At 37.1% G+C, this 273,309-nt stretch overlaps 1 protein-coding gene across 1 annotated transcript; it reads left to right on the top strand.

Annotated features, from left to right (window-relative positions):
* The first annotated feature begins 63,801 nt into the window (after window positions 1-63,801).
* On the top strand, window positions 63,802-219,033 carry LOC131159844 (uncharacterized). The gene is given in 21 exon segments (XM_058115033.1): window positions 63,802-64,159; window positions 66,778-66,935; window positions 76,383-76,501; window positions 93,600-93,645; window positions 94,530-94,602; window positions 94,675-94,732; window positions 131,442-131,537; window positions 132,764-132,881; window positions 132,969-133,232; window positions 161,771-161,872; window positions 162,048-162,402; window positions 162,504-162,617; window positions 180,536-181,167; window positions 181,282-181,478; window positions 183,934-184,159; window positions 202,958-203,077; window positions 210,778-211,548; window positions 212,969-213,315; window positions 216,120-216,262; window positions 216,265-216,711; window positions 216,714-219,033. Coding segments are annotated over 20 exon segments (6,366 nt in total). The 5' UTR covers window positions 63,802-64,159; window positions 66,778-66,839; the 3' UTR covers window positions 218,756-219,033.
* The last annotated feature ends 54,276 nt before the right edge of the window (window positions 219,034-273,309 follow it).

A 273,309-nucleotide genomic window follows, 5' to 3' on the forward strand; every position in this document is an offset into this window, starting at 1 on the left:
TACTGTATGTCATGATTCAAATCCCCTCATTACAGGGTTGTGCGGCCCGTAGGCGGGACTTGATCCTGGTCGGCCCTCCAGGATAAGTCAACTGAAGCTCCACTGCGACACGATTGGCCCCTCAACCTGGGTCTGTCTAGAGAGCACTGCAATCGTACCCCTCCACCTGGATCAGAATACCAAGGAGTTTGCAATCTCTCCAACGACACAATCGACCATTAAATGCCACACTCTAACTGAGATGTGTGGTTGCACTCTCTCCATTGTATAATTACGGTACCATGCTATGTAATATGATCTGTAATGGTCCATCAGGGCCTGATACTATATATATATAATACTCTGGTAGATACATGTATTTTACTTTTTACCATGATTTTGTTTTTGCTGTAATAGCCATAACACTATAATAATTGTTCTGTATTAACTGTACTGTCTATTTTGAACATATACTGTAATAACTGATCTGTAAAACTGTATAGCTATTCTATATGGCTCCGAGATCTGTATATAACATGCTCACTGTAAAACTGTATATTATGCTTTCTATTAAATTATGTTAAACTATGTAAATACATAATTCTATAAAATATTGGATAACCATAGCTTTGAAATAAATACTATATAATCTGGTCTGTAAATAACTATATATTTTGTATATCATGATTCTATAAAACTATATACCTATTCTTAATTCTGTAAAAGTTTTATAAATTCAGTACTGTACTCATGTTACTAATGCCACACAATAGTTAATAACTCATTATGTATAATTTGCATAATTGTATAATATCTATTCTGAAAATACCCATAATCTTATACTATCTTTACTGGTAAAAATTCTAATTTATCTGGCATAGTATATTTCCTTTACCTAACTAGCTGGGAGGCTCACCCCCAACTTTATCCTCATGCTCTCGGCATACTATCCCCAAAATCTTGAAATAATACATATATACATATTTCCAATAATCAATTATATTTTCTCGAACCTACATACTCGTAATTTTCTGAACTATAATTTACCTGGGCGCCTAGAAATATTCACTGGGGTCCTCAAACCATGTCTGTAGGGTCCCAAAAATACCCTGGTCTTAAAATCATAACATCCTAATTTATTCCACTAAACACCAATATATTTCCACACAACACAAAATCTAAGCTTAGGTAAGTATGATAATACTGAAAATACCCCAATAATCCACTTACCCTAGTTTTGGGATGATGCCCAAGTTGGCCAAACCAACTATCTACTCCAGTAGACTTGTAGAGAATCTGCCCAAGATCAACATGACAGCTTCTAATCGTTGAAACAGGGAGAAATGGGGTGAGAAAATTAGAGAGAAGGGGATAGAAATCGAGTAGGAGAGAGAAAATAAAGAAAAAATAAATTTCTCTCACTGAATCCTGATTTTCTTCTATTTATAGACCTTTGGACACGTGGCCTCGTCGACGAGTCAAGTTATCTCATCGATGAAAGCAAGAAAGGAGTTCGTCGACGAACTTGTACCCTCGTCGATGAATTTCAGGCCGTCAAATCACCCTTCTTGATTTCTTTTCATCGACGAGATACGTGTCCTCGTTAACATGCCCAAGTAGGCAATTCATCGACGAGCTTTCTGCAATCGTCGACGAGATCCTACTGCATCATTTTGAAATTTTCTTTTTCTCTACTTCCTTTTTATTTAATTACTATAAATTTTTCCGGGTTACTACATTCTCCCCTCCTTATAAAATTTCATCCTCGAAATTTGCTATCTGTATTGAACGTCATCCACTAAGGAAAATGGGCTACATATTTTATTACTTACCCTCACTTATGGCAGAGGAATACCATGGTTAAAAAAAAAGTTCTGGGAGATTACAAATATATTAATAAAAGAAAAGTTCTCCCAAAACTAAAGCACTACCTACCCTATAATCTAAAATACAGATATACATTCATAACTCTTTACTGAATAAAATAAAACTATTATTATTTGAATAATACTGACTATTACCATATTGCACTAAACAAGTGTGGGTATTTCTGTCTGATTTCCTCCCTAAGCTCCCACGAAGCTCCCTCTATGACATGACTCACTCGAAAAATGAGCAGCTCGGAAGCTATCCCAAGTATAGGAGTTCTGTCGTGTAATATTAAGCCCAAGGGCTAGATCGTCTCCTCAGGGAATGCATTTTAATCTCTAATTTTACGTTCGCCCAATCGAAAAATAAAAGTTATTGAACTCAGTTCAAATTCAAGATTTCAAGATCGTTCAATTTCACTTTTTATGAATTAAATGACATGTAAATTAAAGTCCTAAAACTAACATGCATTGAACTAAAGAACACTAATGGAAATCCTAATTTACCCAAGGAAACTTAACACGCGTTAGATTAAAGATGGTCACCTAAAACATGGAAATAAAAACATCCAATGGAAACTAAACCAGACACACACTAAAAAAAACCGAACCTACTATAAATCAAACCTTTAACACAATTAAGAGATCAAATCAAGACTCACAATTTAAATGCAAACATGAACTCAACCGAAATTTAAAAGACTTAAACAATAACGGAACACAATAAAAACACAACCTTTACTAATTATAGACCCTAACTAAATCAAATTTTGACAAAAAATTATCTGAATTTAATAATGAAGGCTAAATTAAAATAACTATCAATTAGATAAACAAAGAGATTAATTTAACAAGAATGAAATACCCAACATTACTCAACTTAAACAAAAAGAAAGAAAACTCCAATAACATTAAAAAAAAACTAAACTTTCTTCAATATTCCAAGATTCAAAGAAAAGTAAATAAAAGAAAGAAAGAGAGCGAGAGAGAGAGAGAGAGAGAGAGAGAGAGAGAGAGAGAGAGAGAAAGAGAGAGAGAGAGAGAGAGAGAGAGAGATATCCAGCCATGGAGGTCTTCGGGTGGCTGTAGAGACTCGGGGCTGCTATAATAAAGCTGCTCGGGTTGCTGTGATGAAGGCTGGAACAGGGGGCTGCTTGGAGGATGGGTTGGTAGTGACAGCAGTCTGCTAAAACTTGACTCACTCGAAAAATGAGCAGCTCGAGAGCTATCCCAAGTATAGGAGTTCTGTCGTGTAATATTAAGCCCAAGGGCTAGATCGTCTCCTCAGGGAATGCGTTTTAATCTCAGATTTTACGTTCTCCCAATCGAAAATAAAAATGTACTGAACTTGGTTCAGATTCAAAATTTTCAAAGTTGTTGAGATTTATTCAAACTAATTAAAATAACATGCAAAGTAAAACCCTAAAACTAACATATGTGGAACTAAGAAGCAAACAATGGAAACCCTAGTCTACTCGAGGAAACTTCGAAAGACGCATTAATTAAGGATGGTAACCTAGAACATGGAATTAAAACACGCAGGAATGGAAACCTAATCAAACACACACACGCGCGGAATAAAAATCAAATCTTTAACATGAACTAAAAATTACGAATCAACATCACAATTTAAGATACGCAAACAATAACGGAACATAATAAAAATGAGAACTTTGGTAAGAATAACCCTAAACTAATCGAGCTTCAATCAAAAATCAAATTTTACGAAAGAAAGGCAACTAAATTACTTTCTAAAATTAAGACAATTTTTTTTCCTTTTTGTATTTTATTCAAGAAATCAAACTTAACATACTCAAACATAAAAAACAAAACCAACAAAAAATAACTTTAATGGAAACATAATACTCAATAAAACAAAGAATTTAAATTCCCTAAACAAAAACAATTTGACCTAAACTTTACTTGGAATAAAAAAAAAACAACTAAACATTGATGGAGAATGGAAGAAATAGGAACAAAAAAAAAAAATAATAAACTAAAATAAAATAGAGGGAGAGAGAGATAGGCAGCCATGAAAGCTGCTAGAATAGCAGCAGCAGAACCAGCAGCTGTGGAGTTGCTTCTCGGGTCTTCAAGTCTCTGCTGCTGCTGCTTCTGCTCGTGGAGCTCTTGCTGCTGATGATGGTGCACGGCTGTGTAGCAGGGAAGAAGAGGAGAGGCTGGGCTGGAGAGTTGCTACAAATGGCCAGAGTTACAGAGGGGCTGGGTAGGGGCTGTGCTCGGCTGGTGCAGAGGGACGCCGCGGCTGCTGCTATGTTGTGGAGTCGCTGGATGTGCAGAGCTGCTGCAACAGATGAAGGGGCTGGTGGTGTTCTGATCAGAGGAGCTGGGCTTAGGGAAGAGAAATAAAAATAGAAACAGAGAGAAAGAAAAGACGAGAATAAAGCAAGGTAAAGAGAAAGGGAAAGAGAGGGGAAGGAGCAAGACAAAGGGAAGGATGAAGAAGAAGAAGGAGAAGAAGAAGAAGAGCAAGGGCGTTCTCGGCTGGGGGCAGCGCCTAACCGGGAAGAGAAAAGGAAAAAGAGAGAATAAAAAGGGGAGAGGGGAAACACAGCCCTAAGACCGACGAGACCAACTTGACCCAATTGGGTTTGACCCGGCAACTTGACCCAACCCGAATTGTTATATTTTTTTTTCATTCTCTATTCATCGGAAATCTAACTCTTCTGGAGCCCGTTTCTCACAAAACTCAAAACACAAAAGTTGTACATAATCCTTTTCTCTTTCTCAATAAATTTGAATTGTCTCGATCGAAGCTCGGACAGAAAACTTATACACAAAATATGAATAGGTGTCGGTTTTGGTTTCCGAGATTTTTCCTGCAACAAAAAATTACCAAAACTTCATAAATAGTGCAATAAAGTTCAAGAATGATGATTTTGGAACTTTATTAAAATATTGGACAATTTTGGACATTTAATTAAAAATATAAACCGTAAAGCCTGGGTTAAGATGCTCTATTACGCTGTTTTGACGCGTAATCACACCCCCCAACTAACGTTTTGCTAGTCTCTAGCAAATGACGTGAATGAATCTCAGGATGGTGTCTACAACTACATACTCCGTTGATCATGAAATCAATGCACATGCTACATAACTATACCACTTCACATACAAGAACATAACTGAATTTCACACAAGCTTGTTCATATTCAAAGCACGTCACTCATGCAAGTTTCATCGTTTATATGTCATTCAAGAATAGTATACTCACATGAGGTTAATTAGTGGCACATTCAGGGTTAATGCAATCATATAAGTTCGAGTATAAACAGGTAAACTCTCGAAATGTATGTGATGTGTGTGACTTAGTACACCTAGGACGCCAGTGGACACCTACAGAACGGTCGCTTTGACTCAGCCTAACTAGTATACCCTCCAGAATACTCAAAGAAAATGGGTTCACTCATTATATGTGAAGAGGAGTGTCGCGATCAAACATCCCACATATTAAAGGGAACAATGCTAAGTATATGGAGTGGACTAGTCTGGAAAGGATCTAGCCTATCTATGAGGTGTCGGGTCCTTCACCCTAGCATCTTCTCACCTACTCGCCATATCCAACTGAGACCACCCTAGATCAACTCATTCACAAACTTGTCGTGAATACATCTAAGGCATTAATCGGTTAAAGAATCTTCATACGTGGAAAATATGTGTCGTGTCCATGTGATATGTATTTGGACCGGCATTGACATTTCATTTCATGCGCATGTGTATTGCTTATTCTTTATTTTGCTTATTCTTCATTTTTTGTCTTTTCTTGATCAATTAGGACAATCATAACACTTCTTTTGTAATCTTCATACCATCAATGGGAATTGAGCTTGAATAGGAGTTCATGAACTAAGTCTATCTCCAGGGGTGGCTCAGCCTTCACATTTTGAGTAGGCTACAAGACCTAGGTTTCTATCTCCCCACTAGGTGTCACCTCTAGGCTAGCAAATCAAAAATAAAGACTAGTGTACAAGGAATCATCCAGAAAAGAAGAATTGAGTTATGTAAATTCTGATTTGATATTAACGCTCAAAAGGACGATAAATAGCTCAAGGATGTCTCACAAGGTGTCATAATCGCCACGGGTGTTCTCTCAGTGCTCACAAGGAACCCTAAGTGCAATGAATCACGTAAATGTGTTTATTTAGCCTCGTGAGATGCATGTAGATACAAGAAATTATATAACCAAATTAACACGAATGTACTACCAATCGATTCTTCATAGAGTCATAAAGTCATATAAAGAGAAACTATGCATGATTGATTCAAGTGTGTCATTCTGAAGTTATATGCAAGTATGCGAAAGGTATGAGTCAGTGTTATTTTTTTGTTTTTTAAAACCCAGTACATGTACGTGCACAGTGTCACATGCGAATGCTCATCCCCCCCAACTAAAGTGGAACATTGTCCTCAATGTGAAAGCATAGGAGAAATAGAAAATACTGTGCACGGGAAAAGTAAGGCGTACCTGAGAGGCGAAATAATGGAAAACAAAGATCGAACTACGAGAAAATAGACCTGAAAAAAGATAAAATAAAAGGAAAATAAGGGAAAGAAAAACATCACAATTGTCTTGGCGGAGGCTCTGGAGGAATTTCGTCTGGTGGCCGCAGGTCTATAAATTGCATCGGCGGTTCTCCAAATTTGAGCTGCCACAATCAATCAGTTATCATACCTGCACGAAAATCAACCTCAAATGAATTAATGCGTGTCAAAATACCAAAAAATTTATGTGCAGGTCGACCCTCGTGTGTGGATAAGAAAGGGTCTTTATTCAACATTGTTTCCAGGAAATGTGCTTCTTTACGAACTAACGGTTGAGAGAAAGTGATCGGAATAATTACTTGCAGTTCTTCAGAAGCATTAACATTAAAGGTTTTACCTGGTTCTTTCGAAATTATATACTCACCAGACTGGTCACCCTCTTTATCGGGTGTACATAACATCATACCACTGCAGGAGTCTGCCTCCACATTAGGCTCCTTAACATCTAATTCAGGCAAGAGTGACGATTTCACGATTTCTGAGCTCGGAGTATGAGGTACCACAGGTTGGTACTTTGTATAAGTATCAATCTCATCATCAACTAAATGCTCCGCTTTTGGGCTCATTGCCTCTGATTTTTCTTTGAATTCATCTATTTCAGCCGTAACTTTCGGTGCTGGGACAACTGTTTGCCCGACGATGAGCATTTTAGATTGGGGATCGTCTTTCTCACTACTGAAGGTGATGGTGGCCTCTGCTATCTCAAGAGAAACATCATGTATTTGTTGTTGCCATTGCTGGTACTCTTGAGAACTAGGCTGAGGTTCCACGAGTGATTCCTTTTATTCTAAGATGTCCAACTACGTGCTCATCGCATTAATGGTATCCCGCAATTCATTATTATGATTGACTTGAGTTTGCACAAACTGCTGGAGCATGTTCGCCATCTCTGTTATGCTTTCCTCGAAAAGGTCTGATGGCATACAGCTCTGAGGGATCTATTGTGGCTGGTATTGAGGCAGAGGATCATTTGGATAATATGTTGGCTCATACGCTTCTCTACCACTAATTGTGTGGCGACCAAGTCATAAAATTATAATAATAGTATTCAAAACTGCATAATTTGGCGATTATGTACAACACATGTATAATAACTTAAAACATTTGTATCATCTGAACTTTTTATCAGTCATAGTTCTCCATTATACTATATATAATAAAAGCTATAAAACTGTATACATATACATAACTGTGTTCTTTCCCTGAGACTCGGTATGCCATGATTTAACCCCTCATGACAAGGTTGTGTAGCCCGTAGGCGGGACTTAACCTGGTTGGCCCTCCAAGTAAGTCACTATACTCTACACTACTTTAGCCCAGCCAAACTACATACACTCCTAAGCTCGGGACTGGCTGCTACCTCGTCAAACCGGCCCCCTCAACCCAGCGAGCTGGGGAGCTGCATACTCTCTGAGCACGGCTAATAGTACCCACGCACTATCTGAAATATGTGGTTGCACTCTATCTATATCTAGCAATGGTACCATGCTCTATATTCTGTGTCTGTACTATATCTATCTGTATACTTTCCTCAGGGATCTAATACTATATATATATATATATATATACATATATACTCTTTTACTGTTTTCATCATGTTTCCAAAATTACCATAACACTATATTAAGGTACTATAAATACTGTAATATCTGTAGCATCTTGATGCTATCTCTATATATTTGTTTGTATATTCTGTCTATATACTATGTCTGTATACTCTGTATGATATGGTAATAGGAAACATGGCATACTATAAACACTGTGTATACTATTCTGTATAAAGTTGTATATTTACTGATCTGAGTAAAATTATAATATTCTATTCAGGATAAATATCTGTGATATACTGTCTATATCTGTGTATTTTGTATAGCATGATATACTGTCAAAGCTATATAAGTTTTCATCACATGAAAATCTACTCAGGCCGCACAAGTATTTGAACTCATATTCTGTAAAAACTGTATAATAAACTGATATATGTACATGTCTATGAAATCTCTATTAACATTCTTAAAACTCCCAGCATAGCATATTTCCCTTACCTTAACTCTGAAAAGCCCCTATAAAATTCTGACTCTATACCCGTAGGGTTCCTAACTCAACATCCTGAAAACAAAATCCCCCAGAACAAAATATCAGTATTTTTTTACCTACAACATTTCTCATAACTGAGGGAAAGACAAACACTGAATTAAATGCCTTACCCTGAGATTGGGACGAAATCCAAACCAACTTTTCCAACAATCAGCTCCAGCAGACTTGCAAAGAGTTTCGCCAAGAGCGTCGTGGTAGCCTCAGATCTTCGATCCGGCATGAAATGGGCCCGAAAACAAAGAGAGAAGTGGGAGAGACCGTATGAGTGAGAGAGAGAGAGAGAGAGAGAGAGAGAGAGAGAGAGAGAAGAACACTGCAAATAGATAAAAATTTGAGTTTTTCACTATTTATAGGGCCAGATTCGTTGACGAGACACGTCACTTCATCAACTAGTCCTTTAATAAGTTCGTTAACAAACCTTACCTCCTCGTCGACGAAATTCAGACTACTAAAACTCCTCCCGGTATCTTCTCGTCGATGAAACTTGTCTTCGTCGACGAGGTCCTCTTATGCCTTCGTCAACGAATCCCCTGTATTCATCGACGAGGCCCCTAGAAATTCTCTTCCGCTTAATTATTCAAATAATATTATTATTCGGGTTGTTACAGTTATGATTCTAACCTTAATAAGCCAGACTTTATCGCACGCCTGTTGCACTATCTTTGGTCCCAAAACTAGTCTTTCTCCCACTTCATCCCAGTATAACGACATCTCCTACCATATAAAGCTTCGTAAGGTGCCATCCTAATGCTAGCCTGATAACTATTATTATAAGCAAACTCAACTAGCGGCAAATATTGGGTCCAACTACTCCCAAAATCTAGCACACATCCTCGTAGCATATCCTCAAGTATCTGGATTGTCCTCTTTGTTTGCCCATCTGTCTGAGGATGAAAAGTTATGCTTAATGTTAACTGTGACGCCATAGCCTCATAAAAGCTTTTTCGAAATTGTGACATAAATCGAGGGTCACGGTCTGAGACTATGGATACCAGCACACCATGAGCGTGAACCATCTCCTGAATTTACAACTCTACTAGTCTGTCCATAGAATAGCTGATTTTGATAGGGATAAAATGAGTGGTCTTTGTCAACTATTCTACGACCACCCATATACCATTTTGTCCCTGTCGCGCTGGCGGTAGCCCTGTCACAAAATCCATGGAGACGTGATCCCATTTCCACTCAGGGATGTAGAGTGGTTGCAATTGTCCCGCGGGTCTTTGGTGCTCAGCCTTTATCAGTTTGCACGTCATGCATTGCTTCACGAACTCAGCAATATCCCTCTTCATGCTGCTCCACCAAAAGGATTCTTGTAGATCTTGATACATTTTAGTACTACCGCGATGCATGGTGTATAGAGATCTGTGAACCTCCTCTCAGCATTCGCAGGAATGCACAGTCTAACATGGAACCTCGAAGTCCCGTCATCTGAAGTATTGAATTCTCCCCCCTATCCATCCTGTACTTTCTCCATTATCTCTACTAATTCTGGATCATTCCTCTGGGCAACTTTAATTTTTTCTTACAACGTAGGTTGTACCACCATGTTGGCAATGAATTCCGGGTGATCAACCACTATCAACTCCATGCCTAATCTCTCTAAATCCATCTAGATAGGGTGCTAAATCTCCACTGCTGACACCATTGCTCTTGCTGTTTTCCTGCTCAGTGCATCAGCCACCACATTTGCTTTTCCAGGGTGGTAGCTAATAGTCCAGTCATGATCTTTAATAAGCTTTAGCCACCTCCTTAGCCTCATATTTAACTCGTTCTGGATAAAGAAATACTTCAAACTTTTGTGGTCTGTGAAGATTTTGAATTTCTCACCATATAGATAATGCCTCCAAATTTTTAAAGCATATATCACTGCAGCTAACTCTAGATCATGCACCGAGTAGTTCTTATCATATTCTTTAAGCTACCTAGAAGTGTATGCAATAACTCTGCCATGCTGCATCAACACGCACCTAAGTCCCTTCTAGGCCACATCACTGCATATAATGAATCCATCCTCTCCCAATGGAATAGCTAACACTAGTGCAGTGACCAACCACTGCTTCAACTCCTGGAAGCTCTGCTCGTACTCATCGAACCATTCAAACCTCGCATTCTTCCTGGTAAGCCATGTCAAAGAACCTAATAATCTAAAAAAACCATCTACAAAGCGTCGATAATACCCTGGCAGACCTAGAAAACTCCTGATCTCCTAAATATTCCTCGACCTTGGCCAATCAATTACCGCTTCTATTTTGCCGGTGTCAACTGATATACCATCCCTATAGATCACATGCCCTAAAAAGGTGACCTGCCTGAGCTAGAATTCACATTTCTTAAATTTCGCGTACAACTCTCTTTCCCTCAATACCTATAACACCAGCCTCAGATGATGCTCATGTTCCTGAAAGCTTTTTGAGTAGACCAATATATCATCTATAAAAACCATAAAAAACTGGTCCAGATATTAATGAAAAACCCAATTCATAGGGTTCATAAATGCTACCGGTGTATTCGTCAGACCAAACGGCATAACGAGGAACTCGTAATGCCCATATATAGTCCTGAAAGTCGTCTTCGAAACATCCTCTACTTTAAATTTCGTCTGATAATAACCGAATTGGAGATCAATCTTGGAATAGACTTGAGTGCCCTGGAGTTGATCAAATATATCATCGATTCTAAGAAAGGGATATTTATTCTTTATCGCCACTTTGTTTATTTCTCTGAAATCAATGCAATTCCTCATGGTCCCATATTTCTTCTTCACAAATGAAACAGGTGCTCCCCAAGGTGACACATTGGGCTTGATAAAGCCTCTATCTAACAACTCCTACAACTGATCTTTTAACTTTTTCAATTCTGCTGGAGCCATTCTGTAAGGTGCTTTAGATATTGGTGTTGTCCCTGGTAGTAAATCCATTGCAAATTCTATCTCCTAATCTGGTGGTAAGCCAGGAAACTCCTCTGGAAAAACATTTGGGAATTCTCTAACCACCGGAATGTCAATCTATTTAGTTCTTCCTTTAGTAGCTCTTTTATGTAGGCAACGTATCCCTAGCAACTACCTAGAAGTAATCTCCTCGCCTGAATAGCTGACAGCAGCTGTGGCGAGGCACACACACGTGTACCCACAAATCTGTATTCTTGCTCACCTAGGGGTCTGAAAATCACTTCTTTCTGATAGTAGTCTATGCTGGCGTGATTAGCTACCAGCCAATCCATACCCAATATTACATCAAAACCCAACATATCTAGTATCACAAGATCAGCTGGTAGTACTTTCCCCTGAATGCACATTGGAAAGTTCCTAAGTACCTTCCTACACCTCACAGTAGATCCAGTTGGCATGGCAACAGACAACTTAACATCTAACAACTGTGCCTCTCCCCCAGCCACTTTAACATACTCCGACGATAGAAAGGAATGAGTGGCACCTGTGTCAAACAAAACAATAACTTTATATCATAATACAGTAAGTGTACCTGTGATAGCGTCTCTAGAAGTCTCGGTGTCTCTTGGCCTCAATGCATAGACCTTCATTGGCACCATGTTCCTCTACTGGCCTCCACGAGGCACCTGATGACCACCCCAATACGATTTGGGAGCTGGTGCATGAATCGACAGTCTTTGACATAATCGAGCCATGTGGCCAGGTCTCCCATAACGGTAGTAGACATTCTCCCCCAGCCGGCACTCACCTGGATGTCTCCGTTCACATCTAGGGTAGGTGGGATAAGACTGCCCACCCTGAAATCTGGTGTGCCCTATCGTCTACCTCTAACCCTCACCAAATCTACTTCCTCTCCAAGGGCCTCGGCTAGAACTCGCCAGAAAACCCAAAGGTGCGAGCCTCTTCTTCTAGTTCTGTATCTCAGTCTTTCTCGACAAACCCTCCTTCGCTATTATGGCCCTGTCAACCAGCTCTAAGAAATCTTGTATCTTTAGTACTGCCACCTGTCTATAAATGTCCCAATTAAAATTCCTTTCGAACATCCTGGCCTTTTTAGCATCATCTAGGACAATATAAGGGCAAAAACGTGACAACTTGATGAATTTCGCTGCATACTGCTAAATTGTCATCAATCCCTAAGCCAAGCTCAGAAACTCCTGTACTTTAGCCTCTTTGATCGACGAAAGATAGTATCTGTCAAAGAATATGTCCCTAAATCAGGCCCAAGTCATCGGCACTGGAATGGATCTCTGCTTCTCCAGTAACTTTATGGTCGTCCACTATCTCTAGGCCTCACCTGCCAACTTATATGTGGCATAAAGGACTCTCTGCTCATCGGTGCAATGATGCACCGTCAGTATCTTCTCTATTTCTTGTATCTAGTTCATGGCAACTGCAGGATCAGCTACTCTTAAAAATGTTGGAGGGTTCATCTTTATAAATTTCTCTATCGCGTAGCCCTATGCTGTAGACAGACCACCTTGCTCCTTGGAGCTTCGTGCTATCTCATTTATAACCTGCTGTGCTACACTATGCAATACCGCATTTCAATCCCCACCTCCAATGCCAGAAGGTCCTATTCCATCATCTCCACTAGCGTGGGTGCTAGTGCCTTTTGGATCCATCCTGAAATAACACCAGATTATCCTAAGAATATAAACCTCGTAATGCTATTCTAATTGAATATCTCTATACCTCCAATTTCTAATTTAAGGTTTAGTTTTACCATATAGAAATAGAAACTGATGATAGTTTACTATGGTTTTCTTAGAATCGTCACCCTACGAAAAACACAGAAACCACCCCAAAGATCCTGCTTCCAGACTACAGAATAGAGCCCTAAATTTCATCTTAATTCCTCAACATTAACTCACTGATCTATTCTATTATTCTTAAATTCTCATTTCTAAATTCTGGTATTGTTTTCCGCTATACTCTAGAGTCTACAGAACCTAGCAACCTAGGCTCTAATACCAAACTGTAACAATCTGATTTTTCACACCATTTTTTTAATAATAAAAATAATAATAAACATAATACTGACTGGTAAATATATCTTGTTCTCTGATACCCAAAAACATATTCATACCTAGGCAGCAAAAAACATAAAGTGTACAACCATAAACACAATACCAGAATATCCACCACTTATGTACACCACTCTAGTTTAAAAGTCCAGATCCCCTAAAATCTATACAAAATTACATCTCTCTAAAAACTACTTACCCTGTAAACAGGGCAGAACATATATCTCCTCTATCTATGAGCCCAGTCTGCTCGTCTAATTGGATCACCTAAAAATATTAAATTACTAGGATGAGACAACGCTTAATAAGACGAAATATGATATTACCAGTGTGTGGCATATGAGTTTCTGCAACTATATACATATATTGTAATTAACTGAATCTAAAATAACATGTAATAATAATATATAGTATAGCTCACACTTGTGTTTCTTAAAATACATCTGTTACTGAACTTTCTATTTGAATATACGTTTAATAGCTATAAGTAATATTGTTGTTGCTTATACATATATAATAGCTGTGAAAACTTCCCTGGATAGATTATTGTATGTAATGATTCAAATCCCCTCGTGACAGTGTTATGCAGCCTATAGGCGGGACTTGATCCTAGTTTGCCCTCTAAGATAAGTCAACTAAAACTCCACTGAGGTACGATTGGCCTTTCAACCTGGGTCTGTCTAGGGAGCACTGCAATCGCTCTCCTCCACCTGGATCAAATTACCAAGGAGTCTGCGATCTCTCCAACGGCACAATTGACCATAAAATGCCACACTCTAACTGAGATATGAGGTTGCACTCTCTCCACTATATAGCTACAGTACCGTGCTCTGTAATCTGATCTATAATGGTCCATCAGGGTCTGATACTATATATATATATATGCATATATAATACTCTGGTATATACATGTATTGTACTGTTTACCATGCTTCTGTTTCTACTATAATAGCCATAACACTGTAATAATTGTTCTGTATTAACTGTACTGTCTGTTTTGAACATATACTGTAATAACTGATTTGTAAAACTATATAGTTGTTTGTTATGACTCTAAGATCTGTATATAACATGCTCACTGTAAAACTGTATATTAGGCTTTCTATTAAACTGTGTTAAACTATGTAAATACATAATTCTATAAAATATTGGATAACCATAGCTCTAAAATAAATACTGTATAATTTGATCGGTAAATAATTGTATATTTTGTATATCATGATGCTATAAACTTATATACCTATTCTTGATTCTGTAAAAGTTGTATAAATTCAGTGTTGTACTCATGTTATTCATGCCACACAATAGTTAATAAGTCATTATGTATAATTTGCATAATTGTATAATATCTATTCTAAAAATATCCATAATCTTATACTGTCTTTATTGGTAAAAACTCTAATTTATCTGGCATAACATATTTCCCTTACCTAACTAGCTGGGAGGCTCACCCCCATTTTTATCCTCATGCTCTCGGCATACTATCCCCAAAATCCTAAAAAAATACATATATATACATATTTCCAATAAATCAATTATATATCCTCGAACCTACACACTCGTAATTTTCTGAACTATAATTTACCTGGGCTCCTAGAAATATTCACTGGGGTTCTCAAACCATGTCTGTAGGGTCCCAAAAATACCCTAGTCCTAAAATCATAACATCCTAATTTATTTCACATAACACCAGTATATTTCCATACAACACAAAATCTAAACTTAAGTAAGCCTAATAATACTGAAAATACACCAATAATCTACTTACCCTGACTTTGGGATGATGCCCAAGTTGGCCAAACCAACTATCTACTCTAGCAGACTTGTAGAGAATCTCCCCAAGATCAACGTGACGACTTCTAATCATCAAAACGGGGAGAAATGGAGTGAGAAATCTAAAGAGAAGGGGAGATAAATTGAGCAGGAGAGAGAAAAATAGAGAAAAAATAAATTTCTCTCACTGAATACCAATTTTCTGCTGTTTATAGACCTTTGGACACGTGGCCTCGTCAACGAGCCATGTCATCTCGTCGATGAAAGCAAGAAAGGAGTTCGTCGATGAACTCGTACCCTCATCGATGAATTTTAGGCTATAAAATCACCCTTCTCGATTTCTTTTCGTCGACGTGACACATGTCCTCTTTGATGTGCCCAAGTAGGCAATTCATCGACGAACTCTCTGTGTTTGTCAACGAGACCCTACTGCATCCTTTTGAAATTTTCTTTTTCTTTACTTCCTGTCAACGAGACCCTACTGCATCCTTTTGAAATTTTCTTTTTCTCTACTTCCTTTTTATTTAATTACTATAAATTTTTCTGGGTTACTACAGAAGGGTTTTGGTTAGAATTGCTAGTATTTTTTTTTTTTTTTTTATGACCTTAGAACCTTATTGTTGTATAGGGATTTTTATTGTAACACAGGTTAATTTTTAGTGCTCTAGTAATGGTTATGGAGATCTTCCACTGTTTTGTTATATGGTATCAGAGATTTATTTTAAATAACACTCCAGACCTCAGTTTCAGGTTTAGGGTGTTACACCTTCAATAGGGTGGAACCACCCTCTCCAAGCATACCCCACGCTCGGCACGGTTCACTACCCGAACTGCAGGGATACAAAGAGAATAAAAGTTTTACGCACAAGAAAGGGCATGTCAAAAGCTAATTTGTACAATTATAAACTATATGCACTCTTACAAGATGAGATTTAAGCTCAATAGAGTTTAGGGTTTCCTCACTCAAAAATATTTTGAAATAAATGAGAATAGATGTGAGTAAATGATCTTTGATTTAAAAGATAAAGTAAGCAATAAATGTGTAGAAACCTAGAAAATAATAATAATTAAATAACAGAGAGAAAATGAAATTAAAAAGGGGATTAAAGCAGGGTTCGTCAACGAACTCCCATGTCGTGTTCATGGATGAGTTTCGGCGTTCGTTGAAAAAGAGATACCAAGGGGGTATTTCAAACCCATTGGTTTGTCGACGAGCTCTTCACCTTCGGTTTGTCAACAAGTACACGTGGCTTGTCGACAAGGCCACGTGTCAAGTTGCCTATAAATATATTGAAATCAGGATTCAGCATGAAATCTCTCTCTCTCTCTCTCTCTCTCTCTCTCTCTCTCTCTCTCTCTCTCTCTCTTATTTTCTCTCTCTACCCTCGGTTCCTTCTCCTTCTCTCTGCAAATTCAGCTCCGTTTCTCCTCATTTCGATGATCAGAAGCTACCACATTGATCTTAGGGAGATTCTCTACAACTTAACCGGAGCATAATTTTAGTTTAAGGAGTTTAGGCACCATCCCAAAATTAGAGTAAGTGGGTTATTTAAGGTTTAATTGTTTAGTAGGCTTTTCTAAGCCTAGATTTTGTATTAAATATTGATATACTGGCGTTTGGGATGATTAAAGTAGGGTGTTATAATTTCAGGGTGTGGGGTTCCAAACACTTCAAGCATGGATTGAGAAGCCCCATAGTTATCATCTTAGGAAACTAGGTAAATGGTAAATAGTTCATAGTTTATAAATATGGGTATAATAATTCTGGATATTCAGTTGAATGATAGGGATATATAATATATATATAATTTCAGGGTTTGGAATTACGAGCGTCTTAGGCATGAGATAGAGAAATAATAAATAGAATTCAGATATTCATGTAAGGGGAAATATGTTATGCTAGATAATTTTGAGGTTTTACCAGTAAAATCATAGTATCTGAATATGAGTTACAAATTATGGTTATGAACTATATAGAGCATGGAAGTTATACAGTATTACAGTTTATATTATAGAGTTTTATTTAATTGTGTGGCATGAGAAAATATTGGAATATTTATAGAATTTTATACAGATTTATAGACTTATGATTATATATTTTTTACAGAGTATGAAATACAGTTTTATTCACAAAACTAGGGCTATACAGAGTTTTATAGAATTACAGTTTACATGGTTATACCGAATTATAGTTTACATGGTTATACAAAATTAAAGTATGCAGTAGTTTACAAAACATGTTAATACAGTATTTTATACAATCATAATTATATAAAGTTTTACAGTACCATGATTACACAAAATTTTATAGTACCATGACATACAGAGCATAAAACCATGACATACAGAAATATAGTTATACAGAATTACAGTTATATAGAGATTTACAGCGTCATGGTTAATACAAATGATATAGAATCATGGTAAAATAGATAGATCCTATATAGAAATAGTATTATATAGTATCAAACCTTGATGGAACAAAGCAATTTACAGAGCACGGTACCGTAGCTATACAGTATAAACAGTGCAACCATATGTCTCAGATAGAGTATGGTACAGTCGATTGTGCCACAAGTAGAGTAGAGGACTCCCTGGTGTTCGGACCAGGTCTAGTGGGGCCTTTCGTGCTAAAGGCATATATAGATGCATAGAGTTAGGCTGACATTGGAGGGTCAACCAGTGTCTAGCCCCCCCTACAGGCCGCACAACCCAGTCATGAGGGGTTAAATCATGACATACAACCATCTAGGGGAAGTTTTCAAAGTTATGTATTGTTATTTCTGGTGCTTATACTTTTTTTTTATAAGCAAATAAGGAAGGAGGAAAAACATGAAGGGGGTAGCATAGCAAAACTCGTCGACGAAAGGCCTATGCTCATCGACAGGGGAACAACAGAGGTTCGTCAACGAAGGCTCTGAAGCACGTCGACGAATAATTATCGAGAGTAGGAAATTCCAAACTTCTTGCATCATCGACGAGAGCCCTATATTCATCAACGAAGGTTCTTCTTGGTCTCGTCGATGAAGCCCCTGTATTGGTCGAGGAAGGGCGCTTGGGCTGCGGCAGTTTTCTGAAATTTTAAATTTTTGAACGTTGCGGGGTTGGCCAAATGGGGGGAAACTTCCAAGGAAACTCTATACATGTCATCTGAGCATATTTTGAGAGTGAGAGTGATCATTATTGAAGTGTATTGTGTACATTGTGATTTCCATAGTGAAATTTGTGTGCCTTTTGCTTCGATGGAAGTAGGCTTTGCCGAACCACGTAAATCTTTGTGTTGTTGTTCTTATTGATTGTGTTATTTATTTCTTATTGTTTATTCCATTGTGCAATTTCATTATACGATCCATATCACAACAAATTGGTATCAGAGCGATTGTTGTTATGGCATCGGGATCGTCTTCTACAAGAGTTGACATTGTCAAATTCGATGGAATCGAAAATTTTGGTTTCTGGCTGAGGAGAGTGAAAGACATTCTTGTGCAATAAGGAATGACTAAGGCTCTACTTGATACTCAACCGGAAGGAATGGATGAGGCAACATGGCTAGATTTGAAAGTAAAGTAAAGGCAGTGTCGACAATACACTTGTGTTTGGCCGATGAATTTCTTTATCGGGTGATGGAGGAGGATTCTCCAGCAGCTATTTGGCGAAAGTTAGAAAGTCGGTACATGTATAAATCCCTCAATAACAAACTTTTTCTTAAGCAGCGTTTATATTGGCTTAATATAGTAGAAGGATCTAGTCTAAATCAACACATCAATGTGTTTAATCAAATCATAAATGATCTTACGAGAGTTAATGTGAAGTTTTATGAGGATGATAAGCCTTTGATGCTGTTAAATTCTTTGCCCTCGACTCATACCTACGAAAATCTCTTAACTACTCTTATGTGAGGAAAAGAAACACTTGATTTGGAAGAGGAAGAGGTAACAAGTGCTTTGTTAAATTTTCATCAAAGGTTCAAAATATGTTGTAAGTACCCAGGAAATTTTAAACAATTTGAAATAATAAGGAAGATAGAAGGGAAGAAAGATTAAATTTGAAAGGGGTAGCAGAAGCATTCGTCGACGAACAGACTAGTCTTGTCAACTAATGTTCTATATTGGCTCGTCGACGAGGGTACATGTCTCGTTGATGAGAAATTACCGAGAGGAGTTTTTCACATGACTGAAATTCATCGATAAGTTGGCTGTCTCATCGACAAACTATGTACTAGGACTCGTCGACGAATCCACGTGTCTCGTCAACGAATCCCTGGGTATAAAAGTGGATTTCTTTTCATTCCAGTGCAAATTTTCTGCATATTCCCCTTCTCTCTCTAAAAATTTTGGCCATTCCACCTTCTCTCTTCGATTTTGGGCCGGATTTAGCGCGGTTCGATGATCGAAAGCTACCACGAGACTTCTGGGAAGATTCTCTACAATATAGGCGGAGTGGATCCTTGATTTGAGTAGTTTGGGAAACATCCCAAAACCAAGGTAAGTGAAATATTTTGGAATTTTTTTAACAAATATTATCCTTTGGAGCTTAGGAAGTACTATCGGAGTATTATACTAAGATTTGAGGAACTTGGAATTTTGGATTTCAGGGTCTCGTTTTGTTAATTTTGGGTTGAATTTCGAGGAGCATGTAAAGGGAAAGATTTTATAATGACTTTTTCATAAATTTAAATGACTAGTTTCAAGTACGAATTTTTATATACATACAGGTATAATTTTCTAAACCTTGCTGGTATTGAAAATAATGTTTTTAGGTAGATAAATTATATTGGGAAAAATCATGTGGTTGAAACCATTTTTGATTATTAAATGATTGTGATTAATGTGGAATGAGGAATTATTGAGACTGCGAATATTGTTTGGCTATGAAGTCTACCTGGATGAATATATTGATTGATTGCGGATACTGATGTTGTGTATACTGTGGTAGGATTATGGATGTGTTGAATGATTGGTTTGCAATTGACTTGTGTTGTGATTCATGTAAATTGCGATATAGCGTTAGCAGTGGTATGAGGAGGTCGTTATATGGGTGTTTATATTGGGAGGTAAACATTGGCAGTGGTATGAGGAGGTTGTTTACCTATTTATTATGAACGGAGTGGTTGTCTTGTAACCTGTGTGGGTCGGTAGTCTTGTGTGGACCACTCCTGTGTGGACATTGATGCTATGTGGTTTGGTAGTCCGGTGTGGACTAGTCCTATGTTGACATTAATGCTATGTAGATTGATTAGTCCTATGTGAACCAGTCCTATGTGGATAATTGTGTTGTGTTAATTCTATGTGGATTGATTATGGTATGGGTGTATGTGTGAAATTTTGTGAAGTAACGGATTGATTCGATATGTTACATGTGTGAGGTTCTATGAAACAAATATGGTCAGCAGTATGTGATTTTAATTAATTAAGTATTTTGGGTAAAGTAGATTACTCCACCCGAGAGCTTGCTGAGGAAAGCGAGTACTCTGGTAATTATTTATGGATACCAGAGTAGAGGGAAGCCACTTGTGTGGGCGGGTGATCTTCCCCATTCTCGATGACTTTACTTGGATACATTACCCGAGGGCTTACTGAGAAAGGTAAGTGCCCTAGTGTTAGCACTAGAGTAGAGGGAACCTACTTGTATGGCCGGGTAGATTTCCCTATTCTCAAAAATTAATAATAAAGTATTAATGGTTATGAATATATGAATGGATGATGATGACATTGATCTTGTGTGATTATGGGCATGATATCTGGGCTTCTTGTGGATTGTGTGTACACGTTAGATGGATATTTTAATTGTATAATAAACACTTCAGCCACACACTATTGTAAACTATTTCTTCCTTTCTGAGAGGTGTCTCACCCCGTCATATGTTAAATCTTTTCAGGTTATTCAGGTGATCGAGCTTAGGTAGCTCCAGGGCAGGGTAGTTTTGTGAGTGGAATTGGAACGGATATGTTTAGTTTTATGTTTCTTTATATTTTATCCATGTTTGTATTATAGAGTACATGACCATATGATATGAGTTTGTTGATGTACAAATATAAAACTCTGGTATATTATATTCGAGGTTATTTTATTATTATTTTTCATTGCGTTATTGGTATTGGAGATGCATGTTGTTCTCATAACACCCCAGGGCCCACATGGCGGGTCTGAGGGTGTTACAGTTGGTATCAGAGCATAACGATTTTTCGGACTTTAGGAGGATTAATACCAGAGTATTTGAATAAGGGTAGGAATGGGTAGATTAGGGAATTGACAGGAGTTTGAGGTTCTTTCGTAGCTTGGAGGTAGAAATCCTTTGACGGACGTCTGTGATTTTTTGAATGAATTGGCGGTTTCAGAAAACCATAGTAAATCCATTGACGGTGATGTTTCCAAGTAGTGAAACTAAAATTTGGAATTTAAATTTGAAAATTTAGATGATTGTGGATAAATGGATGTTGGATGCTTAAATTAAGGATATGTATATTAATCTAGTTTTACGTTATGGTGTTTATGTCAAATATTTAAAGATGTGGAGATTCTAAATTGCCTTGTTATACATGTATATTCAGGGATGGATTCTAGAGGCATGGGTGTGGATGAAGGAGGAGGAAGCGAGATGGGAGTTTCCAGCGGGGATGAGATTGACACCTCTCGGCTGTTACGAGGAATAGGTTAGGGAAGAAATGAGACAAGATTTTGAGGGAACAAGCTATCCAACGGTGCATTAGGGTTGCACCATTGATCAGTTTACACGTCTGAAACCCTCGTATTTTGAGGGTGGCACTGATCCGATTAAGGCTGAGATGTAAATGCAAGAAATAGATAAAATTCTTGTTGTGTTGAATTGTATCGAGGAGCAGAAAGTCCTTTTTAACACTTTCAAACTAGCTGGAGAAGCTGAATGATGGTGGCATGTGATGAAATTATTAGAGGAACAACGAGCAGTACCAATAGCAATGAACTGGGGTTGCTTCAAGCAAGTCTTTTACGACCGATATTTTCCCGCCACCACCAGAAATGCAAAGGCAGAAGAATTTTTCAGCTTCTCTCAGGGGCGCCTCACTGTTCAGTAGTACGCTGCTAAATTTTTGGAGTTATCCCATTTTGCACCTTCTGTGGTTCCAAATGAATATCATAAGGTGAGGTGGTTTGAGAGGGGCCTAAATCAGAGGATCAACAAGCATATGGCGTGTTTGCAAATTCAGGATTTCACGGAGTTAATGGAGAAAGCTACGGTGGCAGTGTCAAGTCTGCAAAGAGGTATAGAGGCATCAGAACAAAGGAAGAGGCCTGTGTCTCCATGACCCCAAACAAATGTCAGGCAAGGGTCATAGAGGGGAGACGGAGATGGAGTAGACCAGAGATTAGAAAGAGGTAATCGGGGTTGATAGGGTGACTTGTCACGTCCCCACTGCCCTAGGTGTGATCAGCGGCATTGGGGAGAATGTTGGGGCAAGAGTGTTATATGCTACAGGTGCGGTAAATAGGGTCACATAGCCCAGGAATGTCGAGAACCACTGAATTATGCACCAACCCTGAACCAAAATCAAAACCAAAGGAATAACTCAATGCCTCGAGGCGGCGGAGCCCAGCGCGCGTTTACATGTTGGGTACGCCTGAAGAGGGCAACACTAAAGGCCCAGTTAATATGTTTATGTTAATATGTGTATTCATGTTGTTTAACCTTGTGTGATTTGATGTTGCATATGTTGGAGTTGTTTAAAATTTGTGAATGTAGTTGATTAGCTTAATGGTGTGTAAATGGGTGACTAAAAAATTTCAAGGATGAAATTCTTTTAAGAGGGCGAGAATGTAACAACCCGGGAAATTTTAAACAATTTGAAATAATAAGGAATATAGAAGGGAAGAAAGATTAAATTCAAAAAGGGTGGCAGCATGCATTCGTCGACGAACAGACTGGTCTCGTCGACAAGGGTACGTGTCTCATCGATGAGAAATTACTGTGAGGATTTTTTCGCATGACTGAAATTCATCGATGAGTTGATTGTCTCATCGACGAACTATGTACTAGGACTCGTTAACGAATCCCTGGGTATAAAAGTGGATTTCTTTTCATTTGAACGCAAATTTTCTACATGTTCCCCTTCTCTCTATAAAAATTTTGGCCATTCCACCTTCTCTCTTCGATTCTGGGCTGGATTTAGCTCGGTTCGACGATCAGAAGCTACCACGTGACTCCGACGAAGATTCTCTACAATATAGGCAGAGTGGATCTTTGATTTGAGTAGTTTGGGAAACATCCAAAAACCAAGGTAAGTGAAATATTTTGGAATTTCTTTAACAAATATTGTCCTTTGGAGCTTAGGAAGTACAGTAGGAGTATTATACTAAGATTTAAGGAACTTGGAATTTTGGATTTCAAGGTCTCGTTTTGTTAATTTTGGGTCGAATTTTGAGGAGTAGGTAAGGGGAAATATTTTATAATGGCTTTTTCATAAATTTGAAGGATTAGTTTCGAGTATGAATTTTTATATACATACAAGTATAATTTTCTAAACCTTGCTGGTATTGAAAATAATGTTTTTAGGTAGATAAATTATATTGGGAAAAATCATGTGGTTGAAACCATTTTTGATAATTAAATGATTGTGATTAACGTGGAATGAGGAATTATTGAGACTGCGAATATTGTTTGGCTGTGAAGTCTGCCTGGTTGATTGCGGATACTGATGTTGTGTATACTGTGGTAGAATTATGGATGTGTTGAATGATTGGTTTGTGATTGACTTGTGTTGTGGTTCATGTAAATTGCGATATAGCGTTGACAGTGGTATGAGGAGGTCGTTATATCTTACCTGGTATAACCGTCATATAACGTTGGCAGTGGTACGAGGAGGTAGTTATATGGGCGTTTATATTGGGAGGTAAACATTGGCAGTAGTATGGGGAGGTTGTTTACCTATTTACTATGAAGGGAGTGGTTGTCTTGTAACATGTGTGGTTGGTAGTCCTGTGTGGACCACCCCTATGTGGACATTGAGGCTATGTGGTTTGGTAGTCCTATGTGGACCAGTCCTGTGTGGACAATGATGTTATGTGGTTTGGTAATCAAATGTGGACCAGTCCTGTGTGGACATTGATGTTGTGTGGATTGATTAGTCATGTGTGAACCAGTCCTGTGTGGACAAATGTGTTGCGTTGATTCTGTGTAGATTGATTACGATATGGGTGTATGTGTGAAATTCTGTGAAGTGACGGATTGGTTGCGTTATGTTACATGTGTGGAATTCTATGAACAAATGTGGTCAGCAGCGTGTGATTTAAATTAATTAAGTATTTTGGGTAAAGTAGATTACTCCACCCGAGAGCTTGCAGAGGAAGGTGGTACTCTGGTAATTATTTTTGGATACTAGAGTAGAGGGAAGCCACTAGTATGGGCGAGTGATCTTCCCCATTCTCGGTGACTTTACTTAGATTCATGACCCGAGGGCTTACTGAGAAAGGTGAGTGCCCTAGTGTTAGCACTAGATCAGAGGGAACCTATTTGTATAGAAAGGTAGATTTCCCTATTCTCAGAAATTAATAATAAAGTATTGATGGTTATGAATATATGAATGGATGATGATGACGTTGATCTTGCGCGATTATGGGCATGATATCTTGGCTTCTTGTGGATTGTGTGTACACGTTAGATGGATATTTTAATTGTATAATAAACACTTCAGCCACACACTATTGTAATCTATTTCTTCCTTACTTAGAGGTGTCTCACCCGTCATATGTTAAATCTTTTCAGGTTATCCAAGTGATCGAGCTTAGGTAGCTCCAGGGCGCGATAGTTTTGTGAGTGGAATTGGAGCGGATATGTTTATTTTTATGTTTCTTTATATTTTATCCATGTTTGTAATATAGAGTACATGACCATATGATATGAGTTTGTTGATGTACAAATATAGAACTCTAGTATATTATATTCAAGGTTATTTTATTATTATTTATGCTGCGTTATTGGTTTTGGAGACGCGTGTTGTTCTCATAACACTCTGAGGCCCACGTTGCGGGCTAGGGGGCGTTACATATGTGATGAAGGAGAAGAACTTGTGGTAAAGGGTTGTAATGAGTGAGGCAAAGGAAATTTTAAAAATGGGTCTAATAAAAAATCCCAGAATCAATCCAAGAGGAAGAAGGAAATTCGGTGTTATAAATATGGTAAAAAGGGGCATGTGAAACCGAAGTGTCCAGATTGGAAGATAGGAAATGCTAATAAGCATGATAGGATTTCTAAATCTGTGAATGTTATTCTAGAAGAGGATTCAGCGGAGTCGGATAATCTGATGACCTCTTGGATACTTGACTCGGCACTTCTTATCATATGACTCCAAACAAGGAGTGGTTCAACACTTACAAGTTAGAAAATTCTGGATCAGTTCTTATGGGTAATGATGCTTCTTGCAAGATCGTAGGCATAGGAAATGTAAAGATAAAAATTTTTGATGGTGTTGTAAGAATATTGTGTAATGTAAGACATATACCGGAGTTGAGAAAAAGTTTAATGTCTCTTGGCACTTTGGATTGTAATGACTTTAATTACAAGTCCAAAGGTGGAGTCTTGACGGTATGGAAAGGCAATCTGATTGTAATGAAAGGGCATAAACTAGATGGAAATATTTACACATTGTAGGGAACTACCATTGTAGGTGGAGTTGCAATCGTGGATGCTGAATTAGATGAGACCGTCTTGTGGCATATGCATCATATGAGGGAACATGGCACGAAAGAACTACACAAGAGAAAATTTTTGAAAGGTTTGAAAACATGTCAGTTGGAATTTTGTAGGTTTTGTGTTCTTGAAAAACAAAACAGAGCAAAATTCAGATCAGCTACTCACAAGACAAAAGGAATTCTTGACTATGTACATTTAGATATTTGGGGCCCAGTAAAAGTTGCATCAAAGGATAAACAAGTGTACTATGTGAGTTTCATTGATGATTACTCACAGAAGGTTTGGGTTTACTTCATGCATCACAAATCTAGTACGTTTGCCAAGTTTAAGATTTGGAAGACTGAAGTGGAAAACCTGACAAGGAAGAGAATCAAATACTTAAGGTAAGATAATGGGACTGAGACCGCTCATTCTCGGTTTATGGAGTTTTAAGCGGAGTAGGGAATCAAGAGACATTTTACAGTTTGCCAGACACCTCAGCAAAATTGTAAAGACCCGAAAAATTAAAAGGACTAAAATAATTAGAAAAGAAAATAAATAAAATAACAGATAAATAAATAAAAGGAATGGGGTGGGAAAAAAATTAATTAAATTAAATTAAGATAAATTAAATAATTAAATAATTTGTTATTTAATTAAATATTTTTACATTGGATTTAAAAAAAAAACTAGCTGAAATAAGAGAAATATATATATATATATATATATATATATATATATATGTAAAGTTAACGGTAAAGTAAAAGATAAGAAGAAAGAAGAAGAAGGAAGAAGAAGAAAGAAGAAGAAGGATTGCAGAGCTGCACGCACCCCCCCCCCCCTCTAAAAATATTTCCAACCACTCTATCTCCGTCTCTTTCCTTCTCTCAATTACTCGGTGAGTTTGTGACGGATCAGGAAACGGAAGGTGTCGTTGGAATCCTGATTCTACTGCCGACATTTCTATTGGAGTAGATTTTCGATGGGAACGGCTTAAGCACTGCTCTTGGGGAAAGGTAATTTTTCTACATTTTCTCAATTTCGTCGTTAATATTCGGTTAAATCGACGATCGGACACCACCATGGGGTCCTAGTCGTCGTCATTTTGACGTAGGTAATTTTTCAATTGGGATTTTTTAGGCCCTACTCCAAAGCAATAGTGGGATTTGAGAAATTTGGCAATTTGGTTAAATTTAAGGGTATTATTATTTATTTAGGAATTATGGCCCTAGGAAATATTTAAATAATATTTTATTCAGGAATTATTTATTGGAACTAGGAACTTAATTTTAGGGTTCGGGTGAGCGCCGCAGGTACTTTTCAGAGTCCCTGTTGGAGTAGTACAAGAAACCAGGTAAGGAAAAAAATATATATTAAATCAGAAGTTTTATGAATTTAATGGAAAAATAAATTGTGTTATATGTACGTGTAATTTTTCAGTATGGGTAAATTGCTAGTCATTTTAATTATATTTTTTTTCGAGTTTAGAGCTGTTTATTAGACATGTATATGTGAAAATGAACTGATAAGAGTGGAAACATATTTTCAGAGTATTTATGTAAGAAATAAAAGGTATTTTTAGAATATTAACATTAAATGTTGGTTGGTTTATTTTACAGGTAGTGTATAAGTTTTATTGCTAAATTGTGTGGCATGAGTAAAATAGAATTTTGTGTGGAATTATGTTATATATACGAGATGCAAGATATACAGAAAATGAAATGAACATGAAAATGATATATGAAATATGCTGCATGTGAGTGTTAATACAATCATGGAAACAACCACGGCTGAAAGGATGCCGAAGTTAACCAACCACGGCTGAAAAGATCCCGGCCATGGCTTAAAGGATGCCGAAACTAACCAATTACGGCTGAAAAGATGCCAACCACGGCTGAAAGGATGCCGAAGCTAACCAATCACGATTGAAAAGATGCTGACCACGGCTGAAAGGATGCCGAAGCTAACCAACCACGGCTGAAAATATGCCGAGTATTTATGAATTAAAATAAAAATAAGTATGAAATGAAAATGAAATGAAAAAGGAAATGAATGGAATGGAAATGAAATGTGAAATGTGAACAATGTAAAATGGAAAAGAGTCACTTAAAGTGATATACAATGCAATGTTAAGCCATGAATATGAACATATGTGTATGATTGAATAATGATAGAAAGAATGATGTATTATGATATTAGAAGTATGTAGGTACGTAGAACATGTTACGATTGGGCGAGGCATACTCTTCGCCTGAGGGCTTGCTGAGTAAGGCGAGTGTACTAGTAGCTACAGATATGGCAGTAGCCGCATAACGTACTAGGGCAGAGGGAACCTACTTGTATGGGCGGGTAGATTTCCTTATCCTTACAGCCTTTGCTGGTAAGCTATTGTTGAACGGTGTGAGTACGAGATTAATTTATCACTTGAGGGCTTACTGAGTAAGGTGAGTGTCCTGGTATGCTTTAGCTGCGACCTTTGGGTTGCCTAAATATCAGAGCAGAGAGGTACTACTTGTATGGGTGGGTAATCACCTCAATCCTCGGGTAATCTCGTGGGTTAAACATTTGCATGTGTTTGATTAGGTTCAGGGAATGATTTCAGAAATTATGTTAAGGATTTTCAAATGTTAAATATTATGTTATATATAAACTCATGTTGGCCACACACTACTTTAATATACGGTTTCTTCCCTCACTGAGATGTGTCTGACCCGAATATGAATTTATCTTTTTTTTAGGATTTCATCGAGATCGAGCTTAGAGAGTTCGAGGTTTTTATAGCATTATTGGGAGATATAAGAAAAAGGGTATAAGCATTTTAATGATGTTTTTGTAGAAAGTAAATATTAAGTTTTATGTCTTTATGTTTTAAGGCTATTGAGTAAGGAATGATTGTGAAAATACTGAATTATTTTGGGAGTTATGTAGATTTATGGTAGTACAGGTGTTGGATGATTTAATATGGATTATAGTTAGAATTAGTAAACTCTGGTGTTATGTTATATGGAGATTTTGTTTATATTTTCCGCTGCGTATGTTATGGATCATGATTTATCAGGGATATGATCAAGTATAACGCACCGGGCTCGAGTTTAAGGGTACGGGGCGTTTCAAAAATGGTGTGGCAGAACGGATTAACCAGACTCTTGCTAATAGGGCTCGATGTCTTAGATTGAATACAAGGCTACTGAAGAAATTTTGGGCTGAGGCAGTTAGTATGGCTTGTTTTCTGGTTAATCGATCACCAAGGGCAACACTAGCGGGTAAAGTGGTGGAAGAGGTTTGGACGGGAAATGCAGTAGACTAATTCGAATTGAAGGTATTTGCATGTCCAACCTATGTATACATGTCTAGTAAGGAGAGGTCTAAGCTTGACCCGAAGTCTCGTCGTTGCATCTTATTGGGATATCTAGAGGGTGTGAAAGGGTATAACTTGTGAAACCTAGTGGCAAACAAGGTGGTGATCTGTAGAAATGTAGTCTTTGATGAGAAGGCTATGGTGAAGCGTACTCAAGAATGTGATTAAAAGAAGCGGGAGCCAGAAAGCTGGGGCAGTGATGAACATATCCTGCAGGTGGAGTTGGAAGCTCAAGGCAACGGAAATGATCATGGTCCTGTGGTTGCAGGGAGCTCTAAATTGGAAAGCCAGCAAGTCATCAATATTCTGTTAAGAAGATCCAGTCACACTATTCGGCCTCCGCCAATGTATGGGTTTGAAGAGTTAGCGTCTTATGCTTTTCTTACTAGTTGCAACAACCCAACTACATTTCAAGAGGCAGTGCACGACCAAAAGAAAGATAGATGGATAGGAGCAGTGATTGAGGAAATAGAGTCACTACCTAAAAATCAAACTTGGGAGTTGGTGGAGCTTTTAGATGGGAAGAGACCGATAGGGTGCAAATGGGTGTATAGGAAGAAGGAGGCAATTTTAGAAAAGGAATGAGAGAAATTCAAGGCACGGTTGGTGGCAAAAAGATACTCACAGAAGAAGGGGATAGATTATAAAGAAATCTTTTCTCCAGTGGTCTGACATACTTTTATCAGAGTTGTGTTGGGGTTAGTTGCTCACTATGATTTTCATTTGAAACAAATGGATGTGAAGAGGGCGTTTCTTCACGGTGACTTGGAAGAACAAATCTACATGGTTCAACCTGAATGATTCATTGAATAGGAAAAGAAAATTGTGTTTGCAGGTTGAAGAAATCTCTTTATGGGCTAAAACAGTCCCTAAGGAAATGGTATAAACGATTTGATTCCTATATGATAAAAATTGGCTACAAACGATGTGAGAATGACTGCTGAGTATATGTGAATAAACTTGATGATGGCTCACTTATTTTCTTGTTATTGTATGTTGATGGTATCTTGATAGTTGCAAAAGATTTAACTGAGGTGAATCAGTTAAAGGACCTATTATATAAGGAATTTGACATAAAGGATCTTGGTTCAGCCAAGAAAATACTTGGGATGGAGATTCACCGAGACAGGACTGCAAGGAGATTATGGCTATCTCAGGGTGGTTATGTGTAGAAGGTGTTAGAGAGGTTTAGCATGGATGATGCAAGACCGGTGTGTACACCTTTAGCGAATCATTTCAAATTGTCTACTACAGATTGCCCAAGTCTGGATAAGGAAATCCAGGACATGTCAAAGGTCCCTTATACTAGTGTTGTAGGGAGTTTAATGTATGCCATGGTATGTACAAGACCAGATTTAGCTCATGCAGTGAGCGTGGTGAGCAAGTTCCTCTCTAATCCTGGAAGATAGCATTGGGAAGCTGTAAAATGGATACTCAGATACTTTTGGGGTACAACAGATTATGGCATCATGTTCGGTAAGCAACAGGGTTGTTCTTCAGTTATGGGGTTTGTCGATGCAGATTATGCTGGAGATATGGATGACATAAGGTCTACAATGGTATATGTGTTTACCCTTGTAGGAGGACCAGTATGTTGGAGATCCATGGTACAGTCTCTGGTTGCATTGTCCACGACTGAGGCGGAGTATAGGGTAGTTGCCGAAACTGAAAAGGATGCCTTATGGCTTACTAGTTGTGGTGCTGCATTGTGATAGTCAGAGTGCCATTTACTTGGCGAAGAATCAGATATACCATGCTAGGACCAAGCACATTGATGTGAGGTTCTACAGGGTTCGGGAATTGATTGCTTCAGGTGAACTTGTATTGGAGAAAGTTCATACATCTGATAATGCAGTAGATATTCTGACCAAATCAGTTACTTCAGAGAAGTTCAAGCATTGCTTGAACTTACTTCATGTCTTTAAATGATAGAAGGGAGACATACCTAACCAACCATTTTTAAGTTCAAAGTGAAGCAGTTCATGTTTTTGAGATTCTCCTAAGGGGCGTATAATCGCTAAGGTGGAGATTGTTATTTGTGGCTCTTATACTTCTGTTTTGATAAGCAAAGAATGAAGGAGGAAAAACATGAAGGGGGTAGCATAACAGGAGTCGTTGACGAAGGGTCTATGCTCGTCGATGAGGGAATAGCAGAGGTTCGTCAATGAATGCTTTGAAGCTTGTCGACGAATAATTACCAAGAGTAGGAAATTTTAGACTTCTGGCATCGTTGACGAGAGCCCTGTATTCATCGATGAAGGTTCTTCTTGGTCTCGTGGACGAAGCCCCTATGTTCGTCGACGAGGGGCGCTTGGGCTGTGGCAGTTTTATGAAATTTTGAATGTTGGGTGGTTGGACAAATGGAGGAAAACATCCAAGGAAACTCTATATATGTCATCTGGGCATATTTTGAGAGTGAGAGTGATCATTATTGAAGTGTATTGTGTACATTGTGATTTCCATAGTGAAATTTGTGTGCCTTTTTCTTCCATGGATGTAGGCTTTGCTAAACCATGTAAATATTTGCGTTGTTGTTCTTATTAGTTGTGTTATTTATTTCTTGTTGTTTATTCTGTTGTGCAATTTCATTATACAATCCATATCACAACATGTATATACTATAACATTCACAGAAAATAGAGATTACTTATTATAGATAGAACTACGATTGAATATATAACTCAGAAAATAATGTATTTTAAATGACAGATGTGGATTGCTATACTGATACTTTTTACATGATATCCTATTTACAGTTTTAATTAAAGAGTATAATTTATGTACAGATTCATATGCCACACACTGATAATAACATATTTTTACCTTACTAAGAGGTGTCTCACTCCAACATTACAAATATTTTAGGTAACCCAGAGAGGCATGTAGGGTCGACTCAGAGATTGAGGAGGCAACTGAGTCAGTGTAGTTTTAGGGTGAGTCTTGGACCAGATAGTAGAGCCCATAATATTTTGGGATCTTTGGAAATTGATGTATATGATTGTATATATAAATATAGGTGGATCTGTAGAACTCTGGTATTGTGTATTTTGGGTTACGTATTGGATGTTATGTTTTTTTGCTACATAGGTAAAATACAGGGAATGCAAAAGTTACCATGGCACCTACTCTAAGTCGTGAAGATGATAGATGCTTGTTTACAGGGTATTAGAGATTATGTTATATAGTTTTCAAAAAAATGAATAGAAATTTTGGGTCGTTACAAAATGCTTCAAAGATCTACATGCAATAAATGATTTCTCCACAAAAGATTTTTGCAATAAATGAGATTTGGAGAAACTAGAGTTTTGCTCTTAAGTAAAGATTTCCAAAAGAAAGAGTAGATGAGAGTAAAATGATCCTTTGTTTTTGAAAGGATGAGTGAAAATAATGCCCAAAATATTTAAGAGTATTTGCAAGATTAACAGAAGTTGCTTTATGAGCTTTGGGCAAAGTATTTATAAAGGATTTTGAAAACTAACTGTTAAGTGACCGTTTGACTATTATTAAAATATTAAATTTGAACTTTGTGGCTGTTTTTCTACTTAAAAAATAGCTCAACCCAAGAGTTCTGGTCGACTAGCTCAAGGTAATTTTCCATTTTTGCAAGGTTTAGTAGACTGAGCACATGATCCGGTCTGCCGGATCATCAAGCGCATGAGATCCAATCAATTGGGCTTGGAGATCCAGTCAACTAGCCCTTTACAAAATTGCAATTCTGGTCATATGGTCAGTTCGGTCGACTGATCTTAAGAGTCTGGTCGACTGGCCCTTTTCAAAAAGATGCAATTTGGCCAAGTGGTTTGTTCGGTCGACTGGGCTTTGAAGTCCGGTCGACGGGTCCTTAACAAAAATCAAATTTTAGTCCTCTTTTGACCTCAAAAGCATTTCAAATCTTTTTGTATAAGTTTGGCATTTTAAGCAAAAGGTTTTCCATGAAAAGATTGATTCTTTAAGGTCATTCTATGGTTAGTATTGAGCATTAAATGAAATCATGCAAGACATGCAATTACAATACAAATTAAATGCAATACAGTTGAAAGTAAATGTTTTCATTCTTTTGCTTTTCATTTTCCTTGAAGTAAGCCACGTGATATGAGCTTCAAGTGCCTTATGGCTTCCATTGTATCCTTACCATATGTGCGTGTTGAATTATAAACCTATTCAAGCACTAAGCACACAGATAAGATACTTATGATTTGTCATTATCAAAATGGGATCAGACTCAAAAAGTCAACAGATACCTACCAATTATATATATACATACACGCGTGCGCACAAATAAAATGTTAGCTTTGGTGTATTCCAAGAGGGGGGTGAATTGGGTATTTAAAATTTCTCTCCTAGGTTCGATTTAGATGTTAGCAGTATATCACAACCTAGGGTCTTTCCATGCAATCCCAAATGCACAGATAAATATAATATGTTGAAATTTAAATCATGTGCATCATTCACACAATGACATACATGTGTAGGAATATAAAATGTGGAAATATAAACAAACACACTATATGTTATCGGGGTTCAGCTAATTGTGCCTATGTCCCCGCCGCTAGCTCGCAAGCCCGAGGATTCCACTAAATCTCACTTAACGGGTGGGTGTTTAACGGTGAAGATTATAAAATTCAGAGTAATGTTGAAGAAGATGAAGATGAGGGGGTAAAAATAGGAGGTGGTGATACACGTTTAGATGGGTTAATTGAAATGTTAGGTGACTCGCAAAGGGGATCATAGTGGACACTAAGGAGGGCAATGTATCACAGACTGCTCGTGAATCGAGTTCACCAAGTAGCATACCTTGTGATCCTAGTCAACTAAATCAACTTGGTAAACCATTTGCTAATTTTGTAAGTGATGCACGGGTGCCACTTTATCCAAATTGTAAAAAGTTCTCAAAATTGGAGTTCTTGATAAAGTTGCTTCATTCAATGACAATGCATCATCAAACTCAGAGTACATTCAAAATGAATTTAAGGCTAATTAAGGTGGTATTGTATGATGGTGAAACACTTCCAAAGTCTTTTTATGAGGCTAAGGCATACATGCGTGATTTGGGTCTCGGTTACACTCCAATACATGTTTGTAGGCATGATTGTGCAATTTTTTATGATGAATTTGAAAATGCAAACGAGTGTCCATAATGTGGTGAATCGAGGTATAAAAAAGGATAAAAAGATCTCCTAAAAAAATTTGTGATATTGTCTATTGATACCGAGGCTTCAAAGATTATACATATCAACAAAGACAGTTGTAGATATGATATGACATAAAGAGAAACGTCTTCAAAAGGAAAACACACTTAACTACTCAGCAGGCTTGCAGGCTTGGGTCGAGTTTGACAAACTGCATCCATGGTTTTCTAGTGATCCTTGCAACATTAAACTTGCTCTTGCTTCAGATGGTTTCAATCTATCTAGTAACATGAACAAACTGTATAATATGTGGCTAATTGTGATGATTCCATACAATTTTCCGCCTTACCAATGTATGAAACAGCCCTTCATTTACATGTTTTGCTTATTCCTAGACCAAGGGCACCTGATAATGAGATTGATATTTACTTGAGGCCGTTAATTGATGAATTGAAAGAATTTTGGGAAAAAGGAGTGGAAACATATGATGTGGAAACTAGGAAAATATTTCAATTGTATGTTGCAGTTTTGTGGACAATTAATGATTTCCATGCTTACGTCAATCTATTTGGGTGGATCACAAAAGTTTACTTCGCATGCCCAGTGTGTAATAAGGATGTTGTGTCCTTATCCTTGAAGTGTGGACAAAAGTTATACTTTATGTGTCATCATTGTTTTCTACCACAATAACATTCTTGGAGGACTCATTATAATAGAAACTTTAATAGAAAATCTAAACGAAAGTTGCAACCAAAATGATTAAGTGGGAAAGACCTATTAGAGCAGTTGAAGTTTTTTGGAGATATAGCTCATATTTGAGTGGATCACATGAAAAGGGAAAGCATAGAGGAGCATTGAACAAAGGGAGATACTTGAAGGAGGAAACCATCATTGGTTTGCTCGATGGATTGGCATTAGCAAGGAAATCGTCGACGGTTACCTTGAAACCATTGACAATTACAGGAGCAGTCTGCAAAGGAATTTCTTTTTGTCTTAAACCGTCAACAGTTTAACTGTAACCGTCAACGATTTGGTTTGATGCAAATATGGAAAACCCAAATCTAAGATCAATAGATTGGGGGAATTTGGAGGATTTTCCTTCAAAAATTGTCTTAGACCTCTTGTGCACATAGAGTTGGTATAAATACATCTTATTGTAACCCTAATTGTAAGCTTGAAAAATCATATAGTGGAAAATCAGTCATTACTCCCATGGACGTAGGCAACCTTGCCGAACCACGTAAATCTTGTGTCTCTTATTTTTTTATTATTTAATTACTATGTGTGTGTGTGTGTGTGTGATTGTGGTTAGTTCTTGCTTGTTTCATACATTCATTATTGTTTGTTTGCATCAATTGTTCTGAATCAATCTAAGTGTTCTAGATTGGTTCTGGATTGAGTTTGGATTAGTCTAAGTTGTGTGTGCTTCCGCTACGTATTCAACTCCAACAATTAGTATTAGAGCTGTTGGTTCACAATGGTTAGGATCTCCTTGGCAAAGTTTGATGTTGGTAAGTTTGATGGAACAAGAGATTTCAAAAATTGGCAAAGGAGAGTGAAGGACGTGTTGATGCAACAAGGTATGGTGAAGGCACTTTATGGAAAGAAGCCAGATGGCATGGATGACGCAAGTTGGAAGGAGCTGTACTATCAGATTATGTTCCTTGCCTATATACTTTGACTTGGGGGGAAAAAACCCTAAAGTTGGAGGATATCATGAGTGCCCTGTTAAGTTTCCATCAAAGGAAGAAGGTCGGCGACGATAATACTCAAGGTGAAAGGCTTATAGTGAAGGGAAATCAGGTTGTGAGAGAGGTAAGTCTTGGGCTGGATCAAGCAACCATAGGGCTTAGTTCAAATCCAAGAAGAGGAAGGATGTGCGAGGCTTTAAGTGTGGTAAAAAAGGGCACATAAAACTCGAGTGCCCGGAGAACACGAAGGAGAATGCTGAGAACAAAGAAGGGTAATCAAACACAATGAATACAATAAAAGAAAGAGACTTTGGGAACAGTGACAATGATATGCTCTTGATTTCATCTGGGCCAGATGAGTTTGAGGATTCTTGGATTTTGGACTCGGCTTGTTCTTATCATATGACACCCAATAAGGACTAGTTCACTGCGTACAGATTGGTAAGCTTTGGTTCCATTCTGATGGGGAACGATGTTGTGTGCATAGTGATTGGTATGGAATATATTAGAATAAATATGTAAGATGGTGTGGTGAGGATGTCGTATGATGTAAGGTAAATACCAGAGCCAAGGAATAATTTGGTTTCATTAGGCACCTTGGATTGAAATGGATTCAATTACAAGTTTGAAGGTGGGGTAATGAAGGTGAGCAAAGGAGTTTTAACCATGATGAAGGGGAAGAAAGTGTCAGGAATATATATACACTGCTGGAAACCACGGTTGTAGGTGAAGCTACAGCCACAAAGTTTGAGTTTGACAGTATAGTTTTTTGGCATATGTGTTTAGGGCATATGGGGTGAGCGTGGAATGAAGGAGTTGCACAAGAGAAATATTCAGAAGGGTGTAAAATCATGTAAACTGGAGTTCTATAAATACTGTGTGCTTGGGAAGTAGAATCGGGTTCATTTTATGACAGCCGCACACAAAATAGAGCGATTGCTAGACTATGTTCATACAGATGTTTGAGGGTCGATAAAAGTAGCATCACGTGGGGGACATGTGTACTTCATGGGTTTCACCAATGATTATTCATGAAAAGTCTGGGTATACTTCATACTTGCCAAGTTTAAATTGTGAAAAGCTGAGGTGGAGAACCAGATTGAGAGAAAGATAAAGTGCCTCAGGTTAGAAAATGGCACTAAGTACACAAATTTAGGTTTCAAAGAGTTTTGTGAGCAACATGGTATAAGGAGACATTTTTCAATATGCCGAACACCACAACAAAATAGTGTGGGGTAGAGGATGAACTAAACCCTAGCTAAAAGGGCTCGGTGTATCAGGTTGAATGCTGGACTTGCATTGAATTTTTGGGTTGAGCCGATGAGTATTGCTTGTTTCTTGGTTAAAAGATCACCAAGGGCATCACAGGATGGGAAAGTTGCTGAGGATGTGTGGACAAGTAATGAGGTAGTCTACTTCAGGTTGAGAGTATTTGGGTGTCCAGCCTATGCACACATTTCTTGTGAGGAGAGATCAAAGCATGAGGCGAAGTTTAGACAGTGCCTTTTCTGGGGTATCAGAATGGTGTGAAAGGGTTCAAGTTGTGGGATCTAGTGGCAAACAAGGTGGTGATCAACAGAGATGTGATTTTCGATGAGAAAGTCATGTTGATAAGTACTCAGGAAGAAGAAGAGAAATAGGTTCCAGAAAATGACAGCAGTAACAGGTATGTGGTTCAGGTGGAGTTGGGGACTCAGGGTGGAAATGCAGGGGGTTCTAACTCGAGAGATCAATAGGTGATGTAGGTGGAGTCAAAAACTCAGGATGGAGATGATGATGATGTTCATATCACAAGATGTTCGAGCTTAGGTGACTGGCAGCTGCTACGCAATATAGTTGTAGATAGAAATAAACGCATCGTCAAGCTAGCCCTTAGGTACGATTTTGACGATCTGGTGCCTTATGCCCTTGTCACTAGCAGCGGAGATCCTACTACATTTCAAGAGGTCGTGCATAGCCAGGAGAATGGTAGTTAGATGAGCACTGTGGTTGAGGAGATGGAATCACTGCATAAGAACCAGACATGGGGCTTGGTGGAGCTTCCAGCTAGGAAGTGAGCTATTGGATGCAAGTAGGTATACAGAAAGAAAGAAATAGTTTCAAGAAAGGAAAGAGAGAAGTACAAGGCTCGATTGGTTGTAAAGTGATACTCGCAAAGGAAGGGAGTTAACTATGATGAGATCTTCTGTGACGCCCCGATTTTCATAAAAAAAAAAATTTTTCTCATCTAATTAACACATATATCATATATCGGCCACGTCAATCTCTGAAACCACATTACATAACCCGACCCAAAAGTGGGAATTAGGTATACAATCATAGTCATATACACACCCTAAGAATGGAAGTCATTTCAAATATATATATACATACTACAGCAAATACACATACTAGAGTACTAACCATCCATAATACAAGTCTACCACAAAACCTCCAGGGGAATCAAACCTCCCTAACTCAAAATACTCACCCTGTCTACCCAGGGTATTTGCTCCCCTCTATTTTTGAACTCTATCACTAGGCCTATCTCTATTCCATGAAATATTTAAATGATTAGGTAAGACACATCTCAGTAAGACGGATTAAATTATCTATAGTGTGTGACAGCATGAGATTCATTATATCATAACATATATTTGTTTCAGTAATAATATCTTCTGATAAAATATACCATTTCCACAATCATAATCATGTAGATATACAACGCGATCTTTCATAAGCTTTAAAATTTCATTTCCAAATCCATTCATACACAACCCATGTTTACCAGCGAAGTTCCTGAGAATAGGGAAGTTTACCCGCCCATACAAATAGCTTCCCTCTGCCTTGATATCATTTGCATCCTAACTCGATTAACTCGGGTTTAGCTACAACTGACATTTATCAGAGCACTCACTTTACTCAGTAAGCCCCCAAGCGGTGTGTTTTACTTCACTTTAATTATTTATTAACTCACACTATTTCATTTCTTATTTTCTTTCTCGTTTCCATTCTCACTTCATTTCCATTTTCATTTCATTTTCATTTTCATTTCCTTTTCATTTCCTTTTCCATATCTAGCTCATGAGTGTCCCCAGTTATCGATACATTCGTGTCTGTACTCATGGATGCCCCTGAGGATGTCTCTCCACGTCATGCTTCCCCCCATGAATAGGATTGTGCAGCCCGAAAACTGGACCTAACTGCTGTTGGCCGACCCAATTAGGTCAAATATCATATCATATATCCCGTGTTTATAGTACGAATGATCGGCCTATAGCCCTAATCTAGACTCATGGGGCACAACAACTCTACTATATAACTCAGTCTACTGTCACGCCACATGCTCCATAAGTCTGTGTGGTTGCACTAACACCACTAGCAACGATACCGTGCTTAATATCATAACCCATCATTAGGGTTTCCATATCCATCCATCAGGGTTATCACTACCACATACCAGCAATCATTATACGGTATTGGCATTTCATCAATCAAATTTTTGTATTCCTATTTCGAAATTTCACATTTCAATTCTCACAATTCAATATTCATATTGCAAAATTAATGTTGCAATATTCACATTTCTCATAACCATATTTCTCATATTCACATTTCTTATATTCATATTTCTCATCTTCACATTTCAATATCTGTATTGTAATATTCACATTACAATACTCACATTCTCATATTGCCAATTTCATATTCTCATATCAGTATTCACATATCACTATTCTCATTGCAGTATTATCATTGCAATGTTCAAATTTTCAGTATTCATAATTCATTTCATCATTTCAATGGTATTTCATCAGTTAAATACTCATTTCATCTCATAAATACATTTACACATCTCATTTCACATAATTCACATTTCTCAATAAAACATTTTCATATCTCAAAAGATATACATTTTTCAGTACATTCCACTTTCATCATTTTTCCCTATTTCAAATCTCATATCTCAATTCACATTTCATAATCTCATATTCCAAGGGTAAATCATTTAACCCAATTTTAAACATATCTCAATATAAATCATATGCCACACAAATTTCATCTGATATTTATATCATAAATAAATTTTAGGTGTGATGCCCAGAACCCGCCAAGTGGAGCCCGGGTCCCACGTGTTCCAATCACCTGTATCCGATACCATAATTAACATGCACGCAGCGGAATATAAATAAATAACCTCAAATAAATACCAGAGTTCTATATAACAAATACAAACAAACACTACAACATCTAGATATCCGTATCCACAACCAGTATTTAAAACATAACCCAATACAAATATATATATGTGTCTATATATATATATATATATATATTTATACCAGTATCTCATAATACCCCAAAAAGAAACCACCAAAAACAATCCCAGCTTAGGCCTTCAAGCCCGATCTCTAGAAGAACCTGAAAAGTTGTTAATCCAATAGGGTGAGACACTTCTCAATAGGGGTGGAATAAATTATAACAGTGTGTGACAACTGAGTTTTAATATTTATATATCAAAATAAATTGCTTCTCATATAACATCAATAACAACTGAGAAAACGTATCACTAACAACATCACTGACATCTAATATCATACACACATCCAATATGCACAAGTACATAATTTTTATGTAGGCGAAAGTCCCCGAGGATAGGGAAGATTACCCGCCCATACAAGTAGCTTCCCTCTACTCTGGTACCTAAAAAAAAACCAACCAAAGCACTCACCTTACTTAGTAAACCCTCAAGTGAAGAATTACCTTACCGTCAGTATACACATCTTTATTAATTTAAAGGTAAAGGTTTCCAAGGATTGAGATGTCTACCCGCCCATACAAGTAGCATCCCTTTACACTGATACCAAGAAACTACCTAGCAGAGCACTCGCCTTTCTCAGCAAGCCCCCGACGGTATGTTTACCTTGCCGCATGCACACACATGCATTCACAATATGCTATGCCATTATTATTATGTTTTAATTAAATTCACACATGCACAACACATCCACACAGGAATCATGCAACTTATACTTCGTCTTCCATTATCCTCAATACGTGGCCCACATAGAGCAACTGCGTACATATCAGTACGTGGCCCACACTGGCACCTACGTACTTCTTATCTACACGTGGCCCACATAGGCACCACTACCCACATAGCATACAAAACATGGCCCACACAGGCGCCACTATCTACATAGGATACATAACATGGCCCACATAGGCGCCATTATCCACACACGATATAACGTGGCCCACACGGGCACCACTCTAGCTTCCATGACACGTGGCCCACATAGGCACCACTATTCACCAGTGTCTAATTCCTATGACCTACTCGTAGTACATCAGTAGAACAAGCTCCTCGACCTACCAATGTCCTACCCCATGTAAATGACAATATGACGAGCTCCTCGACCTGCCAACATCATATCATGATTTATATCTAGGCAATATAAACAACCTCCTCATGCCAATGTTATATTGAGATGCATACGAATAACCGCACCAGTTAGTTCACACAGACGCATCAATGCATTACCACATAGGTATCCAACATATCAATACATTCCCACATAGTAGTCCAACATATCAATACATTTTCACATGCAAATCCAAATACTACAGTAATTCATATTCAATTTATTAGGAAAAATTGTTCCCATGTCACACAAATTTAATATCATATGCAATTATCACAAATATAAATCTTAAACAAAATCATTATTTTCCAGTACTCAAGTTGTTCTAAAAAAAATCATATAGATAAATAATAAATTTCATATACTTGTAAATAACAAGTTCACCTTAATAAAAAACTGATATAATTCTATTCCCCCTCACCTGATTCCCTGAACCACGCTTGCAAGGTTCCCAAAATTATACCCGCGGCGCTCACCCAAACCCTTATTCAATCAAATCAACCCCAATAAAATATTATTTTAACCTTTCCAAATTTACAACAATTAAATAACAATTAATTTTTAAATAACCCATTTATCCTAGTTTTGGGGCTATGCCTACAACGGCCCCACGAGAAATCCGCTCCACTAGACTTGTAGAGAATCATCCCTAGATTCTCATGGTGGTGTCTGATCATCGATTTGACTTAAAATTTAAGAAAAATTAAGGTAAGAATGAGAATCTGCCTTACCCTAGGACATATGACTACATTGCTCTTATGACAAATCTACTTCAGTAGAAATGTCGATGGCAAAGAATGGAGTCTAAAGGTATTTTCAGATTTTCGATCGGCCGAATATTTGCCAAGAACTTGAGAAGAGAGAGATGGAGAAATGGAGGAGAGAGAGAATGAGTGTGAGAGAGCCTAAGAGAGTTTTTTTTTTTCCTTCTTTTGCTTCTAGGAAGCTTCAACGCTTCCTTATCTTCTTCTTTTTTTTTTTTTTTTTTTCCTTTATCTCTTTACTTAATATCTTATTATATAATAACTTTATATATACTTTCACGTATATATACATACATATATATCCTTATACGTATTTAAGTATATATATACCCACAATCCTTAAATTTCTTAATTTAATTAATTTTCTTAATAATTAATTAATTAATTAATAATAGTAATTTAATTTTTTTATTTTTATTTCTTTCTTTCTTTCTTTTTTTTTTTTTGGTCGTTACATTAGGTAAAATATCATAATTCCATTTTTCATATTTCTTAACCCATAATTTTCAGAAAAAGCAGCTATAATTTATTCCCCTTACCTGACTTACTAAGATTTCACTAAGACACCCAATTTCTACGCCCTTTGGCGTTCGTAGCCCAAAAACCCGAAATTCAAATTCACCCCAAATTATTCAACACAACTCTCAGAATAATTTCCATTTAACATTTCCTAGGTTTCATATACTCCAAAATAACTTAAAAACTCTAAAACACACCACTTATCCTGATTTTGGGATGGTGTCCTAGAACCCCAACTTGAAAATCTGCTCCACGTAAGTTGCAGATAATCTTCTCAAGAACCTAATGGTGGTTCCTAATCGTCAATCCGGGCTTTAACGAAGCCGAAATCAAAGAGAGAATGAGGGAGCTTCGTGGGTTTGCATGAGAGAGAGAGAGAGAATTTATTTTGTTAAATAAAATGATGTTCTCTCAGTTTCCCTTTATAGCATCCATTGCGTAGAAAACCATTGCCAGTTTTCTCTGACTCTTAGAAAACCATCGTTGGTTTTCTATTTAACCGACCCGATTTTACCGTTTACCTATTACCATTTCGCAATAACTTTCCGAAATTGTTGCCGATTTTCTCCCCTTTTTGCCAAAAGTCACTTTTTCCTCTTTTATTTTATTTTATTTTATTTTCCTAGGTCTCTACATTCTCCTCTCCTTACAAAATTTCGTCCTTAAAATTTGTCATTTATCACATTTCCATTCTTAAAGAATAACACCACCATTTTATTTATTACTCACTTATGGCGGAAGAATATCGTGGTTACATAGGGGTTCTAAGAGATTAGAACTATTGAAAGAAAATTCGCCCTAAAACCATTCAAATCCAAACACTACCTAACCTATACAAAAATGAATCAAATTACACAACTCAATCCTGGTTCCCACTGAACAGTTGTGGGTATCTTTGGCGCATTTGCTACTCTAATTCCCAAGAAGCTTCCTCTACTGCATAGTTATGCCATTGAACTTTTACCAGTGGTATGATTTTTGTACGCAGCTCTTGTTCTTTCCAATCATAATTCTGCATTGGCACTTCTTCATAAGATAAGGCATCACTAAGCTCCAGTGTCTCATATCTGATCACATAGGAGGAATCTAGGACGTATTTCCTCAACATGGAAATGTGAAATACATTATGAATTCTAGTCAAAACTGGCGATAACGCCAACCTGTAGGCAACTGGACCCACTCTTTCAAGAATCTGAAATGGTCCAATATACCTAGGGCTTAGTTTACCCTTCCTCCCAAATCTCATAACTCCTTTTAATGGTGCCACCCTAAAAAATATGTAATCTCCAATGTCAAACTCTAACTCTCTTCGACGAGTATCTACATAACTCTTCTACCGACTCTGTTCTGCTCTAATCTTGTCTCTGATGAGTCTGACTTTATCTTGAGTCTACTATATCAGCTCTGGCCCCAATATTTGTTTCTCCCCACTCTCATCCCAGTACAATGGGGATTACCATCTTCTACCATATAATGCCTCAAATAGTGTCATCCCAATGCTGGCCTGATAGTTGTTATTATATGCAAACTCAAATAGTGGTTTAAACCGTAACAAACTGCCTCCAAAGTCCAACACACATGCACGTAGCATATCCTCCAATATCTGTATCATCCTCTCTGTCTGTTCGTTTGTCAGAGGATGAAATGTTGTGTTGAACGAAAATTGAGAACCCATGGCCCCATGCAAACTCCTCCAGAAATGGGATGTGAACCATGGGTCTCATTCTGAAACTATAGGAATAGGCACACCATGCTTTTTAACCATCTCCTGAATGTATAACTCTGCCAATCTGTTTAAGAAGTAGTTAACTCTGATAGGCAAAAAATAGGCAGTCTTTATAAGTCGATCTACTACTACCCAAATGGCGTCCTGTCCATGTAGTGTCGATGCTAACCCAGTGACAAAATCCATTGCTATATGCTCCCACTTCCACTCAGGAATATACAGCAGTTGTAATGACCCCACAAGTCTCTGATGCTTATCTTTCACCTGCTGACATATCAAACACTGTGCTACAAATTCAGCAATCTCTCTTTTCATTCCGCTCCACCAAAATTATTCTCGAAGATCCCTGTAAATTTTAGTGCTACCAGGATGTACCATATACAAGGATCGGTGCGCTTGGACGTAGCCAAAAGAATACTTGGCATGGAGATTTGTAGGGACAAAGCTGCAGGGAGACTATGGTTATGTCATGGTGGCTACGTGGAGAAGGTACTAGAGAGGTTTAGCATGACTAATGCTAAACCAGTGAGCACACTATTGGTGAGTCATTTTAGGATGTCTGCCGCCCAGTTCCCTAAGACAGACGATGGGGTCTGTGGCATGTCGAAGGTCCCTTGTTCCAGTGCAATGTGGTGTTTGATGTATACCATGGTATGTATGAGGTCGAATTTGGCATAGTCTGCTAGTGTGGTGAGTAAGTTCTTTTCGAATCTGGGGCGACAACATTGGGCTTCCGCCTAGTGGATTCTCAGATACTTGAGGGGTACGACCGGGTATGACATCATATTCAATAGAAAACAGAGTGATCCATTAGTAGTGGGGTATGTGGATGCAGACTACGCAAGAGACTTCAATGACAAGAGGTCTACCACAGGGTACATACGTATTCACCCTTGTGGGTGGACCTATTTCTTGGAGGTCTATGGTACAGTTGCTAGTTGCCTTATCTACTATTAACTCAGAATACATGGCAGAGGATGAGGCAGCCAAAAAAGCGTTGTGGTTTATAGGATTCGTCAGGGAGCTAGGTGTCTAGCAAGGTGGAGTTCAGCTGTAGTGTGATAGTCAGAGGATCAATTACTTGGAAAAGAATCAGGTGTATCATGTGAGTACAAAGCACGATGATGTGCGGTTTCACAAGATCAGGAAACTAATTGTTTTAGGGGAACTTCTACTTGAGAAGTTTCACACATCTAATAATGCAGGTGATATGGTGACAAAACCTGTCTCAACGGACAAGTTAAAGCATTGCTTGGACTTGATCAACATCTTCAGGTGCTAGATGGGAGACAAACCCAATTTACGGTCTCGGGTGAAGCAGCGGGTATGCTTTTAGTTATTTTTCTCCTAAGTGGTGAATATTCTCCAAGGTGGATATTGTTGGAGATGTGACTCATGCTAGAGTGGATCATATGAATAAGTAAAGCATAGAGGAGCATATAACAAAGGGAGATACCAACACGAGGAAATCGCCGCCGGTTTGCTCGACGGTTTGACATCAGCAAGGAAACAGTCGACAGTTTCAAGGAAATCATCGACGGTTATAGAAGTAGTTTTTAGGGGAATTTCTTTTTGTTTGAAACCATCGACGGTTTGACTATAACCATCGACAGTTTGGTTCGATGCAAACATGGAAACCTAGTTTGAAGATCAATAGATTGGGGGGATTTTGGGGATTTTCCTTCGGGAGTTGACCTAGAGCCTCTTGTGCACATAGGTTAGGTATAAATACATTTTATTGTAACCCTAATTGTAAGCTTAAACAATCATATAATGGAAAATCATTCGTTGCTCCCTTAGATGTAGGAAACCTTGTCGAACCTTGTAAATCTTGTCTCTCTTGTCTTTTGTTCTTCGATTACTATGTGTGTGATTGTGATTTGTGCTTGATTGATTGGTATATTCATAATTGTGTGTTTGCATGAATTGTTCTGAATCAATATGAGTGTTATGGATTGGTTTCGGATTGAGCTCAAATTGGTCTAAGTTATGCATGTTTCCATTGCGTGTTCAACTCCAACAAAGTTAATAAAAAATGCAAAATTTACAAAACTTATAGGCAGTGAAAAAAGGAAACATAGTGACATTGAGCTAATTTTAACAAAGAGAAGCATTTTTTTGAGTTACCATACTAGAAAGATCTTTTACTACACCATAACTTGGATGTCATGCATATTGAGAAAACATATGTGAGAATGTGATTGGGACATTATTAGATATAAGTGGGAAGATGAAGGACAATGCAAATGCTCGCCTGGATATAGAGGAGATGGAAATATAGCATGAGTTGCACCTAATTCGTGATGATGACAAATTTCTCATGTTATCATCATGTTACACATTGTCGAAAGATGAAAAAAATAGTTTCTTTGAATGGTTTAAATCTATGAAGTTCCTTGATGGATATGCATATAACATATCTCGCTACATAAATACAAACGATGGTAAGATGTTAGGAATGAAAAATCATGACTATTATGTCCTTCTTCGAAAGGTTCTACTAGTTTTCCTTTGTGAATACTTAACTAATGATATTTGCTTAACATTGATTGAGTTGAAATTTTTTTTTCGAGACTTTTGCTTAAAAAATTGAAGTTAAATGTACTTGAACGGTTAGAGAAAGGCATTGTAGTCATACTCTATAAGCTAGAAAAAATATTTCTACCAACATTCTTCGATGTTATGGTTCACTTAGCTGTTCATTTACCAACGAAGACCATAATTGTAGAACCAGTGCAATACTATTGGATGTATCTAATTGAAAGGTAATTTTTATCATGCAATAATTTTCATATGATTTCCTTGCTCTATTTGCAGGTGTCGCAATATTATGTAAATTGCACATGTTCTTGTCCACTCTAAAGAACCATGTGCGCAATAAGACATGACCGGAAGACTCAATCATTAAGGCATACATTGATACTGAATATCTTACATTTTGCTCAATGTATATACAAGATATTGACACAATGTTCACTCGTGATGAGCAAAATGTAAACATAAATGGTAATAATGAAGACCAAGAACCTATCAGCTCCATATTTAGAGAAAATATTCAACCATTAAGTGGACGGGTATATGATTTCTTTAATATTGAAGAGCTAGCAAAGACGCATTTTTACATGCTTAATAATTGAAATGAACTTGTTCCATATATCGAGTACGTGGTTTTTTAATTCAAACTTTGCATTGTATATATGCATATATACATGCATGACATTAACATATATTATTGTTCCATATAATGAACATAAAGCTAAACTTGAAAAGGAAAATGAAAGAAATATTGAACAATGACATACAAAAGAATTTGTCAAGTCTTGGGACATGTGTAAATAGCAACTTTTATGTGAATTTGATAATAATTAAATTTTCTATAATTGTTAGCTCACCTAAACTTAATTTTAATAGATGAAACTAATGTATTATAATAAAGAACCTACGACAAGTAAAGATTTGTAAGCATTGTCATGTGGCCCAATCAACAAGTTAACCGCTACACTGATTGCATTGTTAATGGCTTATGGTTTTATACAAAGTCTTTTAAGCTGCATAGAAGAACCCAAAATAGTGGTGTTGCCATGCTTGGAATAGAAGGAGATGAGGATATTTACTATTTTGGTATCTTAAATGACATTATTGAACTAAACTATGGAGCAAATAGACTCGTCTACTTGTTCAAGTGTAATCAATGGGACATTAGCAATAAGAAAAGTAGGATAAACATAGATATCTACTTTACTAGTGTCAATTTTAATAGGACATGGTATCAAGATGACCCTTTTGTGCTAGCAACACAGGAATAACAAGTTTTTTTATCTTAAGGACACAAACTTGAATGGATGATTGGCATGTGGCACAAAAAATTAAATCAAGAAGTTTGTATGATATAATAGAAGTCAAAGATGAGGAGAATAATGTGATGGAGGATGCTTTCCAATAAGCTAAGTCATCTATCGGTGTAGCAACTCAATTTGATTCAAATGTTGCCTCGCTTGGTAACAGTGATGTCAATGGGGAAGACTTTGATCATATTCCATTGAATAAGGTTGGTGTCATGGTAGAACAAGAAGGGCTAATCAAGTTCAAATCGATGATGCACATGTTGAATTCATCAACAATGATGATAGTGGTGTAGAAAATGAAACAATGAGGAGGAAGAGATACTAGAAAGTGACAATGATACAAATATTGAGGATGCGTAATCATTCACACATGCTATTATACTACATGTCATATGTACATATTTATTTTGTCATATTACATTTCATATGATTGAAAATTAGACACTTAGAACCAAAATGAGTAGCATAGTTTAGGTACTTAATTGATTTCAGAACACAAATGTCTAAATTGGGCATATGAGGTCCAAATTGAGTGGGGTTAATTTCAACATGTTCATGACATTGAAATGGTCGTGTCGGAGCTAACAGTACTTAAAAACTCTTCTCTAGTTGAAAATTAGACACTTAGAACCAAAATGAGTTTCATAGTTTAGGTACTTAATTGATTTCAGAACTTAAATGTCCAAATCGGGCAAACGAGGCAAATCGGGCAAACGAGGTATGAATTAAATGGAGTCAGTTACAACATGTTTGTGACATTAAAGTGGACATGTTGGAGCTAAAAGCCTCTCCAATTGAAAATTAGACACTTATAACCAAAATGAGATTCATAATTTAGGTACTCAGTTGATTTTAGAGCTCAAGTATTAAAATCGAGCATACGAGGCCCAAATTGAGTGGGATTAGTTCCAACACGTCCATGACATTGAAATGGACGTTCCAGAGCTTATGGTACCAAAAAAAATCCTCTCCAGTTGAAAATTAAACAATTAGAATCAAAGTCACGTTTCATAGTTTGGGTACTTAGTTGATTTAAGAACTTAAGTGAGGAAAATGAAATCCAAATTGAGTAGGTTAATTTCAACACGTCTGTGACATTGAAGTGGATGTGTCAAATCTGATAGTACTCAAAAACTTCTCTCTAGTTGAAAATTAGATGCTTAGAACTAAAATGAGTTCCATAGTTTAGGTACTTAGTTGATTTCAAAACTCAAGTGTCCAAATCGAGCATACTAGGTCTAAATTGAGTGCGGTCTATTTTGACATGCTTGCATCGCTGAAGTGGACGCGTAGAAGCTCACTGTCCCAAAAATTTCATCCTGATTTTAAAGTTGGACACTTAAAAATAAAGTTAAACATTAGAACAATGTCATTTGTTAATTAATTATATAGTAATCATTTTTTATATTTCAAATAACTTTTTACTTATATTGTTGTGAAATTTTATACTTATTTATTCTAAATTTATTATTTTATAGGGTCTGCAATGTGGATAATGATGGTAATGATGACGACGACGATGATGATGTAATTATTTTACTCTTTTGTATTTTTGTTATGTGGAAATGCAATGTATATGTAGGTCTTGATTATGTACACTTTAACATTGATCGAACAACTCTTCTATTTATGTACATATATTTTCATTTTCTTAATGATTATAACAATGGACCAAGAATTATGATCGAATATGATGTGTAATGAATATGTAATTACAGGACTTTTACAAGAATTCTTTATTTTTTTTTAAAAAAAATAATTATCTAAATTAGCATTGATGATTCTAAATCATCACTATTTAATAATAGTGTGGCTATTTGTAACGGTTCATATTCCTCACTAAAAGCTAGTGTATTAGTGATGGATATAGAATCGTTACTAAAATCAAGGCTTTTGTGATGAATATGGATCCCTCACTAAAATACAAGTATTAGTGATGGATCCATGACTAAAAGGTTACTACTAGTGACGAATCTAAATTTGTCACTAAACCTCTAGCTTTTCGTGACTGATTAAAATTCATCACTAATGTCCAAGAAATAATGACGGATTTGAATCAGACACTAAAAGGTAGGGTTTTAGTAACAAATCTAAATTCGTCACTAAAAGCTAAGCAGTAATTATGAATATAGACTTCAAAATAGTGACTTTTAGTAACAATCTCAACTCTTTTAGTGACAATTTGCTTCCATCATTACCATTTTGTGCAACGGTTTCTAAAATCGTCACTAATGGCCAATTGACGCAAGCCAATATAGTTATTAATTTGGATTCGTCACTAAGTTGTCACTAATAAGTAATAATAATGGTTGGCCATTATTAGTGATGATTTTTGTTAGTCACTAAAAGTCAAGTTTTTTTAAAAGGATCTTTTTTCCAAAATAAACCTACCAAACAATTAAAGACTTCCCTTTCTCTCTTATCTCTTTTGACATTTTTTAATTTAACATATTTAGTTTTTGGATTTTTTTAACAAAAATTTCTAGATCTTTTTTTGAAAGGAAACATTTTATTATAATACCAAAAAACTTTATTTTATAAAAAAGAAATATATTTTTTATTTTTTTTAATAAAAAATGGAATAGTTTAAAGTAAGAAGCACAAAAAGGCATAAAAAGAAAACAAAGGAAAAGGATAAGGATAGGTCGATCAACTGATCTATTGATCCAGTCAACCAAGCTAAGGTAGAGGGGAAGGGTAATCGATTAATTCTATCAAGATTTCTAAAAAACTACATTTTTCTTGCCTTTTTGCATGCTTGTTAAGGTTTCTACGAACCCTAGCCCAGCCACACCACCTACGGCATCTCATGCCGACCCTACTCCTCTCTCACACATTTTTTTTCTCTTTATCTATTGTTCTTTCTCTCTCTCATTCTCTCTTTAATAGCTTTTGAAGTTAAAATTGTTTGCAACCTAAGGCTGCCTACCTTGGCCATTCTAGGACCTCCTTGACTAACAATGGACATTCTCCTAACCTCAAAACCATCATATGGATCCGACCCCATCCCAAGAAAACACAATAATCTCACTATTTATCTTATTAAATCCAAACAATAATATAATCATAAAGGGGATACATAGATGCTTAAAAAAAAAAAAACATGAAAGCACATCTATGATGATAGACATACAAAGCAATGCAAGAGTATGGATCACTAGCTATAAACTCAAACACAAAAAATAAAGCAAAGCAAAGGATGAAAAACTACACTTTACTGGATCTCTTAGAGATTTTTGACAAGAACACCCAATAAGACGAAACTCGTCTCTGCTAGTAAGCCATCTTCTTAAAGCTTATTGACTTCTCCACAATCAACGTGCGTAGTTGGTATGCTTTACCTTTTCAGAAAAAAAAACTCTCTCTATATTCCAAAATTTCTCCAACACTCACGTGGGAAGACTCTTTATAGTCTTCTCTCCTTCCTCCCAATATTTTTTTTAATGTATCTCTTTTTCCCCCCACCCCCGCCCAACAGTTTTGTATGTCTCTCCTCACCCCCTAGCCTCCTATTTATAGGCAAGGGCTAGGAGTAAAAATCATGTTCCCTATAGTGCTTCTGGAAACGTGGAGGAATTACCTCCATGTCTCTCGAGGTGTCTGGACACACGAAGAATTAAAATAACCTTGACAAGACACATCCTAACAAGTATAACAACCTTAAAACCCCAATTAGAGTTCTAGAGGCTCCCTAAGTGCAATTGAGCATGAATAAAGAACAAAAATGTACTATAGTCGCTTGTAGCACACTAAGTTAAGGAAGAAGGCAACCCTAGTCAAAATGGGCATCAACACTGTGGACAGACAAATTGAGAAAAGTAGGATTTTGAGTGCATGACACGAAGGGGAAGGTGAAATTGATCGAATAGGTTGAGGTAATGAATGGCCGCTAAAACAACGTAGATGTTGCAAAATAATTAATAATGTTGAATCACAATAAGGTTAAGGGGTAAGATAAGAAAAAAAATTCATAAACAAAATAATTTAGGCAAAAATACTGATAACTTTTGTTCTTACACAAACAAGAGAGAGAGAGAGAGAGAGAGAGAGAGAGAGAGAGAGAGAGAGAGAGAGAGAGAGTGAGAGAAATCCCTCTCGAAAAGACCTTGGGAGTTTAAAAGTTTTTTACATCATGATATTTGAGTGTGTGGAGAGACAAAATGAGAAAAGTGGGATTTTGAGAGAGTATCAAGAAAGGGAGAGTGAAACAGATCGAATAGGTTGTGAAAATGAGAAGAAAAATTGCTTTCCAATTTTTAAGGATTGATAAACATGATTTGTTAAGTTTTTTTTATTACTTTTATATCCTTAATAGCTGCTTTTTAAAGAAAGAGAATCAGTTTTTATATATACAAGGTTATTATTATGATTAAGGAAGGATGACAGCATGTGAAAATCCCCTTATAGTATTAGATGATGGAAAAAAAAAATTCTTGGTGATATTTCAATAGTTTTTATATAATTATTTTTTAATTTCCTGCAATAGTTAGATGTTAATGGTGGTATTTGAATAATCAAATACCATTATTCTGTTGCAATAACTAAGGCTAGAAGTTAGTCCTCTATGGCTACCTCTAACCCTTTTCCAAAACACAACTAGCACACATCTCTCTTCTTTTTCTTACATACTCATTCTCTTCATCCCCTAGTAGTAGCATATGTACTTTTGTAGTTATATTATTATTTTTGCAGTATCTTATCTTTATTTTTTCCCTTCTTCGACTTGGGTAATAGAATTTTATAACTCTTAAAGTTTATGAGTGCCCACAAACAGAGGTCTCCCTAAGTAATATTGGATATTTTGCACGTTGTGCTATTTTGCACTAAGAAACTTTCTCTGTTGGCTCGAAATCAATTTTAAAGATAGTGGTCTTATGGTCATACCACACCTCATCTTCTTTATAGTAATCTTTTCACTAGTTTAATTTAGTTATTATTTGATTACATTTTAATTTTCTTACAACCTTAAAACGACAATGGCCATTTTCAATCCTACATTGCAGAAAATACTAACTGATCTTACCCATATGGAATCTTTTGATGGGGCCAATTACAAATGTTAGAAATTAAAAATTATTTTATCTTGAAGACGCTATTAGTAGTCTATGTTCTAAATACTTCTCGACCTCAACTAAAAGGGAATAATAAACCACATCATGCTAAGGGAGAGATAGATAATAAAAGGTGCAAGAACTGCATTCTTAATACTTTGGGGAATGAGTTCTATGATGTTTACTATAAGTATGACACTAAGGAAATATGAGAAGTTTTCAACGAGAACTACTTCATAGAAGATGTTGGAACCATGAAAATTTACTTGCAGCAAATTCCTGCTATGATATGACAGATGAAAAAAATAGTAGACCTCTGAATTTGGGAATTTCAAAAATTGCTGCATGATATGTTAGTAGAGGGAATAAAAGTGAACGATGTGTTCCAAACAACTTCCCTGATTGATAAATTGTCATCATCCAAGAATGAGACCAAGGGAACTTTGATGCATAAGAATAATGATATGAATTTATAATAACTTATCATCTACCTGAGCATAGAAGAAGCTAATAGAAAAATAGCATTTTTGAATAATGAAGTAATGGTAAAGGCAAACTTTGTGGAAGATGATTAGTTGAGAACTAGGGGAATATATATGCATCAATTGTGATCTTTTCAATATATATGAAAAGGCTTATAAGGAATCATTATTTATAGGTAATGCCCAATTTCTCATTTGTGTTAGGAAAGGATATTGTGAGCCTTAAGCTTACCTTTGGAAAAACCTTAAGATTAAGTGATGTATATCGTGTATGAGGGGAATATATATGCATCTACCATGATCTTTTCAAAATATATGAAAAGGTTGATGAAGAATCAGTTTTATGAGTAATGCCTAATTTTCACTTAAGCTATGAAAGGGAGTAAACCTTAAGCTCACTTATGGAAAAACTTTAAGATTAACTAATGCACATCATGTACCAGAGATATTAGGAGAAACTTGATTTTTGGATTTATCCTTAATAAGATTGGCATCAAATTGATTATGAGTCAGATAAATTGATCTTGACTCATAACGGTATTTTCCTGAGTAAGGGTTATTGTAATAATGGACTGTTTGTAATAACTGTTATTAATTGCATGAATAAAAATGTTAGTTCTTCTACTTAAATATTGATTCTTTAGATCTTTGGCATGATAGATTAGGACATATAAACTTTGCTTCTATTAAAAGAATGAGGAATCTAATAAAAATCAGAGCAAAACGGACTAGAGGAAAAAGAAATATAGAATCAGAGGAAGAAGAAGAAGAATATATATAACTCTATTCAATTATATTTTTACAACAACTTACAACCCCTATTTATACTTGTAATTGGGGAATAATGGAGTAAATACAAAATCAATCCTAAATAAATTTTCACGCTCCTTTCTATAATAAGAAGATTTGCTGACTTTTCTCAAAGGAAATATCACATAATGGGGGCCTCATGTTTGCTCCTTGATTTGTGGTCTTCCTCAACACTCCCCCTCAAGTTGGTGTGGATATTTATAACACCCAACTTGCTGAGTAGGTGACTAAATTGTGCAAGTCCAAGAACTTTGGTAAATAAATCAGCGGGTTGCTGGCTTGTGTGCATATGGATTGTTTGAATGATCCCATTTTGGAGTTTTTCTCGAACCACATGACAATCTATCTCGATATGCTTGGTTCGTTCATGAAACACTGGATTTGTGGCTATATGTATAGCAGCTTTGTTATCACAGTACAGTCTGATTGGTTGAGAATATGTCACTGCAAGATTTGAGAGTAAAGATTTTAACCAAATGACCTCACAACGTGTAGAGGCCATAGATTTATACTCTGCTTCAGCCGAGGAGCGAGAGACCATTGTTTGCTTCTTGGTCTTCTGGGAAATGAGTGATTTTCTGAACAACATGCAAAACTCGGTGACTGGTCGTCTAGTGTCCCTACAGCGTGCCCAATCTGCATTACAGTATGCATAGAGTTGGATTTCACTAGAAGCCGACAAGAAAAGCCCCTAGCCTGGAGATTTCTTAATGTACCGCAAGGCTTTGTGTACTGCATCCAAGTGTAGTATACGTGGCTTGTCCATAAACTGACTGAGTATATGTACTGAATCGGCTAAGTCTGGTTTTGTGATAACCAAATAAATCAGTCTTCCAACAAGTCATTTATATGATGAAGGATCTGTAATGAGTTCACCTTCACTCTCGCTGAGTGCGAGATTTTGTTCCATGGGGAAGTTGCTAGGCTTAGCTTCAAGGAAGCCAACATCTTCCAGTATCTCAAGGGCATACTTCCTCTAATATAGAAATATTCCTTTGACTGAATGAGCCACTTCAATTCCCAAAAAATAGTTGAGAATTCCCAGATCTTTGAGCTTGAAGTGGTCACTTAGAAATTTCTTGACCACATTGATTTGCTCCAAATTGTTTCCTACGATGATAATGTCATCCACATATACTAAAATGGCAGTGAAATTGCTTTTATGGGATCGAACGAAAAGTGTGTAATCTGCCTTGGACTGTGAATATACCGCATTAATAAAGGTGGATGAGAGCTTGGTATTCCATTGCCTCGAAGCTTGTTTAAGGTCGTAGAGAGACTTAATGAGCTTGCATACTCTAGTTTTACCCTTTCGTCCAAATCCCGGTGGAAGTTGCATGTATGCTTCTCCTTCCGGATCTCCATAAGGGAAAGCATTATTGACATCAAGCCAATGAAGATGCCAGTTGTGCGCAAAAGCAAGAGCCAAAATGATGTGAACGATGGTCATCTTGGCGACTGGAGCAAATGTCTCGGTATAGTCAATGCCTTCTTGTTGACTATAACCCTTGGCAACGAGGCGAGCCTTGTATTGTTCAATGGATCCATTTGGATTGTATTTGATCTTATAGACCCATTTACATCCAATAGGTTTCTTACCAGGAGGGAGATGAGTGAGGATCCAGGTATTGTTGAGCTCGAGAGCATTAATCTCAACACGCATGGTAGTACGCCAGTGTGGACCGGTCATGGCCTGCAAGAAAGATTATGGTTCTTTAAAAAAAGAGATCGTTGTGGTAAAGGTATGGTGAGAAGGAGTTAATCAGGAATAAGAAAGGAAATCAGTGAAAGGATAAGGAGTACCTGATGAACGGACCAACGCAGAGTCAAATGATTGAGTGGGCCAAGATGGTAGAACCTGTTCCACATGAAAATCCTTCAAGTATGTCGATGGCTGAGTGGGATGACTAGATCGTGGCAGAATGGGAGATGGGTTATCTAAAATATGGTCAAGGGAAAATACACGACAAGGTAGGACATGGTCTGTTGGTCCAGGTCTAGAAAAGGGAAAAAGGAAAATATTTTCATGAAAAATGACATCTCAGGAAACAAAGACTTTGTGTGTGCTGAGATAATGGAGTCGGTGTTGACCTTATAGGTCATGCCCGGTTTTGATAATGAAAATTACTCATTGTATTTAATGCATATTTAAGGTTATGTGTAGGTTTCCAAATTGGCAGATCATAATGATGGCACAAGGAATTGAAGCGAAAGACCCAATACATGTTGTACTTTATTTCATTATCATTTAAAGGGTCTGTAATAGCAAATAGGTTCTTTGATTGTAATAATTGCATGCATCACCTGCATGATGTGATGAATAAGCTCAAAATAAAAATGACCTTAGAAAGACCTAAGAAATTCGGTCAACCAACACCAACTTTTTTTGGTGTCTTCAAAAGGACCTAAAAATGACCTTAGGACACTCACTCATGCATACATATGTTTGAATATTTGAAATAGGGTGATTGTTGGCTAAAATAGGATTGAAATGCACAAACTGTGCACCTCCGGTCGATCGGCAATTCAAGCTCATTTTGCCTTTGGTCGACCGATTGACCACAATCCGGTCGACCCAGCTTTTAAAGCTCATTTGACCCCGGTCGACCGAACCTCCTTGAAGTCAACAGTTTGACTTCCTGGTCGACCGAGATATTTTTCTACTACACCAACCTGGTTGATCGAGTTCCCACGTGTAGGAATCCAACAGTCTGGTCGACCGACCAATTTAGTTCATTCTAGACCTGGTCAACCAAACCTCGCTAATTTGGAAAAATTGCCTCAGACATACTTGTCCGATCGACTGACCATGTAGTTCATTTTTGGCCCGGTCGACCGAGCCATAAGAACTTCGGTTAATCGAACCCATCCTAGTCAATCGGTGCTCTCGGGTTGGACTTAATTTTTACCGTGGTTAACTCGGTCAAACAAGTTTAAAATAATCTAAAAATCATTAAATCTTTTCTAATAATACCAACTCTTCCCTAACGATTATAATTCAAGGGGAGTCTATGTATACCCCTTCATTTGGGATGATTAGAAAGCAGATTAGCCAACTTGATCAAGAAATTCTCTCTCAAGCTCAAAATTCCTACTACTCATTTTTACATTCCTTTCACTCATACTTACCTTCAACTATTGTCTAAACTCTCTATAAGTTGATTGAGTGATTGTTTTAAAAGGTTTGCTCTCTTTGTTTTGAATGATTGATTCGATTTTCTTGAGAGCCAAACCTAAGTGTTCTTAGGGGACTTTGTTAATAAGTCTCTCCTAAGAAGACTTGTATTAAACTTTTGAGTATTGCATATTTGTTACAATATCTTGAGAAGTTTGTATTTGTTTTTGGATTGCAAAAAACTCTTTCAAAACATTTTCAAATATCTTGAGTAATTTATCTTGACATACCTTTGAAAAGATATTCGTTTATGTGATATTGATCTTTGTTGCAATATTCATTAACTTACATATCATTTGTTGAATACAAAGATTAAATATCTTTTGCAAACCAAGCATATACATTATTTGATATTTACACGATTGAGATATTCTGTTGATTGAAATATTTGAGACTTGAATGATATCTTTGTTTGAGCATTTAAATTGAACATATATTGTGATACGAAGATCATACTGGTTTGCACTCTCACGCACTGATTACATCGATAGCAAATGCATATTTGAGAGTTGATATATTAAACCATATTGAGCTTACATATTATATCATTTGGTGGTGTATGTGATTGCACGTAATTGGGTACACATCTGCTTTACTTGAAAGCATAATCATTGTGCCATTTCATTGATTGTGAACATACTGTTGTATTTCCAAGCATGAACCTGTAAAGGGAGACTAGCCCTTTGAAATAGTCCCATTAGCTTAGACCCGGTTAGGAAAGTTAGGTGCACCATCCTGTTAAGGTGTAGGTTGATGTCAACCTCGTTAATTGACCTTGTTAACGAGCTGCTTAATAAACTGGGTTTTTTTTTTTTTTTTTATACCATAATATTTAACATGCTCTGATACCATATTGGATTAAACCCAATCATCAACCTAAGCAACAAGAAGCAGAAATCACATAACATTCATAACCATAGGTAAATATATACAATACCATACAATACCATACCATACCAGAGTACTAACATGTTTCCCCAAAATATACACATATATATGTTTCCCAAAATACCCTCAACTATACTAGAATATACAAAAATCCTCCACAATACTCACTTTACTGACAGGGCACTACTGAAGCCCCTCTATCAGCGAGCCTGGTCTGCTCGCCTACCTGGATCACCTGAAAAATGATTCAACACTAGGATGAGCCAACGCTCAGTAAGATGAAATATGCTATTACTAGTGTGTGGCAAATGAGCTACAATATTATGGAAATCTATTTTCACATAATCATGTATAACTAGATACATAAGTACAGTATAAGTAATAAAATACACCACCCTTTCCATGTTGCTTAACATAACAGTATTGTAGGTTACTATTTAAAATACTTCTAGTGTACATAAGTATGTTCCCTATTTCTGTAAATCTGTATATACGTAATAATAATTGAAAACTTTCTCTGTGGATAACTGTGTGTCATGATTTAACCCCTCATGATAGGGTTGTGCGGCCCGTAAGTGAGATCTACACTAGCTGGCCGACCAGGGTAAATCACTATACTCCATCGGTCTGATCTGCCCACCTCAAACCATATCTGATGGGGAGCCTGTCCACGTCAAGGGCCTAGGTGATCGACCTACTACCACGTATTATCTAAATAGGTGGTTGCACTTACAACATAACATAATATCTATAGCAACGGTACCGTGCTCTGTAACTGCATAGTCCAACAGGGTCTGATACTATATAATATATCTCTATATACCACTATATGATTTACCATGATTCTGAAATAACTGTAATAACCATGATACTGCATAAACTATAACTATAATTCGTACATCATAGTACTGAGAACTGTATAATCATAACACTAAAAACTACATAATCATAGTACTGAAATTCGTATTATCATGGTACTGAGATTCGTATAATCATGGTACTGAAATTCATAAAATCATGGTATTGAAATTCATAAAACATATCTCCGTACTATATTCATATTCTCAAGTCACACCATACGTTAATACATAATTTTCATAATTTAATAAACTGTATAATATTTCAAAATTTCCTAGCATAACATATTTCCCTTACCTGACTACTAAAAAGCCCCTATGGTTTACTAGCCTAACACCCGCAAGGCCTCCTACACAACACCTTGAAAATCATAAATCCCAGAACAAAACATCAATATTTCTTGCCTTACATCATTTCCTATAACAGTCAGAAGGCCAAAAATGGACTAAAAAGCCTTACCTTGAATTTGGGCCAACTTCGTTTCACCAACGATCCGCTCTGGCAGACTTACAAAAAATTTTGCCAGGAGCGTTGTGGTGACTTTAGATCGTCGATCCGGCGACTAATCGAGCCAGAATCGAAGAGAGAAGAGGGAGGGGCCGTAGGAGAGAGAGAGAGAGAGAGAGAGAGAGAGAGAGAGAAGAAAAACGGCGCTGAAATTATGTGAAAAATGGGTTTTAGCACTATTTATATTGCAGGATTCGTCGACGAACCACGTCACTTTGTCAACGAGTCACGTCACTTCGTCAACGAGTCCTTTAGTACATTCGTCGACGAAGGGTAAGGTTCGTCGACGAAATTTAGAGTAGCCCAAATCCTGCGCTCGGTATTTTCTCGTCGACGAAATCTCGCCTTCGTCAACGAGGTCTTGAAGACCTTCGTCAACGAAACCCTGTATTCGTCGATGAATTTCCTTATGCACTCATTGACGAACCCCTATATTCATCAACGAGTCTTGGAAATTCCTTGAAATTATTATTATTATTATTTTCTCCAAAATGTGATATCGTCGACGAATGTGAGCGTTCGTCGACTCGTTCGTCGACGACATCGCTGCCTCCTTTTGTTCCTGTTTCCATTTTCCTCCCTCTTTATTATTAAAATAATATTATTCTTCGGGTCACTACAATAAATAGGTATTCAAAAAGAAGTCAAGACCAAATGGCATAATAGATAAGTTTAAAGCTAGATTATAGCCAAAGTGTACACCATAAAGGAGAAGATGTTTTTGATACTTATTTGCCAATTATAAAGGTCACAACTATTAGAGTTTTAATTGCTTTAGCTTCTATATATGACTTACACATATACAGTAGATGGATGTAAAAACTACATTTTTAAATAGTGATCTAGAAGAAAAAATTAATATGAAACAACCCGAGGGTTATAAGGCAAATGGTGCTAAGTATAAAGTTCATAAATTGTTAGATCTTTGTATGTACTTAAATAAGCACCTTTACAATGACATGAAAAGTTTGATAACATCCTTATAAGTGATGGATATAAAATCAATGAATTCGATAAATGTTTGTGTAACAAATTTGATGGTGATAGTGGTGTAATGATATGTTTATATGTTGATGATATGTTAATATTTGGCTCTAATTTTGAAATTGTCAAATCAACCAAATTGTCTCTTGCCTTTTAATTTGAAATGAAAGACTACCTAAAAGTAGATATAATTCTAAGTACAAGAGTTTTACATGAGCATAATGGTATTTGTTTATCCCAGTCACGTTATGCTTATAAAACTTTTGAAAATTTTTTCTCATATTGATTGTGCATCTAGTAAAACTCCATATGATGCTAGTTTACAATTAAAGGAAAATAAAGGTAATCTTATTGATAGGGTTGAAAATGCCCAAATAGTGGGTTCTTTAATGCATTTAATGAATTGTACACGCCTAGATATTACGTTTGTTATAGGTAGACTACATAAATATAATCATAATCTTGGGCATGATCACTTGATAACACTAAAAAGAGTGTTAAGATATCTTAAGGATACTATAAATTATGAACTATTTCATTGTGGATACTTTACAGTTGCAAAAGCATTTTCTAATATTAATTAGATATCAGACACAAATAATATCAAGTCTTTGAGTGACTATGTTTTTACGTTAGTCAGTGCTACTATTTTTTAGGAATCTTATAAATAGACATGCATAGTAAGGTATGCAACAAAGGAAGAGTTTGTAACTCTCGGGAAAACAACTAATGAGGCTGATTAGTTAAGGAATGTGTTGACAAATATTTCTTTGTGGGTTAGATTGGTACCACCTCTGTTTATACGTTGTGATTGCCTAGTAGCGGTACCTAGGGTAAAAAATAAGACCTATAATGGAAATAGTAGACATATGCGCCTATGACATAAGATAATGAGAGAATTAATTTCAGTTGTAGTTATCACATTGAGTTATGTTAGGTTAGAGAGAAATTTAGCAGATGCTATAATAAAGAGACTAACTAGAAAGTTAGTAGAAGAAACATTAAGGGAGATGGGTTTTAAGTCCTTAGCATAAACTACTAAAGATGACAACCTGACATACGAGATTGGATATCTTATGAATTAGGTTCAATGGGTAATAATAAGTCATTGAGTTGTTTGGTGAGCACTATTATTTGTTTTGCTCATCCTTATGGTATTAGAATAGTGTAATGACAACGATTGCAAGGTTGAATTTATCTCTTAATGAATTCATAACCTTTATTAGGTGGTGTGTTTAGTTGTAGTTACACAATTGATGGATTCACCTATATGTGTGAAAGTGGGACCACTTCCTATGGAAGTTTAATGGCCTAAAACTTTCTAGAGCATTCATAAAAATCTAGGTATGGTACATGACCTATTCATACCAACCCGCACGAGCCTTGAATTTAGAAATTTTATGTGAGTTGAATGTTTATAGAGTTACACTAAAGAAGGTTGGCTCAAGAAGATAAAATTCATCAAATTCTCGTAACTTGTTGCACACATTTTCAAAATGCAATTCAAATTAAAAGGTATTGTCACCCTTTGCATGACTTCTTATAGTTACCCAACCTTTATTTTTATTTTTTTTTGTTTTAATTTAGTTTCATAATTTGAAACATGTGGGGGATTGTTGGGGATGTTTCAAGTTTTGGGAGTTTTCCTTATTCATTTTCCAGTTAATGACAACCGTTTTTCTTGATGTCATTTCAACAATTTTTAATTTTATTTTTTTAATTTTCTACAACAGTTAGATGTTAATAGTGGTATTTGAATAGTCAAATACCATTATTCTGCTATAATAATCAAGGCTCAGAAGTTGCTGCTCTATGTTGCCTATAAATAGGCTACTCTAACCCCTTACAAGGCACAACTAGTACACATCTATCTTTATTTTTATTTTTTCTCATGTATTCACTCTCTCTATCATCTAGCAGTAGTCTATGATCTCTCATAGTTATCTTATTATTTTTTCCAGTATTTTATCTTTATTTATTTTTCTTTTTTTTTTCCTACGTTTCTTTTGGTAATTGAATATTATATAACTCCTAAATCTCTAGAGATTGTGAGTGCACACAGACTTGGGCCTCATTGTGTAATCTTGGAAATTGTCCATGTGACTATTTGTATCGAGAGACTTTCTTTATAGGTGAGAAATCGATTTTAAGGATAGTGATCCTACCATACTTTAACTTCTCTACTGTAATTTTTTACTAATTTAATTTATTTATTATCCGATTGCATCTTAATCTTCTTATAGATGTGCTCTATTTTTAATTTTATAATTTATATTTTTAATTTGTATACAAAATCTTTATATATGTACAATGCGTGCCCCACAACTCTTTCTTTCTAAAAAAAATAAAAATAAAAAGTAAAAAAAATTTAAACTTTTAACTTTATATTTATCATAAGGGTTTTTTTAAAGTTATAATGATATTTTGGGATAGTTATAAATAATTAGAAAAGTGTTTTGGAATAATTCCTTATGTATAAATTTGTCACAAGAATGTTGTGTTAGTTATATTATAAGGATATTGATATTTATTGGAATATATTTGATATTTTTTAAGAAAAGAAGGAATCGTTTTAGTGATTACTAAATACCCGTAACGCAATATTTCCGAAAAGCCCATTAATATAAGGCCCAATGCCTCGAAGGCCCACAACCAGGTAAACCCAAATGCCCGATCCAGCATTATGTTTTACCCAAAAGCTCTCCCTACCTCCCATTTTCTCCTTCGGCCCTTCCCCTTCCTCGGTTGTTCGTTCCCAAGTTTCCCTCCCCTCCTTCCTTCCCAAATCCCTTACACTGTTATCCGAGCGCCAGCAGCGGCAGGCAGCCCCCTTCTGAGGCGCTATCCTCATCCCGTAATTCAGTCTTCAAGAGTCCTTCAGTTGTTTGTTCCCAAATCCTGAAATTCCGAACCCTAGCCCTCAATCATCTAGGCTGCAGCCTCCAAGTCCAAGCTTGACTGTCGGAAAACCAGCCCTAGCAGCGCCGGATGAGGTGAGTAGCTGCTCGAAATTCAGTTTCAAATCAGCTCTAACTCAGTCTCATTTCCAGCCTTCAAAAAGCAAGGTAATTCCATGTTTGGTTATTGCGCATTGCAGCAGGAATTTCGATGGACTAAATATGAACTGGAATTATTTAAGTAGGGATATTATGAATTAATTATTGCAAGCTTGCAGCAGGAAGTCAGAGCTGAAGTTCCGAGTAAAATCTGCTCAGTTAACATGATTAACCAAATCAACTATTGTAATTCTGCTCAGTTAACATGATTAACCAAATAAACTATTGTAATTCAGTCGTCAGAAAACTGGTATTATGATTAATTCACTTCAGTCCGGTTGATGTGTTCTTTTTTTTTTAACTGACAATTTTGGGTTGGTTCATGCCCACTGACTACTCACTCCTAATGCATCCTTTATATTGACATTCCAAACAAGGCTGCTCTTAAATAAATAAGTTAAAAGCATCAAATGCAATAAATGTTATGTCAAGAAAATCTTTTTATGTCAAGAAGCTTTTTGTATTTTTACTAATATAAGACAGAACTATCAATTACCAAGATTGCACCAAATATTGGGGCTATTTGTAATCTTAGAAGTTGACTTGGGATGGGTATACTCGTAAAGGATTTCTTCAAAACACATTCGAATTAGGCTAGTGCTAATACAATTGGTCACAATGCCATTCTCTCTCTCTCTCTCTCTCACAGTTTTAAACCCTCCACATCCTTACCTCCTCTACCCTCTCATTACCTCATTTTATACAAATCTATCCACCTTCTCTTTTTCTCCCTCTTTTTTGTTTTGTTTTGTTTTTTTTTTTTTTTTGCAATTTATACAATCCTAATTCCATATTCCGGAAGATATCCTTTGTTAGATAGGACAGTTCTTCCTACTTATCTGATAAAGTCTGACGTAAAATCCAATAACACTTTCAAATTCATTCTCTCTGCATAACCAATCACCGCATCATCACTTTAAAATGTGTTTGCATCCAAATTAGACAAACACAAGTTTTAAATGGGACCTAATCATATATTTGGAAAAATTTTAGATTTTAATTTATATTAAATTTAAATAAAATATAATATTAAAATTATATTAAAATTTATTTAAATCCAATCAAATTTAAATTCATTCGCCGCAACCCATGCTTCTAAACCCAATGTAAGGAAATTTGATCCATATAACTCATTTTGGAAATCAATTTCCCCTTTTCTCCTTGGTTAAACTTGAGGCTGTGCATTCCCTTCATTTTCAAATTTCAAGCTTAGACCCAAATGGCTTGTGGATACGTATTGTCGGGTCACTAAGAGCATCTGACCCATCTGATCCAGCATGTGCACCATACTCGATTCCTTCGGGCACGTAGCCACCCATCACCTGGTCCTGGCGTATGCCCAATTAGGAGGTCTTGGCCCCATGTTGGTTCCAGATTGTCTTATAGTTGGGCCCATTTTTTTGTGGCCAAAGCCCATATGGCTAAATCGATTAAAACTTCATGTTTTAAAAAACTAAAATTCAAATCATAATTTCTGAACCGTGAACCCCTCTCTTCCCCAGCATTTCTAGTGTCGGAGCCCTACCGGGAAACTTCGTGATAAGATCTCGACGATTGCGAACCTTCAACTCGCCGGTGATCACATAGTGCTGCGCCGGGGCTCTGTTGAGAGCATCAGTATACGAATTTAAGCGTCTCATCGGTACCCTTGGGTTCGTTCCTCTGGAGATTTGTCGAACCGCAGTCGTCACAACACAGGATCGACTTTCTAAATTTCTATTTTCTCTCGTCCTTAACTACAATCAACTTCAATGTCCGCGCAAGCATTCACCACTCAGTAGCTTCTCGCTTACTGGGAAGGGAATAGACTGGTTTCATCCACCTCTTCTGAAAACTCAAGAACCCACTCCACATGCTTCCCAGCAACTTCCGGTGGATGAAACCTCCCACCACCCTCAGGAGTAGTCCCCCAGAACCTTTGTCTAATCCACATGGTTCTGACCGAGACGACGCCATCTGAGGCAAGGCCCACTGAAACTCTTCATCTTTCAGTGTCAAATGAAACATACGGCTCCTGCAAATTCAGAAATGCGAATTGAATCATTTCGCAATCTATCAAAGTTGAACTCTCTTTTATTCGCCTTAAATTAATGAGGATATCCTATAGTTAATTGCAGCGTCAACAGTTTCAGCTTTTTTAGCGCTTATTCAATACCTTCCATAGACATTTACTTGCTCGAAAATAGGAAGAAATAGAGTAGATATGTTTTTTTCAACTCTTGCCGCCTATTTTCTGACTTAGCCCTTTATTTTAACTTTTTTCATCTTCTTCTCACCTGGCGCCAGCTTCAAATTCACTCATACTCTATGTTGGTTAAACTTAAATTTCAGAGAATGTAGTTCTAGTAGTTTGAAGATCAATTGAATGTTCCAGAGGTGCATCACGCATGGATGCATCTATATTTGTCACACCCAGATGCACATATAACACGCACAAACTCATCCACATGTACGTTCACACATATACTTATATTGCTGGTCAAAATTACATTATTTGCTGGGAATATGTCAACTTAGTATTACTAATTTTGCATCTTTATTTTTCAATATGGACTCTATGGAAGATTCACAATATATATTATTGTTTTGAATAATTAGTTTATGTTTGAGATTTTTTTTTGGATTAGGTATGGAGCAGTTGTTCTCAGAAAAGTGATAGCAAGTGTATTTTAAATATAAAGATAAATAAATGAAGGCAGGGAGTGCAGCGAAGCTAATTGTGGATGCACTGCTGCAGCGGTTTCTTCCTCTGGCTCGCCGTCGCATTGAGACAGCTCAAGCACAGGTAGGAATGATTTTTTTAAAGTTTTGTGGAATGTATGGCTTTCATGGGTAGTTTGTGGAGATACTTTTAAATTTTCCAATAGCATGCACTATTTTCCACCCTCTCCTTTGATAAGTGACTGGGTTTCCTTTAAAGGGGTGCAAAGAAGGGGGCACACCCTATTTGCCTTGGAAGTGTACAAGGGAACCAAAAAATTTCATCAAACTTTCCACAACTCCATCCCCAAATCAAATTTATGTGTACTTATGTGTTTGAAATCCACAACAAAAAAAAAAAGCTTCTATAAGCTTTTAATTCTATTTATGTAATCTTCTGAATACACAACATTAAGCTCAGAGAGGTTTTTAAGCTTTTTCTGCATGTTCTGGTGCAATTAACAAGAACTGATATTTAACAGCCATGAATTTTGGACTTAGATAAAATTTTAAGCTTGTTGAAAATTATTTTCTTTAGATAATAAAGAAGATATATTAGATCAAGAGAGAGTTACAAACTAAGGGGACAAGAAGTCCACCTGAAAAAAATAAAAAAAAACAGAAAAAAAAAGAAATGAAAGAAAAAAATATAAAAGAAACAATAAACAAAAAGAACAATTAACCAAGGAAACCCCTTTTCAATCCTTTCCCATTGTTTTTCACTTAGCACTTCAGATTTGCTAACTCCCTTTGACCCTTCTTCCCTTTGAACTTACCCCCATTAAAAAACGCACTTCCATTCCTCTAGCATCACTCATTTCCAAATTTATCCAATATCTCTTGGGCGTCTAAATCCTTCCTAGAATTACCTCCTTTGGTGTACGTAAAATACCATCATTGCACTGCATTTTGTTATCCACAACATTATTATAAAAAATCGAAACCCCTTCCAATCCTTCCAATAGTGCTGGATGAACATATGAAAGGTCCCCAAGATCATCACAGGATTTAGAAACATATCCATATTGTTCCTGAATCTCATCTAACAACAAACCCCCATCACACTCAAACTCACTCATGTTATCGTAGTCATTTTCTGAAAAATCTCCCCATTTCTTTGCCTCATTTACTTTGCTAATTCCATTACTTCCTATATCCTTCAGCTTAGCAACTGCATCTTCCATGATACTCAAATCACCTGCAAAATCTCTATTTAAAATCTTTTGGTTTTATCTCACTAGACTGCTCTCCCTTTGCTTCAAATGCTTTCCTTATTTCTGCACCCAATGGAGCAACCTTTTGACAAATATACACCTTTGGGCCGTAGATTTTTCTGAGTTAAAACTTGAAGCATAAGATTTTGTACCCAAACCAGCTTTTTCTACTATTATTCCTATATATACAAGCCTCTAACCCTTCTGCGAAACCTTTTGTTAATATCATCATTTTCTTTGCGAATGGTTTTTGAAACGAAACTAGAATCGTCTTGATTACACATTGAATGTTTACCACTCTAGGTTTTGAGAGGAATGGTGTAATCTCAAGAGGGGAGCGGGGGTGAATTGGAAATTTTAAACTTCCTAGGTCAAATATGTCCTATTTTTAGGATTCACAGTCAGTATAACGCAACCTAGGGTCTTTTTATGCAATTACCAATTCCATAGATATTGAGATAAGTGAATATTTAAATCGTACACAACATTTTAAATAAAAGCATATGAGTGCAAAAATTAAATAGCGTAAGGGAAGAGAAAGCGTAACACGATATTTGTTATCGAGGTTTGACCAATATTTGTTTACGTCCCCGCCTTGGTTCAGCAACCAAAGGATTCACTAAGTGCTCACTTTAACTGGGCGGAGTGACGCCACTTACACTCTCTTTACGGGGCGTAGACTCCCCAGCTCAATTATGGGGCTGAGCCACAACCAATTCTCATTACGAGGTGGAGACACCTCAACTCCATTACCAGGCTGAGCCAAACTGTGCACACTTTATAGGATTGTGCAAATCCTAACTCACCGAACCGGGTTCGAGCCAAACCGGGACTCCTTACAGGTCGAGTCTCTCTCTTCAGGCCACGCCTAGAATACAACAGATAATGAAGTTTATAAAAATAAATTTCCCAAAAAGCAGATGTGTGCAAATTTAAGCACTAATGCACTCACTCAAGATATGAAATAAGCTCAAGTATGTATGTATATTTTTCACTCAAAAATATTTTTCAATTAGGAATTGAGAGTATGAAAAATAATTTTCTCAATAAGAAAATATGCGAGACCTTCCAAGCAAATATATGAACATATGCTCAAGGTTCTCTTGACTTACCCAGAGATTTTCTCAAAAATATATTTCAAAATAAATGTAGGAGAACTCTAGGGTATTTGCTCAAGAGGAATTTTTGCAATGAAAAACAAGATTAACTTATGAATCTTGCAATGGAGATGCAAAAAGAATCGCAAGCTATATAAGGTTTCTGCAAAAATATCTATCAATAGAGAATATGTGGAGAAACACGGATTTTTACTCTCAAAAAATTGATTTTGAAAGAAGAGAGTAAATGAGAGTAAATGATTTTTGATATGAAAATAAATGCCCAAAAAGAACACTCTCTTGAAAATATTTTCAAAATGATAAGTGTAGGAGAGTATAAAAGAATAAAGCACAAAAATATTTTTAGAGGCTTTTCAATCTAATCATTAGTTTAAAAATGAGTAATGAGGAGTATTTATAGGCATCTTTCAAATTATGACCGTTAGGGACACGGAGGGCATTTTAGAATTTGTTTAATCACAAATTAATGATGTTTAAGCGCCAAAAAATTAGCCAACCTGAGAGGCTCGGTCGGCTGGGAAATGCGCCGATTGACCGATCTACATATATATTTCAAAATTTTGTAAAGGTTGGTCGGCTGTGGAGGGTACCGGTCGGCTGCGCCTGGGCAATTTTCCGAACCTTGTAGGTTCGGCCTGCTGAGGCTTAAGCTGGTTTACCAATTTTTGAGGTTCGGTCGGTTGAGGACATTGTGTTCTAAAACGATAGGTCGACTTAGCTTGGATAAGAGGCTAGATACGCAAGGGCGGTCGACTGAGCATTTTAATTCATTTTGTGGTCGGTCAGCCGATCTTGATCAAAATTACAATTTGGCCCTCAGGGCAAGTTTGGTCGGCTGAGGTGTTTAAAATGTGAAGGGTCGATCGACCGTGCCTAGTTAAAATGCAAGCTTGGCCCTATTTTTACTTCAAAATATTTTAAAACCTTTTGTATGTTTTTAGACTTTGATGAAAAGGGTTTTTCATGAAAATTGTTGGTCCCCTAAGGTCTGTCTATGGTCGGTTTGAGCTTTCATTCACATCATGCATGATATGCATTATTACAGACCAAAAACTAAAATGCATTACAATTTAAAACATTAAATGTCTTCTTTTCCTTTGCTCTTTGTGGAATACGCCAATATGAGATGGTCTTTGCCCTTCATGGCTTCCATCAATCCTCTTCCAGGTGTGTGTTTTGAATTATTAACATGTTCAAGTACTAGGCACACACATTAGTTCCAAGTCCTTTGTCAACATCAAAACTAGGATTGAACTCAAAAAGTCAACAGGTTTGTCTTGTGTAACTGAAAGAGGACTTGGACTTCATCAACAATTGTCTGATTGCCCTTGTTTTTGGCTTTTGTGAAATTTGACCAGGGGAATGGACTTGTTTGCTAGTGGGATCGGATGTGGGATGGGCTTGGTCGCCCATACCCTCACAATGGGCCTTCTTAGAAGTAAGATCCCGTTGAGAAAACACCTGTTGAGGAAAACCCTCTTTAGAATCCATAGAAAGGCCCAAAGAATTTTTATTTAAAACTTGGGCCTATTCTATTAAATGGCCCAAATTTATTAAGAAAGAAGACTTTCCTTTTTCACATACCTTGCCCAAGTCCAGGATGAGAACCAACAGAGCCATCCTAGTTTTCACCTCCTTATCTTCCTCGATAGCAACCCTAGCCGCCTTTGTGACACTTGCAGTGATCATTGGAGCTCTAAGCACTTTCACCTTATGGATGTTCTCTTTTGAATAAGCTGTGATGTTATTTGGAACCATCACTCTGGAATCCTTTAATCGCAAATCTCCCCCACACCAAAGATGTAAATGATCCAACTTCATACGACTTACATCGCCTTCGCGTCCCTTCTAGCACCACCTTACTCCATGACTTGGGAGTTGAAGAGCTTGCTGCACTCGTTCTTCAAGATCAAGGCGGAACTCTTTCGTGAACTCGCAGAATGCATTTGTGAATCTTCACCATTTATTACCTTTACACCTTTAGGAATGAACACCGAAAATTTCATCCATTTTGCCTTTAGCCCTATCTCCAAAACTTCCCTACCCTCGTCCGCCCAATCGCCATCTAACATAGAAGACTTCCCTTATGAATGTTTATGTATCCTCTATCCAGTCAAACAAAGGTTGATAAGCCATTGGCAAACCAAAAATCTACCTCCTTCAAGAGTTTAACCGATCTTTTACTAGAGATGTTGTTCTCAAACATGCACAATAAAGGGCTCTCCCCCTCCTCCTCCAAATTTAGATTGAAGGATTTACCTTCAATGAGCGCCTTTGCATCACTATTCATGCAGCCATGATCGATTTCGAGTGGAGGATGTGAGAGTCGTATCATGAAAGAGAGACACTCATTCGTATTAGTTAGGTGTTGTTGGAAAGTTTCCAAATTTATTCAGTCAACTCTCCTTGATTATAGGAGAAATTTATGTAATTATGTAACTCTCCTTGATTATAGGAGAAATTTTTGTAATTATGTAAATATTCTTAGGAAATATTCTAGGATATATTCTTAGGAGATATTCTAGGATATATTCTTAGGAGATATTCTAGGAGATTTGTTGGCAATTGTCATTCTTTCCTTTTAGATTATCCTTGTAGTCTATAAGACATTCAGATTGTACCTTATTTTTAAAAAATAAGAAATACTATTTCAATCCTTCTCCACTTCTAGAGGTGTAACGTGTTTCTATTTTATTCTCACTAAGAAGCTTTAAAACATATAGTTTGAAGGCAAGAGCATAACGTGAGATATATCACCCTCAATAAAAAGAGCGGATGACTTATGTTACTTATAGTTATATAACTCAAGGAGATCCTTGGTCAATGATATAAATCTTATCATTCGGATTTTGATAATGCACACACATATATAAATTTTATTAATCATAAATTCGACTAGGTGAAAGCTTTAAATGTTGTGGGAGCCTTTGTCTTATGACTCTGGCTATGGGCTCAATTCATATCTTGCGCTTGCAGTTATTTCAATTGTTCCTTCTTTTGGTGTCGGGGGGATAATTCTGGGCAGGTTGATTCTTTTATGGAGGATCCTTGTTCATCTAAAAGTAGTAAATGCATCCTTCTCCTTCCTACTCAACCCACCCTTTCTTTAGAAACTCTATGCCATAGGGGGGCTTTTATTAGGAGGTTTGGTTGTGGATTTAGCTCCAAGGGAGGTGAGAGAGGCTGCTTAGATTTGAAAAAATTCCTTCAGGGCTTGGGTTTAATATTAGACCTTGTTGGGAATGTGGTGAGAGAAGGAAGAAGGAAGCCCATAAAGAGCTTTAAAAACTTGGTTACGTTGATTATAAGGGTGGAAAAGGGTTCAGGAAGGGTGGTAAGTTTGTCAGATTATGAAGATAGTTAGCTGTAATGTTGGAAGGTTAGGGGGTATGAGAATGAGGAGTTTGGTAAAGGAAATCTTGGACTAAGATTCCCTTGATATCGTTCTTTCAGGAAACATAGCTGGAATTGATAGATAGGGTGTTGTCAGAAGTATTTGGGGTGGTCGTTGTAGGAATTGGGAACTTTTACCTTTGCGTGGTGTGTCAGGGTGTGTCCTTGTCGTGTCGGATCTCAGTCTATCTCTAGAGTGGGTACTCTTAACATTTTTTTTTCCCTTTTTGTATCATGCGAAGTGAGAGGGAGGGGACTATGTGGGTTCTTCAGTTTACGGGCCTTCTTAACGAACTCTTAGGAGCTCCTTTTTTAGGAAGAGATCTTTTATTTCTTTGGTTTTTGCTCCCCTAGGTGGATCATGGGTGGTGATTTTAATGCGGTCATGTTTCCAAGAGAGAAAAGGGGGGGGGGGTTAGAGTTATTGCTAATATGCAGAATTTTAATTTTTTAATTAGAGATTGTGGTATGAGAGAACACCCTCTCTTGTGAAACACTTCTTTTACTTGGTCTATAAGGAGGCTATAGCAGGGGCTAGCAGATTGGAAAATTCTTGTTTTTGCAATGAGTAGAAGGATGAATTTCTTAATCCTTTCCATATTGCTCTTCTTAGGACTACTTCCGATCATTTCCTTATTTTGTTGGAATCTAGTAAGGTGTTGTGGGGTCCTACTCCTTTTAGGTTTGAGAATACGTGGTTGGACCATGTGATGTTTGAGCCTTTGGTGACAAATTATTGGGGAGAGGAAATGGAGAGGGGTTGGGAAGGTTTTAGATTCATGAGGAAATTGAAACATTTGAAGGAGATGTTGAAAAATTTGAATAAAGAGGTGTTTAGTGACGTTAGAATTAGGAATTCTAGCCTTTTGGATTAGTTGGCTTTCTTGGATAGGAAGGAGGAGGAGATTAATCTCTTAGAAAGTGAGGAGGCAAGAAGAGTTTCAATATAGAATGATTTGGAAGAGGTGATCTTTCGGGCAATGAGGAGCTAGAGGCAAAAGGTAAAATTTAAATGGGTTAAAGATGGTGATTGTAACACTTCTTTCTTTCATAGGCTATCTAATGGGAAAAAAAAAAAAAAAAAAAATAAAAACTTGATTAGGGAGCTTGATATGGTGGGGTGGGAGAGTCACTAATGACCATCATCAGATTGCTTCCATTAGTACTAATTTCTTTTAGAATTTGTATTCGGAGGAGTACAATGTAGACCTATGATAGAGGGGTTAGAGTGGAATTTTATAACTGATGATCAGATGCATTGGTTAGATAGATACTTTGATGAGGAGGAAGTTAGGGGAGTGATTTTTGGGAAGGAAAGGGATAAAGCACCAAACCTGGATGGTTTTAACATGGCCCTCCTATTGTAGGGTGGTTATTAAGGGTGATTTGCTGAAAGTCTTTATTGATTTTCATGGGAATGGGATTCTGAGCAAGAGCATTAATTCCTCATTTAGAGCCTTGGTGCCTAAGAAATCTATATCTGTTAAGGAGGAGGATTTTAGACCTATTAGTCTTGTCTCTAGTGTGTATAAGATCACCACTAAAGTTTTAACAAGTAGGTTGAATGTGGTGCTAAATGATACATTCTCTAGTGCTCAAATTGCGTTATGGGGGGGGGAGGCAAACAGTGGATGTTATTTTGGTGGCTAATAGGGAGGCGGAGGATATCTATTTGAATAAGAAGAGGGGGCACGTTTTTGAAGTTGATTTCGAGAAAGCTTGTAATAGAGTGAGCTGGGGGTCTTGGGTTCTTGGATAGAGTTTTTGTGAAAAAAGGTTTTGGTGAGCATTGGCGCAATTGGATTAGGGATTGCTTGTCTATTGTGTGGTTTCGTAGATTGTGAATGGTGAAACCAATCCTAGTTTAGTGCTTTGAGGGGCATTAGACAAGGAGACCCCTTATCTTTTTTTGTTCGTCCTTGTAGCTGATGTATTGAGTAGGATGGTGGATAGGGCGGTGGAGAGGGGGCTGATGAAAGGGTTAGAATTGGGGGGAGAGGGAGTGGTGGTTCCATCTTCAATTTTCTGATTATAGCATTTTCTTCCTAGATGATTGCAGCCTTTCTTTTAGGAAAATGTTGGGAATTCTCAAAATCTTTGAGTGGGTGTCTAGGCTTAAAAAATAAATATGGGGAAGAGTGATTTAGTAGCTTTGAATGTTCCATTGAGTGAGCTAGTGAATGGGCTACTAGTGTGGGATGTGGTTTATTGGATTGGCCTTTGACTTGCTTAGGGATTCCTTTGGGAGGGAATCCTATAGCTGTGGATCTTTGGAATCCGGTAGTGGAAAGGGTGATGAAGAGATTAGATGATTGGAAGAGGTCTCTTTTCTCTCTTGGGGGTAGAATAACTTCTATTCAGGCTCGTCTTTCTGGCGTTCCGCTGTATTTCTTGTTTGGTTTTTAAGATTCCAGTGGGGATTGCTTGTAAGCTTGGAAGAATCATGAGAAATTTTTTGTGTTCTAGTGTGGGGAGTCGCAGGGAGCATTTAGTGAGCTGGGAAAAGGTTTGTGAGTCTAAATTTTTTTTTTTTGGGGGGGGTGTGTGCAGATGTGGGTAAGTTAGTGTCTGAAAACACTGCTCTTTTAGCTAAATGGTTATGGTGTATTGAGGATAAGAAGTAAGTTTGGGTTGGCTGAGGATGTTTGGGATGCTAATGCTAGTTTAAGATGTTCCTTGAAGAGCCTGTGTAGGTCTATTTCTTAGATATATCCTTATTCACGCTTCTCACTAAATTTGAGGTGGGGTTCTCGGATTCGTTTTTGGGAAGACCCATGGCTTGGGAATGTTTCTTTTTCCACATCTTTCCCTCATCTTTTTAGGTTGAGCTCTGAGCAAAATAGAATCATTTCTTTCTTTGTTGGTGATTTGATAGTCCCTTGGTTTCTTGGAATCTCCTCTTCAATACACCTCTTAATGATAGGGAGACGGTGGAGTCCTCATCCTTGTTGTCCTTATTGAATAATAATAACCTTTTCTCGGGGAGGGATGTTCACTCATGGTCTTTGGATTAGTTGGGGGTGTATACTTGCAAATCATTCTTTGAATTCTTGACCCGATTCAACTCTTCATTGCTTCTCTGTCTCCTATTTTTGGGTAGGCCCAGAATTAAGGCTTTTATTTGTTTGGTTGTGCTTATTAAAATTAATACTAATAACTCGTTGTAGATTAGAAGACCTTTGAAGGTTCTCGGTCAAGATGTTTGTGTGTGCTGTTATAGGAACTCTTGGGACAGGATCTCATTTTCTTTTGCACTGTGAATTTTCTTGGAGGATTTGGAACAAGCTGTTTAGTGTCATGGATGAGAGTTGGGTTTGCCCCTTTTTTATGGAAGATTTGTTAGTATCCTCCTTCGTAGGTTTTGGAAGAAGCATAGGGCAGCATTCTGGAAATGTGGCATATTTGCTGTCTTATGGGGATTATGGTTGGAGTGTAATGCACGAACTTTTTTTGGTGTGTTGGGTTTGGTTTTTCAGGGGTGCTAGTTTCCGGATTTACAAAGAGGTTGGAGGAACTTGCTGGCTTGATGATTTTTCCTCTATGTTCTTTGTTCTTTATTTCTGGTTTGTCCCAGTCTTTTATCAGGAGATGTCTTATTCACCCTCCTATAAATTCTTTCCCTATTAATGAAATTTCCTTTTGCCATAAAAAATCTTATATATAGAATAAGAGTGAATGAATGATACATATGTATATATATATATATATATTCTGGGAGGGGGATGAGTTGGCTTTGTATTATTAATAGATATTTGCATTTAAGTGTTTTACCATGTTTGTTACTGGTTTTACATTGGGAATTTACAGGATGGACAATACCTTCGACCATCAGATCCAGCCTATGAACAAGTATTAGACTCTTTAGCCATGGTTGCACGGCACACGCCTGTACCTCTTCTGGAAGCTTTACTTAGATGGAGAGAAAGGTGGGCCATTTTCTTGTTCCATTTGAAATTGAAAATTTGTCTTTATATGTGTTTTACATGTACGTTGCCTTTTTGCTTCTTGTCATAATGATAAAGTTTGCTTTGTTTATTGTTTTAGTTGCACATGTTGCACAGTGCTGCCAACAACAACAAGACAACAATAAGAGTAATAACATAACATGTTTATCATGCCCTTATTTCTAAATGCTGGGACTTAATTTGCGTCAAATAATGATGCTTACGTGTGTAACCATGTCGCACTAAAATTTACACTAAGCATGGATGATAGATTGAGTTGGAATATATGATTCTTTGAGATTAGTTTATTAGAAATTTAAGAGATTGTTTGAACATGATTCCCATTAATCCCTTCTTTGTATCTTCTCCCTTTTTTCTTTCATTAAAATTTCTTCTTTATCCCATGGTCCGATATCCTGCTGTTCAATGTTTTGTTTTTTTTTTTTTGGAGGATTTATTATCCTCTTCCAATTGTAATTATTTCTTCTCATTAATAGATGTGTTTTGTTATAAAAAAGTTTTTTTTATCCAATAAGGGGATCCCCTTTAATATTTTTTGATGGACATGGCGTATGCATGACACACTTTTTTTTGCTGTTCTTGAAACTCAAGTGGATTGTTGTTTTTATCTGTTTCCCTTTGTAGTTCTATGTCTCATATTATTTATTTAGTATTATTACTTATGTTAGTAAGTGTGAGTTATGTATGATAGTGTAGTGGCTGGCGTTAGGACTGTAGGAGGTGAATTTAGAGATTTTCCAATTACAATAGGTGTACATCAAGGTTCTAGTTTGAGTCCTTATCTTTTACCTTTAGTAATTGATGAACTAACTAATAATATCCAAAATAAGATCTCTTGGTGTATGTTGTTTGCAAATGATATCGTGTTGAGTGACGATAGTAGGAGTGGAGTGGAATCTAAGCTAGAACTTTGGAGAGCCGCGTTAGAGTCTAAAGGGTTTAGGATGAGTAGGAATGAGACATAATATATGAAATGTAATTTCAGTAATGTAAGGAGTAGCAATAGAGAGAAGATTAAACTTGATAATCAAGAGATTAATAGCATTGGTAGATTTAGATATCTTGGATCTATTATACAAGCTGAAGGGGAAATTGAAGTAGATGTAGTATATAGAATTCAAACAGGCTGGGTAAAATGGAGGAATGTGGCAGGTGTGTTGTGTGATTGTAAAATACCCTTAAAATTAAAAGGAAAGTTTTATAAGACGACTATAAGGCTAGGTATGCATTATGGTTCAGAATGTTGGTGAAGTAAGAAACAACATGCACATAAGATAAAAGTTGCTGAGATGCGAATGTTAAGGTGGATGAGTGGTTTAACATTAAAAGATAAAGTAAGAAATGAACATATATGTAATAATTTAGGCATATCACCGGTTGAATACAAGAACAAGGAGGGGCGGCTTAGATGGTTTGGGCATTTGAAATCCAGGCCTAGTAGAGCTGTTGTAAGGAGTGAGTTAGTTATAGTGTCTAGCATGAAAAGGGGTAGGGGTAGGCCTAAAATAACTTGCAATGAGGTAGTGACGAAGGATTTAGTAGCCGTTGATCTAATAGAGGAAAACGCTCTTGATCGGGTGAATCAGCGAAAAAGGATTCGTGTAGTCGAATCCCACTTAGTGGGACTTAAGACTTGTTGTTGTTACTAAGTGTGAGTTGTATGGCTTTTATGGTCTATGTGATGTACTTGACATATATTATAAATAGCGAGAGAGAACTATTTTTGTAAAATGGTTTTTCAATTTCCTAAATAGTGTTAACATGGTATTAGAGCATTGTTCTGACATTGTTACCTGGGTTGCTGCACCACCCCCCCCCCCCCCCCCCCCGGAACTGTGGTCTGAATCCAGTGTACCAGTTTGAGGGTTGATAGCATCCTGGATCAATGGGGATCGGGATCAAAATTTCCGAAGCAATGACCCCAACTGGTTAACCATTTTTATGTAAAAATCATATGGAAGTATTCTGAAATTTTAAAACCATTTCTTAGAAAAATTACAAACCAAGTAATATGTTTTGGGCAGAAATGCTTGATTTTTTAAAGGTGTTGCCACTTTATGCTTTGTAGCAGACTGGTCTTCTTGGTGTCCCTTTTGGTGTTCAGGAAATGGATTTGTCTGTCATGTTTCTTTGGAAGACTTGCAGCGGGATTGGCTGCCATTACTTTATTTATTTATCTTGTATTTACTTTTTATGTTTAGTTGCTTTCCTTTTGTAATGGGAGGATATCTTGTTCTCCCTGATTTTCTCTTTTTTCATTTTCATGACTGTTTTCTCTTCTTTTAGTACAGTTTGTTGTTTATGAAAAAATTGTGAAATTAAACTTGAGGTATGTAGTGCAACTTTGTAAAAGGATAATTGAGCAATGACTAAGGTTAAAAAAAAAGGTTTCTTAAAATCAGTTTGGTTTTATGCCTAAGAGATCAACTATAGAAGCTATATACTTATTTAGAAGATCAATGAAAAAGTTTTGGAAAAGAAGAGAGACTTGCTTTGTTGACTTTGAGAAAGCCTATGATAGAGTACTAGGGAAGTTGATGGGTTACAGAAAAAAAGGGAGTATGCATTAGGTATAATGATGTCGCTGAGAATATGTGAAGTAATGACGAGCATTAGGACTTGAGGTGGAGAGTCTAGGGAATTTCTAATCACAATAGGTGTATCAAGGCTTTGCTTACAGTCTATCTTTTTGCATAACTGATGGGTGAACCTACCAGGAGTATCTAAAATGAGGTTCCATGGTGTATGTTGTTTACAGATGATATTGTCTTGATTCATGAAAATAGTCATGGAGTAGAATCTTAGTTGGAATTAATTTTTTATCAGCAAAGAGAAAATGCATTAAAAGGGCAGGCTGCCACCCATGTACAAACAAGACAAGAGAGCAAAAAGATGGACCTACAGTGCGACATTGTATCCAAGGGATAAAAAATTAAATGTGTATCCAGCATGTACTGCCTACTGAACAAGCTTGAAAGAGTATTAAGCCATCCATCCTTTAGGATAGTGGGAGAGGTAGACGTTCCTTGAAAAGCTCTAGCATTTTTTTGGCTCCATGCAATCCAGAAGATAGGAAGAGGAATCAAAGACGAGGCTTTTTTTACTCTCTCTAATTGTTGAAATACACTTCCAAGTCTAGATTTCCTTTCCCACGTATTCAGTAGTGGCCTTGTTGTCCTGAAAGAACAGTGGCCGAATTCCAAAAAATTCTGGTCCAGGGATAGTGGAGCAGTATGTGGTCCATAATTTTAGCATCTTCTTTGCAAAGAAAACATTTAGGGCCCGTTTAGTTGTGGAAAACAGTTTTCATTTTCAATTTTGGTTTTCCAAAAAAAAAAAGTACAAAAAAATCAACTAATTTTTCATTTTTACAACATTTGTATAAATAAATGAACAATAGGAAATTTTTGCGAAAATAATTTTTTTTTTCAAATAATTAAAAAAATGTTAACTTCTTTTCCAATTTTCTAAATTTATATAGTAAAGTTGGAAAACAACTTTTTATTACTTTTCTTGATTTCTAATTCTTACTTTGTGTATGGGAGAATAGAATTCGGTCCTTGGACATTAATTTGTATTGGTTACGTATAGAGTTTCTTCTAAATCCACACAAATCCAAAATTCAAGCCCAGAATCCATGATCCCAGGCCTTACTTTATATAGTTTTTGGAAAAATTGGAAAACAAGTTGTCTTTTTTGTAATTATTTTGAAATCTTGAAATACAAAGTAAAAAATTCTTTTGCACATTTAAACAAACTCTTTATTTTCTATTTTTTAATAGAAATCTTAAAAAGCTAAAAAATAAGCTATAATTTTTATAGTTTTTTGGAAAATTAAAAAATAAAAAATGAAAAAAAAATCTTTCCACAAACAAACGGGCCCATAGGAGGCTGTTTGGTAAAATCAAAGTGCGGAACACTGAATTCAAATATGACTTTGTGGACCATTTCGGAATTGAACTTGAGCTGCTCATAAATTTAAAATCGGACTTATTTTGATTGTTTGGTATCTAATATCTAAATGTGTTGTTTTTTCAATTTTTCCATTCTCAACGCTTAGGAGCATAAATATTTGATAAAATTAACAAGCAATTACATAAGCTAAATTTTTAATTTTAATCCCTTGCATATTGAGCTTTTTGTCTGTTTCAATTTTATAAGGGATACAATTGGAAAAAGAGACCTTTGAATTTCCTACTTATTGAATCATTCATGTTTCCATGTTTGGTAAAATTTAGAGCTGCACCAAATCCTCTAATATCTAACTACTAGTTAGCATATTTAGTGAACCAATTAAGATATAACCTCATTCAGAGGCCATTTAGGTCGAACAAACGTTCCTTTATTGAGCGAGGTGAAACCCCTTCTCTAATGCTTATTGAGAGAGAGAATCTTCCCCCAAGTTGCCTCCCAAGCCCAAGAGCAACTTTGGTTGGCGCTGGAGTTCTCCATATGGCAATCCAAGGGAAATCAAATCTGGCTTAGAGGGGCGCTGTCAAGTTGTTTGTAGAGGGAAGTTGCCTCCCAAGCCCAAGAGCAACTTTGGTTGGCGCTGGAGTTCTCCATATGGCAATCCAAGGGAAATCAAATCTGGCTTAGAGGGGCGCTGTCAAGTTGTTTGTAGAGGGAGCTGACTCTAAAGTAGCCATTTTAATTGAGCTTCCAAAAAGGGCACATTTGGATTGGTCTAATTGGGGGCATTCCTATAAAGGCAAATGTAGAAACAGAAAAAAATTCCACCTCCCAATTATGTGCCTTTCTAACCAAGGTGAAACCTGTTACGTGGCTGCAACCATTACACTATAGCTGTTACTGTCATGCGGGCCATTACAGTTATTTAAAGCCATTCCTTCTAAGGCTTTGTTTCTAGATAGGTGTGTCAGGTGTGGAAATAGCTCTATAGATGCATCTCATTTGTTAGTACTCTGCTTATTAGCATGGAGATTGTGGGATTTTCTATTTGGAGTTCTTGGTGAATTGTGAATTTGCCTCAGATCAGTGGAGGAGCTTTTGAGTATTTCTTTTGTTTGTTTTGGGAAGGGTAAGGGTGTTGGGAAGCTGTGGAGGTGTGCTCTCTGTGCTGTTTATGGGGAATTTAGTTGGCAGGGGATGCTAGAATATTTTTTGGAAAGAGGCTGTCAAAGGATCTTCCTTTTTTTGATATTAAAAGAAGATGCATTAAGGTAGAGAATGTACAATCAAAGCAAGGATACTAAATGCTCAAAAAAAATAAAAAACAAAAGAAAAACTGAAAGAAAAAATAAAAAAATCAAAGCAGAACGAAAATTGAAAATAACAACTTATAAAATTATCTTAGAAATCCCCTCTTTAAACCCTTCCCATGAATCCCATCATAGTTCACTGAATGCTTCAAATTAGCTAATCCCCTCTGACCCTTCTTCACCCTGGATTTGCCACCATCAAGCCTTGCTTCACTACTTCCTTTTTTTTCTGATCATAAATGTAAATGTATTGACCAAAAAGGATATGTGCAGATACTCTGGGCATACCCGAGAGAAGGGAGACCAAGTCTCCACAAGCAAAATCAAGAAATACACAAAACCTGGGCATACCCAGTGCCAAAAAGGCTTTACAAAGCATTAACTCTGTAAAACCTGCCAACAAGAAATAAAAGGGAACGGTTAGCCTAAACAATAGCTAAGCCAACCGAGCCTTCATAAACAAAATACGGCCATAACCAACAACAAACAAACAAACAAAACAACTTACTAATTTTCCAAATTAGGATCCTTCCAAACTGAGAGCATTGGAAATTTGTTGTACATCACTACTTCCTTGATTAGACAGCAGGAGGCCCATGTTATCCAACAAACTCTGAACTTCAATGTCCTTCCCAGGAATTTCGTCTTGAATGGGCGTAGGCAGAATTCCATCTATAACCTTTTTGTCATCTTTGGGGGCAGAGTTTGGTATTTGGCTTCTTTTTGGCCTTATAGTGCAGGCTGTTTTAATAGCAACTGTTTTCGATATTGACCTAGGCCGGGTGACATTCATAAGATATTAAGATGACATAGGTGTTTATTTTTTTTCTTCTCTTGTTTGAGGGCTACCTTATTGTATTTCTGTGTCTTTTCTTGACTAAATAAAGCTTATTTTTCTATATATATAAAAAACCCACCATTGTGCTTATAGTTACTAACTTACCATCATATTCACTCTATTGATCAGATTTATCCCTCCCTTTTTTAGGCCGTTAATTGACCTCCCTCACTGAACTTCTCATCCAATCCATCATCAAATCAATTGGAGTCTCCACAATAGAAAAACTACCATCATTATCTTGCTTAATTTTTTTTTTGTTGTCCTATATCAGAGTTAATCATTTCCCATCTAGACTTTTCACAACTTAACAACTGCTTATGTTGCTGATGAGAATAAACTCAGCAGACCCACTGATGCAGATCAAGAAGCCGGACCATGGGTTTACCTTTGTCGGAGACCAGTTCAGAAGAATTGAATCATGGGATTGTTTGGTTCTAAACCCATAAGTATTTAGTTTAAAAATAGTAATTATTTTTGTTTAGTTTAATTTAGCAGGCTTATGTGTATTGGGGATTTACAGAATTACAAAAGGGGCAAGAGTGGAGAAATGGGAAGTGCTTTCTCTCTCTCTCTCTCTCCCCCCCGCCCCCCCCCCCCCCCCCCCCCCCCCACAAAAAATAAACTAGACTGACCTATGGTCTTGACAGAACCAAATGAGGAAAAAACCTCTGAGTCAGATCAAAGGAAAGACTTTCGATCTGTGATTGGACAAAGTGGGGGAGATCCTTTTCCTGTTCAAGTTTGTGAACAATATTTTTCGTAATAGGTGGGTAAGATTCTCCAAAGAGGCTGTAATTTGGTTTGCTGATGGTTTATCAATCCTCAGTTGGATGGAAAGAGGTTATTGAAGTGTTTGTCTGGGAACATGCAGTGCTAGTTGTTGATTAGGTGGACAAAGGCAGGGAAATTTCTGGAGTTAGGATTGGGGTGGAAATGTAAGAAGTTTTCAGTGCTCGTCCTGCTAAAAGTAGTGGATGGCAAAGCTTTGTGAGATAGCTATGGAATTTCGTGCTGAATCTTGAGGCAAAGGTGAAGCTAGTCTTTCAGTTTCTTTGTTGCGGAAGGTGGTGAAGGAAGGGAAGAATGGCAAAGGTAAAGGTGGTAAAAGTCGCGTCCAAACATGGAATCAGGGTGTGGAGTATGGGAAAAACATGATCTGTTTTCAGTTTGGGGGTGAGTTGCAATTGAAGGAGCCTGGATTTGTTGCTGGAAACCACAGCTCAATGGAAGATGAATGCCTGTACAGTCAAGGTATCTACGGTTTTGGAAAGAGCTGTGATGCTAGCAGAGGCAGTTAGGGTTGTGCTTGGGGAGGATGAGGCGAACAATATTGGCTGGGGTGCTTGGTTTTCGTTTCTGGCATGGGCCATGTAATTGAAAATGAGGAGTTTCATTTTTAATTAAGTCGAGTCGATTAATTGAAAAGGCCCATAGAGGTAAGAATGATTTGGACCATTCTTTGGAAACAAAGGAGGCTTCTTCTCACATGGGTCATTCTCAGATGGGCCATTCTTTTAAACAGGCCCATTGCTTAAATAATGTTGACAGGGCCCAAGAGGCTGATGCAAATGTTAAGGAGCTGTTCACATCTCAAATATGGCCCAAGAGGATCCCTCCGGTGGTGTTTCTAAAGACCAGGCCACCAGGGATGTTCAGCTGGTGATGGATTAAGAAGAGAAAATTTAAGTGAAGTTGTTGCAGAAGTAATTTTGCAGCTGGAGTAACAGCTAACATCAGTTGGAGGCCAAATTGAGGGAGTTAAAGAGATGCTTGCATTTTGAAGCCACTATTCTCCCAATAACTAGTGTTGGCGGCGAAGGGATTCAATATGTATGTTGGTTTTTTAGCAGATTCCAGGTACAAAACCTACCTTGCAGTGCTCATTTCCTAAGCTGATTCATGATGGCCAAGAAGGTTTCCTATCTTAGAAAAACGAGAGCACCAAAAGGTTTAGGGCGAAAGAGGCAATTGCAAATGATTGTGGAGTTTTGGTTGATGATTCTGTACTTTTAGTGGGACAGGAGATACCAGTAGCAGAAAATATATCTGGCGGGTCTTCTAAAGTGGTTAAAAAAAGGAAGGGGTTCTATAAAATTTCATGATTCTTGTGAGGTTGACAGTCAGGGGAATAATGTTGTTTTGGGGGAAGAATCAAATGGTAAGGAAGAAAACTCAAATAAGTTTAGGGGTCTAAAGGTTTACACTCATCTGTATACAAGGCAGATGGGCGTTTAAATGAGGAAAAAGTTTGAAGAAAAGCGAGTTACTTCTCGTCTGGATACAGGGCAGATGGGTGTTGAAATGAGGAGAAAGTTTGAAGAAAAGCGAGTTGCTTCTTCTGAGTTAACAAGAAAAGTTTGGAGGAGAGATGTGGGAGGTAATTTAGTTGTTCTGGAAGAACCACTTGTTCAGAAGGGTGGGACCAGCGAGGGGGTGAGTAGTTGCAAGGGAAAAAAAAAAAAAAAGAAAAGAGTTGGGGGGATCAAGGGAAAGAAATATAATTGGGGGGATTTTTTGGATGGTGACAGTGTTGACATCAGTGATTTAGATAGTGACGGGTTTGCTCTTGGATGAAATTTGGGACCAATATGGTTATGCTTATGATTCATCTAATATGCTTGGGAATTTTAATGTTTGTGCCACCTCCTCCATTGGGAGGATTGGAGGGAATTAGTATTTTAAAAAATGATGGTATGTATGAAAAGAAATTGGTAAGGATGGAGTTTTCTGGAAAAATCTTCAACCTTAGCATTTGTTGGATGAATTGGGTTTACAAATCAAATAGTGGAGGAAACAAAATTTGGATAGATGGTGGTAAATCTAAGGTTAAGAAAGGTCAGAGTGAATTAGCAAAATCTGAAGTGTTTGTTAAATTATGATGGGAAGGGATTAAAGAGGGGTTTTCTTGGTTAATTTTTGTATATTTAATATTTTTTGTTTTAATTTTTTATCAAAAAAATATTTTGCTTTATTTATTTTGAGGAGCCCTCGCCTACATTGTAATCTCTCTCTCTCTCTCTCTCTCTCAAAGTACATCTATCAAAAAATGTGTCTTTGGGATTTGTCCGCAGTATGTGTGTCCTAAGAATTCATTTGTAATTTCTTGAATCTTTTGGGGATTATTTGTAATTTTCTTGTATCTTTGGGCTTTCTTGTAAAATTGTAAATAGGTTATGAAAGCTGTGTAAGAGGTAGCTTTGTGAATTTGACTTGAGAAATAAGTATGTGCTTTCCCCCAAATTGTATTTCCTTCTTTCACCTCCTCCCTTCTTCTTCTCTATTTCTCTTCCAATTTCTCTCTTGGCAGTAATTTCACATTGCTGCTCTGCGTCAACCACACATTAACCACATAATTCGTCAATATGATCCTGGGGTTGTCCCTGAACCCCTTTCCCTCCAGCTGCAAAAATGACCTTCATAGGAACATGAATGAGATGATGACTCCAAGCACATACTGTTGGAAAGTTTCAAAATTTATCCAATCAACTCTCCTTGATTATAGGAGAAATTTCTGTAATTATGTAAATAATGCTGCAAATTAGGCTGCATGCTGGGACTGAACATGTGCCTGAAATTCTGGCAGCATGTTCCTGAAATTCTAGCAGCATGTGCCTGAAATTCTGACAGCATTTAGGTGCTGGAAATATGCCTGAAAATATGACACCCACTATATTAATTTCTTCTATATAATGAAAGCAAACCCTATGAGAGGGATATTCAGACAAAAAACTGACATGGTATCAGAGCCTTCTGCTGCTGCTGCTTTGCTGCTTTACCCTGTTTTCTAGTTCAAAAAACAGAGTATTTTTGCACATTTTCTGTTCAGCTTTCATTGCTGAAATTTCTTAGAAGCAGTTTTAGTTCTTATTTCTACCGTTGCCAGCCTTCATTGCTGGTGGTTTTGTTCAGCCTTCATTGCTGAAATTTCTTAGAGCAGTTTCCGTTCTTATTTCTACCGTTCTTATCGGCTTGTACAAATTATTCATTCAAGAAATACATAAAACCTATTCTAATTTCATGGTATCAGAGTTAGGGTTTCTATAATCCTAATTAACGATGGCAGAAGGAGCCTTCAATAGCAGAGGGTCGAGCACCTCAGAAGCTCCTGACGGAGAGACTAAAGCCATCTCCACCTTGAATTCAAATGAGCTAGACAACTCGTCCTTCCCACTCTCGGCGAAGAGACTGAATGGAAAGAATTTCCGTGAATGGGCTTAGTCAATCAAACTCATGATTAAAGGTAAAGGAAAATTAGGCTACCTTACCGGTGAGAAGAAGAAGCCCGCCTCAACCGACGCTGCAGCTCTGTAGAAGTGGAAGTCGGAGAACTCCATGGTGACTGCGGAATATTAGTTGAAAAGGAGAGGTTTCAGAGATGGGTTGGTAAATGAATCTATCTATCACATACCAGACCCGACATCGCATTAGCAGTAAGTGTGGTAAGCCAACACATGCATTCACCAAAGGAGACTCACCTAGAGGCTGTGTACAAGATTCTCAGTTATCTCAAGGGTTCTCTGGGCAAAGGACTCTTCTTCAAGAAGTGTGAAAGCAAGGAAGTAGAAGTTTTTCACAGATGCTGATTGGGCAGGATCAACGGAAGATAGAAGGTCTACCACCGGATGTTGCACATTTGTATGGGGAAATTTGGTGACTGGGAGGAGTAAAAAACAGAATGTAGTGGCTCGAAGTTGTGCTGAAGCTGAGTTCAGGGCAGTTGCACAAGGGATATGTGAAGGACCGTGGTTACGGAAACTTTTGGAAGAACTACAAATCGCGGTGAAATTCCCTATCAAACTCTATAGTGACAACAAAGCAGCCATCAATATCTCTCTTAATCCAGTTTAGCATGATAAGACTAAGCACGTAGAAGTGGACTGACACTTTATCAAAGAAAAGGTTGAAGAAGGAACCATTTGTATGACTTATGTTCCTACCAAGGAACAAACAGCAGATATCTTTACCAAAGGGTTAGCTCGATAGAGTTTTGATGATTTCATCTGCAAGTTGGATATGATCAATATCTATGATCCAACTTAAGGGGGAGTGTAGAAATCCCGAGTGTCTTGGAGTGACTTAGGAGATGTTTATGTAGAGAAATGTCTATTGTTGAGAAGTATAATATATTGGCTTGTGCAAATTATTCATTCAAGAAATATAGAAAACCTATTCTAATTTCAGATATCCGGTACTTCTATTGGTTCCTTTGCCCAAACAGGTAATATGTCGAGTGCCTATTCTAGCTCTCTAGCCTTTGCACCATGGATTATTGATTCAGGTGCATCCGACCATATAACTAATATATCTCAATTGTTTCAATCTTATTATCCTTGTCCGGGTAATAAAAAGGTTAGGATTGCAGATGGGAGTCTTTCATCCATTGCAAGAGTAGGTTCAATTAGAATTTTCGAGAAAATAGAATTAAAATCTGTCTTTTATGTTCCTAAAGTTACTTGCAATCTTCTGTCTGTTAGTAGATTATCCTATGAGTCTAACTGTCGTATCATATTCTTTGATTCTCACTGTGAATTTCAGGACTAGAACTCGGGGGCGATGATTGGCAGTGCTAGGATGATTGATGGCCTTTATTATTTTGATGATACCCTATTTAGCAATAAACAAGCTCAGGTCTTGAGTGGTAGTACTAGTTCAATCCCCTTGCGTGATCAGATAATGCTTTGGCATCTTGGATTAGGGCATCCTAGTCTTTCTTATTTAAAATATTTGTTGCCTAACCTATTTAAAAATTTGAATTGTACTTCTCTTCATTGTGACGTGTCATTTATCAAAAAATCATTGAGTTCTTTATATTTCAAAAGGCTACTGTGCATCAAACCCTTTTTATTTGATTCATAGTGATGTTTGGGGTGCCTCTAAGGTTACTATCTCATTTGGAAAAAAATGGTTTGTGACTTTTATAGATGATCATACTCGGATTTGTTGGGTATATTTGATGAATGGAAAATCTGAAGTGGAAATATTATTCAAGAATTTTTATAGTATGATCGAAAACCAATTTCACACAAAAATAAGCATACTTCGTACGGATAATGGTACAGAATATTTCAACCAAGTTTTGGGAAATTTTTTGAAAGAAAGAGGGATTCAACATCATTCCACTTGTCGTGACACCCCACAACAAAATGGCATTGCTGAAAAAAAAAATCATCCTTTACTTGAGGTTGAACGGGCTATAATGTTTTCAATGCATATTCCAAAATATTTGTGGAGGGATGCTATTCTAACTGCTTGTTACCTTATTAATAGAATGCCCTACCTGTGTGCTGCAGTATATCACTCTTTTGGCATACTTAGAAAAATCCTTTCCTGATAATAGGATAATTTTTGATCTGCCTCTAAAAGTATTTGGATGCACTATTTTTGTTCATATTCCAGCTCATCTTAGATCTAAACTTGATCCTAGGGCTGAAAAATGTGTGTTTCTTGCATATGTTCCCAATAAGAGACAGTATAAATGTTTGGATTCAAAAACAAAAAAAAATTCACATCAATATGGATGTCGTTTTTGTTGAAAATCAGTCTTACTTTAAGCAAACTTATCTTCAGGGGGAGAAAGAGAGTAGTGAAGATCAGTTTTGGCAGACTTTTATACCAATGCCTAATGTTTTCCTTGACATTGACATCCCTATACAAAACATTCAAAGAACTGAAATTTTAAATAGTGAAAAAAATGGAAATCCCAATCTGCCTGTACAAAGCGCAAGGGATTCACAAATAAGGGGAGGATTGCTATAGAATAATCCCTCATCTGAGCTTCGTGTTTATACTAGAGGCAAGTATTGTTCTAATACTAAGGATCATCCCACAATTTCAGAGCAGAATCAATCATCACCTCCAAAAATTGTTCATTTGGAAATTCCAGGTAATCCTTCTACTACACTTCCAGTTGATCAATCTACTGACCTTGATGTACCTATAGCCATTAGGAAAGGAGTTAGAACCTGTACCACACCCCCGATTGCCAAATATTTATCATACCATAGGCTCTCTCATAATCATAAGGCCTTTACATCCAATATTTCTCACCTATTTGTTCCTAGGACCATTCAGGAAGCTATGGATCATCCGGATTGGAAGTTAGCAGTTCTTGAAGAGATGAATGCACTACGGAACAACAGTACTTGGGAAATTGTTGATTTGGCAAAGGAAAAGAAAACTGTAGGTTGCAAGTGGGTGTTTTCAGTTAAATGCAAGGCTGACGGCAATATAGAGAGATATAAGGCAAGACTCGTTGCAAAAGGGTTTACACAAACGCACGGAATTGACTATCAAGAAACTTTTGCTCTAGTGGCTAAGATAATCTCAATCCAAGTGTTACTCTCCTTAGCTGTACATTCTAACTGGCCCTTACACCAGTTTGATGTAAAGAATGCTTTTTTAAATGGAGATCTAGAGGATGAAGTTTTTATGGAATTACCACTAGGTTTTGAAGGTAATCTTGGCAGAGATATGGTTTGTAAATTGAAAAAATCATTGTATGGGCTCAAGCAATCTCCGAGAGCTTGGTTTGAAAGCTTTGGGAAGGCTGTAAAGGGTCATGGTTACAGCCAATGTCAAGCTGATCACACCATGTTCTATAAGCACTCAAGTGAAGGGAAGGTTGCTATTCTAATTGTTTATGTTGACAATAATATTTTGACAGGTAATGACATTAAGGAACTTGAGAAATTAAAACAGATGCTTGCTAATGAATTTGAGATTAAAGACTTGGGTGACTTGAAGTATTTTCTCGGTATGGAATTTGCAAGGTCAAGAAAAGGTATTTTTGTTTCACAAAGAAAATATGTGCTTGACTTGCTTGGAGAAACAGGTTTACTAGGGTGTAAAGCAGCGGAGACACCTATAGAGCCTAATCTTAAACTACAACCTGCCAAGTGTGAGGAAGTAACCAATAGAGACCAGTACCAAAGACTGGTTGGAAGGCTACTTTATCCATCAAATACACGTCCTGACATAGTCTTTGCTGTCAGCATGGTAGGCCAATTCATGCACTCACCAGGGCCTGATCACTTCGATGCAGTTTATAGAACCTTGAGATATTTAAAGGGAACTCCAGGAAAAGGTCTATTGTTTGAAGACCATAGACATCTACAAGTTGAGGTATACACTGATGCAGATTGGGCTGGGAGTAGAACCGATCGAAGATCAACTTCTGGTTATTGTGGCTTGTTGGTGGAAATTTGGTTACATGGTGAAGCAAAAAACAAAATGTGGTAGATATGAGTAGTGCAGAGGCAGAATTTAGAGCAGTTGCTCATGGAGTTTGTGAAGTGTTGTGGATTAAAAAATTATTGGAAGAATTGGAAGTCACTAATCTGCTACCTATGAGACTGTATTGCGATAACAAATCTGCCATAGCTATTGCTCACAATCCAGTGCTTCCTGATAGAACAAAACATGTTGTGGTCGACAAGCATTTTATAAAGGAGAAGCTGGACAGGGGACTGATTTGTTTACTCTATATCTCTACTACTGAACAAGTAGCAGATATACATACAAAAGGACTACCAAAGAAGCAATTTGAAAATTTGATCGGCAAGCTGGCTATGGAAGACATCTTCAAACCAGCTTGAGGGGGAGTGTATGAAAGTTTCACAATTTATCCAGTCAACTCTTGTTGATTATAGGAGAAATTTCTTTAATTATGTAAATCTATTCCCCTTGATTATAGGTGAAATTTCTGTAATTATGTAAATAATGCTGCAAATCAGGCAGATTGCTGGCACTGAACATGTGCCTGAAATTCTGGCAGCATGTTCCTGAAATTCATGCAGCATGTGCCTGAAATTTTGACAGCGTTTAGGTGCTGGAAATCTGCCTGAAAGTATGGCACCCACTATTTAAATTTCTTCTGTATAATGAAAGCAAACCCTATGGAAGGGATATTCAGACAAAAAACTGACACATACTGTTGCATATCCAAATTGCATCTGATTCATCAGCAAAATCAGATAAACCAGCTTCCATATCTGCTTTTAAGATCAAAATATGACCCTGGGTTTTAAAGCATGCATCCCAGTTTAACCTGAGACTAATGGGTTTTTTTTCTTCTAAATCCAACCCAGGGGTGCTTGATTGATCCTACTGGATGGGTGCTTACGCTGAAGAAGAAGACAATAGACACAACATGAGCCCGACTGTTTTAACTGAGTCATGTTTCAAACTCTGCCAGTGGGAAATGAACACCCTCACTCTGTCTTGGAATCTTTTTTATGAGCCTGGCCTTCGTTTTATTAACCTCACACTTAATTAATGGGTCTGCTGTAAAAAGTCTAGTCCAAAATGGGCCCTAACTGAGTTCTAAAAACCTGTTCATACTACACGTATTAAGATCTTAGTGGGCCTTGGTTGAAAATGTTCATCGATTGACCCAAATTAAAACAAAGGGTAAAATAACCCACCCCTGCTCCTATAAACCCAGTTTTGAAAGCCTGAACTGCCCAAATAGTTGTCGCCTGATGCTGCTACTCCTTGCAACCTTAGCTGCTGACCATCTTTTTCTCCGGCTACATAATTTTCACAAGAAGACAGCGTCAAACAACCACAATGGATTCAAGGATCACCAGTTTTAGAAGATGATGGCCAAAACATTCACATCACAACATTGTCTCATTCAACTTCTATCTTGACATCTGGTGCAACATCAACCTGCTTCACCAAACTCCTAACTTTCACTTGACCTACAATGAAATTCAGAGCCACATTAACATCTGTCCATAGAGAACCCATCACTCCTTTTGAAATGAAGAGAGAATGACCTCATTTTTTTAGACAGCCCTAACACCAAAAACTTACCACTCTTTGTTGACCAAAGCTCCTCTCCCAATACCAAAATTTCTCAAATTTCTTGCAAGGAGAAAATCATTCCAAGCATACAAAAGTCAATGAAAGAGACTCATATAACCACCAGGCAGTTGTCAACAAGACCCTAATCTATCTATTGACTTAGAGATTTCGCTCCAATAAAAAAACATAAATTCCTTGCCCAGATACTTCAGTCTCAGATTGAAGGACTTGCTCTGATCCGGACAGTTCTTTGACACTTCCGCTCTGACATTTTGAGATTGTTGTGGAGAGCATATGTTCAATAACTCACTGAGAGGGTACAAGGAGAGAAGCAGTGATTATGGATAAAGAGAGTTTCACCTGAGATGTTGTCATGCTCAGGGAGTTTCACCTTACATCTATGATTCCAAATACCCATGAACTGTTATAGAGATGTGCTTGTGTTGTTCTATTTAAATAAAGAGACTAACTTGCGTCTGTTTTGTCATTGTACTCTCTCTTGGGTATATAGAACTTCATTTTTGGCATCTTTGGGGAGTGGTGGGTTTGTTCATCCATTATCCGTGAAGTGTTTATCGCTTCATTTCAGGGGTTTTTTGGTAATACTGAGGAGAATGCTCTTTGGAGATGTTCTTCCTTTGTAGTGATTAGGTGCATTTGGGTCGAGTGTGATGCTAAAATTTTTAGAATTTGTTTCTTGATATTTTATGGAGTAGGGTGGTCTTCTGAGCTTTGCTTGATGTTTAGTGAATGGGTTCTTGAGAAGGGTCTCTTTGACTGACATGCTGACATTGCTTAGATTTGTTTGTTTCTTTTTGTTCTCTGTTTTTTTTTAGGTGTGAGATGCTTATCTTCCTGGTCGGTTCTTTTTCTTCATTTTCGTCACCTTATGTAACTCTTATTTCATTTGAAAAATAAAACAAAATTGCTTATTCAAGTTTTAAAAGCTTGACATCGTGATTGTTTTGAGATAGGGTTTCATATATATGATACAAATCCTATTGCTCATCATTATGTTATTAAAAACTATGGAGACAAGGTGGCTGATTGGAGTGTTGTTTTACAGCAATTTCTATTTTGTCATCCATTAATAATTTCTGCTTATAAGTCACCGATATCATTACAAGAGTTGGTTTTTTTACCCTTCTCTGATTAGTATTGTTATTTTTTTTTATTTTTTATTTTGCAGTGAATCCCCAAAAGGTGCAAATGATGCTTCTACATTCCAGAGAAAGGTTCATTAAATGATTAATCACTTATTTAAAAATTTTGCTCCTGTAGGCATCTGAATGATTTTTGTTGCATATAATGCATGATGAGGAATAATCATCTAGTACCACAATTATAGCTGAATTGTTTGTCACTATTCTGTTTTTTATATACAAAAATCTGCACAATGCACACAAGTCAGGCTTAATTAAAAGTACTTTTTATTAGTTTTCAATGCACCTTTTATTAGTTCTGTAAGTCGGAGTATTTTTATACATGCATGCCAGCAATGAAATTATTTGACAAGCGTACCTAATTTTGAGATTTAGCATCAAAACTAAATAAGCTGCTTCAGGTTGAAGACTGGTGCACCTGCCAGATATTTAATAACCTTGGCTTAATAGAGCATTTCATTGATTCATTTGTTCAGGATTGTTGGGAAAGAAGTATTTTACCTGAGTATGTTAAACAGATTTAGAAATTATTGAAGTCAAACAAGCATAATATTTAACAAGGACATATGTCACTGGGTGCACTGTTGCTTATTAAAATAATCAGAGACTGAGTTTTCATTGTATTATATTTGGTTAACACTGGAATTATTTTCCTTAGTGTGAATGCAGTGATGTGAAATATGTAGTTGAAGGTATTGCTTATAAATTGTCTTTTAGATATCCATAAGTCTGCAATGCTGTAACAAGGTTGTCAAAGGATGGTGGGGTATAAGTCATTCCAAAACTTCCTAGAGTTTATGACTCCTTTAGTATGGGTTGACTGGAAAAATTGTAACACATTTTAAAGGCATTGACTGAGCAACTATTTTCTCTTTATGCATATATTGTCTCTATTTGTCTTCCTTAGAGAAAAGACTTAATTGGTTCTGAATAATGATGCTTGTACCTGTGCTCAGCTTGCGGTGGAGTGCATTTTTTGCTCAGCATGCATTCGCTTTGTTGAGTGCTGCCCACAGGAAGGACTTACAGGTTTGGTTCTCTTATTCTAAGTTTTTGTTTTATTCATTTGCATTTTTAATCCTTGGCTTGGCTTCAATGCAGAGAAGCTTTGGTCTGGGCTTGAAAATTTTGTGTTTGACTGGCTAATCAATGCTGACAGGTAACACTATTACATATGACTAGAAATTTTAAGAGTATTAGTGTTGACTTCTGTTGTGTTCTCTTGTGAGTTAATTTATCTATTTATATATTTATTTATGAGTTTTTTTTTTTTTTTTGCATGTATGAAATAGAAAGATCAAGTTCCTTTGTTTTCTAATAGGGGGAATTGGATTAAATTTCTTTCTTCAAAGTGCAAATCTCTTTGCAGCTAATTTATAGCTTTATCTTTAGTTCAAGTATGAGGCAATAATTCTCAGTTAAAATTCAGTGCTAAATTTTATGTTTATTGAATGTTCTCTTCCCCCTTCTGTTTCCCTCTTCCTCTTTACCATGTCTCTCTCCCTTTCCCTCTCTCTCTCTGTCTCTACACACACAAACACAGGCCCACACCCCATATGTGTAAAGTTTGTAAAAAAAAAAAATTGTGTTTGAAAATGTCCATACTTTTTAAGGTTGTTTATATGAAAATAAATTTATATCATTTACCCAAAATATATAATATTATGTTTGACAAAAAATATTTGTACTTCTAAAAATTTGTTTATGCAACAATACTCTTATGAGAGGCTACTACATCATTGCCATTAATATTGTCTTTCTATCTTTCATAATGAAATAATTTTTATCCTAAATGAAAAGATACCTTCTGAAAATTAGAAATTGTCATACTAAAAAGGCCTCATTTAACCCATGAGGTAAGCTGGAATGGGGCAACACAAATGGTTAAAAACTAAAAAGGTCTGTCCATATATTTTAGTCAGATTTTACATTTTCATCTTGTTTGAACAATCAAATTGAAAAACCCATTTTTCCACCTATGCAGGATTTGCACTTTTCTTTTCCATTTATGCAAAAAAATCACTTGAAGTTTGAATAAATTTCACACATCCTTCTAGTTTGATGCATCACTTTAGTCCCTATTGATGAGGTATTTGTTAATCATTTGTTAAAAAAGGCTCTTAGATGTGCCAATTATGTCACAACTAATTGTTATGTCAATATGGACATGTACTAATTGTTATGTCAATATGGACATGTTTTAATGTTTCAGTAAGGATAATTTTATTAATGCACATTTTTTCTTGGTGACATGGAAAAACTCTCTCTCTCTCTCCCTCTCTTTTTTTCCTTTTTTTGTGGCTAGATAACATGCCATTTGAATAGTTGACTCGTGTAAGCTTTTGTTAAGAATTGGTCAACAAATACCTCAATAATGGGATTTGTTAGAGATTATTATGTCTTTTAGTATTATTATTATTATTATTAATAAATGTGTTAGTATGTTAATTAGTGAGAGTTAGTAAGGGTATTATTGTTATTAGAATGTATTTGATTTGTATCATAAATAGAGGGAGAGACCTATCTTCAAGTTAGGTCATTCATTTAATCAAAATCTCAACTTGGTATCAGAGCATGATCTAATCTAAACCCTCTCATACTCTGCTGTTGCAGGAAAACACATTCCTGTCGCTGTGCTTCTCAGATCCACCTCCACCCTTCATTATTTCACAAAACCAACCATATAGCCAAAAACAAAACCCTCCAAAGCTTACCCCCACACAACCCCATTGCCAGAAACAGCCCCACGCACCTCCATGTGCAGGCCAACTGCCGGCAGTGCCGACCACGTGAGAGAGTTTCTGGCCACCTTTTTTTCCTTTTTCGTCTACCATGTTCTGATTCCTTCTCTAGACAATATTATCTGCTGTTGGGCATGTTTTTTGCTCAAAGATCCAACCTTTTTCGACCATGCACTCATTATAATCCGTTAGTTTCTTTTCAGTGTTTGTAAAGGCTTCTTTGTGAGTTTCTTGGAGCAGTGACAGAGTTTGTAAGTTAAGTTGTGAGGCTGTGGCAGTGCTATATTAGTTGGTAAGTCGTTCCCCTCGTTCGTGGTTGTGTTGGTGATTCACATAGTTTGTGATTGCCCCAATTAGTTTTGATTGTTCTTCTTGTTTGACATTGTTGTGGTTGCAAGTTTGTGATTGTTGGGATGGAGTCTATGAATCCCAAAAACATGTTTCCTTCATCGTTGCCAAAGATAATGACTCAAAAGTTGGATGGAAAGAATTATGTTCAATGGTCTAAAGTTCTTCGGGTTTATTTAGCAGAATTAGGAAAATATGACCACTTGCTCCAATTTGATCCTTCTGATAAGAAGAGAAAAGAAGTGTAGATTCAAGAAGAAGGCTTGATTGTTTCTCTCTTGTGAAATTTGATGGACCATAGATTGCACGAATGTGCATGCACTAGATACGTGCATAGAGATTTGGGATTATGCTAAGCTTTTATACTCTAGTAATATTACACGTATGTATGATTTATCCTAGGAGTACTTTTAGTTACATCAAGGATAGGAGCATTGCAGATTATTTTGGAGAAGCGTATTCATGAGGAGCTTAACATCGTGCAACCTATAACCACCGATGTTCGTGAGATGCAGAAGCAAAGTTGGCAGATGACAGTTCTTTGGGTTCTAGTGGGTTTGAGACTCAAGTTTGAGGCAATCAAGTTCCAGATACTTGCTAGTGTAGAGTTGCCATCAGTTGCTGATGTTTATTCTCTTGTCCTTTGTGCTTCCTTTAGCACATATTCTCCTGCTCTTGCATCTGGCTCTGAAAGGACAACCTTTGCTACACAGGGTGATTTTAGTTCTCTACTGAACAATTGTTGAAGTTATTGAGGTGATTCGATTAGTTGTGGTGGTAGAGATGGACGAGGTAGAGGGACACCTCACAAGTGCACCATTGTGGACGAAAGAGCAGTGTTGGGATCTCCACGTGGACCTTCACGTGTTGCTAATGCAGCCACCACTGACTTCACCCCTTTGGGGGCAGCCAATGCAGCCACCACTAATTGCACACCTTTGGTGCCGAGTCAGAGGCAACGTAATATATCCATGTCATAGGAGGAGTATTTCAAGTTCTAGCAGTATCAAACGTCACAACAAGCTTCTCTTCCCACTACATCTCTTGCCTAAACAGGTAGTCCCACAGTATGCTTGTCATCCAGTACTTCTTGTCCTAGTCCTTAGGTCATAGACTCCGTTGCCACTAATCATATCACAAGTATGCCTAATTTCTTCTCTACCATTTAATATCCTACAAATGTACCTTGTGTTACTCTTGTTGATGGATCCACTATTGTAGTCTAGGGAATAGGGATTGTAAATCCCACTTCTTCTGTTTCTCTTTCTTTGGTTTTGTATATTCCAAAGTTTCCTTTCAATCTTATGTTTGTTAGCAAGATTACTATATCCATGAATTGTTCGGTAATATTCTTCCTTGATTTTGTGGTTATTCAAGATTTAATGACGAGGAAGATGATTGGTGGAGGGCATGAAGCTGGTGGACTTTGTCACTTTGAGCCGCTATCTCCTTCTATCGCCTGCACTACTATTGCCAGACCTCTCCAAATTCATTGTTGTTGGTCATCCTTCAATGGAGAAGTTGAAACGTCTTGTTCTTGATTTGAGTTCTGTGTCTATTCTTGATTGTGAGTCTTGTCAATTCGAAAAACTCCATCGTTTCCCTTTCACTTCTTGAGTCAATAAACATGTTGCAAGCCCTTTCATGTTAGTTCATTCTGATGTGTGGAGTCCTAGTAGAGTTGTGTCTAAGTTGAGTTTTTGGTAGTTTGTAACCTTTGTGGATGATTATTCAAGAATGAATTGACTAGATTTAATAAAAATCATTCTGAGTTATTTCATGTATTTTGTGCCTTTTGTTTTGAAATAAAGACTCAATTTTGATTTGCCCATTCGAATACTTCAAAGTGATAATGCTAAAGTATTTTATTTCACAATTCGCTACTTATATGACTCAGTTTGGTGTTTATTTTTTTTTTAAAAAGAGGGTGACACCTCCTAGCTTTATTAGAAAACCCCTCAGTTATGGCGGAGGAATACCGTGGTTCCAAGCTTGAGACTTTGGGACATCAAAAACAAGCTCCAAGACCCTAAAACTAACTTAACCAACATAATCAAAATCAATAAACCAAAGACCAGCAACCAATCAAAAACTAAACAACTATAAAGTGGAAAACAAACAAAACTCCGAAAGATAAACACAAAACATTATGAGCGCAAAGAAGGAAATCCCAACAAATCCAATCGAATCATTCCCCTGACTTGCTGTGGAAGATCATCCTGGCAACTATATGATCAAGAAATACCAAATTTACCCTGTTTGGCAAAGAAATCTGCACTTTTATTCGCCTCAGTTTGGTATTGTCCATCAATCATCCTAGCTCACACTCCTTAACAAAATGAGGTTTAGAGAGGAAAAATAGACATATCCTTGAATCATTCGCACTTTACTTTATCAAATGTATGTACCTAAAGTGTTTGGAGTGATGCTGTACTTATTGCTTGCTATTTGATCAACAAGATGCCATCCTTTGTTCTTAGTGGTAAAATTCTCTACTCCATTCTCTTTCCTAATTCAATAAGGATATGTGCGATGGAATAATAACTAGTGTAAGGACTGGAGTGACTAGAGAATTTCCAATCATAATAGGTGTACATCAAGGATATGCTTTGAGCCATTATATTTTTGCTTTAGTGATGGATCAATTGATTAGGAGTATCTAAAATGAAGTTCCATGGTGTATGTTGTTTGCAGATGATATTGTATTGAATGATGAAATTAGGGGTGAAGTAGAGGCTAAGTTAGAGTTATAGAGAATTTTAGAATATGGAGGCTTTAGGGTCTGTAGAAATAAGATAAATATATGAAATGTGATTTTAGTAATAGTAGGAGGAATATTGCAGACAAAGTAAAACTTGATGATGATGAAATAATTAGCACTAGTAGATTTTGATACCTTGGACTTATTATGCAAGCTAAAGGAGAAATTGAAGAGAATGTAATGGATAGAGTTAATGTAGGTTGGGTAAAATGGAGAAGTGCTTCAAGTGTGCTTTGTGATCGTAGAGTACCCCTAAAATTAGAAGGGAAGTTCTATAGGATGACTATAAGACCAACTATGCTATATGAATCAAAGTGTTGGGCAACTAAGAAACAACATATCCAAAAAGTAAAAGTTGCCAAGATGAGAATGCTTAGATGGATGAGTGGTATAACATTGAAAGATAAATTAAGAAATGAACATATTCGTTGTAAGTGAGGCGTAGCACTTGTAGAAGATAAGGTAAAGGAGGGACGACTTAGATGGTTTGGGCACGTACAAAGTAAGTCACAAATTGTGTCAGTGAGGAAGAGTGAGTGAGTTATTGTGGAAATCGCAAATGATTTGGAGAAGATTTTGGTAGAAGATTAAGGCTCTAATTAGATTCGATATTTAGGTTGATTGTATGGGTTTACTTTTATATTTCCATATTTTATTCTTTGTGTACATGTTAAATAGGGACCCGAGTATGTAAAGAATGCACAATTGAATATACAACACATTTATTCTCATTTTCTACATGGTATCAGAGTGCGAGTTACTTTGAAACTCTAAGCAATCCATGGCTGCCCATAAAGGAGACAGCCATGAGTCTAGCCAGTCGGCAACCTAGGAAGGGGAGTCGGAGATAATTATGGGCTCGGCTGGCGTATTCGAGAATTCCCCACTCCATCTTACTGTTGAAAAATTCAATGGTTAGAATTATAGAGAATGGGCAGAGTCAATCAAGCTCATTATCGACGGTAAAGGAAAGCTCAGCTTTGTTACTGGTGAGACTCAACGACCACCTACTATCGATGCAGTGGCATCCTAAAAATGGCGGTCTAAGAACTCCTTGATAATGTCATGCTTGATAAACTCTATGAAGCCAGCCATTGGCAAAATGTACCTGTTTCTCCCGACGGCAAAAGACGTGTGGGATGCAGTGCGTGAGACATACTCTGATGGTGAAAATGTTTCCTTGATTTTTGAGTTGAAGACGCAGCTATGGCAGGCGAAGCAAGGAAATCGAGAGGTCACCGAATACTACATTGATATGCTCGCACTTTGGCAAGAACACTATCTCAGTTGCAAAAAGGAATGGGAATGCTCGGGTGATTGTACGTTTAAAGAAGAAGCTAGAGAACGAGAGAGTATTCGAGTTTCTAGTGAGGCTGAACCAAGAGCTTGACAACGTGAGGAGCAGTCACCGGTCGCTGCCCTCCATCCGAGAAGTCTTCTCTGAGGTTTGGCGAGAGGAAAAAGGACGAACGTGATGTTGAAGGAGCAAAACCAGTCTAGGCCCTAGGCATCAGCTCTTGTAACCCGTGGGCCTCATACTGGAGCTATCCCAAAACAGTCCAGAAGGCCCTATTGTGAGCATTGCAAAAAAACGGGCCATACTAAAGACACTTGCTGGACCTTACATGGCAAGTCCGCAGAATAGAAGCCCAGACAGTCCAATAAAGCCCATGGTCATCAGGCCTCCTCTGAAACCCAGGAAAAAAACACACCCACAGAAGCCCATGGTCTTGCAGCTTCTTGTGGGGGATTTTATTTCGACCAACTTGCGAAAATATATGAGCTATTTTCCAATTTCCAAGTCTTGGGTCAGTCCTCTAATAATATGTCATCTAGTTCTTTAGCCCACAAAGGTACTTTTTTGTCAGCCCTTGGTTCCACTTCTCATTTTACCCCTTGGATTGTTGACTCTGGTGCATCTGACCATATTACCGATGCTCATCATTTATTTTCAACATGCTCACCTTGTGCCGGTAATTTAAAAGTCAAAATTGCAGATGGGACTCTATCCCCTATCGCTGGTAGAGGAGTCTCCGTATTTTTGAATCTATTACTCTTGTATCTGTCCTCCACGTTCCTAATTTATCGTGCAATTTGCCATCTATTAGTTAGTTAACCAACAGTCTAATTGCTCAGCTAAATTCCTGCCCTCTCATTGTGTCTTTTAGGACCTATCATCGGGGAAGACGATTGGTAGTGTTAGGGAATGTGACGGGCTCTACTACTTTGACAAAGATAATGTGAATGGACCGTGTCCTCCTACTGTTTGTAATTTTGCATCTAGTCCTAGGGAAAGTGAACTTTTGTTATGGCACAAAAGGATGGGACGTCCTAGTTTTCAGTATTTGCAGCATTTATTTCCTTTAATATGTTTGAATAAAACTGCCTTGGATTTTCAGTGTGAAGTGTGTGAACTTGCCAAACACCATCATACTACTTTTCCTAGATCTCAGTTTAAACCATCCATGCCATTTAGTCTGATTCACAATGATCTATGGGGTCCTTCTCGTACTCCTAATAGGGCCCATACAAAATGGTTTATTACTTTTTATTGATGATCACACTCGTCTGTGTTGGGTATATTTATTGACTGATAAAACTGAGGTTCGATCAGTCTTCATGAATTTTCTGATACAACCAACTTTCACACAAAAATCCAAATCATTCGTACTGACAATGGTACTGAGTATTTCAATCACTCGTTGGGCACGTATCTTCAAGAGAATGGTATTATCCATCAAAGCTCTTGCGTTGGCACCCCTCAACAAAATGGGCTTGCTGAATGGAAAAATCGACATATCCTTGAAGTTCCTCATGCTCTGTTGTTCACCTCTCACATACCAACAAAATTTTGGGGTGGCTTAATTTTGACGGCCACATACCTCATTAACCGAATGCCTAGTAGAGTCCTATCCTTTGCAACTCTGCTCCAAAAACTCCAAGAGACTTTTCCCAATTTTAGGCTCGGCTCACATCTTTTGCTTCGTGTCTTTGGGTCCACTGTATTTGTCCACATTCATGCACCCAAGCGAAACAAATTGGATCCTAGAGCACTTAAATGTTTCTTTCTTGGTTACTCTCCCACACAGAAGGGTTACAAATGCTATGACTTGGTCTCCCAGAAACTCTATGTTAGTCTCGATGTCACCTTCTTCGTACATACCCCCTACTACTCGCTTCAGGGGGAGTCCTTGAGTAAGGCTCGACCCTCAAACTCAGACTACTTCGATATTGCTATTTTCGAGACCACTCCATACCCTATATTCACTCCTTCGCGTAGTACAGAAGGAAACTTGAACTTAGGGGGAGATGCGGAAAGACAAACAAATAGGGAAACACTTGTCTACTCAAGGAGGCCAAAATCGAAGTCCAATGAGACACTCACTTCTGAAGCACCAAAAGAGTCAGAACCTATGATAGTTCCAACTCCTCATGAGCCCGACTCCAATCCCGACCAAGTAAAAGATGACTTACATTGCTCTTAGAAAACAATCTCGTTCATGTACTCTCCACCCTATCTCAAAATTTTTATCTTACAATGCTCTTTTTGCCAAGTGTCGTGCTTTTGCTTCTTACCTTTACAAAATCCAGATTCCTAAAAGCATTCAAGAAGCCTTGGATGTAATGCCCCAACCTGGGTCTGCTAGGGAGCACTGCGTCTCTCCTCCTCCACCTGGACCAGACAACATTTTTAGTGTGTTTTGTCCTCACTCACACACTTCTTGAGAAAACTTCCCAGGTGGTCACTCATTCCAAGATTGCTTCAAGCCAAGCACGCTTAACTATGCAGTTCTTATGGAAAAGCTCCCGAAAAGAAATGTGCACCTTGTTGATATGGGTAGTAACATCTAATATTTTTAAGTCTTTCATCCATGGGATATCACATTCTCCCCCACTTATAGAAGGCAACGTCCTCGTTGCGAACCCACATTTCCAAACCCAGGTAATGTGAATCTCATCACACTTCTGGTTGGGTGTTGGCTTTGATACCATTTGTAATGCCCCAACTTGGGTTTGCTAGGGAGCACTGCGTCTCTCCTCCTCCACCTGGACTAGACAACGGGGGGCGGGCATTGTCAGACTAATAACTGGTCCAACAAACCAACATGTGTCCTTTTTAGTGTGTTTTGTCCTCACTCACACACTTCCTGAGAAAACTTCCTAGGTGGTCACCCATCCCAAGATTGCTCAAAGCCAAGCATGCTTAACTATGGAGTTTTTATGGGAAAGCTCCCGAAAAGGAAGGTGCACCTTGTTGATATGGGTAGTAACATCTATTCTTTTTAAGTCTTTCATCCATGGGGTATCACATTGGAGATTCCAGAGTGGAGAGAGGCAGTGATGGAAGAGATAAGGGCACTAGAAAAGAATGGAACTTGGGAGGTGATGACTTTGCCAAGGGGGAAGAAACCAGTGTGCTATAAGTGGGTGTTCAAAGTAAAGTACAAGGCTGATGGCATGGTAGAACGATACCAAGCCCGCCTTGTGGCAAAGGGGTTCACTCAGACATACGGTGTTGACTACATCGTGACATTTGCACCTGTAGTAAAGCTGAACACTATACGGGTTCTCGTGTTCCTGGAAGCAAACCTGGATTGGCCACTCCATTAGTTTGATATCAAGAATGCTTTTCTGAATGGTGAGCTAGAAGAAGAAGTGTTCATGATGCTACCACTAGGATTTTGCAAGGAGGGAGAAGAAACCAGAGTGTGTAAGTTGAAAAAATCCTTGTATGGACTCGAGCAATCACTGAGGGCATGGTTTGATAGATTTGCAAAGGTAATAAAGAATCAAGGATACCGACAAGGGCAGTCACATCACACTATGTTCTTCAAAGAGTCCAATGAGGGAAGAAGGACCATCCTGATTGTGTACGTCGATGACATCATTCTCACTGGGGATGACATAGGAGAGGTGGAGAGATTGAAGAAGGTCTTAGCCACAGAGTTTGAGGTAAAAGACTTGGGGTCAAATGCGATATTTCCTGGGAGTGGAGGTCGCCAGATCAAGAAAGGGAATTAGTGTCTCCCAGAGAAAGTATGTGCTTGACCTTTTGACTGATTCTAGCATGCTTGGTTGTAAACCAAGCGATACTCCTATTGAGGCAGGAAAAAGAACGGAAGATGTAGGAAAGCTTGTGGATAGAGAGAGATATCTAGATTGATCTACCTCTCGCACACTAGACCTGACATTGCTTTTGCTGTAAGTGTGGTCAATTAGCACATGCATTGGCTGAAGGAGAGTCACCTAGAAGTAGTATATAAGATTCTCAAATATCTAAAAGGCTCTCTAGGGCGAGGACTAGTCTTCCAGAAAGGTGACAGTAAGAAGGTAGAGATCTACACAGATGTGGATTGGGCAGGATCAGCAGAAGAAAAAAGGTCTACTACTGGCTACTGTACCTATGTTTGGGGAAATCTAGTAACATGGAGGACTAAGAAGTAGAGTGTGGTAGCCAGAAGCAGTTCCAAGGCTGAATTCAGAGCTGTTGCACGAGGGATGTGTGACGAGCTATGGTGACAAATTTTTTTGGAAGAACTACACATCATAGTAGAGCTCCCCATCAAACTCTATTGCGACAACAAAGCCGCCATTAGTATTTCTCATAATCTTGTTCAACACGACAGGGCTAAACATATAAAAATGGACAGATATTTTATAAAGGAGAAAATTGAGAAGGGGACAATTTGCATAACCTATATCCTTACAAGAGAACAATTAGCAGATATTTTCACTAAGGGATTACAAAGATCTAGCTTTGAAGAGTTTATTTGCAAGTTGGACATGATCAATTTCTATGATCCAACTTAAGGGGGAGTGTGGAAATCCTGAATGATTTGGAAGTGGTTAGGAGAAGATTGTGGTAGAAGATTAAGGCTCTAATTAGATCCGATATTTAGGCTGATTGTATGGGTTGACTGTTATATTTCCATAATTTATTCTTTGTGTACATGTTAAATAGGGACCCGAGTATGTAAAGAATACACAATTGAATATACAATAGATTTATTCTCATTTTCTACAGTTACTATGAGGGGCAATAGAAGGGGTAGGAGTGGATGTAAAATAACTTGCAATGAGATAGTAAGGATTTAATAGCCCTGAATTTGTTGTAAGAAAATTTCCATGATCGCTTAAATTAGTGGAAAAGGATTCATGTAGCCGACCCTACCTAGTGGGATTTAAAGCTTGGTTTTTGTTGTTTGTTGTTGTTTCTCTCACCCTCCCCGTATATTTGGGTGTCTCCTTTGTTCATCAACTAACTCCTGGGGTGGGTAAGTTGGACCCTTGTGCTATAAAATGTCTTTTTGTGCTACTCATATATTCAAAAGGGATATTGTTGTTGTAGTCCTATGCTGCATCTCTTCTTTGTTTTTGTAGATTTAACCTTCTTTGAATCTACACCTTGCTACACCTAGTCCCTGAGTGCTTATAAGCGTAACGAGTCTCTTCGTTTGCCTAATCTTCTAGATTCTACTTTGCTATCCTTGCCCAACCAACCATCTGAGTCTGTATGTAGTTTGTGTCCTTATCATCGTCTTGATCATCCTAATTTGCAGGTGTATTCACGACGGTGGCTCCAAGGAAGAGAGTCCCCTCTAGCTTCTACTACCACACTTTTGGTTTCCTTGTCTGATCATATTTCCAATGATGTTGATCCTTCCATTGTTGTTGGGAAAGGTAAATGCACATGTACTCAACATCCCATTTCCAGCTATGTTTGTTATGACTTTTTATCACCATCCTATTATTGTTTTTTTACTGCTTTATCATCTACTGCCCTTCCTAAATCTGCTTCGGAAGCCTTAGCAGCTTAGCCCACTCTGGGTGGAGGAATGGTTGAAGAGATGAATGCTTTTTAGGACAATGACACTTGGGACATGGTATCTCTTCCTCTTGACAAGTTTATGGTTGGTTGTCGCTGGGTATGCACTGTGAAAGTCAACCCTGATGGTTTTGTTGCTCGTTTATAGGCCCATCTTGTTGCTAAGGGGTATACTCAAGTTTATGGTTTGGATTATTCTTACACTTTTTCTCCGGTTGCAAAACTTACATTAGTATGCCTATTCATCTCCTTAGTTACTACTTGTTATTGGTCCCCACAGTAGTTAGATGTGCAAAAGCCTTCTTGCATGGTGATCTTGAGACGGAGGTCTATATGGAGCAACCATTTGGGTTTGTTGCTTAGGGAGAGTCAGGCTTAGTGTGTCGGCTCAAGAAGGCACTATATGATTTAAAATAGTCTCTCTGAGTATGGGTTGGTCATTTCAGTGTTGTAGTTATTGAGTTTGGTCTTTGATGGTGTGCAGTGGATCATTCTATGTTTTATTGTCATACTTCATCAGGTAGGATCCTCCTTTTTGTTTATGTGGATGATATATTACATGTGATGATGATAAAGGTCTTTAAAGTCACAAACTTTTTCTACAGACTAAGTTTCAAACCAAAGATTTGGGACCGTTGAAGTACTTCTTTGGTATAGAAGTATCTAGATATTGTATGGGAACTGTTTTTTCAGAAAGGAAGTATGTTCTTGATTTTTTGAATGACACTGGGTTGTTGGGATCCAAACTGGTTGATACACCCATGGATCCTAATAGCAAGTTAGTGCCAGATATGATTGATTTGCGGCCTAATCTTGGACAATACCAGAGATTAGTTGAAAAGTTGAATTATCTTACAGTCACTTGGCTGAATATTTCTTTTGCAACAAGTATTGTGAGTCGATTTCTAGATTCTTTGAGGGTGAGTCATTAGGATGCAATAATTCGCATCTTGAGATATCTCAAAGGTGCACCTGGAAGAGATATTTTATATAGTGATTAGGATCACACTTATATTCATGGATACACAGATGTAGATTGGGCTGGGTTGCCTTTCGACAAAAGATCCACAATCAGGTATTGTATCTTGGTTGGTGGTAATTTGGTTTCTTGGAAGAGTAAGAAACAAACTGTGATGGCCAGGTTAAGTCATGAATTAAAATATGAGCTATGGACTCACACTACTTGTGAACTTGTTTAGTTGAAGAACATGTTGGAAAAATTGGGTTTTTCACATTCTCAACCTATGAAGTTGATGTGTGATAATCAAGTTGCTATTCATATTGCCTCCAACCTGGTGTTTTATGAGCGGACAAAACACATTGAAGTTGATTACTACTTTGTTGGGGGAAACTTGAGCATAAGCTCATGACTATCGCTTACGTGAAGTCTGATATGCAGGTTGCTGATTTGTTTACCAAAGCCGTGGGGGGTGCTCATGTTAAATTTATTTGTAACAAGCTAGGAGCATATGACATTTATGCTTCCGCTTGAGGGGGAGTGTTAGAGGTTATTTATGCCGTTTAGAATTATTATTAACTGTGTTATTAAGTTAATTAGTGAGAGTTAGTAAGGGTATTATTGTCATTATAATGTATTTGATTTGTATTATAAATAGAGGGAAGACCTATCTTCAAGTTAGGTCATCATATTTAATCAAAATCTCAATAGGATTAAAGTGGAGTATTTGAAATAAGTTGGATGTTTGTAGTCTTAGTCAGAAGGACTTTTTTGTATTTTTTTTTTGCATCAACATTTGTGTACATAGGTATGTATGTATACATAATGTTTATATGTGTGTGTTCATGTGCACATGTGCATTGTATGGCTCCATTTCTTGTATCTACGTGTGCATACATGCACACACATAAGTGAGTAAAACAAACAAAGGCTGTTTGTTTGTCTCTTTCATGGGTTTTCTATCTTCCCTTTTAATTGTGCATGTAATCTAATGCAACATGTTTGCATGCATGCATGAACATTGGTGGGCATAACAAACAAAGGCTATTTCTTTGCATGATTTCTGTACCTTACTTTTTGTTTGTGCATTGAATGCAAAGTAGGGCCTAGCTATACTCGTATACTAGCAGAGGCTAAGAGAGAGATAGAGAGAGAGGCTATCATTTTGCATCATACTATATATATATTTGGATTAAAAAGAAGATATATTAGGGGAGAGAGAGAGAGAGAGAGAGAGAGAGAGAGAGAGAGAGGCTATCATTTTGCATCATACTATATATTTGGATTAAAAAGAAGATATGTTGCGTGTGCGCAGGAGAGAAAGCCTCACTTTTTGGAAGCAGGATTCCTCAGGGTGCTTCCTTGGAAATTAGAGTTCAAAACACTACGTATTCCTTGGAAATTAGAGTTCAAAATAGTATGTATGGATGGTATGAACTGCCTAAAAAAGAATTCTTGAACAATGAGCAACCAGAGTTGTTAGTTTTGGTGTATTCCCAAGAGGAGGGGGGGGGGGGTTGAATTGGGTATTTAAAAGTTATTCCTAGGTATGTCCAAATTAGCAGCAGTAATGCTCAACCTAAGGTTTGTCTATGCAATTATAAACCCAATCATTCACAATAGTAAAATACAAACATTCAAGTGCTGGAATTTAAAATGCGGAAATTAAAAGGACGCACAAGAAATGTTATCGGGGTTCGGCCAAAGAGCCTATGTCCCCGCCTTGGCTCACCAGCACAAGGATTCCACTATGGCTCACTTAACAGATGGAGCGGTACCGGTTACAATCAGGTCAATTCACGGGGCTGACCTCAACCTACAACCGTACCTTACCAGGATGGTGCACCTAGCTTTTCTAATCGGGTCTAAGCCAATCCGGGACTATTCCATAGGGTTAGTCTCCCTCTTCAGGCCCATGGCTGGAATACAAAATATATGAAAATTGGCGTACACGGAAATGCTTCTTAACTAAGCAGACTATGTACCACTAATATAGGAACATATACGCTCAGTGATGTAAATGTATGCAATCAACACTTAGGCTAACAATTATTCTCAAGCAAGCACTAGAGTGTGTAACCTAGTTTTTCTTTGAAACACAATATAGAATATCTCAATAATTCATGGTTTTAAATAACGGCCGTTACGTAGCGTAACGGCCGATACGTAACGGAAATCAGAGGGCCCGAAACCGATACGGGCCGATATCGCGGTTCGGAAAAAATTCACGGCCGTAACGGCCGTTACGGAGGCGTAACGGCACGTAACGGCCGATACTCCAACGTTACATGTCGTAACGTCCGTTACGGACCGTTACATGGCCGACAGGTAGCATATTCGCTGACGGGCAGCAGGCAGCAACGCTGCTTTCCCCCTCTCCCTAGTCCCCACACCCATCTGCCATTCAAAGGCTAAAAAGGAAAGTTACAAACTGACCTTGAAAATTTGTTGGCCTTCGGCAATAAGAAGGCTTCGAGGCTACCGAGCAGATCTACTCAGAATTGCAGACTTGCAGTTCCAGGCTTCCAGTTCCAGCAACTTGGCGAGTCACCGGCGACGGAAAAAGGTCTGCAGCAGCTCCGCCAGTCATCGCAGTCGGCACCTTCCTCCGCCAGTCGTCGCAGTCGCACCAGCCAGCCTCTCGATTTCAGCTTCGGAGACTCGGAGCTTGGAGTCATCTCTGGCTCGCTGCTTTTGCTTCGCTCCTTCGACTGTTCGAGGCTCCTCTGAGTTCCCTCGAATCCCTCCTCTCTCTCGGTCTGACTCGACTATAGGCCTCAGCGTATGAGACACTCTAACACCCACAGCACTTTTCATTATGTTTTTTTTGTTTTTTAAATTATATTTTGTTGCACCACAGGCCACAGCCCTTTTCATTCCTTTCATTCTGTTTATTTTTTAAAATTATATTTTGTTGTAAAATAGGTTTGTTAAATTGAATTAAAAAAAAAGTAATTTAATAGAGTAAAAAATTAGAAATCATTAATAATTATGTAAAATAAAATTTTCTTAATTTATAAATATTTTAATTGTATTATATTTTTTAAAAGATAATTATGAAAATTAATTCCATGACATAGCAAGCAATTATTAATATTATATAATTAATATTTTTTAAGGTTAGTAAATAATTAATATTTACCAATAATAATTGAAGCCTTTTTTATAATAATATTTGAATATCAATAATCCACTACTGCATTCACCATCTAAACAAAGCATTAAAATAATGTATGTACACAAGACATCCATGTGATGGCATTTTATATTATCTAGGCTTAATTGAGCTCTATTTTTCACCATTCTTAAAGAATTCCAAGGAATACTCTGCACAATTATTATAATATTTAGTCTTAGGATTTGCCAAACTTATAGAAATAAAATTAATTCATGGCACCAATTGGCTAACATACTATTTATGTCAGCTGGATAAAGTGGTCATTTTGATAAAGAAGATATCATATTCACTCCCATCTATTGAAAAAATATTAAATAATATTCATATTATAAAAGAAAAAAAAATTAAATAACATCTGTCACCCATTTTATGTTACATGTGTATCTACTTGCCATTTCTTGAGTAGGTTGACCCTGTTTATTAATATTTTTTAAGTTTTAAAACATTATTTTGACCTTAAATTTAAAATTAGGTAAAATAAATGTTTACATCTATTTTTTGTTTTTAGTTATCAAATAAAGTAAAAATTAATAACTTAATAAAAAAAAATTAATCTAATAGTTAATACATTAATAAATTTGATTTTTACTAATTACTACTAGAATTTGTAGAAAATTTTAATTTTAATCCATATACTGAGAAAATGTTTAAAAAATTAAATAGTCAATTTGTAATGTATGGATCTCTATTTGTGATGCTATGATGTATATGAAAATAGAGTAAAAATCTTTTTCACCTGTTAATTTCTTATAGTTATAAATGAAAATAAAATCAAGCTATAAAAAATAATGAAAATATCTTTTTAAAGATAAAGGAATATATTTTTTTTGTAATAAAATATCTAATATTTTATAATTTTGTTTATTTAAATATAAAAATAATAAACATTACTTATTATTTTTAATCAAATATTATACTTATTTTTACGTAATAAGTATTTAAAATTAGGACTATTTAGTACTTATTATTTAATATTTACTAAATTACTAATTATATTATTCCTGTCATTGTAGGAAGGTTGTAAGTTGTAACTTTGTATTTTCTTTATATTTTGTGTAGAGATCATCAAATTAAGTCTATCAATATGTCACGTGATAGAGGAAATGAAAACTTACCTAGTGAAGATATTGGATGGCATTTTGGTACTGCGGTAGACGGTAATAGACATGTTATTATGTGTAAATTATGTGGGAAGATAATCAAAGGGGGCATTACACGCTTGAAACAACACTTGGCACATAAAAAGGGTCAAGTAGCTGGATGCTCAAATGTGACCACACAAGTAAGAGAACAAATGATGAAACATCTACAACAGTATGCTGAGAAGAAAAGAGATAAACAAAAAAGGCAAGAAGAAGCAGAAGCCCAAATTAGAGGAGATTTTGAGAATTTGAGCGATGAAGAAGACTTGGAAGAAGAAAGTATGAGATTTGCTCGACAAGAAAGCATGCGATCACAACAACAATGGGAAGATAGACAAAGATTTCGAGCAAGAACAACTGGAAGGGGTAATATTTATGAAGAGGGAGGTGGCTCTGGCAGTGGTGCTACCAGTGGTTTCAATAGAGCAGGAGCTCGATCTTATAGTGGTCGAGAAGTTGGAGGTAGTGGACGACAATGGATCAATCCTGATGCCCCTGAAGCTAGACTAAAGGCAATGGATCCTATTTTAGAAAGAAGCAAGAGTGCGAAACAACCAAAACTCAACACAAAGTTACTGAAAGGTTTAAGAAGTAAATTAGGAAAAGCGGTTGGAAAATTCCTAATTTATAATCGGATTCCAGCGAATGTAGCTGACTCTCCATTTATGCAGCCTATGCTTGATATTGCTGCAGAGGTTGGAAAGGGGGTGAAGGGTCCATCACCCTATGAGATATCTGAAATTTATTTGGAGCAAGAGTATCAAGAAATGAAAAATTATATAGCTTCTTTTGCTGGAATTTGGAAGGAAAGAGGTGTAACACTTATGTGTGATGGTTGGTCAGGACCAACTAGAAAACACATTATAAACTTTTTAGTTTATTGTGATAGAGGCACCGTGTTTCATAAATCAGTTGATGCCTCTGATGTGCCAAGCAGAACAGCTGAATATTATTTCAGGTAATTTTCTAATTTTAATTGTATATACAAATAGTATTATGGACTTGCATGTTTTTAATTAAATAGTAGTAATTATTGAATATATAATTTCATTTCAGATTAATGGATGAGGTGGTTGAAGAAATTGGAGAGGAGAATGTTGTCCAAGTAGTGACTGATAATGAAGCTGCAATGAAGGCAGGAGGAAAATTATTAATGCAGAAGAGGCCCAATCTCTATTGGACAGCATGTGCAGCTCATTGCATAGACCTTATTCTTGAAGATATTGGTAAGAAAAGTAACGTGAAGAAGGTCTTAGAAGATGCAAGAACAATAACCTCATTTATTTACAACCACACATGGACAGTGAATTTCATGAAGAAATTCACAAATAATAGAGAGTTACTTCGCCCTGCCATCACTCGATTTGCCACAAATTTCATTGCTTTGGAGACTATTGTCAGGCATAAACAAGCACTAAGGGAAATGTTTACATCTGATGCTTGGAAAAACTCAAGGTTTGGAATGGCAAAATCAGGCCCAGCATATGATTCAAAGAAAATTATCTTAGGCAAAGAGTTTTGGCAAAAGGCCTCTGATATAATTAAAGTGCAAGAACCCTTGGTGAAAGTTCTTAAATTGGTTGATGGTGATGAAAAACCAACCATGGGCTTCATATACGAGGCAATTGATAGGGCGAAGTTGGCCATTCAAAAAGATTGCCGGTTTTACAAAGACTATTGGAAAATTATTGACAACCGGTGGAGTTTTCAGTTGCACCAAGATTTGCACGCTGCTAGTAAGTGTAAATCAAATACAATTTCTTATTATTTTAACTTTTAAATTATGCATAGTTGCATTAGAAAACTATTGATTAATATGTTTCTAAATTTAATTGTAGGATATTTTTTGAACCCACAATTTCTTTATGGTGCCCCACCCTCTCCTGAAGTTGCTAGAGAAGTCATGGATGGAGTTAAAAAAGTGATAACCAAGTTGGTACCCGATATAGATACTCAAATTCGGGCTATTAATCAAGTAAGTATTTGTTCCATTAAATTGAATAATGAATTGTTCTAGTATTCTGTAATACTTTCAAGAATAATTATTAATACATCTAATTAATTAATTATATTTCACAATCATCATTTTTTAGTTGTTGCTATATCGAGATAGGCAGGAGACTTTTGGAACCCTGTTGGCTCAAAGGGCAGTGAAACAAACAAATCCTGGTAAATATGGCTATATAGCTAAATAATGGAAAATTACTCTATTTTCTCTCTTTGTGTTCAAATTTGACTTTTGAAATACGCTATACTAACATAAAACTCTTTTTAATTATTCATGCAGCTGAATGGTGGATTCATTATGGCTTGTGTGCTCCTGAGCTCCAAAGAATAGCAATTAGAGTTCTTAGCCAGACCACATCAGCTTCGAACTGTGAGCGTAATTGGAGCACCTTTAGCCTCATCCATACGAAAACAAGAAATAGATTAAAGTATATGAGACTACAAAAACTTGTTTTCGTACATTACAACATGAGGTTAAAGTTAAGACGTACAATGAGAAGAAGCCAACGAGAAATTGAAGAGGGTTTCAATCCTATCAATTTGGACTACATTTTCGAAGAAGATGATCCTTTAAGTCAATGGTTAGAGGAGAGAGAGACACCACTACTCGATGGTCAGGACAATTCAAATTGGTTAAATGAAGAGGTTGGTGGTACTACAGAAGGAGGTGATCAACCACCAATAAACGCGCATGATGATTCAGGTTCAAGCCCTGAACGTACACAAAGTGATGACAATCTTGGTTTGAGCCCACCAAGTGATGATGATGGTAATAGTGGTGCTGGAGCTGGGGTTGGGGGGGGGGTGGCAGTGGTGGTGGTGGAGGCGGCGGTGTAGAATATAATTATGGATATGATACAGGGACATCATTTGGAAGGGATATATATCCTTCTGATCCTTATGGATTACATGACATACCTGAAAATTATGACTTGGGTATTCCTCCAGGGAACCAATCTTCACAACCCAGGAGAAGGAGGAGTGCTCGTGGTGACCCTAGCGATTCTACTGAAGATTCATATGGTGTGGTTCGTAGTTTTGGCGACTTTGGTTTAGATGGTTCATCATCACAATCATTTGGATCTCATCCAGCATATCCACATTATGCATCTCGTGACTCACATTTTTATCCCAGTGGATTAGGAATCTCAGGATCTAGTGAGTCTTCTTCTACACACTACCCAGAGCCAGCCCCTGCCCCAACTTATAGACATTATTCAGGAGAATTTTCATCACCAGTACATTTTCAAGAGCAACAACAAAATGATGCAAACTTGGGTTCATTCAACTATGTATTTCCACAAGGATGGGGAGATAATTTCCCATCCCAATCTCAAGATACAGATGCAAATTATGAAGACCCTCCACGTCATTCTTTTTGGTGGTGACATGTGTTATATTATAAATTTGTAATATTGTATTCATGTATTTTCAATTATTTATTGATATTTGATATTAATCACTTTTTAAATTCATGTATGTGTAATGTGTATATTGAGTATTAAGTCTATTGAGTATTGATTCATTTTTAGTAACTTTATGACTTAAATTAATTGATTCTTACATTTCTACATCTTTTTACTCATTAAAGTAATGTAAACTATAAAAAAATATGCTTTTTTTTTGTAAACAGCGCACTAAAATTAATATAAAAATCATAATGCTTATTAAAAAGCATTTGTAGGTTGAATGAAAGCCTTCAAAATTCATTAAAAATCATGTATTAATGGATTTCATGCTTATTTTTTAATTTTCGCATGGTTGTGCATGCGTGAAAAAAATTCACGACCGTTACGCCCGCTTCCCGTTACGTAACACCCGCGTCTCCCGCGACCCGCGACACCCGCGACCGTTTCGCGACGTTACCCGCGACCGCGATTTCGAACCATGCTCAATATCAACTTAGGGTTTCAAAGATGCTAGCAATAATATTCAAACAAACTCAAAAAATATTTTCTCAATGTAGCAAGCACAAGAGTTGTTTGAAATCAAGCTTGTAAAAAAAATTTTGCACACAAAAATATGGGCTAAGGTATCTTGCAATGCAAAGACCCACAAGCCACTAAGTTTTCTCCACACAAGATTTATTAGATTAAATCAATGGGAAAACTTATGCCTAACTCTCAATATCAAAATCAACCAACAAATAATACCATGAGAGTTTAGGGCTATTTAAAATGGAGCACAAATAATTTAAACACTCTCTCTAGACTTGAATAATCAAGGAATATGAAGTAGGCGAGTATTTGGGAGTATTATGAGTAAAATAAGATTGGAAAAATTTAGAGAGTTTTTGCCCTAATCACAATGCTAATCCCCTCTAATTTTGATAAATGAAAGCATATATATAGAGAATGGGCAAATTATGACCGTTGGGAACTCAAGGGTAATTTTAAAATTTGTTTTAATTATGTTTAAGAAATTAACCCTTGATTAACCCTATTTACCTCGGTTAAAAAATTTGCCAACCCGAGAGTTGCGGGTGGCTGAACCATGGTTTCGTCACCCGAACAGACTCAACAGAAAAAGGTGTTTTTTGAAGTTCTGGTGCCCGAGTCAAGGTTCGGTTGGCTGAACCAGACGATTTTCTAATTGTTCAAGGTTTGGTCACTTGTACATAATTTCGGTAGCCCGAACAACAACCTTTGGTCGCCCAAGGGTATTTTAAACGTGAAGTTTAGGGCGCCTGAACTGTTGGAGAAAAGTCAAAAACGAGTTAGGTCGATCGAGGAAGATACACTCATTCCAGTTCAGTCGCCTGAAGTCAGGTCAACGATGCTGACTTTCCACGGTTCGGTCGACCAAGGCAAATAAGCTTTGCCAAGTTTGGTCGCCCGAAACCTCATGGTTTTTGGGCTAAGGTCCTGATTTCATGTGCTATTAAAGTGTAGGGACCTAGGGTCTTTCTAAAGGTCTTTGAGTTAGTCCTAAAAACTTGGCGTCGGTCGGCCTTTGGTCGATCGAAGGGTGATCCCTAAGGCCAATCTATGGTCTTTGAGCTTACAATAACCTACATGCATGATATGCTGAGATTATTAAGACATTTTCCTATATTTACTATTACGGACCTGAATAGCGCCATAAAATGAATTACCACATAAAATAATCTTCTAGGTTTTCAGGCTTTACTTCATGTGCCATCAGTTAATCTGATAATATAAACCTGTACACAAACTAGATAACCAACAAATACTTGCGTATTTGTCATTATCAAAACCTGGTATGACCTATGAGGTCAACAAGAGCCTATTGCTCACTACACCAAAAAATTTCGCTAGCGTCGCTTTTTGGAAGCAGGATTCGTCTGGGCGCTTCCTTGGAAATTAGAGTTCAAAAAACTATGTGTATTCCTTGGGAATTAGAGTTCAAAACAGTATGTATGGATTGAACAACAAAGAACTAGAGCCCGAGGGAGGGAGGGAGAGCCACCGCTTTTTGGAAGCAGGGTTCCTTAGGGCGCTACCTTGGAAATTAGAGTTCAAAGCAGTATGTATGGATGGTATGAACTGCCTAAACAAGAATTTTTGAATAGCGAACAACTAGAGCCTATTGCTCGCTACATAAAAAAATTTCGATTAATGAAAGATGTAAATCCATTGGAAAGCAAAAAACACGCATTTCTGATGAAATGGGTGTTGCTATTTGCTCCAAGTAGTTCTTCGAGAACGAAGTGAGGGAGTCCTCTCTGTAGTACCCAAAAGCATAGGGGGAGATAAGGGTAGTCTACCCCCAAAGTATTCAAAAGTGTAGGGGGAGAGGGACAATGATGGAGATGGAGTATTGGGGATTAGAAGAATTCTAAAACTACAGAACCAATGACCCCAACAATTTGGAAGATATCTTGAGAAAAGGTTTTAGCACTGGTATATCCTATATGTATTCCCCTGACTCATATGGCCAAAAAGCAATACTAAAAGTTGAACCTAGAAACTACTGTATGAGACAGGGGGTGGTGGTCCCGACTCATATTGCCAAAAAGCGATGTTGGGACTCAAACTCGAACTCGGAACTTGAACTCTACCAATCACAACCGTCTTGTCTATTCTAAGCCGACCTAATCCTTGTGATGTCTCAATGCTTAGATTCATATTAAGAGGCTAATCATTTTGCTTCGATTAAAAAAAAGATATATTAAAGGGGGAGAGAGAGAGAGAGAGAGAGAGAGAGAAATTAAAAATAAAAAAGAAATACAAAAAGCAAAAACTTGCTAATGGAAAAATCCTGCCGATTGCAATCACAATAAGAAGATGGCGGAGAATGCAAGAATTTTTAAATTTTTGGCTGAACTTAATGATGAGTTTGATGGAGTAAGGGGAAGAATCCTAGGGAGACAGCCTCTACCCCCACTCAGGGAAGCATTTTCTGAAGTACGACAAGAAGATTGTCGAAGGAGTGTGATGATGAAGAAAAAGGAGGATGAGATTGGAAAATGCTGCTCTACTTGCTGCCAATAATCCTGCTCCTCATGTAGGTAACACGGATTTGGCTATTGCCAATATTTTTGCACAACGACGTTACTCTAATCAAAAGAGGTTGGAAGATAAGCCTCGAGTATGGTGTGACTATTGCAATAAGCCACGCCACACTCGAGAAAATTGCTGGAAACTCCATGGAAAGCTAGCAAATTGGAAGAGCAACAAATCTGGACCCTTTGGTAGCAATCATGCAGAGGCAGAATTTACACTGATGCAAATTGGGCTGGAGGTATCATTGATAGAAGATCAACTTCTGGCTATTGCACCTTTGTTGGAGGAAACCTAGTAACATGGCGTAGCAAGAAACAAAATGTTGTGGCAAGGAGTAGTGCAGAGGCAGAATTTAGGGCTGTTGCTCATGGAATTTGTGAAGCACTATGGATTAAAAGGTTGCTGGAAGAATTAAAGATTACTAATTCACCACCAATGAAACTGTATTGTGACAATAAAGCTGCAATAGCTATCGCTCACAATCCAATTCTTCATGATAGAACTAAACATATGGAGGTAGACAAGCATTTTATCAAGGAGAAAATAGATGAGGGAGTAATCTGTCTGCCATATATCTCGACAACTGAGCAAGTAGCAGACATACTGACAAAGGGACTGCTGAAGAAACAGTTTGAAAACTTCATTAGCAAGCTAGCCATGGAAGATATCTTCAAGCCAGCTTGAGGGGGAGTGTTGGAAAGTTTCATATCTATTTAGTCAACTTTCCTATTTTACTAAGAGAATCTTGGCTGTAAATGTGTGAATATCCTAGAATATTTAGTTTCCTTAGAAGTTAGCTTCTTTGGTTCTTTCGTTTTTGGTTCTTTCCTTCTATTCTTCTGCTATACATCTATTTATATAGACCTGTACCAATGCTACGATTAATGAGAATTATTTCCACAAAAAGCTATCTCAATCTAGAACAAATAAAACATTGGTTATTAAAAAAATGAATATTGAAAATACTATGCTGCACATTGGAAATTGATATATTGGCTTGATTGGAGAATTAATAAAAAGGACCTAGTCTTTCTAATTTTCTGCATAGTCATAGCTAGATTGGGTTGGGATTTGACGCAAGGAAATGAAAAAAAGTTAATTGTTGAAGTTAGAGATGGGTATGAACACATTCAAAATAACTTTATGCAATTTTTTTTTAATTACATATATCTAATTGCAAAAATCCTCAACCAAAGGAGCAATTCTCTTTCAATATTTGTAGCTCTAGCTGATGCTTTGCACCGTTTCTATTTTTAGTCATGTGTGGTAATGATTGAATCACCTTCATAATAGTCATTCCTAGACCATTTATTTGACACCTAAATAATATAGTAAAAGAGAAAATAACACAACCTTACTTAGAAGTTGAGTGGAGTGGGAAAAGTTATATTCTTTGCACCATCTTTATTTCAAACCAGGTTACTATAAATTGTCAAGCTCATTGCGGGGGATAAAAATATTTTTTATTGGATCATTTAATAAGATTTAAAATGCAACCATTAATTCTCAAAAAGCATATAAAAACTTTTTGTTTAGAATTAGATGCACTTTTTTTTTTTAAATAACAACAATTGGAAGACTTGGTGCATGATGCTACACTCTACATTTAATTTCTTTAAGAGTAGAAGCAATGAGTACTGGATGGTGTAAATTACCTATACAAAAAGCCCGAAAATATCTTCTTTTGGATCAGTAATAATCACAATGAAAATTTTTCAATGTGTTAGAGAAATTGTAAACTAGTTAACTTTGTTACCAATTTGTATAAATTAAGATAATTTAGTCATTAAATTTAGAAGTTTCCATCTAGAATAGCTATACATATTAGACATTATTTTTGAGTTTACATTTTTAGGAAAAAAACCTTTTAGTACTATAGGGTGCGTCTGTTTTTTGGTTGGATTGGATTGTATTAAATTAGTGTTTTAAAAGGCAAAGGCATAAGATGAGGCATTTTAACCCTTGAATAGCAAGGCGTAAGCCTTAAGGCATTAGGGTGTAAGCCTTTTGAGAATTGTTTAAGATAAGAATATGTAAATAAATCACATATATTTTCAAAATAAATAAAAAATTTGGAAAATCGTAAATATAATGTAAAATAAAAATCAAATATAATTTGCAAACTACTTGTCGAGCATTCAAAAATTGATGAGTTACATCCATTACATAAATCATGACAAGAGATACCTATAACATTACAAAGTTACCTAATCTTTTGCAAGTCACGTTTCCTTGAGCCACTTTTGGCCATTTTCCTTTTCTATTGGAATCTAGGAAGGCGGCTTAGGGTCCCACCCCCTTTAGATTTGAAATAATGTGGTTGGAACATGAAGCCTTTCAATCTTTGGTGGTGTCTTGGATGAGGAGATGGATAGGGGTTGGGAAGGTTTTAGCTTCATGAGGAAATTGAAGAGGTTGAAAGAAAATTTGAAAAGGTGGAATAGGGAGATGTTTGGGGACATTAGCTTTAAAAAAACCCATGTTTTGGGTGAGCTGGCTGAGCTAGAAGTAGGGAAGAAGCTTTAGTCTCTCGGGGGAGGAGTTGAAAAGAATGTCCTCAAGGAATGAGTTGGAAGGGGTGATTTTTAAGGAATTAGAAGTTGGAGGCAAAAGACGAAGCTTAAATGGGTAAGAAAGGGCGATTGTAACCCGACTTTTTCATAGGTTAGCAAGTGGGAATTCGAGGAGAAATCCTATTGGGGAGTTGGCGTTGGTTGGGGGGAAATTATCTCGGATAATAGTAGGATAGATTTGGAGATCACTGATTATTACTATAATATGTTTTCTGAGGAAGATGATTATAGACCGATAGTGGAAGGGCTAGAGTGGGATCCTTTGTCTGGTGATAAGATAGCTCGGTTAGAGAGATCTTTCGAGGAAGGGGAAGTAAGATCTACTGTATTTGCAATGAATAGGGATAAAGGTTCAGGGCTAGATGGCTTTAATCTAGGTTTTTTTGAAGATTGCTAGGCAGTGGTTAAGGATGACTTGATGAAGGTCTTTAATGAATCTTATTGTAATTGAAGTTTATGCAAGAGTATTAACTCTACCTTCATAAGTTTGGTGCCTAAGTAAAGCAGGTCTGTGAAGGTATCCAATTATAGGCCTATTAGTTTAGTATCCAGTGTTTATAAAATAATTAATAAAGTACTAGCCAGAAGGTTGAGTGTGGTTCATGATAAGACTATTACTAAGGCCCAAAGCACTTTCATGTTATTGTTTTGGGGGGGGGGGGGGGAGGAGATAGATAGTGTGTAGCGCCCCGACCCTCTACTCGGGCCCGAAGTGCTACTAAAACATAACATACACATTTCTCTGATATTATAAATAAAAACAGCCCGTCCTAACCAGGGAAAATGGGTGTTCCATCCTGATCATCATATACATACATAGCAGAAAAATTTCTAATACATCAAACACTTACCAGAGTTTCTAATTGTTCCCAATTACATACCAAATCCATATCATAATATTACAAACCCCAAAAGTATAAAAACTATTATCTATGTTTCACCAACTCTAACAATATCTAACAACTGTCTATCACCAGCCCGACGGTACGTTAGACTCGATCCCTCGAAGGACTTGAAACATGATTTATATGATAAGGTGAGGCACCTCCTAGTAAGATGAATTATATTATTATCATTGTGTGGCTAACATGAGTTGTCGTGTACACATATTACTGTTAACATTCATTTAACTGGCATTCTAAAAACAGTACTGCAATATATCTATTGGCAAACCCATAATTTCATAATAAAATACTGCTGGCTCAATATAGCCCATTTTATAGTAAATATGCCCATATATGCCTAGAAGATTCAACCTGGACTGCTGAATTAGCGTCGTCACGCATTCATATACTACTATGACATGCTTCCCCCCATGACGGGTTGTGTGGCCCGTAGGTTGGACCTAGAATATAGCCGACCGACTATAGCTAAGTCAAACTAAGTAGTAAGTACGATTGTGTCTACCCTATACCCGGAATTCTGCATCGGGAGGGTCACCCCAAATTCTGCATCGGATGGGCCCCCGAAATTCTAGATCGAGGAATACTTCCCAGGACTCCAATCGACTATCCTATACCAACACTCTCTCTAAGACGTGTGGTAGCTTTGTCTCCCAACATATAGTTATGGTACCGTGCTTATAACATAACATCATATCCACAGGGCTTTAAAATCATATATGGCAATTTACATCATAAAACTGAAATCATAATTCATTTTCATAAAATTGTATAAAACATAGACTGTTCGTAATTCTGTGGAATATCTTTCATAGACTGTTTGCTAACATCGGCCCCCGGCCGTCATATCTAATCTCGGCTCATAGCCGTTACAATTCAGTATTACACAAAACTTGTTCATTCATGCCAATTAAAACTGTACTCATGCCACACAATTTTTCATCTGGTAAATCATAAATAAAATAACTGCTTTGAGAAAATAGATATTGTGCTGAAAATAGCGGTATGAGTACAGGAAAAACAGAGATAATCAACCCTACCGCCTTTGGTTCATATTAAAACATGCCTACGGTTTGAAACCCCAAATTTTCAATCGGTGAAAATGTTCAGAAAGTCCAGTACTTTAATCCAAAAATATCATATTCAAATTTAATCGGTTGATTTCGAAAATAAAGTCTTTTAACCGAACCCTAGGCTCGGAAACCTAGGAGAAGCCGTAACTATATATATATAAACATATCTAGTATTTCAATCGGTTAAAACTTGTAAAAGTAACTGACATAATATAATCCCCTTACCTAATTCCCGAAAAACGACTCGGAACTCCCGAAAAATGAAACCCTAACTTTCGGAGCAGGGCCTGAAAACAAGATCCCATGGGCCGGGAGGAGGGAGCACGGGCCGGGAGGAGGGAGAGAGAATCGAGGAACACTCGTGAGTGATCCTGGGGACTTAGAGAGAGAGTGAAACGTGAGAGAGAGAGAGAGGAAATGAGAGTTAATAAAATAAAAACATAACTTAGCCCTTAAGTAACTTAAAATATCTCCTCCAAGATATTTATATATAAAAATATCTAAAAATATTTCCTCCAAGATATTTATTATTATATTTATTTATTTATTTTTCATTTTATTTTATTTTTTTTGTTCGGGTTACGACATAGTGGGTGGGATTTTGATAAAAAATGAAGTCATTTAGGATATTAGGAGAAGGAAGAAGGGATTAATATTTAAGTTGGATTGTGAGAAAGCCTATGATAGGGTGGGTTGGAATTTCTTGGACAAGATTTTTACGAAGAATGGTTTTGGCGAGAGATGGTGGAGATGGATGAAAAGTTGCATGTCTAATGTGTTTTATTTGGTGATAGTGAACGGGGAACCTAAATCTTGGTTTAGGGGGATTAGACAAGGAGACCTTCTTTCCCGTTTTTTGTTCCTCTTAGTGGCTGATGCCTTCACTAGGATGGTTGATAGAGCTGCAGTTAGTGGTTTAGTGTAAGGCTTGCAATTGGGGAGGGAGGAGGTAATGCGTTCTTATCTTCAGTTTGTTGACAATACTATCTTTTTTTTAAAGGATCATAGGTCATATTTTTCGAATATTCTAGTGATTCTACATAATTTTGAAAGGGTTTTAGGGCTTAAGATCAATTTGGGGAAGAGCAGTCTTGCCACCATTAATTTGTCGGAGGAGCAAGGCAGGGAGTTAGCCTAGGAGGTAGGTTGTATTGCTTTGGATTGGCTATTATCTTCTTTAGGAGTGCTTTTTTTTGCGTTTGGGGGCGGAGGGGTAATCCAAGGTCCTAGTTTTTGGGACCCTGTTATTGAGAGAGTGGCTAAGCGTTTAGATGGTTGGAAGAGTGCGCTTTTCTCTTTAGAAGGTAGGATTACTCTCATTCAAGCTTGTCTTTCTAGTATCTTGCTATAGTTTTTGTGTGTTTTCAAAATACCTGTGGGTGTGGCTAGCATAGTTGAGATAATCAAGAGAGATTTGCTTTGGTCAGGGGTGGGGGATCTTAAGGATCATTTGGTGAGTTGGGGGGGGGGGGGGGTGGTCTATAGGCCTAAACAAGAGGGTGGGCTGCGTCTTGGTAATTTGGTGTCTAAAAACACGACTCTCTTGGCCATGTGGCTTTGGTGGTTTCCTTTAAAGATTTCTTCGTTGTTGCATGAAGTTATAGAATTGAATTTGGACTTGATGGGAATGGACGGGATACCAATTTGGGTCTTAGATGTTCTTTGGAGAGTCCATGGAAAGCGATCTCTCAGATTTATTCCCTCTTTATTCCCCTACTGATATTATATTGGGTAGGGGTTATAATATTCGTTATTGGAAAGAGTTATGGTTGGGGAATGTTGCCCTCGCCTATTTTGATTAAGCTTAGAACAGGACGAATCTATTTCTTCTTTCATTGTGGAACCGGGTTGTCCTTTAATTTCTTGGGATTTTCACTTTAGGAGACCATTGAATGATAGGGAGATGGAGTTTTCCTCCTTATTACTCTTGCTGAATAATTGTCGAGTCTCTTGGAAGCTGACAGTCGTTCTTGGTCCTTGGATTTCTCGGGGTTCTATTCCTGCAAATCTTTTTGTGAGTTTTTGACTAGCTCTGGTTTTCGTTTTCCTCTCTATATAACAATCTAGAAGGCCAAAGTTCCCTGTAAAATCAAAGCTTTTGTCTGGCTGGTTGTGCTTAATAGGATTCACCAATAACTTGCTACAGATTAGAAGACCTTTAAAGCTCTATCTCTGGACATATTTGTGCTTTGTTTTAATTGCTCTGAAACTGCCTTGCATCTTTTTTTACGTTGTGGTTTTTCCTAGAGGATTTGGAACATGTTATTTAATTATTTTGGGGAATGCTAGGTTTGCCCAAAGAGGTGGAGGAATTTTTGGCAATTCAGTTTGTTGGTTTTGGCAGGAAAAAAAGGAGGGTAAGGACTAAGGAGTTATGTAATTGTGCTTTATTTGCTGTTCAATGGGGTTTATGAATGGAACGAAGTACGCACATTTTTGCTAGGAAGAAGTTGTTTCTTTTACTGGTTTGGGAGAAGATTCAAAATTTGGCTTCTCTTTGGTGTGTGGGTAATGGTAACTTCAAGGGGACGCGTTGTTCGGATGTTCAGCATAATTGGCTTTTCTTGTTGATTGATAGGGCCTGTTGATTGTTTTTGGTTTGTTTCTAATGTTCCTTTTTGTTGTCTTTCTTTACTTTCCTGGGGTTACCCAGAATTTTGAAAGGAGATGCTTTACTCTCTCCTTCTTGTACATTCCTATTCTATGAATCAATGTTTTAAAAGGCTTAATCAAGGTGAGCCTTAAGGCAAGGCATGCCTAAAACGCCTTGAGGCTCAATCTAAAATACCAAATCCCAAAAAGGCTAACGCATTACACGCTGAAGCTTACGCATTTGTACTAAAGGCACGCCTTTGCGCCTTTTTAATTGAGACTTACGCATTTTGCTTGTGCAATTCTCAAGTAAGATTTGGTTAGAAAATATTGGTTCCCTGTTTATATAAAAGGAATGTCATAATATGAGGTGATTTCTAAAACTCTTGAACCTCAACCTTTTCAAAAAAATTGAGTTGTATCTTAGATCTTGCAAAATAATTTGAACTTTGTAACGTTATAGCCATCTCTTGTCATGATTTATTTAATGAATTTAAGTTAGCAATTTTGTTTTTTAATGGCCAACAAGTAGTTTGCACATTATATTTGATTTTTTTTACATTATATTTGCGCTTTTTTTTATTATTAAAATATATAACTTATTTAGATATTTTTATCTAAAAATAAAATGTCAAAAGGCTTAGGCCCCAACGCATTAAGGCTTATGCCTTGCCTCTTAAGGCTTAGAGTGCCTCGCCTTACACCTTTGCCTTTTAAAACATTGCTATGAATGAAATTATTTTGTTATAAAAAAAATAAAATTACAAAGTTAAACTTATTTTGAAGATCTAAGATACAATTGTCAATTAGTTTGGAAAGATTGAGGGCCAATAATTTTAGAAATCAACTCATAATATGACATTCCTTAACATGGAGTTAAAATTTTCTAGAAAATCTAACTTGAGAATCACACCCAAATTGCGTAGGCCTCGACTAAAAGGCAGAAAAAGGCACGCCTTCTGTGCAAATGCATAGGCCTTAAGGTGTAAAGCATTTGCCTTTTTGGGATTTGGTATTTCAAGTTGAACCTCAAGGCGTATAGGCATGCCGTGCCTTGAGTCAGGCCTCATGGCGAGCCTTGATTGAGCCTTTTAAAATATTGGATTAAATAGTAGTTGGATATATATATATATATATACATATATATATATTTATAGGAAAATAATTGTATTAATAGGGAAGAAAGGTGGGTAGAATAATTACCATATATTGCTCTGTGATCTATAAGGGATAGGACCTCCCGGGGGGGGAGGCATGGGGTGTGCAGCTCTAGCTCATGTGGAGAGTCTAAGAAAGCCTCCCCCTAGCCTGTCCTATCCTTGTGTAGCACTAGGCATAGACTAAGGGTGCTAGGCATAGACTAAGGGTGTTTAGCCAAGCCTAAGCCATAAAACAAATGCACTAGTTGTGTTGTATGTTCAAATTGCCATTTAGTGAATAAGCTTGTTGATGTTGAGGCGCCCTAAGCAGTACTTCTTGGTATTGTATTTGAAACAATAGCGATGTGCAATTGAAGCAAGTTCTTTTAGGGCATGTTTTTCATGATGGCTTGGCTAGGCTTTGCTAGGCTAGGTGTCATTGGGTAGTAGAGTCCCTAGGCACAAGGGATCATGCTAGCCTTAATCTACTTTAAGTGATGTAGTCACGCTTGAGCGGAGACAAGATAACACCAAAACCTGTCTAATTGTGCTCACCGAAGAATTATGACTCGAATAGTAAGGATATCAAACCCATATTCCATAAGTTGAGGGTAACTCCCATTCTCATAGCATGATCCTTGTGTAAGTGTACCTACCGCTTACCACCGTAGGTTGGAGCTAAGGGAAGTGACACAATATATTACTCGAGATAGACATGCAAAGGATCAACATCCCTTGATGGTCCAATCGAGTAAGGCAACGCCATTTGAGAGTATACCCACCCTAGGCTGCATGTCTCAACCTTTGGGTCAAGAGTAATGTACAACCTCATTCTTTAATGGTCCATGAGGCTCTTAATCCCACATGGAAGCCCAAGACACCCTTAAAGGATGTCAAGAGACCGTCCCCAAGTGCTACTTGAGCAGCTTACTTAGTGCCAAAAGCACACCTGGTGGTAGGCCGCTCACGTAGCGTTCCCTTAAAGTACATCACATTCTTGCTTTGCATAAGTAACCATTGAAGTACCATACATCACTTGCTCAAGAATGCCACCTTAATAACTTTCTTGATCCATCACAACATCATAGCAGCATTCAAAGTACGTCCCTTGACATTCCATAATTGAATCCATGTTTATTAGAGTTGTTTTCACAATCCATTTGACATGATCACCTTGCCATTCTATGGCTACCCAACCAGCTCATGCAAGCGTCATGGATGCAAGAACACAGGACTGTGACACTGAGCAGCCTTAGCCTGTGTTTGGTGCCACAAAGGTGTGGGATAGGACTTACCAAGAGGGAGGGCTTTAGCCTATTTACATGGTATAAGGCTGGGTGGCCCCTCATGGGACAGCAGCGGCTAAGCAATGAAAAGATTGGATTGCACTTTATTTTTTGATTTATTTTTCTTTTCATTAATAGTATTTTTATTTTTTGAATGATTGATCTTTATGGAAGAGCGAACCTGGGACAAGATAACTATCACAACCAGGTTCATTTCAGTTACTCTTCTATCCTGTCTAATCCTGTCAACCTAATCCAAAACTAATGCACTCTCATGGGCTAGGCTTGGGCAACGTTCTTAGCATATGTTTGGTGTTGCAAGATTATAGGATAGGACATGCTAGAGTGCTATACGGAAGTTTCTTAGCCTCCTCACATGAGCTAGAGTTGGTGAGTTTTCCCATTGGCCATCTTAGGGTAAGGGGTAAGGGAGTTAAAAGGTATAAAAAACAAAAATCCACCTTTGTCTATCTTATACTTTTTTAGATGGCTAGCCAAACATGGGATAGGATACTCATCCTCTACACTTGGGTCAAATACTATTTAGTCCATCCAATTTTCTCCAAAAAATAAAAAATAAAGTAAATTAATAAATATCATACTTCCCTTCTTGTGAAGATAATATAATGCATAGGTACAATAATAAGTGGCCTTCGACCACAAGGTTCCCTGCTTTGCAAGGTCAGGAGAAGGTCCTCACAATGTACGTTGCCTTACCCCTACTTTTATGCTGATATTAGACTGCATAGGTACAATATATGGGATTTTTACGAATAGCATTATTGGTACTTTTTTTTTAAATTATAAAAGAATAAACTCATTTTTTAATTATAAAAGTATAAAAATAAACTCATTAAGGAACAAGTCTTAGTGTTATTATCACATAAAGACTTGTAAGGCTTCCAAACCTAAAGTAGGTTGTTGATGTTTCTAACTAATAGAAGCTTTGACCTTAGAAGGACCTTTAGCTTATCAAATATAATCAAACATGAAGAAAAGACATGAACAGTAGTGCGGAAAAATTCCCATACCCATCCAAAATCCAAACCCTAAAATAAGGATGACAGACATCCATCAAATTGAGCAATGCAGAAAGCTTGTTCACTTCCTAAGCCATTTAGATTCTTCCAAAAATTGAAGTTTAAAAAATTGAACCTAGAGCACCTACTTTATATTTGTAACATTGATGAGGAAAAGAGATAGAGGGAAGAGAATAGTAAAAGAAACATCAGCCAACCACTCGTCCTTTTAAAAATTGAATGCAAGTACCATCACCAACTTTATGCTTGATGAAAATAAAGAACAAAGATGAAATTTGAGAAATGAACTATTTAGGAATAAGCCCTGTTACGAGTATTACAATCTCACTTGTTCACTTGTAAGCCAAATTACTTTTAATCACCTTATGCCAAAGGATATTAACTTCCAAAGGAAATTGAAGACACTTACCTACTACGTCCATGTTCTTAGACTCCAAATTGCCTAGATCCAACTTTCTCATCCTTATAGACCACCTCCCAACTAAATGATCCCTCTCTCCTGTGTCCTAACCAAAGAACATCTTTGATAAGTCTATCGTAGTCACCTCCTCCACTAGGTGATAAACCATCTCTCAACTAAGTGATCCCTCTCTGCCTCTTGCATTCCAGGGGTACAATTACAAATTTCCTTCTCCATTGTGTAACTAGAAGCAACCATGTTCTCTTTTGTGCCTTAGGTCGTTGGTTCATTTTCTACATGCTCACATGAACAAATTCTCCCTATTGCAGTATTAAATGTGTTCTTTTCGGGTACTCAAGAACTAAGAAAGGATATAGATATTATTGCAGCTGTTGCATTTTTTTGATGGTGCATCTTATTTCCTGGTCCTACCCTTATCCTTCCTAATCCATCAGCTACTAATCTAGAGAAATAATTGAGGCTTTATGAACGGTCGAAAGTAGGAGCAACCATGGACCACCTCTTCCGCTCTTCACTGTCTTGATTTCTTGCTTTAGAGATCCATTCCAACATGACTTGGATTTTCCAAATGCTCATTGAAAATTAATTGACCTTGTATTTACTAGTCCTTTTCTTTTCCTACCGCACATTATGTTTTAGTTCTTTGCTCTCCTATTACTATTGAAGTGGTTGGTAAACCTTGTTGGAAGCATGCGGTGAATGTAGAAAAATGGATGCCTTGACGAGTTGAGAGACGCAAGAGTTGGCGGATTGTCTTCTTAGTAATGAGTTGTTAGGTGTCGTTGGGTTTACATTGCCAACTGCTTATATCTTATTCATCGAACAACTCAAGGCTTGAGTCGTCGTGAAGTGTATGCCCAAACATGTGGTACTGACTGTTTTGAGACTTTCTCCCCTCTACTAAATTCTGTTTGTGCATTGATCTTGTTGGAATTTAAATTTGATTGGCCCTTCACCTGTAGGATGTGAAGGATGTCTTCTTATATTGGGATTTGCAAGGAAGAGGTGTACATTGGGCGACTTTGTAGATTTGTTGCTCAGAGGGAAGAGTGTGAAGGTATATAGGTTGCATAAGTGCATTTTTTTTTTTCCCTTAAGGATATCCTGTCCTATTTTAGTTTGTAATTCTTCTCCTTTCTTAATACAATATTTTGATCAAAAAAAGAAAAAAAGAAGTATGTTGGTGTCTTTATTTGGTTTTATCTAGTGTTACTCTAATCATTCAGCCTTTTGTTTGCAAAAAAAAGGTGACAGGTGTCGTACTTTTAGTAGTTTATGTTGATGGTCATAGACAGCACACAAGAGAGAGATGATAGCAGAACTAAGACGAGTCGCGATGCTCTCTCTCACAGTTTCTCCGCCGCTGTGTTAGATCATGAATCAAGGGCCTTGGAAGCCTTTGATCCTGATTCAAGGGCCTCGTCCTTGCTATCTGTACACAATCCTGTTTCTTCTGACCCAACCTGTTCATCCTTGACCCTCTTCACAACAGGGGGGCTGATGTTGATCCTCCCAGTTCTCATTTACCAAGTTGCCTTCTGCAGTTATCTTTTGAGGAAGCAGCAGGCTTTGCCTCCCTTGGTAAACCATCAATGGGGCCCTTAAGAGAATGCATGAGTCTCATTAGAGAAACTGCCCTTCTTTCCCAATCTTCCCTCCCTATTATTGTTAGTGTTGATGGGCTCCTCACCTGTTACCTTCCCTGAGCCCAAAACCTGCCCCGCAAGCCCTCGAACAAGAGTATATGGCTTTGATATTGTTTCTTTTAATTTTGCAAGGCTTGTTTTCAAACTCTTCAAACTTAGTACAATGGGTCCAGGATAGGTAGCCGATCCAACAAATTTGAGATCACCCATAATGCTACCAGCTGTTTCTTATTCCCCTAGGATGTCTCCTGCATACTTGCTCGACACGAGTGAGACCAGTTCTTTCCTACTTCTCCTCACCTCTGCAATGCCAACCTGCTCTTCTTTTAGCAGACAAAACTACCTACACAATTACAACCACTGTTTGGGTAAAAGGGCCCTTCATCTCCAACCATTCAGCCCTTCATCTCCAACCATTCATGATCCTCCACCTCCTTCAACTCCACCCTCCTTTGGCTATCAGAAATTTTACTGAAAGCTGCTTCAAACTGAGGTTCAGGTCCCAGGACAATAAACATTGGGAGTTGAGCCTACAACCAAACAGAAAATTGCTTTTTAACTTGTATAACTGAGGATTATTATTTTAGCTTCTTTTGGTACCCTTCACTCCCCCTGTCTGGAATGCTTTCTTTTTTTTTTCCTTCCATTTTCTTTTTTTTCTTTCCCCTTTTTTATACTGATTGTTTTTTTGTGGTTATTATTGTGATGGTTGGAGATTTATTATTGTTCCATATTGATCTTTGATGTTAAAGACATTCATTAATTGCAGGGTTGTTAGCCAGGTTGAGTACCCATCATTAGTTGATTTGCGAGGGCTCCTTCTGGATCTAGTTGCTCAACTTCTTGGTGCTTTATCTCGGATAAGGTAATTGAATATTTAATTTGTGTTTTCAATTTTCTATGGTGCATTGCAAAGTAAATTTTTTTGTTTTAATCTACTATTAGTAGAAAACTTAATTCATTTACTACTTGTCGAAGGAAGGACAGTAGACAATAAAATGAGGACTGTCTTATCTCCTGCCGAGTTGCCATTAGTTTTGAACACTAAAGTTATTTCTGATTTATAGGATTTTTTTCTGTGTTGTTAGAAGACATTGGAGCCTTCTATTTTTCTTTCTAATGATTTTACTGGATCAGCTTCTTCTCCTGTGCTCCTGTGTTGTTGCCCATTGGGTTGTCACATATGACACATGGTATAAAAGATGCGAGACTTCGGGGTGATCAATCTTCAGTTGGAGATTCTATTTGCTATACTTCTTTGGTGCTTGATGGTGTTGTGCACTTTATGCCGTTTATTGATTTTGTTGCTTGTTTACTGCTATACAATTCAAAACTTGAGACTGATGGAGGACAATCTATGTGGAATTTTGGGCACTCATATTCTGATGGTTGATTTGAGTTTAGGATTTTGTTTAACTTCTGATGGTTAAGAATTTTAATTAATTTTTGGATTATTATGGCATTTATGTACTCTAGGTTATATTAGTTAAGTTAGGACTAGTTAATTGTAAGTACTATGTGTTTTGTAATAGTCAGAAGTGCAGTGGAATTGAACTCAGTTTCCTCATTTATCTTCCTTATGTATGGATGCCCTTGTTCTTCTCCTTCCTTTTCTTCATCCTCCCCCTCCCTCTCTCGCCCACTATCTAATATTTCTTTTATTTTATCTCTTCTTTGCTGTCCTACATTAATGGCTTATTTTATATTCTGCAAGGGAGAACCATTATCTTTTTTTTTCTTTTTTTGTAATCTCTGGGGAGGCTATATGCAGTTGGCTAGCTTGCCAGTCATGTTATCTCTTTGGTGTCCTATTATTGACTGTATTTTTTACTTTCTTGGTTTGGTTATATGTGGCTTATTCATTGTGATTTATGGTATAATCCTTGTTATGCTCATTGAAAATTCAAGATGAAATATTATATGTGATGCATATTTTGTTTGATGGTGTATGTTCATCTGCAAGGTGGTATACCTCTTGCAGGAATGTTACTGAAGTTTATACCCTGTATATATGTAAAATTTAATATTTGATAATTATTATATCTATTGTAAAATTTAATATTTGATAGTTTTGTTTCTTCTCCTTAATAGATTCAGTTCTGTAACTGAGCGTTTTTTCATGGAGCTAAATACTCGTCGGATTGACACTAATGCTGCTAGAAGTGAAACCCTTAGTATCATTAATGGGATGCGGTATCTGAAACTTGGGGTAGGTTCACATTTCCAATTTTAATTTTTTTTTTTTATGGAGATATTGGGTGTGAAGAACAGGGTATGACAATAAGGCAATTGCCAGGTTAAGACTGAGGGTGGACTGAATGCATCAGCTTCTTTTGTGGCAAAAGCTAATCCTCTCAATCGTGCTCCACATAAAAGAAAGAGTGAACTGTACCATGCACTATGTAATATGCTTTCAAACATTCTAGCTCCACTTGCAGATGGTGGAAGCCAGTGGCCTCCTTCAGGTGTGGAGCCTGCCCTTGTTCTTTGGTATGAAGCTGTTGCACGAATAAGAGGGCAGCTCATGCATTGGATGGACAAACAGAGCAAACACATAGCTGTAAGTGAATCTCAAACTGTCTGTCCTTTGTTTTTCTATTCTGGAATTTGAATCTTTCCTTTTTGTAGTCTCAGAGTGAATGCTCTTTATCCAGGTTTATTTTACAATGACAGATTGTCTTCCTATGTTTATGTGTGTTTCTATGATATATTATACGCCATTACCTCTGTAAGGAACTGGTGCTTCAAGTTGCTGTATGTATACAATTCCAAGGCTGGAAAACATTGATTAGTTTTTTATTTTATTTTATTTTATTATTATTGTTTCTCTTATTGCAATAAAATGTTGAAATGTGGAAAAGAAAACTGAATATCCCACTCTCTTATGAAAAGATTACATTCCCTTTAAATAGATGATAATTCTCATCTAATTACTAGGGATATTTACAACCTGCTGAAAATAGAATATCCTATTTAAAATGGAAAGCAGTAAAATAGGAAAGACTATCTACAAAATCGGGTAACATGCTACCCTAATCCCCTAGGATCGTGGATCCAAAAATAGCTAACAAATAAACTGATTTGTTAGCTGTAAATCTCCTAAATATCGGCCTCTAATAAAGGCTGACAGATATCTAATAATTCTACACTCCCCCTTAAGTTGGGCTGTAAATATTGATTAGGCCCAGCTTGGAACTCAGATCATCAAAATTCTTTCTTGGCAGAGCCTTGGTAAGGATATCGGCTGTTTGGATACATGTAGGCACATACAACATCTTGATTATTGTCAATCAATGTCCACGTGTTTTGTTCTATCATGATGCACTGGGTTCTTTGCAATGCTGATGGCTGACTGATTGTCAGAGAACATCTTCATGGGTTCTTCACCTGAAATCTTTATTTCCTTTAGAAGCTTTCTTTGCCATATTCCTTCACAAATGCCATGTGTCGTTGCCCTGAATTCAGCTTCTATACTGCTTCTTGACACAACTGATTGCTTCTTACTTCGCCATGTAACTAGGTTTCCCCACACGTGCAGTACCCAGAAGTTGATCTTCAATCATGTATTGATCTTGCCCAATCTGCATCACTGAATACTTCAATATCTCTTCTTTGATTCTTCTAAAAAAATAGTCCTTTACTTGGTGTTAGCTTCAGATATTGTGGGATTCTATAAATTGCCTCCATATGTTCTTCATTGGGATTGTTCATGAATTGACTCACCATACTGACAGAGAAGCCAATATCAGGTTGGGTGTGAGATAAATATATAAGTTTTCCATCTAGTCTTTGATATCTGCCTTTATCCATTGGTGCATTGTCTTCCTTGGCTCCTAGTTTGGTTGTTGAATCCATAGAAGTATCTGCTAACTTGCATCCGAGCATCCCATTCTCTTTCAAAAAATCTTGAACATATTTCATTTGGGAGACAAAGATTCCCTTCCTTGACCATGCCACTTCCATGCCTAGGAAGTATTTGAGATTTCCAAGGTCCTTGATTTTGAATTCTTTAGCTAGAAGACTTTTGAGACTACTCATTTCCTCCTCATAATCTCCCATTAGAATGATGTCGTCCACGTATGCAATCAGGATAGAGAATTTTCCTTTAGGAGAGTATTTAACAAATAGTGTATAATCTGATTGACATTGAGAATAGCCATACCTCCTGACTACCTTTGTAAATCTCTTGAACTAGGCTCTTGGGGATTGCTTGAGCCCATATAAAGATCTTTTGAGTTTGCAGACTTTGTTGTGTTTCGCTTGTGTCTCGAATCCCAGAGGAATTTCCATGTAGACTTCTTCAGCTAGGTCTCCATTGAGGAAGGCATTCTTGACATCTAGTTGGTGAAGAGGCCAATCTAAATTTGCTGCCAAAGATAAGAGGACCCGCTCTGTATTTAACTTGGCTATAGGGGCAAATTTCTCTTCATAGTCGATTCCATATGATTGAGTGAATCCCTTTGCTACCAGCCGAGCTTTGAATCGGTTAACACTTCCATCTTCATTATATTTCACAATGAATATCCATTTGCAACCTACTGGACGTTTTCCAGTTGGTAATTCTGTGATCTCCCATGTTCTATTCTTTTCTTGTGCACTAGTTTCTTCCCAGACAACAAACTTCCATTCAGGTGTACCGAGAGCCTCTTGCATGTATTAGGAGCCTAGATTTTGTCGAGGTTGGCAGCAAAAGATCTAAAATTCGATGACAGCCTCTGATATGACACAAAAGTGTATATTGGGTGTTTTGTGCATGATCTCACACCGTTTCTCACAATAATAGGACAATCACTCTCTTCATTAGTTAACTCATTACGGGAAGTCTCGGGATTTGAGTTGAGATTAAAGGTGTATTCCCAAGAGGGGGGGCGAGTTGGGTTTTAAAAATTTTCTTTGCAAAAACTTGAGTTAAATATTGCTCCCTTTTAAAGTAATTTGATACAATCACTCAATCAAAAAAATTCTAATCAGCCAACTCACTAAACCAATCAACAATCCTATGTATGAATGTAACTATAATTTCACAATTCAAATTCAAATCTTAACGCTTCAATAGATAAATAGTTTTCAAGGTCAGCTTTTCTTTCCAATATTTATCAATGAAAATATCAATATAAAATTTCAGAAGATTGATTTTAAGTACCCTGCGATTTTCCTTCAATGGAATAATCAATTTCACAAGATTTACCTCAGATGTGGTATTCGAAAGTTCAGTATTTAAATCTACTCTGAATTTTCAATCCAACAAATATGATCAATATGGTTCCTTGATTCAAATATAATCAAAATCAGTATTCCAGCAAATTCTCAATCTCCAGCAAGTTCTCAACAACTAAATAACCATACACACAATTTATATACTTGCAAGAATGTAAAAAGATTAAGGGAAGAAGAGCTGAACACCAAATTTTTTACATGGTTTGGCCAGCGGCCTACGCCCTTGCCTCAAGCAACACGCTGTGAGGATTCCCTTTCCACTTCGTTACCAGGTGAAGTACACTTCTCTCCTTTCAAGGTGGAGATCCCTCTCTAACAAGAACAACCCTCTTGCTAGGCAACGATTCAACAATCCTGAACCTTCAAAAACAAAAACAAGGAACGACCTTTGTTCGTACAATAAAAAAACTCTCAAAAGAGCAGATTTGTACAATGTTAGAATCAATATACTTAAATTAAAAACAATAAAGAAGTTGAAGCTCAAGATTGTATCACCAGTATTGTAATTAAAGATTGTGAATTTCGAAAGTTTGAATCAGAAATTTGTGTGAAATTTCAGTAAGAACACAACAGCACATTCAGAATAGCTTTCAACATTATAGCTAAAAAATTTGAGTTGTATGTAAGTAGTGTGTTACCCTAATGTGCAAGAATAATACATATAAATAGTGCACAAGGGTTTCTTACCATTTCCCCCAAGTTTTCTCTAAGTTTGGAAGCTAAGAAATCATTTTTGGAAACTTTATCGACACTGTTTAAAAGGTAAAACATGGACTTCAATCGACTAAGGCCTGAGGGTTAGTTGCCTAAGCTTTTTAGAATCAGTGCATTTTGAAAGTCAGTGCTGAGTCAGTCGACTGGACTTAAGGGGTTAGTCGCCTGTTCCTATTCTGTCTGTTTATTAATAGAGTCAGAAACACATCAGTCGCCTGATGATAAATCATCAGTCGCCTGTCCTGCTTGTTTCTTCTTGGTTTTTCAAGATTTTGGTTTCAAAACTTAACTTTGAACTTGGAAAACTTATAAGAGACTTTATGAAAATATTTTCCATGATTTAAAACATGTCTCTAAGTCCATGATAATTCCTAAGAGCTTCAAACGTTAGTATTGGGTTGTGAAGTACTTACATGAGACTTTTACAAGATAAGACTATCTAAGTTCTAAGTCTTCATGCTTTATTTTCCATGCTACGTCCAAGCTTTAACCAATTCTTCAATATGCTTTCACTTCATCATAGCTTATGGCTTTAAGCACAAACTTCATTCAAGCTCTTCAAACACTTGAACTTGATCTTATGAAGACATTTGAGCCCTAAAACTTAAAGAAACATGTTAAGAATCCTTGATTTGTTATCATCAAAACGAGATTTAGCCTTGTTAGGCCAACAAGAGTTACCTGGTGGATTTTTACATGATCTAGGGCTCGGATTAGACTCTTGGATTTGCTTAAGGGATGCTTGTTGTTCTATCTTCTTTTGGTTGAATAGGTAATCAACTCATCATTTTTTGTTGGTTGAATAGTGTCTAGATGCTGATGTTTCATAGGAGATTCTAAGAAGGGATGTGAAGAAGAAATGGAGTCAGTAGTTGGAATAGATTCAGAAATTTTTGATATGTGAGAAGGGCCAGAATCTGAAGAAGGGTGAGATAACTCTTCTATATCCCAAAGCTGGAATTTCTGTGTAATCTCCCCCTGAATTTCAGATTTGGGGTAATATGGTTGTTTCTCAAACAAGGTGACATCTATGGAGTGATAATTTCTTTTAGTAGCTGGTGAATAGCATTTATAACCCTTTTGGTTTGGAGAGTACCTGAGAAAATTGCACTTAAGGGCTCTAGGATCAAGTTTACCCTGATGTTGACTATGAACATGAAAAAAAGCTGAGTACCCGAATACTTTGAAGGGAATAGTGGAGATGAGTCGAGTATTGGGAAAGGACTGAAGTAGAGTTTGACAGGGAGTTTGGAATTTGAGAACGCGAGAGGACATCTTGTTTATGAGGTAGGCTGTAGTGAGAATGACTTCACCCCAAGAGTGTTTCGATACATGTGTAGAGAACATAAGGGAGTGGGCAACATCTAGTAGGTGCCGGTTTTTTCTTTCGGCAATTCTATTTTGTTGACGAGTGTCGACAGAGGAACTTTGGTGTATTATACCTTGACTCAAGAGATAATCACCAAGAATGGATTTGAAATATTCTTTGGCATTATCAGTTCTCAAAATTTGTAATTTTGCTTGGAATTGTGTTTGGATCATGGTGTTAAAATTTTTGAAAATCTGACCTGCCTTTGACTTTTCTTTTATGAGGAATATCCAGGTAAGTCTAGTGTGATCATTTATAAAAGATATAAACCAGTGAGATCCAGTAATATTCTTGATCCTAGATGGCCCCCACACATCACTTTGAATCATTGAAAAGGGTTGGGATACTTTGTGGGGTCGGTTGGGATACGAGTTGCGAACACGTTTTTAAAATTGACACATCTCACACTGAAAATCATTTGGATTTTTATTATTGAATAATGAAGGAAAGAGTTTCTTGAGATACAAGAAATTTGGATGCCCTAACCTATAGTGCCACAACATAATTGCACTATTGAGATACAAGAAATTTGGATGCCCTAACCTAGAGTGCCACAACATAATTGCACTATCATTATTAGAACAAATGACAGAAAAATAACTTTGACTTCTAGACACTAAACAATCGGATTTGTGAGTTGTTCCTCGAGGAGGATCATTAACCTCGAGATGATAGAGCCCCAAACACATCTTAGCACTATTTATCATCTTCCCCGAATCCAAGACCTGAAATTCTCACACATATTTAGGAAAAATTTAGTAACACAATTGAGATCCCGACCGAGTGAGTTTACTAATAGACAGTAAATTGCAATCCAAATTTGGCACTTATAGAACTGAGTTGAGTGTTAGGTTTTCTGAAATAATAACAGAACTTGCACCAACCACCTTTGAGAGCGAACCATCTGCTATCCTGACTGTTAAATTTTCATAACAGGGACTATAAGTAAAATTTTTTCCATCTCCGGTCATATGGTTTGATGCTCATGAGTCTATATAATCCATGGACCTAGCTTCTCCTTTTTTACATTAAGAACACTTAAAAAATTACCTTTGTGTGCCAAAGAACTGGTACCGACCACAGTAGTAAGGGCTGCTGAAGATTGGCTGAACATTTTCTGCAATAATTCTAGTTGCTCCTTGCTGAAGAGACTAGGCTCGGGTGGTGTTGGTTTTTCATCTACCGAGAAGAAATTTCCCTGTCCTTCTTTGTCGTTGGCAAAGCGGGAAGGTTTCCAATCTGAGGGTTTACCGTGGATTTTCCAGCAGGTGTCCTTGGTGTGACCAGGACGTCGGCAATGATCACACCACTACTGCACTTTCTTCGGTCTACTGTCACTGCTGTTATATGGATTTCCTCTAACCGCAAGGGCTGAACTCTTCAGGTTTGTTGCAGAATTCCCATTCGTCCTGTAATGGGCATGAGGCTGCTATCTGAACTGCTGCTGTTGCCTGAGACCATGGCTTCCTGATTGGTGGTGACGTTTGAGACTGAAGAGGTGGAGTCGCATCTCCTGGTGGCCATACCAAATTTGGTCATATGGGAAGATTAGGGTTCAGAGGGTGCTCTAATACCATGTTGAAATGTGGAAAAGAAAACTGAATATTCTAGTCTCTTATGAAAAAGATTACATTCCCTTTAAATAGATGATAATTCTCATCTAATTACTAGGGATATTTACAACCTACTGAAAATATAATATCCTATTTAATATGGAAATTAGTAAAATAGGAAAGACTATCTATAGAGTCGGGTAACATGCTACCCAAATCCCCTAGGATAGTGGAACCAAAAATAGCTAACAAATAAACTGATTTGTTAGCTGTAAATCTCCTAAAGATCAGCCTCTAATAAAGGTTGACAGATATCTAATAATTCTACATAAACTATTTATTTTCCTTTTTATTTCATTTTGGTTAAATTTAGAGTTTAGATGATTTTGTTGCAATTTTGTTTAATTTTACCTTCTAATATTCCATTTGAAGTATTATTTATTTAAGATTGAATACCATTTTGCCTCATACTTTGCCTTGAATGCCAATCCACACAACTATCTACCACTTGCTGCACATCTGCAAAGGCCAATCATTCCCTTTCATTGGTGTAAAGCTGTTAATATAAGATGGAAAATAACTCCCTATCAAGAGTTGTTTGATTCTAACTAAAATAGAATCATGCGCTTCTCATGTGTTGGGCAGGCAATTGGTTGTCCAATGTTAGAATGTGGAACCTTCCTTTTCATGGAATGGGCAACTGGGTTGCTGTATGACACATGCTCTAAAATATGGTACATTTTAAGGCTCTGCTTATATAGCCATGTTGGTGAAAAATGTGTAATGGAACTGACATGTTTAAGAGAGGATGCTGAGGTGATTTTAACTTTGTGAGCAATTTTCTTTTGTTGAAGTACATTAATCATGATTGAAAGAATATTATAAAGTGTATATTTTTTTACCGCAAAAGAAATTCATTAGATAGAGTAAGAATGTATATCAGGAGAAGAGACATATCCTTAACAAAATCTGTGAAACTCCAGAGAGAACAAAAAAAGAAAACCAGAAAGTGTAAAAACAGCCCAAGGAAATCAGAACAGCCTAAGGACAGAGAATGACAATCGCGCTGAATGTCAGAAAAGCATATCCGCTTGAAGTTACCATTACCTAGACACCAAAAAGAAAATCCAGAAAATGAATCTTCTACCACACCAACAAAAATGCTAATGTCCTCCCTGAAAATGAATCTTCTCCCATAACCATTATAACTTGTTAATGCTCCACTTTTACTTGTGTGCGCGCGCGCGCACGCGTATCATATTCTAAAATATTGAATCAAAACACTAGATCACTAGATTTAGTTTTCAAGAATGAAACCATGCGATCTTCAATATTTTTGTATCAATTTGCAGTTTGTGCAAGTCTTAGCATGTTAGCTATTGCATGCATTAATAGAAGCAATTATTCATCATTTTATGTGCATCAAAGGGTAGTATTTTTTTATTTTTTATTTTTGGTTATGTAATCGAAGTATTGTACTAATAGAGCAACAAGGGAGTGTCGAACCCATATACAAGAATCAAAATGCGTGTCATGCCAGGTGCACAACGCACCTACATCCTCAGGGGTCTGGGGAGGGCAAGGTGTTCGTAGAAATACCTCCATGTGTTGGGAGACTGTTTCTATGATTTGAGCCATTAACCACCTTGTTTGGATATAGCACCCTTACAAGAGTCGAGGCTCACCTTCACCAAAAGAAATCAAAGCTAAGAAAAATACAGCCTTTTATTGAGGTATGGTTTATCAATCGGCCATGAGATCTGTCTAGTGTAAACTTCTTATAGCTCCAATAAATGGGGTATGCATAAGAGTGGTTAGAGAACAACTTCATGAGCATAACTAGTACCATGTTGAGAATCAGCTTTACTACCAAGTAATTGCATGTTCTCCGCTACAATAATTTGAATTGTCTCTAGACCTAAGGCTTTATGGCTGTATTATATTTGAGCTTCTATACTTTGACCATGCAATGTATTTATATTCTCACAAAGAATCTAAAATATGCCTCCCTCCCTCAATTACATGTTCTTAGCTAAATTATTTGAATTGTACCCAAACCTAAGGCTTTATGGTTGTCGTGCATTTTCTAGACATTGACCATTCGATGTGAGAGTATAAATGCATTGCATAGTCAAGGTTTAGAAGTTCAAATGCAAGACAACCAAAAAGCCTTAAGTAATAGGTCTAGTGATAGTCATTGAGAACAATTCTTTGTCATCTAGGGACACTTCAAACAATTGTAGCTGAGAACATATAATTCCCTCTCAGTACTCTCTTTATTGGTAGTAAGTTGAATGATAGATCCAATTTTGTCTCTCATATGCTTCCACGTTTAAGCCACTAAGACCAATCTATATGTGTTTTGAAGTTTTTTTAATGAGCATATAAACACATTGCTTGGTCAAAGTTTAGACTCTCAAATACAAGACAACTATAAATCCTTAGGTCTGGGTATGGTTCAAATAATTTAGCCAAGAACACATAATTGAGGGAGGAGGGCATGTTTGCGTTTCTTGGTGAGAATTTAAACACATTGCTTAGTGTCTAGGGCTGAATATTTCACACCTTGTGAAGGGTCATGCAGCACTAGCTAAAGCACTCTTGTTTAACTAGTAAATCAAATATTACCATGGTTTACCACAGAAACACATCAACAACTGTTTAATAAAAAGTAAGTGGTAGCAGTAAGCAATTCATGAAAGCAAATGACAAGCAAGCGGCGGACATTGAAGAAATGTAATTCATTCAACACCTCCATAGGCAGCTTGTATTTAGCTATGGAGGCAAGTAGGCTGAACACATTTAAGAAATGCTAGTGAGTTTTACAAGACTAATAAACCCACCTTCCTCTAAATAGCTTTATATGTTATTTTAGCTTTGGCTAGGAAACATCAAATTGTTCGAGGAATCATACTCCCTTTTTACACTGAGACTTACACCTACTTTAAGCATAGAACCTACACTAATATTTATATGATGGTAACTAATCCCATGTAGACAAGACATGTGATCATAAATAAGCATAATGCCCTAAATAAGTTTGGCTCATGACATTCTCAACAATTTATACAGTCAACATTCTTGTAGACTTTGTCACTTGGTACTCTTAGATCCATGAACAGTTGCATGTCTTCCATTGAAATCGAACTGATTTCTTTGTCTCCAAGGCTTTTCCACGTCACTAAGAACTTGTGTCACTTCTTTTTTGATGATGTGGTTCTTTGTCTATTAGGATGACTTCAACTTCTCTTATGTCAAGTTGTGTTTTCTTCGGTGGTGCTCTAGTTGACTGGCTTCTTCTTGGATCTTCATTTTTGATGTTTGAATGGCTTGAGGCAGTTGGTGTGAAGCACATGATGCACCTTAGCCGAAGGATCAACCTTGTAAAAGGCCTTCTCAACTTTAGTCAAGATGGGGACTGGTCCTTCATATTTGTGAAGTCGTATCCTATTTCACCTTGTAGTGACCTAGTCTGTTCAAGATGGAGCTTAACAAACACCAAGTCACCCATGTTGAAGTGCAATAGTCTTCTCCCCTGATCTATTTTACTTCTTCATTCATTTGGAGGCTTTCTCTAGGTAGGCTTAAGCAATCTATGCATTTTGTATCCATTCTCTGGTGAAGATGTATGCTCTTGGATTCATTCCTCTGTATGGTTTGTTCATTGTGTGAGGTAATAGTGACTGTTGCCTAACAAGCTCAAAAAGGCTCTTTTTGGTTGTTTAACTCTTTTGGCGTTAAAACAAAACTGAGCCACTTGAAGTAGATGCACTCAATTCTTTTGATTAGTGGTGATGAAATGACGCAAGTACTCCTCTAGTAGCCCGTTGAATCGCTTTATCTGTCCATCTGTCTGTGGGTGGTAACTCGAAGAGATGTCATGTTGTGAACTAAGGATTTTAAAAAGTTTTGTCTAGAAGTTTCCAGTGAATTTTGTGTTAGGTCACTGATAGTGTCTTGGAGAACACCCCAACACTTCACAACATGTGTGAAAAACAATTGTGTTGTCTCCCCTGCCGAACAGTACTTTGGGTGCGAGTATAAAGGTACTATACTTTGAAAACCTTTCTATAACAACAAATATAGACCTTGTGTCTTCCACTATGGACAAGTTGGTGATGAAGTCAATTGAGACACTTTCTCACACTCTAGTGAGTACTTGAAGCCTAAGGTGCTCCAGTAGCCTTGCAGTATTCTTTTGCTACACCTTCTCTTGTTGGTAGGTGAGACAAGTTTGGGTATACTCAGTCGTATCATCATGCATTTGTGGCCTATAATACCTTTGCTTCAACAATGCTAAAGTGCAATGCCATCTTATATGACTTGCCTTATGGTGTCATGACACTCTCAGCAACGTCTTCCTTAGATCTCCTGTGCATGGCACAAAGAGCTGATTACCATGTGTCACCAAAAATTCATCTTCTAACCAGAACTAGCACACTTTGCCCTCTTTCGTCTACTTTATGAGGTTTTGGGCAACGGGATCTTTGGCATGCTCCTCCTTAATGTGCTTTCACATTGTCGGGGTAACCTTACTATCAAGCGAGTTACCATCTGTAAGGCCGTGAGCTTGGCCTTCTTGCTCAATGCATTTGGAACCTGGTCCATTTGGCTTGCCTTGGGTTCAAATAAGAAATCAAATTCTGGCAAAAATTCTTGCCAAATGGCCTGCGTGGTTGATACTTTGGTTGTGTAAAGAAGTGACTAACAACCGAGTTATCTAGTTTCACTCAAATTTTGACAATGCTGCCACATGTGAAGACAATTTATCACCACTAGCATGTCTTTCTCTTGAGTTACATACCTCCATTCAACTTCACTATGCTTATGACTCTTGTACAAAATAGGATGACTATCTGGTAAGACTCTCTCAAGGGCATAGTCTGATGGATTTTTCTGTGTCTTAAAGGGTTTCATGATGTCCGGAAGAGCTAGTATTGGATCTCTCGTCATAGCATCCTTAAAGTTGACAAAGGTTCCTTGAAACTTCTCTATCCAGTTCCACTTATGACCATTGTTTAGTAGTTCTATCAAAGGAGTAGTTCCCTCGAATATCCCTTCACGAACCTTTTGTAAAAGTTGGCAAGTCCAAGAGAGGAACACAACTCCTTCACTGTTGTTGGGATTTTTCAGTCTTGAATAGCTCTCACCTTGGTCATATTGTATGACTTTGCTTGATCACATAACCAAGGAATTTTATGCTCCACTGAGCTAAAGAGAATGTCTCTTTCTTCACATAAAGATTGTTCTCCTTTAGCTTGTCGAACATATTCTGTAGATGCCTTTTATGTTCCTCTAAAGTGGAACTGTAGACAACTATGTCATCCAAGTATACCACGACAAACTTGTCGAGACACTTAGAAATACCTAGTTCATCAAGGTGCAAAATGTCGTTGGTGCATTCGTTAACTTGAATGACATCACCAAGAATTCATATGCCCCATATTGAATCACACAGGTCATCTTTGGTACATCCCCATATGATATCCTCACTTGATAGTAGTCTGACCTCAAGTCAAGTTTGGTGAAGTACTTTGCATGACTTAGCTGATCAAACAAATCAGAAATTAGTGGAATAGGGCCCTTGTTTTGCATAGTCACCTTGTTAAGCGCACGATAGTCCACACGTCCGCATGCTCCTATCATGTTTCCTCTGAAATAATGCTGATGCTCCAAATGGTGCTTTGCGAGGATGTATACAGGCCGCTTCCAATAACTCATCAACTTGTTTCCTCAACTTTGCTAACTCTAGAGGTGCCATTCAATATGACCCTTTAGCAAGCAGCTTCACTCTTTGTAAGACTTCGATCTTACGCTCTATATCCCGTCGTGGAGGCAACTTGTGAGGTAGTGTGTGATGCATCACAACTTTATACTCATTCCACACAACTTAGATGGGAGTAGGAACACACCATTGGCCTATGTCTTCATCTTCCACTATTGTGGCAAGATATGTTTGTTGACCCTCCTTAATCCTTTCTTGAGCTACATGGTAGAAAGGAACTTCTCATCATTTCCTTTCTTTGCAAAGGCTAGCACCATGCAAGGGTGGTCTCTCATCAGACAAAGGAACTTGGAAGAAGACATTGGTATCACCTTAGTCTTTGTCAAGAATTCCATTTTAAGAATCACTTAGAAATCATCCACCGGCAAGACTGTAAAATTTGCATGTCCTGACCACTATCCAAGCTTCACAGTCACTTGCTTGCCTACTCAAAGAGTAGACTGAGCTGGGAAGTTAACCACTTTCATGCATCTTGAATCCTTCTCTAAGGATAAGTTGAGTTTTTGTGCTTTTACTTGTAAAACAACATTATGGGTAGCCCTAGTATCAACTCTGTCTTCCCATTGACCTGCAAGTCTACAAACATCAACCCTTTAGCTTGGGTAACTTTTCTCTCTTTTGTCTGCCTCTCCAATGCATTGACTAACCACATTGCATCCATCCTCAAGGTTTCCTCTTCACCCTCATCATCTTGCAGTGCCCCTTCCATAATGGAAGCTTCTAAGGCATTGAGTGATGACTTATGAGGGCACTTGGAAACTCTATGAAGGCCTCGACATAAGAAGCTTGTCATCTTACCCTTACAATTGGGGTGTTGAATGATCGAGATGATAAAGCTTCTTTTGAAGTTGATGCCTTGATGTCGGCTCCCTCACTTTCGGGTTTTTCCTTCTTGAAAGACTTTCCGCTGTTTCCACCCACGCCACTATTTTTAGACGTTGTGGAACTCTTTCTAGTGCAGTGCGGCAGCTTGTTTGGTAGGCGAGTCTTGAGATTTTTGTAAATGAAGTTCTGTTCTTGCCCACAATTTCAACCCCTCATGAAAATAGAACAACTTGTCTTCCTCTGACATATCCTGGATATCCAACATCAAAGCAAAAAACTATTTAACATACTCCTTGATTGAACCATTGTGCTTAAGATCCCTCAGCTTACGTCGAGCATCATACCCAACATTCTCAGGGAAGAATTGGGCATGAGCTTTCTCTTCAAATCTGCCCAACAATCAACTATATAACGTCCATTCTCAATTTCATTGTACTTGGTGCACCATCACAACTTAGTGTCACCAACCAAGTACATTGTTGCCTTTGTTACTTTCACCTATTTGAGTCAGTACTCATCACGTGAAAGTATTGCTCCATAATCCATATCAAATAAGTTCTCCAACTCTTTAGCATCATGGGCACCCTCAAACGTTTTGGGTCCTAGCTCCTTGGTTCCTCTATGCTCCATAGCATTAGAGTTTCCCATAGCAAGAACCATCAAGTTCATCTTATCCATTAGATTTGCCATTTGAGCTAGTAAAGTTTCTACCGTATGGCGGAGGTCCTTTGACATTTCCACCATAGAACTTTGTTGATGTTTTGTGATCCTTCCAAAGCATCAACATATTCAGCAAGCTTGACTATCTCCATGGCCACATTTTTGGCTGTATCAGCCTGCGCCTCTAGCGCTTTAATTCTCTCGATATTGGTTGGTGATTGGCATGGTCTCTTTCCAGTGCTTAACACAATACCACAACGAAGGCAACTAAATTATTGTAGCAAGTAACTAGGCTCTAATACCAACTGTCACGGGCTGAATATTTTGCATCTTGTGAAAGGCCATTCGGCACTAGCTCAAAGACTCTTGTTTAACTAGTCAGCCAAAGACTTAGGTAGTGCCGCACAACCCTTGACACGGTGTGAAATATTTGGCTTGTGACACTTGGGTCATAATATAGAAGCTCAAATAGAAAACAACCATAAAGCCTAGATCTAGGAACAATTTAAACTATTGTAGCTGGGAACATGTAATTGACTGGTAGTTAAGTTGATTCTTAACATATCCATAGTTATGCTCCGTGCACTTGTTCTTTAACAACCACTTTATTATTTTCTTTTTTAGCGTCTTTACACAAATAATTCGAGGCTAGTCACCCGTATAAGATAGATTGTCAATGCCTGATTCACAATCTGATACTATTGACTAGGAGCATTTGAAAATTTAAGTATTGTGTGCTAGTAAGATTTAAAAATTATGAGAGATTTTCGCTGGATAGGGGTAGGGGGTTTTAGGGATCATTTGGTGAGATGGGAGGTGGTTTATAGGTCTAAACGAGACGGCGTTTTGGGTCTTGGAAATTTGATGTCTAAGAACATGCCTCTCTTGGCCAAATGGCTTTGGTGTTTCCTGATAGAAGATTTTTCCTTGTGGCATAAAGTTATTAAAAACAAGTTTAGACTTGATGGGAATGGGTGGGATACTAATTTAAGTTCTAAATGTTCTTCGGAAAATCTGCAGAAAGCTAATCCCAGATTTAACCTCCCTTTATTCCCCATACTAAATTTGTGTCGGGTAAGGGATGTAGTATCAGTTTTTGGGAAAGACCTTTCATTGGGGATGTTGTTTTGTCCACGTCTTTTCCTTGCCTATTTTGTTTGAGCTGAGGGAAGAGTGATCTCATTTCTTCTTTTAGTCTAGATTTAGGGGGTCCTACCTTCTTGGGATTTTCATTTTAGGAGATCCTTGAATGATACGAAAAGTAGATGAGTTATCTTCATTGTTGGTCCTGTTGAATAATTGTTGGGGATCCGCAGAAGCTGGTTATTGATCCTGGTTGTTGGATCGCTCAGGGGTTTATTCTTGCAATTTTTTTTGTAAATTCTTGGTTAGGACTGGTTTCCTTTCCACTCTACAAAACTATTTGGAAGGTCAAAATCCCCCCTACTAATGACTTGCTGCAGTTCAGGAGGCCCCTAAAGGCTCTCTCTCTAGATATAAGCGTGTTTTGTTTTAATTGCTCAGAATCTGCTCTGCATCTTTTCTTGCGTTGTGATTTCGCATGGAAGGTTTGGAACAAGGTTAATTATTTTGGAGAAAGTTGGGTTTGTCCAGGGACAGTGGAGGAGTTTTTGGCAATGTGTTTTGTTGGGTTTGGTGGGAAGAAGGAAGGAATGGTGCCATAGAATTGTGTTTTATTTTCAGTTTTTTGGGGTTTGTGGAAGGAACATAACTTGCATATACTTTCAGGGAAGAAGTTATAATTTTTGTTGATGTGGGAGAAGATTCATTTTCAGGATTCTCTATGGCATATGGGTAATGGAAACTTCAAATGGATGTGCTTTTCAAATATTCATTGCAATCGGCAGTTTCTGTTGACTTCTTAGGGCGTGCTGATTTTCTTGTGCTGTTCTTTACACTTGGTTTTCTTTTTTTTGTTTTCTCTAGGGTTTCTCAGATTTTATTAAGATGTGTCTTCTCTTTATTGTACGTTCTTATGCTATCTAATGAATTTCTTTTGCTATATGTATGTGTGTCTATATATATATATATATATATATATATATATATGTATGTATATATATATGTATATGTATGTATGTATGTATGTATATATATTTTAAGTACTGTGAAGTGTGAGCCTCATCTCATGTTTTTAACTTCCTTAAGAACTTATCTTCTCAAGTTAAATTCCATGGACTTACTCATTTAATTGAGATAAGATATATGTAATTGCTATGGCTTGATATACAATATTGACCCACAGTCTAATGGCTTAAGTTTTTAGGTAAAGTGGTAATCTAAGATCCAAGCCATGGTTGTTAGGAGGTCCTAGGTTCAAGTATTGTGCCTGTGTTTATGGTTTGTCAAAAATTATCTTATTCCCTAAAATGGGTGTTATCTATCATTTTTATCTCTCACGGGCAATCTTGATGCACGTGTGGGGAGTATTAAGTCTTGATATACATTGTTGCCTTACAACCCAATACTTTAAACTTTAGGTAAAGTGCTAATAAAAAATGAATTATTAACTTGCCTTTTTAAAATTATATTTGCATAAATTCAAAATGTTTTAGCCAAGTAATTGAATTTTAAGGCATACGCTTAAACCCCAGCTCACTGCATCCTCCATTTTAGATCAAAGCTTTGATTTGTAGAGTTCTCCGACTAACAGCTTGACCTCTTGTACCTCCCATATGACAGGTTTGTACAAAGCAATAGTTCCAAGGTACCCCATTATCTTCTTTAGATAAGATGTTAGCAAGCAACCTATCCAAATCCTGTGCGAGATTGTACAAGGTAGGAAAAGCATCTTTCAGCGGTGTCACCACATCAAATATCCAGCCTGAAACAAACTCAATTTCCATTACCCACCACGAGGCCTGCAGATTTAGAGAAACTTTCTTTTGTCAAAGCATAAGATTTTTCCAAAACCCGGTGCCATAAAAAGTTATTGCCTCTTCATTATGGCAGTTGCAACCGTCGGCTTTTTTTCCCCCCTCTCATAATAGCTGCTTTCTGAGTAACTTCCGCTCAGCACCAAATTCCTCTAACAATGCCTTATTGAACGCCTGAAGATCTCTCAGGCCCAGCTCATTGCTTGGAATAATAGAACAAGCCAAGATCCACCTGATTAAATGGCATTTTCTCTCTTTTTCAGTGCTGCTCTTCAGAAAGCTACCAACTTCTTGAGCCTTTTATCAACAGAAGGCAAAGTGCATACTTGAGTGAATGCTCTTGACTAATGTGAGTATACCTCTTTTTGGAAGGTATTGCCTCTTCCAAACTGGCACCCTTCTTTCAACTTTTGAATGATAGTACCGCACAAATTTGTCTTTAAATTGTGATACTAAAGCAAAACCCTGGTACATAGTGGGTAGTTTCCTCTTTGCACCTCTGATTGTTGGATAACTGCTCCAGTTTCCTCACTTTTTCGGTAGGGATCATTTTGCTCTTTGGATTTAACCCTTAAGCCTGTGATAGCTTCAAACCATAGAAGACAGCTGAGATATTGGAGTGGGTCCTCTTCATACCCACATAAAAGTGGTGTCATCCACCGAAAGTAGAAGATGTCCAGTTTAAAGCGGCCAGTAAGTCCCCACTTTAAATCCCCTCAGGAAATGCCCTCAATGGTATTCCTCAGTAACTTAGAAGGAGCTTCCATCAACAAATGAATAAATAGTAGGGAGAGATAGGTTCTACTTGTCACAATCCTTTGGGGCTGGAAAAAGCCTTAACCACTAATAAGAATAGAGGTTTTTTCTGTACACACACAGAAGTTGGTCCATAGTCCATACTAGCTATCTAATGCCAAATTCCACTCTCTTCAGAATGTGAAGAAATCCTAGAAGAAAAAGATTGTAAGTCTTGTGAATGTCTGTCTTGAAAATGAAGCATGGCTCCTCATTCTACTTCTAGAACCCACACACTCATTCGCTTCAAGTACAATGTCAAGATTTGTTTACTTCTAAAAACTCCCATTGATAATCCGTCTTGCCCTGGGGGCTATGTCCTCCAGCAGGAGTTATGCATTGCTTCTGCTCTCCTTCCCTCTCCTGCAATAAATAAATAAATGAAGGCCCTTCCAAGCGATGCCCTATCTTCCTCTGTGATTGAAACACAACCCCCTCCCCCCTCCCTTCCCCTATCAAGGGTAGATCTTCTAGATTCCATCTTTGTGCACATCTCCTTATGGAAGTTAACAACCCGTTCACTCATCTTCTCCTCACCATAACAACTCCCACTATAAAATAATGCCTCTGGACCTGTATTTTTTTGGAATCTGGCTATTGTTCTTACAGGCCAGCATGAGGCCACTTCTGGAACTGTGGGAAAGGTAATATGGGCATGGAAAAATATGCTTACAAACAGAAAAAGGAAAAAAGCCTCATCCTCGAACCCTCACACTATTCTTGGTTAATGTGGAGATAGGGGAATGCTACTGCTTCTGAAGGAACAACTACTCTTACAGTCTCCAATGATAAATGGCATACAACTGTTACAAGCTGGTTTAATGGGCTGTGCTTTCTGGTGACTCATTTCTTGATTTTTTGGATACCCTGCTGTGCTATTGATTTTCAACATTTTTTGTTTGTTTCATTTTCTTTGCTTGTACATGGGTAGCAAACACCCCCCCCCCCCCGGGGGGGGGGGGGGGGGGGGGGGGGGGAGGCAGGGGTGCCCTATTAATGAATTCTCACTTTACTGACCAAAAAAAAAACTCCTACTCATGTTGATGTGACAGATATTGTTGGTTCTCCTGTTGGATTCTGCAACTCTATGGTAAAGCCTGCTACTGTTGTTGCCTTTGAGTAGTCATATGGCTCTAGATTTCTAGCATCTCAATATATCTTCCATTTTCAATGGATTTCCAGGTTCACTCTCAAAATTAGTGCCATAGCCTGCTTTTGTTGTAAATACACTCATATATTTAGGACAAGTAAATATACCCAGAGCTTCATTTGCCCTAGCTTGATTTGTGCTTCCTCAACTTTATTAAGCCATTCTTATCCAATTGACGAGTTGGCTTGTTTTATCAAAACTACTGGCCTGTGTTTCCTCCTTTATGTTTGTTGCATCTTCATCCTTCATGGGCTTTAAAACTAACTTCTTGCTTTTGACCTGTGTTATCATGCTCCTTATGGACTGCCCTTCAATCTTTTTTCTAAGGTTAACCAACTAGAATATGGCATGAGTCCTTGCTATTGCATCACACCAAACAAACTTTGTAGGAAATTCTAGTTGAAAAAGGATCTTGCAACTTGTTGTCATGAATACTTTCTTCTCTTAATGGACCAAAGAATGCAAGCTGGTGTCCACCATTTCAAGCTTCAAACTCCCACCTCTACTTCAGCAAGGAGGTTTCGCAACTGCAGTTGTCAATTACTAATTTACGAAGCTTTCTTCATGCTGTGTATCTTGTCCTAAAACTCCTTTGAAGTTAATCATCCTTCATTTGAATAATTTCACTGTTTGTCCTTTGTTGTTCAAAAGAGGTTTCCATGACCTTATACTCATTTTATCAACCAAAGTCTTCCTTATACTCGCCATATTTTATAATTGAAGATTGAATAAAAACCAAAATTTTCTTTACATCCGTAATAATTTATCTTTGAATATGGCTGGGCAGCCATATATAATGATTGAAGCTTGAATAAAATACGGCATGTAGATCCAAGAAACAAAACTGATGGACTTTGGTTTAAAAGAGAAGAGGAATTAGGTATAGGAGGGTTGACATATTTTTTATTTCCTCTGATTGGGAGGAACATTATCCAAAAGCTACCAAATTCTTACCCCCTTGGTAATTCTTGCACCATTTTCCCATCTTACTTGACACAAGGAATCATGTGGGGCCAACCCCCTCCCCTTTTGAGAACATGTGGATTAAGCACGTAGGTTTTGATGACTTGGTCAAGAATGGGTGGCTTGAAATGCAGATCGAAGGGAATGCCAGCTTTGTGGTTGCCTCAAAGCTGAAGTTGCTCAAAGTGAAATTGAAGTGGTTGAATAAAAATATCTTTAGCAACATCATTCTAAAGAAGAATGTGATCCTAAAGGACGTTAAGGAGGTGGATAACCAGGTACTTAGAGAAGCTTTAATGCAGAGAATAGGTCTAGAAGACTTGCTGTCAAGAATGACCTAGCCAAAGTCATCACTTCGGTGGAAATCACACGGGGAAAAAAATTCAGGGCCCTTCGGTTGATGGAGGGTGACAAGAATACTTGTTTAATTTACACCAAGTTGCTAATGCGTATCTGTTGGAAAGTTTCAAAATTTATCCAGTCAACTCTCCTTGATTATATGAGACAATTTCTGTAATCATGTAAACTACTCTCCTTGGTTATTGATTCAGGTGCATCCGACCATATGACTAGTATATCTCTATTGTTTCAATCATGGTCTTAAATTTCCAAGAAATTTTCGAAATTTCCGATTTCTGTTGCCCTTGAAATCAAAATGGCAGTTGATTTTTGTCTTGCATAATTTTGGTCGAAATCTCAACAATTTTATCCGAAATTTATCGAAACCTTGAAATTTTAGCTAAATTTATCGAAATTTTAACTATGCAATGAAATTTTGTCGAAATTCAAATGAGAGATTCAAGAGTGAAGTGAAATTTCTCCTTCAATTTATTTTATTGAAACAAAAGGTTATCACAAGTGCTTTTGAAATTATATGAAGAAATAAATTTATAGTAATATTTTATTTAACCATTCGTGTTTAAATTATTAATATTTGTTTAATAAATAATATTTAAATGATTTATGAATTTCATTTGCATTAACTGAATATGTTTAATGTAACATTTATCTTACAAACATGTTTGATACACATACTATTTAACAACTTTTCTACCTCATGCAAAACATAGATGCATATAATTTGTAATATATTAGTCTTAAAACTTATATTATTATGTTTGTTAACCATTTCTAAAGTTTCACAAAGAATTCCATGCTTTACGACTAGTTTCCATTATTTTTTCAAATCGAAATCGAAATTTCCGTCAAAATTTCTGTACTTTTGAAGCTTCGAAATTTGAGTTGAAATCAAAATTTAAGACCTTGGTTTCAATCTTATTATCCTTGTCCGGGTAATAAAAAGGTTAGGATTGCAGATGGGAGTCTTTCATCCATTGTAGGAGCAGGTTCAATTAGAATTTCCGGGAAAATAGAATTAAAATCTATCCTTCATGTTCCTAAACTTATTTGTAATCTTCTGTCTGTTAGTAGATTATCCCGTGATTCTATCTGTCGTACCATATTCTTTGATTCTCACTGTGAATTTCAGGACCAGAACTCAAGGGCAATGATTGGCAGTGCTAGGATGATCGATGGCCTTTATTATTTTGATGATAGCCTATTCAGCAATAAACAAGCTCAGGGCTTGAGTGGTAGTACTAGTTCAATCCTTATGCGTGATCAAATAATGCTTTGGCATCTTAGATTAGGACGTCCTAGTTTTTCTTATTTAAAATATTTGTTGCCTAGTTTGTTTAAAAATTTGAATTGTACTTCTTTTCATTGTGATGTGTGTCATTTATCAAAAAATCATCGAGTTCCTCATATTTGAAAAGGTTACTGTGCATCAAAACCTTTTTATTTGATTAATAATGATGTTTCAGGTCCCTCTAAAGTTACTACCTTATCCGGAAAAAAATGGTTTGTGACTTTTATAGATGATCATACTCGGATTTGTTGGGTATTTGATGAATGGAAATTTGAAGTTGAAATATTATTCAAGAATTTTTATAGTATGATCGAAAACCAATTTCACACAAAAATAAGCATACTTCGTACGCATAATGGTATAGAATATTTCGACCAGGTTTTGTGAAATTTTTTGAAAGAAAGAGGGATTCAACATCAATCCACTTGTCGTGACACCCCACAACAAAATGACTTCGCTGAAAGAAAAAATCGTCATTTACTTGAGGTTGCATGGACTATAATCTTTTCAATGCATATTCCAAAATATTTGTTTGGGGAGGGGGGGGAATGCTATTCTAACTGCTTGTTACCTTTTTAATAGAATGCCTACCCGTGTGCTGCATTATATCACTCCTTTGGCATGCCTAAAAAAATCCTTTCCTGATAATAGGATAATTTCTGATTTGCCTCTAAAAGTTTTTGGATGCACTGTTTTTGTTCATATTCCAGCTCACCTTAGATCTAAACTTGATCCTAGGGCTGAAAAATGTGTGTTTCTTGGATATGCTCCCAATAAGAGAGGGTATAAATGTTTGAAGCCAAAAGCAAAAAAAATTCACATCAGTATGGATGTCGTTTTTGGTTAAAATCTATCTTACTTTAACCAAACTTATCTTTAGGGGGAGAAAGAGAGTAGTGAAGATTAGCTTTGGCAAAGTTCTATACCAATGCGAAATGTTTTCCTTGACATTGACATCCCTATACAAAACATTCAAGGAACTGAAATTTTAAAAAGTGAAAAAAATGGAAATCCCAATTTGCCTGTACAAAGCATAAGGGAATCACAAACAGGGGTAGAATTGCTACAGAATAATCCCTCTTCTGAGCTCCATGTTTATACTAGAGGCAGGTATCATTCTAATACTAAGGATCACCCCACAATTTCAGAGCATAATCAATCATTACCTCCAAAAACTGGTCATTTGGAAATCCCAGGTAATCCTTCTACTACACTTCCAGTTGATCAATCTGCTGACCTTGATGTACCTATAGGCATTAGGAAAGGAGTTAGAACCTGTACCACACTCCCCATTGCCAAATATTTATCATACCATAGACTCTCCCATAATCATAAGGCCTTTACATCCAATATTTCTCACCTATTTGTTCCAAGGACCTTTCAGGAAACTATGGATCATCCGGATTGGAAGTTAGCAGTTCTTGAAGAGATGAATGCACTACGGAACAACAATACTTGGGAAATTGTTGATTTGCCAAAGGAAAAGAAAGTTGTGGGTTGCAAGTGGGTCTTTACAGTTAAATGCAAGGCTGACGGTAATATAGAGAGATATAAGGTAAGAATCGTTGCAAAAGGGTTTGCGCAAGCATATGGAATTGACTAATAAGAAACTTTTGCTCCAGTGGCCAAGATAAACTCAATCTGAGTGTTACTCTATTTGGTGTACATTCTAACTGGCCCTTACACTAGTTGGATGTAAGGAATGCCTTTTTAAATGGAGATATAGAGGATGAACTGTTTATGGAATTACCACCGGGTTTTGAAGGTAATATTGGCAGAGATAAGGTGTGTAAATTTAAAAAATCATTGTATGGGCTCAAGCAATCTCCAAGAGCTTGGTTGGGAACTCTGGGAAGGCTGTAAAGGGTCATGGTTACAGCCAAGGTCAAGCTGATCACACCATGTTCTATAAGCACTCAGGTGAAGGGAAGGTTGCTATTCTAATTGTCTATGTTGACGATATTATTTTGACAGGTAATGACAGCGAGGAACTTGAAAAATTAAAACAGATGCTTGCTAATGAATTTGAGATTAAAGACTTGGGTGACTTGAAATATTTTCTTGGTATGGAATTTGCAAGGTCAAGAAAAGGTATTTTTGTTTCACAAAAAAAATATGTGCTTGACTTGCTTGAAGAAACAGGTTTACTAGGGTGTAAAGCAGCTGAGACACCTATGGAACCTAATCTTAAACTACAACCTGCCAAGCCTGAGGAAGTAACCAATAAAGACCAATACCAAAGATTGGTTGGAAGGCTACTTTATCTATCACATACACGTCCTGACATAGCCTTTGCTGTCAGTATGGTAAGCCAATTCATGCACTCACCAGGGCCTGCCAATTCATGGTAAGCCAATTCATGCAGTTTATAGAACCCTGAGATAGTTAAAGGGAACTCCAGGAAAAAGTCTTTTGTTTGAAGACCATAGACATCTACAAGTTGAGGTATACACTGATGCAGATTGGGCTGGGAGTATAACCGATCGAAGATCAACTTCTGGTTATTGTGCCTTCGTTGGTGGGAATTTGGTTACATGGCGAAGCAAAAAACAAAATGTGGTAGCTAAGAGTATTGCAGAGGCAGAATTTAGAGCAGTTGCTCATGGAGTTTGTGAAGTGTTGTGGATCAAAAAAATTTTGGAAGAATTGAGAGTCACTAATCCGCAATGTGTGCGACTGTATTGTGATAACAAATCTGCCATAGCCATTGCTCACAATCCAGTGGTTCATGATAGAGCAAAAGATGTTGAGGTCAACAAGCGTTTTATAAAGGAGAAGCTGGACAGTGGACTGATTTGTTTACCCTATATCTCTAGTAACTAACAAGTAGCAGATATACTTACAAAAGGACTACCAAAGAAGCAATTTGAAAATTTGTATCGGCAAGCTGGCTATGGAAGACATCTTCAAACCAGCTTGAGGGGGAGTGTTGGAAAGTTTCAAAATTTATCCAGTCAACTCTCCTTGATTATAGGAGAAATTTATGTAATTATGTAAATCTACTCTCCTTGATTGTAGGAGAAATTTCTGCAATTATGTAAATCTACTATCCTTGATTATCGGAGAAATTTCTGTAATTATGTAAAAAATCTTAGGAGATATTCTAGGATTTATTCTTAGGAAATATTTTAGGAGATTTGTTAGCAATTCAGTTCTTCCTTTTTTCTATTCTTTCCTTTATTATTCTTTCCTTCTAGATTATCCTTGTAGTCTATAAGACATTCAGATTGCCAACAAAAGTTGAAGTGGTGGGAGAGCTCCTTGTGGAGGAAGGGTAAATTAAAATGGGAATTTTCAATTTCTTCAGGTATTTGCATAAGGAGCAATAGTCCTGGATACCAACAGTAAATGGAATTCTTTCATAATTTTGAGCTTTTCCATGATTTGATGGCTTGAGAGGCCAGAGGAAATTGTTCTTGCCCTCAAGAGCTGGGACAGGGACAAAGCCCTTGGTCCTAATGGCTTTGACATGGTTTGTTTCAAAGGAACTGGAACATACACAGGATATTATTGGAGTCTTTGAAGACTTCCTAAGGTCTAGCAGATTCCTTCTAGCATTAACTAAAACCTTATTTCCTCGACCCCTATCAAAGTGTGGGCTTACAACATCAAAGATTTTCTTTCTATCAGATTTGTTGGCAGCTTGTATAAATTGCTCTCCAAAGTCCTCGCAGCTAGGCTCAAATTATTGGGAACATCAACATGCTTTTGTTGCGGGCTGACAGATCATGGATGCTGCCCTTACTGCAAATGAAGTTGTGGATGCCTACATTAAGGGTGGGAAAAGGGGACTGGTATGTAAGCTGGATATGGGAAAGGTGTTTGACCATGTGTACTGGAATAGTCTGTTTTATATCCTCAGGAGAATGGGTGTTGGGGAAATCTGATGTAGATAGATCTGTCAATGTGTCTCTTCCCTTAAAGTTCTTAGTGCTTGTAATGGCTGTTCTTCAGAGTTTTGCAGATCTTCATGTAGTTTGACACTACGAGACCCCCTCTCTCCTCTGCTATTTATCATGGTTATGGAAGTTTTGAGCCTTATGATAATCAATACCAATTAAGGGCCTGCTCAAGGGGCTCAACATCAGATGGAATAACAAAAATATGGTAGTTTCCCACCTCCTTTTTTCAGATGACACCATCATTTTCTGTGGGGATGAACCTAAGAAAATCCTTAATCTTAAATGCATCCTCCTTGGGTTCGAAGCAGTCACAGGTTTAAAAGTGAATCTGGGCAAGCGAAATCATTGCTAGCTGGTCGCAGGTGTTTGGAAATTGATTGAAGAGGGTGGGAGAATTTCTTCTCTCTCGTTTGTTTTTATGTGGGGAATGGGGAGGATGTGTTTTTTGGTATGACATTTGGTGTGATGAGTCCCAGCTCAGCACCAAATACCCTTCTATCTTTAGGCTTGCCTGCAGTAAAGAGGCCCTCATTTGCCAGTGCCTGGAGCTTTCTTATCGAGGGACATTCTGGACTGTTCCCTTGGTTAGGAATGATTTTGATTGGGGGATTGACTCTTTGACAGATATTCTAGATTAGCCTTTACAAAATTCAATGCCAGGCTACCTTCCTTGGAGGCTCATTTGGAAAACCGAAGCCCCCCAAAGTTTGCTTTCGTCATGTGGGGGGCTACATTTGGCAAGATCCTTGTCTATGATAATATTCAGAAAAATGGCCAATCTCTTGTGAATAGGTGTTTTCTTTGCCTTGAGGCGGCTGACTCAGTGGAGCACATCCTCCTGCAGTATTCTTGGACTAGAAACCTCTGGAGCATTGCTATTTCTGTGATCATGCAGAAGTGAGTCACTGCAGCTATAATGAATGGTGAGATTTGGGCATGGAAAAGATCAGCTCTATCAAAGTCAGAAGGAGGGCTCTTGATAGAACAGTTTCTACTCTTCAGGCTGTGAAGGACCATTGGATATCTATGATTTTTAATTGGCAAATTGGGTTTTGTAATCCTTTGTTTCCTTGATGCTTTACAGTGGCAGTTGTGTTGTTTTTTGTTGTATCCGTTTTACATGACTGGCATCCCCTTGATGCCCTTGTCTTCCTTTTAATAATATGCGTCTGTGCTGATAAAAGAAGAAGAGGAATAATCAAAGCTGAATATGTGAAGGGCACAAGAAGAAAAACACTCCAAAATGAAACAGAAAAAGGCAACACAAACCTACCCAAGGAAAGAAACTGCTCTCATATCAATTTTATGCAGCATGCATGGTGGAAGTACACAGTAGGATCCATTAGAGTAAAAATCTGGAAGAGGATTAAGTGCAGTGATATTTAGGGCTAAAGGGATCCTCTTTGGTGGAAATGTGGCAGTGGAGGGTATAGAAGGTTCCAGAGGGTGAATCCTCAAGCCACACTTCCAAATCTCAGGAAAATTCTGAGCATATTAGAATTGATGAGCGAAATGAAAAGGGAAAATTTTGTATTGCTTCTGCATTATCTGGACTGACATAAACACAAGTACATGACAACCTTGCCCACTAAATGTGCCTAGGAAAATGATTATTCTCGACTCCTCTATATTAAGTCCTCATAAATACACTACGGAACTAGATTCATGAATGGCTTTGTAAGTAAAGTTGGATTTAGGAAATGACACTCTTGACTAGGATGTAATGATGACGCTTAGATAACAATAATTAATAAATATTTTAGCAACTAACAAAGCAAAGAGTAGATTGACTTTGACAAAAATATTTGCTGATGATTCACAAATTCAGAACTGCGCCATTTAATAAAGACCTGGGTTCAGCACTGCATCATTTAATGAAAACCTTCATGGAAAATGGCTTTGGAGGTTCATGATTGAGTTTGATTGATTGTGGAGGATGGTTACAGTTGTGAAGTATGACTTCACTGGTAGAGTGGGTGGACCTCCAAGAATAGACGGGAATGGTATGTGGGGGATTGGTGGACACAAAAAGGATGGAATGAATTTTTGATTTGCTTCTTTTTGATGTGGGGAAGGGTGGAAACACTGTTTTGATATCATTTTTAGCATGGGAATCCTCCTTTGAAGATCCAAGTTTGGGATGTCTTCTGTTTAGTCTTTGACAAGGATGCTTTCGTGTGTTATTTCTTTATCTGCAGGGTGGACTGGCCTGAAACATTCCTTTTTGAGAGAAATGCACAAGATTGGGGGCTGGAAACTTCCGCTCTTTTCTTTGATGCAGTGAATGGAATGGTGGTTGGCTTAGAAAACCAAGACAGGACTATCTGGAAATTGAATACGCTTCTTTTTGGTCAATTCCTACTAGAAAGGCTTTGAACGGGCAAATCTTGTTGAAGGGCCAACTTCTGCTGGAAAGCTATTTGGAAGACAAATACTCCAACCAGAGTGGGTTTCTTTTTTTTTCTTTTTTTTCTTGGGAAGCAACTTGGGTAGGATATTGACAATTGATATGTTTCTAAAACAGGAAAATTCTGATAACAGATGTGCTTTCTGTAAAAAATAAATGCAGCATAGTCATTCAATTGCATAATATTGCTTGCTCTTGGACCTGAAATTTGGTGGAATTGGCTGTCTCTTTTTTCAGTTTCTCTTTATCAGTTGCTCAGTTTGTGGGGAAGGAACTTTGGGCTTGGACTGGCACAGATAGCTGTATAGAAAGGAAAAAATTTTGTCCCTGATATCGCTCACCACTTTTTTTTTTTTTTCCCCTGTGTGGAGGGTGAGAAAATAGAAGAGTTTTTTATGGAATTAACTCTCTTAATACTCAATGATAGATGGCGTAAGTCATCTTGGTTTAGCAGGCAGTACTCCTTGGACATAACATACGATCTTCCATTTTTTCAAAATAATTTTTACTATGCACTTGATCTTTATTTCTTTGTAATCAAGCGAGGACCCCCTTCATGCTCCTGAAATGAGCCTTTTTCTTATCACCAAATGAATAAATAAATGTTAAAAATTTTGATCTTACCTAAATATCAGCATCTTACTTAAGATTTTTTTATTTTTTTTGTATCAAAATATGTGTGTGTTCTATCATGATTTGTACTCTGATATTATCTTTGATTCTTATATTTTCTAAATTAAAATTATTGATTTGTTATATAATCATCATATGCTAATTCAAAGCCATTAGTGCTGTATCCTTGTGGAATAATGAAATCTTCTGTATGTCCATTATCATCTCGCATTTCAGTATATTCAAGACTCATGTAATGCTATACTGCACCATCTAGATATGTTTTTGGTCATGCAAGGAGTTGAAGAATTTTGGAGTAATGTTTGTAGGTTTCTGAAGGGGAATATATATATATATTCTGTTATTATATCCTTTTTTTTTATTAGCTTTGACAATTTTCTTATTGGTTCCCTGTCTTTAGTGAGTATTGTGAAATATTTCTTCTAAGATAGTCCAAGAAAAGGCAGTCCGTATAGTTGTTTTTTTACTTTCAAAGATCTGCACGTTTTGTTGTCATGCTCAGTATTTTATTTTATTTTTTATATTTTTTAATGCTTATCTATGAGCCATTTTGCCTTATTGAACTTTTCCTTACATATAGGTTGGTTATCCTTTGGTTACTCTTCTTCTCTGTCTTGGCGATCCCCAAACCTTCACCAATAACTTTGGCATACACATGGAGCAACTCTATAAGCTTCTTAGAGTAAGTTGCATAATGTAACTCTTTGTGTACAGCTATGTGGATACAGTTGGTTAAATTTCTCATGTCTTATTTTTTATCTATCATGATTGTTTGCTAGTGGACGGAACCATGGTGCTGTATCTGATTTCTCTTTTATTTCATATATTTAGTAATATGATATTGTTATGTAATTCAGGACAAGAACCACCGTTACATGGCTTTGGATTGTCTTCATCGAGTTGTGAGGTTTTTCTTGAGTGTTTATGCAAAAGATCACGCTCCAAATCGCGTGTGGGATTACCTGGACAGTGTCACCTTACAATTATTAACAATTCTGAGGAAGGGAATGCTTACTCAGGATGTCCAGCATGATAAACTGGTTGAGTTCTGTGTGACCATAGCAGAACATAACCTTGATTTTGCCATGAACCATATGATACTAGAGCTGCTGAGGCAAGACATAAGTGAAGCTAAAGTTATTGGTCTTCGTGCTTTGCTTGTTATTGTCATGTCTCCTTCAGGCCAGTGTGTTGGCTTGGAAATTTTTCAAGGTTTTTGTTAATGATTTTTGTAACTTCAATATTCAAAATTCAATTTTCTGTTGTTTTCATTTATTCAACTTAACAACATTTTGGCATCTGTTTCATTATAGGTCATGATATAGGCCACTACATTCCAAAGGTAAAGGCTGCAATTGAATCCATTTTGAGGTCATGTCATAGAACCTATAGTCAGGCTCTTCTTACTTCTTCAAGGACTACCATAGGTAATTTTACTTGGTAGTTTTTCTTGTTTTGGGATCAGTGAAAAGGAAGTAATCTCATTCTTGTTGTATTTGCCTCCATAGTGTTGTAATAAGGATTATGTCATAAAGGTAGTCAAGAGTTACTAACAAGTCCTTTGGATCTTAAATTTCTTTGGTAGATAAATTTCTTTTCCTTTTTTTTTTTTCCATTATAAACGTGTGCACATGTTGATTGGACAGTGTATGCAGCATCTTTTAATACAAAACAGAAAAAGAATCTCCCATGCTATAGTAAACAAAAGAATTGTGTGTTTGAAATATGGATATTGCTAAAAAAAAAAAAAAAAAAAACTAATGAAACTATTGAAACCCCTAGTACTGGACATATTTGTTAAGGCTTGATGTACATTGTTGGCCCACAACCTAACAACTTAAGATTTTAGTAAATCGCTAATCTAACAGTATTTTAGAGCTCAAAGTTTCTCAATAGAATATTTGATTACATTAAAATTGCCTCCTATTTGGGGAGCAAAAGGCTTGTTCCAAAAGAAACACCCAGAGCTGAAAATTAGGCCATGCAGAAAAAGGTAAACCACCACTACCCTCTCCCCTTTGCATCTAGGACTGACAAGGAATATGACCCTAAAGGCCTGATTACCTTCCTTGCAAATCTCATGTCCTAGATCAGAAAAATACTCCCCGAGAAAATCACTGAAGGGTAACCACTCCCAGGTCCTTGAAAACCTAGACTCCCAGAACCATCAAGTATTAACCTGTTAACCTCCTCTAATTTCAATCCCTGAAACATTAATTTACCTCTTTGAGTATGCAACATAGCAGGAACTTCAAGCTCCTAGCTTTCAACTTAGCACTCTCATCTTAATGCTTTGCTTCTCCCTTCCATCTACCATTTACTTTGGTATATAGATAAGATAAAACTCAGCAAATCCTCAATGTTTTTCTCTTCTCTCCATCCCCTCCTTTTTCCTCTTATATGTTCTGGCCTTCTAGTGGGACTTAAGGCTTGGTTTTGGTTTTGTTGTTGTTGTTGTTGTTGTTGTTGTATGTTCTGGCCTTCTAGGAGTATATTTAACGCACCTCCTAACCCAGGGAACTTGCTAAGCTAAACCCTAATTTATCCACTGACAGTTGTGGATCTTAATCATTCTTCTCAGCCCCTAATGGTTCCACTATTAAGGCTCCTCTACTCTAAAACCTAAAGTCTTATTGCTTTGTTGATAATCAATTCATTGCCAGCCACCTTAGGTATGGGCAAATTCTATTTGTTGGAGTTGACTCTAGGAGGAGCATAAGAGACTTGGAGACGTAATGTACTGAAGAAATCCCGAGTGTCTTGGAGTGATTTAGGGGATATTTATGTAAAGAATTGTTTGTTATTGAGGGAGATTATTTTACGAGATTGTTTCCATCTTTAGCATACCCGATTGTATTATAAGTATAATGTATCGGCTTGTACAAATTCATTCATTCAAGAAATACAGAAAACCTATTCTGATTTCATGGTATCAAAGTTAGGGTTTCTATCATCCTAGTTAACGATGGCAGAAGGAGTCGTCAACAGCAGAGGGTCGAGCACCTCTAAAGCTTTCGATAGCGAGACTGAAGCCACCTCCACCTTGAATTCAAATGGGCTAGACAGCTCGTCCTTCCCACTCTCGGTGGAGAGGTTGAATGGAAAGAATTTCCGTGAATGGGCTTAGTCAATCAAACTCATGATTGACGGCAAAGGAAAGTTAGGCTACCTTACCGGCGAGAAGAAGAAGCCCGCCACAACCGACGCTACAGCTCTGCAGAAGTGGAAGTTGGAGAACTCCATGGTGACTACGTGGCTGGTGAACTCCATGAAACTTTCAATCGGCAAGACCTATTTGTTCCTACCATCTGCGAAGGACGTCTGGCATGCTGTCCAAGGGATATACTTAAACGTTGAAAGCTACTCTCAAATCTTTGAGATCAAAACTCGGCTATGGCAGATGCGGCAAGGAGAAAGAGAAGTCACAAACTACTATATGGAGATGACGAATCTCTGGCAAGAACTCGACTTGAGCATTGAGGAAGAATGAGAATGCCCTGTAGACAGTGCCTGATACAAGAAAAGACTTGAAAATGAACGAGTCTTCGAATTTTTGGCTGGACTCAATTGAGACTTGGACGAGGTGTGAGGGAGGATTCTCAGCTGACATCCTCTGCCTTCAACTCGGGAAGTTTTCTCGGAGGTGAGGCAAGAGGAGAACCGGCGCAAAGTGATGTTGAAGGAGCCAATTCTGATAGGATGGGCCCGAAATGTTTGCCCTCATTTCAAGAGGAACTCCTGTTGGGACAAGCAAAAAAACGTAGAAAGGAAGACCCCGGTGTGAGCACTGCCACAAACCGGGCCACTCAAAAGATAATTGTTGGGAAATACATGGGAAGCCTGCATTTTGGAAGTCGAGACAGAATCCCAAAAATCGTGGCTACCAAGCTGCTATTGATAACCCAGCCGAGAAACCACAAGGTGAGAAAAATATTAATTCCACTTCAAGTGGCGCATTAATCCAGAACAGTTGGAGCAACTTTATAAAATGTTCTCTACCATTCAAGCATCAGGTTAGTTTTCCACGCGTATTCCTTCTAGTTTTTTAGCCCACCGAGGTAATTTTTTGAAAGCCTTAAATACCATCTCTCTTTACAAATCACCATGGATAATTGATTATGGTGCCTCTGATCATATGGCCGATTCCTATCACCTGTTCTCATCCTATTCACCTTGTGCTGGAATTTTGAAAGTTAAAATTGCAGATGGATCACTCTCATCTGTTGCAGACAAAGGGAGTATTAGAATCTCTGGCTCTATGACTCTAGAATTTGTCCTACACATCCCTAGGCTATCAATTTGTTATCCATTAGCCAGTTGACAAAAGATTTCAATTGCTCTGCTAAATTCGTTTCCTCTCACTGTGTTTTCATGGACCTATCATCGGGGAAGATGATTGGCAGTGCTAAGGAGTGTAAGGGACTCTACTACTTTGAGGATGCGAATATGAGTGAACAATGTCAAACTGCTATTTGTGATTCTACATCTATTTCTAGGGATAGTGAAATTTTGTTATGGCATTCTAGGATGGGTTATCCAAATTTTCTATACTTAAAACGTTTATTTCCTTCCATTTGTTCAAATAAGACTTCTTCTGATTTTCAGTGTGAGATTTGTGAACTTGCAAAACACCAACATAATTCCTTTCCAAAATTCACATACAAACCATCCAAGCCTTTGACTAGGATTAACCGTGATTTATGGGGGCTCTCACGCTCTTTTAATTGCACTCACACAAAATGGTTTGTTACTTTTATTGTTGATCACACTTGTATTTGTTGGGTTTACCTGTTAAAAGATAAAACTGAAGTTCGTTCTATTTTTATCAATTTCCGCTCTATGATTTAAACACAATTCCAAACTCACATTCAAATCCTGCGTACTGATAATGGTACATAATATTTCAATAATATCTTGGGAAATTATCTTCAAGAAAATTGAATCATCCATCAAAGTTCCTGTGTGGATACCCCTCAACAAAATGGGGTTTCCAAACGCAAAAATAGGCATATTCTTGAAGTAGCTCGGACATTGATGTTCACTTCAAATATGAAAAAATATTTTTGGACCGATGCTATTTTAACAACTACATATCTTAGTATTAGAATGCCTAGTCGGGTTCTTTCTTTTGCCACTCTCCAAAATTCAAAGAATGTTTTCCCAACTCTCGGCCCAACTCCAATCTCTTCCTAAACATTTTTGGGTGTAATGCATTTGTACATGTTCATGCTCAAAATAGGGATAAATTGGAACCTCGCGCCGTTAAGTGCTTTTTTATTGGTTACTCTTCTACTCAGAAAGGCTACAAATGTTATGATTCTGTCACAAAAAAATTGTTTGTTAGCCTCAATGTCACGTTCTTGGAAACCACTCCTTACTTCCAAAAGCCCTCTCTTTAGGGGGAGAATTGGAGTGAAGATCGGTTCTTTGATTTCTTTGTTGATGAATCTGTGCCATACACTAAGTCTATCAAAACTACTGTCATTACACCATTCCTTGATCTGTCATGTACAAAAGACCATTTAAACTTAGGGGGAGATGCAGAAAAACAAAATAACAAGGAGATACTTGTTTACTCAAGGAAGCCAAAATCAAAGAATAGGGAGAATCTCATACTTGAGGCGCCAAGAGAGTGGGAACCGGTGATAGCTCTGAGCAACCATGAGTCCACGCCCAATCTGGATCAGGTAATAGATCCAAATGGCCATGAGGTTCCTTCTGATAAGTCTGCGCATGATGATATCAATTTACCCATTGCTCTAAAAAAAAAAACAGGGTCATGTACTCTCCATCCCATTTCAAAATTTATGTCTTATAAAACTTTGCCTACGGGGTGTCGTGCTTTTACCTCTAACCTTGATAGGATAAAAATTCCAAAGAATATCCAAGAAACCTTGGAGATTCCTAAATGGAGGGAAGTCGTCATGGAGGAAATGCGAGCCTTGGAAAAGAATGGAACTTGGGATGTTATAAATTTGCCGAGAGGGAAGAAGCCAGTAGGCTGCAAATGGGTCTTCACGATGAAATATAGAGCTGATGGGATAGTTGAACGGTATAAAGCCCGTCTTGTTGCAAAAGGGTTTACACAGACCTATTGCATTGATTGCATGGAGACGTTTGCACCGGTGGAAAAATTGAATACAATTCGGGTTCTCCTGTTGTTGCCAGCCAACTTGGATTGGCCACTTCAACAACTCAACATTAAGAATGCATTTCTAAATGGCGAGTTAGAAGAAGAAGTCTACATGACAATACCATCAGGTTTCAGTAAGAAAGGTGAAGAAAATAGAGTATGTAAACTCAAGAAGTCCCCGTATGGACTCAAGCAATCTCCTCGAGCATGGTTTGACAGATTTGTGAAGGTGATAGAGAACCAAGGATATCGACAAGGGCAATTAGATCACACTATGTTTTTCCAATAGTTTGAAAGTGGGAAGAAAACAATTCTGATTGTATATGTTGATGATATAGTCCTAACTGGAGATGATGCAATGGAGATGGAAAGATTGAAGAAAGTCCTAGCTACTGGGTTTGAAGTTAAAGACCTGGGACAAATGCGGTACTTCTTGGGAATGGAAGTTGCTAGATCAAAAAAGGGTATCGGTGTCTCTCAGCGAAAGTATATCCTTGATCTCCTAATCAAAACTAGCATGCTTGGATGCAAACCTAGTGAAACCCCCATTGAATCAGGAAAGAGAGTTAAAGACAGTGGAATATCGGTTGAAAAGGAGAGGTATCAAAGATTGGTTGGTAAACTAATCTATTTATCACATACCAGACCCGACATTGCATTTGCAGCAAGTGTGGTAAGCCAACACATGCATTCACCAAAGGAGACTCACCTAGAGACTGTGTACAAGATTCTTAGGTATCTCAAGGGTTCTCCAGGCAAAGGACTCTTCTTCAAGAAGTGTGAAAGTAAGGAAGTAGAAGTTTTCACATATGCCGATTGGGCAGGATTAGCGAAGATAAAAGGTCTACTACCGGATATTGCACGTTTGAGGAAATTTGGTGACTTAGAGGAGTAAAAAACAAAATGTAGTGTCTCGAAGTAGTGCCGAAGCTATGTTCAGGGCAATTGCACAAGGGATATGTGAAGAACTGTGGTTACGAAAACTTTTGGAAGAACTACAGATCACGGTGAAATTTTCTATCAAACTCCATTGTGATAACAAAGCAACCATCAGTATCTATCTCAATCTAGTTCAACATAACAAGAGTAAGCATGTAGAAATAGATCGACACTTTATCAAAGAAAGGGTTGAAGAAGGAACCATTTGTATGACTTATGTTTCTACCAAGGAACAAGCAGCAGACATTTTTACCAAAAGGTTATCCCGACAGAGTTTTGAAGATTTCATCTACAAGTTGGATATGATCAATATCTATGATCCAACTTGAGGGGGAGTGTAGAAATCCCGAGTGTCTTGGAGTGATATAGGGGATATTTATGTGCAGAATTGTCTATTATTGAGAGAGATTATTTTAGGAGATTGTTTCCATCTTTAGCATGCCCGATTGTATTATAAGTATAACGTATCGGATTGTACAAATTCATTCATTCAATAAATACATAAAACCTATTCTGATTTCATGTACTCTCCTTTTCAAGGCTTTGAGCTTATTCTGCAGAACCTCTTTATTTCTAATACAAATCTGATCAAGAGGTACAACACCATTTGGAGCACAATCAACCAACTACACCTCCACTAGTACCAATTGCTGATTGCAACTCTTTCCACGATTCTGTACTTCCTATTTGAAAATATTTACCTCAGCAAAATAAACAGTTGGTGATACTGGGCAGCACATATGTTCATGAGTCACTCATGACCCTGAAGTTTGTTTTGTCGTCTAATGACAAATTCTCCCCTTATTCAAATAACTACATCTTTGTTTTGGCATTATACATGGTGCAATCTTGAACAGTTCTTCCATCTTTGCCCCAACACTATCAGGCGAGAAATTTCTATCAGTTGAAAATATTATTTTTTCTCACCATCAAAACTCACTTAAATAACTTTTGTAGTAACCCGAACAAGAAAAATAAAAATAAATAAATAAATAAATATAATAATAGATATCTTGGAGGAGATATTTTTAGATATATATATATAAATATATTCGAGGAGATATTTTAGTTACTTAAGAGCTAAGTTATGTATTTTTTTTTATATAACTCTCTCTCTCTCTCTCTCTCTCTCTCTCTCTCTCTCTCTCTATAGAACCCACACCCACTCCCTCTCTCTCACTTCAATCTTTTGCCGATCGTTGCCCTTTTCAACGATCGGAAGTTACCACGAGGATGAGGGAGTGAATATCTGCAAGTCTAGCGCAGCGGATTCTCAAACTCGGGAAAAAGCTAAGGTTTAGTTTTCGAGCATCTCAGGTTGGTTTTCAAGAAATAGGTAAGGGGATCTAGTTAAGTCAGTTTTTTAATGATTTTGAACCGTATGATATTTATGCAGTAATTGTATTTATGTTTTCAGTTGAGGTTTCAAAAACCGACCGTTCAAAAGGTCATTTTTCAAACTTAGGATATATGGTATCCTACTTTAAGTACAAATGAACGGTGGGAAGACTGATTTTATGTTTTTAAACCATAAATACTATGTTTTCATGGTTGCCTACAGGTTATGTTTAAAGTATAGGAGATTGTGTGGTAGGTGAATAGTGTGTATGTATTATGTTATAACCGAAATGATGAATGTTTGTGAAATACTAAACTGTTTGTGAAATATGCTGGAACTGCTTGTGAAAATACAGGATGATGTTTACGGCCGTGAGGGCCAGGTGTATATTTAACGGCTGTAAGCCAGGTATGATATGACAGCCGAGGGCCGGAAGTTACATGTCAGGTTTTATATGAAATGATTATGAAATATGGTTTTATTACTTAAATTACACGATATGTTTTAGGAACCTTGATGGGCCATTATGTCAGGAGCACGGTAGCGTTACTAGGATTTAAATATGTGACCATGTGCGCCACACTATACTCCGAGAGTGGTGTGGTGGTCTATGCCGATTAGCCTCGGTAGAAGGTGTACCATACTTGGAAGGCCATACTTTCAGGACACGGTAGGGCAATTGGGGCATGCAAGTACGTGACGGATGCCTGCCTAGTCGGAGTTATGACGCGGATGAATGTTGACTTTGTCTTGGTTGATCACCCCAGGTTTAGTCCAGCCTTTGTGCAGCACAACCCTGACCACGGGGGTTTATGCGTGGCGTTAGTCCCAGGAGGTGTCTTTTATGCATATATGTACATTTATGTAAATGATGATGTTATGAAATTAATGAAGTGTTTATGTTCGAAAAACGAAACGAGTATTTTCAATTGTATATGTATGTATGATGTTAAGAAAGCTATTTTTGGTTATATGAAGAATGAATGTTTTCTGTAAGCACTAAAAGCATGCTGCCCACACACTGATATTAACTTGATCACCCTTACTGGGAAGTGTCATACCCCAATATACAAATCATCTTTTCAGGAAACTACAGGTATCGTGCTTAGCAGGATAAGGGGGTGAAATTTATATTAGTTCCTTTTTTAGAGTGTCTATTAGAACTCTGGCGTATGTAAGTTATGTAGTCAGGCTCAGTGCTTGCATTATGGTCGTATGGACCAAACTAGCTGTTCAGTTTTGGTCGGATTGTAATATGGATGCATGAAAACCTTTATGTATGAATGAACTTAGAACTCTAGTAATGTATGTATGGAGAATGTTTCATTACTTCCGCTGCATTATTGTTAAATGATTATGGTATTAGGTACGTAGACGTCACTTTAGTAGCACCTCGGTCCCATGTGGCGGGTCGGGGCGTTACTGGTGGTATCAAAGCCTAGGTTTGCTTGGTTCTGTAGACTTTGTCAATGATACTTACCAGAGTATGGGTTGAGATAAGTTAAGGATAAGAATGAATAAGTTAGGTCAGGCTTTAGTTTGGGAGTTCTGGGACGATGATCTTTCGACGGTCTTCTGTGCTTTTCCTGAATGACGATTTTAGGAAAACCATGGTAAATCCATCGATGGTTTTGGTTCTAGATTGAAGGACTGGGGCTCGAAAATATAGGTTGGGAACGATAGGATGGAAAAGTATGTATGTAGTGTTAGTGTTATGATTAGGGACCCCCCCGTATCTTGGCAGTTCTGCAGTTGAAGTGCATAAATGATTTCCTTTAAATGCAAACTCATATGCTATGTTATTTAGTCATTCCATATTTGCATTGACCAAGATAATTGTGGAATTTCTAAGTCGGTTTCTATCCTATCTTCAGGATGAATCTTAGGGGAAAGGAAGTTATGACAGGAGGTGACAATAATGTAGATACCTCCAGCGATGATGATGTTGAGGCCTTGGCCGTGTTGCGTAGTGAAGCACGGCAGGCTAGGAAAGAATCTTAGAGGGAATCTTGGAAACGGAGTTAGCCAGCAGCTGATAGAGGCTGCACGTTCCAACAATTTTCTCATACGAATCCGCCAGCATTCTCGGGAGGACCAAACCTGATTGCGGCGGAAGACTAGATTCAAGAGATGGAGGAACTATTGGATGTGCTAGAATGCACAAAGGAGCAGAAGGTCCGATTTGCTGCCTTCAAACTGTTGGGGGAGGTAAAGAGGTGGTGGAGATCACCTAGACTGGTGGAGGAGCAGCGTCCACGGTATGTTTCTGTTACCTAGAGCTGTTTCAGGGAGATCTTCTTCAACAGATATTTCCCTATTGCCACTCGGGAGATAAAGGTGGAGGAGTTCTTACGCCTAACCCAGGGATCGATGACCGTTCAACAGTATGCGGCCTGATTTGTGGAGCTATCCCGATTCGCTCCACATATGGTCCCGGATGAGCTGAAGAAGGCTTGTATGTTTGGGAGAGGGCTGAGATAGGCGATACGAGTGTAGGTGGCGGCGTTATTGGGCCAGAGTTTTACTGAGCTGGTAGACAGGGCTATGGCGGCAGAGGCCAGTATTCAGGAAGGGGAGAGAGAGGCGAACCAGAAGAAGAGACCCTTACCTCTTGGGTCTCAGTTTAGCTTTAGTCAAAGTATGTGGAAGCGGCCCAATAATTTTACGGGTCAGCGGCAGGAGTCAGGATCTCGAGCCTCTCAGGGGAGCTCTCCGAGTGCCACTTGTCCCATATGCCATAAGAATCATCTGGGCAAGTGCAGGGCTAGAACAACTGTATGCTACCGGTGTGGAGTAGTAGGGCATCAAGTGCGGGACTGTCGCGCGACGCTGAAGTACCCATTTCAGTTACAGCAGTATGGGAGAGGGAACCAGGCACCTCGAGGGGGCCACCAAGGGAATACAGGCTAGGCACGGGTGTATTCTATGACGTCGGGTGACGCCGAGCGCGCGGGAGATGTGGTTACAGGTATTATTTATGTGCTTTTCCATAAAGCTATTATGCTTGTTGATTCAAGTGCAACCCACTCATTTGTATCTAAGAGATTTGTTAAAGTATGTGAAATAGAGACTCAACCGTTAGAAGTTGAGTTAAGTGTGGCCACACTGACAGGGTCGGTTGTTGTATGCAGTAAAGTGGTTAGGGACTATCTAGTGGAGATTCAGGGGAGAAAGCCGCCTGCTAGTCTAATCGTGTTTGATATGCATGGATTTGACGTTATTCTAGGGATGGATTGGCTAGTATCCAGCTTCGCAAGCATAAACTGTTACAGGAAGGGGGTAGTATTCAAACCTCCAGGGGAGTAGGAGGTTAGATTTATAGGGTCGTGTGTGCACCACAGATCCTTTCGGCGATTCAGGTAATGAGATTTCTCTAGGAGGGTTGTCAGGGGTACCTTGCATATGTGAAAGAAGCACCAAAGGAAGGACAGAAACTGGAGGATATCCCAGTGATAAGGGAGTGCTTGGATGTGTTTCTGGAGGACTTACCAGGATTACCTCCTGACCGTGAAGTAGAGTTCGCCATTGAGTTGACTCCAGGGACGGTGCCAATTTCCAAGGCTCCGTACTGAATGACTTCGATTGAACTGAAAGTGCTAAAGGAGCAACTACAAGAACTTTTGGATAATGATTTTATCAAACCGAGCATATCACCCTAGGGGGCGCCGGTATTGTTCGTGGAGAATAAAGATGTGTCGATGACGATGTGGATTACAGGGAGATTAACAAGGTAATCGTAAAGAGTAAATACCCATTACCACGTATTGACGACCTGTTTGACCAGCTGAAGGGTACTCAGGTTTTCTCTAAGATCGATTTGCGATTCGGGTATCATTAGTTGAAAGTGACGTCAGAGGACGTGTTGAAGACAGCCTTTTGAACCCGATATGGCCATTATAAATTTTTGGTTATGCCGTTTGGTTTGACGAATGCACCTGTAGCATTCATAGACCTGATGAATAGGGTGTTCCACGCATACATAGACCAGTTCGTGGTGGTGTTCATTGATGACATCCTGATTTATTCGAAGAGTTCTATAGAGCATGAGGCTCATTTGAGGCTACTACTTCAGATACTCAAAGAGAAGAGGTTATTTGCTAAATTCAAGAAATGCGAATTCTGACTAGAACATGTTGCATTTCTAGGACATGTGGTGTCCAAAGAAGGAATATCAGTAGACCTGGGCAAAGTAGAGGTAGTAGTAAATTGGTAGAGACCAAAAAACATACATGAGATTAGAAGTTTCTTAGGTCTGGCAGGGGACTATTGCCGATTTATCGAGGTTTGACTAGATTAGTGAGTGTGAGCAGAGTTTTCAGGAGTTGAAGCAACGTCTAGTCACAGCCCCGGTGTTGACCATTCCATCAGGGGATGGTGATTACGTGATTTATAGTGATGCATCCTAGAAAGGGTTCGGGTGTGTTTTGATGCAACAGGGTAAAGTTGTCGCTTATGCTTCTCGCCAACTCAAGGAGTACGAGAAGAACTACCCTACACATGACTTAGAGTTAGCAGCTATGGTTTTTACACTGCACTACCTATACGGTGAAAGGTGTGAGATCTTTATGGATCATAAGAGCCTCAAATACTTCTTCTCCCAAAAGGAGTTGAATATGAGGCAATGCAGATGACTTGAGTTGATTAAAGACTATGACTGCATCATTAGTTACCACCTAGGAAAAGCTAATGTGGTAGTTGATGCATTGAGTCGGAAGTCAGTGAGTATGTCGATTTCAGCTGTTGTGGTACAACATCTGATCATGATGGATCTGGAGGGGCTGGGAGTGGAGTTGGTGGACAAGGATCCACAGGCGTTCATTGCCAGTTTAGTTATTCAGCCAACTTTGCAGGAGAGAATCAAAGTTGCTTAGAAGGAAGACGCAGAACTGGTAGAGGTTATGGAAGGGGTTCAGGATGGTTTAAAGCCGAATTTCAATATCTTAGATGATGGGGTATTGAGATTCCACACCAGGATTTGTGTACAGAATGACGCTGAGATTAAGAGGGTCATTCTAGAGGAGGCACATCGTTCGCACTGCACAGTATATCCGGGGAGCACGAAGATGTACAGGGATCTCTGGGAATCTTTCTGATGGTCTAACATGAAAAGAGAGATTGCGCGTTTTGTAGAGTAGTACTTGACATGTCAGCAGATTAAGGCAGAACACCAGAGGCCAGCGGGATCGTTGCAACCATTCCTTATTCCTAAATGGAAGTGGGGGCACATCTTCATTGATTTTGTCATAGGCTTGCCATCAGCACTCCATGGACAGAATGCGATTTGGGTTATGGTTTGCAATTAACGAAGACAGCCCATTTCGTCCAAGTGAAAGTCAGTTATTCCATGAATAGGCCAGTAGAGCTATATGTACAGGAAATTGTACAACTCCACGACATCCCGATTTCTAACGTTTCAGATCGAGACCCACGATTTACCCCTCGTTTTTGGAAGAGTTTGCAGGATGCTTTGGGATCATAGCCCACATTTAGTACTGCATTCCACCCACAAACAGATGGTCAGTCAGAGAGGACTATCCAGATATTAGAAGATATGTTACGGGCGTGCATACTGGATTTCGGTGGCAGTTGGATTAGATATCTGCCATTGGTTGAGTTCGCCTACAACAACAGTTATCAAGCTAGTATAGAGATGGCACCATATGAGGCTTTGTATGGTCGCCGGTGTCGGTCTCCGTTATACTGGGATGAGGTGGGCGAGCGGCAGATTTTGGGACCGGAACTGATTCAGCAGACCTCTGCAAAGGTCGAGCTTATCGGGGAGAGGATCAGAGTAGCTCAGAATCGGCAGAAGAGCTACGCAGATACACGCCGACGGGAGCTAGAGTTCGAGGTAGGTGATGCTATATTCTTGAGAATTGCTTTCGAAGAAAGGAGTGAGGAGGTTTGGTAGGAAGGGCAAGCTAAGCTCTAGGTACGTCGGGCCATTCGAGATTCTGGAAAGAGTCGGTTGGGTGGCGTACATGATAGCATTACCTTCCGCATTGTCTAGGATTCACAACGTGTTCCACGTGTCCATGCTTAGGAGGTATATACTAGATCCTTCGCATGTGATCAGTTACGAGTCGTTGGAACTCGGGGACATGTTAGTATATGAGGAGATACCAGTTCAGATCCTAGATCATAGAGAGCAGGAGTTACGTACAAAAAATATTTCTCTAGCAAAAGTACTGTGGCGTAATCACGCATTAGAGGAGGTCTCATGGGAGTTAGAGTTAGAGATACGTCAGAAGTATCCTCATTTTTTTAGAGACGCTCATAGCTAGTCAGATAAGTAGAGCAGTAGGTAAGTGGTTTTATGTATAAATGTTTTGTTCATGTTTAGAGTATGTATGGTCTCCAGGAGAGTTTTGTATGAATATTATAATATCCTGAGACATGGTATGTAACCACGGTATTCCTCCGCCATAAGTGAGGGTAGGTATCCTATTTTAAGTACAAATGAACAGTGGGAAGGCCGGTTTTATGTTTTTAAACCATAAATACTATGTTTTCATGGTTGCCTACGAGTTATGTTTAAAGTATATGAGATTGTGCGGTTGGTGAATAGTATGTATGTATTATGTTATAACCGAAATGATGAATGTTTGTGAAATACTGAACTGTTTGCGAAATATACTGGAATTGCTTGTGAAAATACAAGATGATGTTTACGGCCGTGAGGGCCAGGTATATGTTTAACGGCTGTGAGCCGCGTATGATATGACGGCCTAGGGTCGGAAGTTACATGTCAGGTTTTATATGAAATGATTATGAAATATGGTTGTATTACTTAAATTACACGACATGCTTTAGGAACCCTGATGGACCATTATGTCAGGAGCATGGTACCGTTGCTAGGATTTATATATGTGACCATATGCGCCACACTGTACTGCGAGAGTGGTGTGGTGGTTTATGTCAATTAGCCTCGGTAGAGGGTGTACCATACCTGGAAGGCCGGACTTTCAGGACACGGTAGGGCAATCGGGGCACACAAGTACGTTGCGGATGCCTATGTAGTCGGAGTTATGACGTAGATGAATGTTGACTTTGTCTGGGTTGATCACCCCAGGCTTAGTCCATCCTTCGGGCAGCACAACCCTGACTACAGGGGTTTACACATGGCGTTAATCCCAGGAGGTGTCTTTTATGCATATCTGTACATTTATGTAAATGATGATGTTATGAAATGAAGTGTTATGTCAGGAAAACGAAACGAGTATTTCCAACTGTATATGTATGTATGATGTTAAGACAGCTGTTTTCGGTTATATGAAGAATGAATGTTTTCTGTAAGCACTAAAAGCATGCTGCCCACACACTGATATTAACTTGATCACCCTTACTGGGAAGTGTCATACCTCAATATACAAATCATCTTTTCAGGAAACTACAGGTATCGTGCTTAGCAGGATCAGGGGGTGAAAGTTAGATTAGTTCCTTTTTTAGAGTGTCTATAAGAACTCTGGCGTATGTAAGTTATGTTGTCAGGCTCAAGGCTTGCATTATGGTCGTATGGACCAAACTAGTTGTTCAGTTTTGGTCGGATTGTAATATGGATGCATGAAAACCTTTATGTATGAACGAACTTAGAACTCTGGTAATGTATGTATAGAGAATGTTTCATTATTTTTGCTGCATTACAGTTAAATGATTATGGCATTAGGTACACAGACGTCACTTTAGTAGCACCTCAGGCCCACGTGGCGGGTCGGGGCGTTACAACTTTTCCCACCAAGGCATGATAGAAATACATGATAATCCTCAAGGCACTGCATCAAATCTAGCTTCCTATTTTTTGTTTTTGTTTTTGTTTTTGTACAGTGAAAAGACATATTATGAAAATGCATTTGTACATATGGCTAGTTTTTGTTTTTGTTGTCGGTTTTTAGTTTGCGAAAAAACTGAAAGACAAATTTTATGGTTTTCAGCTGTTTTAGTAACCTGTTGCCAAAATATTTTAATATCCAAAATTAACTTTTTTGGATCAAAATTAAATCATTCATTTTTTTTAACTTTTTAACTAAAATTAAAATAAAATGATACTATGAATTTAAATTTATTTAAAATAAAAGTATTCATAGAAGTTCTAAAAATTAAAAAATAATAGAAGTCATTCACAAAATATATATTTTTTTTACTATTTTTCATTTGTCATGTACTATACGATTATTCTTCTAAAGTGAACTTTGAAATATAGTAATTAAGTAAAATAAGTATAATAATTTTATTTTATTCTAATATTTTAAAAAAAATTTAGAACTTTTATTATTGTAATCATATTGTTTTAATTTTTATTTGATTCAAGGACAAAAATGAGCATTTGTTTAATCAGTTTTTTTAATTTCAATTTTACAAATATGAACCAAACAATTTATTGGTTTCCAGTTTTTAGTTACTCTTTTCGGTTTTTAGTTTTCATTTTTTTTCTTTTGTTTTTATTTTTGTAGTTCTTGACAGTGATACCAAATGGCCCCCTAGTAATTAGAATTGAAAGCTTAATGTCACAGAATAACTCAAAATTTAAAAATTTTCTGTTGGCTCATCTGCATTGGTGGCTTTTTTACACTAGTATCTCTATAAAGCTTTCTGATGTGCACTGTTATGGCAATTATGTGGTGTGTTTGGTTGGAGAGGAATGCTAGAAGTTTCGAACTTGTGGCTACTCCTAATAACTTGCTTTGGAGTAGTGTGGTTTATCTTGTCACTGTGGGTGCCAGCAAATCATTTCTTTTGCTATGTTTCTCTGGAAGATTTACTGTGGGATTGGTTAGCTTTGCTTTGTTTTTGTGTGATCCTGTGGCCGTTATCTTTCTGTAAAGGTAGAACATCTTGTTCTCCTTGTTCGATTTTACTTGATTGTTGTATCTTCTCTCTCTCTCTCTCTAAATACAATTCTTTGCTTATCAATTTTTTTTTTTTTTTTACCTATTCGGTCTTTATTGCCTCATAGAACCCCATCTTCATTGTCAATATGGCCAGAGCTTTCCAGGCCAACCTTACAGCTATATTTAAAGCTTCACTAGGGACCACAACAGGGTGCATTAAGCTGTAATAGCCTGCTGAGCCCCTAATATGATCTGGTTGTTAGGCCATCCGTTGAGATAGCTTTTAAATTAGGAATTGGCAAATCAAGGGAGCTGGCGTGCATATGTGCCTATCTGAGAGGAGGGGTGGGGTGGCAGCGGAGGGAAAATCCAAAAGAGAGAGAGAGAGAGAGAGAGAGAGAGAGAGAGAGAGAGAGAGAGAGAGATTAGACATATTGGCTTTTGTCAAAGCTTGTGGGGAAATAATTGTGCTAGATTGATGTGCCTTGTAGTGGCTTCATGTCCAGCAAGATGATTGTGGCATCTTGACAATGTTTGAGATGGTATCTCAATATGAGAACAGAGAGAGATAATTACGTCATCTTAGAGCAGACTCATTTAATTATGACAGGCGGAAAATTGAGAGTAGTTATAAGGCAGGACGCCCTCAAATCTTTCCTATAAAGTTTGGCCTTATTTCATTCCAAACACTGCACTGGATTGAACATGAGCTCAAAGCTGTCCCAACATGTCACGGTAAGGAAGTTACCTGATTAATCTATCCCTAGGTATGGTGTTAGGCATGACTTGCTGCAATTGCTACCCCTTAAATCTTTGGGATAAAAAAAATATTTATATATACTTACTTAAGTTGGGCCCTGTTCATTTCAAAGTACTGCAGAAGTATAGAGAGGAAGCTGGAACATTGGCTATGCTTGTGTGGTAATATTCATGTTGGAAACAGGAATAAAATCTCAAAGCTAGGAATGGCAAAGAAGATGCATCATTTGGTGGCTAGCATCATAGTTTTGGCGAATATTATAATTTTATTTTTATTTTCAAGGGTCTGATTCTAGTGATGTGTAACTATATAAGTATTTTGTAATTCACCATCTCAAACAGCCCCTGGTCTCTACTTTGTAGGCAAAAAATGGCCTAATTTGCCTGCTCCTTGATCATTTTCCACTTTGTAATTAGTTTTGCCTTTTGTTATTGCATGTAAATTATTATTGTGTGGCTTATATTCAAAATTTGAACCAACATGGCCAATTGGATGGGGGTCAGATTGGCCAGGCCGATTCCTTCATGAAAACGTAGAATTTTAAACGGGGTTCAAGCCAGCCAGCTCCGGGCGACAGTCTAACTTCGCCTGACCCTGCAGGTTAACCACTAGCTTACTGAATAATTGAATTGTGAGATCGCTGTCAGCTACGTTTGATGCTTTATACAGGAGAAACTGACTTCTTGACCAATTAGCCAAATATTTTGATTTGGTAATTGATAGAACACTCTTCTCATTTCAAATAAGTGGATATCTTCTCTAGAAAATTAATGTTACTTGTTACACTTCTATTTGATTTTTGGTTTAAATTAAACGTGTTCTAAAACAGAACAAATTAAATAATTTATACAAATACATACAAGAAGAAAATAAGCTATTGGTTTAAGTTAACAATATGCACTTAAATATTAATTAAAATAAAAAATTGATAATGATTTCTGCTATTGTCAGAGGTTCAATGGGGTTGACCCATCCTAGTAGCTTTACTGAGCTGGGTTTTTAAACATTAGAATGTGGAAACTTTTGCAGTTGTATGCATCAATGATGCAATATGCATGAACTAAGTGTAGAGATTGCAATTCATTTGTCAAACTTCTTGAGTTTCATGATTTATTTTGGATTATACTAAAAAGCGTAGATTTTGAGTAGGGGTTAATGCACATTATTGTAATAATAACATAAAATGCAGTGCCTTTTCATAATTCCTTTTAAGAGAACGGTTTTATTTAAAAACAGTATAGCATGTGCAAATTGCTGGTTATGTTTTTCCTGAATGCCAAAAACTCTTGCTCTTTATTCATTTACTTCTGAATGATACATACCAACTGAATTGTGTGCTTTTCCAGATGCTGTAACTAGGGAAAAATCTCATGGATATCTCTTTAGATCAGTGCTGAAGTGCATACCATATTTGATTGAAGAAGTTGGCAGAAGTGATAAAATCACTGAAATAATACCTCAACATGGTATAAGTATTGATCCTGGTGTTCGTGAGGAAGCAGTACAGGTGCTGAATCGGATTGTAAGATACCTTCCGCATCGTCGCTTTGCAGTCACGAGAGGGATGGCCAACTTCATCCTACGGCTTCCTGATGAGTTCCCTCTTCTCATTCAGACGTCATTGGGACGCCTGTTGGAACTCTTGCATTCTTGGAGGGCTTGTCTATCTGATGAAATGCTACAGTTTGATTCTCAAGATGCAAAGCGTGTAGCCCATGGAAATGAGGGATTTAAGAAATCTTCTGTCCATCACTTAAGTGAAGAAATTGAATTTCGTGCTTCAGAGATTGATGCTGTTGGTCTTATCTTCCTTAGTTCAGTTGATAGTCAGATTAGGCATACGGCACTGGAGTTATTGCGCTGTGTCCGTGCTCTAAGGAATGATATAAGAGACCTTTCAATATATGAGCGCTTGAATTTTAATTTGAAAAATGAGGCTGAACCAATATTTATAATTGATGTCCTGGAAGAAAATGGGGTAAGTTTATTTACTCTAGTTCTTTTTTCGCAAGGAATCTTGTGGAAACTTTCAACAAGTCTCATGGAAATATTGAAATATTATTGTATCAACCTGCCTTTACATCTTGTACAGGACGACATTGTTCAGAGTTGCTATTGGGATTCTAGTCGTCCTTTTGATTTGAGACGAGAATCAGACACAGTTCCTCCTGATGTGACACTTCAATCTATTCTATTTGAGAGTCCTGATAAGAATAGATGGGCTCGTTGTCTTAGTGAGCTTGTCAAGTATGCTGCTGAGCTTTGCCCAAGCTCTGTTCAGGAAGCAAAGTACGTTGTTTTTCTTAATTTGCAGTCATGTTACACATGCTCTTTGATTTGTTATTCAATTGATAGATAAAGTGGTGTCTCGTATCATTTCTATTTCTTGTTTTTGTTGCAGTGTGAGGAAGAAACAGTTGGCGAAACGTGCGCCTTTTGTTGGTTTTCAATTTTTAAGAGAATAATTGAAAACTAGATTTTTCTGATTTTGCTTCATGTGGCAACTTGTTGCTACTTTGCTTCAATTTTAATTCACTTTTGTCTATTAAGTCGCTGCGTGCACAATATTTTTAATGGAGAAAATGTAAAAATTAAAAATAAAAGTGCATGTGAAATTTAAATAAATGAAAATAAAAGTTTACCTAAAATTTGAAGAATTTTGAAAGAAGATAATGTAGAGTAAAACAAAACAATTGTTAAATCTTCATAAAACTAATTAAAGTGATCGTATATCGCACAGGAACACATTGTAGGAAAAACCACTAGCCATTTTTTTTATTTTTGGGATTTTGGAAGTCACGAGCCTTTATTCTAACATATTATGTGGATATATAACTATTTTCAAGATTCTCAACTTTTTGATAAGATATTTAGCAGAGGTGACTGGAAGTAAGTAGATATAATTTTGAGTTGACTTAGGGACTTCCAATACTCAGAAGAATATTTTGCACTAATTTAAAGCTAGCGGATTTTTTAATGCTGAGTCTAAGTTAATGGATAGAGTTACAAAAGAAGAAAGTTGTTGGATGTTGTAACTTTAATCTTTTAAAATCTATGATGAGAAAATAAATTATATGCTTATTTATTCATGAAAAAACAAATTCCAACTGTCTGGGCTTAATGTACAAATGCAAAACTGCAGAATTTTGAGCTGTACCGCCATTTCAATATGAGCAGTTCAACAAGAACATTGGGGTCTCTTGACATTTTACAATCAGGAATGACAAGCAATTTGTCCTTTGCTATTTCTATAAAATTATGAAAATGAAAACTAAAACCAAAAAACAATAAAATCTAAAAACTAACTGGTGTGGTTAGATTTAGAAAATTGAAACATATTTAGAAAACCTGATTGAAGACACGTTCACTTTTTGTTTTTTGTTTTTTTGTTTTTTTATAGATTAAAAACTATTAATTATTAGACTATCCTTGAAAAGAATAAACATAAAGGAACTAAAAAAAAAAGAATTGCTTAAGTATTATTATATTTAATAACTAGACTTTTAACTCACTCTTTTGTATTTAAGAACAATCCTACTTAATTATATACTTGATTGTCTACAAAATTTTTAAATTGGTTAAAATAATTTACTCGCAATTTAAAAAAATTGATTATCTTATTTTTTCCAGTATGTATTATGATGAAACTCTTTTGTTCAGACTGTTATATGAGTTCTTATAAAGGATAAGGTTAGCTTCGAGACTTAAAAGGTTGTCTTCTTATTGATTGTAAAATGATTGTATATAAGTTATACAAAATTATCTCTTAACTCATAAAAAAATTTACTATCTTCCACTATATATTTTGTATAGATGAGTTTAGAATACCAATTTTATTATTGCATTGTGTTTTGCATCAAAATTACTATTAGTGAAGCAAGTTTAAAAACAAATTTTAGTGCTGGACGTTAATATTGATTCACAAGTAATTGTGTTAGGAATTTTTTAATGGAAAGTAACATTTCTTCAAATACATTAATAATGTCAAACAAGGATTTTTAAGAAAATCCTGAAAATCTTTCAGAAAGAGAAGTAGGGAACTTTTGTTAACTTGAATTTGATCATAAGGTGGAAGTATATCGATTGTATTTAGTAGTGGAAGGGCCTCTTTGGACATTCTTACTGGTAATTCTCTGGAATATATATTATTTCTGAATGGTTGAACTGAACCAATATTTTCTAAGAGTTTTATTATTCGAAAAAGAAAAGAAGAAAGGAGAAAATGGATAACAATTTTTTTATTTGAAAAAAAGAAGGAAAAATGGATGATTTTTAAACTAATAACCTCTATAAAACATGGGTATTAATAATAACACTTATTATCTTATTGTAAGCTATATCTCTGCCACAAAAGTGATAATTTAATTGGACATGGGAGTTTATATGAACTATAAGCCCTAAAACGATCAATTATTAAGACTTAGTGATGGAATAGGTTAACTCAATAACTTTATTTATTTATTTATTTTGTTCCAATAAGTTAGTTGGTTGAGTTGCAAAAATAGGGCAGCCCAGTGCACAAAGCTACCACATATGCGGGTTTCAGGGAAGGGGCGGATTACAATGGGTCATTTTCCCTGTTTAAAAGATGCCTGTTTGCAAACAATTTTGCGGTAGTATGAAATCATTACCCAATTATATTGTTTGATTTTTCGTACTATTTTTTCTAGTTTCTTATCACATAGCTTAATGGATGCAAAAATTTGGAATTCTTCGGATCTCATCCTAAGCTTTTATTTGGCAGGATAGAGGTTATGCAGCGTCTTGCATATATCACACCTGTTGAGTTAGGCGGTAAGGCTCATCATCAGTCACAAGATACAGACAACAAACTGGATCAGTGGCTTATGTATGCAATGTTTGCATGCTCATGCCCACCTAATAGTAGAGAATCTGGTGGCTTAGCAGCAACCAAAGATCTTTGCCATCTTATGTTTCCTTCCCTAAAATCTGGCTCTGAAGTACATGTTGTAAGTACACAGCAATAAGAATTTTGCAATTTGGATAATTTTAATACATGATTGAATTTTAATAATGATGGGAATGTATTTAAAATAGTAGATGTTATGTAGTGGGAAAGAGGTCAGCTAGTTCAGTCTTTTCAGTGATGCTGAAGATAGACAAGGCTGGAGAACTCTATTTTCTAATTTGCCCTTCTGTAAGAATCAGGAGACTTACATGGTCCAAACTATATAAATTCCTTTTGTCAACCTAATATCAGTTAAGAAGGGAGCAGTCCAGGGAAATATTTTTTCAAAGCTTGATATATGTTGTTAGCCCACAACCTAATAGCTTAAGCTTTTAGGTAAAGTGGTAACCTAACAATTTTTATCCTATATGGCCATAATGACCACCTGTGAATCTTGCTGCCTGATAATTAAAGAAGATATGTGACTTTGAAAGAGTTTCATCGGTCATCGCTTTATTCCTTCAAGGAAGAGTGGGACGTCCCTTAGAAAGTTAGCCGCTTCCTGCCTCTCATCTTAGTATGATGCTTCTTGATGCAGAGGCAGAGGTTCTGCAGCCATGGGAGAGATTAGAAGAAACTAAAGAGAGGAAGGCAAAGGGAGGATAGAGAAGATACAAAGGGGAACTCATGTTCACAACTCAATTCAAATTCAACAATAACTGCCAACAACATGGCTTTCACACACTATTTATAAGAAAGCTTCTTCACATGAAATTACACATATACCCCTAACATGAATTACAAACAAACCCCCTTCTTTCCCCAAATATTTCAAACAACCCCCAAATACACATTATCCTATACTGATTAATCTAAACACGTAATAAACTATTTACTAAACCCAACAATCATCAATCCAATTCTTCTTAAGTATTCTCCAACTAGGATCTTCCCAAGGCCTTGTGTCTTGTCCTACATCAACTCTTCCCCAATTAGAAAAATGGGCCTCGAATTTTGAAATGTAGGAGGATCAAAAGTGAGAAGCAAAATTGGATTCTTCAAAAGCCAACACTTGAGTGACACAAGAAACTACGTTCATTGGCAACACCATTGACTTGATTTGAAAATTAACATCAATGAACATATCAGGGATGACAAACTCGACAATAGGAATGTTTGAATGACTTTGGATGTCTTCAAACACTTGCATTTCCTTGCTTATAGTGTCTTCAAGTTGAGTAACTATGCTGATTCTTTGTGTTGGTTGATTGGTAGAGCGGGCTTCAAAATGATTTTCTTTCCATTATGGTGGAAGACGTGTGTTCTTAAGTCCTTGAGTGACAACCAAATCATCCAACCAAGGAGAACCAAGGAGTACATGGCCAATGTTCATGTAGGATGTCATCCGAGAATGATAGTCGATTTTGGTTGTTGGATTCCTTGGGTGTTTTTTTTGTGTAAATCTTTCTTTGGTTTCTTGGTTGGTACCAATCATACCTTTCCACTCTGCAAAGTAATTTTGAAGGTCAAAATCCCCCATAAAATCAAAGTGTTTCTGTGGTTGGGTTTGCTTAATAGAATAAATACTGATGACTTGCTGCTGATGAGGAGACCATTAAAGGCTCTATCTCCTCATATATGTATGCTTTGTTTTGATTGTTCAGAACCTGTTTCTCATTTTTTCTTGCATTACGATTTTGCATCGAAGGTTTTGAATAAGTTATTTAACTATTTTGGAGAAAGCTGGGTTTGTTCGAGAACAGTGGAGTTCTTAACAATATCTTTTGTGGGGTTTGGAAGGAGGAAGGAAGGTATTGCGTTATGGAATTGTGCTTTATTTGCAGTGCTATGGGGCTTGTGGAATAATGTAAATGTTTTTTTTCAGGGAAGAAGTTCCATATTGGTTGGTGTGGGAGAGAGTGCTTTCATGGCTTTTTTGTGATGTGTGGGCAACGGAAATTTTAAGAGGATGTGTTTGACTGATGTTCAGCAGGATTGGAAGTCCCTTCTAAGGGCGTGCTGATTTGAGTTTGTTGTATTTTTTGTGTTTTCCTTTTTTGTTTTGTTTTTCTGGGGATTCTCGGATTTCGTTAAGGAGATGCCTTCTCTCCTGATTGTACTTTCTTTCATTATCTAATGAATTTATTTTTCTATAAAAAAAAATGGCCAATGTACATGCGTATGATATCACACCAAACATTATCAAAATGGTCACCCATTTGGATAAGAACCAAACATCTTTCACGAACATATAAGGTAGTGTTATCAATCCAAGATATGTCATAAGGCTTTGGATGGGGTTCCGGATGAAGTTGCATACAAATGGTTTTATTTTGATAAATGACATTCATTGTACATCTTCCATAAAAAATAATTTGCTCGCTTTTTCCCCAAACTTAAGAAAGGTGTGAAATGGCTTAATATAATGCTCAGAGTATGACAAAAGCCGTTCATTTTTCCAGTACGCTGTTGCCCTGTTCCTGGATTTATTCATATATACTGCAACTATAAATCATCAAAAGCCTGACACAATTTACCCACAAGCCTTGCTCCCTTCTCAAAAACTATCTTCAATGCGCCTTTGATATTGATTGTTGTGCTGAAGTGAAACAAATTCACAAAGAGAACTCACAAACACAGTGATGCAAACTGATTAGTTTTTGCTGGGCTGGTAGTGACAAATCCACACTCCAAAGTGCCAATGGTATACTAATTTTTCAATTTTTAGCATTTCGTCCCAAATTATCATGCTTGCTTGCAAAATAGAAGATCCAGAATTAAAATATCATGCTGAAGATGAAAATATTGTGGAGTAAACCTAAAACAGTGTAGCTGGAGAAAATTCTTGCAAAACTGGAACCAGGAGAAGATTCAGGTAGAGTCCCACTCGCAGGTCGCCAGGAGCACGACGCCGGCAATGAAACTTAAGTTGAGTGTAAATCTGGTGATGAGGATTACAGTGGTGGTGATGGTGTGATGAGAAAAGTACAGGATGTTGGGTATTTCGAAGGGCTGTTGGCTGTTCAACCTTCTGCCGGTGCGTGGGGCTTTTCCGGTGATTGGATGGAGATGAAATTGTATGGGAAGGGGCATCGGGGTGTTCTGTCTTTGAGGGTGTGGGTAGTGTTGCAGGATGGTCACTGGAAAGTGGTGTTCAAAAATTTGGGGGCATGACTGAAATTTTGGAATTTGTTCAGGAACTGCTCCTCGGTGTGTGTGTGTGTGTGTTTAATGCTGAAATTTCAGAACAGAGATGATGGGGGGAGAGAGTAACCAGAGGGAGAGTGCTTAATGGAGAAGATGGAAGAATATGAAGAATACGAAGGAAGGGAGAAGCAGCAATGCAGAATAGAACAGGGATAGATAAAGAGAACGGAGCAGAAAAATAGAGAAAAGTGAAGAGGCAGAAGAGAAGAAATCAGAAATAGAAAGAGTTGGAAAATTAAGGGATAAAACTAGAAGAAGAAAAGGAGAGAACATGGTAGAAGAGAAGAGAGAAGGGGATGATGAGGGGATTGAAAGGGAAGAACAGAGATTGATATTGGGCTCTGATGCCAAATGATGCAGGGGCAGCATCAAGGTTTTGCAGCCATGGGAGAGATTAGAAAAAAATTAAGGGGAGGAGAGAGGAGATACTAGGGGGAACTCAAGTTCACAACAATAATTGCCTGCAACATGACTTTCATACACTGTATAAGAAAGCCACTTCACATGAAATTACACATATACCCGTAAAGTAACATGAATTACAAACAAAACCCTACATTACACAAACATTACAAACAACCCCCAAATACTCATAATCCTATACTAATTAATACTAAATATATAAAAAACTACTGACTAAACCTAACAATCATCAATGCAATTCTTCTGAAGTATTCTCCAACAAGGATCTTCCCAAGGCCTTGCTTCTCTTCCTACATCACCTCTCTCTTTTCAGGCTCCAAAGAGAGAAAAAAATCTTGGCTTACCTCTTTTAAGACTCTCTTTTCTCGGGGGTGGAGTTCCCTTTTATACTTTGAGGCTTGAATTTTTTTGGAGTTGTTATTGTTCCCTCAGTATTGATCCCAGCGTGTCAATTCAGGTCAAGCTTCTCCACGCTGAAGAAGCGTAACAAGAAAAATTCTTGGAGTGCAGAGAGCTTGGTTGAAATACAGATTTCCTTAGTTGCCAAAGAATACTGCCACTAATTTTTAGGATCAAGTATTTAGAAGAAAATAGATCTTTGGAGAATTGGGTGCCAACCCCATGCTTGTGGACCACATGTTGCTGGGAAATTAGGCTTGCTCTACCATGGGTGCCCAGCACTAGACCTGGCAAAGCGGATCGGGTCTGTTTATCCGTGGTGGATAAGACGGATTATCGGGTGAAAAAGTCATAATCCATATTCGACTTGTTTAAGTAGCGGATTAGGCGGTTTCGGGTCGGATAATTCATGGCGGATGGGCGGATAATCTGCCATTCTCAAATATAATTTTATTAATAATTTATTTTTGTCATAATAATTTAAATTGTATACGATAACTTGCAATTAGTTTGTATATTAACTTTTTTAGTAACTATATCAATCATTCAATCATTTATACTAATTAACAAGTCCTAATTCATGCAAGTAAAGCTATAAGCAATAAAACACAATAAATTAATCTCAATCCAACTCAAAATAAAAACTCAAACTGTGTGACTCGTGTGAGTCTAAAATCTAAACATTATAATTGTTCTTACAGCATGTGAGTTTCTTTAAATACAACTATTTTCAAATCATGTGAATCTCTCAAAATAAAACTATCAACAAACTAAAAAAAATCTCAATCCATTCTTCAAATAACTTCAAAATCATTTGAATGCCTTGAATTAATTGAAATACTTTCATTTGTGACATCAAAGCTTTCATCTTCTTCTCCTCATGTGCCTATCATGAAAGAGTTCAAAATATAATTTAAGTTATGAATCGAATAACATAAACTGAACTTATTAATTAACATCTCAAAAGTTACAAGTTATCAAACTGGAAAAAAAAATTACAAATAATTTATTCAACACTACAAGTTAAAACAACAAATAAACAATAATTTATCGACTACATAATTTTCAAAGATAAATAGAAGCACTAGCTGCACAACCTGTGCTAGTATAGTAATATTCAAATAAGGTCAAATAGAGCAAGATGATACACTAGATGAGGTACGACCTGCTCTTTCAGCTTGAGCAATATCTTCAGCAAGTTCTTCCTTATCTACAAAATCTTCAACTGCATTCAAATTTTAAAATATAAATAAATATTGCATAATACATAGTATTTATAATAACATAGAAATATAATTAAATAAGCATACCTTCTCAACTATACAGCCAATCACGAGTTAAAATGATAGTTTCAGCATTATCAGACGTAAGAGAACTACATGACATATTTATCACTTTTCCTCCAATACTAAATGTTGATTTCGATGCAACAGAATGATATGAACCCACAAGCTCCGATTGCACACGATGATCTGCACGTGCCAAGCGGACCCATCATAAGAGCTAGAGCCAAGAAGGTCAAGGAGGCTATGCAAGGACTAATCGAGAAGTTGTTTGAGTAAGAGTTAATGAGGGCCATGGACACTAAAGAAAAAGACTTTCTTGAAGAGCCTAAGATGCTAAATTGTCTAAAGGCATGTGAAGCTGGAACGTTAAGTCAATAAGGGCTGTTTGGGGAATTTTTATGGATTAAGCATGATATGTGACTCGCACATGTTTCATTAAATGACATGACACATGGCATGTGACTTGCACATGTTTCATTAAATGACACATGTCATGTGACTTGCACATGTTTCATTAAATGACATGGCATGCTTAAGGTTATGTGGGATTATTTTATTGGTCAGATTGATGTCATAGCTTATTTTTATTGGCCGAACTGATGTCATGGGTTTCTTTTATTTTCTATAAGTAGTCAACTCTCTATTGTATTAAAGGATGATTATTTTTGCTGAATAGAATTACAAGTGAGGTTTATTTCTCTTCAAGTTCTTCATTGAACTTTCATCGAACTTATCAAAGGTGCTACCTTTGTGGCGTTCATCCATTAATTTGATATTCTTGGTTTGTACTTCACATCAAGCAATAGGTCAAGGATCCTATACCATGTCGAATCTTATTTTGGGTTTGGGGTTTTGATAAATCTGATTTGGGGTCTCCAGACGTTTATTCTTGGGGTTTCGTATCATTTGGTATCAGAGCTTTGGTTCAAATCAGGTTCTATCTATCTTATTTTTCTTGTTTGCTTTCGAAAATTCTTTTATCTTATAATCATTTATCCTTATTTCATATTCTTCTATCATCCGATCTACCTATCTTGTTTTCTTGTTTTCAAAATTTTCCATCTCTTCTTTAATATCGTCCATCATCAAGATTGAATCTTTTGTGGCTGGAAATTGCAAGAAATATAGTAAGGCCGATTAGAGCACACTAACAAAAAAAAAAAAAAAAAACCATTTTGTGCATTAAAAAAAAAAAAAGGACATTGAATAAAAATGTAAGGTTTTGTTTCTTCTATTGGTTCTTCAAAGAACTTTTTGAACTTATCGGGATTTCCCGTGGCGTTCACCAACGACTTATCAAACGACTTTCCACCACCGTTTGTGGTGTCTTCCTTATACCAAGGTTCGTGTTTCGCACTAAACAACGGGTTGAGGTCGTATATATTAAAATTCTTGTTTGTCGTAAACAACGGGTCGAGGTCTACCATTCATATTTATCCAAAAATATGATTTTTAGCTTTCTTGGGTAAGCATTCCAACATTGTTTGCTGGATCTCAATGTGTGTTGATTGAGGTTCGCATCATTTGTTTGATTTTTAGCTTTCTTGTTGAGTTTGCTTATAATAGAATTGTGCATGCTTCTACTAATTTTTCTCCATTTGAAATTGTTTATGGTTTTAATCCTTTGACTCCATTGGATTTGATGCCGCTACCTATGAATGAGATAGCTAGCTTAGACGGACGACACAAGGCTGACTTGGTGAAGAGGATCCATGAACAAGCACGGTAGCACATTGAAAAGAAGAACCGACAATATTCATCTCAAGCTAATAAGGGGCGCAAGTTCATTACTTTTGAACCAGGAGATTAGGTATGGGTGCATATGAAAAAAGAGAGGTTTCCTACTAAAAGGAAAACAAAGCTACACCCGCGGGGTGATGGACCTTTTCAAGTGGTAGAAAAGATCAACGATAATGCATACAAATTGGATCTACTAGGTGAGTATAAGGTCAATGCAACTTTCAATGTTACTGATTTATCCTTTTTTGTTGTAGGTGATGATTCGAGGACGAATCTTTTTGAAGAGAGGGGGACTGATATGAACCCACAAGCTCCGATTGCACACGATGATCTGCACGTGCCAAGTGGACCCATTACAAGAGCTAGAGCCAAAAAGGTCAAGGAGGCTATGCAAGGATTAATCGAGAAGTTGTTTGAGCAAGAGTCAATGAGGGCCATGGACACTAAAGAAAAAGACTTTCTTGAAGAGCCTAAGATGCTAAATTGTCTAAAGGCGTGTGAAGCTCGAACGTTAAGTCAATAAGGGCTGTTTGGGGAATTTTTATGGATTAAGCATTACATGTGACTCGCACATGTTTCATTAAATGACATGACACATGGCATGTGACTTGCACATGTTTCATTAAATGACACATGTCATGTGACTTGCACATGTTTCATTAAATGACATGGCATGCTTAAGGTTATGTGGGATTATTTTATTGGTCAGATTGATGTCATAGCTTATTTTTATTGGCTGAACTGATGTCATAGGTTTCTTTTATTTTCTTTAAGTAGTCAACTCTCTTTTGTATTAAATGATGATTATTTTTGCTGAATAGAATTACAAGTGAGGTTTATTTCTCTTCAAGTTCTTCATTGAACTTTCACCGAACTTATCAAAAGTGCTACCTTTGTGGCGTTCATCCATTAATTTCATATTCTTGGTTTGTGCTTCACGTCAAGCAATAGGTCAAGGATCCTCTACCATGTCGAATCTTATTTTGGGTTTGGGGTTTTGATAAATATGAATTGGGGTCTCTGGACGTTTATTCTTGGGGTTCCGTATCAATTGATATTGGAATTGATAAGATATCTCTTGCCATTCGAGAAAGAATCGGATACCTATATTCATGACTCCTCCAAAAGTCCAAAATATCCAATTCTTTATCACAATCTACCATCCTCTCTCTAAAAAACATTTCTAGTTATGACATTGGAGCTTCTTCATCTTCTTTAGCAAAAGCTTTAAAACCCTAAAAACAAGTATATAACAATAGAAATATAAAAATTCTATAGATGTATAATAAAAGTAAATAAAATTTGTACTTAAAAAAAAATCTTACTTTTAGTGTCACATCAACTGATGTTGCAATAGGTGTCATATGACCACTATCATGACTAATAGTTGCTTCAAAGGAAGGCATTTTATTAGAAGTCGAAGGGGAGTGGTGCTTCACATACTCATCAAAAAGTGAATGCATCTCACGCTGAATGTCTTTTACTCGATCTTTCCAAAACATTGGTTGCATTTCTTTTAAACAAAAAGATACAAATTGTATCTTGAAACGAGGATCCAGAATAACAGCCATTGCCAAATTTTTACTATAATCTGACCAGTATTTGTCAAATTTCCCTTGCATTTGAGTAGCCACATTCCTTAAAAAGATATCATCACCCAATGCTGCATTAAGTAAAGTTACTTGTACCTTCCATACTCCTTGAAAGTACAAATTTGCAGTTCGATAAGATGTCCTAGAAAAAAGATTTGTCAAGTCATAAAAAACCTTCAAGAAACTAGCAATTTTCTCAATTTCCTTCCATTCATCATCGTTTGGGCAAAACTTGAAATTCTCCTCACTAAACCTGAATGGGCAAATAGCATCTCTATAGTATAAAGCACTTTCAAGCATCATATAAGTAGAATTCCACCTAGTAGGACAATCTTGGTGAAATCCTCTCATACGTGGCACTCTCACCTTTTCACAACATTTATGAAATCTAAACTTTCGATGTTGTGAATGCTTCACATATTTGACATAATCTCGTATTTTGTCCACAGCGAAATGAGATAATTTTAGGCCATCTTGGACAATGAGATTCAATATGTGAGTGCAACAACGAACATGAAAAAATTTTCCTTCCCTTACCAAAGCATTTTTCAAGTTCAAAATAGACTTCAAAAACTCTACAAAACAGTCATTGGATGTAGCATTGTCCAATGCTATGGAAAATAACTTCTTGTCTATACCCCAATTCACCAATAAGCCCATGACTTTGTTACTAAGTGCTAGACCAGTGTGTGGAGGAGGCATGCTTGAAAAACTCAATACGTTCTTCTGAAGCTTCCAATTTTTATCCACAAATGGTGCAGTTAAACATAAATAGCCATCAGTATTTAACGAAGTCCATAAGTCTGAAGTAAGAGAAATTCTACTAGAATTATTCAATAAAAGCTCACGAATGTGCTCTTTTTCCTTGAAAAAAACCCTCATAACATCAGCTTTGGCAGTTTTTCTTGTCACAAATTTTGTCTCTGGATTTAATTCTAAAGCCCATTCATGAATTCCTTCATACTCAACAAAAGAAAAGGGCAAATTGTGCCTCACAATTGCCATTACCAACTTCCCACGTTGTACAACTTGATCAAGTTTTCGTGTATGCAAAGACAACTTTCCATCACCTTGACTCATTAGCATTTGTTTCAGATCATTATTTTTCTTTCCCATGCATTTTTTCATATGACAATGTAAGTTTGATGTCCCAGAGTTCTTACTATGGTAGAGATATTTCTTAGGACAATACTTACATTGGGCATATTATTTATCTCCACTTTCAATCAACTCAAAATATGTCCAAATACTAGATGTTTTTTTCCTAGCTCTTTTTACCTGTGGAGTTGTTTCTTTTGTAGGTTTTGTGTTTGATGAATCTGGCAACTGAACTTCTTCTTCACTCATTTCATCATTTTGAACAATTGAATTTGCTATTGACTGAGATATTTTTTTTTCCCAAATCCTTGTAATGCACTGCAAAAAAATATGAAATGGGATTAAATGTTTACATTGCCCAGCGAAGGATTAAATTCATCTTGAAACAAAAACAATGCTACTATGCAGGCCTACAACAATAACAATGCAGAGATGTCAAAGTATTTAAAATGACAAAGGCCTACAACAATAGCAATGCAGAAATGTCAAAGTATTTAACATGACAAATAATGTAGTTGCTAGAAGTATTGGCTTAGAGCTAAAAATTCATATTTTTACTAGCCTCCACTAACCTGAACATTGGTCTATTTTTCTATAAAGGAGGAATTAAGTAGAATTAAATTTCTTCGGTACCAAGGCTATAAAGGAGGAATTAATGCTTTTACTAAGGACTCCATTATCAAAGAATTGCACTCAACCTATTAGCTAAGACTTTAGTAATAATCTCAAGGTTGATAGATGCATTAAGAGAACCTTATTTTTATAGGCCTATATATATATATATATATATATATATATATATATATATTATATTGTTAATTTTTTTTATGACAATAATACGTTTTCTATGAACAGTACAATTTTTATATTATGATTGTTTGAGCAACAGACACTAACCATGCATAGGAAGAGCATAAAATTTTAGGACATAGATTTGGATATGCGTTACTTTGAACAAACCATAATACAAAATTGCGTTGAATTTATTTCAAAAATCCACACAAATTCAATTCCATGTTCCAAAATCCATGCTCTCAACACTATCCTTGCAAATCAAAGTTTGGTTCCCGAAATATCTAATCTTAAGAATAGAATAAAATAAGACAAAAATTATAGAAAACATTTACTTGCACAACCTAAAATATTGTATTCTTCTCATTTTTATTCTCATCTTTACCCCCACTGTCATTGTCTTGCATGCATGTTATGGTTTACTGCATGTTTAGTACATAAGAATATAATGAAATCAAGCGACATGAAATCATATTTATTACTCTGTTTTGTCATTCTCTTCATTTACATTTTTCATTCCATCCAACTCTTATCAATTTACATGACAGTATATTTAGTAATGTTTTGCAATGTCAAATTGTATTTCTATAAGTGTCTATGTTTTACAAAAATGAGTTTTTATTTTCAAGAAAGCTAGAAAAGGATTTCTTCTATTATTTTTTTCCAACTTTTCTGCACAAATACTAGAAAACTACAAAGCAAGGAATGTCATCTTTTGTAATTCTTTGAAAAAATAAAAATTATTTTTCACAATTGAATGGTCCTTTAACTTTTTTCAATGACTGGATTGCAGTACCAAATATGCCCACAATGGGAAACATCCATGCATAATTAGGGGAAAACATAAACACTTGCTGTGGCAAGCCTGAGTTAGAGATCCACTAAGATATTGTTACAATTAAAATATTTTATCTCTTTATTCTTTGAGTTTGAGTAATAATGCCATTGGCTCTTCTCCAATGAACAAAAGTTGTCAAAAGAATATGTACATGCATCATACATTTGTGTGTTTGTACATGGTCAATCATTCAAAAATAAGTATATAATGTTTATAAATTACATTAACTGTTTTATAAATCATTACTAAAGTAATTATGTTTTACCAGTGAAGAATTAAATATAAAATATTAAGTTAATCTGTTAATGTCTATATTAGCAAATACCAATTCTTTAAACAATTTGCAAGGAATCAATATTTAATATATTTAAAATTAAATAAAAATAGAAGCATGGCTCATGGATGCATGAGGAAGAAAAGTAGAAAAATAAAATAAAAATACAATACACAGTGACAGTGGAAGTGTGGACTGTGGAACAGACAAACAGTGGTGGAACTGTGGAATAGTGGAAGCCTGAAAGGCATAAACCAAAGTGGAGCTCGGAGGGACTACCAGTAACCAGACTACCTTCTGAGTTCTGAGTTCTAAAGCCCCCTTCTGCTGGTTCGAAGCTCCTCGCACCTACTGGTTCGAAGCTCCTGTTGGTTCGAAGCTCAAAGCTCCTGGCACCTGCTATGGCGATTGCGTATCCAAAGATTGGTTCGAAGGATCGAAGAAACTCATGAGTTGCGAAAGGTCAAAGACTCGGAGGGCTGAGGGCTGAGGGCAGAGGGCTTCAAAGGGTCGAAGAAGAAGGGTCTTGTGCGGCGCCAACTGGTTTCCACTTCCCCACTTCTCCTTATCTAAGTGATTGAGTCTCTGTGTTTGTGGCTAGGGCTCGAATGGGCGAATCGAGAATGGGGCTGACTTGGGTGGGGGCTGGGAGATTGGGAGCCTGGGCTGGGAGTCTGGGACTCTAGGAGTGGGACTGTGGGAGCCTGGGAGGGTCGAGGGGCCGAGACTCAAGAGGGGCACGCATGTGGGCTGTGGGCGCTTGGGCAGGGGCATTGGGCCTTTGAGTTTTGGGTAGTGCCTCAATGGGCTGGAGCGTGGAGCCGCTGGACCGGCTAGCTTAGGCCTTAGGGGCAGGGGGCTGTGGGTTGCTTTTATGAGTTAATATTTAAGCAGGTTGGCTGATATCCATCGGATAAACCCGACCCGACCCGACCCGCTAAGGGGGCGGATATGAAAATGAAAACTCATATTCAACTCATTTAACAAACGGATGATCATGATTCGGTTAGAACGGGTCAAATATGGTTCAGATTAACGAATTTTTATCCATTTTTCCATTTCTACCCAGCACCCTGTGCTGTTTCTTAATTTTTTGCATTACTATTTCAGTATTTTGTCATAATTACTCAGGATTTTGACTGTTGCGTTTACTGCATATTTTGATTCTTCATTGGCAAGCATCTGTAAATGCGTCATAGTGTGCATGTGTGTGTGTGTGTGTGTGTGTGTTGCCCGTGGGGGGGGGTGTTGGATGGGTTTTTATGCTATCATGGAAACAACTTCTCCAATTTTGGAAGTGAGGCTGTTGACATCATGCCCTCTACAGGGCCCTAATGTGATGTGGGACCTTTGTGCTATGATTGCTACATTTTTCTTTTCTGGATTCTTCTTTCTATTGACTTTTAAAAATGAATGTGTCTGTCATTGTAAGTGAGGTAGGGTTTATAATGTGACAAGGTTCTACTTGAAAATGTCATTATTAGTAATAATTGTTGGGTTATTTCCTTCCATATGGAGGAAAGCCCAAGTGGGCTTTATTAAAAGACCAAAGCCCAGCCCTTTTAATGTGGAAAACCTAAAGGAAGTTGTAAAAAGAGAGGGGAGAAGAGAGGAGCCGTCACTTCTCAAAAGAAAGAGAGAAAAACGTGGTTTTTTCTCATACTATCCAGATTTCATCAAGACTCCGATCCTGCTTCGTCTGTTGTCCGATCAAGCTAAAATTTGGAGGATAGGTTCATGACTCAAGGAGCTACAGTCTGAATGGTGGAGATTGGATTTGGAGCTCGGGAGTTGTGGTTTTTGCCCATGAATAGTAACCGTGAATTTGGTATATTCTCTCCAATTCTCTTTGTATTTGCCAAGATTGTAGATATCTTGATGAGAGATTCTTGAATCCTCTAATTACGATTAGAGAAAACTTTGTGTACCCATTATTTGATTGATAGTGGAGATTTTAACTGGACTAGGCCCCGTGGTTTTTCTTCCTCACACCGGGGAAGTTTTCCACGTAAAAAACTGCTTGTGTTCTTGTGGCTTGGTGTGATTAATTATTTCTCTTATTATTTTCAGCACGTATAAAAGTAGAGATACACTATATTTTCTTGCATATAGGGAGAAGAATTATTCCGCTGTGATTGTTTATTGATATCTCTCCCAACAAAGTGGTATCAGAGCCCGGTTTCCAGATTGTCAGGTTGGCAGTTTTAGTTATGGAAGCAAATACTAGTAGAATGATTAATCTCAATGGCTTAAATTATGACATATGGAAAGGAAAAATGGAGGATCTTCTTTATGTGAAAGATTATTACCTACCAGTATTTAGTGCTGAAAAACTAGAAAAAAAGTCTGATGTGGAATGGACTTTGTCACATCGACAGGTGTGTGGGTATATCAGGTAATGGGTAGATGATAATGTTTTGAACCATATTAGTGAGAAACAAATGCACGTTCTCTATGGCATAAGCTTGAACAGTTATATGCTAGAAAGACTGGAAATAAAAAGTTGTTTCTGATTAAACAAATGATGGCTTTGAGGTACCAAGATGAGACTCCTTTATCTGATCACCTGAATACATTCCAAGGAATTATTAATCAGTTGGCTGGAATGGGTATTAAGTTTGATGATGAGATACAAGGGTTATGGTTGCTTGGTTCATTACCGGACTCGAGGGAGATGCTCAGAACTTCATTGTCTAACTCCGCTTCAGAAGGTGTAATCACAATGGATATAGCCAAGAGTTGTTTGCTAAATGAAGAGATGAGAAGAAAAACAAAGGGGTCCTCTTCACAGTTAGAGATTTGGTTACAGAAAAGAGGGGGAGAAGTAAGAGCAGAAGTCTGAAGAACAGAGATAACAGTAGAAGCAAGTCCAACAAGTTTGCAAATATTGAGTGTCATCATTGCGGGAAAAAGGGACACATTAAGAAATATTGCAAGCAATTGAAGAGAGAAAACAAGAATGAGAAAGGGAAGGGAATGAAGAATGGAGATGACAAAGATGGTGATGATAGAGTTGCTACTACCACTCCTGTAGAATTCCTCATTATTTATAAAGATGAGATGATAAATGTTGCATATCATGAGACCAGTTGGGTGATTGACAGTGGTGCCTCCATTCATGCTACATCTCGGAAGGATTTCTTTACATCCTATAGATCTGGTGACTTTGGAATAGTAAAGATGAGAAACGATGGCTTGGTTAAAGTCATTGGAATTGGGGATGTGTATCTGAAGACAAATAATGGCACGAGTTTAGTTCTTAGAGATGTGAAGCATATTCCTGACATTCGTTTGAATTTGATTTCTGGAGGTAAACTTGATGACGAAGGGTACTGCAGCACTTTTAGTGATGGCCACTGGAAGCTCACCAGGGGTGCTATGGTTGTGGCTCGAGGCATGAAGCACTTTGCATTGTACATTATGCAAGCAAAGATCTCCAACGACATTATTAATGTGATGGAGGATAATGGTATAGCAAAGTTGTGGCACAAGAGACTAACTCACATGAGTGAGAAAGGATTAGCTCTACTGGGGAAGAAAAGTCTACTATGTGGACCAAAAAGTACACTTCTGAAAATGTGTACTCATTGTTTTTCAGGGAAGCAGAGCAAAGTTTCCTTCAAGAATTCCCCTCATTCGAGAAAGTCAGAGATATTGGATTTAGTACATTCGGATGTGTGCAGCCCTATGAAGACGAGAACACTTGGTGGCTCTAGATACTTTGTGACCTTCATAGATGATCATTCAAGGAAGTTGTGGGTATATATCTTGAAGTCAAAAGACCAAGTGTTGGCTGAGTTCAAGAAATTTCAAGCCCTAGTTGAGAGACAGACTGGGAAGAAACTGAGGTCCATCCGGACTGACAACGGTGGAGAGTATTTTGGTCCATTTGATGAGTATTGTAGATAGCAAGGTATTCGGCATCAAAAGACTCCTTCGAAAACTCCTCAATTGAATGGCATAGCAAAAAGGATGAATAGAACACTGCTTGAGAGAGTGAGATGTTTGCTTTCACAATCCCGGTTGCCAAAATCCTTTTGGGGGGAGGCATTGAGTACTGTAGTTCATGTGTTGAATCTTACACCTTGTGTTCCTCTACAGTTTGATGTGCCAGACCGAGTTTGGATAGGTAAGGATGTTTCCTATAATCATTTACGTGTTTTTGGGTGCAAAGCATTTGTGCATATTCCAAAAGATGAAAGGTCTAAACTTGATGAGAAAACGCGACAATGTATATTCCTTGGCTACGGTCAAGATGAATTTGGATACAAGCTTTTGATCCAGTTGAGAAGAAAATTGTGAGAAGTAGAGATGTCGTGTTTGTAGAAGATAAGACGATTCAGGATATTGAGAAGGTAGAGAAACCTATGTCTCAGCAGGGTGACAGTTTAACTGATGTGGATCCAGTTCCTTTGAAGAATTTTTCTTCTCAAGATGAGGATGATGTTCAAGATGACCACTAGGGTAGAGGTGATGTGGATGTTCCCTTACAGGTTCAGGGAGATGTTGAGACTGATGAGCAATTGATAGTGCCAGAGACTCCACCAGAGATTCCATCTAGGAGGTCAGCCAGAGACCGACATCCTTCCACTTGGTATTCAGCAGAACAATATGTGTTATTGACTGACGGGGGAGAGCCCCAATGTTTTGCCGAAGCCATGGAAGATGAACACAAGACAGAGTGGGTTGAGGCCATGCAAGATGAGATGTAGTCATTGTATGATAACCAAACCTTTGAGTTAGTGAAGCTGCCTAAAGGAAAAAGAGCTTTGTAGAACAAGTGGATTTACAAGAAGAAGCCAAATGAGTTCTCTTCATGACCACGGTACAAAGCTAGATTGGTTGTCAAAGGGTTCGGTCAGAGAAAAGGTATTGATTTTGATGAAATCTTCTCTCTAATTGTAAAGGTGTCATCGATCCGTACAGTACTCAGCTTAGCAACTAGTCTTGACTTGGAAGTTGAGCAGATGGATGTGAAAATTGCCTTCCTTCATGGTGATTTGGAGGAAGAGATTTATATGAAGCAGCTAGAGGGTTTCAGAGTGAAAGGGAAAGAGGATTATGTGTGCAAACTGAAGAAAAGCCTATATGGTTTGAAACAAGCACCGAGACAGTGGTATAAGAAGTTTGAGTCTGTTATGGGGGAGCAAGGCTACAAGAAGATAACTTCAGATCACTGTGTATTTGTTCATAAATTCTCTGATGATGATTTTATTTTCTTACTACTTTATGTGGATGATATGCTAATTGTTGGCAAGAATGCTTCAAGGATTGACCAGTTGAAGAAGCAATTGAATAAGTCATTTGCTATGAAGGACTTGGGGCCAGCAAAGAAAATTCTTGGCATAAGAATCAGTCGTGATAGGAGTGCCAAGAAATTGTATTTGTCACAAGAGGAGTACATTGAGAAAGTGCTTCAGAGGTTCAATATGGACAAAGCTAAAGTGGTTAGCTCTCCTTTTGCTACCCACTTCAAACTAAGTTCAAAGGAATGTCCTGCTACAGATAAGGAAAAGGAAGACATGGAAAGAGTTCCTTACGCCTCAGCAGTAGGAAGTTTGATGTATGCAATGGTTTGCACAAGACCAGATATAGCCTATGAAGTTGGTGTAGTTAGCCGATTCTTGTCAAATTCGGGAAGAGAGCACTGGAATGTAGTGAAGTGGATCATGAGGTATGTTTGAGGCACTTCCAGTTTGAGACTTGGTTTGGGAAATAGACAACCATTGTTAGTTGGCTACACAGATGCAGATATGGCTGGGGATGTGGACACTCGTAAGTCTACTTCGGGCTATTTGATAACTTTTGCAAGTGGGGCTATAGCTTGGCAATCGAGACTTCAGAAGTGCATTGCTTTTTCTACGACAGAGGCAGAGTTCATTGCAGCAACGGAATCAACTAAAGAGTTGTTATAGGCAAAGAAGTTCTTGAGAGAACTTAGTTTCGAGCAGAAGAGGTATGTGTTGTTTTGTGATAGCCCGAGTGCTATTCATCTTGCTAAGAATTCCAGTTTCCATGCAAGATCGAAGCAACATTGATGTATGATACCATTGGATCAGAGATGCGTTGAACGATAAGTTATTGGAACTTGAGAAGGTTCACACTGATGATAATGGTTCTGATATGTTGACAAAGACACTACCAAGGGAGAAGCTTGAAGTTTGTTGTTCGATCGCCGGGATGGTGATTTTTTCCACATAGTCGAAAAGGGGGAGATTTGTTGGGTTATTTCCTTCCATATGGAGGAAAGCCCAAGTGGGCTTTATTAAAAGACCAAAGCCCAGCCCTTTTAGTGTGGAAAACTTAAAGGAAGTTGTAAAAAGAGAGGGGAGAAGAGAGGAGCCATCACTTCTCAAAAGAAAGAGAAAAACATGGTTTTTTCTCATATTATCCAGATTTCATCAATACTCCGATCCTGCTTCGTCTGTGGTCCGATCAAAATGAATTTGGAGGAGAGGTTAATGACTCAAGGAGATACAATCTGAACGGTGGAGATTGGATTTGGAGCTCAGGAGTTAGGATTTTTTCCCGTAAACAGTAATCGTGAATTTGGTATATTCTTTCCAATTCTCTTTGTATTTGCCAATATTGTAGATATCTTGATGAGAGATTCTTGAATCCTCTAATTACAATTAGAGAAGACTTTGTGTACCCATTATTTGATTGATAGTGGAGATTTTAACTGGACTAGGTCCCGTGGTTTTTCTTCCTCACACCGGAGAAGTTTTCCACATAAAAAATTGCTTGTGTTCTTATGGCTTGATGTGATTGATTATTTCTCTTATTTTTTCCAGCACGTATAAAAGTAGAGATACACTATATTTGCTTGCATATAGGGAGAAGAATTATTCCGCTATGATTGTTTATTGATATCTCTCCCAACAATAATGTCATACCATATGCATAAGACTCTTAACACCCATATCAGGGGTCTTGGGAGGGCATGATATACGTATACTTACCCTCACATATGGAGAGACTGTTTCCATTATTCCGAGTGACATTTAGGTTTGGGTTTAAAATTTTATCCTGCGGATCAAAGTTTTCTCCCAAGTAGTAGTATGAGAATGTGTTTGCGAATACTTTTTTTTTTTTTTTGCTTTTATTAATCACAAGCTTCTAGATTTGTTAGTAAGGTGATTGCATCGTTATGAACTTGTTGCTAACAGTACAATTCATTCATTTTTTTTATTTTTTATTTTTGTTTTAGAATGCAGCAACCATGGCTCTTGGCCACTCACATATGGAAGTATGCGAAACTATGTTTGGTGAACTTACATCTTTCGTTGATGAAGTTTCTCTGGAAACAGAAGGAAAGCCGAAGTGGAAGGTATAGTTGATGATTAAATGCTTGTGTGTAACATGGTTTTGTATTTTCATCAGTATTTTCTATAGCTTCATGATGACCATCCATCCATCATCACATTCTTTAGTTAGTGATTTATGTTAACCATGAGTTGGAAATTGAAATCCTGGGATTAATAAATTATTTTAAAAATATTTTAGGACGAACATTTAATATCATATGACTGTATTGGAGAAAGAAGATTTATTGGGTCCAATATAATTGGATTATGATGCAACAGTAAAGTTGTCGTCGTGTGAAGGTCCATGTTCGAGGCGTGAAAACAGCCTCTTGCCAAAATGCAAGGTAAGACTGTGGACTATAGACCCATCGTGGTTTGCACCTTCCTGGGATCCCACATACCCGAGCTTTGTGCACTGGGCTGTCCTAATGATGCCTTGTGTACAAGGTCCTAAATTTCGATTTCGACTTAAATTTCGAAGCTCCAAAAGTACAGAAATTTTGATAGAAATTTTGATTTCGATGTCAATTTCGATTTTGATTTGAAAAAATAATGAAAATTAATAGTGAAGCATGGAATTCTTCGTGAAACTTTAGAAATGGTTAACAAACATAATAACACAAGTTTTAGGACTAATATATTTCAAATTAAATACATCTATGTTTTGTATAAGGTGGAAAAGTTGTAAAATAGTTTGTGTATCAAACATATTTGTAAGATAATGTACATTAAACATATTCAGTTAATACAAATGAAATTCGTAAATCATTAAAATATTATTTATTGTACAAATAATGATAATTTAGACATGAATGACTAAATAAAATGTTGCTGTAAGTTTATTTTTTCATATAATTTCAAAAGCACTTTTAATAATCTTTTGTTTCAATAAAATAAATTAAAAGAGAAATTTCACTTCACTCCTAAATCTCTCATTTGAAATCCGACGAAATTTCATTGCATAGTTAAAATTTTGACAAATTTCGCAAAAATTTTAAGATTTCAATAAATTTTGGATGATTCTATGAGATTTCGATGGAAATTATGCAAGACAGAAATCGACTGCCATTTTTGATTTCGAGGGCGACGGAAATCAGAATTTCGACGGAAATTTTGACAATTTCGTGGAAATTTAAGACTATGCTTGTCTCATGGTCTATGACTAACTCTGTTGATGTATTGCCCCCTGCCTGACAATCTTGCCCTGTAAAAGGTGCCACAATATTGAAACTTACTCCTTTATATGGCCAAGATCATTGTAGTACCGCCAATGTTGGGTTGTGATGGGCTTCCCTATCTCATAGTTGGCATCCTCATCCAAGTGGTTCACACCTTTGTGAGATCACCGACATGGCAATTCCCATGGTTCTTATGCCAAATGCAATGGTATGAGGTGACCTCAAGGTATTGTTGGCTTTGGCTTATTGAGCCTCAAAATTTTGCTCCATGAAAGGTGCTGCACAAGTTTAAAACCTACTCCATCCTTATATGGTCAAGATCTCCCTAGTTCATGTCCAATGTAGGATCATGACACCATGCATTTCCATGATTCCAAGGATATCAGTGATAGGCATCACCGGGCAATTGCCTGTCACATGTGGTGATTGTAAAAAATCTGTCTTTTGTATTCTACTCCTTCTTCATCCTTTTTTTTTCAGCCGTCTTTCCTTTCTTATATATAAAAAACTTAACTTTACTATACAATTTTTCATCTCCTAGACTCAAGCTAACCACCCTGATTTATGGGATGTTACAAATTTCAAATGCCTTAAATCTCTCTTGGTTGTTTACAATGATAGCTCACGCCAACACTCCCCCTCAAGTTGATGCATAGAGGTCTAGCATGCCCAACTTGTCAAGTGAGTTGTAGAAGTCCTTACTAGATACATCTTTTTTAAGGATGTCTGCCAATTGATCTTCGGATTTCACAAACGAAAACCTAATTGTTTTTGCTTCAAGATTCTCTTTGATGAAGTGTCGATCTACCTTCACATGGTTAGTACGATCATGTTGAATAGGATTGTGAGAAATGGCCATTGCAGCTTTATTGTCACGCAAGAGATCCATCTCGGAAGTGAGGGTAAACTCGATTTCAGTGAGTAGCTTTCTTAGCCAAAGGAGTTCACAAAGACCTTTAGCCATTCCCCTAAACTCAGCTTCAACACTTGACAAGGCTACCACTTTTTTTTTCTTGCTTCTCCAAGTTACAAGATTTCCTCCAACAAATGTAAAATATCCTGATGTAGACTTTCTGTCAGTGGTATTACTTGCCCAATCCGCATCCGTATACCCATAAACTATCGGCTGACTGTTGTGTTTTAAGAACATAAGTCCCTTGCCCGGGGATGACTTCAAGTATCGAAGTATTCGAATCACTGCTTCCATATGACTCTTACTTGGATTATGCATTAATTGACTTACGACACTTACAGCATAGGCAATATTTGGGCGAGTATGGGAGAGATAAATAAGTTTACTAACTAACCTTTGGTATCTTCCCTTATCTGTTGGTACTTGGTCTGGGTATTCTCCAAGCTTGTGATTCTAAACTATGGGGGTGTCTGCAGGCCTACACTCCAACATCCCTACTTCGGTTAGCAAATCTAATATGTATTTTCGTTGGGAGAGAAATATGCCTTTCTTAGACCTGACAACTTCAATTCCCAAGAAATACTTGAGTCCTCCCAGATTTTTCATCTCAAATTCAGTTGCTAATTGCTTTTGAAGCAGAGAGATTTCGTCTTCATCATCTCCTGTAATAATAATGTCATCTACATAAACTATCAAAGCAGTTACCTTGCCTAACTGATGCTTTAAGAACAAAGTATGGTCAGAGTTACTTTGTTGGAAGCCATATTTCTTCATTGCCAAGCTAAACCTTCCAAACCACGCTCGTGGTGATTGCTTCAGTCTGTACAACGCTCACTGCAATTTGCACACCACTCCATTCTTTGAAGATGTTGTATAACCAGGAGGAACATCCATATAATCCTCTTCTTGGAGATCACCGTTGAGAACAGCATTCTTTACATCAAATTGATGCAAAGGCCAATCAAGATTTGCAGTAAGAGACAATAATACCCTAACTGTCTTTAGCTTGGCTACAGGTGAGAAAGTCTCCTGATAATCGACACCATATGTCTGCGTATATCCCTTCGCTACCAGTCGTGCTTTGTACCGTTCAATAGATCCATCTGCTTTGTGTTTAATGGAGAACACCCATTTGCACCCCACAGTTTGTTTTCCTTTAAGTAATGGAACAAGAGTCCATGCATCATTTTTTAGTAATGCCTCCATTTCTTCCTCAATAGCTCGGGTCCATCTTGGATCTGCCAATGCCTCATGAACACTGGTAGGAATTTGACATATGGAGAGTTTTTGTGCAAATTTCTTAATCGGGTCAGAGAGTTCCTTGGTGGATACATAGTTAGCAATAGGATACCTCGACCTTCTTTCCTCAATATCTGGAGAGTATCTATTAGGTGGCTTGCCACGATTGTACCTGTAAGGTAAGACATAACCCAAAGAAGCATCTATATCATCGGTATGTAAGGGTGTAATAACATTACGCACCTCAGGAGTATTCTCAGAAGATGATTCAGCTGGCACTTCAGAGGGAGGGGATATAGGTTCAGTCTCAGATGTTGCATGCTCTGCAGTAGGATATATCTCAGCTTCACAGTTCACAATGCCTAAGTTATCATTCGGCCCAGCTTGCCCCTCATGTTCACGTGGTCCCTCATTTGGCGCCAACCAATCAAACTCATTTGGCGCCTCATGTTGGAACCAATTCAACTCTGCATTATGTATCTCCCCCTGAAGAGCAGAAGTAGGTGCCGAAGAGGGAAAGAACATATCAGTCTCCAAGAATTGGACATCCATAGTCACATAGAGTCTTCGGGTGGTAGGATCATAGCACCGGTACCCTTTCTGATGGACGCTATAGCCCAAAAACAAACATTGACATGCACACGGATCAAGTTTAGTGTGTTGGTTCTTGTGGAGATACACATAGACAACACACCCAAAGACGCGAGGAGGAAGCATTAGTGCAGTAGGTAGTGACACATAGGTAGAAAGACATTGGAGTGGTGTCTTAAAGGATAAAACCTTAGAAGGCATTCAGTTAAGAAGATTGACAGCAGTTGAGACGGCATCGGACCAAAAACATTTGGGCATATGAGCACCGAGAAGCAAAGCACGGGCAGTCTCAAGAACATGTCTATTTTTCCTCTCGGCAACACCGTTCTATTGAGGTGTTTGTGAGCATGAAGTTTCATGAATTAAACCATGTTGAGTAAAGTACGCTTTAAGGTGCTTATTGACAAATTCACCACCATTATCAGAGCGGAGAACCTTCATGGTGGCACCGTACTGAGTACCAACCATAGCATGGAATGTTTCAAACACACTAAGAACCTCATCTTTGTGTTTCATCAAGTAAAGCCATGTTATACGAGTACAATCATCCACAAAAATCACAAACCAACGAAAGCCAGACATATTAGTAATAGGTGAGGGCCCCTATACATCAGATTGAATTAATGTAAATGGAGTGTCACTTTTATTCATGCTTAAAGGATAAGTAGCATGATGGCTCTTAGCCAAAATACAAGTGTCACATTTCAAATCAGGAGTCTATAAATGCTTAAACATATCAGGAAAAACATGCTTCAAATAAGGAAAAGACGGGTGTCCCAAGCATCGATGCCACAACCAAAGTAGTGTCTCTTTATTGGCATGTGGATGGTTCAGGTGATTGCCCTGGCCGATACTAATGTCTTCCACATAATATAATCCCTCCCTCTTAGTACCATGCCCAATTATCTCCTTGGTGAGAATATCCTAAATAAGACAGAAATTGGGATAAATAAGCACAACACACCCAAGGTCTACAGTAAGTTGACTTACAGACAACAATTTATGGGATAAAGAAATAACAAGTAAAGTATTAGATAAATGTAGGGATGAAGATAAAGTCACAGAACCAGCGCCAGTGACTGGTGAGATAACACCATTTGCATTGGCTATGCTGGTGCGTCGCGGAAGAGAGGTATGAGAGAAGTCCGAGGCAGCAAAAGTCATATGGTTTGTGGCCCCCAAGTCAAGAAGCCATGCACTACAGTCTGCATCTCGATGGGAGGTAGGAAGAGCAAGATCAGGGATACCTGAGTTCAAATTAGGAGGAGCATCCATGGATGTTGCAGCTGGTTATATAAGGGAGAGATGAGGCTTTGCAGCAGCAACAGCAGCTGTGCCTGAATTTCCATTCGTTTCGGTACCAGCAGGACGTTTACGAGCATGAAGGTCATGCCACCAATCAGGGTACCCATGCAATTTGAAACAGGTTTCACGTGTGTGCTTCTGGTTTCCACAGTGAGAACATTTTTTCGAATCAGTGGAGTTTCGGGGCTTGGTAGATTTACCAGGGGCAGAGGTGCCTAATGTAAGTGATTTTGAGGCCAAGACAGCCCCCTGGAGCCCATCGGGGTCATGGGTAGTCATAACCTGCTGTCGAATAGCCTCCTGTCTAACACGCGCATACGCTTGTTCGACAGTAGGAAATGGTTTCATTTGCAAAACATCAGCTCGTATTTTGTCTAGCCGATCGTCAAGACCATCCAAAAACACATAAATACGGTCTTCCTAAATGATCTGATTATAATGCTGAATAACAACAGAGCATTCCATAAGATTTGGCCGGCGGAAATCAATTTCACGCCATAAACCCTGTAACTCAGTATAATATTTTTCCAGCGAGCCAGCGGCTTGCTTTAGCCGTGTCACATGGCGTCGAAGATCATACACTTGTGATGTATCACTACCATCAAAGAAGGTAGTGGCAATGGAATCCTAAACCGCCTTTGCCGTAGGAAATCGAATAAAATTGCCAATCAAGGACGAATCCATGGAAGAAATTAACCAACCTTTAACAATAGCGTTATCGGTGCGCCACTTGCGAAAGGAGGGATCAGTGGATAGCGGTTGGGGAAAGTCGTCATTAATGTACCCCAGTTTATCCTTGCCAGAGATATACATCTCAACAACCTGGGACTACAGTGCATAGTTGGAACCATCCAACTTAATGCCGATCAGAGCAGCGAATGTTTCAGTGGTGATGGTCGGGGTCCGAGTGTTGTTCGAAACCTCGATCATCGTTGTAGTCAATTCAAGGATAGAATCAGAGAGATTGGACGTGTCGCCAGAAGAGTTCAGATCATCAGAGTCCGCCATGAATAGAGGTATGGTTATGATGCAATATAGAAAGCCAGAACTCGTTTGGCTTTGATACCATGTAAAAAATTTGTCTTTTGTATTCTACTCCTTCATCCTTTTTTTTTTTTTTTTTTTAAGCCGTGTTTCCTTTCTTATATATAAAAAACTTAACTTTACTATACAATTTTTCATCTCCTAGACTCAAGCTAATCACCCTGATTTATGGGATGTTACAAATTTCAAATGCCTCAAATCTCTCACCCTGATTTATGAGATGTTACAAATTTCAAATGTCTCAAATCTCTTTTGGTTGTTTACAATGACAGCTCACGCCAACAGTGATTCCTATGAAAAAACATTTTAATGTCTCGTGATAGTTCATACCTGAATAAATCCGTGCATTTTGGGTGCATGAACCTTTACTTGTTCATTAAAACATGCAAATTGCAGTCCCTCGCCAACAATTCAGGATTGATCAATATTACATTCTGGTATATTGTTCGGTCATTTTACATTCTTGTCTGCATACTCAAGGATGGCCATTTTGACTTACTCCAATAGAATGACGTCCATTGGTCAGCCTAACTGTTATGGCAGAATGTTAAAAATTTATTGACCAGAATGCTCTTCATAGAGGACTTAGGTTGCATGTGACTGACATAGTTTGTATTTCAGATTGGGTCATGTGGTAAAAGATAATTAGGTGAGCTAGTGTTGTTGTGGTTTTGACTATAAAGTGTTCTATTTAAAATAATAAAGAAAAAGTGAGATTGCATGTGAAAAGGGGACACTATTACGATAAGTGTTATGAAGGCCTAATTTATGCACAATTACTTGGCAGTAGACCTTCAAACCTCCAATATCTATACCATAATCCACTAAAAACAGATTCTGAAATGGGCTTTTCAATAGCATTTCCCTTGCAATGAATTGCTAATCTGCTATACAGGTTAATTGTACAGAGGGTGTTTTAATCTCTCTTTCCCTTTTCATTGATGATGTGTGGTTCTTAGTCTCCATGATTGAAACAGAAAACCTCCAAAAATAAAGTTAAAACATGATTTAATATTACTAGCCTGTAGGAGGTATTGGGGTTTTGTCTGGGGGAGACTCGAGACAATGGCTCTCAGTATTTCATGATTTAGATTGACTACTTTATGAGCATTTTAATCCTTCAGTTTTAACATTATAACGGACTTAAACAAAGGATGTAGATGCAATATTACCAACACTATAGATTGGAGTATATTGTTGATCAATCCTGAATGGTATGGTTGCTGTTTATGCCCAAAAATTTCTCATCTCATTTAGAGATTCATTGTTCATAATTATTTTTCCATTCATTGGAAGAATGTAACAAAAAAGTGAAGGATAAAGACGTATTATTTTGAACATTTCCTTTTTTGGTTGTATATCAAACATTACCTTCTGCAACTACGAAATGCTATTATAATTGTTAAAATCATTGTTGGCGTATAATGCTATTTTGGTTTTTCCATGAATGCAGAGTCAAAAAGCCCGCCGAGATGAGCTTCATGTCCACATTGCAAATATATATCGTACTGTTGCTGAGAATATCTGGCCTGGAATGCTAAGCCGCAAACCTGTTTTCCGTCTGCATTATTTGAAATTCATTGAAGAAACCACCCGACAGATCTTAACAGCATCCGCTGAGAGTTTTCAAGACATACAACCCTTCCGATATGCACTTCCTTCAGTTCTAAGATCTCTTGCCCCAGAATTTGTTGATTCAAAATCAGAGAAATTTGATCTTAGAACTAGAAAGCGACTTTTTGATCTTCTCTTTTCTTGGTGTGATGACACGGGCAGCACATGGGCTCTGGATGGTGTTAGTGATTACCGTCGTGAATTAGAACGTTACAAAGCTTCTCAGCACAGTCGATCAAAAGATTCTGTGGAAAAAATCTCTTTTGATAAATTGGTTAATGAGCAAGTTGAGGCAATACAGTGGGCCTCCATGAATGCTATGGCTTCACTTTTATATGGTCCCTGCTTTGATGACAATGCAAGAAAAATGAGCGGCCGGGTAATAAGTTGGATCAATAGTTTGTTCATTGAGCATGCACCACGTGCTCCATTTGGTTATTCACCAGCTGATCCAAGAACTCCATCTTATTCCAAATACACGGGAGATGGGGTTGGAGTGGCTGGGCGTGACAGGCACAAGGGTAGCCATCTTCGTGTGTCCTTGGCAAAAATGGCTTTGAAAAATATTCTTCTCACAAATTTGGATCTGTTTCCTGCTTGTATTGATCAGGTCAAATTTACATCCTTCATTTTTTGCTGTGCTTTGTCTCCCAATCAATGTGCATGCAATTAAATGTCAAGTGTCAACTTCTTAAGATTTATCTTGAATGTGCCACAATACTACAAAATTTTAGAGTGACAGCGGGAGGGGTTTTAGCTCAGATTACCTTAGGGAAATTTTAGGTCTTAAGTCATATATCCGCAATCCTACTTTTTCTAGGGCAGCATCCTTTGGTAGCTGGAGTACCATCAAGTCTTTTCTTACTACCTTAATCCAAGCTATTTTAAGGTTTACCATTTCCCTACCTATATCCTATCTAGTTCTTGAACTGTGTTATCTGTCCTTTATTTATTTATTTATTTTATTTCCACAGTGCTGGTCCTAACCTTCTCACACATGCGCATGTTCCTGATCTTTAGAGTTGCTTTTCTGTATTTACGTTCTTATATTCACCATACTTTTTTCGGATGTGTTGTTTCTTAGTTGTCAAACATTCTAGACCATACACATAACCAAGGTCTTAAATTTTGATTTCGACTCAAATTTCGAAGCTCCAAAAGTCAGGAAATTTTGACAAAAATTTCGATTTTGATGTCGATTACGATTTCGATTTGAAAAAATAACAAAAAATAACGGAAATTTGTAATAAAGCATGGAATTCTTTGTGAAACTTTAGAAATGGTTAACAAACATAATAATATAAGTTTTAGGACTAATATATTACAAATTAAATACATCTATGTTTTGTATAAGGTGGAAAAGTTGCAAAATAGTATGTGTATCAAACATATTTGTAAGATAATGTACATTATATGTATTCAATTAATACAAATAAAATTCATAAATCATTTAAATATTATTTATTGTACAAATAATGATAATATAGACATGAATGGTTAAATAAAATGTTACTGTCAGTTTATTTTTTCATATAATTTCAAAAGCACTTGTAATAATCTTTTGTTTCGATAAAATAAATAAAATAAAGATAGAAAGTTCACTTCACTCCTAAATTTTTCATTTGAATTCTGACGAACTTTCATTGTATAGTTAAAATTTATTCAAGTTTCGCTAAAATTTTGAGATTTTGAGGGTGACGGAAATTGAAAATTTCGATGGAAATTTCGACAATTTCGCAGAAATTTAAGACCATGCACATAACTAATAGCTATCCTACATCCATATCTAGTTTTGCTTCCCCCTCCTTTATTTGGGATATTTAAAAATAGAGGGAAAAGATTGAATTTCTTTCAATTCTTCTGGCTTTTCATGTTTAAATCCCTTCTCTTCTCTGTTATGATCAATTCAAGATCTCAGGCTTACACCTGTTCGATCGCCACTTTCTGCTTTTGTTCCTGTTGTTGATTTCTGATTTTTATAATTATAAATTTTATTTAATTTACTGATTAACTTTTTTTTCCCGGCTTAGTGCTACTACTCTGATGCTGCCATAGCTGATGGCTACTTCGGTGTGTTGGCTGAAGTCTATATGCGCCAAGAGATACCAAAATGTGAAATCCAAAGACTGTTGAGCCTGATACTGTACAAGGTGGTAGATCCATCTCGGCAAATCCGTGATGATGCCCTACAGATGCTTGAAACTCTCTCTGTCCGTGAATGGGCTGAGGATGGTATTGAGGGCTCAGGAAGCTATAGAGCTGCGGTTGTTGGTAACCTTCCAGACTCTTACCAACAATTTCAATACAAGTTGTCATGCAAACTTGCCAAAGATCACCCTGAGCTGAGCCAGCTTCTGTGTGAGGAAATCATGCAGAGGCTATCAGCTACTTATTCTCCTCTGTATTTTCTACAGAGCTGCAGTTCATCTGCAGAAATTCATCTCCAGCAACTCAATCAGTTTTTCAATATCTGTTTTACAAACTAACTTTCAGTTGTATTTGTTAAAACAAATTCAGTTATATTTTATTCTTTCTGTTTTTTTTATTTTCTGTCATTGTATTATATAAATAGCATTGTAATTTCTAGATGAGGTAATAGAATGAGAAGAATTATTTTCTTCTTTCATTATATGGTATCAGAGCAATAGCTGTGTTTTTTTTTGGAGTCTCTGTTTTCATGGCTTCCGCAAATTCTTCCACATTTACAAATTCATCTACCATAGATGATTTCACAAATCCATATTATCTTCATCATGGAGATAATCCTGGAATCTCTCTCGTAACTTCACCTCTCACAGAAGCAAATTATCATACATGGAGTCGCTCCATGATCACTTCTCTCCATGCCAAGAACAAGCTTTCATTCATCGATGGATCTCTTCTGCAACCTGATGTAAATGATCCTCTTCGATCTGCTTGGGGACGCTGTAATTCCATGGTTGTTGCATGGATTACGAATTCATTATCTAAAGACATTGTATCCAGTGTCTTATTCTCTGATAATGCAAGAAACATTTGGGTGGATCTGCAACAGCGTTTTTCAAGAAGTAGTGCACCACGGGTTTATCAATTGAAGAAATCAATATCAGATCTCTCCCAAGGACAATTATCCATTACTCAATACTATAGTCAATTGAAAACTCTATGGGACGAGCTTCAAAGTTATCGGCCAGCTCCATGTTGTTCTTGTTCTCTGTCATGTACATGTGGAGCACTTCAGAAAATTTTTGATCGTGAACAATTTGATTACACTATTCAATTTCTCATGGGATTAAACGATTCTTTTTCAGCAATACGAGGACAATTGTTAATGATGGATCCTCTTCCCACCATTAACAAGGCATTTTCTCTTCTTCTTCAAGATGAAGGACAACGGCAGCTTATATCTGTTTCAACTCCAATTTTTGATTCTACTGCTATGATTACAGCTTCTTCACCATCATCAAATATTTCTAAGTCTTTTAAGAAAGACAGACCTGTGTGCTCTCATTGTGGAATTTCAGGCCATACAGTTAATAAATGTTACAGACTTCATGGTTTTCCACCAGGTTTTAAATTCATAAAATCCAAAAGAATTGAATCTTCTGCAAATCAAGTCACTTCAGATGTTCATACTTTACCTTTTACTCAAGAACAATGTAATCAATTGTTGGCTCTACTTCATCCTTCACCTCCATCATCTTCAGCTCTCATTGCATCAACAAATTCCAATGGTAGTTTTTCTGTACCTTCAATGTCTATGACAGGTATATCTTCTACTTGTTCTTCTTTTTTATCTTCTTCCACTTCCTGGATTATAGATACGGGTGCCACTGATCACATGGTTGGTGATATTTCTCTGTTAACTACAATAACTTCTTCAGCTCAGTCGTTTGTTAATCTCCCAAATGGTACCCGTGTTCCTGTAACTCATACAGGAACTGTTTCACTATCATCATCTCTTATTTTACATGATGTTCTCTGTATTCCTTCATTCAATTTCAATCTCATTTCTGTTAGCAAATTATCATCGTCTTTGGCTTGTTGTCTAATTTTTTCTTCCTCTTTCTGTTATATTCAGGACCTGAAGCTGTGGAAGACGATTGGACTGGGCCAACTGTTTAATGGCGTCTATTACTTGCTTCCTTTCTCAAATAAAATTCATTCTGATTCATCAGCTGTTAATTCTTTTTCTTCAAATAATGTAAATCAATCGTATGATCGATGGCATCAACGATTAGGACATATTTCTTTTCAACGATTACATATGTTACATCATTGTATTTCTTTTTCTCCATCAAGTAATAATGAACCTTGTAATATTTGTCCACTTGCTAAACAACACAGATTATCTTTCCCACTTAGTAAATCTGTTTCAACTTTTAATTTTCAGTTAATTCCTGCTGATATTTGGGGTCCTTTTGCAACTCCCTCATTACAAGGCTTTCGTTATTTTTTATCCATTGTTGATGATTTTTCAAGATGCACATGGATATATCTCATGAAATCTAAATCTGAAACTCGTTTACTTCTTCAATCTTTTTTTGCATTCGTTCAAAATCAATTTCAGACCACAGTTAAAATTATACGAACTGATAATGGTTCTGAATTCCATATGTCAGACTTTTATAATTCAAATGGGATTATACATCAACGATCTTGTGTTGCAACTCCACAACAAAACTCAGTTGTGGAAAGAAAACATCAGCATTTGCTTAATGTTGCTAGATCCCTTCGTTTTCAAGCTCATTTACCTCTTGTTTTCTGGTCTGATTGCATTTTGGCTGCTGCTTATGTTATTAATAGAACACCAACTCCTCTTTTGTCAAATAGAACTCCTTATGAAGTTTTATTTGGTAAGTCTCCTTCATACTCTCACATGCGAGTCATTGGTGCATTGTGTTTTGCTTGCACTCTTCCTTTTAATCGTCATAAATTTGATGCTCGTTCTCGTCGTTGTATTTTTCTTGGTTATCCTTTTGGCATCAAGGGATACAAATTATTTGATCTACAAAATCATCAGATTTTTGTTTCTCGAGATGTTATTTTCCATGAAAATATTTTTCCTTTTGCCACATTACCATCTGATTATCTTACAAAACATTCAAATTGTGATATTCCTTTACCTATTCAGTCATCAGATTGTAATTTCTAGATGAGGTAATAGAATGAGAAGAATTATTTTCTTCTTTCATTATAGAGGCAACTCGGTGCTGTTGATATAATTGCACAGCATCAAGTTTTAACATGCATGGCTCCATGGATTGAGAACCTTAATTTTTGGAAACTGAAGGATTCAGGTTGGAGTGAAAGATAACTTAAGAGCCTTTATTATGTGACATGGCGGCAGTTCTAGATTTCTTGATCACGAAAGGGATTGAAGACTTTGATTCAAATGCATCTGCTGAAATAAGTGGCGCATTTGCTACATATTTCTCAGTTGCCAAGCGGGTTAGTTTATATTTAGCACGGATTTGTCCACAACGCACAATTGATCATTTGGTTTACCAATTAGCTCAGAGGATGCTGGAGGAAAGCATGGAACCAGCAAGTGCAAATAAGGGTGATAATAGTGGAAATTTTGTTTTGGAATTCTCTCAAGGTCCTGCTGCTGCAGCTCAAATTGCATCTGTAGTGGACAACCAGCCACATATGTCACCATTGCTTGTACGAGGTTCTCTTGATGGCCCGCTAAGGAATACTAGTGGGAGCCTGAGCTGGCGTACAGCGGCTGTGACAGGTCGGAGTGCCTCTGGACCATTAAGTCCAATGCCACCTGAGATGAACATTGTTCCGGCGGCCAGCTCCTTCCAGCTTTAGTGAACATGTCAGGACCACTAATGGGGGTTCGAAGTTCTACTGGAAGTTTGAGGAGCCGCCATGTTTCCCGGGACAGTGGAGACTACCTCATTGACACTCCAAACTCTGGTGAAGATGGATTACATTCTGGGGTTGGGATGCATGGTGTCAGTGCTAAAGAACTTCAATCGGCCTTGCAAGGGCATCAGCAGCACTCACTCACTCATGCAGACATTGCATTGATTCTACTGGCAGAAATTGCCTATGAGAATGATGAAGATTTTCGTGAGCATCTGCCTTTGCTCTTTCATGTCATATTTGTTTCAATGGATAGTTCAGAAGATATTGTACTGGAACACTGCCAGCACCTGCTTGTTAATCTGTTATACTCCCTTGCGGGTCGGCATTTGGAACTATATGAGGTGGAAAACAGTGATGGAGAGAACAAGCAACAGGTTGTGAGCCTGATCAAGTATGTTCAGTCAAAGCGAGGGAGCATGATGTGGGAGAATGAGGATCCCTCAGTTGTTAGAACTGAGCTTCCAAGTGCAGCACTCCTGTCTGCCTTAGTTCAGAGCATGGTGGATGCTATCTTCTTCCAAGGAGATCTTCGGGAGACTTGGGGGACTGAGGCACTCAAATGGGCTATGGAGTGCACGTCCAGACACCTTGCCTGCCGCTCGCACCAGATCTACCGTGCATTGCGTCCTCGCGTGACAAGTGATGCATGTGTGTCTCTCCTCCGATGCCTTCATCGATGCCTAGGAAATCCAGTACCAGCAGTTCTGGGATTTATTATGGAAATTCTGTTGACACTGCAGGTGATGGTGGAGAATATGGAGCCTGAAAAGGTGATCCTGTATCCACAACTGTTCTGGGGTTGTGTTGCCATTATGCACACAGATTTTGTTCATGTTTATTGTCAAGTGCTTGAGCTCTTCTCCCGTGTGATTGACCGGTTATCATTTCGAGATAGAACGACAGAAAATGTACTCCTTTCAAGCATGCCTCGAGATGAGCTTGATACTGTTCGTAGTGACATTGTGGACTTCCAGCGTCTGGAATCAAGAGATGGCTGTGAGCCAACATCCTCTGGTGGGAAAGTGCCTGTTTTTGAAGGAGTGCAGCCTCTTGTGCTCAAAGGACTCATGTCAACTGTCAGTCATGGTGTCTCTATTGAGGTCCTGTCACGGATAACAGTACACTCATGTGACTCCATCTTTGGGGTTGCAGAGACTCGACTCCTAATGCACATAACGGGATTACTTCCTTGGCTCTGCTTGCAGCTTAGCAAGGACTCAGTCATTGGGCCTGCTTCACCCCTCCAACAACAGTACCAAAAAGCTTGCTCCGTCGCAGCCAATATCTCAATTTGGTGTAGAGCAAAATCAATGGATGAACTGGCAGCTGTTTTCATGGCTTATTCACGAGGTGAGATCAAAAGTATTGATAACCTCCTTGCTTGTGTGTCACCATTGCTATGCAACGTGTGGTTTCCCAAGCACTCAGCTTTGGCATTTGGGCACTTGCTTCGGCTGCTGGAGAAAGGACCAGTTGAGTATCAGCGTGTCATTTTACTCATGCTCAAGGCATTGCTTCAGCACACTCCCATGGATGCTGCCCAGAGCCCACACATGTATGCAATCGTGTCCCAGCTGGTGGAGAGCCCTCTGTGCTGGGAGGCATTGAGTGTGTTAGAAGCCCTCTTGCAGAGCTGCAGCTCATTGAGCGGGTCACACCCGCTTGAGCCAGGTTCATTTGAAAATGGGTTTCTTGGGGCTGATGAGAAGATGCTTGCTCCTCAAACCTCATTCAAGGCACGAAGCGGTCCACTACAATATGCGACGGGATCAGGCTTTGGGGCAAATTCTACACAGGCGACACAAGGGGTAGCAAATGAGTCGGGGACTTCTCCTAGAGAGCTGGCTTTGCAGAACACAAGGTTGATGCTTGGCCGGGTGCTAGAAGGTTGTGCTTTGGGGAGGAGGAGGGATTACAAAAGGCTGGTGCCTTTTGTGAACAGCATGGGGAACCCATAATCTGCACAAAGCCTACTGCTTTTGTACATGTAATGTTAATTGAATGTAGTAGAGGGGAATGTTCTGGGGAGCTGGTTTTGTAAATAGAGGCATTACTATTTAGAAGTTAAGCAGGCTAGCAATTGTAATATAGTTTAGTTTTAGTATCCCAAGCCCCGCCCCAGTAATTGTTGTTTTTTTTTGTATCATTCATCCATTTGAGTTGATTAACTGATTTTCCGCAGCGAGTGTAAATTATGATGTTGTTTACTGAATGTAGTTGTAATAATTTGATTTGAGTTTTGTATTGCTGCCTTAACATGACATTACTAAGCCAGACCCTTCGACTAAATTAAATAAAATTAAAAAAAGGTACGGCTTTTTTATTCATCTTTACATTTTACATCAGTTTGGGGATGTCATCCCTTGCGTTTCACAAGCTTGCCAGATTGTTTAGCTGTTTTTGTTGTTTTCCTCGAATATGGAGGGTTTCTTATGCTGCTTTTTGTGTACTTTGCAATAAATTATTATTTTTTTCGTGAAAAAAATGAAATGTCATGCTGGTTCTCAAGAAATTATAAAGTAGCTGAAGTACTATTTCCAAAATAGTAACAGTTCTTTTTTCTACTTTTATTTTACTTGGGGTTAAGACCTGGCCAGATTGAGGAGCCCTAAAAACTTGATGGGTTGTTGCTTCCATGGTGGTAAGCCAAAGTGCTATATTCCTAGTGTCTCAAAACTGTTTAAATTCACGCGAAATCGAATTTAACATTCAGATTTGTACTCCCAAAGTCACGTCCCTTGACAAACCTGCTGCTTATTATTTATACATGGCATGACCTCGGTTTTTGGCGCTAGCGCCTTCATTACAAGTACACCTTAAAGAGCATCCATGAGATGGTAGGTTAGATGTACTTCCATGGAAAAAAGGAACTTGGTAACGACCAAGACCGGTTTACATGCACAAATTATAATCTAAATGGGCCCCAAGATAGTTATGAAATTTTAATTTAATTTAATTTAATTTTTTTTCAAGGTTTGTTTTATGAGTAGAAAATAAACGGTTAGATGTCTCAACCCCGGGAGTATATAGTCTAAAGGGAGGGGTGAATAGACTCTTTTTGCAGAATGCGTATTTCTCTGCAAAATAAAAACTTTTGATAAGATACAAGAAATTATATCTCAATATAAATACATGTAAATCATGCACAAGACAAATAAAATGAAGTGAAGGGTAGAGAAAATTAACACCGGTATTTTTACGTGATTCGGTACCAAGCCTACGTCCACGCCTTGAGACCAACCCAAGGATTCCACAATCCACTAAGGAACTCTTTCACCGACGAATAAGCCTTACAATTCAGGATCAAATCCCTATCACGCTCACAAAGAGCCTTCACTTTGGAACAGATCCCTATGCGCTCACAAAGAACCTCGTCGATTCACAAAGAACCTTTACCAAACAGTTCACAAAAAACCTTTACAAGAAGATGATGGAAATGCAATATGATACTCCTTAAATGAGCAAATATTAAATACAAAGCAAACCTCACATTATCTCTCAAGTAATGAATCAAACACAATTAAAGAGCAAAGAGAGAATGAGCACTTGTGAATGAAGAACAACAATGCAAAGTGCTAGATGCTTAGGTTTTGGTATAAAAAGATGTTTTTCACTAAGAATGATCAAAAGCCTTCAAAACCATGTTAATACAAGTCTGATAGCTTGTATTTATAGCCCAAGAACCAAAAGAGCCGTTAACTAGCCGTTGGGGGGAAGAAAATATATTTTGTTTGGTAAACTAACCGTTTTCCGCTCGTTAGCGTCATTCTGCCCGCTGGACTCGTTGACGAGTGCCCTGCTCTCGTCAACTAATCACACATTGCTACTCGTCGACGAATCCCCTGTCTTCATCGACCAGTGTCCTAAATTAGAAAAAGTCATCAACATGAAAGTTGTAGCATTTTGTCTTAGCTTTCTAGGGACACCGAGATTGTTCTTTTTGGACATTTTTTAGAAAAAGTTATACCCAAAATATCGAAAGATGTTCAGGACTCAAGGTTGCACTACGACAGTGACGATTACTTTGTTTTTTCTTATCAAAAATCGTTTTAATGACTCAAAACATTCATATACAAAAGTATATGAAATATACTAAGTCTAATGAAGATTAAAACTTGTCCAAATGAGTTTCCTTTTTAAATATATAATATCTTGATTAATAAAACACATTTGAAAACCCCTTTTGATATCTTACATGCTTAGTATGTCATTTTATAAATATACTTGACTTTCTTTGAACTTTTAAGGCATAAAACTCATTTTAACACAATCGGGACTAAGTATAAAAATGTTCTTAAAACTAGGATGTAAAAACTTGTCCCTTTGAAAACATATTTGAGTTTTAGGATTCATTTGACAAACTCTTGTTTTAACTTAGAAAACTATGAATATTGAATTTGTGACTTTAGTGCAATCCTATATACTCATGTGTCCTAATATGCATGCATTTGCTCAACTCTTGCTTAGAAATCATGCAAGAAACACACTCACAAGAGTTACAAAATATATGACTTCACACAACCCTTTTTACAAATAATTCTACAATTAAGTTTCCTTTGATTGTGCTTGGGTCCTTCCAAGTACGTGTCCATTTGATCTTTCCTTCTTGACGTCTACTCTGTCCGATCTTTGCCTGCGATCTAATAATTCTTGTACGAGTACTTGTACTAAACATGATCTGCAAAGATAGGAAAACACTAGGAATAGCATATAGGTTAATATTATCAAAACACATTAAACAATGATGGTGTAGCCACTAAGGCTAACATAAACAATTTGTTTAGTCATTCAAAGCAATTTTATTTTTTATTTTCATTTTAAATTAATTTTAACTTTGCAAAAATTGTACAAGACAACATTTGAAACATCGACTTTGCAACTTAAGTTTAGATGTATATGACTTTATAAAAATATCTATGCAATTTTATATTATATTTTGTCATAATCAACACAAATGAAAATTTGAAATATAAATTTCATTCACATGCATAAATTTAAAAAAAAAAAATTTGTTAAAAAAAATATTACTTCCCATTTTACTATAAATAAATTTAAAATCTTTGAAACAATGACATTTTTTAAATTATTTAAAAATTATGAATAAAATATAAAATTACTTCAACAAGAAAATAGTACCCATAATTTTACTGTTTATTTATTTTTTAATGCAAATGTTGTAGAAGTGAGAAATTTTTATAAATTATTTTTATAATTCTTTGAAAACTAAAATAAAGAATAATAGTTACTTTTCACAACTGAACACCAAGATTTTATGATTAGGAGCACCAAGATAGTCTCAAATTAAAATTGAGAAGGAGATGGGCAAAATTTAGGGTGAGAATGAAGTATTTTGTTGTGTTTACATGAATTTAGGCTACATTTGAATAAATTGTAAGAATATATGAGTTTGGTGGGTTAAGAAATCACTGCTGAACATACATTAAGCTAAGCAAACTCAACTTTATATGTGTTATTCATATTGAATTCATCCAATTTTAAGGGAAGCATCATTTTCGTTATGCAAATAATCTTGCCAGCTATTTGCATCATCATGGTCGTGTAATCACAGCTTGACAACGACTTAAGAAATCACCCACGCTGTGATGAGTTCTTCTGTGTTAAAGCTTGATATACATTGTTGGCCCACAACCTAACAGTTTAAGTTTTTAGGTAAAGTGGTAATCTAACATGGTATTAGAGCTCTGGTTACCAGGAGGTCCTGGGTTCTAATCTTGTCGTCCGTCTTTATTCTGTGACATTATTTGTCATCTGTTTATCACTCCACGTGCTATCGCGCTGCACGTGTAGGGGAGTGTTAAAGCTTGATATACATTGTTGGCCCACAACCTAACAGCTTAAGCTTTTAGGTAAAGTGGTAATCTAACATTCTAGATCAAGGCATAGGCGTCGCTATACAACCACAAAATTGGAGAATGCGACTAGAACAATAATGAACACACAAGACCTTTACCTTCTTCCTTGCTATGTGTCACAAGCTAAGCTTGTTCAGGGCATTATGCTTGTCTGTGACCGCTTATCTCGTGTGCTTAGGATAGGTTTCCATCATGTAAATACTAGTGTAGGGTTAATTTCTGCTAGTAGAGTCTTTGTAAGCCAAATAAGGTAGTATGACTCCTCGGTCACTTTGATGTTTCCTAGTGCCAGGATGATAATTACATAAAAACCTCTTTAGGGGAGGGTGAGTGTTCATCAGTCATTGTAAAACTCACTAGCAATTGTCAACGTGCTTAGCCTACTTGCCTCCCTCGCTAAGTACAACTTGTCAACGGAGGATTTGTTAATGAATTACGTTCGCTTCAATATTTATTGCTTGGTTGCCACGGCTTTCATGAATTGATTATTATTTCCGCTGCTATCTGATTGAATGTTAATGAAAGTGCTTCGTGGATGAATGTTGGTGAACGATAGGCTAGCTAGTTAAGCAAAAGTGCTTTAGCTAGCGCCGCACGGCCCTTCACAACGATGTGAAAAGAGACGAACCGTGACACTATGCTATGCCTTGATTATCCCTGAAACAAGAAGGGAAAATAATTGTAGACAAGACATTGTTGATTTAATAGCCAGCGAAGCTTTCATAAATGATGACAGTAATAAGCTTCTTCGGTATGGGTTTCAGTAATTAAAAGGCATTCAAATTTTTTACACTATGAACTCAAATTTGGAAACTGAGAAGGAATGGCACAATAAAAACCAAGCCCAAACAGCATAAAAGATCTCCAACGAGGCCATCTAAGGTTTGTAGACTACAGTCCAGCATGCCACATGCTATCAATGACATTTGCTCCCTTACTGACAAATAATTTCCAATGTGCTTTCTAGCTCGCAACATAACCATTTCAAAAGCAAATCCTTTCAGTATTATTTACAACTGTCCACTTTTTTAATGTCTTCTGTTATAATGTCTTGGACCAAAACAAAAGTGAGCACTTTATATATTTGTCCACTCAAAAAGGGCTACCAAGGTCCACCAATACTGCCATTTCTTCATCCTTCAACATTGCTCGCTTTTTGGGGATACAAAAGGCATCAACTGTAACTTGCCAAGCATGTTTTTCTACCAAAATTATAAGCACAAAACACAACTAGAAAAAATAAAAATGGAAAATCCAAATGGCTCCTAGCACCCCTTAATTGTCAGTCAAATCTTGTTATTGACAAAACCATAGTCATAACCTAGAAATCCAAACAATCACCAACTAACATCCAAAGTCTGCACCTTGAAAATATTTCCATCTTGTTTGTGGATAGAAAACACTAGAAATCCTTGAAGAACTACGTTGCCTTCTAGGTCTCAAAAGTTCATCTAGGAAAACTTCCTTAATATGGTTGTCATCTGATGTAGGAGAATTATCTTTTTAAATCAATTCATCACCGTACATGCATTTTTACTGTGCAAATTTTGGGCTTAATTGATTTATGGGCTTTGTATGATCTAATCATTATTTGAAGTTAGTCAACACATTCAGCCAAATACATTTCACGAGGACTCTTTTAGAAGCTACTGTGGAAATAGTTGCAAATCACTCATTAAGAAAATATTCAAAATCAAAGGTAATTCAGAGGGTAGGCACATGCACCAGCAGTGTTATTGGTCAGTCATTGACAATATGTTCAAGTGAAATTTTCCACTCTTGATTAGTGGAAAATTCTAGTGAAAATTTCTTTCCATAGAATGTTTGGTTTCAATTTAAAGAAACATTGGAACCTCATAATTAGTTATGGAAATTATCAATGAAACTTCAGAAAATATTAAAATATATAAGTTTGAATAATTTAGAAACAAAATAAGAACCCAAAATTTTGCTCCTTTTCAGATTTTATTTTAAATTTATGAAATTTCATCCAATATATTTGAATTTCAGATGAAATACTTGAAATTTATAGAATTTGGGCTAAAATTTCAAAATTTCCTAAACTTTTGCCCAAAATTTTGCAAAAGAAGAAATTGAAGCCTGGTTTAATTTTGACACCCCCCCCCCCCCCCAAAAAAAATCAGAGACTTCCACTGAAATTTCAGGGAAATTTTGGAAAATCATGGCTTTGGTGTGAATTACTATTAACAACAGAACTTTCTCCTATTCCAGAAAGGTCACTCACCTAAGTGTAACGGCCGCAGGAAAGATGCAGCCAAGGCAAACAGCAGCAGTAGCTCTAGTGAACTGGAAAGCATCCTATATACTGGGTACGCCCAAGAAGATAAGAATAATGAGTGCAATGCTGATCAATGTGAACCTCAATTTGTCCAGAGCCAAAAGGCCTTACTAATGGAAACAAGAGGCCATCCAAGTTTAATTGTAGTGGATAGAAAATGATAGGAAAGACGAGCATAAAGTGGGCAGCATAGCTCACACGAACAGCATCATTGAGCAAGGAGCTGTATGGAATGCCAAGGTCTTTGTCAAAGTTAGCACGTACATCATCAAAGAGGAAATCGCCAAAGAGGAAGAACCCAAAGAAGCTGGTCATTATATACACTTGAGGAAAGACTAAGAGCAGTGGGCACAACAGATTTCATCCTTGTACTATCTCCAAGCTCATTTTCAAATTTTCAATTGAGTGAACTGCAAAATTTGAAGTTCACAGGGAGGTTAGTCCCCACTGTGTTAAAACTCCCAATTCTAACCAAATTTTTCTAAAGTTTGAGAATGAAAACTCAAAAGCTGGTTTGGCCCCAAGAGAGCAGTTTTAAAGTCAAACTCCTTAAACAATATTTAAATTCTATTTCGGACAAATATACATATCATTCCACTATAATCTATAACAATCAAAAGGCTGGACCAACAGTGCATCAAATATAGAGTATGCATATCATCATTTTTTTTCCCTTTTTTGGTTTACATATTATCTTTTCATCAATGCAAAGCTCTCTCATTTAAAACATCAACATTTTTTTTTTCTTAATGTGGATTATATTCTCAGGTTTAGTTCACTATGACCCATCTTTTTTGAGATGCAATAATGAGGGATATGCTGTTTGGAGTTCATCCTTTTCTTCTTTACTTTCTTAACTTTTTATTTTTGTCCCCCAGTTGGAGTCCCCACGGGCACACTGCACAGGGAGGGATTATGACTTGCTTAACGAAGAAGCCTACAATATCATATTCTTTTTGTTTAGGAGAAAACATGGGTTGAATTGGTTGTCAACTTGTCATCCAATATTACTGTCATGCCTGATTCACCAATCCCATCAAAACAAAGGAAAAGAAGCATCAAATAAATTGATTACTAAATTGCATACCATTGTAGTAGCATATGTATCCTGTGACAAAAACAGGTACTACAGTGATGAGTGAAGAGCTTCCATAATGAAGTCAAGCCAGTAACATTGGGAAACAATCTGGGAGAGTACAAGTAGTCAAAAAAATTTATAAATAACCCTCACTTATGCCGGAGGAATATCGTGGTTACAATAACAGTCCTTGGGAGAGTACAAGCAGTCAAAAAAATCTTCCCAAGGCACTCGGAACACAAAATTCAAAACATACATACTTACTTCCACTAATACTTACCTAGACCACTTGCACAAAACACATTATATTCACAATTGAATCTTTACCTAACAGTTTACTTACTTATTTAATGTCTGACCTCATCGAATAACTGTGGATACTTTCGACATATTTCCTCTTCTAGTTCCCAAGAAGCCTCCTCTACTGCATGATTTTGCCACAACACTTTCAATAACGGTATTTTCTTAGTACGCAATTCCTGTACCTTCCAATCTAGGATCTGAACTGGCATTTCATCATAAGCCAAGGTGTCACTCACCTCTTACAACTCGTAGCTTATCACATGCAATGGATCTAGGATGTATTTTCTCAACATAGATACGTGAAATACATCATGAATCCTAGACAAAGTTAGGGGTAACGCCACTCTGTAGGCAGTTGGCCCAATTCTCTCCGGAATCTTGAATGGCCCAATATACCTAGGGCTAGCTTAACCTTCTACCCAAATCTCATTACGCCCTTCATTGAAGCAAATTCTCAGAAATATCCTATCCCCTATCTCAAACTATTGCTCCCTCAGTTTTAAACTTTCCCGCAAGTTCAGACGACAGAGGTCAAAGGCTCAGACAACTGAAATTCCTTAAAGTTTCGAAAAATCAACTTGGACACAGGATCAGACGACTGAAGTTTTGGGTTCAGACGACTGAAGTGTCGGGTTCAGACGACTGAAGTATGAGTTCAGTATTCTGAAGTGCTTCTGCCAGGTTCTGTGTTTCACCACAAATTCTCCAAGCGATTGAACTTAATCTTCGGTCTTCTGAAGAAATTCATTAGAAAACTGAGGTTAACTTCGGTCTTCTAAAGTGGCAACTTCAAGCGACTAACCCCTGAGTTCGGTTGTTTGGAGTTCCTAAATCCTGGATTTTTTCTTTTCAATTAAAAAAATCTATTTTGCTTTCTTTCTAGACTCTTTTATAAAAATATTTTCTAGGGTTCTTAAAATATATCTAAGTCCATGAATGTCCCCTGATGATGTTCATGAAATGCATGAGTCCTAAGGTCATTCTAGATTATGATTTAAGCCTTAAATTAAATCATAATAAAATGTAAATACATGAGTTCTAAGTAGTCATTCCCATGACGCTATTGACCTTGTTGCTTGCATGTTCATTCTTGTACTCTTTAAGTTCCATGGATCTTGCCAAGTTTTGTAAGCTTTACTCTTCATGACTTCCATAACTTGTTATCCTTCCATGCATGTTTAACATAGTTCTTGTTCACAATATCAATGCACAAATCAAATACCAAGTGATTTGTCATTATCAAAACAGGATTGAACTTATAGAGTCAACACACAGTGTGGCTTAGTAGGTTACAGCTGAGATCGCTAGGAGCTCTAGGGAGCAGGGAGGCCCGTCTGTAGGCCCTAGGTGTATGATTGAGAAATTCACTAAAATGAATCCTCCAGCATTCTTAGGAGGGTTTGATCCTGTAGTCACCAAGAACTGGATGTAAGAAATAGAGAAGGTTTTGGCGGTGCTGCAATATACTGAGGAGCAGCGGGTTCTGTTCGCTACTTATAAATTGACAGGAGAGGCAGAGCACTGGTGGATTGCAGTGAAACTCCTGGAAAAGTAGAGGACGATGCTGATAACTGTGACGTGGGATCAATTTAGAGAATTGTTCTTTAACTGATACTTTCCAGCCACTATTCGAGAAGCCAAAGTGGAGGAGTTCCTGAATTTGAAGCAGGAACAACCGTAAGTCCAGCAATATGCGGCGAGGTTTATAGAATTGTCTTGTTTTGTCCCATTTATTATACCTATTAAAGCAAAGAAGGCAAGATAGTTTGAAAGAGAGTTGACTCATGAGATCTACAGACACGTTATGGTGTTGAAAATACAGGATTTTGCTAAGCTGGTAGATAGAGCCGCTTTGGCTTAGGCCAATAAGCAGTTGGGTGCTGAGGAGTAGGGACAGAAGAAGAGATCTACGCCTTTAGGTTTCCAGCAGGGGTCCAATAAGGGTCAATGGAGGAAAGGAAACCATGGTAGAGGACAGAGACAAGAGGCTGGGGGTCGTGGGGTTCAAGTAGTGCAGACTTACTCTGTTTGTCAGACTTGTGGAAATAGACACTTGGGAGAGTGTCGAGTGAGGAGTGTCATCTGCTATCGCTGCGGTGGTTTAGGGCATATGGCATGGGATTGTACTACACCATCTGGTACTGCTCCTGCTCCTAGGCAATTCAGGGAAGGTTACCAAGCGCCCCGTGGAGGCCAATAGAGGAACATAGTCCCGACGAGGGTTTATGCTCTGATGCCAGGAGACACTGAGACTGTAGCAGACGTAGTGATAGGAACCCTTACTATATTATCATGCCATGCTATTATTTTATTTGATTTGGGTGCAACTCATTATTTTGTATCTGCAAATTATATTAAATTGTCTGGTGGTGCGACCCAGTCATTGGAGGTAGAATTGTCTGTAGCTACACCGTCAGGGTCAATGGTGAGGTGTCGTAGAGTGCCCATGGATTATCCGATTGAAATTCAGAGGAGAGTGTTACCAGCTGACCTGATTGTGTTAGATATGTATGGGTTCGATATAATACTGGGTATGGATTGGCTGGCAACTAACTATGCTAATATTGACTGTTATTTGAAAGAGGTGATCTTCAACCCAGCAGGCAGGCAAGAATTTAGATTTGTGGGGTCGTAGGTGCATTCCCCGCCTCAGTTAGTATTAACTAAGCAAACGAGAAGATTACTCCTGGAGGGATGTCAGGGGTTTATTGCCTATGTAAAGGAGGTGTCAGAAAATGAAATGAAGCTTGACAATACACCAGTGGTTAAAGAGTTTCCAGATGTTTTCCCAAAAGAATTGCTAGAAATGCCTCCCGATCGCGATGTAGATTTTGTTATCGATCTGCTTCCTGTGACAGCACCGATGTAATGACCTCGAATTTAAAATAATTTGGAAGTACAATAAATGAAATGGATTAATGGATAATAAGGGAAAAGGAAGGATTTTAAAAAGGAATAGCAGGCCTCGTCGACGAATGTCCTGTCCTTGTCGACGAGTGTCCTTTTAAAGCTCGTTGATGAAGTCTGTTCCTCGTCGACGAAGGATTCCCGAGAGAGTGTATTTTTGAACTCTGATTCGTCGACGAAGGTATCTTCTCATCGATAAAGTCTCTATAGTGCCTTGTCGACGAATCCAAGTGTCTCATCGACGAAGCCCTACCTATAAATAGAGAGTTCTTTATTTTTCAGCGTAATTCACAAACACTCCTCACTTTTTCTCTCTAAAAACGGTTTTCCCACCTTCTCTCTTCAATTTCAGGACGGATTTGATCCAGTTTGACGATCCGGAACCGCCATGAGTTTCATAGGATCATTCTCTGCAAGGTTGTAGTAGATGATCGTTGGTTTGAGAGGTTTAGGAAACATCCCAAAATCAGGGCAAGTGAATTATTTTGGGATTTCCTTAATGAATAATGTTGTATGGAACCTAGGAAATAGTAAATAAGTGTTTTCCTTAAGATTTAAGTTAATTGAAATTTATTTTAATTAAGCTAGGATTTTTGGATTCAAGGTCCAAGTGAGCGCTGCGGGTATCAATTCGGGGATCTTGCCAGCGTAGTTTGAAGTCAGGTAAGGGGGAAATTTATATGTTAAATCAGGTTTTCATGAATTAAAATGGATTATGTGTTATTTATATATATATATATATATATATGTTTTTAAATGGGTATAAAATGTCAACCATGTAAAAATTATGATTTCTGAACCTAAGACTGTTTATATAGTTATATATATGTGAAAGTAAATGGATGAAAGTGAAAAGGAATTTTCTGCGGAATTTATGTGAGAAATGAAATGTATTTTTAGCATATAAATGTTAAATATGGGTTGGCCTATTTTACAGGAATATGTATGAAATTACTGTTAAATTGTGTGGCATGAGATTCTCTGTGAATATATGTTAAATGTATGAGATGTAGGTTAAGCAAGTAAAGCATTATGAATAAAATATGATATGGACAATGTTGTCTATGTGTGTTAAATGCAACCATGTAAATGTATGACAGCTGAAAGCAATGTTAACAGATTTTAGCGCATTTCTATGTGGACTAACTGTAATAGATTATAGCGCATTTCTATGTGGACTAACAAATGATGGCTAAAGAGTTGCTGTAGTACGAAGGAATGAAATGAAAACATTATACAATGAAATGACAATGGAATGACCGTGAAATGAAATGACAAATGTGAATGAAGTAAATGGGAAAGAGTCACTTAAAGTGAAACAAAATGCAATGTTTAAGCTATGAACATGAACATATGTGTATGAATGAATAATGACAGAAAGGAATAAAGTATTATGATATTAGAAGTATCTATGTATTTATAACATGTTATGATTGGACGAGGAAAACTCTTCGCCTGAGGGCTTGCTAAGAAAGGCGAGTGCACTAGTAGTTTCAGATGTGGCAATAGCTGCATAACGTACTAGGGTAGAGGGAACCTACTTTTATGGGCGGGTAGAATTCCCTATCCTTAGGGCCTTTGTCGGTAAACTATTGTTGAATGCGTGAGTACGAGATCAATTTAAAACTTGAGGGCTTACTGAGTAAGGTGAGTGCCCTGGTATGCTTTAGTCGTGGCCTTAGGGTTATCTAAGTATCAGAGCAGAGGGGTGCTACTTGTATGGGTGGGTAATCACCCCTATCCTTGGGTAATCTCATGGACTAAATCTCTACATTTGTTTGATTAGGTTCAGAAAATGATTTTAGAGTTATGTTAATGATTTGCAAATGTAATTAAAATGATATCTATTTATCTCATGCTAGCCACATGCTATTTTAATATGTATATTTTCTTCCCTTACTGAGATGTGTCTCACCCGAATATGAATGTTTCTTTTTCAGGACATCCTCGAGGTCGGTCTTAGGGAGCTCAAGGGTACTTAGTTTTAAGGAAAAGGGTATAATGTTGATACTATTTTGGGGATGTAAATATATATGTTTTATGTTTTATGCCGTTATGTTTTAAGGATGTTGTGAGAGAAATGGTTGTAAATATGCTTAAATGTGTTGGAGATGTATATATCTATGGAAAACGCAAGTGATGGATAAATTTTATGGATCTAGTTAGGATATAGCAAACTTTGGTATTATGGAATGTTGGTATTGTAGAACTATGTTTATGGAGATTATGGTTATGTTTTTCGCTGCATATGTGATGGATTATGATTTATCAGGCTTTTAGCAGGTATCACGCACCGGACCCAGGTTTAAAGGTTCGGGGTGTTACATTATGGTATCAGAGCAATGATTTTGGGAATTTTGAGAACTTAGGAAATGATTTATACCAGAGTATAGGAATGAGTTAGGATGAAAATATGTTGATGATTTCCTGTGATTTTTCTGAAGCAGTCGACGACCTCAGAAAAGCCATGGTAAACCTTAGATGTTTTGTTTTTGAATTGTAAGACTGGTCCTTATATGGAGATTTTGGATATTGTTGGATTTAAGTTAATGATTATGATATTTGAAGTTATGATATCAAATTCTTATCTCTTCTCTGTCCAATTTTCAGGATGGATTATGGAGATGAGAATGTAGAGGCTGAAGGAAGGGAGGATTCAGTGACCTCTAGCGAGGAAGAAATAGATACCTCTAAGGTGCTGCAAGGTATCGTCTGTCAAGTTAAAGCAGAAATGAAGAAGGATCCAAAAGAATAGAACTATCCACCTGCAGGACAGGGCTGCAGCATAAAAGAGTTTATGAGGATGAACCCTACAGCCTTTATAGGAGGACTTGATCCTGTGACTGTAGAGTCTTGGGTATGGGAGATAGAGGGGATCATTGGTTGTACTCAATTGCACGGATGAGCAGAAGGTCCGTTATGCCGCTTTCAAGATGACAAGAGAGGCTAAGCGTTGGTGGCTTTCTGTGAAGCTGCTAGAGGATCAGAGGATAGTAAGGATAGCTCTTACCTGGGAGAGATCCAATGAGCTGTTCTTTGACAGGTATTTTCCTTCGTATGTTAGAGAGGAAAAGATTGAAGAGTTTACCAATTTGACCAAGGGGGATATGACAGTTGTGGAATATGCGGCTAAGTTTGTGCAACTGTCGCGTTTCACTCCATTTCTAATTCCAAATGAAGCAAAGAAGGTTAGGAAATTTGAGAAAGGATTGAGGCGCAGGATTTACGAGCTGGTGGTCTGGTTTCATGTTCAGAATTTTTCAAAAGTAGTTGATAAGGCTTTTGTGCTAGAAAAGAGTATCTAGGGCAGCACTGAGTCTATAAAGCATAAGAAGAGAAGGGGGTGTTTCTGGGGCACGTTATCTCAGGTGATGGAATTTCAATGGATTCCAGCAAGATTGATGCAGTTGTGAATTGGGCCAGGCTGAAGAATGTTCAGGAAATCAAGAGCTTGTTGGGGCTGGCAGGTTATTACCGTCGATTTGTTGAGGGGTTCTCATCATTATCAGAGCCTCTGACGCGACTGACCAGAAAGAATGTCAAGTTTGAATGGGATGATAGCTATGAGTAGAATTTTCAGGAATTGAAGCAGAGGCTCATCACTGCACCAATGTTGATCATCCCATCAAGAGGTGATGGTTATGTCATCTGCAGTGATGCGTCCTTGAAAGGACTTAGTTGTGTATTCATGCAGCGATGTAGGGTAGTAGTGTATGCTTCTAGGTATTTGAAAGAGTATGAAAAGAACTACCCTACCCACGATCTTGAATTTGCTGCAATGGTACACACGCTAAAGATTTGGAGGCATTACTTGTACGGTGAAAGATACAATATATTTTCTGACCACAAAAGTCTAAAGTACTTCTTTACGCTAAAGGAATTGAATTTGCGGCAAAGAAGATGGTTGGAACTTATCAAGGACTATGATTGCACCATCAGCTACCATCCAGGTAAAGCAAATGTGGTAGCTGATGCACTGAGTTGTAAATCAGGGAGTGCAGCACAATAAGCAGTAGTAATTCAACAACCGATCCTGATGGATCTGGAGAGATTTGACGTGGAGTTGGTTGATTCTAGAATCATATAAGAACACTCGATTATTAGGCTTAAACGTTTTTCTCAAAATATTTTTATCATAAAATGCTTTCATTTTAGCTCTCATAGATTCTAAAGTTCTCATAAGCATCATTTCTCAATTCCGCTAACTCAGTCAACTGAAATTTTCTAAACTTACCTGCTACTCTCATGTCAAAATTGAAATGCTTAATAGTCCAATAAGCTTAATGCTCGAGCTCCACAGGTAAGTGGCAAGGATTTCCAAAAACAAGCCTATAAGGTGACATGCCTAAGGGAGTTTTGAAAGTTGTATGGTAGGCCCAAAGCTCATCAACTAATCTCAAAGACCAATCTTTGCAATTCAGGTTGACCGTTTTTTCTAAAATTTTCTTAATTTCATTGTTTGCAAGCTCTACCTATCCACTTGTCTGGGGGTGGTAGGCAGTAGATGTAACGCCTCAACCTGTCACGTGGGTCTGGAGTGTTAGAAAACATAACATAAAACAAAATACTCTCTAATACCATTTACAAGAGGGTTTGACCCCGAAGAGTTCACGATTGCCCTATCCATAAACAACAAACAATAAAGCAGCGGAAAAGTTTCAATCTCCAAAATACCACACCAAAGTTCTAAGTCATTACTATTACATAAATACTTCCAATGTTTCTATTACAACCCCATAAAACCATAGTCCAGTACTTACACGAGTACTTACAAAAAGGACTCCCAAAACACTATGCTTCAAAACCCACGAGAACGCTATGACCGGTTTCCTGCAGAACCTGAAACAAGATTTGTATATTGGGGTGAGACATTTCTCGGTAAGGTGGATTAGATTACATCAGTGTGTGATTACGTGAGTTTATTCCAACAAAAAAACAATAGTAAGTTTAACTGAAATGAATTATGCAATTAAAATATTATCAATCATGTAATATAGAAGATATGTATAGAATTCCTGCAAAAGACAGTGTGGCTCATTATTAGCGAGAGTTCCCGAGGTTGGAGCAGGATACAGGCCCATACACTGTAAAATCCCTCAGCTTGGTACTCAAAGCTGTAACTCCATCCATTTTATTTTTAAATCATGTATATGCATATCGAACTCATCCCTGCCTAGGAACACCACACAAACACCATTTACTTCCCCCATGGTACGGGTTGTGCGATTCGTAGACCTGATCCAACTCGGTTGGCCCACAAGCCTAATCACTTCAATGTTACAAGTCTGCTTTGGTCAACCCCACCCTAGGTCAAACACCAGAGCTAGTTACCAATCCACTTTTCAGATACCCATCCTTACCAATAAGGTGTGGTTGCACTGTATCACCCACTAGCAACAATACCGTGCTCTTATAGTAACAAGTTCCTCAGGTGGTTCATACATCATATATTCAATTTATAACGAAAGCACAGTAACCTGTTTTCATTCTATAAAGCATTTAAGCAATTCCAGTATTTTTCACAAACTTAATCATTCATCAGCATTACCAGGCATTCACAGCCCTCAATCTTACACCGGCATCTCGTTTTCCACAATTCCTGAAAACAATTTGGAACTCCAGTTCCCATATCCCATACAGATATTTCACCAGTTTAGTTCATTCACATTTAACATCTCATGTCACACTTATTTGATTAAATATGCTATAATATAATAAATGGTTTGGAAAATATCATTTAATTTAAAAGGCAAGGGTTCAAGCATCTAAAACCTTTAATATAATAAGAATATATAAGTTTAGAGAAAAATGGAGACCATACCCCCAAAACCCTAATTCTCTTGAAATCATAAAATACAGTTTCATTGGTTCAGATTTCAAAAGTAACTGATGTAAGACAAATCCCCTTACTTGACTTACAAGAAAGCCCACTGGAAACCCCAAACTCCATGTCCTACGATGGATGTAGTTCAAAATCCCGAAACCACATTTTTCCCAAATAAATCAACACAAACTCTAGATCAGCAACCATAAATCATTTCCTAGGCCTTCCTATAGTTCACAACAACCATAAAGCCTTAAAACAACCTACTTACCCTGATTTTGGAGTAGTGCCCGAAAAGCTCAAATCAAAGATCTATTTCACTAGACTAATAGAGAATCTTCCCTAGACCCTCGTAGTAACTTCTGATCGTCGAATATGTCAACGAGCGGAGAAAAATTGTAGAGAGAGATAGCGTGGGTCCGGGTTAGAGAGAGAGAGAGAGAAAAAAAAAATTATGTTTCTTAATGAAGAAGCAAACAAAATTTCTATTTATAAACCCCTTGACTCGGTCAAATTCATGGACGAATGGCGCCTTCATCGATGAACTTTGAACTACTGAAGGTCGTTCATCGACGAACGAAGGGCCTCGTTGACGAACTCTAAGCCTAATATTTTTTGTCGTTCTAGATCTCTTCGTAGACGAAGCTATGAAATTCGGCGATGAACCCATGAGAGGCCTTCGTCGACAAACATAGGGGACTCATCGACAAAGCCTGTTGAAATCCCCTTTTTTATTTTCCCTTTCCTTCTTTTCTCATTTCTTTCTTTATTTTTTGGATTCGGGTCTCTATGGTAGAGATCTTATGTACCACCCTATATTTTTCCATCAAAGCCTCAAAAGAATTGCTGCAAAAATGTGTACCTCGATCACTAATGATAGCACGTAGTGTACCAAATCGAGATAACACATTCTTTTTGAGAAATTTAATTACCATCCTATTATCATTGCTCTTGCAAGCTGCAGCCTCTACCCATTTTGACACATAATCTACTGTCACATTAATATATTGATATCCAAAAGAGGTAAGAAATTGTCTTATAAAATCAATGCACCAACAATTAAAAATTTCAATCACCAAAATTGGGTTCAGGGGCATCGTATTATGACGGGACATAACTCCTAACTTTTGACACTTTTCACATAAGCGACAATAAATGTTTGCATCCTTAAACAAGGTGGGCCAATAAAATCCACACTACATAATTTTTGCAGTGATTTTCTTCATTGAAAAGTGGCCCCCACAAGCTTGGGAATGACAAAACTCTAAAACGCTAGCAATCTCCTCATCAGGGATGCAACGCCTTAAAATTTGGTCAGGGTAATATTTGAAAATAAAAGGCTCATCCCAATAGAAATTACGTACCTCAATCATGAACTTCCTCCTATCTTGAGCACTCCAATCCATCGGTATCTCATCTGCAGCCAAATAATTCACAGTATGAACAAACCATGGTAGAGAAGTAATAGAAAACAAATGCTCATCGGGAAAATCATCCCTAATTGGTAGGTGGTTAGAGGTGTCCTCAAATGTGAGCCTTGATAGATGGTCTGCCACTACGTTCTTCACTCCCTTTTTGTCTTCGATTGAGGGTCAACACATATTTTCATAAAAACCTTATTCTTTTAAAGGAAATTATTTGAAAAATAAAAATGTGGCCATAGAATCCCTACAAGATAAAGACATATACTAATTTTGAAAATTTTGAAATTGAAATTTCGAATGAAAAGGAAAATTATTTGATTGAAATGAAATGGGAATTGAATTAAATTTTAGAAGATGTCTTTAAGATATGATTTGTAGAATTAGAATTAGATTTTGAAATATGGATGGAAAACTAAGATTTTGACAATTAACTCTATTTAGGTAGCATCATTTCCCAATAAAGAAACACAAAGAGAAGAAAAGGAAGTATATACATAGATAAAGGTCTAATTTACACTAAAGGTGTAAACACAATCTAGCCAAGTCCTCTTTTGTTGGTTCAATTATATATATATATATATATATATATATATATATATATATATATATATGTATGTATGTATATTTATATATGTATGTATGTATGTATGTATATTTATATATGGATTTTCTTGTTATTCTTTCCAAAAATAGATCAATAATAATAATAATAATAATAGCCATAAAACAGTAATAATGATACTAATAATATAATATAATATTAGTAAAAGATAATAACGAGAAGAGCAAAATAGTAATAATATACACAACACGACAAAGCCAAACCTTAAGTCCCACTAGGTGAGGTCGGCATTATAAATCTTTTTCTGCCAATTTATACGATCATGGACCATTTCTTTTGACAAATTTAGGGCTATCAAATCTCTACTCACTATCCCCATCGAAGTTATTTTAGGTCTACCCCTACCTCATCTACTGCCCCCACAGTAACTAACTCACTCTTCATCATTAACGCATTATGTGGTCTAAGTTGCAAGTATCCATACCATCTGAGTCGTCCCTCTTTATCTTATTTTCTATAGGAGTTACACATAACTTACCGTAAATATGTTCATTCCTTAATTTATCTTTCATTGTTATACCACTCATCCATATAAGCATTCTTATCTCGACAACATTTACATTTTGGATATTATATTTCTTTGTCAACCAACAATATCCATATAGCATAGTTGGTCTTATAGCTATCCTATAAAACTTCCCTTTTAATTCTAAGGGTATTCTATGGTCACAAAGCACACTTGAAGCACTTCTCCATTTTACCCAGATTGCTTTAACTCTATGCATTACATCATCTTTAATTTTTCCTTCAGCATGCATAATAGATCCAAGGTATTGAAATCTATAAGTGCATTTTTTCATTATCAAGTTTAACTTTGCCTCCAATATTCCTCCTACTATTATTGAAATTACATTTCATATATTCTATCTTATATATACTATTAGCATTGGTAGCTACACTATCATATTTGATGTGTTTTGATGATATTGACCTATTTATTGTTCCTAGTATATTTCTATCTTTGTAGATCATGTTAAGTACAGGTATAAGTAACAAATACATGAATTACTAGATCAAAGGCAAAGATTTGACCGAGTAGACGTCGAATAGGAAAGATAAAAAGGACACTTACTTGGAAGAACCCAAACACATCCAAAGGAAACTTAATATATAATTATATGTAGTGGGGAGTGTTTGAGGTAGGAATCATTGTAACTCTTGAGGTTTTGTTTCATACATGATTTTAGAGCAAAAGTTGAGCAAAATGCATATGCATACTACGACACAAAAGTTTGTAGGATTTCACTAAGTCACAAACTCAATACTCATGGTTTTCAAAAATAAACAAAGAGTTTCACAAAAATATCATATATTCAAATATGTTTTCATAAGAGACAAGTTTTCAACATCTTAGTATTATGAATATTTACATACTTAGTCTCGATTTTGTCAAAACAAGTTTTATGTCCTAAAGCCTTAAGAAAGTCAAATATATTTTTATAAAGGACATACTTGCATATAAGATATCAAAATGAGCTTTCAAATGTTTTTTTCATAAATAAGATATCTTATATTCAAAAGAAATTTCATAAGGACAAGTTTTAAATTATATTAGTGTTATAATCTTTTACAAATTTTGTCCTAGTTGGGTTTAAAACCTGAGTTATACACCTCTCAATTTTTTTGAACACCCTTCAGTATTTGGGGCGTAAGTTTTGCTAGAAATGTTCAAAAAGGACGATCTTGCTGTATATGAAAAGTTAAGAAAAAATCCCACAAATTTTATGTTGAAGACCTTTAGGGAAAAATAGTCAACAATTTCATAAAACTGTTGATGCTTTGGTATGGTGACAGAATGCTCAACGGGCGATAAAAGGCTAGTTTTCAAAATAGTTTTTTAATAAAACCCCCCCCAACGGCCATATAAAGGCTAGTTCGCCCCTTTGCCTATAAATAGAAGTTCATAGGCTTGATTAAACATGGTTTTGATGATTTTAGTGAAAAATATCTTTTGAATACCAACCCTAAGCACTTTGCATATAGTTTATTGTCTTAAGTAGTGCTCATTTTCTCTCTTACTCTCTAATCTTGTTTAATTCACTACTTGAAAGATTAGTGTGAGATTTTTTTTTTGTATTTTATATCAGCTCATTTGAGGAGCATTGGTTTGTATCTCATCTTCTAGTTGTAAAGGTATTGGTTCCTGTTTTGAAGGTTCTTGGTGAACCGTTGTTGATGGTTCTTGGTGGACCGATTTGCAATGCTTCTTGGTGAACCTTGCAGCTCTTGGTAAGCATTGAGGGATTTGTTCTCGTGTTATAAGACGTCTCCGCTGATGAAGGAGTTTTATAGTAAATTGTTAGATTCCTTGAGTTGGTCTCAAGGCGTGGACCTAGGCTTGGTGCCAAACCACATTAAAATACCAGTGTCGAGGTTTCTCTCCCTATACTTCATAGTTTATATCTTGTGCATGATTTTATTTTATATATTGTGATACAATTACTTGCATCTTGCCAAAATTATTATTTTGTAGAGAAAATAAAAAATAAGCGAAAGAGTATATTCACCCCACCTCTAGACTCTACACCTGGGTCATATCCTTAATGATATCAGTATACCTACTACATACACTTTTTTTTTTTTTTCTAAAACCACCATAGAACATCCTTAGGTATCCTATCATATGTTTTCTATAGGTCAATTGTTGGCCTAACCAAGGCTTACGACTCTTGATTTTGATGATAACAAAGTAAGGTTATCTAATGTTGTTCAAAGTTGTGATATTTCATATATTGAAACAAAAACATACTTCACGAAAACAAGTGATCAATTCTGAAAGCTCAAGAGACCAACATGGAAAGACTCGAAGATCACAAGAACATTGAAAGCTCATATCAACACAAATGATCAATATTGAAAATTCAGGAACTCAAAGCAATAATTTGATGAAGTTTTTCAAAAAGAGTTTAAGAAATGAAGAGAGTCTAATAGGACATGTTTGTAAGTACTTCAAGTATTTTCAAATTATGAAATTTCATTTTGAAGCTCATTAGGAATGAAGAGACCTAGAGACCTTACTTTTAAAACTTGGAATATATTTTTCAAAGAAAACAAATTAACATTCCAAGAATAGATAAGAAAAGAGAGAGAGAGAGAGAGAGAGAGAGAGAGAGAGAGAGAGAGAGAGAGAGAGAGAGAGAGAGAGAGAATAACAAATATTTTAAAAGTCAGATTTTCTACTTCATAGGCACCTGACTGCACATGGTCAATAGGCTACCGATTTAAAGGATTTTAAAATACACAGATAGAAGGTCGTCAGACTACTGCCTGGACCTTGACAAGCACCTGATAAGGTTTTTCGAGTAGCCTATTTAGGTTTTATCAGGCTGTTGTCACCCTTCAGCCGATTTATTAAAATTGAGAAATTCAGTGACAGGAGCCTGACCACAAGGTGACAGACGACTGCCACCTTATTGCTTGTGTATTTTATCAGTGTAATACATTGACAGGTGACTAACTAGAAGTTCTTAGGCTACTGCCACACGGCATATTTTAAAATTCATAACAGACATATTTTCAAAAAATCATTTACTTGGGGCTCAAACTTGTTCAAACCTTGAACACTACTCCAAGTAAACTTGGGGATCAAGTCAAATACTTTTCTAACTCTATAAATACATCCAAGATAAATTATCAATTACCAAGAATCAATTACAGAATTCAATCTCTCTCAATTGCTCTAAAACACTCAAAGGCTCTCTCACTCTCATCCTGTCTACGAAATTTGCTGAGGTTTTGCTGATTCTAAATCACCAAGCCTGGGCTACAGTTTTGAATTCTTTCATCCACTGAAAGGATCATTCGGTAATATACCCTTGGAGCTTTAATCTGAATTTCATATTTGAATTACTTTGAAGTATATAGCTATGAATTTGTACTAATCTGCTCTTTAAGAGAGTGTTCTTGTACGCAACTATCATTTTATATTTTTGCAGTGATTTTGACGATTCCAAGGTGTTGTCGCTTAGAGAGGCGGGCTCTAGCCTAATTGAAGGAGTGACTGAGTGAGGGGATATCACTTGGAGAGGCGGGCTCTAACCTACTGAAGGAGTGTGTAACGGTGTTGTTCCGCCTGGCAAAGGAACTCATTTAGTGGAATCCTTTGGTGAATTGCCAAAGGCGAGGACGTTGGCGAGGGATAAGCTGAACCTCGTAAAAACTATGGTCTCACTTTCTTTTTCCCTTGCTCTTCATTTTCAGCACATACATTAACAACGTGGATGTTTTAAATTCCTAAATCATATATACTACATAAATTTTGAAATTAAGTAAACTTAAAGTTTAATTTTGATTTTGGATTGTGAAAACTAAAAGGGAGTACGTTAGTTGATTAATACTTTGCGAAAACCTCAAAGGGAGTACGTTGATTTGTTAACACCCAAAGATAAATTAACTAATAGTTTATTTGAAATCTGAATTTTGGGAAGAATGTGAATGTTTTGTTGAATATCAAATTAAGAAACAAATTACATTCTCTACACGGCTTACGAATTCATATACCCAGGGTTGCAAACAAACTAACCATCTTGAGTTCTTGAAAAAGAAAAAAGAATTGCATAGTATATCTTGATTAATATTTTGTGGATTTGATTGATTGAGTTTTTATTTTGTGTGGTTGTGATTGTATAAAAAGAATTAAAGCTTTTATTGTGTGATTGCTAAATGAACAAGAAATCAAGAATTCATTGAAAGAATTAAATTAAGTTAAAGAATTTATAAAAAGTTTTAAAAGGAATTTTAAATAACTCAATTCAACCACCCCCCCCCCCCTCTTGGGACTACACCTTTGTTTTCATCAATAAATACTTTACGCAAGTCCCTCTTGTTTTCTCTAAACTTTTACATTAATCTTATTAAAAGAGATATAGTCTTTGTGGTAGATCTCTTAGGCATAAAACTAAATTGATTTTCTGATACCTTCGTTTCTAACCTTAATCTTTGTTCAACTATCCTTTCTTATAGTTTCATCTTATGACTCATAAATTTAGTTCCACGATAGTTATTACAATTTTGAATATCTCCTTTATTTTTGTATATAGGTATTAAAGTGTTTTTCCTTCTTTCATCTAACATTTTCTTAGTTTTTACAACCATATAATTGCGTTATGACCTAAGCATTTCCAAACTTCAATTGGGATTTTATTTGGTCCAATAGCTTTCCCATTTTTTCATCTTTTTTAGTGCAAACTTAACTTCATTACCTCTAATTTTGCGAATAAAACTCATATTTTTAAGCTTTTTCCCTTTTGTCAAATATAAGTTTAAGTCTTCTATTTGGTTTTCATTAAACAACTTACTCAATTAACTTCGCAATCTCTCCTTATTGCCTTCGTCCTTAACCAAGATTATATTATCCTCACTTTTTATACATTTTATATTTCTTAAGTCCTTACTCTTCCTTTCTCTAACTTTAGCAAGTTTGATGTATCTCTTTCTCCTTCTTTTGTATATAATCTATCATACAAACTATTAAATAATTTGTATTTAACTTCACTAATGTTATTTTTTGCATCTTTTCTTCCCTCTTTATAATTTTCAAAATTATCCATGTTTCTACATTTTTGCCACATTTTATACAAAATTCTTTTTGTCTTTACGACCTTTCGGATATTTTTATCCCACTACCAATTTTCTTTACTATTCAAGAATCTTCCCCTTGATTCACCTAAAATCTCTTTTGCTATATTTTTACTAGGGCTAACTAATATATTTCAATGAGTATTTGTATCTATTCTATCATCTATAGTCCAATACCCTTCTTTGATCATTTTATCTTTAAATTTTATTATATTTTCTCCTTTTAGGTTCCACCACCTAGTTCTCTTATACTGGTTTATTTTATTATTTTTTCTTTCATTTTTAATACATACATCTAAGACTAAGACTCTATGTTGTGTGGTTAGGGTTTCACGTGGAATAACTTTACCATCCTTGCATGATAAATGATCTACCCTCCTAATTAAAAAAAATCTATTCAACTTTTATTTTGTCCACTTTTAAAGAGGGAAAGTTATTAACAGTACAAATATCAAGGTCACAAAGACAGATCACAAAGACCCCATTATAGTTTCGTTACACCTGATTTTAAGCATCATCGCTAGGTTACAGGTATCCACTATAAAGTTTTCTTTGTCAATACAATTGCAATTGATAAATGCATACAAAAAAAAATTTTGATGTACAATATCAGTCATAAACTGCGAGTACAGAGCATACTTAAATCATACAAAGAATTTTAAACACATAAAACCTTGATTTTATTGAAAGCTTACTTGTATTACATTGAAAGCTTACTAGTAGTAGTAATATACTACAATAATGGTAATAGTAATAAGATGGTAATAATGGTACTAATAATAATAATAAGTAGTAGTAGCAAGTATTATGGAACTAATAATAGCAATAATAATAATGATAATGATAATAATACTTGTATAAATAGTAATACTAGATAATAATACAAAAATAGTGACAATAATAGCTAATATCAATAGATAATATAAATAGTAATAATATAATAACTAATATTTAATAGATAACATGAATAGTAATAACAAATACACTATAATAACTATAATAGATAGTAATAAAAGTAGTAATAATAGCAATAGCAAATATACTATAATATCTAATATTAATAAGATAACAAAAATAGTAATAATAGGAATAGAAAATATACTACAATAATTAATATTAATAGATAATATAAATCAAATAGTGATCATGGTAATAATAATATATGATAATAATAATAATAATAATAATAATAATAATAATAATGATAAACAATAATGGTAATAATAGTGATAATATACTACTATAATTAATACTAAAACGAATATTAACAATAATAATTCTAACATTAAAAAAATCTATAAAATATATAAACTACCTAAATGAAAAAGAAATCTATACTCGTTATAAAAGAAAACTAGATCACTCCCATGGTTGCCTACGACCACCCTCACGTCACCTCTGACATCCTTTGGTCACTGGAAAAGGCCAAACACCTCCCTATGCCCTTCGTTTACTATGCTCTCTCTCTCTCTCTCTCTCTCTCTCTCTCTCTTCGACCTATTGTGAGGACTAATTTTTACACCCTTGAATAACATAGTAGACACAATAACAGTTTGCAAAGAGTATAATCTTTAAATCCTAGAGCCTATGGTTTAGGCCCCAAATTTTAAATATGCATTACAATAGGATTTATCATGCCTGAAAGACATAATATTTATCATTTGTGTGTCCACGCGATGATGATCTTGCCATTCACTTATGTATCATAAAGAAGAGCGTGTACAAAAATAAAAATAAAAATAAAAATAAAAATAAAACCTTGCCTATAGAAGTTGATTTGCAGTGAAAGCTAAAAGAAAGAATCGGGGTATCAATCCTCCCCAAAAATAGATGGATGAATTCCTTGATTCCAATAAGTAGAGATCCTAGATGTGAATAACAAATAGAGTCCATAGTGGATTATTGGAGATAAAGAGTGATCGAATGTTTGCTCAAAGAGAAAGAAAAATAAAACTCCTCAAAGTAAAATAGATGTTTTTCTCTTTTTCAATCGCGAGTCTCTCCCTTACTTGGCATGTTCACCTCCTTTCCCCCTCTAATGTAGGCTACTCCTTTTTCACACATATATTCCCCTTATTTTTCCCCTATTTATAGGAAAAGGCAAGGGTTTAGGGTTTTGCCACAAAAATAGATTTCCAATAGTGCCCCTAGAGGCAAAGGGGATTGCCCCCATGCCCTCAAGGGTGTTTGAGAGTTCAATAAGAGGCTCAATCTTAGTCGGAATTGTAACGACCTGCTTCATTTCTATATTTTTTTTCCATGATAATAAAACCAATATAATAAACCAAGTAGATCATAATCCACTTGTACCTGTGGGTACCAAGGATATATGAGACAGATCTAACGGAAGCCTATGCAGCAAGAAATCATAAAATCATGTACATACCTTTATATCATTTAGTACAATACTAGAGTTTATTATATCCATAATGCATATATCCTAAAATAAACCAAAAACCAACCCTAGGGTCGATACCCAAAAACCCACTATCGAACCCTAGTAAATGACTTACCTTCAGAAAGGGTAGGTCAACTGTATCTACCTCAACGAAGCTTTATCCGCTATCCTATTTGGGGTTACTAAAAAGTTCATGAAATTTTGGGGTGAGACACCTCTCAGTAAGGAAAATAAACTAATACTAGTGTGTGGCAACATGAGCATTTATGTGGTATACATATAATCATAAACATAACCAGTAAAACTGTATATATATCATTTCTGGGAAGAACCTATATAATCAAAACATGGCAAAACTTAATGGTTTTCATAGCATAATTCATCTCATATAAATAATAATACAAAAACAACCCTGGTGGATTAAGTGACTATTGTCATGTATTACCCCCACATGACTAAGTTGTGTAGTCCGAAGGCTGGACCTGACAATGGTTGAACGACCATTCCCAAGTCAAAAGTACAGTATGTAAGTCCAATGGGTCTACCAGACCTGGTCCGTACACCAGGGGCACTCACACTTCTTAAAACCACATCGACCATCCAATCTCACACCACTCCGTACAGCGGTGTTAACATAAATATCATGATGAATCATGAACACATAGCATCGGTACCGTGCAAGTGCTAGCCTAGACCAAGTCAACCAGGTTTTGATAGCATATAGCATATAATCAAACTATGATACGTGGATATTCCATACTATTAGTTGCCAAATCAATATCATCGCATCATTTTGCATATTTACATATATCATAAAAATCATTGGCTCGTACGCCGACAAATCATATCCATAACTCAACCCGTACGCTGGCAAATCATATCCATAGCTCGGTCAATACGCCGACAAATCATATCCATATCTCGGCCCGTACGCCGGCAAACATATCCATAGCTTGGCCCGTACGCCAACAAATCATATAAAAATCTCGGCCCGTATGCCGGTTTTTCATTATAAAAATCCATATCTTTATCATATTCCCAGAAAACAGTATTTCATTATAAATTCTACTCATGCCACACGAAACAGGTTTTATACATATTTAAACATGTCATCATTTTTAGCAGTATTTCCCAAACATAAACTTATATAAGTATATTTATTTTCTTGAAATCAAATGTTGTAATAACATACATACATTTTCATAAAATAACTAGTTTAGTTTATCCCCTTACCTAACTCCTGAAAAGCCCTTAAGAAAGACAATCCTGCACCCGCAGGGTTCCCCGTTCAATACCCTAAAAACGAAATTCCCCAAAACTAAAATTTAGTATTTCTATGTGTACTACGCTTTCTACAACTGTCAAGAAGTCAAATATTGAGTAGAAAGCCTTACCCTGGATTTGGGATGGTTTCCAACTCAGCCCCACCAACGATCCGCTCTGGTAGATTTGCAGAGAACTTTCTCAGGAGCGTCGTGGTGGCTTCAGATCGTCGAACCAATAGAAAACTGGCCCGAGATCTTAGAGAGAAGGTAGGATGGGCATAGAGGAGAGAGAGAGAGAGAGAGAGAGAGAGAGAGAGAGAGAGAGAGAGAAAGAGAGAGAAGTGATTTGCGCAGATTTTTGGCTAAAAATGAATTTTACCCCTACTTATACACTGGCCTTCGTCGACGAGCCACATCACCTCGTCGATGAGGTCAATAGGGAATTCGTCGACGAAATCTCTCCTCGTCAACAAAATTCAGAATCTCCCAAAACCTCTCTTAGCATTTTCTCGTCGACAAAACGTACCCTCGTCGACGAGCCCAATTGTAACTTTGTCAACGAACGCCTCGCGTCCGTCGACGTGGCCTACTGCCTCTTTCTTTATCCCTTCCCATTCCTATTTCCTCCCTCTCTATTATCATCTAAATATTATAATTATTTGGGTCACTATAGGAATAAACCTTTAAAACAGGAACAACTAAGAACTAAAGGCCCCAAAATCACTCAAATGCAAATTGAACACAAAATGTTCTTGAAAATACTTGAATCTCACACAAGCTCATGACTCTACTAAGACCTAGTAAAAAATGAGCATTGACATAATTACTTTGAGCTTAAGTGTGACAAATAAAATATAATTAATACTAGCTTGAAGGAATATTTGAGGACTCGGGATTTTTGAAAGCTTAACGAACTCTTAAAACCTCTTCTTTTATGTATTTGATTGTAATTTTGAGAAATATTTGAGTTGTAATTGTATGTAAACATATTAAGAATTTGATGGGATTTGGCACAAAACAATTGAATTAATAAAGAAACATATAAAGAAAGGAGATTGAACTAGGCTTTGCAGCCTAGGGCGATTGAATAGCCCCTAAAGGCAATCGACTAGGTCACCCAATTTTTGGCCTCAATGATTCATTTTCTACTCAAACAGCTGTTAAACAGTCAAGTAGTCTCAATAAGCAGTCGACCAACTTGACTAAAAAGCGTGCATAATGGCCATAGAATGACAAGTTTTTTTTTTTAAATCTTGGTATAAATATGGCCCATAAAGCAAAATGCATAGTAACATGATATATTTCTTATATTTTTAAAGGCTAAAGTGTTTTTCTCTCTCTCAAAAACTCTCTTCTGTTTTAAGATACTCTCTCATGCTATAGCTCTCTTGTCTTTTTAGAGTAATTTTTAGTGTGTGCTCACAGTTGTGAATCTTTCCTCTTAATATATTTCTCTTCTACTCATTCAATCACATTGATTTAGAGTCCTTGCCCCTAGAAAGCAAGGGGTCGTAAGGCTTTTTATCTAGTGGAGCCTTAAGGCATAATAGACCCTGAGAGAATGGATGTAGGCTTAAGGAAGTCAAACCACTATTAAAGAGTTTGCAATTTCTTCTCCATATCTCTTTAACTTTTCTGCATTTGCATTAATTGTCTGTGTATTAATTTTATGCAATTAAAATTATTTTCAAGTGACCCTATTCACCCTCCCTCTTAGGTTGACTTTGTGCCATCATTAAGGACTTGAGAGAAGTGGCAAAGTATTTGGGCTTCATTGCTATTTTTGGATCACAATAAAACCTCCGTTCTAATGTCCTCTATGTCTACCATATATCTAGGTTATATATGGTATTATACTAAACCTCAAAGGTGATAATGGATTCAACTATGATGCTTGATTGGTGATTCATTGCACATGATTTCCCTATAGCACCCCCACCTTCAATAGTAAAACTCACACCTTTCATTTTGTTGGTGATGCGACTTTTTGAGAGGATTGGGACGATGCTAGCCTTTTGGGCAACTTCTATCTTAGAGTAGCACCCTTCTTTAAACTAGCCTTGTAAGCCTCCCCTTGAAAATCACTGCTCAGTAGTATTTGGACGAAGCCCATAGGGAGTAAAGTAGAATTATATGTGGAAAAACTTGTGGTTGTAGCAAATCCACTCTATGTCAACTAGATTCTTGAAGATCAGCCTTCTTAGAAAGTTGTTAATGAAGGGTGGCTAATAGGGGTTTGAATTGGATTGTATTATTTCGGATTGTCGGACATAGTCACACAAAAGTGAGGATTCTAAAGATCCTGACTACATTTATTATACTTTGATCCCCCGATAAAAAATTGATAATCAAGGTCGCATGTCATTAGAATGGTAGCATAAATGTCCTCAGCCTATTTGCTTAGCCGCGTGGGAGTTGAACGAAGGGGAAAAAAGGGTATGATGCTAATTTTTCCTCACCATTGTAAATATAAAGATGCTGAAGGTTCTCTTTTAGTGTGGATAGTTGTGGATGGCATAAGTGGAGAGCTTAAGCATATACAAAAGTTGACAAATGGAAGGCATAAGTGAGTTGCTGGTCAACTCTGAGAGGCAAGCAAAAAAGTCAAAGTTAGAAAATCTACAAAGGATCATTTTCCTGATTCCTTTGGCAAGACTAGGTTGGCCAACCTTTTATAAAAATAGGAGAGCATTTAGGGACCCAAGGCTAGCTCCTTACCCTCAACCAAGCATATGGCAAGACTCTTACAAAACTAGACTATTTAGGGGGAGATTGGCCCCACTTGTTTTGCCTTAACTTTTGCTTTTTAAAAGTAAAAGTTAGGTCCCATGTATTTGGTAAATAATTTTTTCAACTTTTAAAAGGCAACTTTTAGCTTTTTGTGGTGAGCTTTTAAATGTTAAATATTTGAAAATTTTAAAATCTAAAAGCTACCTTTTTATCCAACAAATTATTCAATTCCATTATTGTCCTTCATTTTTTTTTTTCAAATATTACAAAAAATACCCAAAATACATGTCTATTTAGTCATTTAAAATACTTTCACCCACCTTGCAACTTTTTTAGCAAACAATCAATGTTGGCTTTTTCTTTCTAACAACTCCTTTTTTCACTGTGGGGTGGGGTGGGGGGGGGGGGATTCTGAAAACAATATAATAAAAAAAGCACCTTCCATTAGCTCCTTTCTAAAAGGTTCTTTTAAAAAGCCACAAGCGGCCAAACTAATCCTGAATGGAGGTTAGGAAAAAGCAAGCTTGCACAATCGAGGGGGAAGATGGTGTACTCCATGCCAAAAAGAAAGCATCCCTTCGCTTATATGCATGGCTAACAAGCCCAAGTACAAAGAATTTGCAAAATTTACCTTTGTCCTTAGTTTAATTAGGGCATACACGTTATACCCACGAGGGCGAAGGTCAAATAGTTCACCTAGATCGAGGAGGGTGATTGACATTTTTCCACACTAGAAGACTCATATAAACACAAGATCTTAGAAACGGTGAATTAAATAAGATCATAGATTTCGACCACCTCCCATTGATCTCCATAGGCAGTCTGTCATCCAGTTGGAGTAATCTATTAACATGGTTGGGCATAAGCAAAGGGCGGAGTTGTTCCTCAAGGCTGACGTATCTAGAGGGGCCTTATTGACCATAATGGGTGCCTTGTAGTAGCAAGGAAGGAACCTTGCAGAGTAAGAGGTAGGTAGCTATGTGAAGAAGGGACCAAGGATGAATATGACTCCTTCATTTTTTTGGTAGGAGTGGTTATCTAACTCGGGGCTTCTCCATAAGAACTCATATACCATCTCTTTAAGGGTTTGCCCCTCATCCTTGGATGTGTAAGAAAGGGTCCTTTTCTTAGGAGGAGTAGAGTCGTTGAAACAATCAGCAATATGGGTTTCTCCCTAAGGTGTTATAAAAATGGTGGGAGATGATAAAAGGTGAGATATAAGGAAAAACAATCAGAAGAATGAAGATTCAGGGGTCCTGACATTAAAAATGTGGCAAAGACAATGTTTTTTTTGCACAAAAGAAAATAGACACAAAAATCTTAAAAAAGTTTGCCAATGGGTATAAAAGGATATATAAAGGGGGAATATGGATGAAGGAGCCTTAAATATGTTATTAGGATGCGAGATTTTTTGAAGGGAAATAAGTAAATCCTAATGATTGAATCCCTCAACAAGCCCAAAGGACGCAACCTGTAAAGACCCTGAGAAATATAGAAAATAAGTAAATAAAAGGAGATAAAAGGAAAAAAAAATCCAAGTGGGACTCAGCAGGGTCTCGCCGATGAGCGCAGAGTGTTTGTCGACGAGTAGCTTTCTTGGGATCGTCGATGTGGACTCATATCTCGTTGAAGAGAACTTACCGGGAGGGGTTTCGCAGAGCCTGAATTTCATCAACGAGGGTTGCGAGTTCATCGACGAACTCCCTTTATGGACTCGTCGACGAGGTGACGTGTCTCGTCGACCAATCTGCATTTTATAAATACACTAACCTCGGGATTTGAATGTGAATTTTTCATGCAAAACTCTCTCTCTCTCTCTCTCTCTCGTTCTCTTTATAAACCTTGTCTCTCTCTCCTTATCTCTAGATTTTCGACTTCGTCCTTCACCAGTTTAACGATCGAAAGCCGCCATGCTAGTCCTGGGAAGATTCTCTACAAGTCTGCTAGAGTAGTTTGTTGGTTAGGCCAAATTGGGCACCATCCCAAAATTTGGGGAAGTTAGTTATTTTAAGTTGTATAAGGTATTTGGTATTTCTAGACTGAGTAAAATGCTTTATATAGAATAATACTGAAGTTTTGTTAGGGAAAATGTTATTTCAAAGTGTTGAACTAGGAATACCACATAAATAGTTTGGTTAATTTTGTAGGCTTCTTAGTAAGTCAGGTAAGGGGATAAATTAATTCAGCATTTTTCATAAAATTATTTATTGTTATACATCATTTATTTTCAGGAAAATATGTATGTTATAGAACTATGTTTGGCAATACTATTGTTGATCAGGGCAATGGTTTAAACACATTTTATAAGAGAATATAATTTCAGAACAATTTATGAGTTTAGAAGGTTACTTTTATTTGTGTGGCATGAGTATAATTTCCATGAAAATTATGTTACATTAAAATGTTATGATTTTTCTAGGATAAGCATGATATAACAGTTTTCAAGAAAACCATAAAAACAATACAAGAACTATGGTTTTAGAAGATTATGTTAAACAATGCAAGAGTTTTTTGTTTATTATGTTATGAATTATGCCGGCGTGAATGCCGTGACTTTTACATTATTAATTATGCTAGCATGAATGCCGTGATTTTTACGTAATGAATTATGCCGGCGTAAATGCCGTGATTTTTACGTTGTGAATTATGTCGGCGTTGACGCTGTGATTATGTATAATATGTAAGAAATCATGAAATATGTTTATAACAAATACTACTCTAAAATATGAAAAAACTATGTTTTAATATGGAATGTATTATATGTTATCAGAATCTAGATAGCTTAGTTCAGTTTTATGAAGCACGGTAACATAGCTGTATGTTCACAATTATGTTTATGCAAGTGCTACCACACATCTTATGTAGAGTGTGGGTGATGGCAGTCGATGTGACTTTATGGGAGTGGCATAGTTCCCCTGATAGTTCGACACAGGTGGAACAAGTCCATCATACTTACACACCAATGTTTGACTTAACATGGTCGGTCAGCCATTGCTAGGTCCCGCCTTTAGGCCATACAACCCTATCATGTGGGGGGTAAGACATAACAACAGTTAGCTATCTATCCTGGGTAATAAGTCGGTATGATATGATTATATAAGATGATTTTTTAGTACAGAAATTTAGTACGTTAGACTATGTTATGTTAAATCATGTTTTATTTAGATATGATACAACTGCTTATACCATACATGAATTATGTATTGTTTATATATATATCATGAAAAATACACATGTTACCACACACTGACATTAGTTTATCTCCCTTACTGAGAGATGTCTCACCCCAGCCATACAAACATTTCAAGAAATCCAAGAAGAAGGGTGGATAAAGCTTCGCAGTGGTAGGTGTTGACTGAACTACCTTGTCAGAAGGGTAAATAGGTGAGATAGGATCAGATGGGTTTTTGTGTGATTATGACCCTAGGATGCTTTTTGGGTCTTTTTGTGGATGACTGTATATATATATGACAGATTTTGTAGAACACAGGTATGGTTTCTAGTGTTGTGTATGACATATATGTAATTTATGTTTTCCGCTGCTTAGGTATCAGAGATGTATAACATGTTTATCCTCGGCACCCATAGCTCCGAGTTGATCATGACTATAGCAGTTTAGCAGGATATCAGGATTATTATGTTTGTTGTTATATATGAAAGAAAAAACAATAATTTATAAATATGGAAAATGTTAGTTTTTGTGTATACCCAAGAGGGGGGTGAATTGGGTAATTAAAGTTTCCTATGTTGATTTCAATTCAACAATCAGTAATTCCAAACCTAGGGTCTGTCTAAGCACATACCAATATCCCAACAAAATAATACTGAGCAAATATATAAAACAGATGCAGCAGAGTCAGTATTTTCAAATCATTTACAGTATTTAAAACATGCACAACATTCATATAACTATTCAAATATAAACATACATGTGCATAAATTAAATTGCAGAAATATAAAGGGTATAGGGAAAGAGAGAGCCGACACAGGATATGTTATCGGGGTTCGGCCAATTATGTCTACGTCCCCGCCTTGGCTCACTAGTGTAAGGATTTCACTAATACTCACTTAACGAGTGGATCGGCATCGGTTACAACCAGATCAATTAGTAAGGTTGACCTCAACCTACACCATACCACGATGGTGCACCTAACTTTCCTAACCGAGTTTAAACCAATCTGAGACTATTCATAGGGATAGTCTCCCTCTTCCGACCATACGTCGAGAATAACACAAATATGAATAATTTGTGTACAATCAAATGTGCTTCTTATGCTAAGCAGATGTGCACAACAATACAACTCAAGATACACCCACATATGATGTGAAAATAAGCTCAGTGTGAGTATGTGATTTTCTTGTTAAAAATAATCCTCAAATAAAAATATATATGATGGATGCTCAAGGATTTAAATCCTAATAGAATAATTCTTCAAATATGTTTTTCCCAAATAAAGTGCAAAAGAGTCTAAAGTTTTTGTTTTCTTACAAATGAACTTGCAAAACAGTATGTGTGAGTGTAAGCACGATAGTAATAAAACTTTCCTAGTACAAGTTATGTGTGCTCAAGTCTTTCAAAAATAACTAATATAAATTTTCTCCCAATGATATCCCCAACCTAGGCTCTGTCTAAGCACATACTAATATCCCAACGGAATAATACTAAGCAGATATATAAAACAGATGCATCAGAGTCAGTATTTTCAACTCATTCACGGTATTTAAAACATGCACAACATTCATATAACTATTCAAATATAAACATACATGTGCATAAATTAAATTGCAGAAATATAAAGGGTATAGGGAAAGAGAGAGCCGACACAAGATATGTTATCGGGGTTCGGCCAATTGTGTCTACGTCCCCTCCTTGGCTCATCAGCACAAGGATTTCATTAATGCTCACTTAACGGGTGGATCGGCACTGGTTACAACCAGATCAATTAGCGAGGATGACCTCAACCTACACCTTACTAGAATGGTGCACCTAACTTTCCTAACCGGGTCTAAGCCAATCCGGGACTATTCATAGGGCTAGTCTCCCTCTTCCGACCATACATTGGGAATACAACAAATATGAATAATTTGTGTAAAATCAAATGTGCTTCTTATGCTAAGCAGATGTGCACAACAATACAGCTCAAGATATACCCACGTATAATGCGAAAATAAGCTCAGTGTGAGTATGTGATTTTCTTGCTAAAAATAATCCTTAAAAAAAAATGTAAATGATGGATACTTAAGGATTTAAATCCTAACAGAATATTTCTCCAAATATGGTTTTCCCAAATAAAGTGCAGGAAAATCTAGAGTTTTTGTTTGCTTACAAATGAACTTGCAAAACAGTATGTGTGAGTGTAAGCACGATTGCAATAAGACTTTCTTAGCACAAGTTATGTGTGCTCGAGTCTTTCAAAAATAACTAATATAAACTTTCTCCCAATGATATTTACCAATGATATTCCCAACCTAGGATTTGTCTAAGCATAAACCAATATCCCAACAGAATAATACTGAGCTAATATATAAAATAGATGCATCAAAGTTAGTATTTTCAAATCATTTACAGTACTTAAAACATGCACAACATTCATATAACTTTTCAAATATAAACATACATGTGCATAAATTAAATTACAAAAATATAAAGCGTATAGGGAAAGAGAGAGCCAACACAGGATATGTTATCGGGGTTCGGCCAATTGTGTCTACGTCCCTGCCTTGGCTCACCAACACAAGGATTTCACTAATGCTCACATAACGGGTAGATCGGCACCAGTTACAACCAGATCAATTAGCGAGGTTGACCTCAACCTACACTTTACGAGGATGGTGCACCTAACTTTCTTAACCGGGTCTAAGTCAATCTGAGACTATTCATAGGGCTAGTCTCACTCTTCCGACCATACACCGAGAATACAATATATATGAATAATTTGTGTACAATCAAATGTGCTTCTCATGCTAAGCAGATGTGCACAACAATACAACTCAAGATACACCCACGCATGATGTGAAAATAAGCTTAGTGTGAGTATGTGATTTTCTTGTTAAAAATAATCCTTAAATAAAATTATATATGATAGATGCTCAAGGATTTAAATCCTAACAGAATATTTCCCCAAATATGTTTTTCCCAAATAAAGTGCAGGAGAATCTAGAGTTTTTGTTTGCTTACAAATGAACTTGCAAAACAGTATATGTGAGTGTAAGCACGATTGCAATAATACTTTCTTAGCACAAGTTATGTGTGCTCAAGTCTTTCAAAAATAACTAATATAGATTTTCTCCCAATGATATTTACCAATAATATTCCCAACCTAGGGTATGTCTAAGCACATACCAATATCCCAACAAAATAATACTGAGCTGATATATAAAAGAGATGCAGCAGAGTCAGTATTTTCAAATCATTCACTGTATTTAAAACATGCACAACATTCATATAACTATTCAAATGCTAACATACATGTGCATAAATTAAATTGCAGAAATATAAAGGGTATAGGGAAAGAGAGAGCCAACACAAAATATGCTATCGGGGTTCTGCCAATTGTGTCTACGTCCCCACCTTGGCTCACCAGCACAAGGATTTCACTAATGCTCACTTAACGGGTGGATTGGCACCAGTTACAACCAGATCAATTAGCAAGACTGACCTCAACCTATACCTTACCAAGATGGTGCACCTAACTTTCCTAACCGGGTTTAAGCCAATCCGAGACTATTTATAGGGCTAGTCTCCCTCTTCCGACCATACGTCGGGAATATAACAGATATGAATAATTTGTGTATAAACAAATGTGCTTCTTATGCTAAGCAGACGTGCACAACAATACAACTCAAGATACACCCACGTATGATGTGAAAATAAGCTTAGTGTGAGTATGTGATTTTCTTACTAAAAATAATCCTTACATAAAAATATATATGATGGATGCTCAAGGATTTAAATCCTGATAGAATATTTCTCCAAATATGTTTTTCCCAAATAAAGTGCAAAAGAAACTAGAGTTTTTGTTTGCTTACAAATGAAGTTGCAAAGCAGTATGTGTGAGTGTAAGCACGAGTGCAATAAGACTTGCCTAGCACAAGTTATGTGTGCTCAAGTCCTTCAAAAATAACTAATATAAATTTTCTCCCAATAATATTTATCAATAAAATATATGAGAGATCCAGGCAGCTAACTCTCAAAAAATAAATTTTCACAAACAAAGAACAAGTGAGAGTATAAGCTTTGAAGAAAATAAATGCCCAAGGTTTTAAGTGCTCTTTTTCAAAATGATTTTTCAAAGATATGTAAAAGAGAGAGGAAGTATGACTAGTATACTTTGAAAAAGATTGAAAGAATATGATGAATATAAAAATTTGGGACAAAATTTTCTTAATGATTTTGCTAATCTCACCCTAATTAAAATAAATGAAGGGGTATATATAGACTTGAGGAAAAATATAACTGTTGGGGACACAAAAGTCATTTTAGAAAAATATTAATAATGTTTGATTAAAATTAACCTCATTTAAACTCGGTAAAAAATTGGGTAACCCGAGAGGGTCGGTTGACCATCTTGATGGTTCGGTCGACCATGGTGCCTAGTTCGGTTGACCAGGTAAAATTTGAATTGAGAAGATGGTCGACCATTTTGAGGGTTTGAAGGCGATATCCCAAATTCGCTCGATTTGGTCGACCAAATCATTTTGAACTAGGAGTTTCGGTTGACCAAGCGGTTGGGGCTTCTCCCAAGGGTATTCGGTCAACTAGAGCATTGGAGTTCATTTTCTGGTTGGTTGACCGAAGAGACAACTTGTTGACCCCAGGGAAGTTTGGTCGACCAGGGCGTTGGAGTACATTCTTGGTCGGTCGACCGACTGATCAAACTTTTGACCTTTGGGAACTTCGGTCGACCGAAGTTCTTTGTGTGTTGGGGTTTGGTCGACCGAACACACCAGACTTATGCAATTCATCCCTATTCTTCTTATGAAGTCACCCCTATTCACATGATAATTGATTCTAAGATTATGGGGACTTTTCATGTGATAATTTGGGACCTAAAGTCAGTCTATGGTCTTTTAGGTTTTCAATTTGTCCCAAAAATCTGGCCGGTCTACTGAAGTTTTTGTAATACTTCGTTTTAGTCCTAATCTTTAACCCAAACCAATTAGTTATCTAAGAAATGAGTTTCTGTGTAAAGCACTGGTCTCTGGGGTTTGTCTATGGTCATTCTGAGCTATCCATTCACATTATGCATGCAATGCATTATTATATACCAGAATATAAAAAAAATTGCAATTACAATGGAAAATGTACGTCTTCTTCTGTCTTGCTCTTCAGTTCCATGGAATGCACCAAATTGATGTGAGCTTTAAGTTCTTGCTAGCTTCCATTTTCCGGTATCTTATGTTTGTAATGAAATGAAAATATGTTCACGCACTAAATGCACACATAAGACACTAGTGGTTTGCCAGCATCAAAATTGAGATTGGACTCAAAAAGTCAACAATCTCCCCCTTTTTTATGATGACAAATACCGATGAGCGAAATGGGTTAAGCCTTAAAAGGCTCCCCCTAAGAATATGCATAAAATTAAATATCAGCAATATAGCTCAAGCATATATACTAAAGAAGACTTTACAACTTATATGCATTCAGTTTTTAGCAGTAAGACGCAAATACATACATGCATGCAGTTCAGATAATTACGTCATTTAAAATAATGCCCTAAAAAAATTTACCCCATTTAGTCAAACATTTTGCTCATACAAAAAGTTCTCCCCCTTTTGGCATTAGAAAAAAGGGTTAAGTATAAAGATTTGTCATTTAAAACAAACTTAGCAAAAGAGAACTCCCCCTTTTTTTAAAAAAATCTTTACCCCCTTTTTAACGTGTAAACACAAAACATTCTTCCCTTTTTATTATATAGTATTTTGGGCATTAAATAATTTTAAAGATATAACATTTAGGCACATAAGCAAGGAAAAAAAATGCCACCTATAAAATCATTTCTTGCCGAATAATAAGATATATGTAAATAAATAAATAAACATATATATATATATATATATATATAAATGTATATCCCCCTTATGATATTTTCAAGAAGTACTGGAGGTTTATGCTTGCTGAAAAAGAAACTTTAATTTAAAACTCATGCAAGCGTTATTTTTCTTGTTTTTCATTTAAGCACAAATCACAAAGTATGACCAGAAAAACACAACCACAATGATTCTAAAGATTTATCAATCACATGTAAGATCATATGGCAAAATTAAGGACTATGTGGCAAGTATTATATTTTTCACTTAAGGTATTCAATAAACACAACAATCAAGCACATGCCACAATAATTTCAAAACACATCTAAGCCTAAAATACTTGTGAGCATAGCAAGATAAGAGTTTAGTTTAAGATGCTCCCCCTTTCAAATTCAATCCAAACTTAGATGAAATAAACTGCTTATACTTAATAAGGATTAATTTCATTAAGTATGCCAAGTAGTATAAGTAATAATTTTTAAGTCTTTTAAAACGAATATACTAGATTAAGATTTATTCATTTTACCATTCGACCAGTATAATCATCTCTATAGGTCACACACGCATTAGAAAATATATATTAAGGCGTGAGATAAAGCACCTAACTAAGAACAATTCATATCAAAACATAGAGCTTTAGAAGCGGAATATGATGTTCAGGGTTCTTAGAAAAGCCTCAATATTCAAACAATAAAGCATGATGCATATGAATTATTTATGCTCTTTCTCTAGGGATGGAGCTGAGCTCCTCTAACTATTTGATGATTATATTAGGATGAAATTTTGATATTTTTATTTAAGATTTCACTCATCCTTTCAAAAATATTTTAACATTTTTATCATCATAATCATCTTTGTACATGGATTTGTTTTGGGAAAATTCCACCGAAATTTCGTTAACATGCCGACTATAAATTAAACATTTCCCAAATTTTTACGCACCAAGACATGATAAATTCAAGCAATCAATTCAAAATAATCTAGCTTGAACATGCGAGAACCTATTTCTACTACCAGTATGCAATACACAACATACTGCTTCAACCATGCAGTTAGCGTTCCATAGAAGCATGCAAGTAAATGAGTTTCTACAACAGCCTTGCAGATGGCGTTCCATGCAATCCAATATTATCAATCAGTATATTCAATAATAGTTCACAATACTAGATAATCACAAATCACTATCCATCAAGATATAATATGAACAATAAATAACAATGGATAGTTATGAGCTTAGTGTTGTGTTGTTTTTCATAAAGGCGTATGGAAATATAATAATGAGAGCATTAAAAAAAGTCATAAAATTTTGAAAAGAAATGCCCCCCCTCAATTATGCACTTATTCATTTTATGTCATTTTCATCTCCAAATATTTTAGCCAAGGTTCCTAAGATTTTCAATGGATTTTGGACTTGACATTAATGTTTTAGGCTTATCGGACCAAAAAGTCACAATGAATATTTATTAAAGTGATAAGCCAATGTCTACCTCTTTTCTTATGATTTTCAATATGTGAGAGACACAAGTTCATATGACTTTTCATTTTTAAAATTCATTCATAGGTTTCTCAGTCATTTGCATTTCCATATATGTTGAAACCTATAGCATTTATATTAGCCATTTAAGGTTAAAAAAGATGAAGCTCTAAATTATTTGATTTAAAGTTTGAGAACTTATGAAGATAATTTAAACACTCTTAACAATAAAATCATTATTGAGTTCAAAAGAGTATTCAGAATGAGTGGACATTTTCCAAAATATTTTCGTGCTTAGTAATCATGTCCAAATATGAGCAAAGAGCATCTAGGAGAGTATGAATTTTTGAATATAGCTCTTTGGACAGTGGTATGTATACTTTAGATATAATTATAATTATGAAGCAAGGATATAACTGGTGAGTAGAAGGGATGTCTTATGATGAGCACTTAATATATATTAGTCATTTATGATCAATAGTGTTTTAAACCAGAGTGATGACCGGATTTTGATTAATGAGATTAGGGTCAAAGATATATAGAATAAGATGGACCCCTAAAGCTCATCTCTGTGCAATGAACAATGGTGGCTTAACTTAAGATGATTTATCTTTAAGCATGAGTTAAGCTTTTGAAATTAATTGCCTAACAGAGATGCTATGTCCATTTGGAAGTGGATTTTACTCTAACATGCTATAGCAAATGTTTATATATATATTACCCAATCATTATGATATGTGTGCATTAAGTTTAGATTGGATATATTGCTTGAAATTCTAATAATCTTAGTATTCAGTATAGTGTATAGTGAATGCATCTACTAAGAATTTTTATTTTAAGCACCAACCACTTCCCAAGCTTACAGTCATCACTGCCCCCTAAACCTAATCCTAGGATCTAAGAAGGAATAAAACAATTTTGTAAATCCTACTGGATCCCAATCTTCCTTTGGTCCGACGGGGTTTGCTTTCATGATTATCCATTTCATTTCTTTTTCTAAGCTTCAGGCACTTATGGATGAGCAAGTAGATAGAACGTGCCATTTCATTTTATAATGCAAGCGAGTTTTGAATAATCATGAAAGATTGCGCTTGCATACTCTATTTTTACTAGATGAGGCATGGAAAAATTTATGATGATGGGATTCACAAAGTAAACCCTTTTTGAAAACATTTCTCTTCTTAACTCTGAAGGGTTTGCTATGATTATTCTTTTTATTTTCAATTTTGATTATAACTCTGGAATAATCATCTGTTTCTTCCTCCAAGCAAAAAATTTTCAGTATCTTTTCAATCTTTTTTCTTTTCAAGGATGGCATGATACTCTCTTAGATCTTTTAATTGTTTTGCAAACCTTATATTTTCATTTTCAGAAATATTTTCTATTTAGACACCCTAGTTAGAAGCTTATTCATTTTCATTAAACTACATTCTAGTTCCTTGTTAAAGGGCATGCCATTTTCATTAGATTTATTGCATGATTCAGCATCGGATATATCATAGTAATACTCAAATAAATCAATGCAAGCATCATAAACGATATTATCATAAAAAACAATAGATGGTTCATCATATAGTTTATCACATGTTTTGGCATTAAAATCATTACAGTAAACATCACATGAATTAATACATGCATTATCGTCGAGGCAACTGATGATTCAACATATGATAGGTCACAGACTTCAGCATAAGAATCATCACATGCTTCATTACACGAATCAGTAAATGAGGTAGGGTAAGATTCATATACCTCATCATCTACTAATGCAATCGGCTCATGATTAGCCACTACCAGATCATTTAGGCTTGGAGTGTCTGAAGTGGCAATTTCCTTTTCCTAGGTCTAACCATACTTGTTTTCAAGTTTAACCTAGATCTTCTGTGCACTACTACATGCCATAATCTCATGAAGAATATTAGTATCTAAAGTGCAATACAAAAAATCCATGGCATGTGAATTTGCATGCATTAAATTAATATCATTTTCTACTGTCATATAAATTCCCTTATCAATCACCTGCTAGACCCTCCAATCAATAGATTTTATAAATATGCTCATTCAAATTTTTCAGTGGGTGTAATTGACACCACAAAATATAGGAGGCCTAGTAGGTAATTGTCCCTCGCCGAATGGGGATACACCAAATCGAGCCATTGCGATTTTTTTGCAAAAACATTTAAGTCTAGTACAATGAGACTCTGATACCAATTGCTAGCTTTGGTGTATACCCAAGAGGGGGTGAATTGGGTAATTAAAATTTCCTAGGTTGATTTCAATTCCACGATCAGTAATTCCCAACCTAGGGTTTGTCTAAGCACATATCAATATCCCAACAGAATAATACTGAGTAGATATATAAAAAAAATGCAGCAGACTCAGTATTTTCAAATCATTCACAGTATTTAAAACATGCACAATATTCATATAACTATTCAAATATAAACATACACGTGCACAAATTAAATTGCAGAAATATAAAAAGTATAAGGAAAAAGAGAGCTGACACAGGATATGTTATCGTGGTTTGGCCAAGTGTGCCTACGTCCCCGCCTTGGCTCACTAGCACAAGGACTTCACTAATAATCACTTAACGGGTGGAACGGCACCGGTTACAACTAGGTCAATTAGCGGAGCTGACCTCAACCTACACCTTACCATGATGGTGCACCTAACTTTCCTAACCGGGTCTAAGCCAATCCGGGACTATTCATAGGGCTAGTCTCCCTCTTCTGACCATACGTTGGGAATACAACAAATATGAACAATTTGGGTACAATCAAATGTGCTTCTTATGCTAACCAGATGTGTACAACAATACAACTCAAGATACACTCACATATGATGTGAAAATAAGTTTAGTATATGTGATTTTCTTACTAAAAATAATCCTTAAATAAAAATATATATATGATGGATGCTCAAGGATTTAAATCCTAACAGAATATTTCTCCAAATATGTTTTTCCCAAATAAAGTGCAGGAGAATCTAGAGTTTTTGTTTTCTTACAAATGAACTTACAAAATAATATGTGTGAGGGTAAGCACGATTGCAATAAGACTTTCCTAACACATGTTATTTATTCTCAAGTATTTCAAAAATAACTAATATAATTTTCTCCCAATAATATTTATCAATAAAATATATGAGAGATCCAAGCAGCTAACTCTCAAAAAATAAATTTTCACAAACAAAGAACAAGTGAAAGTATAAGCTTTAAAGAAAATAAATGCCCAAGGTTTTAAGTCCTCTCTTTCAAAATGATTTTTCAAAGATATGTAAAAGAGAGAGGAAGTATGAGTAGTATACTTTGAAAAAGATTGAAAGAATATGACCAGAATGAATATAAAAATGTGAGAGAAAATTTTCTTAAAGATTTTGCTAATCTCACCCTAATTAAGACAAATGAAGGGGTACATATAGACTTGAGGAAAAATATGATCATTGGGGACACGGAGGTCATTTTAGAAAAATATTAATGATGTTGAATTATAATTAAACTCGGTAAAAAATTGGGCAACCCAAGAGGGCCAGTCGACCATCTTGATTGTTCGGTCGACCGTGGTGCCCAGTTCGGTCGACCAGATAAAAATTGAACTGAGAAGATTGTCGACCATTTTGAGGGTTTGAAGGCGATATCCCAAATCCACGCAGTTCGGTCGATCATATCATTTTGAACTAGGAGGTTCGGTCGACTTGGCGGCTGGGGCTTCTCCTGAGGGTGTTCGGGCAACCAAAGCGTTGTGTGCAATTCAACCCTGTTCTTCTTGTGAAGTCACCCCTATTCACATGATAATTGATTCTAAGATTATGGGGACTTTTCATTCATTAATTTGGAACCTAAAGTCATTCTATGGTCTTTTAGATTTTTAATTTGTCCCAAAAATTTGGTGTCGGTCGATTTGTAATACTTCGTTTTAGCCCTAATCTTTAACCCAAAACCAATTAGTTATCTAAGAAATTAGTTTCTGTGTAAAGTGCTGGTCTCTAGGGTTTGTCTATGGTTGTTCTTAGCTATCCATTCACATCATGCATGCGATGCATTATTACACACCAGAATATAAAAACAAATGCAATTACAATAGAAAGTGTACGTCTTCTTCTGTCTTGCTCTTTAGTTTCATGGAATGCGCCAAATTGATGTGAGCTTTAAGTTCATTCTAGCTTCCATTTTCCTGTATCTTATGTTTGTGCTGAAATTAAAATCTATTCATGCACTAAATGCACACATAATACACTGGTGGTTTGTTAGCATCAAAATAGAGATCGGACTCAAAAAGTCAACATAAAATAGGTAGGTTGTTACAGTTTGGTATTAGAGTCTAGGTTGCTAGGTTCTGTAAACTCTAGAGTGCCGCGGAAACAATACCAGAGTATAGGAAAAAGATTTGAGGTTTTGTTCTACAGTTGGAGGCAGAACTTCTGTGGTAGTTTCTGTGTCTTTCCTGGGGTGATGATTTTAGGAAAGTCATATTACTATTTTCTGGTTGTGTTTTCAAAGTGTAGGACTGAATCTTGAATTAAGATAGGGATGTCAAGGGGAGGGATAATATGAGTTTTGGTTAGATATGTAAATTATAAGAATGGGGTCCCTAAGTTATGTTTTTTATCTTTTCAGGATGGACCCGGGTAGTGGCAGTGCTCATGCGAGCATTAGTGAGTGTGCAAGGCCCTCAGGTGTAGGTAGAGCTGATTCAAATGTAGTATTACGCAATGTTGCTTAGCAGGTCATGGCTGAGATTACACAGGACTCTAGAGAGCAGGGACGCCCGTCTGCAGACCATGGGTGTACGATAAATAAATTCACTAGAAGGAGTTGATCTTGTAGTCACAAAAAGTTGAATGCGAGAAATTGAAAAGGTTTTGGCAGTACTGCAGTGCACGGAGGAGCAGAGGGTCTTATTCACAACCTATAAACTGACAGTAGAGGTTGAAAGATGGTGAACTGCTGTAAAATTGTTTGAAGTATAGAGGGTGGTGCCTATAGCTCTGACTTGGTGTTGGTTTAGAGAGTTGTTTTTTGACAGATATTTCCCAGCCACTACCAAAGAAGCTAAAGTGGAGGAATTCCTGAATCTAAAGCAGGGACAGCAAAAAGTCCAGTAGTACGCGGCAAGGTTTATAGAGTTATCCCGCTTTGCCCGTATATCGTTCCCAATAAGGCAAAGAAGGCGAAACAATTTGAAAGAGGTCTGAGGCGAGAAATTTATTAGTAGGTAGCAGTGTTGAAAGTGCAGAACTTTGTTGAGTTGGTAGACAAAGCAATTATGGCAGAGGCCAGTGAGCCGATGGGTGTAGAGGAGCAGGGATAGAAGAAGAGGTCCACGCCTTCAGGCTTTCAGCAGGGATCTAGTCGGAGCTAGTGGAGGAGAGGTAATTATGGCAGGGGATAGAAACAGGAGAGGAGAGGTCATGAGACTTAGGGTATGTAGATCTACCTAGTTTGTCAGACATGTGGAAAGAGACACTTGAGAGAGTGTCGAGCATAGAGAGGCGTCTGCTATCGCGGCAGTGTACCGGGACATTTACGAGATTGCCCTACACCACCTGGTACCACACCTACTCTCAGACCACACCGAGGAGGTTATCAGGTGCCTTATGGAGTCCAGCAGAGGAATGTAGCCCCATCTAGGGTTTATGCTTTGACGTCAGGAGAAGCGGAGGCTGCAGATGACGTCGTGACAGGTACCTTTACTACTTTATCATATCAAGCTATTGTTTTATTTGATACAGGTGCCACCCATTCTTTTGTGTCCACTGGATGTGTTAAATTGTCAGGTGTTGAGACACAGTTATTAGATGTTGAATTGTCAGTAGCAACACCAACAGGGTCGCTGGTGAGGTGTCATAAGGTGCTCAGGGGTTACCTAGTAGAAATTCAGGAGAGAGTATTACCAGCTGACCTAATTGTTCTAAATTTGCATGGATTCGATGTAATATTGGGTATGGACTGGCTGAATACTAACCATGCTAGTATCGACTATCATCTGAAAGAGGTGATTTTCAGATCACTAGGAAAGTCAGAACTTAGATTTGTGAGGTCGTGGGTGCATTCCCCACCTCAGTTAGTGTCAGTCATGTAGGCGAGAAAACTACTTCTGGATGGATGTAAGAGGTTTATGGCTTATGTAAAGGAGGCGACTAAAAATGAATTGAAACTTGTCAGTACACTAGTGGTTAAGGAGTTTTCAGACATATTTCTAGAAGAACTACCTAGATTGCCTCCCGACCGCGAGATAGATTTTGCTATTGACTTACTTCCAGGGATGGGGCCGATCTCTAAAGCTCCTTTCCAAATGACTCTAGCAAATTTAAAGAATTAAAGAATCAGTTGTAGGATTTATTAAATAAAGGGTTTATCAGACCTAGTGTATCACCCTAGGAAGCTCCAGGGTTATTTGTGAAAAAGAATGACAGGTATATGAGGATGTGCATAGATTATAGGGAAATAAACAAAGTAACAATTAAAAACATGTATCCTCTACCCTGTATAGATGACTTATTTGATCAGTTTCAGGGTACACGAGTTTATTCCAAGATCGACCTCAGGTTAGGTTATCAGCAGGTGAAAGTAAACAGAAGACATCTCAAAGACAACTTTCAAGATCAAGTATGGGCATTATGAATTTCTAGTTATATCATTTGGCCTGACGAATGCCCCTGTTGTATTCATGGATTTGATGAATAGAATCTTTCAACAGTATTTAGACTAGTTCGTTGTGGTTTTCATTGATGACATACTGGTCTACTTGAGGAGTTTTGAGGAGCATGAGACGAACCTAAGGCTAGTACTTCAGGTGCTTAGGGAAAATAAATTGTATGTCAAGTTTTGAAAATGTGATTTTTGGTTGGCATGTTATATTAGGAGATGGAATTTCAGTAGATGCCAGCAAAATAGAGGCAGTGGTGAAGTGGGTTAGACCGAGGAACGTACAAAAAGTTAGGAGTTTCTTATGACTGGCAGGTTATTACCGACAGTTTGTAGAAGGATTCTCAGCATTATCAGAGCCTTTGACACGACTGACCAGAAAGAATACCAAGTTTAAGTGGGACGATAGTTGTGAACAGAGCTTCCAGGAATTGAAGTAGAGGCTCGCCACTACACCAGTATTGATCATTCCATCAAGAGGTGATAGTTATGTGATCTACAGTGACGCATCTTTGAGGGTGCTTGGATGTGTATTGATGCAGTAGGGCGCAGCGGTAGTATATGCCTCTAGACAATTGAAAGAATATGAAAAGAATTATCTCATTCATGATCTAGAATTGGCTGTAGTGGTTCTTGGATTGAAAATTTGGAGGCATTATCTGTATGAAGAGAGATATTAAATATTTTTAGACCATAAAAGTTTAAAGTACTTCTTCACGCATAAAAAGTTGAATATGCGGCAGAAAAGATGGTTAGAGCTCATTAAGGATTATGACTACACCATCAGTTACCATCTAGGTAAAGCAAATGTGGTGGCTGATGCGCTAATTCAAAAGTCTATGATAGCATCATTGTCAATAGCAGAAGTTCAGCACTCGATCTAGATGTACTTGGAGAGGCTTGGCGTGAAGCTAGTAGAGAGTGATCACCAGGTATTTATTACCAACCTGGTGGTGCAACCTACCCTACAAGAAAGGATTAAAACAACTAGAAAAATGATGCAGAGTTGATGGAGTTGATAGATAAGGTGTAGGACGGATAGGGAAAGGAGTTCAGTATTTCAGATGACGGATTTTTTAGGTTCCATACCAGATTATGCGTGCCTACAGATATGGATATCAAAAGGACGATCTTAGAGGAGGCTCATAGATCCTAATACACGGTTCATCCGGGCTGTGCTAAAATGTATAGGGACCTGTGGGAGTATTTCTAGTGGAGTGGTATGAAGAGAGAAATTATCGAATTTGTGTAGCAGTGTTTGATGCGCTAGCAGGTAAAGGCTGAGCACTAGAGGCCGGCGGGCCAGCTACAGCCACTTTATATCCCAGAGTGGAAATGGGATCACATTTCTATGGATTTTGGGACAGGTTTACCGCCGGTGCTGCAGGGACAGAATACTATTTGGGTGGTTGTAGATCGACTGACCAAGACCGCTCACTTTATCCCTATTAAAGTCAACTACTCCATGAACAAACTGGCAGAAATATATATTCAAAAGATAGTATAGTCGCATGGTGTGCTAGTGTCTATAGTTTCAGACCGAGACCCACGTTTCACGTCACGATTTTGGAGGAGTCTGTAGGAGACTTCAGGGACTCAATTATCATTTAGCAACACATTTCATCCTCAGATGGATAAGTAGTTTGAGAGGACTATTTAGATATTAGAGGATATGCTACGGACATGTATGCTGGATTTTGGGGTTAATTGGACCCACTATCTGCTGCTGGTAGAGTTTGCATACAATAACAACTATCATACTAGCATTGGCATGACACCTTATGAGGCGTTATATGGTAGGAGATGTCATTCTCCTCTATACTAGGATGAGATAGGTGAGAAGCGAGTTTTGGGACTAGAAATAGTGCAACAGGCGTACGATATAGTCTGGCTTATTAGAGAAAGATTCAGTGTAACTCAAAATCGGCAGAAAAGCTATGCAGATAATCACCACCAGGAATTGGAATTCGAAGTAGGAGACTATGTATTTCTAAAAATAGCGCGATTGAAAGGTACTATGAGGTTTGGGAGGAAAGGTAAACTAAAACCTAGGTTTATTGGCCCTTTTAAGATACTTAAGAGGGTAGGGTCAGTTGCCTACTGGCTAGCTTTACCACTAGTTTTATTCAGAATACACGACGTATTTCATGTTTCTATGCTGACCAAATACGTTCTAGAACCCTCCAACGTAGTCAGTTATGCAGGGATAGAACTTAAAAATTCACTGGTTTATGAGGAGATACCAGTGCAAATTTTAGACAAGAAAAAACAGGAATTGTGTAATAAGAGAATTCCATTAGTAAAAATCCTATGGATGAATCATGCGGTGGAAGAAGTTTCATGGGGACTTGAGGAAGAAATACATCAGAAGTACCCACATTTGTTTAGTGGGGGCCAGCAGTAGACAAAGAGAAAAAGCAGTAATAATTCCAGTAAAGTAGGTAAGGTTTGATTTATTTTATGCTAAGTAGGATAATATATGTATAAGTGTTATTGTAGGTTATAGAATAGGTAGTATTTTGGTTTTGGGAGAATTTTCTTTTGTGCATATTATGTAGTCTCCCAGAACCTTGAATGTAACCACATTATTCATCCACCACAAGTGAGGGTAAATTATAAAAGAAGTAGCCCATTTTTCCTCAAAGGATGGTGTTCAATGCAGATAGTAAATTTCGAGGACGAAATTTTATAAGGAGGGGAGAATGTAGAGACCTAAAGAATTATAGAAATTAAGTAAATAAAATGAGAGAAAAGGGAAAAAAAATTCCAAGGGGGACTTAGCAGGGTCTCGTCGACAAGCGCATAGTGTTCGTTGATGAGCAACCTTCTTGGGATCGTCGACGTGGACTCATGTCTCGTCGACGAGAACTTACGAAGAGGGGTTTAGCAAAACCTGAATTTTGTCGAGAGGGTTGTGAGTTCATTGAAGAAATCCCTTCATAGACTCATCGACGAGGTGATATGTCTCATCAATGAATCTGCATTTTATAAATACACTAACCTCAGGATTTCAGCGTGAATTTTTCATGCAAAACTCTCTCTCTTTCTCTATATATATATATATATATATATATATATATATATCTTTAAACCTCGTCTCTCTCTCTTTCTCTCTAGATTTCCGGTTTCGTTCTTCACTGGTTCGATAATCGGAAGCCGCCACGCTACTCTTGGGAAGATTCTCTACAAGTCTGCTGGAGTAGTTTGTTGGTTATGCTAACTTGGGCACCATTCCAAAATCTAGGTAAGATGGTTATTTTAAGTTTTATAAGGTATTTGGTGTTTATGGACTGAGGAAGATGCTTTAGATAGAATAATATTAAAGTTTTGTTGGGGAAAATGTAATTTCAAGGTATTAAGCTGGGAACGCCACAGGAGTAGGTTTGGTTAATTTTGTAGGCTTCTCAGTAAGTCAGGTAAGGGGATAAATTAAGTCAATATTTTTCATGAAATTATTTAATTTTATACAACATTTATTTTCTGGAAAATATGTATGCTATATAAATATGCTTGGAAATACTGTTGTTGAACGGGGTAATGGTTTGAACACATTTTATAAGAGAATATGATTTCAGAACCAATTATGAGTTTAGAAGGTTACTTTTATTTGTGTGGCATGTGTATAATTTCCATGAAAATTATGTTATATTAAAATGTTATGATTTTTTCAGGATAAACATGACATAACAGTTTTCAGGAAAACCACAAAAATAGTACATGAACTATGATTTTAGAAGATTATGTTAAACAGTGCAAGAATTTTATGTTTATTATGTTATGAATTATGTCGGCACGAATGCCGTGATTTTTACATTATGAATTATGACGGCGTAAATGCTGTGATTTTTACATTATGAATTAGGCCAACATTGACGCCGTGATTATGTATGATATGTAAGAAATCAAGAAATATGTTTATGACAGATGTTACTCTGAAATATGAAACAACTATGCTTTAATATAGAATGTATTATATGTTGTCAAAATCCTAATAGTTTAGTTTAGTTTTATGAAGCACGGTACCGTAGCTGTATGTTCACAATTATGCTTATGTTAGTGCTATCACACATCTTATGTAGAGTGTGGGAGATGGCAGTTGATGTAGCTTTATGGGAGTGTTGTAGTTCCCCATGTAGTCTGACACAGGTGGAATAGGACCATCGTACTTATACACCTATGTTTGACTTAACATGGTAGGCCAACCATTACTAGGTCTTGCCTTCGGGTCGCATAACCCTGTCATGTGGGGGGTAAGACATGACAACAACTAACTATCTATCCTGGGTAATAAGTCAGTAGGATATGGTTATATAAAATGATTTTTTAGTACACAAATTAATACGTTAGATTATGTTATGTTAAATTGTGTTTTATTCAGATATGATACAACTGCGTATACCAGACATGAATTATGTACCGTTTATATGTATATCACGAGAAATACTCATATTGTCACACACTGATATTAGTTTATCTCCCTTACCGAGAGGTGTCTCACTCCAGTCATACAAACATTTCAGGAAATCCAAGTAGAAGGGCGGATAAAGCTCTGCAGCGGTAGATGTTGGTCGAACTACCCCATTAGAAGGGTAAATAGATGAGAAAGGGTCAGATGCGTTTTTGTGTGATTATGACCCTAGGATGCTTTTTGGGTCTTTTTGTGGATGAATGTATATATATGACGGATTCTGTAGAACTCTGGTATGGTTTCTGGTATTGTGTATGACATGTATACTGTAACGACCTACTTAACTTATCAAATAATAACCATATTTAAATATATGATCAACCCAACCCGTGGATAATGGGGATAGACCAGTCATAAACTGCGAAAACCTAAGTAGCAGTATGTATAAAATTACAATTATTCAACCATAAAACATAATACTAGAGTCTACTTACACCAAAATAACATACATATATGTTTAATCTCCTAAAACATTCCAAATACAATTAGGATCTCACAACAAAATAATCCTGATCCTAGTACAAAATCTTACCCTCCTCGTAGGGTAACTTAACAAACTCAATGGCAGCCACGACTTGTCGATCTCTCAGGGTCTCCTGAAAAATTAATTAAATTCGGGGGCGAGACACTTCTCAGTAAGGAAAAATAAACTAAATACAGTTGTGTGGCAACATGAACATTTAATGCAATTATACATATACAGTACATTTTATATATCTGTAAACATTCATCATATCGTACTGAATAATCATATACTTTCATATTTGCTAATAAGTCATATCGCTTACAAAACGTTTATTTTAGCTGATAATAGTGAAAACATACCCAGAATGAATAGCCAACTGGTGTCATGTATTACCCCTCATGACGGATTATGCAGCCCGAAGGCGGGACCCTACAATGGCTGGCCGGCCACTATCGAGTTAAAAATGTCTGTAAGTACGATGGGCCCGCCACACCCTGACCTGGACTGCTAGGTGGACGTTTACACTCTACACTGAAAGGCACATCGACTATCCATCTCCCACCCTCTCGTGGGGTGGTTAGCACCAATTTGATCATAGATATCTGATCTATAAGCTATGGTACCGAGCTCCTAAAATTGGACTAAACTAACATCCAGGTTCTGATAACATATAATACATGATATTATAGCATTTTTCATAATTTCATAAATACGGCCTTGCGCCGAAAATCATTTCATAAATACGGTCTCGCGCTAAAATCATTTCATATATATATACGACTTCGCGCCGAAATCATTTCATACATATCATTCTGAAAATAATCAATTATCATATACTTATCAAAATCATCATAATATACTGTATCTTTTCATAACTCCTGAAAACATGCTTTATTCGTAAAATTTGTCATATCATTACTTTTCATGAAAAATAACATTCATGCCACACAAAGTTGAATAATTCTGTACATTTCATTCTAAAATCACATTTTCCGTATAATAGCAGTATTTTCCCAATAACATACATTTTCTCAATAATATTCAAATATCATGCATGCTTTCTTGAAAATTAATTTATCGATAATTAATAATAATACGCGTGAAAAATAACTGCTTTAGTTTATTCCCTTACCTGGCAACTAAAAAGCCCTTATGAATTCCTGGACTCACACCCATAAGATTTCCTAATCAATATCCTGAAAATGAAAATTCACAGTACTAAATTTCAATATTTTCATGTGAATATCATTTCCTATAACTATGAAAAGACCAAATTCGGCATAAAAATTCTTACCTTGATTCGGGGACGAATTTCAACTTGCTCCCACCAACGATGCTCTGGTAAAAATGGAGAGAACTTCTCCAAGAGCGTTGTGGTGGCTTCAGATCGTCAAACCTGCGAAAATTCGGCCCGAAATCGAAGAGAGAGGAGAGAGGAACCATAGAGGAGAGAGAGGGTAAGAAGATTTTTGATTTTTTCTATGTTTAATCCGAGTTTTACACTATTTATACTAGTGGCTTCGTCGACGAGCCATGTCACCTCGTCGACGAGGTCAATAGTAATTTCTTCGACGAGCTCTTTTCTTTGTCAACGAAATTCAGAGCCGCCCCAAAAGCCTCTCGGTATTTTCTCGTCGACGAAACTTGTCTTTATCGATGAGGCCCACTTGTACCCTCATCGACGAGTCCCTTGCTTTCGTCGATGAAGTCGGCTGCCTCCTTCTATTACTATTTCCATTTCCCTTCCTCTTTATTATTTAAATATCATAATTTCTCCGGGTCATTAGATATATAATTTATGTTTTCCGTTGATTAGGTATCAGATATGTATGACAGGTTTATCCTCGGCACTCATCGTCCGAATTGATCATGACTATAGCAGTTTAGCAGGATATCAAGATTATTATGTATGTTGTTATATACGAAAGAAAAAAAAAGAATTTATAAATATGGAAAATAGGTAGGTCGTTGCACAACCCCTTTAGGGATTAGAGACATGACACTTAGTTTAAAATATTGGGCGAAAAACCCAAAGGTGCTAAAACTAATGGCTAAGGATATGTGGAAATTGGAAGAGCTTTTGAAAAGCCCACTACAAACAACAACTACTTCTTTGTTAACA

The sequence above is a fragment of the Malania oleifera genome, chromosome 1 (assembly GCF_029873635.1).
Source record: "Malania oleifera isolate guangnan ecotype guangnan chromosome 1, ASM2987363v1, whole genome shotgun sequence".
Taxonomy (NCBI): Eukaryota; Viridiplantae; Streptophyta; class Magnoliopsida; order Santalales; family Ximeniaceae; genus Malania; species Malania oleifera.